General features: G+C 32.3%; 1 protein-coding gene across 1 annotated transcript; it reads right to left on the reverse strand.

Annotated features, from left to right (window-relative positions):
• Positions 1–34,588: 34,588 nt before the first annotated feature.
• LOC143248366 (limbic system-associated membrane protein-like) lies at positions 34,589–198,443 on the reverse strand. Its single transcript, XM_076496727.1, has 7 exons — positions 198,028–198,443; positions 83,076–83,305; positions 65,429–65,639; positions 58,008–58,304; positions 47,860–48,031; positions 37,744–37,863; positions 34,589–35,162 (listed from the first exon to the last, which is right to left on the reverse strand). Exons 1-5 carry the CDS (start codon positions 198,152–198,154, stop codon positions 47,898–47,900), a joined length of 999 nt encoding a protein of 332 aa, XP_076352842.1. The 5' UTR covers positions 198,155–198,443; the 3' UTR covers positions 34,589–35,162; positions 37,744–37,863; positions 47,860–47,897.
• Positions 198,444–288,358: the final 89,915 nt, after the last annotated feature.

Raw genomic sequence — 288,358 nt, forward strand, 5'->3', positions numbered from 1 at the left:
AATAAAAGTATCATGCTCTCATTTCACCAATAAACGTAACTTATCTTACTAAATCTTCGTTCCTCCCTTAATTCGGAGTGCCCAATAATCTAATAAAGATTGCCACAAAGTGATGTTAAATACTTTCAATGAACGAACTAATATGATAAACTCGCTGCATCAGGCAATGGGTTATTTATTAGTCATACACCTTTATTAATGTGAAAATCAAAATATAGTTTTAATGTCATATATGACTATTACTGGGCAAGACCACAGGGAGAACTTGAATAAATATAAAATATATCTGAGGAATATGTCTAGCGAAACTTTAGTAATACTGAATCTAATTAATATATATTAATAATTGGCATACAGATATAATAGATATAGGAAGTTCACCAAATTACGCTAATCTGATTTTAAAATAAAAACAAAACGAATATAGCATCTGAAAAGCGTTTTTATATAAACGTCCTGAATGTAATTTATTTTGCATCTGAACTCTTCGTTCGAGCGTTTGAAATACGTGCCAATATCATCTTCATCTGTATCTGAATAGTGAAGCATTTATAATATCAACTTCTGTTTCATAAACGGGCTCGGTATGGCTAAGCGTACGCCTCGTAATCTGAAGATCGCGGGTTCGCATCCCCGTCGCGTCAAATATGCTCGTCCTCCCTGCGTTGTGGGAATTTCAAAAGAAACTGTTTTATAAAATTACATTTTTCAAAGCAATTCTTTTCCCAGCAAGTTACGTTTTGTCTAAAATGGATTCTTGAAGAGTTCAAGTGTTAGTAGAGGTATAACTCGGCATTTAAGGATAGTAATGCATTTATAAAGTGTGTACAGAATGACGTACCTTTTGATAGACGTCTCTAACTGATATCCAAATAAGACTTTCAATTGCATTCTTCTACCGAGTCAGAAAATTTTCTTAGAAACAGAAAGAAGTTAGAAGGAAGGACGGCACGGTCATTTTAAATGTTTCTTATAAGTTATAGCAATGTTACTCGTGGTACTATCTTGTTTCAAAACGATTAAAGTAAAATTTTATAGTATCTAAAATTAATAGCCAAATAATTTAACTGCAGAATTTTAGGCACGTAAAACAAAAACTGCATCATTTGTCTGACATTATGTCTCTTTTTTAATTAGCTAATAGAAAAAGAAAGGAATATAAACAAATGAATAAGTGGTTGTCATAAACACTTTTCAGTAGCACAAAATAAGATGTTTGTTTTGAATTTCGCACAAAGCTACTCAAGGGCTATCTGTGCTAGCCGTCCCTAATTTAGCAGTGTAAGGCTAGAGGGAAGGCAGCTAGTCATCACCACCCACCGTCAACTCTTGGGCTACTCTTTTACTAACGAATAGTGGGATTGACCCTCACATTATAACGTCCCTACGGCTGGGAGGGCGAGCATGTTTGGCGCAACCGGGATGTAAACCCGCGACCCTCAGATTAGGAGTCGAGTGCCTTAACCACACTCTTGACCATGCCGGGCCAATAAAATATGTTAATTTATATTTTATAAGAAGGTTTAAAAAGCAATGCTGGTGCCTTAGGCTACTGAATTCAAGAACTTTACTCTTCTGTTTTGTATTTTATTTATCTACCTTCAGTTGTTAAAGTATTTTGCTAAAAATATCTGTATAACAAAATATATGTGACATTAAAATTACCATAATTCGGGTAAACTTTGTATCACACATGCGTAAGCACGCGCGCGCATACGCACACTCACAGAATAATAACTTTCGATCAGAGTGAGCTACGTAAGTACAATTAAACTAATAATCAACCTGTTCATCAGTATAATTAATTAAATATAATTTTCTTACGCATCTGTTTACTGTTTTATTATCTGGATGCCGTCATTTTAATGGTATTTTCGGCCACAAACCCGATTACCTCTCACGAGATTCGGCCATCTTAGGATCTTAAGATTAGTTCTAAATGCATATACTAGGTTTAAATTGTAAAACAATCCTTATAATGAAAGAATAAGACAAAACATAAAATTAAAAACAAACAAACAATTAAACGGGATACATTATACATTCTAACAAATAATATTAAAGAAAGTAACTCTACAAAAAATTAGCATTTATTTAATTCAGTGTAAATGTTTAACTCAACAAACGACCGCACTTGTAGAGATAAACTGTCACCAATGTTTTTCTTCTTTTATATCTCCATATTTGCACCTGAAAAGTAATATAAAAAAAATTACAATTTGGGACCTTTTTTCAAGTTTCAAACACCTTAGCTTATTTTTTACCTAAAATGCTCTCTTTGAAGAACATAGGAAAATGTTTCTAATTATTATTTGTATACCTACCAAATGAATCTACCACATTTGGACATTGTTATCGGATCTTTTCCTTTTTTGTCCCTTTATGTAATCTATATAAATAACATGTTTGCATTTGTTTGTCTGGAACTTTACTCGCACATTTGTCAATCAAACGCTAGAATTCTAATATTGTTAGAAAGGCCTTTGTCAGAGGGTTCCAACTTACATATTAGCTTTTCAATTCAAAATCGCTTTTTCTGTTTTTGGCTTAGTTAGACTTTTTAATGCAATGACTATGGCACAGTGTGTCAAAATTTCATTGTTATCTTGTGATGAAAGGCTTGGATTTCAACTTTAATTTTTTTATGTATACAGTATTTTGCAGAAAAACAAAACTTAACCCATGTGTGATTTTTCTCAGAAAGTAACATTACTCCAAATACATTTTCTATTGGCTTTCTCGACTTATTTAGGTCTAAAATAATCATTTTTAGTTCGTTTAAAACTATGAGCTTATCACTTTGTGTGCACAAATTTAGACGTTTCTGCATAATCAGCTAAGTTTGTTTTCGTAACTTTATATCTACTTTACTTTGCAATAATTTATCTTCGGATCATTTCATAAATTGCTATAAATACCTTTTAGCTACTTCTTCTTTACTACGGGTTTTATCCTTTGTTTTTGTAAGTTTCTTTGTATCAACACGTAAAATCGTGTCACACACCGAACTCTCATAAATAATTCATACTTTATACATTATTATGTCATAAATATTATTAACATCTTTGCTTTGCTTTGTTGCTTACTTACGTGCAGTGCTACTAAATTGTGTTACGTACGCGTAGTGTTTTATTAAATAAACTTACTTTTAGGCGAGTTTGTTTGTCTGACTATGCAAACTCTCTTTGTTAACCTGAAGATGACCTAAGAAGATTACTGAGTGAAAAATGATTTAGTGAATTTTTCATTATTTTTAATATATATTTCTACAACTTATGCGGTATCACGAACTAACTACAGGTTTAACTTCACAAAGAGCTAACGTCTCAATAAAAACTACATCTTCTTGGCAGTTTTGTTGTACGTTTGAGACTTGTATTCCTGGTACTTCCTAGAAACACGGATTAGATATTCATTAAACTTAAAAGACAAACTGACTAACAAAGCTGCTTACTCCAATAAATCCACGCAGTAACATATTTACTAATAAATCTACAGTGTTCTATAATCTCGTCTAAATCACGTTTTATATCGTTCAAATCATTTTTTACAGTTTCAAGAAAGTTTCAGACGTTGAGACATCAAGGCACGTATTCCTCTCGTGATGTCAAAACTCTTTTTAGCTAACATTAACATAAACGTTTAAACTAAAAAAGAAAACAAAATATCATATACATATATTTCCATTTACTTATGTATACAAATTCTTGAGATGATCGTTTATTAAACATCCATCTTGTAAAAGTATGTTTGGTAAGAACAAAGCAACAATAAAAGCATGAAGTTACTTTGCAATTAAACTTTGAGCCAAAGGTATAAATTACGATTCTGGATACACTTCATCTGATATGAAGAATTTAATATTTGTCAGAATACCAAAGAAAGCAAAAAAACACAAACTGTTCAGATTACAGGACACTAAGCCTGATGAGTTACATATTGAAGGAGAAATCGTCGAACAACTAAATAACAAATAAATGAAGCGCAATTTGGTTTTATGACGAGAAAAGAAATAAAGGAAGAAATCTTTCATTTAAGAACAACAGCAGAAAGATATTTGGACAGAGTGGAAAATATACATGTGTACTTTATTGACTCTGAAAAACTTTCAACAGGGTCAGCCAAGGAAAGTTGATAGAATGCTTGAGAAACCTAGATATAGATGGCAAAGATCTACAATAATATGGGTATTGGAATCGAAGTGGGGCTGTCACTAAAATTACAAATTAATAGAGGATGTGTTCTCTCCTCATATCTGTATTAATTTGTACATAGAAAACATCTTTGGCAGCATTGAGAGTAATAAGGGTATTAAAATTGGTGGCATGGTGATAAACAATTTAAGATATGGTGATGACACAGTACTGATGGCTGAAACAGAAGAAGATTTACAGAATATTCTGAATGATGTAAGTATCACAGGGAAGAAGTATGGAATGAAAAGGAAAGCTAAGAAGATAAATAGCATGCTGATAAGTAGACATGATAAATAGTATGGTGATAAGTAGACATGATAAAAAGTATGCTGATAAGTAGACATAATAAAGAGTATAGTGATAATTAGACATGATAAAGAGTATAGTGATAATTAGACATGATAAAAATATGCTGATAATTAGACATGATAAAGAGTATGCTGATAATTAGACAGAATTTCAGATAAAAATAGAAGAAAAGGTAGAGAAATTCATGTACATGGGTCAGACCAAAACAGGTGATGAAAAATGTGAAGCTGAAATAGTGTAAAAAGCAAGGAAGAAAAGCATAACGCGCTATATATTGTCAGTTCTGTTATATGCTTTACCTAGTGATTTGTATATTATTGGTAAAGGATTCTACTACCAAGAAGATAATGACCCTTAACACTCATCCAATTTATGTAGAAATTAATAAGATAGGGAAGAAGTTGCTGAAGCCATTCAAATGATGCAATGGTGCCCCCTCAGAGCCTCGATCTCAAACTAACTGAGCAGATCTGGGATTTGAGAGATTGAAAACTTGAAAAGTTACTTACAAAGAAATTTTGTGTATTAGCGACACTTAGAGTATAATCCCAAAGGACGCTTGATTAAAAACGTCAGCAATACCTGAAACACTGTCTGCAACTATTAAAACTAAAGATAGACACAAAACAAAACTATTTGTTGAACTTAAGCACTTCCACTGAGTTTCTGTTCTACTAAATATAAATATTAATAAAATTTTGATGTTTCACTTATGATTTACCTTCCATTGCTCTTTGAAAGTAACCTGAAATGTAATCTAGTTTTTGACTTACAGTACTGTAATTGCTAAACGTAGCTTGTATCTCATCTCTAAAGTTACAATAATTAAAAAGCGAGTAGCTTTGGTTCAGGAAAATCTTACTTTTAAAAGCAAAGCAGTTTTTTTAAGAACGCAAATTACTTTTTGGTTGTACAGTACATAATACCTTTCATTTTCCAGTGATAGAAAATGAAAACAAAACATTGAATAAATTACTTTTTTAAGCTTCAGGGGTTGAAACGTGATAAAAGACTCAGAGACGAAACGTTAATTTTCTCTTTTCTATGAAACTTTTGCAAACATTCATTCGTAAAACAACGTGTACAGTTTTACTGTAAATTTTATAGAGTTAGTTCAATAGTTAAGGGACTTAAAATATCTCATTCAATTACTTACGGAACAACAACGACAGCAGACACTGCAAGTAATTTACTATTTATTTTAGAACAAAGCTACACGGTGCATTTGCTATGGCCCACAATGCTTCCGTATTGTTAGAAATTGGTTTAAAAATTACCATAATGATTTCATTCAGCAAAATCACTATACTTTCAATTAACTGTGTATCTTATCTTTGAGATTACCTTTAAAACTGTATTCATCACGTAGTCTTCTGAAACATTTGTAAATCAATTTTGCATCGTATTTTTCTATAAATGGGCAGATTGTTGGGTGGGTCAATAGTTGAATCTTCTTTATAGGCTGAGTTAATTATATTGAAGCCTCATGACATGGCTATAGTACATGCTCTATCTGATGACAGTGTATCTTCAAAGTAGCCTTGACACCCCAGTGGCAGTGCAGTATATTTGCGGACTTACAACGCTAGAAACCGGGTTTCGATACCCAAGGTTGGCAAAACACAGATAATCCATTTTGTAGCTTTCTACTTAACTTCAAACAAATAAACAAACAGTAGTCTTGCACTCAAGATTTCGTTGCAAAGATTTGCTATACCTGAAGCACACCATTCCTTTCTCCGCTAATTTACGTAGTCCATATACCTTACGAAGATAAACGGATTCCCAGTGCCTGTTTCAACATTTCGAACTTGCAGTTGGTTATGTTTTGAGACGTTGACCTTTTTTGGTTATATTGTATACTGCTGCCTGGGTCACATGGATAGCATTTGCCGCTGACATTTGTGTTCGTCTATTCTTACCTGTTACAAGGCACCGCATTTTTCCTAGAATGGCTAGAGTACAACTTGTTGCAGGGTTCTTTCTGGATGGTCCTGGTACCCAATTTGAATACGAGGAATATCTACGTCTTAGAAACTTTAACTCCCCGATCTGAACATTTCTACATAATCAAAGTGCATGAACATCTCGGGTCGGAAAAGGCTGTCTGATTTATATCACTGTCAAAAGCAATTTGCATTCTGTGGCATCACACTATCCACACTAGGCCAAGTATTTTCAAATGTAGTTTTAATGTACTTCTTTCCATAGAGTGCGTTTTTCACGTGAATAAATTATTTTTTTGTATTTATAATCATTTTAATATAACTTAATTTACTCTCTGTAGTACGTTGAAAAAAATAATACAATTTTCACACATGTTTATTTTTCTCAGTCATTTGGCTCTAAACGTAAAAATAAATTAACAACACTGTCATTTTATGTTTGACTTTTCATGAACTGTTTTCAGCACTTAAACATTTTTTCTTTGCAACCATACATTACTTTCAAAAATATTGATCATGAAGTAAGAAACATATGTTTTCTCTGGTTAATAATTGTTTTCTCAGTTTATGCATTCACACGGTTAAAATTTCTACTTAACATTTTTATGCTTGTCTTTTTAATATATTTAATAGTAAAGTAATTAAGAATATTGTTTGATTATTGATTTATATTTATTTATTTTCTTTGTTGTTAAGCTTCAAGAATTCGCAATAGGCTGTCTGTATTGTGCTCACTACATGAGCTGAATCCAGCTATTTAAGGTTATAAGCCATCGAGTTACCGTAAAACAAAATATAAGTTTAAAAACAAACAAAATATGTACTTTGGAACACTTAACTAGACTTTATTTTTTACTTATGAACATAATTATAGTTTATCACCATAAGCCAGCCTACAGAGAGTCACGTTCTTTCTTATGTAAAAATGTTATTTTAGGAGCTAGTCTTTTTAATAAGAGATGTTGCACCATGGTTGATAGAAAAAAAAAAAAAAAACTGATTTACCTAAATAGGTATACAAAGCCAAATAACTAATTTGGTAAATAACTTAATAAATTATTAATTAGTTAATTAAATTATTATTTTGGTAAAGTAATTCATGTAACTCTTAGTAAATTAAATTCAAAATGTGTTTTGAAGGATTATATTAACGTATGAAGTTATTCTGATACAAGATTTGTATTTACGCTTGATAAACTATAGTTAAAAATAGCAGTGCATTTAACGTTGAAGTTTTATCAAGTTTTTATCTTTATCCGCTTTGAAATCAAAGAAATTTCCGCCTATTTGTCATTCAACTGATTTTTTCTGTCAAACGAGAATAGGATCGTTAGCTTTTACTTTGTTCTGGCTCGTTATACTGATAAGATGAAGACTAGCTAATATTGTACGGAATCCAGACTTCAGGAAGAAATATTATTCTTTTCCTTTCGATGCTGGTGATTTTATTTGGCTTAAATCGAATTGCCTATCTCATTGTTAATTATCACATCATATCTAGGTTTGCAACTATAGTATTCTGACAATGATAGAAGTGAGATAAAAATCAGCTATTTAACAGGATGTAGATTGCGAGAAAAAGTAATAACATTTCGTGAAGCTAATTTCTTCTATAAGATTACGTTGAAATAACAAAACAAAAAGCTCTTCCAGTGGTTTTACTTTAGAAAAGGCCCGGCATGGCCAGGTGGTTGAGGTACTCGACTCGTAATCTGAGAGTCCCTGTCTGGTTCGAATTCTTGTCACACCAAACATGTTGGTTCTTTCAGCCGTAGGGCGTTATAATGTGACGGTGAATCCCACTATTCGTTGGTAAAAGAGTAGTTCAAGTATTGGTGGTGGGTGGTGATGACTAGTTGCCTTCCCTCTAGTCTTACACTGCTAAATTAGCGATGGCTAGCGCAAAAAGCCCTAGTGTAATTTTGCACGAAATTCAAAAACAAACAAAACAAAACTTAAAAAAAATGTATTACTTGAACAAGTTGTATATATTTTATTATGCTTCTCGAACTTTCTTTTAAATGTTGCATTTCATGAAAATCTTCGAAAATTCAGAAAAAAAACACGAAATAGATTTTTATAGAAACTTTGGAAATACTATAACATAAAACTTAAGATAGTCTGAGAGCAGGTGATGAGTAGATGATATCCTAATAACCTTCGGGTGTGATCAACTCTTTTGCATTGTAAACGTAATTTTGCTTCTGGAATGCTCAGCTGTTAAGGAGGAAAGGAAATACTTTTTGCAGCCGTGAACATTTTATATTGGTAAATGTTCAGGGCAGCAAGTTTTCTCAGTATAATATGAGATAGGTGCAACAAGCTTCAAACGACCACACTTATTTCGTGTATGCGTGACGTTAGAAGTTATTTGAGTTTTAAACTATATAATCGAAGTAGTTCGATGTGTGAAGGTATTAAACCATCTTTTAGTGTAGATAATTCATTTTGAGCGCTACCGTTTGTTCGTGATAAGGAATGAATAAACCTTCGAAAGACATCGAACCTTCAGGGCTTTTTTGAAGTTGTGAGTTGTTAGTTTAGATAGCCTTCATAATCTCAATACTATTGAAGTTTACAGTTGATGAGTCTGTAAAATGTAACAACGTGTGATAATGAACAGTATAGCCAATCTAATATCTTTATTTCGTCATCACGAGCACACGTAGCTGAACTAGTACATTTCTAATATTACATAAGGTATGTAATAAAAAGGTATAAAAGGTATGTATATGATACATTCTTACTCTTCCGTAATCACGAACACATTGACATATTTCTCAACCACTTAGATTTTCAATACTTTAATATAAAATTCACATGTAAAATTAAAAATGAAAACAGACTTTCTTTACTTGACGTTCCAGTTCAAAAACTAAGTAATGAATTAAACACTTCCGTTTACAAAAAGAAAACTTTTACTGGTTTGTGTATATGCTTTGCAGATTTTCTGCCAAAAGCATCTAAACTAAACTTGTCTCCGTTTCAAAGAGCCTGTTCGATCTGATCAGATTATATCTCTAATCATAAAGCAGTAACATTATCTTCAGGACACCTTAAAAAATTGGCGTCTTACATTCTTACAAGAAAAACATAACACGTTACTTTTTAGTAAGAAAATAATTCCATCGAATACTATCCAAACACGCCCTATATTTTCTTTAGCACTTGTCATTACTTGCTTTGGAAAACAAAGTCTTATTTTAAAACTAAAGGTAACAAGCTATTCAGATCTTTATAACACCAGATTCATTTCAGTTTGTCTTCAAATCGTCGATTCATGCCAGTAGCTTTTTTTATAACTAAAGATCTTTCACATCCATTCTTAAGTTTTGTTTGTTTATTTAGAATTAAGCGCAAAACTACTCATTAGGCTATCTATGCTCTGCCCACCACGGGTATCGAAACCCGCTCTTTAGTGTGTAAGTCCGCAGACATACCATTGTGCCACTGGGGGACCAATTCCTAGGTTCAAGCTTGAATATAAATATACAAATGGTAGTTTTAAATCCACTTACCTATGCAAGACTTCCCACCATTTACAAATACTCACATGGGAGTTTCTAACATAACTGGAGTTGAACTTCAAAATCATCCTAACTTTTTTATATATTCGCACAATGAAATGTCATTACATTCCATTTTCTTAGAAGATATTTCAGTTCTATATTACGGATGTAATGATCACGAACTGTTGGAAAAAGAAAGTTTACACATTATGAAAGAAAATCCAAGTCTCAATAGAAATTCAGTTTTGTTCCCTCTTGCTTTGTTCAAATAGCTCTCTTTTCCTGATTTAAGTATTGGATGTTTTATTATTTTGATACACTATTCATTGTACTTTTATATTAGTAATTTTACAAAATTATACATTTTATCACCCCAATGACTGAAAATACGAGCATGTTTTGTGGAAGAGGGATTATTAGTAATTATACACAATGGGCTATCTGTACTCTGCCCACCACGGGTATCGAAACCTGGTTTCTGTGTTGTACGTCCACAGACATACTGCTGTGACACTGGGGGTGGAGCTTGCATATCTGATACAGGTTTTAAAGGATTAGATTTTTAGGTTATTTGAAGGTATTTACAAGGACTACATTTTAGAACTGTATGAAGCTAAAACTCTATTAATGATGTATAATACAGATGACTAAATATTTTCATCTTCTTTTGTTTAGTTGATTAAAAAATAGAAATTATTAAATTTATGGGATGTAGCAGTTAAACACATTGATTAGAAGCTCATTAAATTTTGTTTGTGTGTTTTATTGACTTTTGAGCGGAACTATTCGAAGGGTATCTGCGCTTGTCGTCTCTAACTTTGAAGTGATATACCAGCGGGAAAGCAGCTGGCTACACCATCTACTGTCAACTATCTGGTTACTCTTTACCAACAAAATGTAGTATTGATCGTCAAATATGACGCCCAAATGGCTAAAATGGCTAACATGTTCAGTGACTGTGTTCGGACCCGAAGATTACGAATCAAGAGCCCTAATTACTAGGCCATGTCATGCCAACCTACAAAGAACAGTTACTTATGCAGTGACAATTTTCAAGTAGTTAATTATTAGTTACGACCAGGGGTAGTAAAATCTATGCTAAAATAATATATCCGGTGTCTTCAATATTCATGCTTTTTAAAAACTCCAACGGAAATAAAATCAATTCCTTATGATTTGTTTATTTTTGAATTTCGCGCATACCTACATGAGCGGTATTTGCACTAGCCATCCCTAATTTAGGAGTAAAGACTTACCCACCTGTCCCTCGCTAGACCAGCGGTAAGTCTACGGACTTACAACACTAAAATCAGGGTTTTATTCCCCTCGGTGGGCTCAGCAGGTAGCTCGATATGGCTTTGTTATAAGAAAACACACACACACTTACCAACCGCCAGCTCTTGGGCTATTTTTTACCAACGAATAGTGGGATTGACCGTAACTTTTTGTCATCCCAACGACTGAAAATAGGAACATGTTTGGTAGAAGATGATTCGAGCACGTGACCTTCAGACTGCGAATTAAGCACCCTAACTACCTAGCCATGCTATTCGTAACGAGAAGAAAAGACCAGTTTGTCCAACGTCCAAGTGTAAAGGGTATTTAATCTGTTTGTTCCTAGTATGACTTATATCGCAAGTATTATCTTTCTACTAATTTTTTTATGAAACTGAAATTAGTAGGGTGTAAATAAGATAACACTTGCAATAAGCTGGTTGCAATTGTGTTATTTATTGCATATATTTCGATGTTATCACTAGAATATATTCATAACCAAAATTAATACATTCGAACCACATAATCATAAAATAATAATAACCTTCTTCTAGTTTAATTGCAAATTTATTTGGTAAAACAAAACGAAGTATGTTTTTTGCTTACATAATTTTTGTTATGATAGGCTTACTGCATCAGTAGTATCAGAAATGGATATGTTGACCCTGTTGTTTTTATTAAGTTATTAGTAACTGATTCATCAATGTTTATGATGTTCTTATTACGTTAAACAATGAGTTAAACTTAGCCCTATATATGCTTAGGAGGAGAACTGTTTATTGGAAAGCAGCAAAGCTACTACAGAGGCATTACAGAATACATCAGACGGAACATTATAAAAATAAAATCGATGGAAGACTTACTGAGCGGTATAAAAGAACAGAAAAAAATAACAGTTGATGCAGCGGAAATAATAGAAGAAAATATCACTTAATGTATTAGAAATAATCATTTTGCAAAGTTTTTATTGGAGGTTCAATAAAGAATTAATAAACAATGTTAGAAGTTCTGAGGGTTTGTTTGTTTGTTTATTTTTCAATTTCGCGTAAAACTACACGAGGGCTATCTGTGCTAGTCGTCTCTAATTTAACAGTGTAAGACTCGAGGGAAGGTGGCTAGTCATCACCACCCACCGCCAACTCTTGGATTACTCTTTTACAAATGTATAGTGGGAGTTACCGTAACATTATAACGCCTCCACGACTGAAAAGGCGAGCATGTTTGGTGTGACAGAGACTCGAACTCGCGATCCTCGGATTACAAGTCGAGCGCCTTAACCACATTGCTATGTCAAGCCTAAGTTTTGAGGGATATTCATTTGCTTTAGCACTAAACCATTGTTGACATAAATTTTATGAACATGTAACAAGTATTTTTATTTTCCCCATCCATATTATATGAAAGAATAGCTTTCCTTGTTGAGCTGCAAACCTGAGTACTTAGGTGAAGTGTTTGAACACGTTTGTGTCTCCATTTTCGCGCAATGCTACTCGAAGGCAACCTGCGTTAACCGTCCGTAATTTTGAAGTGACAGACTAGAAGTAAGGAATCTAGTCAACATCATTCATCACCAAATCTTTGGCAATTCGTTATCAATGAATTTATCAACTCGTTATAGTTAATTTCTCGTCAAATTATAACGCTCTTTGATGCGTTTCAATCGCAAAACACTTATATTATGAAATATAAGTCCTCAAACTAGTCTAGCTCCTGTAGATCTCACGGGAACAAGTTGCACAGTTTTGTTTATTTTTTTATTAGTTTCTTGTTAAGTACAAAGTTACACAACTCGTAACGAAAATCGATTTTTATTGTTATCAACACACTGATAACCTTGAATTAGTGAAAGAATAAATTCATATTCAGACATGTCATTAATTTGTGATTCTATGTCTATCAAAAACTGCAGATTATGGTGGTACTGTGTTAAAAACGTGTGTGTTTAACTACACAGGTACTTATTTTTATGCTTATTCGATTATTGGGTAGATTTAAATGTCTTACAGACATATTTTGTGATAAAACTAATGCTGATAATCAGATCTAATTAATTGAATGTGTTTGGTAAAACTGATAAATGTTGGAAGTGTTTTGTAAAGGGTAATAAACCAATGTCTCCACTATAAAAATAAGATGCAAAATAGAACGTCAACAAAGAAATAGCTTTTCAAGCCTCTCATTGCCTTGTGCTAACAATCTGCAAATTTGAATTTTGTTACCGAATACGCTCTCCATATTAGCTTTATGGGCGTTATAAAGTTACGGGCAATTCATCTTTTCCTTGGTTAAAGAGTATGGAAAGGGTTGGCGGAGTGTGGCGTCAGTTGACTAGCTGTTTCTCCTTTAATATATCACTTCTAAATTAGGGAATGCTAGCGTAGAAGTCTTCGAGAAGTTTCATAGGAAATTAAGAAACAAACAAACAACGAAAAGATCTCTACATTACTAAAAATTAACAAGAAATGCTTTTAATGATTCTGGAACGACTGAAAGATTTGAAGGAAAAGTTAGGTGGAATGATCTAGAATCAGCAAGGCCTAGGGTTCATTAAAAGTTACTGGAAAAGGTAAAACTTTCAAGTACCAAAACGAAAATTAACTTGAACAGTTAAACAATTAGTCTATCGGTAGATTGTACATTCGGCCTTTTGACAGAGAAAATAAATATTGATAGTTTCTCTGATAATATTGTTACAATAAAATTTATTAGAATATCAGCCATGGATTTTGCTCCTTGTAATTTCAGAAATATTTTTAGTACATTACATTAACAAATTTTTTATGAAAAAGCAGAATGAATACCTGCAGTGAGATACCTGTCCTATTTTCAGATGAAATTTTAAACAAATCTAAATTCTTAAAATCGCGGTAAGATATTTACCGTTGAGTTCCATTGTAACAGCATTACCTTAGATATTAATGTTACAAGACTAGATCACTTTTCAAATACATTTTGACTTATAAGCTGCTCCAGGATCATTTAGAGTTATTTTTTCTCTTACAATAATGACGGAGGTGGCTGGAAGAACAGCCCCGAAACACAACAGTTTAAGTTGTCTTCGAGAAAAAATGCTTTCAAAAGTTGTTTTATACCAAGCTACTTTTAAACGAGTAGTATTTTCAGTAATAGCATTTTCTGCTAGTCATTGTTTTCTATTTATTCTAGTCCAAAAAAAGGAACTTAACAAAAAGTAAAGAGAAAATAATTAATCGCTTGTTGATAATCATGTGTGTTCATTAATACCTAACACTAATGTTGGCTAAATATGGTTATTTTTTGTAATGGCATAGATACTATCCTGGGTAACTTTTTTAACATAATTCTTTTGTATTTATCCACATAATGTTTTTTTTAGAAGTGGTATTTAGATTTTGCTCACTTCTATGTTAATAAGTTGCTTGAATGTATTATCAGTTAGGTAAACAAAGAAAGCTTAGTTTATTTTTCTCATGTGCTTTTTATAATATTTGAAACATACGTTGCAATGAAAGCAAGAAAGCTCGGAAACATGTCAGGAAATACCCAAGTAAATATAAAATGTTATTCAAACAGATTGTTTTGTGACTCAGTTTTTAAAATGTTTTGGTGTTTTATTTCGAGAGGCCACAAACGAAGTAAAAATTATCATAGCAAAACACTGTTATTTCCACTTGGTAAATCAAAGTATATCATTACAGCCACGCCGTGCGAGGGCTAGGAACAGCGCACCTCTGTATACTGAAATTGTTGAACATTAGAAGAAAGTTTTGTGTTTTTTATTTCGCGCATAGCTACACGAGAACTATTTGCGCTAGCCGTCCCTAATTTAGAAGTGTAAGACTAAATGAAAGGCAGTTAGTTCTCATCACCCACCGCCAACTCTTGGACTACTCTTTTACCAACGAACAGTGGGACTGACCGAGGAATTATAACGCCACCACGGCTGAAAGGACGAACATATTTGTTGTAACGTGGATTGAAACCTGCGCACTAACCACCTGACCGTGCCGGTCTGCTTGGAAAAATTATCTCCTAGTATGCTGAAGAAAGGTTATCAAGAGAAGCGTGAACGTTTAGATATAAAACATTTTCTAAATATAGAACAATAGAAAACAGTACTATCCTATTAATCAAAGTCCAAAATAAAGAGTGAAGATATAAAGCAATACATAAATAAGGTTCATAAAATAAATACAAGATAATTGTCTGTATTTTCCCCAATGATTCAACGTAGTTTTGAAGATAATTTGTTTATTTAGAATTAAGCACAAAGATACACAATGAAATATCTGTGTTCTGCCCATCACGTGTATCGAAACCCCTTTTGTAGTGGTATGAGTCCACAGACATACTGCTGTGCCAATGGGGAGGCAATGTGAAGAGAACAGTTTTAATCAATCATTATTGTTCTCTAATGTATAGCATTAGTGGTATTCATTATTATAAAAACAACTTAGGTATGCCCAAGGATAGATGTAAGCGTTCTCTCAGTGGGATAGATTGGGTTTTGTTTTTGTTTTGTATTTATTCGTTTGTTGGTAACCTTAAAGTTACTCAATAGGTTACGTGCGCTGTTCCCATAATGAGAATCGAACCTCTAGTTTAGCGTTTTAAGTCTGTAACCTTATCACTGATCCACCGGGATGACGTGTAATTTAGGAAAAAAAAAGTACAATGATATAGTTTTGCCTTTTTCATTAATCAAGTGATCATTAAACACTTTTCTGCACATTGCATAACGTTTGAAACATCAATCATTAGTCATACGATTTATCAGAATAAATGTAATAACCAAATTTATCAGATTATGGAAATCATCTGATAATACTTTTCATATAATTTTAAGAAAAACATATCTTGCAAATGTTAATAAATGTTAGGGTTACGCTTAATTCCTGTTAGTTCTACAACCCCCAAAACAAAATTATCGTACAGAATGTTAATACTAATAATACTATCGTCTACTAATGTTTACAACTTTGTTTGTTTGTTTTGAATTTCGCGTAAAGCTACTCTAGGTCTATCTGCGCTAGCCGTCCCTAATTTAGCAGTGTAAGTCTAGAGGGAAGGCAGCTAGTCATCACCACCCACCGCCAACTCTTGAGCTACTCTTTTACCCATGAATAGTGGGATTTACTATCACATTATAACGTTCCCACGGTTGAAAGGGCGAGCATGTTTAGTGCGACCGTGATTCGAACCCGCGACCCTCAGATTACGAGTCGCACGCCTTAACACACTTGGCCATGCTGGACCATTTACAACCTTTCAAATTCCAATACAAAGTTATCATAAAAAATATCAGTTGAAAAGAAATTTTCCAAACTATAACATGAAATAAATAATGTTTGTATAGAATACACAATAAAGCTTGTGTGTCGACAGAAAACAAATAGTTTTGTTTACTGTGTGTGTGTGCGTTTGATGATTGGGTTTAAGATATTCTTTTTCGTTCAATAAAGTCAAAACCATTATTTGTTTTGGGATAAGTTATTCAATCACAGGAGAATTACCTCGAAAAATGTTTTTCTATAGTAGGTAAATTTTATTACTACTGACAATAACAGACATACATATGAATCTTCTAGACCGATGAAGAACGATTATAAATGATTCAGTTGTCAATTCTCTCTCATGTTATTTATAGAACGAGTATGATGAAGTATTTTTACAATTAAACTTACAGTTAACATAGCTTTAGGCCGCCTGGACCTCAAATAGATTGTTTATAGCCTATATAGTTAACATACATTAGAAATTCGCTTTAAAATTACCCTCCATGAGTGTTGTTTTATAGTTACCATTGTTTATGAGCCATATTTGCAGAATTTCATAAAAGTCCATCAATAAAATGATTAAAATAAGAAAAGTATTATATTTATAACTGAAAAGCTTACGTTAATATTAATCAAATGTAAGGAGTACTGCTGAAGAAAGTTAAAACTATACTTCTATTGCCTTACTTTTATATTTAAGAGTTAAGCCTTATATGTGGTTGCGTTCGTGTCATGTTCTTTTAGTATTTCTTCTTAAATATTTAGGCCTATGCTCAAGCATGCATGGATGTAACAAAAGAAAACTACTATTCTAGACAAAACAGATCCATTTTGGAGCCATATATTGGAGATAGGTGACAGCGATTATGTCAGTGGTTCAGCCAGTTGTATTTTAGACGCTATATCAATAAGCAATTCAACCGAGTTTGTGTAACTATCAGTATCAGTTGTTTGTTTCATTTAGAACAAACCCACCTTACGACATCTTCTACGTTCATTGCGGGGAATTGAATCACAGATTTTATCATTGAAATTAGTAAATGTACTGCTGTTCCACTTGAGTACGTAAAAATATCAAAGAGTAAGAAAAAATTTTCAAAGTCTTAAAGAAGTTATTTATTAAGTGTTATCAAGTATTCTATGGAAAAAATGAAAATTGAATGTTGGGGACAACAATAGTAACTATTCCTTACAATAACGAAACCATTGCAACAATAAATTTTAGATTATAAATATTATTTTGATACCAGATTCCAGATGAAGAAAGCAACTTAAAATGATATCTTATTTTGTTAACTACATATTAATTAAGACCTTTAATTTTTCTGAGGGCTCGGCATGGTCAGGTGTTTTTTAAAGCATTCGACTCGTAATCTGAGGGTCGTTGGTTCGAATCCCCGTCGTACCAAACATGCTCGCTCTCTCAGCCGTAGGGGCGTTATAATGTGCGGTCAATCCCACTATTCGTTGGTAAAAGAGTAGTTCAAGAGTTGGCGGTGGGTAGTGAAGACTAGTTGCCTTCTCTTTAGTCTTACATTGCTAAATTAGGGACGGCTAGCGCAGATAGCCCTCGTGCTGCTTTGCGCGAAATTCAAACCAATCAAAACAATTTTTCTGAGAGGTGAAGAACAAGTTACTTAGCTACATGGTGTTAGAACAATATAAGAATGACTTTTTCAAATATCTCAGTAACAAATTACACAAATAACAGTATTTGTATTTTAGAATTGTAACTAATATAAGATCTTGAAAACAATGAAGCATTTATTTATATAGGGCCTCAAGAACTGGAAAAAATTTACTGCAACAAAAAAATTTTAGAAGTACTATAAATCAAGTTTTAGATGGTAAAAAAGTGCAACACTATACATACAGTATTTCAGAAAAAGTGTGGGTTGTCTGATGGTTAGCGTGTCAAGCTGAGACACAGATATTCCTGATTAACGCCATGAACAAAATCTGCGTTTTAAGCTATGGAAAATTTAAAATATTTCTATTCTGTTAAAACTCGTTCTCTTCAAGTTTAAAATTAGAGACGGTCATGTTTGAATCCAAGATTCTCTCAGCTTGCCACTTCGTCCCTATGTCGTCTAAGGAGTCGCTTAAGTTTAAAATACCAAACGCTACTTTAGAAATAATGCGACGTTTATTAGAAATTTCTATGATCATTTATTGGTTCTTATAATCATTTAATTATAAAATAAGTTGTTGCTGTTGTTGTTGTTTCAGCGTAGAGATACACAATGGAATATTTGCGCTTCGTTCTGAATTTAGCGCTGTAAGTGAGCAAAAAAAATAAGTACCTTAACATATTTAACTTATTACACTATCGCAGCTATTTTGTAGACTCGTGCATAATGCATTAAGATTAGAAATATTATTTCCAACTTTTTATATATTGTCTTTATTGCTCTATTAGAGGATTTAATATTGTATTATTTCAAGGTAAATTATAGTAACCAATATAGTTTTATTCTAATTAGTAAAGTTCGCGCCCGCGTCGCGCTAAACATGCTCGTCCTCCCAGCCGTGGGGGCGTATAATGTGACGGTCAATCCCACTATTCATTGGTAAAAGAGTAGCCCAAGAGTTGACGGTGGGTGGTGATGACTAGCTGCCTTCCCTCTGGTCTTACACTGCTAAATTAGGGACGGCTAGCACAGATAGCCCTCGAGTAGCTTTGTGCGAAATTCCAAAACAAACAAACTAATCAGTAAACTGATCAGAAATGAGGGAGCAATATATTATACACTGTTTTCTGAGTTTCGTACCAAAATATAATATGAATTCTTGAAAGTTGTATCAATAAGATAGAAACAGTGGATAATATCTCTCTTGAAAAAAACAAACAAACAACATAAGACAAAAAAACCTTTAAAATTTAAATGTACTTGGAGACACAAATGACTTTGAGTGAATACGGACAATGATATTGACACACCCCTCACACCAATAACGTCTAAAAAAAACAGTGATATGTTGTGAAGACATCTTGCGATTTAACCAAGAACTAACTTTTTCTTTGATCCGTCATAACAACTAATGATATATATATATAAATATATCATTCCATTACATAATGTAACAAAATTCTTACTTTTTCTTGTTACTGGGCAGAAAGTATTACTTCCCAATTGCTTATGCCTAAAGTAAATGGAAAAGACCTATTTTTCTATTCAAACTTTGCTTTTGTGACCTGGGTAACGGAATTTTCAAATTTACCTCTTTTCCAGAACATTTCAGGTAGATTCAGTGCTGAGTAGCTGATAAAGAAATTTCAAGGACTTTCTAGAATGCTGTAGAATTTAACGAGAATTTTCAAGAATCTTTTAGAATTTTCTAGAATTTTCCATAGTAATATATACAAAGGGCCTGGCATGGCCTAGCGCGTAAGGCGTGCGACTCGTAATCCGAGGGTCGTGGGTTCGCGCCAGCGTCGCGCCAAACATGCTCCCCCTCACAGCCGTGAGGGCGTTATAATGTGACGGTCAATCCCACTATTCATTGGTAAAAGAGTAGACCAAGAGTTGGCGGTGGGTGGTGATGACTAGCTGCCTTCCCTTTAGTCTTACACTGCTATATTAGGGACGGCTAGAACAGATCGCCCTCGAGTAGCTTTGTGCGAAATTAAAAAACAAACAAACAAACTCTATAAGCTAAAGTTGAAGAGAAAGTTTGCAAAAAAAAAGAAAATGTGAACACATTCATAACAAAGTAGCTTCCCAGTGGCTCAGCGGTATGTCTGCAAACTTACAAGCCTAAAATCCAGGTTGCGATACCCGTGGTGGGAAGATCGCAGATAGTTCATTCTGTAGCTTTGTGCTTAATTCAAAACAACAATAACACAAAAAGTAAATATTTCGAATAAATATTAAGACCTTACATAGTCCATGAATGTTGTTGAAGTTATAACTGAATCTGATCACGGTAAATTGGAATTTTGGTTTTTAAGTGTTTAACTTGTAGTAACTTAAATATAAGTTCTGCTATTCCTATTATTTTAATAACATAAAATATCGCTTTTATTTAATATGTCATCTACAATCAAAACTTAGGTTTATACATTTTCAATGAAAATGCCTTTAGAAATTGAAACTAAGTGATATATATAGTATTGCTTGGTTCTTATTACGATAGATATTAGCATTAGAGCCTTCAGTATAATTTACTTCCATACAAAAACTGTTAACAAGAAACAAATTAATTTACATAATGAATGCCTTTTAGTAAAAATATCTTCTTTTTTTAAAAATTAGGTACACACAGGAAACAAAACATGTTTAAATGAGAGGATTAATGAATGTATAATGTAGAGGATTTGAAACAAACTACATGATAATACGAATATTACTAAAATGTATAGGTACAATAGTTTATTAATAAAACACTTAAGTACGTTGCATATCACAAATAAGAATGCAATTTGTATGGAGCTTTCAACACACTATATGCTCAGTTACTTATGACTTTAATAAAAATTTTCTTGACAAACAATTTTGACTAGATAAACAGTTCTTGTTTTACTCTCATAATGTTTAAAATACTTTCATTATTTGTTCAGTCTTTAAGCATTTCATGCTCTTTTAGAAATTATCGTCATTAATGTATTTTACCAAATAAAAATTATTAGAAGAAAATAATTTCTTTATATAGAACATTTAAAAATAGTTCCATTGCTAGTTTAACCTCTAAGTTATATTTAACTAAATACAAAACTTAGATAGTACGTTAAATGTAAAAAAACCTAAAATTAATTTTCTGGCGCTGAAATTTGTCATTAGTGTAAACCGCAACGGTTGAAACTACGAAAGTTTTCAGTGAGCTGATGTGAATGAAAAAGGGTTTAATTTGCAACTTTATTTGGGAAAAAGTAACAGAATATTACAACAGGTGGATTCGAATGTCTCCCTGTTCTTTTGTAAGCAAGAAGTTGTAACCATGTTACATTTTCCTACACTAGATGTGATGGATCGAGCTAATGTGCTAGAATCTCTCTAAAAACTTGCATTCTGGTCATTTTGCGACCATCATTAATCTCGCTTATTGTCTTCGCTACCTACTGTTCTATCTCCCGATGTTTTCTCCTCATTGCTTGGAGCTTTCTCATCTAATCATCGCCCTCCTTGTTCAAATATCTGACAGCACATAGTTCGTTACACATGTTACTCAATCTATGGGCAGGAAATTACTCTGTTGGTGCAACTAGTTAATCATCGTTGTTGTTCAAGTTTCAGTTCAACTAATTTTTGTAATTTCTTCGGTTACGACTGAATCTTGCTCAGGTAATCAAGAAAGCACGAATTAAATGTAGGCTTTACATATCCTAGCCTCGAGAAAAATAAAAAGTTAAACCATCTCACATGTGAGATTTCAGAATTCAAGATTCAAAGAAGCTCAGTGATTCCGTTCTTGGCTTGTGGTATTCGATACGTGTATAACATAGGTGTTCTTACAACTGAGATTTTTTTTTATATTCACAGCACGTTCATAATGGCAAAACATAAAAGCATATTATATAACTATAATAAAAGTTTGTGTTTCTAACAGTTAGCACGCGATTGTCATTATTTTTCTATAATATAAAACTGACAGTATTAAATATGAAAAAACCAACAAAAAACAACTGTAATTAAGAACGGTTGTGACCGAGTTTCAGGGTCTCTGATTTGTCAATTTAACTCATTGCGTGTATGAAGTATCATTCACGTGAGAAAACAATGAAACATTTAAAGGTTTATTAAACGCTATTATTAAAGTTAATTGACAACCCAGTGGTTCAGCTGTATGTCTATGCAATTAAAATGCTAAAATCCGGGTTTCGATATAATATTCTTATATTACACTTAATAGCCTATTGTGTAGCTTTGTGCTTATTTTAAAACAATTGAATAATTGTTCAAAGGATTAATACTGGAGTTATTTCCGTTAATTGATTTAAAAGTCCCATAACATTTCATTGTTTACTACATGGGCTGTTTAAAGTATAGTTTAATTTTGAAACAAAAAAAAGCTGTGAAACAAGGAGAGAGCGATTTGTGAATTTTACGTTTTGAAAGACAACATTCTTAGCGTTATTTACTGTACTAATTATGATAAGACTGGAGAAGAGCATCACTGTTTTACAGTTTGCATTATTTTGATAAAACTGTCCAATTTAGTAAAATATAAAAAATTCACTAAAATACTTCTTTCTTTATAAATACGCTATACCTTTAAATAATCCCAATCCTAGCGTCATAATGTAGCAGGTATATTATTCAACTATCATTAAGAACCTATTTTTATATAAACTAAAAATATAAATTATTTCCTTGTCTTTCGAGTGAAAATTTAGTGTTAAAATTAATATCTTAGTTTATACTTAAGCACACTTAATTCGGTCTGTTCTTATCTCTACACTTCCTTCACCAGCTGTTATGATCTTGCATTCAGTCGTTAGCGTGTATGTATTTAATTAATCTTATCTTCACACAGATAGAATAGAGTCAGTTGCAAATAGAATTTTAATATGCATTCTATTAGTGATAACTAAGTCTATGATATTAAAAAAACAAAACAAAAGGCAGTTTACTGACGCATTGAATAATTTCATATAAATTGCTTCTCCCTTCTGCCTAATTTTGATGACGATGTTTCGGATTCTCTGACGAGTCATATCTGAAGGGTTTATCATAGTCATTACCGGAATTTTCAATCTCACGATTTTACGACGAAGAGGTTTATGTAGGCAATAATTCGGTTTCTAGCTACATGTTAATGTGTTCAACACAAGAAATGCCAATATATTTTTACGTATTGATGTAATCTCTTGATAGTTTTGCCTAATGATATTGTGTGTTGTTTCTTATATTACACGTTTCTCTTGTTTATCATGATTTTTTCTCTACTTTTTTATTTTATCATATTACGTTCAACATTAACATTTTAGAGTTATCCAGCTAAATATTTTTTTGTATTAACAGCAATTACTTTATTAGGTTTAGCATAGTCTGGTGGTTAGGACGTTCTACTCGCAATCTTGACTCTCTTCTGATGAGGTGTTTTTATTTCTTTCAGCATATAGATGGTATTAAGGTTGAACGAGGAAATAGTTATTTTATTTTGTTTTCTGACTGTTAGTTCTTCAGTCTTAATCATTTTATTCACCAATATGACTCCGCAGTAACGTCAGTTTCTCATTACCATCTGAATCACATGACATTTCGTGATTAGAGGTTAGAGGAAAATTTAAAACAAATAATGGTATTTTACAACATCTACAATAACTAAATAAGTATGAAAATGCCAGTAAAGATAATACACATTTAAAACGTACCACAAGAGTTAACCTAGAATATTTTTACTGAGCCTATGACAGTCGAAAGGGGAGGTGGGGCATTGCGGAAACCGGTGATTTAGGGTTATTTCAATAGATTTCTGCGAATGAAGCTCTGCATACTTCTAAAAGGGAATAAGAACTATACATTAATATGATATGATGAAATGTATATGGATTTTACTGCGGTAGTATTTTATTAAGAATTCTATTATCCTTTTTATAATTACTTTTCACTGTAGAAATGTCATTTTTAATTTGAGAATCGAGAGAGAAATTAGTTTATAATGCATCATATATCTGCTTTAACTTCAACATGCATTTTTAGGCTCTACTGTGCTGTTAGTTACACAAAATGTTGAAACTAATGATTTCTTATATGTGATTAAACCTCCCTTTGTGAAGATAAGGATTATACTGTGCCGTTTCTCTATGTTTTGCTGTCAATGCAGTAATTAATTGAGCAGTCTTCTATTTAGCTACTATGTCAATCGATGGGGATGTTTTTGAATAAGTTCTTCACTCATCCGATCTGGACCCAAAGTTTAGCTTAATCGCTAGATTTAAACCATCACATTCACTACCACATCTAGAACATTTCAATTATATTTTATTGCTATATCGTTTTACTTTACATGGGTCTAGTCCAGCGACTTAGACTTCGAAAATAATGCCAAATGTTTTCGCTTTTTATAATCAAAACAACCGAAACGTTTTCGAGATGACTCATTTTTTGTGTCCACATTTTGTATCGCAAATCTCACCTTTTACTATAAATTTAAAACCTATATTCTACTAAACACCTGTATAGCTACCTCAGATACATAATAGAAAATTGGGTTAATAGTTTAAATAAAAGGCCGTCACATTATATCAAAAGCCTTTAAAATTCCAATAAAAACTGTGGATACTAGTTGGTTATCATTATAGTTATTATAAGTATTTTCCTTTAATCTCATAAACGATACAGATAATTTTTTTCCTTCTGGAAAACAACTGACTGGAATTAAAGAATTATATAGTTCTTAGTTCTAATATTGATTATGGTTTATAATAAGTTTCTCAAATAATAAAGTAAGCTGATAGGTCTATAATTTTGATTGTTTTTTTACATGGTTTTCAACTGCACTTTTATTTTTAGGAGTGTGACCATATATTTTGACAGATTAATTATATAAATCACCCAGCTTATGTTATAGTTTAATAGAACAGTTGTGTGAGATTGTATATAGTTATGCCCTCTTCTGCTAATTAAAAAAATTCTTTCAGCTTCTATAGTTTTTAGATCAATATTTGTTGTATAATTGTTTTGTTTGTTTTTTGAATTTCGCGCAAAGCTACTCGAGTGCTATCTGCACTAACCTTCCCTAGTTTAGCAGTGTAAGACTAGAGGGAAGGAAGCTAGTCATTACCACCCATCGCCAACTCTTGGGCTACTCTTTACCAATGAATAGTGGGATTGACCGTAACATTATAGCGCCCCCACGGCTGAAAGGTCGAGTATGTTTGGTGCGACGGGGATTCGAACCCGCGATCCTCAGGTTACGAGTCAAACACTTTAACCCACCTGGCCATGCCGGGCCTTGTTGTATAATCGTTCAGAGGTAAAGTTTTGTGATTTGGATCATAACTCTATATTCACTGCAAAGATAGTTATTACTAAAATGTTTAATTTCAATGTGGTTGATATGCCATGTATCTCTCAGTGTTAAGTTAATGTGGCGTATTTCCACAAACCGCATAACTCACAATTTTATTCATTAGTTTTGGGCTTGATAAGATTGAATTTAGTGTATCGATTTCACATTGTAATGACATTGTTTTGAAGAACGCCATTTTTCAAAGAAAAAATAATCCAAATTGATAAAGACATTAAAATAAATTATAAACCCAAAATAACACGTGTTTACTTTTTATTGTCTCTAAGTACAATTTTTAGTAAATCGGTATATATCACTTTATCTAAAGAGACATGAAAGTTATAAAACAAACATTTAAAATTATTTGGTAAAGAGACTTATACTGAAAAAAACTTCGCTATGTACAGAATTTAAATTTGCTACATTGTGGTTTAATTTATTACAAATTAAAGTTTCTATACAAAGGATAAATAGAACGAAACCACTGTATATTTAATAAAGTAGTAAAGCCTGGAATATCAACTACATATATGGATCACAATTAAGAAAAATACAACTATTTCTATGTAATTTAACAACACTAAATCTGAAACAAATGCTTAAAATTACTGGCCACCTATTGTTTTCGACTCACAATAGATTTATTCAAAATATTATTATATATCGTGAAAATAACAACTTTTATTCTTTTCCTTTATTTACTCATTGAAAACTGTATTTCTAATGTATGTGCATAATTTGATAAGTTTCTTTCATATTCACAGCATGACCAACAGGAATCGATGGGTTAATGTCTCCATTGTACAAAAGTGCAGTTCTTAGAATACTTTCAGATGAGTCGACTAAAAGTTTCCATTCTTAAGGATAATGTTCAGTGCCTAATTATTCCCTTAGTGTATTAACATTTATAAAAAAACACAAAGCATCTCGCATGCTTTAGTGATAAGCAAGACTTTGATGGCGAGTTCGGTAAATTGGAACTTTTGTTTATAGAGCTAATAAACTACATTGCTGTAAACGAGAGCCAAGTAGTTCCCCATTCTATTTTCATAGAGCCTGCTCACGAACTACATCATTTATGTCTTTTTGTGTGATCAGATGAGAAAGTCTAAATTCAGGCGCCACAGGAATAAAATTACTAGATGAAAATGATGAAGAGAATTATTGTATTTTTTGCACGATAACGTTCCTGTTTACCAATTCAATGATAGATGTGGCACTATAAGACCATCCCCATGAAGTACTGATTTTATTCTAGATGTAATATCTGGATATTTGATGTATGGCTTAGTTTTACCTGAAAATCAAAAAACATTAGTCATGCAAAATTAACAACCACTTCGATGATCTTTTGGCTCACGCCATATGATGGGAACTGTAAATAGCAGATTTCTTCTATTCTTATTCAGCCACTGTGTCAAGCCGGATGTGCAAACTATACAACACATATATGTAGTCAAATGATTTCTAAGATCAACAATTTTACACCCAAAATAGTTGGAGTAAGCTATCTTTACCTTGTGTGTGATGGTTTTCCTTTGTAAAACTGTAATATAATTTCTACATATGTAACAGATACTATTTGGGTGATTTTTGCACTTTCAGACTTTTTAAAGTGGAGACAGCCAGCATTTCATATGAGTTAAAGATACTTATGTGTACAGATCTAAAGTTCAAAAGATTTTGAAAAACAAAGTTTTACAGAATTTAATTATATCGCAATATTTTGCAAGGAAGAAGATGGGATTTTGTTTTCACTGTAAACAGAGTGAGGCGAAGTGACCAACTAAATGAGTAAAGGTATCTGAGAGAGAGGCATCTCACTCCGCCCCTTTTATGTTCAGTCGAGGGTCTTCTTGAACGTACTAACAAACTTAGCATTTGAGGGTTTTGTATTTCGTGGCAGAGTGAGTGTGGGAATGAAGCAAAAGTGATGCAAATTGCTGAATCATATCGAGAACAAATAGTATATAGGAACAATATGTTTGGAATTTTACATAAATTGAAAATATCTGTAAAACTGTTATACATACTACTGTAATAATATTGCTCTTCTTATCTCTATGGAGCCAAAATTAATTATAACATTTTAAAAAAGTAAGGTTAAATTATCAGATAAATAAGTACGATACATTTTTAAGTGTTCATCATTTTCAACAGATGTTCTAGTGGCATTAGGTTTATTCTGATCTGTTTTTAAGAGATCTTAAATATATTACCTTTATATTATTAGAGCCTTGTACAGCTTCAGTAACTGACATCATTGGCCAGACCAAAGTATTTTACTTTGTTAGCAATGTATGGAGGGGGCTACATCCTTCATGAAAACACCAGTATTTATCATATTTTGCTCCCATTTTGCTCACTCCTAGTTCTCCTAAAGAAGTAAGGTCCACTTTTCTAAAGCGCTCGGGTTATAAGGTTTCTTTTTCATTTTTATCGTATTTTGCTGTTGCAGAATGGAAGTTATATTGATTGTGAGCATGACATACTATTGTGCAGCAGTGAGTTTGCAGGTTTGATGACGGTCTTTCAAAAAGTGTGATAACAAAGTCAGTTGTGAAACCACATCACACTTTCACCTGAGCAGTCCAGAGAGCAAGCTTGAAAACAATGGTGAAACGTTATTATATGGAATTTATTAAACTAATAATTCATTAAAGTTTAACTATAATATTATTAGTACAAATGAGGTTTCAGAAAGTTTAAAAACCATAAAGAAGAACAAAGCTCCTGGTTCTGATAGCATTCAATATGTCATGATAATAAAATGTAATGAAATAATAATTAATAGAATAACTAAACTGTTTAATCAATCACTGAAGTCAGAATATGTTCCCATAAATTGGAAAAAAGTATTATAACCATGGTTCCAAAAACAAATAAGATTAAGAGCGGCCCGTCTAATTACAAACTCATAAGCCTGTCTAGTTACCTTTTCAGAGTTTTTGAAAGAGTAATTAATTTCAGGTTGTTGAAGTATCTAGAAAATAATAAAATACTAAATAAATATCAGACTTGCTCTAAGAAACAACATTCAACATCTGAGCAATTGGTTAGGTTTACGAAGTCTGTAGTAGTCAGTTTAAATAAAACAATATCTTACTGGTTTTGTGCTGTTGGACATGGAAAAAGCATTTGGCAAAATTTGGATGAACGGAATAATTTACAGTCTAATTTTCGATTTTAAAATACTTTTTGAATTACTTAAATAGATGAAAAATTTTGTACATAGTAGACTAAATAACGTTAACATAGATAATATTGAGTCTAAAGTTTTGATACTCAATTCAAGATACAGTTCTAAACCTGTTACTTTTTGTATGTTCAATACGTTTTGCCCCCGAGTGGCTCAGCGGTATGTCTGCGGACTTACACGCTAGATTCCGGGTTTCGATACCCGTGGTGGGCAGAGCACAGGTAGCCCATTGTGTAGCTTTGTGCTTAATTCAAAACAACAACAACATCAATACGTTTTAATGGAAATATTAATAATGTTCAATATGCTGATGATATCACATATTGGGTGAAGAATTAATTTTTAGTTATCATTAAAAATTTACAACTGGCTTTAATGGATTTATAATTATGGTTTAACTTATGGAGAGTACATCTAAACCCAGAAAAATAATGTTCATAATGTTCTGTTGAAATAAATGATATCACTAAAAATAGCATTAGAAACATAGAGAATGGTAAATTAAAAATATATATAATGAAGAAATTAGTAAAATAAATAAAATAAAATATTTAGATATCAATTATCAAAGAACACTGAAATGGAAAAAAACACGTTGAATATTTAGTAAAGAAATCTTGGATTAGAGTGAAGATGTTAAAAAATATTCGCTAAACAAATTTGGTGTACAATTAAAATAATAATTAAAATCTATAAAATATTAATAAAATATTTAATAGATTTTTGCGTGGATGACCTGGTAAAATATGAATATAAATAATATTAAAACTTTGCAAACTATACAAAATTATGCGTTAAGATTAACGACCAGGTCGACCTTTTGAACATTTGTCAGTTATTTTGCATCAAGGATTCTCTAAGCCACCATAATTGAATGATTAAGAAAGATCACTTTAAATTATTGCAAGAAGCGAAAATATACATTCTCACAAGAATTAAAGCAGAATAAAAATTTTAGAAGAATAAGAAATATAATTCACCTTTTAGTTTATAATGTTATTAAAATTTAATTATACGTCTTAATAATTTAATTTGTTTTCTATATTCTATTTACTTTTATTTTGAATTATATGATTCTAAATTTTAGAATCTTTTAAATTGTATTTTAATTTTTATTCTGTTTTAAAATTATTGTATCTTTTTAAAATTATATATTTTTTTCTTTTTCTTTTAAACAAGGTTATCTAAATTTATTATTTACAATTGTGTGTATATTTTATATTATATGGAATTTAAGTTTTAAAACCTTTTAATAATCAAGTTACTTTAAAAAACTTTAATGTAATATAACATACAAAAGGAGTATAAGCAAGAAACATAGACGGAGGAGGTAAATCGGCTGATACACCTTGGCTCAGAGAGAGTTAGAAATTTATCTCAAGTGAATTCTGGAGATACTCGATTGGTATCACTAACTGACTAACAAACTTGTTAACTCAATTACTAACTTCAAACAGACGCATTAACAAAGTTCAGTTTACTTGTTTTTTGTGTTTTTTACATGTGGCTCAAATAGTTTTTCTATACTTTGAAGAAATTTCCAGAAATTAATACCACGCCCATCACGTTACGTTAAAATTTCTTCTCGTTAAACAATAATTGAATTTTTTAGAAACATATGCTTCAACGGTAATATTTACGTTTTTATTAAGACTTTCTTTCTTTGAAAACTTCTTCTGTTATTTGGGATAATAATAATTTCTAATGATTTATTTCAAGAGTTTCTTAAATGTGTTTATTTTCTATTAGTTTTTTACATGCTTTTCTGACGATATATTTTTCGAACTGATCATATTCCATATTTTGGGGGCGTGTTGTATAATCAGAAAGATAAGTTAGTTTGTTATGGTACAACATAAGCTTTGTCTTCTACATGTACAAAAGTATGTTGATTAGCATTTAAGCACGTAAGTAAACATAATACTATATTTACTTGTAACGCTACGCTCTGCAAATGAGATCAGTTAAGATTATAATGGTCGACATAGTTCAATAAGCAATAAATGGCAACTTATATATAGCCAAAACTTCAACAGATATTACAAGCACGAGACCCAATAAGAATCTAAATACATTTATGTTTTTTAATTAACGTTAAATTTAGTTTGACTAGAAACCACAAATTGTCTAGACACTAAAATATGAAGTTTGCTGAAACTTATGCTTTGTCAACCATCCGTATTTCTTCGTTTTTAAGATTGATGAGACTCAAGTCAGGCACACCCTAAGCAATCGCTTGAGCAACAACTCATTTAACGTTTAAAAGATAAATTGATAACTGGAGAGATTGCATATTAAAACAAATTCATTAAGATTTGTACATTGGAGCTGTACATGTGAGTTTTAAGAGGATGGAATCTTCCGTACGAGCGATTGAGCTGCAATTATATCTAAGCTATTTACTTTGAAAGATGTTTGAAACGAGATAATGTACGTGTTCTTTAAGTAAACAACTTGTTCAAATCAATCTTTCATGTATTATGCATGATGTGATGGGCATATGGTTGTACAAAACTTAATATCAAGATTTTTTTTTATTTTTCCAGCCCATTGTTTCACATGGAAACTCTGCGGTTGCGTTTTCTAATGTAAATATAATGTTGAAACTAAAAATAAAAGATATGTTAACACAAACAGTGTTCTTTAGACTTGCTGTTTTGTTTGGAAAGAGAAGGTATTATGTTTATTATAAACAGCTGTAAAGCTACTATATAAAAGAGCAAGTGTTGGTAGAGTGGTAACGGTTGAAATAAACTTCAATTTCATATATACCAGAGTGGACAAAAAATGGATCGCCCCTTAAAAATGTTGTTAATTTGTTATATCTTTTATTAGAGAAGAGAAAAATATGTAAAACTATACATTTTTATAACACACCCGACAAGGTCCGTTTAAATATGATCTCAAATCCTGATTTTAACACTGGCTTTCATAAACACCCGAAAGTCATGATTTTAGTTACATTTTCCCATAAAAAGTGTTGTACACGTGCTGTAGTTTCTTAGATCTTCTTATTCCAAATAAAAATGATCAAACAAATTTTTCTGCAATTGTGGAGTTGTTAAAATATATCTTAGAAATGAGAAAGTTGATGTTATGGAATAGCCAGGTCAGTCACTTGATATCAATCCGATTATAACAATATGTGGGCTGAGTTAAACCGATTAACGAAATATTTCAGGCCAAACACGGAAGATGAGCTTTTTGAAATTCTCAAAGAAGGATGACAGTCAATTACTTAGGAATATTTACACAAATTTATTGAAAGTGTGCCACGTCGATGTGAAGCAGTGCTGAAATCAAAGGGAATTTCGATAACTAAATATTAACTTGTGAAACTGGTTTATGTTAACTTGATTTTCATTTTTACGTTCAATTATTACAGAGAAAATTGTTTGATCATTTTGTAGGTTAGTTGGAATAAGAAGATCTAAGAAACTACAGCACGTGCACAACACTTTTTATGAGAAAATGTAACTAAATCATGAAAAGTTTAGATATTTTGAAAGTCCACTGTTATAATTAGGATTTGAAGTCATATTTGAAAAAAATATAGTCGAGTACGTTCTAAAAACATATAGTTTTTACATATTTTTTGTTATATAATAAAAGATACAACAAATTAACGACATTTTCAGTGGTGTCACTGAAAATTTTTTTTGTCCACCCCTGTACATGTGTGTGTGTGTGTGTGTGTGTGTGTGTGTAAGTGTATGAAAGAGACTTCAAAGTTTATATACATATGAGCTATTTTTAAGATCATTTAATATCCTATTAGATTAGTGAAACCCTTGAAAGTACAAGAAGAAAACAAAAGTTGTCAGATCTCTTTTTACCTAAAGACTATTCCAGAAAAAAGAGACTTTTATTAACTTCAAAAGTTTCGATAATAAATAATACTGGTATCAATACTGAAAAAGCTGACATTAATTATGAAATAGTTTCAGAAATAACAAAAAAAGATGTATCAGTTTGACATGTGTACTACTCATAAAGAAAACTATTACAATTTGATAAAGGTTTAAATAATAAAGAAGATTGGTACCGCTAGAACTGAAGAAATAAAGGAAACAGGTACCAGCTTAATAAGAATTTCAGTAATAAGAAAGAATTGTACTATCTTAAGGAAAGCTTAAATGAAAGAGAAGGATACTATCCTAACAAGGTTAAGGAACAAATGATGAACAGTTTCGTTACTAAAGAAGTCTTCTAATAAATCTATAGGAGTAAATAGGAGTTTAATAAAGGTTTTAGAAATGAAGGAGATTGATGCTACATTACCCATGTCACAAAAGCAAAGTTTGAAGAGAAAAATATGTCTTTTCCATTTACTTTAGGCATAAACAATTGGGAAATAACACTTTCTGCCCAGAAACAAGAAAAAGTAAAACTTTTGTTAATAGTGTAATAGAATTGTTGTACATTTTTCACAAAATCTTATCGTTTAATCTATATCTAATATACCACTATATTTTGATCGTAAAAATGTCACTTTTTTCAGTAGGCTTATGTGTGTAAAGTGTCTGAACATAATGTCTAGTGCAGACAATTTGCTATTAAAAGTACATATTTTTAAAAGCGTTGGGAAACAAGGAAGAAGGCTTCAATTAACTACTAATTTGTTAGAGCAAATACGTAAAAGAAGGTTACTCTTACATGTTGTTGAGTATTACATTTAGATAACACCAAACTACAGTGGAGCGCCATTAAGCCGCGGACCAATAAACCGCGAAATCGCTTAAGCCGCTGTAGCAAGTCTTGTCCCAAAAGTTTTGATGTATTAAATCATTAAAAAATGTGAAATAAAATAGTTTGAAATGTATTTTATTTGGTTTTCTTATTGTTTAACTGCCAGTTAATAAATTTGGTATTAAAAAATTAATAATTTATGCAACTGCGCAATATCGATACCACGAGATTTAAAATGGCGGCTCGCATGTAACACGGGAAGACGAAATTTTACAGGGAAAAGCGAACCATCGCAATGCATTGGTCGTTTGTGTTGAAACGGCACTTGTCAATTGTATCTGAATAATCTATACATTAATATTATAATGATCACGCAATGGCTCGGATGAGGCTTCTCGGCGGAGCTGTTGGCGACTTCGGCTTTTCAGTCACAAAGGTTTAAGCTGCGGACCACTTAAGCCGCGGTTAAGCAGGTTGACCCCCCAAATACCGCGACTTAACGGCGCTCCACTGTATTATGTTAGTTGAGAATACAATAAAAAACTATCTCTTGTGTGACCTTACACAGTGCTGTGATTGTTCTAAGGTCTTTCATATTTGAATGTTAGGTTGTTAGAAAAGAAAACGTACTATAATGATAAAGTAAAATTGTTGAAGACTTGCACAAATTAAATTTTTTCCTTATTTGAAATATTATTCCTGTAATATTTATTATAAAGCCTTCTAATAACAGCTTATTACAAATCACATTATTAGTGTTTTGTATTAATTTATGTTTAATGAGGGAAAATCATGTTGGTTGAAATGTAATGTGTATTATGGTGTTGAATATCCATTACAGAAGCAAAACATATTAGTACTGGATATATTTTAATGTTTTTTTTTGTTTTGTGTATAAATTTTTGAAAAAAACAGCTTGGATAATGCAGAAGCAGGGTTTTAACAAAGGGTCGTTTTGGAAACACCTTTATTAAATATCTTAAGGGTTTTGAAATACACTAACTGTAATTATCCATTCAAAACCCTTATTAAGAAACGAGTTTTAAAAATAACCAATATTGCTACGGTTGTTGCGAACGTTTAACAACATCACTATGGTATGAAATATAAAGAAGCTATCGTTTTGGTGTGATAAAACCATTTTTTGTTGAAATTTTAATTGTCTGTGACGTTTAAGAGTGTGCGTGTGTTTTCTTATAGGAAAGCCACATCGGGCTATCTGCTGAGTCCAGACGTGTGAGAGAAGAACAGCTGGAGAAGTCGAACAAATTAGCACAGGGAAATATAAACATTTTATTTCTTAACATCAATTTCCAAGCATTATGTAACACAGAAATGAAACAATTAAACTACAGACATTCACCAAAAGATCTTGATCTAATTACAAAATATTTACACGGGGAAGTGGGGATCGTCACACTATTATTTTATTATGTTGACACAAGAAAAATTAACAATCACTTTTACAATAACCATGCAGTTTATGAAGAAATTTATGTACATGTATATTTCGATATTTGCACTGTGAAACACAATCCAAAAGCCGTCACAATATTCCAATTGGACGGGGAAGATGAGTCCATCAAGTCAAGACTTTTCGTAGAAAAAAAATCGATAAAGTAGAGAGATTTTAGCCGAAATCAACGAAACGCTTAAAGTGATAATTAAAGCAAGCAAGCTAAATGAAGACGACCACGCTGAAGTTGAACTAAAATCTACTAAAACGGTAGGCGTATCTTTCGAACACTTCGTCATTGGTTCCAGAATTACCTGTCGATGCGAAACCCGGTTTTGGCGCTGACGACATTTGCACAAATAGTAAAGAAAATCTGAAAAAAAAAGTATATTTTTTGCTTTACGTCAGTTCAGAGTGAAGTGAAACGTTCTTTGTGAACTCAAAAAGTAACCAGTAACAAGAGTTATTAACGCTTATTTTAACAGTTTGCGAGCTTTAAAGCACTGAAAATTTAGACGTAGAATAGCTAAAGTTATTTATTTAATACAAAAAAGTTTTAAAAATACTAATTTTAATGTGTTGGAAACAATACGTTTTGAAGATATGTTATTCATTTTCGCCAGAAAAAAAATAGAATACAAAATGTATATAAATTTGAGTTTGTTTGAAAGTTTAAAGTAATAGATAAGCATCCACTGATATTTCCGAGCAAACAAGAACCAAAAATAATGTAAAGATAATAATGCTACAAATACAGATCGTAATGAAACATTTGGTGATGTAACATTACTTTTAGATTATAAATAACGTCTGTTTTAAACATACGAATGTCTGTTTATTAAAAGTTAAACTAATCTGACAGTTCAATGTTTTTAATTTTATATATTTTCTTATAGCAATTAAATAACTTTGCCTATACGAAGCTGTAAATGTTTTTATTTTTACTTTCGGATGCGAGATTATGCCGTCCATTTAAGAAAGTTTTTACTGTTGTTAATGTGTGCAAATCAGCTCCCATAATTTTTTTTCCCGTTATTGACAGTTTTATTGCTATTACTAATGTTTAAGTAGCACTTCATGAAGTTCTTGTCCTTTTGGATGTTCTTAGTAATTCTTGAGAATTATGAAACTTCAAAGCTATTTGTTAATACCTCACTTGTTATTTTGTGATGAATTATATTAGTTTGCTATTTCATGATGGATCATGTCGATTGTCAAAAGGTGATGGGTTATGTCAGTTATTATTTCTCGATTATTTATGTTGTTTGTTATTAAGTGATGGATTATGTCAGTTATTATTCTTATGTTAATGACTATGTCAGTTGTTATTGCTATGTGAATGATTATGTCAGTTGTTATTGCTAAGTGAATGATTATGTCAATTATTGTTATTTTGAAATGCATTATGTTAGCTTGTATTATTACGTGAAGGATTATGTCATATCCAAATGTTTTGGCTAATAGTAACATTCTGTGAATCACGTAATTTAAAAAAAAACTTCAGCTGCTTGGAAAATGCAGAGATTACGTCGCATCTATTATTTTTTGCTTCCGTTGACAGTTAACTGATTTTGCTGCTCAAGGGGTCTTTGGCCATTGTTTGTGTGATGAATTATGTTGTACGAAAATTTCATTTCTTTGCTTTTGCTATTGCGTAATGGCTTATTCTGCATCCAGAGCTTAACTTTTTCTAACCTGTGTTGGATTATACCGTATAAATAAGTAAACTTTTTTTTTTATTTTGCTGGAGGGAATAAATAAAATACTTTGATGTTATTAGTATCTTAAGACCATGCAATATTGAAATGTCATGGATCACGTCGCATAAAATGTTTTTGCTATGTTAATGTTAATGTTTAGTAATTTATGCTATCTAGTAAAAACATTTGTTGTCGTTGATGTATTCTGGATTATACTTATGTTTATGATGTATCCAAATTTTATCCTTAAATTGTTTTATTCTTCCTAATATAGACGAAAAACAGTTTATAGATAGCTTCTTTATTATATAACTTTTGATAATGATAGAATTAGTCGTGAGACCTATGAGATAAATATTTATAATTGGAGTAAAGAGTTAAAATAATTCGCTAAACTAATAGCTTCCACAGAGATCACAGAGATATGTCATGAAAATTAATGTTCAATCTCTTTTTATTTTGCAGGGTTTCATTGAAACAAATATACATTGTTTCGACAGTCTAAGGGTAGAAAATAATTTCTTTACACTTATTTGGCTACACATATATAGAGCACTTCAAAAGGCTACGACGCTTCCTGATTACTGTTAGAAATATTCCTATAAGGCAGTATTTCTCAGCCTGATATGCCAGATGATTCGCAATCCAAGTTTTGTTTGCCGCGACTCTCCATTAATTGTATAAGGATGAAAAATATTGATTCTTTTAATGCAATTCTCAACAAAGTTGATATGTGTACCTCTTTGACAACTCAAAGACTAAACAATAAGTAAATAAATGTTGACTCAGCGCAGACAGTTCGTCGCTCCCTGGAATCCTGTCCGCGACCTTCTCCAAGAGGGTCTCAACCCACAGTTTGAGAAACACTGCTATAAGATTTTCTCAAAGTTTTGAAGGATAATATTTATAAAATGTAGTTGTAAGATATAATATTTATAAAATGTGGTTGTAAGATATAATGATATGTAATATTTATTTTTTGAATGTACAAATTATTTTATGTGATCAGAAACATTACAATACTTTATTTTGCTCAGGTATCTGTGAATACTAGATTAATTACCATATCAAAATAAAGATACGTAGGATAGAAAAGGGTAAATGTTAACATGGAAAAACGACAACTCTTCGTTGGATCAAAAAGGGAAATAAAACTATAATTATAGAATATAGATATTCAGGTTTATTGAAATGCATTACTTATAAAAAAAAACACTAACATAGATTTTTTTTTTGATATTTCGATAAACTCACCTAAATTATAAACATACTTAGTAGTTGCTTCTGTTGTAGAACAATTCATGGAATGCTAAAATGAGAGACCGTTGAACTTAATGTGCGTACTCACAACAAAGCAACAGATTGAAGCGCCCTCTGAAATAAACATAAACAGAATTATCATAAATATTAGTAACTGTCTGTACTTTATTGCAGTGACTGAAGATTTTGTTAAATGGTGAAACATTAAGGCTTGACAGGTATATAGAATAATAATATTAAAAATCCAGCAATAGCAATTTTGTATTTAAAAATTCTACAACCTGTAATGTTTTTATAAAATATTATACAAAAGTAAATATAATTCTGGTTTAATTGGAATTTCGTTTCAAGATGGCTCTCTGCTTTAGCCGTCCCTAATTTAGCAGTGTAAAACGGGAGGGAAGGAAACTCGTCATCTCCACCCATCGCCAACTCTTGGGTTTCTCTTTTACATTATAACGCCCCCACAGCTGAAAGAGCGAGCATATCTGGTACGACGGGGAATTCGAACCCGTGACTCTCGGAGTAGGAGTCGACTATCTTAACCATGTCAGGCCATTCTACATGTTTTACAAATAGTGGGATTGACAGTAACATAATAACACCCATCAAAAGATGGGTAGTTGAGCTTATTTGGTGTGACAGGGATTCGAACGTGCGGTTGGCATTTTTAAATTGAAAGTTATGTTCTTTGCTGATTGGTTTTAAGCTTATAACCACGTATAAAGCCTGCTCTTTCTCGCTTAAGCTTTACTGTTATCGTTTCTTTTATTTCAGAAGCAAAGCAATTTCACTCTATGAAATAAGCTAGTTTTAAACTCTTAGTAAATTAACTAAACATTTAAAAGTAGGTTTGCTCTTCACAGGTCCAGCATAGCCAACTGGTTAGGCGCTTAACTACTAATGTTAACTAAAGTGTGTTTAACCTCACTGTTCACGCTAATATCTCTCGGTCAATGTTTATTTAACTTTTACACTAACTGAAAATGTGAACGTCAGAGAAGCAGAGAATACGAAGTAATCATTCAATCATGTGACCTCACTACAAGATGTGTGATAGCATAAACTTTAATACAAAAGCGATGTCGTTGCTCTAAGAACTTGAAGTGTTTTTGTTTTGTCTTTGAATACTTTGGGATACTTGACGAGAAAATATAATTTCCTAATTGAAATATACCACATTTTATTGTGATATAAAAGAAATCGCTGTTTCAAAAGCTTCTCAAATAAGGTTTGAAATTTTTCTAAGTTAAGAAGATCAGTTCCCACAGGGAGAAATTTCAAAACCTTTGTGTATTAACAGTGCAAATCTTGAGGTAAATTTGTATATATGTATATATATACACAGGTGTGTGTGTATGGAAACTGAAATATTCGTCAGCTGGCGGGAAAGGCTTAAACTTTATTAAAACAATGTAAGTTTAACAGCAAGCATATATTTCAAAGTAATAACTTGAACGTATAATTTATCTCAGTTTTTTTTTAAATTATAATAAAGCTTATTCATAAGCAACATTTGCAATTTATTTTCCTTCTACCAACAAATAAAGATTTTTGAGGTGATCTCATCCTTGAACACTCTATACGTCATTGTTCATCAGAAAAGCAATGTCGTTTGAGAAACAATCCAGCAATTGCATACTTTGAGCTTGAGTTTGAATCCCTTCACAATATTTAATATTGACTAAAGAGTCAACCTGCCAAGACTGTTTGAGATTGACTCCATAGAATGGGAGTAATTAACCAACAGGATTTACAAAATAGAAATAGAGTTAAGTACAGTTTTTACTCACTTAGGATATTCCTCATAATTTATAGTGTTTACATACACATTTTGTTTGAGATTCACCCTATAGGCTGGAAGGAGTTAAGGTGGAAACAAACACACATTTGGTCTTTATATATCTATCTATCTATACATATGCTATAACAGTAGACACTCGGCTTAGATATTAGTTTGTTTTTTTATAATTAAGTACAAAGCTACGTAATGTGCTATTTGTGCTGTGCCCACAATGGTTATGGAAACCAGACGTGTAGTGTTACAAGAGCAAAGAATTACCGCTGAGTCATCGGAGGTCATTGTTATTATAAATTAACATTAGTATGTCTAGATTAAAAAGGCGTAAAATCTCTAGCCATAGAAAACTTGGGTATTCTTTATTTGGAAATGTTTACAAATATTTAATAGCGAAGAACTTTCTTCGTATGATTCTTCCCGAAGAGTCAGTGGTAACTTTATGGACTTATAATGCTAAAATCCGGGACAAAGCTCAGAAACCCTATTGTGTAACTTTTACACTAAGACTCCAGCAATATATTCTTCCTTTAAACTACAACATGAATGATATTACAACCATGTTGTTCACAGAAACGCTGAAACGGTTTCATATATTAGTAACGTTATAACCATGTAACTAAATATATTTGAACAGCAAGTTACTCATTGTACAGTCTATTATCATGTTTCAGTATTGTAAGTTTATTTTATATCTATAAGTTATATTTATTATAAGAACGACAAAATTAACAATTTTTTTGTACTCGTAGACTACCTTGGTATAGTAATAAAATAACGTATTACCAGTAATCAGGGACTTATCTCGAGTAGATTTTAATAATTAAGCTTACATATGATGGCATTACTATGGGACATACGATACTAGACTGCTAAATGAGGTGAATCTTCGAAAGATTCATTTGATAATGAAAACAGTAATATAAGTTATTTTTTGCATGAAAGTTTCAGCGAATCATACTAGTAATCAATTGGAAAAAGGAGGTTCATATGATTTTAAAGAACACGAAGGATTTTGTATGTTGTGTATTTGTAATATTGTTTTAGAACTGAACAAGCAGTACAAGAAAACAAAGGTGGTATGAAATACTGTCAAAAATAAACAACTAAAAACTTTGTTCTATTACAAAATACTCCTATATGTACTTCTTGGTTCCGCAAGATAATGTATTCAGGTATCTTAAACTATAGTTCGTATTTGTTTCATATCAAGTCACACTACCTTTACAGGCCGAGCATGGCCAGGTAGTTAAGGCGCTCGACACGTAATCTGAGGGTCGAATCCCCGTCGCACCAAACATGCTCGCCCCTTTCAGCCGTGGGAGTATTATAATGTGACTCTCAATCCCATTATTCGTTGGTAAAAGAGTAGCCCAAGAGTTGGTGGTGGGTCGTGATGACTAGCTGCCTTCTCTTTATTCTTACACTGTGAAGTTAGGAACGGCTAGCGCTCGAGTAGCTTTGCGCGAAATTAAAAAAACAAACAAAATACATGTACATAGAAATTAACGTTGCCATCTTATCCAGTAATACTGAACAAAATAGTTTCCAGGAATGTATTTATTTCGATAATTTTTTTTTTCATAAATATAGGCTGTTATTTTATTTGACTCTTGAAAAGCTGAATTACGCACAAAGCTACGCCTGTTCCATGGCAACACGGGTATTGAAACCCGGTTTCTAGCGGTGTAAGTTTGCAGACATACCGTTGTGCCAGAGGAAGGCTTTGAAGTTGGATTCGAAATATCTGTCGTTTTTGGAGAAACCTGAAATAATTGGTTAAAGCAGTGGTTCTTAACCTGGGTTCAATCGAACCCCAGGGGTTCGGTGGGCCAGTTTCAGGGGTTCGGCGGAGGTCAAGACACACACTGTGTGTGTGTCCGTTCCGTTCACTCCACTCGTATGATTCGTAACGTCATTCTCCACTTGTCCATCATTGACTGCGGCTAATCACGTCACATCACTTGACCTCAATATCTGTGCTGCAGGGAACTTCGTGCGCTTAGCAGTCAACTTGTGACTGTAATAATCGTGCGTCATTTGTGATTTTTTTCCCTAGTCTTTTAATCCCTTCATACTAACTATGTTGAGCAAAAACAGAAAGTGGTCGGACGAATACGTACAATATGGATTCGTGTGTATAACGGAACATGATGGGAGTCAGCGTTCTCAATGCATGATTTGCAATGCCAAGTTGAGTAATTCTAGTTTAGCACCAGCAAAACTAAGAGAACACTCCCTAAAGCTGCATGGAGATGGGAAATACAAGAACACAACGCTTGCTAAATTCAAGGTAAAGAGAGCCAGGTTTGATGAAAAGGCTACTTTGCCTGTTCTCGGCTTTGTACCCATCAACAAACAGATCCTCACAGCATCGTTCGAAGTTGCGTACTTGATCGCAAAGCAGGGCAAACCTCACACCATTTGTGAACTAGTAAAAGCAGCTGTGTTGAAGATGGCGAATATCATGCTGGGAAAAGCTGCTGAAAATAAGTTATCCTTAATTCTTCTTTCAAATGACACCATCAGCAGCAGAATAGATGACATGAGCAATGACATCTTGGCTCAAGTAGTTGCAGATCTGATTTCAAACCCAGGAAAATTCAGCCTTCAACTCGACGAGACCACCGACGTTTCCAATCTAAGTCAGCTTGTTGTATTCGTGCGCTATGTAAAGAACGACAAGATAAAAGATTTTTTATTTTGCAAGCATCTTACAACAACAACAACTAGAGCAGCCAACGTGAAGAAACTTGTGGATGACTTCTTCAGAGACAACGATCTTTCGTGGGATATGGTTTCTGCAGTTTGTTCGGACGGAGCTTCAGTCATGCTGGGATGAAACTCTGGTTTTGATGCGCTGGTGAAAGCCGATGTACCACAAATTATTGTAACAAAACCCTTACCTTCAAAACTGGCAAAAGTATTAAAAATTGTAGTGGAATGTGTGAACTTTGTGCGAAATAGTGCCCTGAAGCACCGCATCTTCAAAGAGCTGTGTAATGAAATGGGCTCTGAATTTGAGGCACTTCTTTACCATTCTAACGTTCGGTAGTTATTCCGGGGAAAGGTGCTGAATCGTGTTTTTGCCATGCGTGTGGAATTAGCCCTGTTTTTGCGAGAGCACCAACATTGTCATCCAGATTGCTTAGAAAAATCTGAGTTCATTCTCATTTTGACGTACATGGCCGATATATTTAATGCTCTCAATCATTTCAATCAACAGGTGCAGGGCGGTGGAGTCAACATCATCGAAGCGGAAGAAAACCTGAAGGCTTTTCAAAAAAAGCTACCGCTATGGAAACGACGAACAGAGAATGATAACTTCACAAACTTTCCCCTGCTGGACGACTGTGTAAGTAAGATCGAAGATGTGTCTGAAATCAGAGACATTTCTGTACATGGGGAACTGTAGCAAGCAATTGCCATGCACTTAGATGAGCTCGCAAAGTCTCTCGACGGATTCTTCCCCAACAGAGAGTCATATCCAGCATGGGTGAGACAGCCGTTAACGTTTAGTGTTGCGACAGCAGATGTCAATGATGAATACCTGGACGAAATCATTGAACTTCAGCAGAGCCAGGTTCAACAGCAACTTTTCAGAACAACAACGCTTTCAACGTTTTGGTATCACCAAATCGTAGCGTACCCTCTTATTGCTAAGAAAGCCTTTGAGATGCTCATACCGTTTGTTACAACGAATCTTTGCGAGCAATCCTTTTCGAGGATGGTAGACATAGAAACGAAGAAAAGGAACAGACTTTGTTGCGAAAATGATATGAGAGTAGCACTTGCCAAGGTGAAGCCGCGCATTACTGAACTTGTCTCTGAAAGGCAACAGCAAAAGTCACATTGATATGCAGTAAATATTCATTGAGTTATGTTTTTGCTTTCGTGTGATTTTCATGTTTTGTTGGTTTTGTTCTTTGAACACAGTGACATTGTGTGCAACTGATGCATGGTTCATTTTGTGCACTAATAAGATATCTACTTATATTTTGAATTTGAAAAAAAATCATATTTTATTTTTCCAATTACGAAGGGTTCAGTGAATTTAAGTACGAAACGTCCGGGGTTCAGAACCTCCAACAAGGTTAAGAACCACTAGGTTAAAGGAATGTTATTTGTTATTTTGTATTTCGGGCAAAGCTACTCTAGAGCTATCTGCGCTAGCCCTTCCTAATTTACCAGTGTAAGATTAGAAGGAAGGAAGCTAGTCATCACCACCCACCGCCTACTCTTGGGCTACTCTTTTACCAACAAATAGTGGGATTGACTGTCATATTATAACGGTCCCACTGCTGAAGGGGCGAGCATGTTTGGTGCGACGGGAATTCGAACCCGCGACCCTCAGATTACGAGTCGAACGCCTTAACCCACCTGGCCATGCCGGGCCTAGTACAATATTTACAGTTGCGTAACTCAGTTTCAATATATACCATTTATCGTTGTGAAACGTTTCGGAAATGACTAAAAATATTTCTAGGATGATTCTGAAAAATTTAGTTAAAGTTTCAGATAATTCTAAAATTTCTTTCGTGCATAATCTAGAAGCTACTGAGGTACGATTCCCTAATTTAAAATAGGCATATGGATAATATTCAAATAAAACTTTTCTCCTTGCTAACTGCCCTAGTATTAAGCGAAAGACCTAGTTTGAAACGCATATGACAAATAGGTTTTGTTGAAATTTTATTTCAAGCCTTTTATGTTGAAAATCTGTATATGTACAGAAAAAATAATTTGAGAAACACTGTCAGTGTCATTGGGAATGAATAAATTTAATGTTTGTTTTATACCATTAACAAAGGCTAATACAGAAAGAAACTAAAAACATCATATTAACTGAAAATAAGACGATAAGTCATAACAATTTTTACATTCTTAAAGTATAGATTTTGTTGTATAACACACTCAACCAATCTAGCATGGAAATCAGAAAAAAACTGGATGCTCCTTTTGAAAACATTGAAATAACTTAGTTCACTAAAATATTCTAGAAGAATCAGATTCGATTTGATTGGTTTGTTTTGAATTTCCTTAGAGCTATGCAAGTGCTAACAGTTTCTAGTTTAGCAACGATAGACACCACCCATTGCTAACTCTTGCACTTCTTTTTATCAAGGAATACTGGGATTAGCCATTACATTATAATGTTCCTGCGACTGAAAGGACGAGCATGTTCGGTGAAGAGGATTCAAAGCCAAGACCCTAAGATTATAAGTCGAGAGCTCCAGCCACCAGGCCATGTGAGGCCAAAACAAGCTCGTCACCTTGAGAAATACTTTTTCTCATGACGTCTCTAAAGACGGAAGGAGGTGTTAAGTTAAACTGAGGATAGAAATTAATCAGTAATTCAAAAATAATAACTCATTAATAACCAAACGTAAGTGATCTTATAAACTACTAACCATTACAACGATGAGAAAGTACAGTTTTTTTCTATTTTGTGAAATTTGATGCCTTGGGAATAATCTAACTTACCTTCTGTCAGGATCAAACTCAACATGAGAAAATATAACTGTGTGATGTTCTGGAGTAATGATGCTTTTCTGTTGATATCAAACTAAGTATCATGCTTTAAATACACGAAGTATCTACGCTACCAACAGAACATTCAGGTTAACGTAATTGCTGATATTATGTATATTTTATCAGTATAGGCTATGACTACCATATTGTCTTACTAACTAGAGATAATAATTTCAGAATGTTTGTTTGTAACTAAGCACAAGGCTAAGCAATGGGCTCTCTGTGCTCTGCTCAGCAGGTGTATTGAAATCAGTTTTCTGTGTCATAAGCTTGCTAATAATGTCACTAAGAGGCAAGTTTTAGAAAGTCGAATCTATTTGTATAAACTGTCATTATATAGAAAGTACGTGACTTGCACAAACACGATATATATTACGAAACGTTTGATGAATCCGGTTCAAAAACTGTCGTCGTTGATTTGTGATAAAAGAAAAGAATTTAGCCTGAAGTTGGCGTAAAGAGTTCATAATTTTCTTTAGATCCTGTATTATATTTTAAAACAAGGATGTGTATTGGAAATTGTGTTTTGATATAGTACTAATCTTCTGAATTGACGGTGTAATTATTGGTCGTATTAGAAAATATACCCTTATCTAGAATGATATATAAATTAACATATGAAGAAATATTTCATTATTGACAAATCCTTTCCATTGTTCCTAAAATATATATTGTTAAAGATTTCATAACTACGTGTATACAACATGCTCGTATGTTTACATTTAATACACCACTACAGACATTATGTTATATAATACTAGAGATAATTATGACTTATTTGTTTCAAATATTTGCACAAACCTGCATAAGGGTTATGTGCAATAGCTTTCAATAATTCTTAGCCGATGGGCTAGAAGAAAGACACTTATGTTAACTTTTAGGCTATTCTAAGTAAATAGACTATTATTATTACTATTATTAAGGACCCAAGGCAACAAAGTATGTAGGTACTTGTATAAAGAGAAAGACCAGTCAAAGACATATTTGATTACATTTCCCCGAGACTGACATGTTTTGGTGGTTAACTCGCTCATCTCGCCAAATCAAACCATATTACAGCATATTTTTGACACTTTTAGCAGCGGGGACATTATATGTCGAGGTCAATTTCACCATTATTTGGTGAAGTGTAGCCCAAGATTTGGCAGTGTGTGGAGTTGATTAATTGAGTTCCTTATAACCTATCACTGCACAATTAGGGACGGTCAGTCAAGTAGACCTCGAGCAACTTTGCTCAGAAATTCAATAAATAAACATTTTCTCTTGTTCTGAAAACAATTTTTTTTAAAGAATCGATTCAGTCATGAGTTCTTGAATTTCTATCCGAGGTATTAGTCTTACATATGTTTATAACTTACTAAAGGTTTGTGTAGTCGTACGAAAGGAGTCCATTTCGAACCTAATTTATTTGACTTGGATCTTATAAATCATACAATGAAACGTTATTTAACCCTATCTCTTCTTGATGTTGGATGAGTGAAATTCATAGCTACTTTGCTCCCCAGTGGTACAGCGGCATGTCCGCAGGTTTATACCGCTAGATACCGGGTTTCGATACCGTAATGGGCAGAACATAGATAGTACTTTGTGTAGCTTTATGCTTAGTAACAAACAGCAACACAGCTACTTTATTATTCACGTCCATACTAAGGCTAAATATCCTAGTGTCGGAATTTAAATCTTAGTGGACTTTTTCTTTAAATTCACATATGTATTTCAGCACAAAATAATAAAATTAGTTAATATAACAACAAAATACAATACTTTTTGTAACGTTTCTAACTTAATATCCGTTTTAACTAGTACTTGGTACTATGATGTTTAGCTAGAAGTTTCTAAAACACTTGTAACTCTACCACAGTTTGCGTGTGTGACGTCAAGTACTACAAAGTCAATTTTAAACATAGAAAGAAAAGGATTCCAATTAGCTTTTAGAATCAACATTAAACTTCACCAGCCATCACGCAATCTCGTGTATTATGTTTAAGCTGAAATGAAAATTTTATAAACTCCCAAAGTCGAGTTACAAAACGAATTCTACGTATTGAGCAAACGAATCTCACGAATTTATAAACCATATTAAACTGAACTTACAGTAAGTGATGCAAAAACTCAAAATATAATTGTTAAGCGAATTCAAAATACTTTCCTGGATACGCTGTTTGTGCTTGTGTACAATTTAAAAACATTAAATATTCAGTGTATGCAAGAAAAATCAATAAATTACTCACCAATAATAATCCAGCGGTTCCAATGAATGCATTTTTATAGCTGAAGTAAGGTGTAAATTTATATGAAAAATAGAGTTACAAATGAAAGAACTGATTATATCACTTGGACCTTTGGAAAAATAAGAAAAGAAAGTGAACGTTTGTCTCAAATACATAATATATTTGTAACCAAGAAACAATAAATTCTTGGCCTTACAACTTCGTGGACCAGGTGGGTTAAGGAGTTCGACTCGTAATCTGAGGGTCGCGGCTTTGAATCCCCGTCGCACCAAACATGTTCGCCATTTCAGCCGTGGGGGCGTTATAAAGTAACGGTCAATCCCATTATTCGTTTGTAAAAGAGTAGCCCAAGAGTTGGCAGTGAGTGATATTCACTAGCTGCCTTCCCTCTAGTCTTACACTGCTAAATTAGGGGCGGCTAGCGCAGATATTCCTTGAGTAGCTTTGTACGAAATTCAAAAACAAAAAACAAAAAAGTACTTCGCGTACATAAAAATATAAGTGCACTACACTATCAAGAAAAATTAGGTAACGTTTGGAAGTACGTACAAACCACAACCCTTCCAAATCAGTCTGCCATTTTCTTGTCATCTATATCTGTTCTGGTAAAGTTGTTGGAAGCAGAGGAACATTGGAAAAAGCAAAGCCGTTGAACCTTTTGTACCAACTGCAGAAGTATGTAGTGGTCTGCCGTCGTTCTGTACGGAGGCTTGCTTAGCTCCTGAAAATTCCATACAAACAAAAAATACTAAACATAACAACATAACTCAAGAAAAATATAAATAGCCAGAAGTTTTTTACTGACATTTAAGTATCAGACATTAAAAAGTATTTGATACTTTCACGCTTTAAACTTAAAAAGACATTACCTTTTCTAAAATATCAACACAATCTATTAAAATTTATGATGATTCTAACAGTTAAAATTTCATGTTTAGATGACAAATTAAGATAACAATATAAAAATGTTGTAAATTTAGATATTTACCAATATGGCCCTAAGTTAACTTTATTTTAACCTTTGCTAATAGCAGAATGTTTATTTATTTTACTTCGACTACATTAGATAAACACAACAAATAATGAGAGCAATATCTTATTGTGAACCTGACGATGACCGAAGAAGGTCGAAACGTTGTTCGCTCCTCATCGTAAAATATGTTCTCAACCCAAACGAGCCATTTTTACATATATATATATCTTATTGTTTTCGTTAATAAAATATTTACATACATAAAGTAAATATTCAAGCTTTTCAAGTTCGTATTCCTTGAAATAATTGGGAAAATGATCAACAATACTTTTAAGAAAACAAAACTTATTAAAGAACATTATGATTGGTTAAAGCCCTACTATCTAAACAGCGGAAATTTATTGTGATTAGTTAATATTCATTTGCAGTGATATAGTACTACAATTTTTAAAAAGAGAATTATTCTCCGGTAAGTGAGTTATTAATTTATTTGTCTTTGGATGGATAAAATTTTTTCTTTCTCTAAAACAAGAATGCAATAGAAAAGTACGAATTCATAGTAACAATGTAATAAGTATAGTTGAAGTCAACAAGCCTATATATATTTAAATGGACAATACATTAATTAATTCACGTAAATATATCATCAGTATAACTTATGATACGGTAGTTGAAGTGTTTCTGGATATGAACTGTTTTTTTATCATAACTTAGAAATAAAAATATGATTATGATAGATCACATCCTGTACTAGTAATCAGCAAGTTGATCTTAGATATAACCACTGGTAACAGCATGCAATGTACTGTTACAACTAATTACATTAACTTAGGAAACGCGAATCCAGTACTTCCATTTACAACGTCAGAAGAAGATCCAACTTTGTTAAAGTAATTAACATGTCGATGAAGCATCAAACCCAGTTGTGCATACATCACTACGGAGTTTAAAGTATCAGATTAAATTTAAAAAAGGATTTTAACTGTGAAGGAAGAAGTTCAATAAGGAAAAAGCTAATAAGTTCTGACGACATTAATCTTTTTGATGTATAACTTAGAATTTCGATTTCCACTCATCAAAGAATTTTCTTTAGTAAACAGTATGTACGTCACACAAGATGCCAAACCAGTAGAGATTACCTTATTAGCATCCTCACGGGATTTTTTTTGTTCTATATCACCGTGTATTCAAACACTCTATACAACTATACAGAGCCACTTGAGATATTGATAAAACTTGTAGAAGTATTTCCAAATGAAAATTGGTAATACTTTACAAAAAAACACACGAAACAACAACGCATAAATGACTTTCTTGTTAAAAATGTTATACTATCCTATAGTCACATAATATTTAATGTTCTAGGATGTTGTACAAACATCGGCTAAAAATAAAAGTTGATCCTAATTTGTTTAAGAAAAAGTTATAGTTTCATTAAAAAATAAATTAAAAATAATCTACTCATCCATCTATCACATCTATAGTAAAGACGTTAATCAAAGTAATGCACAACTGAAACTGGTATATGCACCACTTTTGGGTGTATAAAGGTGAAAGGTAAGATTGTGATGGATATTGACAATTCGTGTTTAAGAACATACGTTTTCTATATTTAACTAACAATAAAATCGCTACAACACTCCAAAGATGGGCGTGTAACTTAATATTTTATACAAGGCACACGCAAAGCTTTTCCCTCGGGTAAAAACAGATGAAAAGAAAAATTAGTTTAGGTGTGACAAGCTTTTAGGAGAGTTATATGGCATACCCCTTTAATATCATTGAACCACTTGGTGATGTATTACTTAGCAAGCACTATTTTATAATAACAGCTTTTATTGTTTAAATCTGCTATGTTGGTTTCAGGACAGGACATGAATTCGTGAAGTGTTACTGTAGGTAAATCAGAAAAGTTTTATTTCGAAAAATTGAAAAGAAACTGAAAGAATGAGTTTTAGAGGGAATTATTAGGGCTTGCACGAGTGTACTGAGACGTAACAGCCTTGATCGTGCAAAACGTATAAACAACGTATATTTTATTATTAAAAATCTTATTATTTTTATACTACAAGACTTCTAGCAAATACGAACTGTCATTTAGGCCGCCTTCAAAATTTGAGTGTTCCCGTATAGCTTAACAAGCTAACTTGAGGGAACATAAGATGGATAATATTAACAAATAAGTATATTAGACATGTGGTAGATGGACAAAATACTGTAAAAATGGATAATCCGAAGCAAAACATAAAATAATATGGATGAACGTGATTATGAATTTTTACTGTTTCGATTATGTAAAAGGAATTTTAGCGAGTCGAAAGCGGAAACACTAGATCCTCCCCTTTTTACTGAACCATTTTAATACCTCTTGAACACAATAAAACCATATATAAATGCATAGCAGTAAAAAATATAATCCGACTTCAGTGTAATCGCTTTAAACAATTTAAGCTCTGATAGAAATAGTGCGGCAATATCCATAAAAAGACAACAAAGCAACACTGTAAGACTTGTTCAATAGATGAACCACGAGATCAGAACAGCTAGAACCATTCTGGAAAGAAATAAAATTGTCTTTTATAGCATTTGAAATAAGACAAAAATCTAAGAAAATTATAATATTCTTAAGAAGATAGTTAAGAAATAACAATGAAGAAAAGGATATAGAAAACCAATACAAAATAATTACGTATGTTATATCAAATCATTTGTTGTTGCATAGAGAAACTTCTCGTGTGTATATGCGTGCTGAAACATGAAACACATAAAGAAAAGATAGAAAATAGAAATACTATATATAATTATAGCAGATGAAAAGTAAAGTTAACGACTTGAAAATATGTTTCAATCAATTTTAGCCGAGAACCAGTACTTTTTTAACGGGTTAGCTAATAGAGTAGAATGATTGCAAAACTTGTGAATTATGCCAGGAAAGGTTGATGGAATTTCTAGAGCCGTAATTTATCAAAGTGCACGCAAAATATTTAGTGAAACATGAAAAATGACCACTTTATGGCACCTTCTAATTCATTACACTCTCCTTGTTTAGTCACATACTTCTGAGTTTGAGGTTTAAAGGTTTGTTTGTTTTGGAATTTCGCACAAAGCTACTCGAGGGCTATCTTTGCTAGCCGTCCCTAATTTAGCAGTGTAAGACTAGAGGGAAGGCAGCTAGTCATCACCACCCACCGCCAACTCTTGGGCTACTCTTTTACCAACGAATAGTGGGATTGACCGTCACATTATACACCCCCACGGCTGGGAGGGCGAGCATGTTTAGCGCGACGCGGGCGCTAACCCGCGACCCTCGGATTACGAGTCGCACGCCTTACGCGCTCGGCCATGCCGGGCCAGGTTTAAAGGACACCACATTTATTGTGATTTTATTATGAACTGAATTTTTTACTTTAATCATAATGATGCAATCTATTTCTTATTATAAAATTTTTACGAGATTTCTATACTGTAGAAAACTTAAAGCTACAAAGCGCTGAGCACGTTTTTACAGCAACAGAAAGCGAAACATGATCCGCAGAATTCAAAATCTAGGCATGCTAAATTTTAGGTCCCATACAGACCACCTGTTGTGAAATAAAGGATATGCATTTTTCGTATAATAGTATCAATTTAAAACACTTAATTCAGTAAAAAACAAGTAAAACACTCACAGTTTCTAAATATAGTTATTTATCTTCCAAAAACAAGTGAAAACAAAGAAGTGACTTTCGTTAGCTTTTCTCGCAAGTTGTGTGGATGGTCATTCCTTTTCATTCAGATCAATTAAACGTTAAAAATTGGTTACAAACATTTAAGGTATATTGTAGAACTAGTCTGAAAATCATAGAATAACATTGTGGTTTGTTTAATTGTTTTTTTATAGCAAAGCCATAGTAGGCTATCTGCTGAGTCCACCGAAAAAATTAAAACCCCTGATTTTATCGTTGTAAATCCAAAGACTTACCGCTGTATCAGCGGGGGACAACATTATGGTAACTTGGATATATATATTATTTTTAAGTGCTAAGGTCCCATTGGTTTGTTAGTTAGTTGTCTTAAATCAAAATCTTTGTTTAAACTTTGTTAAAGATTTATTGAGTTTGTTTTTTAGATTAGAAGTTGAATACTATTTAACAAGGTAAGTGGAAATGCCATAAGAAAACCGAAACTTTCTGTTTGTTTGTTTTTGAATTTCGCGCAAAGCTACACAAGGGCTATCTGCGCTAGCCCTCCCTGACTAGAGAGAAGGCAGCTAGTCATCAGCACCCACTGCCAACTCTTGGGTTACTCTTTTACCAACGAATAGTGGGATTGACCGTAACGTCATAACGACCCTACGGGTGAAAGGGCGAGCATGTTTGATACGACGGGCATTCGAACCCGCGACCCTCACATTACGAGTCGAACGCCTTAACCCTCCTGGTCATGCCAGGCCTAAACATTTATTTGTGCAATGTATGTGTGTGTGTTTTTTTCTTATAGCAAAGACGCATCAGACTATCGAACTCCTGATTTTAGCGTTGTAAATCTATAGACTTACCGCTGTACTAGTGGGGTGTGAAACTTTCTAAACATAACACATCTAGTTATAACAAAAACTTGCTAATTTTCATGAGGATGCTATTTAATTTGTTTTCCAAAATAAATGTTCCAGATATTTGGGTTCTAATATTGAATTATTAGTACTTGAGAAAATCATCTTTGTCTGGAATATAAATTAAAACATGATGTCCTATTAGCTCAAAATGGAACAGTTCAACAATATTCCGTGGAGCCTAAAGTTTCCAGAATGTTTTTTAAAAACATGTTTTTAATAAAAGTATAGTTAAGAATATAATGCGGCATTCTCTGAAAAATAACCACACATTTCTCTAACTGTAATGGCTTTTACTTATGCGGCGTCTTCAACACACAAGATAATGTAAAAATCAAAATATAAATTTATTTTAAGCTGAATAGGAAGAACAATCAAAACTTTTATTTTCTGCTTACACAGTTAAAGAGTTTTCGATAAGCACACACATAATATAGTATAGGAACTTGCGTGTTACAGTGAGAGTAGCGAAATGTAGCCATAGTTGTTCAAATTTTCTTTCACTGAAGGATTTAGTGATTTGGGACTCTTTGTCATGTGGAGATATATTGGCAGTTAATAGCAGTAACGCATTATTCCAAGCGAAACCGCAGTACTACGGCGGAAGAACTTCCATCATCTATTATAAAGACTAGTAATTGTTCGCATAACAAAATAAGTGAAGATAAAAGACTCTCAGGTACTAGGATAAGAGGTGAGGTTATCATAATTAAATGGCAACGTCATGTTGCATAGAATACTGCACAGACAAGGTCATTGTGCTGCCTTAACAATTACCTTTTTTGATATATGAGAGGCCAGTTATTGTCAGATTTAAATCACAGGCCCAATTACTGTTCACTGCTAATAAAAGGTTTGCCAGCGGTACAGCGCTATATTTTCAGACTTACAACGCTAGAAACCGGGTTTCGATAAGGTTCTACTTAATTATAAATAAACAAACAAAGTTAATAAATGTTACTATTTTTCTTTCTAAAATAAATTGGTAATATTTTATTGCTTTATTCGTCACGAAATAGAAATAGATATAAATTAAAAATTGTTGAGTTTTATTAAATCAGTACGACATACTGCCTTATTTGTGTTAAATTTATAAGATCACTGGGTTATTTTAAAGAATTTATCGGTTGTTTATGCACAATATTGATAAAAACGATCAACTTCATAAGTTATTTTAACCAATAAGTGAATCATTGTTGCTCTAAAATGTGAAATGACAGTATTTTTTAGTAAAAATGTTTTGATGAATTTGAATTCTGCACATCTAGCTACTTATCTTCTTGAAATACAAAATATTTTTTCATTACTACTACAGTTCCCTTACATCTTTTCAGCAGATTACTGTAATTTTCAATACGTGCTCGGACTAGTCAAGTTTGCCGTAGTCAAAGTATAGATCTTAAAATATCCGTAAATCTCTTGTTAATTCTACTTCATTAGTTTAACACTACTAAAGAAACTAATTTAGGATGCGGAGAGACTAATGGTATTATCACAGGTCTTACCATAAGTAGACGACAGAAAACTTTATCTGCCTTTATTTTTTTGGAAAGTAGTTTTTAAAGTAAAATATTTTAATATTAACTTGTGTGGTTAGGATTTCTTTTGCCAGACGTGGCCACGGGTTAATATATTGGACTGTTTGCGCCACACTTCAATGCCGTGAATCCGTTACAAAAGTAAGTTCAGATTCCAGTGTTCCATTAAGAGTAATCCAATAGCTCGTGGTTAGTGCTGTTGAATAGTTTCCTTTTTTCTAGTCTTTAAGATAGACCACATGTAATTTTGTGCGGATATCAGAAGCAACGAAAACCGTACTATGTAGTAGTGTTTTGCCACTTTAATAGGAAGTTATTACATAGATACACCATGTTAAGGTATTTTAACATTCAAGCACAGGCTAGTCCATTTATGCTAAAACTATGAAATCTGAAGTTATTTTTGTTTTCCACACACTTTGATACAGTCTCAAAATATACACAAATAAAAACATTATATACTGAAATAAGGAACAAAAAAAGCTATTTTATTCCGCTTTCAACATCTATCAAGTATTATAACTGTTGTTAAATAATGAAATATGACAAATAGTTATTTCTCAAGCATTTCAAATATTTTTAAATAGTGAAATATGACAAACAGTTATCTCTCAAGCATTTTAATTGTTGTTAAATAGTGAAATATGACAAATAGTTATCTGTCAATTTTTTAACTGGTGTTAAATAATCAAATATAACAAATAGTTATCTTTTAAGCATCGTATCTGTTGTTAAGTATTGAAATTCATGCAAAATGAAATTTTGTATAATTTTACACAAAATATAAACATCTGATTTACTTAGGTATAAAAAACAGTTATTATTGAAAATAAAGGTTAGCGCTAAAGAGTTCAGAAGATTATTTTCTTCTATTGATGTTGTTCCACGGCTAGAAAACTTTGAAATTATTATAACAAGCATATTTTAAAATTAAAACTTATATTTTGATATCATACTAGAAACGTGTATTTATATTCATCAAAAATAATTTAAATAAGAATTAAACTAAGTTTAGAAGATGTAATAGACATAAACAGTAGAAACATTCTCTGATTCTTTATTTGTAACATAGTGATGTAACATAACTTTTTATTTGGGATAAATTAATCATATACATGTACCATATTTCTCTATCTAGAAGAAACATCTGAAGAAGTTTACCGAGTCATTTTATTTAAACAAAATAACACCTAAATTTACAAAATATATTACTCTCCCAAATACAATAAGCATTTTACACGAATAAAAAGTTATGATTGCTTCATTACCATAAGCCCCCCCTCAATGGCTCAGCGGCATGTCTGCGGACTTGTAACGCTAAAAACCGGGTTTCGACACGCGTGGTGTACAGAGCACAGATAGCCCATTGTGTAGCTTTGTGCTTAATTCAAAACAACATCATTACCGTAAATAATACGCACCTAGACTTTTGCGATACTCCGACAGTGTAACTCTTGATGACAAGAATGTTAGAGTGGCAGTATAATCGCTAATTGCGTGTTCGCTGTAGTGCTTGCTATCTTCGCAATCGCAATCGGCAACTAAACATTGTCAATGTATGAGAGTATCCGTAAAATCGCCGAACACTATTTATAATTTTGAATATCAAATTATAAGTTTTTACCTAAATAATATTAATTATAGAAAGTTATCATGTATTTTTATTCTAAACTATTAATCACAAAACCATTCATAATTCAATTTTTTGTATAAAAAAGATAGGTAAGTTATTATATGAATGATCTATCGCGTGATTTTGCGGAGATGAAATATGTTTATACATATATGCACATACATACTAAGGAATTATACTTTCTCTATATGAAACTAGATGTTATTGCAAATTCCTAAAATTTTCGATCCAAAGCATTTGTAAAAATTTGTCAGAATTAATTAATTAAAGGAGCGTAAATCTTTAATAAACTCTGTAAAAAGGCTTGAAAAATGTTGGTGCAATGTTAGTAAAATTATCATGTAATTGCAATATTTTAAAAATATTCAGGCAAAGTTAATAAAATTCTACCTTATATAAATCTGACATTTTAAAAAAATTCACGCAAAGTTAATAAATTATATCTTATACAAGCCTGACACTTAAAAATAAACACCAAATGATTAGACATCTCACATAAAAAAAGAGTTAATGTTAGGTTATATAGTACTCTTTCTAAAATGGATTACTCCCTTTAGATAATAAATCTATGTAACTAACTAACGATCTTAGCTAACTTAGAAATGCGGGCAACATGTTACAAGCCAATTTTTTGTAACTATGCCTCCATTTTTCTTAATTTACGAAGTCGATTACGAACCTCATTAGGCCCGGCATGGTCAGGTGGTTAAGGCACTCGATTCGTAATTCGCGGGTAAGAATCCCAGCTACACCAAATATACTCGCCCTTTGAGCCGTGGGGGCGTCATAATTTAACGATCAATCCCAAAAGTTGGTTGTGGGTGATGTTGACTACCCGCCTTCCCTCTAACCTTACACTGCTTAACTAGGGACGGCTAGCGCAGATAGCCCTAGTGTAGTTTTGCGGGTAATTTAAAACATACAAACAAACGAACCTTAGTAATATTTGTTATTTGTAGTTGTAGTGTTTAATGGTTACAAGGAAAACTATTTGCTACAGCTCAAAGAAATACAAAGTCAGACAAAAGTAACCAAAAATATTTCTTTCATAACATTTGCAATATGGGTAACTGATTTAAATCAAGTTAAAATAATTAAGGTACTCACAACGTACATCCTGAATTTTTATACCGTTCCGTTTTTTTAAACATTTTGTAATCTCATTTTGTTTCTTGTAAGCAAAACATTTTTTTGGTATATCTTTAACATGCTGATAATGATTTTTCATCGTGAAAAATTCAAAGTCTGTACTTACTATCGTTCAGTTAAGCATGCACTTAATTCTCCCTAAAGATTCTGTAAACATATTGTAAACTTTGTCCCTTATTAGGCCCGGCATAGCCAAGCGTGTTAAGGCGTTCGACTCGTAATCGGAGGGTCGCGGGTTCGTATCCCTGTCGCACCAAATATGCTCGACCTTTCAGCCGTGGGGGCATTATAATGTTACAGTCAATCCCACTATTCGTTGTGCCTTCCCTCTAGTCTTCCATCCCTAAATTAGGGACGGCTAGCGCAGATAGCCTTCGAGTAGCTTTGCGCGAAATTAAAAAAAAATTGTTCTTTATTACGGGTAGTTAAGATGCAAAGAAACCGAAAATTATTGAAGAGAAAAATTAATACAAGAGTAATATTTATTTATTTAAAGGAAGAAATATATTTCTGTAGTTACACTATATATGTTTCTGCTCAGAGAATGAAGAGAAAATGGAACAGTTTCATCATTACTATAAAAGCAGATAAGCAGAAAAATAACAGAGATGTATTCGTCATTTATACATTCAGATTATGAAGTATGTTATGAAGGAATAAGGGAAAGGAGGTATATAGCAAGCAACAAATTCATTACATTACTATCACGAAATGAACAGAAAGAAAGTAACCAGCATGCAATTCACAATTTGTTAAAAATCTTTCTGATAATAAAATTTCTTATTTTTGATGTTTATAATATAAAACACTCACCTTTCACGACATGAACCAGTACACTGGCGGCGTCAGTGTTTGAAGGCCCACAAGTGTAGTTTCCAGAATCTTCGGGTTGTGCATCTTCGATAAGAAGATTAGAAACGGCTGTATCCTGACCAACCTTCCACACAGAAATGTGACCCCTTGGCAGGTCGTAGTTAATCATGCGGTTGTTGTGGTACCAGAAAATGAAAATAGGGAGTTCTGGACTATCGCTGATAACACATGTTAGATTGATTGGACTCCCAGGATCCAGAAAGAGGTCTGACCCATCATGAATCTTTGCTTGGGGAACTAGGCATAGAAAGAAAACAAATGTGAATTCGTTTTGTGGAACTCCTAATCTGTGTTACTAACAAATGTACACTTACATTTAACAACCCTAAATTATTTTTACTACTATTTCTGTGTTCCTTAATAAACTGTGAAAGGGAAGCCAGTTTCGTATCGTCTACGCGAACAGTACGGTCACTAGGAACACTTTCTCTGTTTAATAACTGGTGAAAAGATATCATAAAAAAACTGTTCACGAGAATTTGTATGAGGTTTTACAGAATATTGCACAAGCATCCAAAGCAGTAGTTTGCAAATGAACAATAATAGCTGTGTGAGCAAATACTGTAACATAAAACATTGGCTTTGTTAGATATATTTGTTTTTTATGTTTTATTTTTTATCATATCTCATATACACTATTGTGGGATGTCTTACTTTTTTAAAGATTTATCTTCTTAAGTTCAGTAGATAACATGTGTGCCTCAGTGACTCTTAGGAAGATAAAAGCTATCGTCATTCTACGGTGGAGATCAAGATAGCAATTCTTAAGAGACGACGCTTCTTCTATGTGTTCTGTTCGTTCATAAAAAAAAAAGTGGTACCCACACAACGAACTATTGTTATTCTGAAACCTTTACATCGTGGATTCAGATTCCATTTTTAAAAGAAAAAATAATGAAAAAATAATAAAAGTTTAAAAAGAAAAGTGACTGAACTGATAAGAAATGCCTATTTCTTTCGTCTTACGTCACTGATTTTGATATTTTTATTTTGACAAAAATGGTGATTATTTCTATATGAACTTGGTATAAATAAATTGTCACATATTTTTTCAATCTGTAGTATTAACGTTTCTTGATATAAACGCTAATTGTTTATATATTTGTTTATTACAGTTTCCATATTGAACCTTCACAATAATTTGATTTCTGAGTTTAACCAAACCACAAAAATAAATTTTGTTTGCTTGTTCTGAATTTTGCGTAAAACTACGAAGGCTATCTGCGCTAGCCGTCCACAATTTAGCAGTGTAAGTCTAGAAAGAAGGCAGATAGTCACCATCCCCCACCGCCAACTCTTGGACTACTCCTTTAACAACGAATAATGGGATTGATCGTAACATTATAACGCCCCCACGCCTGAAAGGGCGAGCATGTTTGGTTGGACGCGGAGTCGAGCCTGCGACTCTCAGATAAGGAGTTGATTGCTTTAACCACCTGGCTATGCTGAGCCTCACAAAAATAAATTAGACTTGGACCTTTACTTTTGACAGGTAAATAGCATTTATACATTACACTGAATGACAATTTTTTTGAAAAGTTTTGCTTCCTGAAATGTTTTTGCTGATTGTGACAGATACCTGGTGGGTATGCATAAATATAGTTTTGGTTTTGCTTCATCACGTAGGAACTCTGAGAAATAGACAGTTAAGTGTTTACTGGCAATAACGTATTTAATTGCGTTTATGTTTCTAATTCGCTATTAAGTTTAACATAATTAAGAGTGTTTTGCTCCTGATTTTCGTTTGTATTCAATATCTGGTGCATCACGTTGCAGTGTCCAACAGTAGTCAGGAAACATTGACGGATTCCAGTTGCCCTGATATCGTTTTTCCATTGTAGCAAAACTAAAGATTTCGATGAAACGGTACGTGATGGGCAAATTTGGATGTGATTTTCGTGATCAGCAGCCAAAAATCTATAAGGAACACTCAACAGTGTTCAAGAAGCAAAAACTCTGTTGTGCAGTGTTATTTAAGATACAAACAAACCAAGTTGTCATCTTTTAATGTTTATTGACATTTAACAGCTTCTATTTTTTAATATTCTCTAATAAGGCAAACTTTTGTCATTATTTAATCTTGAATGTTTATTCTAAGTAAAAACAAATTTTTTCGTCATTAAAAAAATATATATTCAACTAAATTTGATGACGATAAACCCACCTTTTCGAAAATAAAACTTTGGAGACAGCTTTAATTGGTTATGACGAAAACTTTGTTATAAATGTAGGACGTTTCCACAAGGTTATGTCACATATGTAGATCCTTTTGAGAAAACTTACAACTCCAGTAAGTGAAATGATATTGTGTAGTTGATATACTTTGTGTGGGTTGTTATGATTACGTTTTACCAAAAAAGTGTTATCACGTTTCAAATTTCTAGTGTAGAATAATAAAACCTTATTAGAAAGTCTCATTTGCTGATACTCTGTAAAAAAAAAAGTTAAATATGATTTTAGCTCAGCTTATTTGCATCATTATTGTTAAGAAAACGTTCAAATGATTATATGACCTTGATTATTTTCTTAATTGCTACTAGTGCTACTTTGACACTTATCTATTTATTTGTTTATTTAAACATTTTAAAGCAAAGCCACACCAAGGGCTATATGCACATAGCCGTCCCTAATTTTGATCTGATAAAGTTGAGCGACATCACCAACCGTCAAATCTTGGTTTACTATTATTTGACTTTTATTCATATAAAGTATCCACGGGCCCAAAGTGAGTAAATCGTTTTTGAGGTAAGAGGTGCGAGCCGTGAACCTGAAGTTCACAGTCCGAGCACATTAACTATTAGGCCACGCTCAACCCATTGATACTTGCCTCTGATAAAAAACAAATTCACTAGAAACAAGTACGATACCTCAAGACATTTCTTTACCAAAATAATAAGAGAATAAGCATATTACGAATTGCACATTAGCTGCTTAAAGCAGATAAAAGTATTTAATTTGCAGAAGATATTCTGGGATAATTGTTTAAATGTCTTGCTGAATGACGCTGATGGTTATGGAAATTTCTTCTCATGTTACCTTTTGCAATATTGTTAACTTATCGACAAAATGTTCAAATTTTTTACAGTGTGAGTCTTTCATCAGTTTATGAAGGGAAATACGTAGTTAAAGCACTGTTTGCTGATTTTATTTAAGAAAAGTAAAAATGAAAACTTTTCAAGCGAGTTCATCGCAAAGTTTCTGTTTAATTTCACACAATTTAATCTACCGAACAATTCCTAGAAGTAGTATATCGGTATGTCCATGGATTCAGAGCGATAGAAACTGGGTTTTGATACCCGTGGTGGGCAGAGCACAAATAGCCCGTTCTGTAGTTTTGTGCTTAATTCTAAACCAACAAACCATTGAGTAAAATTATAAAGCTATCATAAGATTTCGGTATGAAACATCGTTATTTATTTGTTGTCCCAATAAAAGATAAACGCAATATGGCTAATACGTTGGTTTGAAAACGTTTGCGACTTAGTGGATAAAAACAAATGAGATGATAAGTTTAACTATGGAAAGTGATATTATTAATCGCTCTTGTCCAATTGTTGTTATGGACTAATATTATGATATAGTCATAAAAATATGAATATAACTTCATCTTACTAGTTCTTTTCTCACCTCTCATGGAAGAAATTTGACAATTGAAAATTTGGTTAAATTTCATTAAATTTTTACTTGTTTATAAAGTTAGAAAACAAATGAGATGTTTCAAGGGTGTGTAAAAATCGCCAAAACTGACAGAAATATTTTTATGATGTAGATAACATATTTTACTCATAATCAGAGGGTCGCGAGTCCGAATCCCCGTCACACCAAATATGCTCGCCCTTTCAACCTTGGGGCCGTTATAATGTGACGATCAATCCCACTATTCGTTGGTAAAAGAGTAGCCCAAGAGTTGGCGGGGGGTGACGATGACTAGCTGTCTTCCCTCTAGTCTTATACTGCTAAATTAGGGACGGCTAGCACAAATAGCCCTCGTGTAGCTTTGCTCGAAATTGAAAACAAACCAAACCTAAATATATTTTATGGATGAGGTGTTGTATTATCACCTGCATTTTATTCTTCGTAACACATGAACACAGATAATCTTATAAAGTTCAGAATATAAACTTTGGTTTCATCGTAATACCACTTTCATTAACTATTTAGAAATTAATTCTTGTGTTTATTCTAGTCTAAAACCTCTCAGTGAGCCATATACGCTATGTTCACTGTGAGGGTTGAGTCTAAGTTTCAGCATTATAAACCCTTCAGTTTACTGTTGAGCCATAGGAAGGCATATTTGCATATATTTTAATTTTATTTAAAGTTCTCATTATTTGTTTTTCTCGAAATAATGCAAGAATTGTATTGTGTGTTTCAGGTAATGCATTAAAAGAGTTTACATGATTTCGCAAAAGATACTGTTTCTCTTATTAAAGGAATTAAGTTAAAGATTTAAAAGGCATCTGTCATTTAATAACTCTCGCATACATGTTTAGAAATTGATAAAAACATGTTAAAGGTTAAAATGTATTTCTTACTCATGTATAAGGTCCATGAAGCAATGTTATAAAGCTTTTAAATGCAGGTAAACTTGTTTTAGAAATTAGATTATTGTTTAGTAAATCAAAATTAATGTTGTTGCAATTTTTATTTAAATTGATATCTTGATAGTAATTGTTTACAACAACAGTAATTAGATACATTCATATAATAGGTAGTTAATTTAAGAGAAATATGAGCGAATATTTTTGTATGCTATTTTAATTTTGGAAATATATCTATATGAAATCAGACTATTCTTATTTATAAACTAGAGTAACTATAGAAGATAAAACTTTGAAAATATGCATCGAAAAGCAGAAACAAATTGACTTTGTGTTCCAGAGTACAAATACTTGTTATGACATAGAAATTGATTTGGAATATGGTAAAATGTACACGAATGTAGAATGATTAGTAATCCGAAAAACATTTAAAATTTTGATGTGCATATCTTAAAATTTTTTTATCTGTTTGTGTGATTGCTTAGTACTTGTTACTTTCGAAATACAAATCAAAAATGGAAAGCATTGAAATTCCTTTTCTCGAATAAATTTTATTATCGGTTTTGAAACTGCTCGTTGGAACTGGTTTTAGTATTATTGTCCAAACTTATACTAACTCACATATTTTGCATAACTGATTCGTAATATGTATTTTTATTTAAAAAACAGCTACAAAAAACGAGACTATATAATTTTAAAACACGAAGATTTTTGAACGCCTGGTATAAAATAAAGTACTGATTTAAAGATAAATTTGAAAGTTTAAGAAATATATTGTAATCATTTGTTTTTAGATTAGTTGTTGATAGTTGAGAGTTATCTGCCCGCAGTTATTCCTAATATTGAACTGAATAAATAGAGGGAGGACAGCTAACGAAAAGTATTTAACCCTTGGGCTACTATTGTCCGGTCGAATAGTGGGATTTAACCATGATGCAAAGCCACAACGTGCGGTGTACATATTTGGGTCAATGAAGCGCGAACCGTGAACCTTTAGATTCACCGTCAACACAGTCTAACTATATTTCAGTCTTAAGTGTCATAGGACCATCATATCGTAATATTCGAAAACGTGTTCTCAAATCATCAATTCTCAGCTATGCTGAGATGCTTAAGAAAAAAGCAAGAACAATCTTAGATTTGATGATAGAGTTATTAATCCTGATTTTTATAAAAAAATGTATGTTTATTAGTGCTTGACATATTTCTAATTACTTCAAGTGCAAAATTTCGTATTTGATGTTGATCGTAGTTCATAACTATAATAGAGAAACCTGAAATTCAAAGAAAATTAACAAATTTTCCGAGAAACTTCAGCCTTTAAGTTATCTTGATTTCTGTTTTTTTTTCTATTTCATTTAACAATCAATCTGATAGTTGACCAGACCAAATTAATTGGGTTTCAGAGAGATGTTTTAGTTTTCATTCTTCAAGCTAGAACGAAAAATGTGCTCCTATAATTCCTGCTAAACGAAAAAAAAAAACATTTTACTGACAATTCACCTTTCAGTAGGTTTCAAGAAGTAAAATGCAGAGGGCCTGGCATGGCCTAGCGCGTAAGGCGTGCGACTCCTAATCCGAAGATCGCGGGTTCGCGCCCGCGTCACGCCAAACATGCTCGCCCTCCCAGCCGTGGGGGCGTTATAATGTGACGGTCAATCCCACTATTCGTTGATAAAAGAGTAGCCCAAGAGTTGGCGGTGGGTGGTGATGACTAGCTGCCTTCCCTCTAGTTTTACACTGCTAAATTAGGAACGGCTAGCACAGATAGCCCTCGAGTAGCTTTGTGCGAAAAACAAAACATAAAAGGCAGAGCTTATGGGTTGGTTAGGCTATGTTCCTCTTGCACAAGTTTGTAGACAAGTTCACGTTCTGTCAGGCTTTACACTAGGGCATCATACAGCAGCAAGTAAGATTTGTTGAGCTTTATTTTATCGACGGAAGTTGAAAACCATGGAGAAAGTGACTTTGAAGGATACAGTTAGCAGATCTTATATTGCACCATATATGTGGTCACTATTACGTTTCGAGTATAATTTTGGATAGAAGGAGGAGGAGTGAGAGGTACTTTCCCAGAGCCTGCAAACACTAGTACTATTTGACTACAATGCTGAGCAATTCAGATTGTAGCTATCACAACGACTTGAAATATTTATTCAGAATATAACAAAAGAAAGTACTGGAAAGCTTTATTTGTTAGTTATCCAATCAAACATGCCCCTCCAACTCCTACAATGTTTTTTTTTTAATTTTAAAACAGCTAAAATAATTCTTCTGGTACCCATACTTCCCTGGGATCGGGTGGTTAAGACACTCGACTCATAATCCGACGGTCGCGGGTTCGAATCCCTGTCACACCAAACATGCTCGTCCATTCAGTCGTGAGGATGCTATAATGTGACGGTCAATCCCACTATTCGTTGGTAAAAGAGTAACCCAAGAGTTGACGGTGGGTGGTGATGACTAGCTACCTTCCCTCTAGTCTTACACTGCTAAGTTAGGACGGCTAGTGCAGATAGAACTTGTGTGGCTTTGCGCGAAATCCAAACAAAACAAAACATTGATCTTGAAATTTACACGTGTTTTATTCATGTTACCTGTCTCGTATTGTTAAAATAAAAAGAAAATAAACAAACAAAAACGTTGGAACTTTTTTGTTTTTACAAACATAAGTACAAAGCAGCATAAAAGAAAAAAACATCTATACAAAGAAATCAATTTCTTCTCACTACTTCAGTGGACATCAAACTAAGTATTCGATTTAATATACACATCTTTAGAAAAAATAGAATAAATCAGTAATATATCTGGTTTGTTTACCTACTACACGAAGATAGAGAACTTGACGTGCCGGTGGGCTAGAAGTCATCTGACATTCATAGAAACCACTGTCACTCTCCTGGACAAGTTCGATTTTTAATGTCCACTCGTTTGAGTATTCGGTGTGGAAGGCCTTGAATCTATCGTCTGTAGTGTAGGTGTATTTCCCAACAGTTAGAACGTGGTAATCACGGAGACGAACCCATGACACCTGAAATGTAATCCATCAATCAAAATTCATATCATAACTCGTAGTTAAAAAGTTTTGAATATTTATTTATAATGCCAGCGAATGACAAAGCGAACAAATAATGAACGTTAAATCTAGATAAAAGGCTAATTAGCCTCAAACTCGATTTTGTTCTGAGTGAAAGTAAAGAAACCTACAAGAACATATAAATAGTTTTAAAGGAAAGCCGCCTCCTAGCGGCACAGTGGTATGTTTGCGGGGGTATAAAGCCGGAAATCGGATTTCGATACTTGTGATAGGCAAAGTACAAATAGTCCATTGCTTAACTACACAAAAGTCAACATGAAAAACAAACAAACTGTAAAATAAACATTTATACATTTTAAAATAAAACGTTTTACTTGTGTATATATCCTAGAATGTCAATTAGTTTCCAATGCCGTTTATTTTTACATCATTTACTTTTAAACCTAACAATTCAATAATTCGTTTTTGCTCAAACAATTTGCTTTCTTTTACAGTAAAATTAAAAGATGCTGAAAACGAAAAACAAACAAACAAACGATAAAGCAAATCCTAAACTCAGCTTTTTGCTTTTTGTAAGACGAAATGAAAAAATACATTCAGTGGAAAGGAATCGACTTTATGGCCTGTTTCCGTAAGTTTTATGATAAAATAAATCCAGCCGACATGGATAATGACCAAAGGTGTAGTATTACGATAGAAAATCAAGAAATAGGATATTAAACTAAAATTAAAAAAGAACACGCATTTCATGCTTAGCAATAGCATATCACGCCATATGTATATTAGTGGTTTGAGGTAAAGAAGTAGTAGTGCTTAATTACACGTGTAGTAGTAAATTTAATATTAAGAGAAACACCTTAAAATAATTTAATGATCTACTTTTATTTCTATATGAAATTTGTTGCCAAAGTCTTCGACTTTATCGTTATATTTTCTTCGGGTATAGTCAGACAAAGAACTCATTAGAGTGTCTAAAACATAGCAAAAACTAAAAACAACAACATAAAAACAAAGGAATCACTAAGATAGTTAAAATAGTTAAGTCAAATCCTTGCCGTGACTTCTTTCCAAGGCACATAGAGCTTTCAAGCTCCTGTCTTAAACGGATGAGATTGATAACCCATCTTTTTTGGACAAGATGACAGTTCACAGGTAATAGCAAAGGGCAAAATTGAAATGACTGTCAAACTCGTAAAAATGAGAAAACGAATAAACTAAGATTTTAGAATCCCTCTGGGTGTAATAAAGACTCCTTGAAAATTTCGTGGTGATAAAAAGCTGGAAAGTTGAAACATTTTTATTACGGACAGAAAGAAAACAGGAACAAACTGCTTGATAGTATAAATGATTATTCGAAACTTCGAGTTTTCTCGAATAGAAATAAACTTTATGAGCATTTTTCTTGGAAAATGAATCGAGAAGCAAGTAGTAATATTACAAACAAAGGTTTTGTATCTTAAATGTGAGAAAATATCGTCTTGTTTTTATGTTTAATTTACTGACATCACTAGAGCCTCAAAATTGGTTCAGAGCGTTAAGTTATGTTGCTTCAAATGAAATTGAAATATTTCTTCTTCAAAAGTTACTTTTATAAGTGCTTGTGTGTTTGAGTTTTTCACAGTACTATCTGTATCTGTTTTAACACGACATATTTCAATGATAACACTATCTTATGTTTGCTTTCCTTTATAGTTGTAAGAATGAATTGTGGAGTTTGGCAATAGAGTGTGATCCAACAATCGTAACTCAAATGTTTTATTTCTGAGCAAACATACTTTCCTTTTCAGTGTTGTGTCTTTTTACTCTTTCTGATTTATATTACAAGATTTTAAACTTTTATGAATTAGTAGGTGATATCCACAACAAAATTAAAATGCGATATGGTTAATTCAGAGGTCGTTTATTGAGAGTCAGCGTCTAGTTACCTTCTCTCCTACTCTAAACATTTAAATTAATTTATTGAACTTTATGTAACAGATATATTAGAGAATCGTAATAGAATTAGTTTTTATACTGCCTTCCAAATAATGTGTTATAAACACTTAAGCTAGTTTATTCGGATCAAATAGTGTACACTAAGAAATGTGCTCCAAAGACAACAATATATCTTATTAGAAAAGTGTCAGTTTAAATATAATAGTACCAAACTTGCTAACACAGTGTAGTTTAAGAGACTTGATATATTGTTTAGTTAGAGCTTACCGGAGTTAGCAATTAGATTTTCTACGAACAGAAAATATTACCGACTAACTTAATCCTTTTATTACTAAGCTTTTAAACAAATAGATATGGCCAACACGAGGCATTTCATATCAAGCTTTTAATTTTATTATCCATGCAACCTCAATATACTGTAAGTGAATCCTAATTCTTTTAAGCAATTCTAAACTCTTTTAGTAATACAATGGTACGTTTGTGTCGTGATGTAACATTAACTGTAAAAACATACTGTAATCGTATTGATAATCAAACGATTAAAACACTTAATCAGTAAAATAATGGACTTTTACATAAGAGTCCAGAATTTGGGCAACACAACAATACGGTTTTAGGAATGTATGGAATCATCCATATTTTTCATTGTCGAGTGACAACAAAAATATAGGAACAAAGGTGTTAACACAGATGACGGTGCATATATAATGACAATGAAAAAATACAGAGAGATTTTTCGCAAGAGAATCAAAGGTTCGGGAGTCTACGCTATCCTGCATTTTTTATCATTACTAAATAAGAAGAGAGATAAAGGCACAATGGAGGTTCAGGTGTTGATTAACATAAGTGACATAAGTGAAACAAATTCAAGGAGGGTTTAGCCTAGGTTAGTTATAGAATACACAGAGAAACGATTAGGGTTAGAAGATGAAGACGACATTTTAATAAGAAAACAAAGACTAAAATAATTAAGTTAACACAGCTTTCAGAATATCAGCATATGAACTCTTTTAAACCAAGTACTTTATACAAAGATTGAATAAATTAAAACAATTCTGAAGCATTACCAAGTAGATACAGTCTGTGTGACCGCACCTTGAAGACCGTGACAATAGACATATAGTGTAGTTTCCATTACTAATTACTCTGCTTTGAAGTATTAATGTGCAAAGCACGTTGCAACTCTCTTCTTGTGCCACTTTTCTTGATAAAGATCTCTCTCGATTACGGTATATGGGGAACGTTGACAGTTTTGCCACTGTCCTCTGTGCCTCTGAATTCTCACCTGTCATAAGACGACACACTTTCTCACCGTGGTTTGTGTATGACTTGTTGCAGGTCTCTTTTTGGATTGTCTTGATACCCCAAGTTGCTTCATATTAATTTTTTCAGTACAATTAAGTATAAGGGATATCTCTGTAATGAATACTCTAATTGTGTGATCTGAACATATCTCTATAATTTTAGTGTATGAATATTCTGCATCGGAAAGGTTTCATGATACCCTTCCCAGAAGTGATCAGTTGTCGGTGTCGTCACATTATCTTTTGAAACACCAACTAATAGCATTGTATCCGATGTGTATTTTGACTTAGCATTAAAGCAATCCAAACATACAATTAGATACACAGATCGTTTTCTTTGAATAATCGTGTAATTTTCTAACAAGTTTAAGTGACTTTTCTAATCACACTTTTAGCAAAAGAAAGTTCATAGCCTAAATTTAGTTCTGCTCATTATATATATATATAATTATCTAAGCATTTAAGGCTTAGAGTTTAGAATCTCTTGGGTAATAAAGAATATAACATATTTAGACGTATACAAGAAATTGTTATTTTTTTTTACAAAATAAGCTTATGATAAATGCAGAGATCCTGAATTTCCAACTTACTGGCTAATATCTTTAAGCCAGTATGAAAAAAATGTCTCAATTTTCTAATTGACTAGATTTGTCAAATTATGCGCATCGCTTACAGTTTTCTGATTGAGTAGGCTTGCCAAATTACACGCATCGTTTACAGATATCATAACTAATTAGAAAATACTACATGATAAATTGTTCTTAACTACTTAAAACAAACAAACAAATTAAATAGTTCACAGTAAACAAGATTACGTATATACAGGTTAAATTAAACATAGGATAATATCTGCAAACAAATATGTGTTTTAAATTCTATATTTAAAAATATATTAATTTTTCAGCACAATAATTCTTGTGATCGTAATCACAAGTAAAATTATGTTTGGAATCTCTTAAGTGGAAACAATGTTGTGTATAAAATTTTTCCAACAGACAAGAATACAAAGATAATTTACGTAAAAAGAATGTTATTTATAGAATTTCAATGAAGAAGTGTATTTATTAAAACTTACCTGTGTAGAATGCTATGTAAGAGTGTTTAGTGTTTTGTAATAATGTTTTCGAAGTACTTTTCTGTAAAGTAAGAATTCACATTATTTCAACTCAAGTAATTTTATTATGATGTTTAAGGTAATTCATAGAAAATTACAAATTGAAAGAAACGTAACAGATATGTTTAATTTACCTAAAACTTTTACTTTTTTTCAAAACTTTATTATAAATTACAAGTGTCGTATTTCTTTGAGATTAAAATTTTGATTTTAATAATGAAATATATCTTTGGAGATATATCTTAGCGTATATAAATAATGTATATGGTCAGCACTAAAAGTTACTGATTTTGTTGACAACTCTCGTACTTTTGTCATAGAGTTAATTGTTTTTTACGACCAATTCTGGAATAGGCATTGCAGGTATGAAAGAATGGTTTTACTTTATTTTCATAACTTATTTTAATGTGTAAAATTCGATTAAGCTAAAGAGCTGTTAGAACCCTCGTTATAGGTAAAGTTAGGTTCATTACTGTTTTTAATTTTATTTACATAAGATATATTATTTTCGTTTTTGTAACATTACACTCAATCAATAACGTAACTTATTTTAAGTAATTGATTGTACTTGTATGATCTAATGCCATCTAAAATCTACATTTCTTAAATTGCCTCTGTTAAATCATACAAATTTTTAAAAAATATAAAAAATATATAAAAATATAAAATAATCTCTAAGGATTAATTTCCAGTACAAAATACACGAATCTATACCTAATAATTTGTATTTTAGCTTTTATATAGTATATTAACACTTACAAAGAAGCCAAAAGATCACAGAGAATGCTTATATAAAATCATACAAAACTATGTTTTACTTGCTCATGCGCAGGTAGCCTAGTTGCTTTGCGCCATAAAAGGCCAAACCCAAAAAACGCCCTCATGCCTGAAAAACGTTTTGTGATTGTCAGCTTTCTTGTATACTCTAGTTGTCGGGTCTTATTTTACCTTTGTAAAAAAACACTTTGCTCTTTACAGCTCGATCGTCCTTTATGTCCAAGTTAACAGAACCATTTCTGGATTGGTAAAAAGTTCAAACAAGTCTCTTGAATTATTCATAAATTTCTCTTGAATATTTTGCATGAATTGGTAATCGTTTCGTCAAACAAGCTTCAGGATACTTATATTTTGCTTCTGACGTGGAATAAACGAAGGAGTAATAAGTCATTACGCTTTATATTACACCTAAAAAACTCCCAACAATATTTAAATGTAAAGGAAAACAACTGACCATAAGTGAGTTTCTTTTTTTAGTTCTAGTGAACGCTATCAGATTACGCACTCATTTTGAAAGTCAAATATGGCCCCAAGATCAAATTTTTGAATACGTTATGAACCTATGCATTATATAGTGTTTTATATTAAGAAACATGAATTCATGCTGTGTAAAGTAAGTTTGTCTGTATAGAAGAATGCTTTAAATCTAAAAAAAACCCACAAAGAAACAATACATACCCGATGAAAGTTTTGGTAATGTGTGTTTAGAAGAGAAATATCATATTATTTATTTAGTTGGTAAAAAAATAACCAAAATTAATTACAGAGGAACAGATTTGGTTAAAACTGAAAATATAAAACAATTACATCTTTCACAATAATGTATCACATTTACAATATGATATGAAACGCCTAGAAGTTTAATGTTATTATTAATTACTAAAGATAATATATGCATTTACTGTGAGGTTGTGGCAAAAGGATATCATTCCTTGTTGTGGTTAATAAGCTGTACGCTCAGCGTAACCCCTCAGTGACTAAGTATTTGATATCGAAATATTTCGCATTATTAAACTTACAAATGTTATTAACCAATTAGTTTATATCCTACGTTTCAACTGAGAAGAACTGTATGTATAATATGAGACGAAATTCCATCATAAATGTTCTTTGAGTTTTATTTAATTTTAATTTTTTTTGATATCTTTAGTATTGCTGCCACAGCTGTGTTTCTCTTTAACTTACAAGTTCTGTGGGAACTGTATGAAAAACACAAACAAACGTGATGATAGAAATTGGAATTAAACGGTAGAAAAAATGAAATATTTTTGCAAATATTATGCAGAGTATCAATAATTAATAAAAATACTTATCTAATCACGTTTAACACATTTGATTTAACAGAGAAACTGCAATAAGTTTGTTTGTTTGAAATTAAGCAAAACTACACAATGGGCTATCGGTTCTGCCCACCACAGTAATCGAAACACTGTTTTTAGCGTTGTAAGTCCGCAGACTTTCTGCTTGCCATTGAAGGGGGGGGCACTGTAGTACACTTAAATACTTACAAACATCTTTTTGTTTTATAATACTTGTGCTTTGTTTATGTGTTGTGAGCACAAAGTTTCATTACGGCTACCTGTGCTGTGCCTCATACGAGTATCAAAACTCGTTTTTTAACGTTATAAGTTCTCAGACTTATCGTTGTGCCACTGGGGAGGGATTAGCGCATTACTGACTAGGAAAACGTAACAATGCAGCTAATGTGTAATATGGATTGCTACACTATTTTAAAAGCACAGGTCTCATGCATTAACTACAAAGAATAGACATAGCATGTTGAACGACCAATCTCATTATTAATAAAAAGTTTCGGTTATAGGCTAGAATTAGTTGTTAATCATAAACCTTATGAAAAGGTTTATCGTAAGTGATGACAATTATCGTGCCTCAGAGTAGCACGGCCAAATGTTAGCAGGCTTATAATGATAAAAATCAGGTTTCGATACCTACGATGGACAGAACTCAAACTGTGTGGTTATTGTACTTTACAACAGACAGATAAATAACTATTGTAAATGTACATAAATATATGCCTCAAGAGAGAAAATACCTATAGATTTTATTTGCTTACTCTCTTTTCACACTTGTTCTGATTGGTCGCTGTTATGAGTGATAGCTGTTTGTATCATAATATAACATTATCCTTATACGGAGACTCTGCTTATGTTTCTTACAATGCTATTTTAAATATGACAATAAAAGAAATGTACGTGTCAGTAGTGGCAAATAGTGTAGAACTTTTCTATGTATTGTATACGAAATAAAACAGATTATTTCAAAGGGATTACGCAGCAAGTACATATTTTTTAAATGATTTTTCTGGAGTAAACTTTAACATATTTCAATCTAATTGATTTTTGTGCTTATTCTATTATTTTAACTGGCTACAAAACCTGCTTCAGTTTTTAACTATTCCAACTTGGCAAGAACTATCACTTAGAACAAAAATGGTAAAATAGTTGTTTACAGTCCTATAAGTTCAATGAACTTGATGTTAACAACTTAAATTTATACTGGTTTTTATCAACTGTTATTTGTGTTATATGTCAAATATTTCTTCACATCAAAAACTGAGTTTTTTATTTTATGTTATAATAAACGTTTAATAACATAAAATGCTTTCTTTTGTTTTCCTTTATGAGTTTTATACAAATATTTATGAGTCAGATAAAAGATACAGTTAGTACGTTAAGACCAGACGTGGTCAAGTGGTTAAGGCACTCGACTAATTATCTGAGGGTCACGGTTTAGAATCTCCGTCACACTAAACATGCTCGCTTTTACACCCGTGAGAGCGTTATAATGTTACGATCAATCCCACTATTCGTTGGTAAAAGAGTAGCCCATGAGTTGGCGGTGGGTGGTGATGACAAGCTGTTTTCCTTCTCGTCTTACACTACAAAATGGGATGGCTAGAGCAAATAGTCCTCGTGTAGTTTTGCGCGAAATTCAAAAGAAACCACACCAGTATGTTAAATTAAAATAATTTTGGAGCCTCATCATGTCGTTAAAGTCCATACTACAACATTCAGTTACGACTGACCTGACGATTGTGCATTGCATCTTGACAATAACCTTGCAACGTATTTGCCATTGCAAAATGCTCCGTCGCAAGAATGTTACGTTCAGAGCACACCTTCTTCCTTTCCATCATCCATCTAACGTAGGAAGGTGATGGTTTCCATTAGAGCTGTGAACTTGTTTCTATTTACGTAATAAAAGTAAATAACGTTTGTTTTGTGTTCAAAACCTTCACATTCTTTATCACGGTGAGTTTCACGTAATTATAATGATGTTTCTAGATTTACATATTTAGTCTAAAAGTTTTTTGGAAGATAAATTCTGCTATTTCGTAAGTATAAAGATCATTTATAATAACCTGTGGTATCAGTGTATTGGATCCGTGTGCGACGTATTTATGACGTCACATCTGCACTCTAAGAATGGAGGAAAATAAATTTCACGGTGAAGGAAAACGGAGTCGAAACGGGAAAATGGTGACCACTATTGCAACTCTATATGTACCCAAGATAAAAAATTCGCAAAGTTGAGGTTGCACATGGAGTAATAAAAAGGGTTTTTCAAGTATCATATAAGCAAGAGTTCCATTACAGTATGATGTATTCGAATCAAATAGCATGATTTTTCGTCTCATTCCCCAGATAGTTGAAGTACTTAAAAGTTGAACGGAAGCAGCTTGTGTACAGGTGACTCTTATGTTGATTTTGCAGAGGGAGATTCTACTTGATATTTTGGAGGTTAACGATCTTTGTCACTGATCTTTATGTTTGTGGATTATCACCTGATATAAGATATTACACTTAACTAGACCTGGCTGGGTTACGACTTGTTGTAGGTCTTTTTATGGATGGTCTTTATTCTCAAAGTTGTTCCATATCACTTCGTTTTCTAATGCCATTAAATGCATCCTTGATCTGAACACATGTTTATACTCTGAGTGTTCGGGTATTTTGTGTCAGAAGCCATCAGTTTTAAGTGGCATTACTCTATTTACGTAACGCTAAATAATGTTAAAATGCTGGTACATTCTGGTTCCACAGTGACTTTATATCGTTGTGGCTGTCACATGACTTGCTGACTTGAACATTCAAAATTGTTTTAGTATAACACAAGCAATCTTCTACAACACTAAACATTTGAAATGTAATAGCAAAATAACATAATAATTTGGTGACATGTGATGAATACTCTCTCTCTGGTGTTTGGGTATATATATTTGTATACCCAGGAGGATCAGGTACACGAGAACTCTTCCTCCTAATAAATACTGATACCGTTTAGAAGTTTGTTTTTGAATTTCGCACTAAGCTAGACGAGTACCATTTGCGCTATCCATCCCTAATTTAGCAGCGTACGACTAGAAGGAAAGCAGCTAGTCATTACCACCCATCCCCAACTTTTCGGCTACTCTTTTACCAAAGTATAGTGGGATTGATCGTCACATTATAATGCCCCCACTGCTGAAATGTTTAGAAGTATCCTTTGTTGTTTTCTGATGTTTTCTTTATTTTTATTTCTGTGTTTTTAATTTTCAATTTAGACTTAATAAATTCTAAAAAAAAACGTTTTTTATATTCTGTACAAATTCGGGATATTTACGAGTTGAACGTTTTAATGTTTCAGTCTCTAAATAAACATTGCTTTAACATGGTAAAGAAAACTTACACTCAAGTGAAAGGTAGAAAGGTATAGCGATCATTGTGATAAAGTTTAATTTTGAGACCTGATTAAAGTAATAAACTATTGAAAATGCTTAACTTTCGATAAAGCGATAATTATTATGGAAAAGTTAACACATGAAAGATTTGGTACTAATACAGGTCGAAACCTAATCCTTTGATAAAAAAATGTTAATTGAGTGGAGCCGTTACATTTTTAACACTTCTTTAATGTTGTGTAATCTAAACTATAAGTATTTTTTTAAATGCTCGCCTTAATAACTCAGGTCTTTTATATCATTTGAGCGTAAAGTTTTGTATTTGTTTTAGCTCAAAGCTACACATTAGATTATATACTTTTCGTTCACCGCTGGGAGTCAAACTGCTCATTTTAGTCATTTAAGTCCATAAAATTACCGTTGATACACTGGAGAATTTATGGGGTTAACAGCAGAAAGCTGAAATCAAACACATGGCTCAAAATGGATAAGAATAATGTAAGTGAAATTATTTTAACAAGTGTAAACTGTTAGATGGAAATAAATTAATAAAAATATATAAATTTTTATTAAGTGCATCAAATATTTAACGAATAATTAGTAACAAGGTTGTATATGCATATATATATACGAACGCAGCTATATAAGAATATTATTCTACATATTTTTATAAAATGGTCTGTGTGAAGAAATAAGTGTTTAATCCAGTACTAAGAATTTTATTTTCAGTTTTGGTGCTAAAGTTAAGTAAAGTAAAACTCATAAGGTTTCGTCAATGCGTTGAAACGTTCGAAAATGTGTCAACAGTACTTTAAAATAACGTTTAGTCAACATGTTATATGTTTCTTAGACATAGTTAAAACTTTCCTTGACGCTAGTACTCTACTTAAAACTTTCACAAGTTGTAATCTTAAAAAATACAAAAAACTGTTATTCATAAGTAAACTATTGTTTCGTAAATTAAACTTAGTAACTTAGCAAATGTTAACATATCTCTTAGAGGTAAAAAAGTAAAATATTTCAAACGTTAAACAGCAGTATACCAAAAGGGATTTTTTTTATTCTAAAGCCAAACATACTTGATAATTTAAATGTTAGAAACAAAAACTTTATTCCAATCTCCTTAACATTGTAAGCCAAAAATAATAATTAAATGAGTGACTTTTTGTTATTAGTACGAATGTAAATGACAGTCTTGTTTCAAGAGACGTCTGTAAAATTACAAAGGATTGTTTTCTTCAGAAAATGACTGAATGTTTCGCAAATAAATATCTTTTGTTGGTTTGGTAAGTTAAAGTTCAGAAGTTAAGTTGAACTCTGGATTGTCTTGAGTCTGTTAGATGCTCACAATAAACGAAAGAACATTGATACAAAGTACGTGTTTGTGTGTTTTTCTTATAGCAAAGCCACATTGGACTATCTGCTCTGTCCACCGGTGGGAATCGAACCTCTGATTTTAACGTTGTAAATCCGAAGAGTTACCGCTGTACCATGGGGGAACCTAATACACACACTGCTTATAAGAAACGCCGATTACCTATCACAAGTGATTGTAGAATTTTATATAAGGAAAACTCTATCTATCAATCATTTGATGCTTAAGATAATACAAAGTTTACCAATGATGGATTACTTAAGCTTAACACAAGGTATTACTAATGTTTCTTTGATAGAGTGAAATCGTTTTCGCAAAGTATTTATTTTTTTGAAACATTTTCAGTAGTTTTACGTCGCTGTTGAATTTCAATTCTATCAAAATTGTTCGTTACAAATTTTTACCGTTGATCTAAACATATTTTTTTTCAACGACGTATGGCTTAACAGAAACAAAGTCTCCTGAAATAGCAAAAATAAGTACAAACAATGAAATAACTTTTATGAGCTTTTAAAATTAGGTTCACTAATTTCTTGAAAATTTGGGAGAAATATACGGGTCAACCATGAGAAATCAGTGAACCCAATTTTGAAAGCTCATAATCACGAAACATTTTGGTACATTTCTCGTGAAATATACAATGTCCAAGCAAAAAGAACCGTTTAAAAATATTAAACGGTTATAAACCACACACCATTATGTAAGTTATTATATTTATGAACTAAATGAAAATATAAGACAATAGATTATTGTTAACAAAACAAAATGCATATAAAAATATTAGTGTATGGTAAATGACACATATTGAAACATATATATATATATATATATTTATCATAATGTAGAAGTCAACACTTTTTGAGTTGATAATTTTTACTTTCCTTATTTAATTGTAAAAGACAAATACTAATAATTCCTTCAAAACAATCAAATAGAAACAGTTTTATAATCCTGAAAGAAAGAAAGAAGATGAGGGGATTTACATGTTAGCTTATATTGTGAAAAAGCCACTGAAACGTTATTTATAAACGTCTAGAAACAACTTCTTACTGAAGTTATTATCGTTGGGTCTTATGTATTATCAAAAACACTTCACTCCAATAAGGGTGGATTGTCATCGAGGCAACATATAGCCATTTATTTCTAGTAATTACTACAACTTTCTTTAAAATTTATTATAACCATTGTACTGGTGATTATTGTTCCACATAAATCCCGACTATTCAGTAAAAGCACGATAAAAAATGCTTTTCCAATCGGTCAAATGGAAACCAAACTTTCTTGTCGATTAACGGTGAAAACCGAAAAAAAAATCATCAGAGACAAACAAACAGACAGTCAGACGTGGATTGTTTCTGTTAAAAACTATCTTTGTTGTGATGTTTAATATATGACACTACAATTTCAACTAGCAAATAATTTATATTATTTTTATTGATATAATTTAATAAATAAGGAGCCAATAGTCTTAAACTCTTCAACTTACATTCTCATAAAAAAATGCAGATTCAAACGCCAAATTATCATAAAGCCTTGTAAGTATTGAACAAGGCCTGGCATTCCTAAGTGGTTAAGGCGCGAGGGTCGCGGGTTCGAGTCCGCATCACACCAAACATGTTTGCTCTTTCATAAAGCTTTGAGGAAAATTCAACACAAACCGAACTTTATGATAATTTATGCGATGGTGAATGAAACATTTAAATAAAGTTTGTAAACAATGTTTTTTTTTATATTTGACTAGTTTACAAGTTTAGTGAAATTGTTAAACATATTCTAGAATACGTAAAAAAGAAACTATATAAGGCCCAAAGCGCTATATGTGTATATACATATGATTGTTTTATTCTAGTGAGCTGTTTACAGAATTTGTACACAAAATCTTTCTTTTCTGGTTCTGTGAAACAATAATTAAACTCAAATCTCTACGAAATTAACTTAAAATCTATAATACATATATTCTGCGCTATCTTACTATCTTTAGATATTCAAGGTCTTTGATACGCATATATCCGAAAGGATGAATTCTTTTTAAAACATTTTTTTTCAGAAAAGTAGGGGTAAAATGAAAGTGATTTTAGATGTAAAACCTTATTCAACAACAAAATCTTAATTATGGCCACGGTGAAAAGTATTAATGATAAAAATGCTTTGTTATGATTAATTGTTGCAACTCAAACTAGTTTCTACTGCGGATTTCGAATAGAGAAACACAAGTCTAGAATGGCTTTGAATGAAAGATTTACTATTCTACGTTGGAAACAATGTAGTATTCTTAAACTGAACCTCAGTGGACAGATGTGAAACATCGTATTTTAATTCAATCTGATCATAAATTCTACCTTGTTGAAGTTCAAAAATGTTAAGCCATAACTATCTTTTTTGTTTGCGTTTTCACGTTGAAGTTTCCCATGACTTGAAACTTTATATTCATTTATTAAAATTACTAATGCACAGCATAAATCCAGTGTGAATAGTGTTTCCATTTAAAACCGTGAACAAAAGTCTGTATGTAGTTTTGAGTACTGAGGAATGGTAAGAACAATGATAATTGTATATGAAGAAAGATACGTATATAAAACAATAAATGCGTATCAACCACATATGAAAGTCTTAGTTGAAACTCAACAAAACATACAGATAACTCATAACTTCAGTGTTAAGAATCATTTGTTGTGTTATGTAAATATAAGTGATGACGAAGAAACAATAATATCAATAGAATGTGATGAATATAAAGTGGAACATATCGTATATTCTCATGCAAATTAAGTGCAAATGTCTTACCAACAATGAATAAATGAATCAGGAATGTAGAAAGAGAATATACTGTATTTAGAGTTACCACTTTTTGTAATAATTTACTTTCGGTAAGAGAGGTTTGTAATTCGAAAGTCTTGATGTTGCTGAAATATAAATAAAAATTGAAAACACTGTCCTTGAAATATAAATTACCAACTTTAAGGTCTTGTTTATAAAACTTTATTACAATACAATATACTGATAATTTAAAAGTATATTTAAAGGTAATCCACTATTTCAAGTAAAATAAATATTCCAGATATGAAGTCTGTTTCGGACATCTTGAACCCATATTAATTACGTTAAATTCAAGAAAGTGTAAAGTAGTAATAAAAATACACGTTTCATATAGTCTGTTACAATGGCAGATGTTTTCTGCTAACTAATTAAACAAAACCTAATAGTCTATGTACTCCACATTTATCGAATATAAAATTATTAAAAATTCTTTTATACGTTGTGTACAAAGTCGTTGGTGCTAGTTTAGAATATTTTTCTTTTATTGTGACATAAATTGTTTGTGTCTTCGTGTTGCATTCCTTTGATAAAGGTAGAGTTTATATTTAAGAACAACAAACTTTTACTATTTAAAGAAATACATTTGTTTTACACCAGAGTTTTGGTTTATAGCTCAATAACATTTTCTAATGTTAAAAAAACAAAGGGTTAAGTATATAATTTTTCTAGATATGAAAGAACTATCATATATTTTGTCTCAGAAACGTCACCATTATTTCTGCATTTTAAAAAAGTTCTTAATTTAGCTCAGAACCAACGTGTAAACGTTTATTCGTTATGTTTTTTATCTTTCAGAGAAATACCTCAATGTTTCGAATTTATTTTATTTCGTTACCCAGTTTTCACTCAATGAAGTACAGTGAAATGTATCGCAAGACAAAATCAACACGAAATACTTTATAATATGTGCTACAAATTTGAATGTTTAGTCTGTAAAGGTTAAACACAGAAAAACCAGAAGGGCACTTAGTAAACCTATGTCTCCGCAACGTAGCGTTGATCATATTTGGCTCTTAAAAACTACAAAAATATGTTTGTATGTCTGTCGTTATCAACGGACACGGACCATATTTGACAGGACAATGAGAAATAATATTTTACAAAAGTTCACCAAGATTAGACAGAGATTTCTGATATTTTTGACCTTGACTTTTTAAAAGTTAATCACTTCTAAGTATAAATGTATACCCGCTTTCGTCCAAATCTATTCAGTTGTTATCAAGAAATCTTGCTGATAAACACATACACTTTTTGTGGCGGAACTAACAATACACAGTAAGCCCATTCGTAATAGGAACTGCCCGTTTGATCTTCTTTATTATTATTTAAAATTGTTCCTTCAGTCTGCAGCAAGAATTGGTATAAGTATTGTAATAAAACCTGGACAATATTATTAAAGGCATTATTACGCATTGTGTAGGGTAGATTTTCTTTTCGTTTGTTTGACTACCTAGTAAATAATAGCGGTTGTATAACTGTTGACACCAAAACGTTTTAATGTAGTCTGTGGTTCATACGGAGCCTCATAATATAATATACATGCACACGTAAATAGCTGCGTATAGACCGTGGATGTAATTTAATGTTTATATAACAAGCATGACGTATGTAACATAGCGGTTATTAACGTAGTGTTGCAACTGTATTCATATCACGCATTATTTACTAATGTATAGGGTTTCTACACTTTCGGACACAATGCTGCTAACAGGACAACAGTTTTTTTTATTTATACAAACGTCTAGACTGTTTTTCACAACAGGATTGTTAAAGCCGTAGTTCAAAAGATAGCATCAATAAAAGTGGCAACAATAGTGCAAAGAGGACATGGTGGGAATCATGGCGATTCTGGCGAAAGTGAGGCGGAGATTTTGTAGCTATAAGTTTTATTTAGAAAATATGAAGTTTCAGATAAAACATGCATCAGCGACAGCTCACAAAAGTTTGGGATCGTCATAGTGTAAGTGTCACGACTGAAACTCCATCAGAAATGGAAATAGAAACATATGTTAATATAATCAATTTATAAATGTTAATGGATACGTTTTCGACCCTGTAGACTAGAACGTCACTGTAAGATGAAATCTGGCCAGCTTAAGCAAAACTGTGTCCGGATTTAATATGTCAATAGATAGGAGGAAAAGAAAAGAGGAAATATGAGAACCATAAGAAATATTAAAAATGTTTATTTGTATGCATATACAATTATATTATGGCACACTAACATATATGGATTGAATATACACACACACACACATAGAACTTGAAAAAATTCTTATGACTATCTCTCTCTCTCTATATATATATATACGATTTTAGAACTTGAAACAACTACAAAGCCTACATGTATATATATAGATAATAATACTAGCCACCATGCATTGCATGTGCATGGATGTATAAAACTCATGCGGTTACAAAATCCAGTTCATGTGTCATTCCAGTAAAGTTCACTAGTCCTTCCAATCTAAGTGTTTACAGACTCCATATAGCTACAGGTTCTAAATATAGTAGCTATATGTATTGTACAACTATATACATAACATATAATATGTTGATCATACATGCAATACCACTATCAATGATAATACTGTAGAAATGATATTAGGTGCAATATCCATCCAATCTGAATAAAGCCAACTACGTATTTCATTAATAGGTCACTATTACTATTATACAAACTTATGTTCATGAGGGACATAAACAACTAAAGAAACACGACTGTTAAAAATTGTTAATTTAAAACGGGAACAGGGATCTTCAAAATGACACAGAAACAAGATAGGTAGCTTAAAGTGAGAATACAGTTGTTTAAAAAGAAAACAAATAAGTTCAAGGTTTGACTCGTAATGTGGACATTATCTCCTGAAGCTACAAATCCTTATTTACTTTCCCAAATATTACAGCTTTAGTATTTAGATACCTCAGATACAGTAGTCATACTTTTAATAATCTTGTTTAAGTTGCTTTGAAAAGGATTTTTAACTGAATATCTTTTGTTTTCGTATTTTTAAGCTCTGTATTTTTTTAAGTATTGAATTTATTTATTTTCAAAAACCGTGTAAGATATTTTTTACTAATAAACCGTCTATTGTTTCATAAAGTTATAATAGATAAATGGTACGTTTCTTATTATTTTATTAAGGAAATATATTTTAGTACGACTATGGCTGTTATCATTCTGTTAAATAATAGAATGTAATATATTCTGTTTTTTATTTTTGTTTTGTTTTAGGTTTGAGATTGGATTGTTTATTTTAATTACAGTGATGAAGATGTTGAGATTTCTTAAATGTTTCGCAAGACATTTCACATGGCAATGAGATACTTCATTATAATGTTTTACGCTTATGAGTTTTACATGCTAGTAAACGGTTTCCAGTTTCTGATTATTGGTCAGTAAATTAACTAATAATTGAGTTCCTACCGTTTTGTCCCCAAATGCCTCGAAAAAGCAGTGCAAGAACACAGTCTGTCCAAATTGTGTAGTCACATTTGTGATGGTGACGTCAGAAAAAGAAGGCTGATTCTGAGACCGGCTCTTGAGACTATTGAAGATTTTTCTCAATGGTTCTTCATGCTGCCACAATTCTTTTTCCAACCATGGGCTCTTCTGTTGGGTACTTACAGAAGGAAGTAATGTGTTCCCAACGAATACTGCAAAAAAAAGTTTAAAATTTTGGTGTATAGAAAAAAACAACAAAGAACATTACAGGTTAATACATATACAGATATCCCTCAATAATTAGCTACTAATAACCTTTGGAATCTTCAGTTATGTATGTTTAAAACGATATTTGGTCTTATTTATTTTTTGGTTAAAAGAAAATCAATTATTGAGTTTTGAGTTTGAGATAATTGTTGTTTGTTGTGAAGCCTAAACTTACACAAAGAAATGTTTGTGCTATGCCCATCATAAGTATCGATACCCTATTTTTAGAGCCATCAGTCCACAGACTTACTATTGAGGAACCGAAGAGCAAATACGAAATATGCACATCTCGCTTTTACTTTCTATCATATATTTCTTTTGAAAGTGATTGTCAGAAAAGCTCTTTTGATAACAAATATATCACAGACATATATATATATGCATATACTATATAGGAGTTTAGAATAATCATAATTGCAAAATTTTAATTTTTAAGACCTTTTAAACCTTTGATTAAGAAAAAAGAGAACAAAATACAAATTTGGGTTAAACTAAGTCGGCGGAAGCGATTTATCAAGCCAAACAATTTATATTCCAATGTTCCTTGATGGGTCAGCACTAAGTTACCGAACTTATGATATTAAAACTTTGAGCTTGATTCTTGCAGTGGGCAGAAGGAAAATAATTCACTGTGTAGCTTTCTGCTAAAACACAAATAACATACAGTTTAATAAACTATTTGCTTGGTTAATGTCGTTGTCGTGACATATTACTCCATAATTTTATTTTAAATGACATTTGTGATTCCTAAATATAAGCACTTTTGAACGTTACTTCAACTTACAAGAGGTCGCTGTCACGTTTTAAAATATAAAAGAAAGTGAACATGAAATGATTAAAATGATGTTAAATGAAACTTAAAATTTTGTTTTTAAAGGCACTGGATGTTTTTGATATTCATGACTTCTCAACGTTAACAAGATGGTTGCATCATAAAACTTGCTCAAATGCTGTGGTGAAACAAAAGTTTCATCTTTTAATTACTCTAAAATACTAACAATTGTTAGTATCCTAAGCCTAAACATAAGCAATTCAAGAAGCTGCTGTACCAACAGGTGATACTTTCATGTATTATAGGAAGAAGTAATAAAAAATGAAAATTTTGAGAAATGCACATATCCTTATTAAGTGATTTAAACTTAGTATATTGTTACTAAAAATAATTAGAAATGATCATCTATCCAGTTAAGGTTTACAGGGTTTGTTTCTTTTTTAATTTTGTGCAAAATCTATACGAGGGATATCTGCGCTAGCCGTCACTAATTTAGCAGTGTAAGACTAGAGGGAAGGCAGCTAGTTATCACCACCCACCGTCAACTTTTGGGCTACTCTTTTACCAACGAATAGTGGGATTGACAGTCACATTATAACGCCCCGACGGCTGAAAGAGCGAGCATGTTTGGTACGAAGGAGATTCGAACCCGCGACCCTCAGATTACGAGTCGAGCACCTTAACCCACCTGGCCATGCCGGGCCTTATAGTCTCGTTTTCAGGAAAGCAAACTAAATCTTTGAATGGCAGGCTTATTTTCACAGCCTGCGCTCCATCATCCGTTAATACAGCGGTGAGTCTACGGATTTACAATGCTAAAATCAGAGGTTTAATTCCTCTAGGTGGACTTAGTAGATAGCCCGATTTGGCTTTGCTATAAGAAAACACACACAGACACACAACCTAGGCTCCAATTTCGCTGTACATGTTTTACATTGTTCTGTTTTTGTCGAAAAGCATTGTCGTTTACTTATAATATACACTGCCATTGTCTATAAGGGAACAAGTTTGGGGAAGATCTTTATGGCGTCATGCCAAGAGGTTGGTATGAAATTGTATATCCTTTCTGTATTTTTTTGCATATAAATTCTTCTACTGAGATATATGCAAGGTTGTAGTACAGTTATTTCCTTGACAACTGAAATTACACTTTTATAAACACAAAGACGAGTAAAATGTCTTGCATTAAAATGTAAATAAATAAATAAGAATCTTTATATGAAGAAAATGTAGCATCTGTACACCTAAATAGTTCAATAAACATAACTTGCTTTATTGGCTAATACATTTATAAATAACGTATAAAGATATACAATAATTTAGTGAGGTTTGAATTCACATAAAGTTGGGTCTTTTACTGTTTTGTTTCATACGTATTAAATAATTTTGCGTTTACGCTTTTGCAAAATATGTAAAAATTCAACTGCTTCAAGGTTCATTCACTATGAGAACTTGCACTCAAAATATGCCTCCATAATCTCGTTTGCTAGTGAAGGATCAAATAATGCCAGTGATTTACGTTCTGTTGACAGCAAAGATAAACGGTTGCGGTATTCAGAATGAAATATAATAGCCAATTACATTATGCTTTTAGTGTTTCCTCAGAATGAATGATATAGCGACACATTAAAAACACAAGGTACAGAATTGTGTCCTGGAACGACTGTTAAATGAATTAGAGTCTTCCGTAAAGGTAATGATCTCATTAGACACATGAAAGTGTTTGGACTTCGTGTATTTCCAGCCGTATTTAGGTCTAGGTTCTAAATTACACTGCTTATCATCAACTGTCGTTTCGCCGAGTTGCCATTGTTTGCAGAGTTAGATATAATTACAGTAATTTAAACTCACTTCTGAGTAAAAGAGCAGTTTAAGATTATTTCACAATATTAACCTTTACACTGTACATAATGATTGACATCAAAAGTTGATTAACAGAAATGTCCATAAATGAAGTGTAACGGAAATTTCATCTCGAATTGTTTATTTCATAGAAAAACATAATTCACAAAACTGGACATAGTCGAATAATAATCACTGGAAGACCGATGTTACAAACAGATTCACACCAGACTTTGTGGATCAAGTAAATCAATACGTTCATAATAAAACCAGCCTCTCGGTATCTCAGAGATTAGATTGAGAGCCTCAGCGCTATAATTGGGGTTTCGATACTCGCGGTGGATAAAACACAAATGCAACTTTGTGTAGCTTTACATTTAACAAGAAACAAGTTATTATTATTATCCTTTGTCTGTAATTTATAAACATTTGAGATTTAAGCTCTTTGTCAAATATGGATTTATACAGCGCATCATATCAAAACGATTTTGAATATGCAAATTAGTAAGTAAGATGACACATACAGCCGATATAAAGTCACAGTGGGACAGTTGGCCTCAGAACTACGTTTTTAACATTGTTTGACTCTCTATAAGTAGTGTGATGCCACAGAAAATTATTCGTTTTAAGACGATGTACGTGACAACCTTTCATTCGCAACATATTCATACAGTTCATAAGGACATTTTCAGATTTATAACTTAGAATTTTCAAAATTGGAATATCCCTTATACTTAATAACATTCGAAAACAAAGGGACATGGATCAACTTAGGATACCAACACCATCTATAAAGAGATCTGCAAATATTCGTACCCCAGCTATGGTAAGCAAATGGCAGTATCTTCTGTTAAATAAGGAATCGAATTTCAATTGCTATTGCTTATACACCGGCAAACTACTTTGTATCTTTATATTACTAACTTTGATTAAAGTTTTACTCATTATACAGAGGTTGTTTACGTTATATTAAAACGATTTTGCAATATCATCACGTCGTAACAATCCATGCTCTATCTGACAACTGTACTATTGAACATAGCCCAGTAACGTATCTTTCGTTGAAAAAGGCTCAGTCATAAAACTGTCGTGTTCAAAGCGCACTATCCAACCCTGGACGCTGTGCATATGCATCTAGTATACAAGAACCTCGATTTCTTGTATGAGCAGTTCAATAACACAGAAATCTAGAGGAGCTGTAACAAGATCGCAGCTTTATCAATATCTCTCTGTATGTAATAGCACGATTAATCGTTTAATTCTTCAGTTGCTTGAGGTATGCGACAACTGAACGAGAGTTATGACTGTAAGTTTTAACTTGTCGAACCCATACCAATTTTTACTGCGTTTCTAGACTGATAACTTTCTTGGTTATGTTGTGTACTGTTGCTTGAGGAACGTAGCAATAGTGCCTTTGATTTTAGTGTTAATGTATTCTCATATGTTATATTACACGACACTTTGTTTACCATAGCTGAGGATACAACTTCTAACCAATCTCTTCCTGCATGGTCCTGGTGCTAAGCGTTACTCATATTCCTTTGTTTCACAGTGCCACTAACTAACCTTGTCTTCAGAACTTCTAAAATCGCAATCTAAACTAATGTTTATGACCTGAGTGTACGATTATTTTGGAAATGGAAAGGCTTTTAAATAACCTCCACTGATATCGCACTACATAATAAACAACGAGGATATCAAAATGTACTTCCGATACATGCTGTTCAACCAGGATGTTATATCGACTGTGATTACAACGTGACTTGTTGAGTTACTTTCCCGAAATCGTTTTCATATTATCTTAACTTAATCAACTCTGTGCATACGTAAAAATATGTTCATGAAATTAAATGAAAATAAAGTTGTTTGTGGTGTGATATACATAAAATGAAGATATAATTTTTGTTTTTCGCCAGGTCGAATGGACAACAATATTTACAAAGTACCTTCTATTAAAATGTTCAAGATACTTCATAATGCGGCTCGGCTTGACCAGCGGGCTAAGGCACTCGACTGGTAATTTGAGGGTGGCGGGTTCGAATCCTCATCACACCCAACATGCTTGCTCTTTCAGTCGTGAGGGCGTTATAATGTGTCGGTCAATCCCATTATTCTTGGTAAAGGGTTGGCGGTGTGGTGGGATGACCAGCTATCATCTATAACCTTTAGTCTTACACTACTAAATTAGGGAAGGCTATCTCAGATAGCTATCGTGTAGTTTTGCCCGAAATTCAAAACACACATATTACTACCAGTGTAATGCATATGCCAATAGTACAACTTTAGTTTTGGTTCAGCTTTTTATTTACTACAGTCGATGCACGAGTGGTCAGTGCCTAAGTAAGCATGCTTGGTGTGATGGGATACTTATGCGAGTAGAACAGCAGTTTTATTGTCAAGGCTATTCTTTCTATAATTTTATTCTAGTTAAAGTTATCGGAAAAATGTGTTATAGCCCAAATCATTTTCTCTATATTTTCTGACATTTTAAACCATGTGTTGCTTGCTTTACTGTAGCCCTCCGTTTGCTTCACCAACTCTGGATCAGTAAAATGCATATTTTGGTTTAAATAAACCAATGATATTCTATAACCGTAAAATATTTGGATATCAGATATGAGAAACAAACTTTTTGTGTAGAAAATGAAATACACGAATACCTCTGTTTTGTTTTTATATTTATCTTATAATTGTTTGTGTATTAAATGTAAATTAGTTTATGTTTGTACTCATAATTATAGTGCTGGACCCCCGCTGAGACAGCGGTAAGTCTTCGGATTTACAACGATAAAATCAACGATTCGATTCCTCTCGGTGGACACCGCAGATAGCCCGATCTGGCTTTACTATAAAAAAATACACACATTCGTAAATGAAAACAAAGGAGGTTGAAAGAACAAAACTTTTTCTTTTAAAAAACAGTCGAAGGTTTTGAAATATATTTATTCCATCATTAGCCAAAATTGAATCTTTTTGTGTCAACAAGTTTTCAGGCTTTGCTGATAATGGAATAAATGTATTATGAAACTTTCAGCTCTTGTACTTTTGTCTTCATTAGAACACTTCTCCCCCCCTGATGAATCATTCATTAATTTGAGTTGCCACTTTAACTAAACTTAATTAACTTTTTATGGTTGTTTTTAATGCACTTCTATATTATTTTAACTTCCTGATTTTGTAATTTGTTTTAGGTATTAGTTTTACTGGTTTCACATGCTTTTCTCTGAGGTGTTGTAAGTTTACTTTAGATGGTAATGTATGTTTCATTTCTGTCAATGAACTGAGTATTCTTTGGTTGATTTCACTCAATTATACTTTTATTTTCACACCGTGGACCTGTCTCTCATCACTGTTTACTAATTTTTTTCCAACAAATGTTTGTGTACGCTCAGAGTCTGGTTTATATCCTCATTCCTAGAGATACAGATGTTAAAGCACCACGTTTTGTTTTGCAACGCCCATCGGCATCAGGCACATACTGGATAACTGTGACAAACGTGAAAACAAAAACGACGAAGATTAAAAGTCATAAGAATAACATTTTTGTTTGTATATCAAGAGCGACTGAAAACAGAAAGTGATCAACTCAAGGAAAATGCCATAATAACAAAAAAGAGACAACAAAAAATATCTATTATACATCATTAAAGCACGCTGCCAATTCGTAGGAGACACTTTTTTCTTTGTAAGTACGTTTTCTCTGCTGGTTTCTTAACAGAGATAAAATGTTCTTCATTCAATCATTCTATCTCTAAAATCAATTAAGAAAAGAAAAAGTAATACTTGAAGTAGTGAATTAAGTATGGTTTTCAGGAGAAATGAGCGTATAATCATTTCTTTGGTGTTTTGTCTACGGTCTCGTGTGCTTAGTTGTGCTAGTGCTTAACGAACAGACGCGATCGATTTAAGAAAATTCATTAACTTTCGATGAAGTGGCTATTTGGTCGTTAAAAAACCTTACTCCAAATGTAGAAAAAAGTTAGTTAAGTTGTTTAATCTCATTGCATGTATAAAGAAATTCTGTTTCAAGTGTACTACATGTAGTATTGGTGATAGAATTAGAAGTACAACAAGAAAGGATAAATAAATTATCGCAACACTTTAATAGTAAGAGCTCCACTTGAATAAGCAACGGGACTCAAGCTCGCTAACGTCAACTGTTTGTAAAGGTGAAGACATTAATATATGTAATATATGTTTTATTTGTTAAACTATTTAAAGACATACAACGTGATTCAAAATACATTCATTCAGATAGTATGGAACATTTGTCTCCTTTTATCCAAATCCAACAGGCGTTCAACTCATAATCTTAGAGTCGCGGGTTCGAATCCTCGTTACACCAAACATGCTCGCCCTTTCAGCCATGGAGGCATTATAATATGACGGTCAATCCCACTATTCGTTGGTAGTCCAGGAGTTGGAAGGTCGAAACGTTGTTCGCTCCTCTACATAGAGTTTTCTCCATTCATACCAGTCGTTTTTACATATATATATTTCTCTACAAGTGGGTTTTCTCGTCATCACGGAAAGCTCTCACATCTTCAACACTATTCTATCGCCAAGGTAACTTTAGAAGATAAATTATTTTTAAAAACAATTTAATTTAATAGTCTTACGATATAGTTTTACAGAAACACTGACAAAAATATATTTTGCAAATGTAAGAAAAACTATATTTTCTTAACTTGTAACTTTGTAGTTTTGCCTAGTTTATTAATAGAATTACAAAGTTTCATTCTACTATGTGGAATAATATCTGTCCATCCATTAGATATTAGTTTTATTCCAAACTGGTATATTCACATATTAAGTTTAAACAATCATTTTTTTAGAAAATGTTTGAGTCGTTTAAAAACGTTCTGACATTAAAAAGGCTGTTTAAGGAATAATTCATATCACTGTAATTCATCAAAAATATATTTTCCACAATTCCATTTTGTTTTTTTATTCATAGTAATCTTATTAATGAAAGATATATTAGTGTTCATTCTATAATTTTGGTGTCAAATATAAGTTGCATTGTCTCTCTCTGTTTGAAACCAAAACTTATGGTCAAATTACTATGACACATTGCTCATTTACGTTTTTAACAAATCAACTGCATCATGTCACTATGTTAAACAGTAATCTACATGGAAATGTGGAGTATAACAATCAATATTACTCTGAGTAAGCCATTTCGCTAGAGTGTCGATTTTCGATGAAGTTAAAGAACCCGTGAACTAACTTGAAGGCACATGTGCGTTGAAAGAAGCAGAGAATAATAAGAACAGGCAGTAAGCTTCCCTGCAGCGTAGTTTTAATAAACCAAGCTAGCTTCTATTATGGCTTTCATTATTAGATTGTTTCTGTGTATACGGGCATGTGGGAAGGCTCTTATTGCACAAGGGAAAAGTTTCGGAATGGATTTATCATAAAGTAAAAAATAAAAAAAACAAAAACTAATTCGTTTATGCATAAAATCTATTTCCAAGAACTTAAGGTTATCAAATTTAAATAAATTATATTATGAAAACTTCGTATAAATCTTGTTAGGCTAATCTATAATTGAAATTATATTTTAAGAGTATAACACCTAGATGTCGACGCAGGGCTATGAATGTTTTTAGAAATTCAAATTTGATACGGTTCCAAAGATTAAAGATTCGAAACGTGTTGCCACAGAAATATGGGTGTTTTATAAAAGTGAAATTCAACTTTGTTATTCGGGTGCTGTCGACAAACTACCTTTCTTGTGATCAGTAATTGAAAATAAGTGGGGCTATAACTGAACGCTAGGTGTCTCACATGAGCATAGAGCGCCGTTCACGCTGAAAATGTCTTTCTAATTTATGCATAGTTTATTTTATTTATGGACATTTTCGATTTCTTTCCAGAAAGGCAGATAGATGGTTAGGACTTTTACTGAAAGTTTGTATTCGCTATTTTCGAATACCTTTCGGAAGTCGACAACAGGAAGAAATATAGTAACAATAAGAGTTGTATATCTGCTGCTTGTCGTTCTGCCTTGTGAAACTTTTGGGAAGACAGATGAAAGCTTGCATTAATAAAAAACAAACAAACTGAGCGTTAATGAGAATCAGTGTTGATGTTATGTTTCTGTAATAATAAGCATATAAATTTTAAGTGTATTGAAATAATTCGACTCAATTTTAACAATTTTGCAAAGTTGGCCATGTGAGAGGCAGCTTGTCATAATTCTCTCATCTAGTTACAAGTCTTTCTAGCTTAGGACTCATGAGATCTCTGCATACGGAGGATGCTGACAATACATATATCAAACGTTAAAGAAATGCGTGAAACCGTTTTTAAAATTCATTATTATCTCTTAAAATTTTAATGAAATATAGGTTTAATACATCTAGATAAATTAGACCTAGAACGGCTAATCATCTAGAAAAATTAATGGATATCAACTAAGCCCTTAAAGCGGATAACACCATATTGAAACGTTTGAAAAATTAATTCCTGTGTTCTCTCTCTATAAACATTCAGTTAATGCTGATATAGCATATATAAACTTAATACCTTCTAAATTTATTCAAAAGGTTATTATTAGGCAAAATGTGTAATTGTTTAGTAGTTTTAAATTTCTACTTCTTTATATTGAACAAAATTGTCTAATTTAACACTGCTGTAAGTTTTAATAACAAGAATTTAGTTGAGTCATTAAAACTGATGAAACAGGCCATCGATGTTCATAAACTTTATTAGAAGGTCGTCAAAGCTTAAGAGTTTTAATGCCAGTGGTTACTGATGGAAAATGTGAACTATATATTACACTTTTCACTTTGTTAATGATGCATTCATTCAAAATACATGTTTAAATTTTAGCAATAATCAGTTGATAAACATTGACTGTCTAAGCGATCAGAAGATGAAAGTAACTGTAGTTAGCGTTAACTAAATAAAGTAAATTAAAAAAAATCACAGGTTGTAATGTAGTTAATTAGCTTGCTTGTATATACAAATGCTATTATGGCTAACTGCAGCCGTCTTACAGGGAAGGAAACAGGCCAGAAGCAGCCACCCCAAATCTTAGTCCACTGTTTATCAACGAATATTGGATTTGGTCGTCACATAATACCGACACTATGGATAAAATGGTGAACATGTTCAACGCCAGTTCGGCTTAATACGAGAAAATAAAGATAAAGTCTGAGGTGCAGTTAACCCTGAACTCAACAACATGATTAAATAACTGTTCAAAATGCAGTCAGCTTTCAAATTAAAAAAGAATAGGAAAAGCGTTAAACAAAGTAGCTTACAGTTAGCTTTGGACTCACAAATAATGTGATAAGAAAAGAACAGGACGGTGAGCAGCTACTGTTTAATTTGAATGGATAAACAGCAAGGGTGCATTAACGTTAAGCTTAAACTGAAATAACATATGAAACCGAATGGTAGACAATCAACTTGAAATAAGAAAAATAAAGTAAATTGTAAGTAAAAATGAACTTAAGATTAGAGAGTTAGAAAATGTAAAAAAAAAAGGTTTCACTCAGCTTAAAGTAAAAGTGTGAAGACAAATATGGTGAAGTAGGCTTAGTTTTTTTAGTGAGATTGGGATATAAGTTGTAACTGTCTCTTACTTCGAAGAAATTAGTATAAAACAACGGAACCTTCAAACTGTTGTTAAAATTTACTCTGAAGGAAAAGTGTAAAAACTCTGTATATAACGTCTAATTTAAAATAACAAACTGAAAATAGAAAGAAGCATTTGATTTATTATGTATTTACTTCTGTGCAAATATTTTCAACATAGAATTAAGAATCGGTTTCAACCAATACCCTTTGATTGTAATAATTATTTAATTCATTAATGTGGGATATTATAAATAAATGGGAGGAAATATAATTTGCTCTTGATTCTTATTTGACAAATTACAAAATTACTTGTAATTTTGAAGCTAATAGCATAAATGGTTATAGATTAGGCTTTGTTATTAAATCAGTTTTTAATCGTTTTTACCTTTTGTAGAATGTTTGTTATTATTTGAAGTTAATTTACGGACATAAATATTTCGTGACGAATACCTAAGTATGTAAGTTTCGAATTTGCCAATTAATCATAATGGAATTTATATATATTTGAGAACAAATGTACATGTTTATCTTATTTTCTAATGAAAAGCAAATCATGGGATTAAATGTCAATTAATGAATAAACAAAGAAAGATATGTTTGTAAACTGTAATTAAATAAATGGTTTAATCAAGTCATTAAAATATCTTTTGTTTTTGCTCAGTTAACGATAAATATATGTTTGAAATTACATTTTGAATGACTTAGTTGAAAACATAATTAAGACACAATTTTTTCCCTATTAATTTTTATGCCATTCCACAGTAGCAGGTCTGGCATAGCCAGGCACGTAGTTAAAACCCTATACTTGCAATCCCACCAAATATACTCGCTCTTTCAGCTGTAGGTCGTTATAATGAGTAGTCAATCCCACTATTTGTTAGTAAAAGAGTAGCCCAGAAGTTGGTGGTTGGTGGTGATGACTAGCTAGCTGCCTTCCCTATAGTTTTACACTGCGAAATTAGGGATGGTTAGTGCAGATAGCCCTCGTGTAGCTTTGCTCGAAATTCAAAACAAACCAAACAAATCCACTGTAGCACAATATTGAATCAACCAACCAAACACTAAACTAAAACAAACAACGATCACTAAGTTATTAAAGCTGAGGATTGCTTTAAGTCAATGTCAGATCTTTGAAGGAAATTTACCTATATTCTTAAGATAATTCAATTTATTATACATAATTCCTGCGCTATATGAAATTTAGGATGTATAAAACTTAGATGTTCAAGATGCCAATACAAAATAAGTGTATTACTTACATCAACAAAAATGTAACAACATAAAATGGATTGCAGCGTAAAACATTTTTCTGCTCATTAACAAGTGTAAATCTTTAGAGTTGTTTAGTCAGTGAAGGAATCATTTTGAACATTGCTATTGGAGGGGAATCCCTGTTAATAAATGTATTCTTTTATTGAGAGGATTAATTCGTTTTGGATTTGAATAGGGGTCACTTGGGTTATATAAGTTTCTCTACGATTTACCATTTAGTGTATAAATGAACTATTCGTGTAAAGTTACTGATTAAATAAAAAATAGGATTGAAACTCATAATTATTTACAAAGACATGTTGAAGATAAATAAAAAGGAGAGAAAGCGGTTCACATGTAGACGAAAAATGTTTCAAATACATGCAAGTCTTGTCTCTACTTATAAATATTTGTGTCTACATGGTGTAATTGATGAAATGATGATCGTATAAAAATGTAAGAAACACAAGAACTACTTATTAGGGGAGGAAACTTACTGTATAAAAAAAACTAAATTTATCTTGTTGAGATTTTTAGTAACGCAAACTATATCTTTAACTTGCATTTATATGCTTCGTTTGTTAGGTTTGTGCATTATTAATGCTTTTAAATACATCACTTGGCATTAAGAGATACAAGAGACTAGATAAATAAGATGTGTTCTGTAATGGAACGTCCCCGGCAATAGCATGAATTAATAGTACAATCAGGAGATTAGTTAGTTGTGCATTTACTGAGAGAATGACAAATTATTAGAAAAAAAAACTATCATAGCATACGTATACATAGATATCATACACATAGAGCTTAAAATAAAACGACATATTCCACAGAAGATCATTCGAAAACCTTTAAAAAATTTTTTTTTATTTTGCGACTAGGTCAGTTATGTGGCGGAGAGCTATGTTTGTTTGTTTCTTGAATTTTGCGCGAAGCTACACGAGGGCTAGCCGTCCCAAATTTAGCAGTTTAAGACTAGATGGAAAGTAGCTAGTCATCACCACCCATTGCCAACCCTTGGGCTACTCTTTTACTAACGAACAGTGGGATTGACAATTAAAATTATTACGCCCCCATGGTTGAAAGGGCGAGCATGTTTGGTGTGACGGAGATTCGAACCCGTTACCCTCAGATTACGAGTCAAACGCCTTAACCACTAAGAGAGTTATGAAAAATAGTAATACTTTCGTTACTTGTGACCCAGCATGTGCTGCTTTTTCTAAAATAGTAAAGAATAGAGCAGAAGTATCAGTTATGACAATCGATATATTTGTTACGTGTTTTATTAGCAAAATATGACTCTGCTTTAATGGGCACTTAACATTTGAAAATGTAGATTACTTGATTTGAAGGATTTGTTAGATAGTTTTCCTATACATGGGACAAAAAGCAGTATCTTGAGTAGTATCTAAGAATAGGGACAACATGATACTTATGCTTCATACCAAAGTGTTTCACTTCTTCAATGAAACTGTCTCACTTCATACAAGATGTTTTAGTTGTCAGAGAGAAGAGGAAGGATTTTTAGTAGTTCACGAAATATATGGGTTTTCTCATAATCCATTTTTAAAGACAATAATTTCCGAATAAAATGCAGACATTTGTGTTGTTGGTTTTGAATTAAGCACAAAGCTACACAATGCGCTATCTGTGCTCTGCCCACCACGGGTATCGAAACCCGAATTTTAGCATTGTAAGTCCGCAAACATACCGCCGAGCCAATGGGGGACCATACATTTGTGACACAAGTTTTCCTCCCATTGATTTAAAAAGAATGTTTTTATTTCATATAATGTTTAGAAAAAAAACAATACGATATTTTTACACGGTCTTTAGAGTTAAAACTAAGGGATGTAGTTACAGCTTTTTTGAAAATATAGTAATTTTAAATGAGAGTACACATGGCTGTGAACGGCTTGGTACAGTCTTGGCCAAAATATTTGAATGCTGTTCTGTATTGATATTATGGTCTACATGCATGGAGTGGATACTCAATAAAGGTCCCATGTATTATTTGGTATTCTGGTCTGTATACGTTGTTTTGAGTATTTATTCACCACAAAATGTATAAACAAGTGTGTTTTTGGTATTATATCGCTCGAAACAGATCAAAGCTTAGTTACGATAATTTTTCTGTACTTCAGTCATGCCTCATTATGTGAAGGGCATCAAATCGTTCGAATGTCCCAAAATGATATGGAGCAGTGGACATTGCCAAAACAGTATGGTACCCCAGTCTCCTCCAACCAGAATCCTGAAACGTCATAGGATTGCAGGAAACGTTGCTCCAGGAAAGTCTTCTGAGAGACAACGAAACATTATTGCCCATGATGACCGTGTTTTGATCAGGTTAACAGGTCAAGGCCAAAAGAAGTCTTTGAACACCTTAAGGAAATAATAGCATGAACATACTTATTCCAGGGTATCTAGAAGAACAGTGAATAGAAAAATGACCAAGTAAGGTTATTTTGTAAATAGGGATACCTGCAAACTGATGTAAACCACAATTCACTGCCGTCACAATGTTACTTGAGCAAGATAAAACAGCATGTCATGTTACAGTTAGATGTACAGCAACATGCCATATTTTCAGATGAGTTTTGCTTCCAGCTTGTCAAAGGTGACGGTAGAACTCGTGTCTGTTGTTTGCTTCAAAAACAGATGAGTAAAAACTCTCTTTCAACAGGGAGCACATAGGAGGTGGTGCAGTATCTATTTGCGCAGTTATTCATCATGATTGAGAAACTTTTTGTATCTTTTAAGGAAATATTTATGACGCCTCTTAAAAGCATCATATGGAGAAGATAGTTCTTCTATATGCTAGGGCAAAGTTTGGTAATAAATTTGTGATTCAGAATTACAATGCACTGCCTACAGTGTGTGTACTGTATAGGATTATATCAAACAGGAGGACGTTACAAGATTGCTATGGCCAGGAACGTTTTCAGATTGTAATTCCATTTGGAATTGCTGGATAGAACCGAGCCGGAATATTGTTAACTACGACTTTACACCAGCTGCTGTGGCTCAGTTGCAGAGACTTTTGGAGACAAGCTGAGGTGAAATCTCATTTGTTTACATCAATAACCTCATTAAAACCATGTATCTCCATCTTGTGGAGATTATTAGAGTACGAGAAGGATGCTCCTGCAACCTTCAGAGTTTATCATAAAATATTTTTAGATAGAAATGTCAGGAAATTCTAAACCTTACTTTATATACAATGGACAAGTCTTTGTGACGACATTAATGAAAAAAACACCTTATTCTGTACCAGAACATTTTACACTATACTTGTTGAATTTCAGAAAACAATTTAGTTCTTAAATTTTATTCCAATAGTCAGTATGTTTTTGTCCATTGATCTTAAATATGAATAAATACGTTTACATCCAAATAAACTTTCCTGACCATCACATGAAAAAATTCTTGTTCAGGTAGATAGGGCGCTCGATTCACATTCTGAGCCCCGCGCTAGTACAGCGGTAAGTCTACGGACTATAACGCTAAAATCAGGAGTTCGATTCCTCTCGGTGGACTCAGCAGATAGCTTAATGTGGCTTTGCTATAAGAAAAACATACATACACATATTCACATTCTGAGAACCGTAAATTCAGCTCCCGTCACCGAAAATGCTCGCCCATGTTAAAATGTGACGGTCTATCCCACTATTTGTTGATAAAAGAGCAGCCCACGAGTTATGAGTAGGTGGTGTTGACTAGCTGAATTAGGCACGACTAAAGCAGACAGCTCTCGTGCAGCTTTTGTTTGTTTATTTTGAAACTAAGTAGAAAACTACACAATGGGTTATCTGTGCTTTGCCCATCACGGTAACGAAACCCGTATCTAACGTTATGCGTTCAGAGACATTCGTGTGAAAGTAAAAACAGACCAAACTTATTCTTCTTCACCTGATCAGTTGTTTTTAGTGTTAGAAATAAGTTTGTTATTCCCATTCATTTGATCTATAGATGGCCTGGCATGGCCGAGCGCGATAAGGCATGCGCTCGTAATCTGAGGGTCGCGGGTTCGCATCCGAGTCGCGCTAAACATGCTCGTCCTCCCAGCCGTGGGGGCGTTATAATGTGACGGTCAATCCCACTTTTCGTTGGTAAAAGAGTAGCCCAAGAATTGGCGGTGGGTGGTGATGACTAGCTGCCTTCCCTCTAGCCTTATACTACTAAATTAGAAACGGCTAGCACAGATAACCCTCAAGTAACTTTGTGCGAATTTCAAAAACAAACAAACAAACTTGATCTATAGATACGTAATAATGCTTTTTTGTGTAATTACACTAAATAAAATAAAATTGATTTCTCAGCGTCTCTGTATTATGGCAATTATTAAAACTTAAAAATGAAAAAAAGCATATCAAAATATGCTTTGATTTCACTTTACTTTTTCTTATGATGACTTTGTAGATGAGAAAAAAAAAAGCCAAAAAAGTCTGAAAATGAAATTTAATTTTTTCTTTATATAATGACTGACGAACTGTCTGGTAATGAGTGATAGTACACCATATTTTAAAAAAAGGAACCTTTGAAAATCAAGACCAGTTTAGTAACAAAGTGACAAGAAAATCATATACACATATTTACATTAATCAGCAAGTATCTTTTTTAATCCACTTTTTCACAATCGTAAGTCGTGCCTGTAAATCAATAATAAATAATAATTGTCACATGCACCATAACACTTGTAATTTTAATTTTATGTGATATTAGCTTTACTCTGTATACTGCAAGTGTATACAGAAAAGAAGTATTTTTAAAGCTGTATTTATATATTGCAGTGAAAAAAAACTCGTAAAAATGCAGATTGTCAGCTCTTAACAGCTTTATGATTTATATTTCTAACGATAACAAACTTTATAGCAGTGGAACGGTGAAGAATAAACCAGAATATCTTCTTTCTTATATTTTAAGTGTTCAGATAATGAAAGCAAAACACCTGAATTTTTAATGCACTTGAACTGCACCTACTACTCGATGTTTGAGATAACATACGATAATAAAAGGCCAGTTAATACAACTCGATAACACAACAGCATACTAACATCACAAGCTTGAAACTTCTTTCATAAGCAAGAATAAAGTTAATCCAATGATTTGGCAAGGAAAAGTACAGTATAACATCTCTGAATGCTCGCACGCGATGAGTAGCAGATAAATAGCTTTCACTTTGCTTTACCTGAGATCTCTAAGGGTTTTGATATAGTTCTATAGATAGTGCATTAAAGTACAAACCGATGCTTCCTAAAACAACAATACAATAAGAAAACCATCAAAATTTTGTTGTAAAATTTATTTTCCACAAGAGCAGAAGCCTACCTCATATTGTCAAACAGTGTCTGTAAAGGTACATCGCACGAGTATGATTATGATACAAAATGTAGATCTACACAAAGACTTCAGGCTTAGTTGCGAAAAAATTATGGCAATTAAAATAAATAACAAGTTATGTTATTAATTCAAATTCAAATATAGTATACAAAGATATATTGAATGAGTAAATCTACAAAACTTGTAGGAAGTTTTGTTTTTTTTCTACACTTAATTTTGTCCGTAGAAGTGATCGAATTATAACAATTACTTTCCTATACTAATCAAATATTGATGTTTCTTTTTCGACTTGGGGTGTTCCCTAATATTGGATCTGTTTATTCTCTCATTTTCTCCCATACAGTAGATTCTTATTTTTAATATTCCATAATTCCGTGTATCGTTAAAAGGCATTTCCCTTTCTATTTTTGGTACTTGACCCCGCCTGTCGTGAATATTTCTGAATTGAGAAGACGCGGTTCTTTACTCTCTCTCTCTCTGTAGGACTAACATAAATGCGCGAGTGAGTGGTTAGCCTATTTGACCATGCTATCAAATTTTGCTTAAAATAATTGTTAACAAAAAGAAATTCATTTAAGTCTTAAATAAAAATTTGAAAGTTAAGATTTGGACTGGTGATTAATAACAAAGATTATGAGCCTGTCTGAATAAAAACAATGCATGTATAAAAAAATAAAAGCTGTATAAATATCGACTCTACCAAATTAGCCGTGTTAAGTAACACAAATCTGAGTTAAAGTGGTCATTCTGCAGTCCAAAGGAAATCGGTAATTAACAGGATCCAATAAAGATAGTTACTTAGAATGTAATTAATATAACAAATTTTTCAGATTTGTGAAAAATAAAAATATAAACTATGTGCAACTTTTACATGCCTTTTGCCATATTTATTACTGTAGGTCTCAATTTATATTTTATAACCTATAGCTGATTTTAAACATACATTTAATTTTTTTATTTTAGTATAATTTCGTTTTGTTTATAAATGTAATAAAAACTCTTGAATTTTATGTAAATATATAGATGGCGTACCATCAAAATATCTAAGTATATCATGAAACAGAAGTTAGTTTATTCTGAACAAAACATTAAAATCATTAAAGTTTAGGAATTAATATGTTTCGTATTGTTATATCTGGTTCATGCTAAAAAAGGAACGAATAAACATATATAAAAAGATGAGTAAAGCTTAATTTATAACTGTGTGCTGAACATTTCTTTCTAGCACTATCGTTGTCCAATACAATAAAACACGTTTGCAAAAAAATCATTGGTAACATAAAATTTATGAATCAGTACCTATTTCAATTATATATTTGCAATGAAGGCTAGAAAACTCTTAAAAACAAAAATGGAAGATAAAAATACGATTATTTTGTTTTCTTAATTTTATGGAACGCTAACTGGGGCATCTTAATTGACATTCTAAGTGAATAAATGTACAAAGGACTACTTTCTCCAGAAAAAAAAAGCACGTTTAATGAGTATTTTCGCTTGCAAGTTTTTCGGGAGCTATCTACAGCATGCACAGCAAACAGGTTTTGAAAAATGCTTAAAAACTGAACCATTGTAGTACATATAGAAAGATACGGTGCACTGCGATAGTTGTAGGGTTTGCTTGATGTCAGAATAAGGTATAATATTAATGGATTAATTACTTTAATGGAATTTTGATCGTTTCTCGTTGCTATTAAAAAACTGTACAGTGTCATTAAGTAAAATAAAAGTTTTAAAGTAAATTTTAATTAAAACTTATTTTCTAATTTTTAAGGCAAGAAATAAGTTTTTATCTGTTTTATTTGCTTGCACTTTTATGTTTGAGATAAAAAGAATCAAGGATACAAACGCAGATAATAAAGCTTTGTTAATGTGCAATTTTTTGAACACATTTTTTTCATACACTTTGTATTAATAATGTCTTGCAGCTACCTATGCGGTTTAGGTGGAGCTAAATACATTTCACATACCAAGTTTTCACGAAGTGTGTGAATGTAGATTCACTTACGTTATCTAGTTGATGTCTTTAAATTGGTACAGTTATGGTAGAAATTCAGTAGACAATGTTTTCGTTAAAAATTGTTAATGACTATTGAACATTCAGTAACCATTCGAAACCAGATCACTCTGTAAGTTTCTGGAAATGAAATATCGCTATGTCTTCTGGTTGTTTTAATTTTGTTCGAGTTAGTAGTTTTTCTACTAATGCAATTTTATAGAGGTAAACCAGGCTAATTCCTAAAACAGAACATTAAATATTAGATGCAAATTTATTCAGAAAACTAACATCCGTAATTTAAATTAAATGTTTTATTAGAGAGTCACGTTTAACTCAATGGACCTAATTCTTGCTTGTGTTAACTTATGAAACTAGCTTTAAAACTGGTAAAAAGTGATACCAATAGTTAACTGTTTATTGCTATTTTGATAAAAAAAATACATAAACGAAAATAATTTAAATACAGTTGATATATAAGATGCAGTTTTGTTTGACTTTTATGGAATTTAATTCATTTTCTATTAAGCCTAACAAAGTTTAGAGGATTAAAATAATCATGAAATCTCAGGAAAACTTAAAATGATATACGAAGTGACTGGAAGCTACAAATTACAAGACAACACGCACATTTTTGCAGGAAGTGTGACTATGGACGATTATAATTACTTTTGGAGAAAGACATTAAAGTATAGATATTTAGTTACATCAATATGTAACACAAAACGTTATGAACTTAAACACTTTAACGAGTTTTCAAAAATATTTATCATTTTGTTTGTCATGATAAAATGGCCTGGCATGGCCAAGCGCGTAAGGCGTGCGACTCGTAATCCGAGGGTCGCGGGTTCGCGCCCGCGTCGCGCTGAACATGCTCGCCCTCCCAGCCGTGGGGGCGTATAATGTTACGGTCAATCCCACTATTCGTTGGTAAAAGAGTAGCCCAAGAGTTGGCGGTGGGTGGTGATGACTAGCTGCCTTCCCTCTAGTCTTACACTGTAAAAATTAGGGACGGCTAGCACAGATAGCCCTCGAGTAGCTTTGTGCGAAATTCCAAAAAACAAACAAACAAACGTCATGATAAAACATGTTCTTTGGTTCAACGTTGAAGAGCTCTGATGCAAACCTTTGATTTCTATCCAGTCCTCTAGAAATTCAGCAAGGTCACGTGATTAGAGCGCTTGACTGGTGATCTGAGGGTCACAGGTTTGAATTCCCGTTAAACCAAACTTACTCGCCCTTTCAGCCGTGGGTGTGTTATAATGTGATGGTCAATACCGGTATTCGTTAGTAAAAAAGTAGCCCAAGAGTTGGTGAAGACTAGCTGTTTTCCCTCTACTCTTACACTGCTAAATTATGGACGGCTAGCGCAGACAACCCTCGTGTTACCTTGTACAAAACTCAAAACATACAATCAAATCTAGTATTCTAGCGATAAACTACTTGAAATACGTCAGATCTAATGTTATATAGCAATATCAAGAAAACAAGAAATGATTAACGGCCAAGCTTTCTAGTTACGATTGAATACAACCGATTAATAATTATTAATTACAGAAAGTAAGGTTGTCATTTGTAAGCAGAATCTAATATTAGTTATATGTTATCGTAAAGCATACTCATTTATAAAACAGAATGAGTCTATTGTAGCTTCGTCACATATGAATATGACTTTAAAATTTCTAATTAAGTACAAGTGATTATAATTCTCTATTTGCAAAGAATATCAATATTAGTTTAATTTACTATATATATATATATATACAGACTTTAACAAAATCTTGGAATAAAACATTTTAAAAATGTTCTGTGTTATTCATAAACGAGGAGTATTTTAACGTTAACTGAATATCTGAATTTCAATTTGCTTGTCAAGGTATGCAAATCCAAATCAATTACTATCAATGTGTCTTCTGTAACACCAGTTCTCCAGCCAACCATACCATCTTGGGAATAATCAGCAATCTTATGTCTTTCGATTTTGTATAGGTATGTGGTGTAAAAGAAAATTGGTAAGATAATACAGTTTCCAAGTGTTCACTTGGGTGCTTTTAGTTCAGATTTTAGAAGCGCATGTATTGATAATTTTGATAAAGCTAGAATACACAACCCTGGGTAGTCTAGATAAAGAATATAACGCGATGTCAAATATTTGTTCTCCCCCACCTGAATTTTTAAAGGAACATGTGTTTATTATCCTCTTCCCGTCTCTCTACATTCTCTCGCATACTCAAATTGTTCCTGTGTAAGTTTCAATACATTCTCATATGTCTTGTTTAAGTGACAGCGTAGATGATTATGGTGCTTTTAGTGAACACAAGGGGATAATATAACATAATTCAAGAAGGAAAAAGCTAGACTTATTTATTTTGTTTCATAAACAGATTCTACGAAGAAGTCTTAACCATCTGTTGTTCGTAAACCTCCTGTTATGCAGCTATCAGAAGTTAGTACCGTTTTGAAATAAATAAACAAACATAAAAACAAATAAAGGAAAAATAAACTATTAAGTCAGGAGATAATTTTATTCGTAGACTTAGCCTAATATCACGTAAAGTTACTAATTGAAAATATAAAAATCAGTTTCCAAACACACATACATCATGATTTGTTTTTATTGTAAAATAATCTATTCTTATATGAATTATGATTTAAAAAATTGTTAAACACCTCACCTATTAAGAGAGGGTTCGAATCCCCGTCGCATCAAACATGGTCGCACTTTCAGCCGTGGGGGCGTTATAAAGTGACGGTCAATCCCACTATTCTTTGGTAAAAGAGTATCCCAAAAGTTGGCGGTGGATAGTGAGGACTAGCTGCCTTCCTTCTAGTCTTACACTGCCAAATTAGGAACAGCTAGCGCAGATAGCCATCGTGTAGTTTTGCGCGAAATTCAAAACAAACATATTAAGAAGAAGCATCCAGTGAAATATTTTCAGTGCTGAACCTCCTTAAGCTGTTTTACTAACTGGCAACAGATGTAATCCGATATTGTTCGAAACGAAACTACTTCGTATTTCACCACATGAACGTTAAGTATTTCTGAATCAGCTACAATTATCCAAATACTAGAAATAGTATTATAATCTTGCATATATCACGAAGGCCAATGTTTGTTGTCGCTATTGTTACGGAAACTTTTTTCCATTTTCTGAATTTATTAATTATGTATTTTATTGTAGATTTTCATTATGTTTTCTAATTTGTTCAATTTATTTGACTAACGTTTCTATTTACGTTTACAATACTTTTATATTCCTCATTGTATCCACTAGGTTTCTACACTTTACTTCATTTTTCGCTTGAGTGTATCACGTATCTGCTTTACTTTTTTCCTTTTTTTTTGTTTATGGTAATGCTGTAATAACGGCATTGCGTTAACATATTAGTAATGATGCGTGAAAAATTCTTAATCGATAAAAATTGCGCATTACTTATGCAATAAAAGCACAGGGTTTTTTCCACTTTTTCTTTAATCAACATGGGTCCGATTCGTTGGAGTAGAAAAGAAACTTGTTATATATGACTTTATTACTTGTTAATAATAATAAAAAAGAAATTCTTGCACGGGTAAGAATTCAAGTGGTAACTGCTTAGTCTTAATTCAAGTCTTTTGTAGTAACTATTCTGCACTTTTTTGGTTCTAAACAATATCTTACATACTAGCACGACACTTGTTCCATATTCTAATCTCCTTATGCCTTCCATAATAACAGAGGCCTGAAAATTGGAATTTCATATAAATTGTTTTGGTTTTGATAACGTATTTCCCATAATCCAGGTTCGTAGATTTTGAAAGTAATAATACTTTTTTTCTATCATCTAAGAATTTTTCTTTTTTACAAACTGGAAAGAAAAAATATATACTTATATCAAATTATTATTTTGTTTACCGCAATGAACATTTATTATTATTATGCTTGTTATGCTTAGGTTCTAGAATGATCTAGGAGACTGACATCGCAATTGGCCTAGAGAAATCTATAGCCATTAGTTGTCCACATTTTAAGCATAAAAGCATGTGAGCCGATCTCAATAAAAATGATTCACTTATGTAAAAATACGTATGATGTTTTGTGAAAAATCCGTACGTGACAGAGAAAAATGGATATAATTTTCATATTCAGCGTGCAGGAATTATTGTAAAATATGTAAAAATATCAAGACAATAAAACCATCACAGACCTGTGTAATTAATGATACTTGACTGAATGTTTAACTTGAGCTCTATTAAGGGTAATATGGTACTTATTAAACGTTCCAAGCTATTATTTTTATAATAGCTTATATTAGAGTCATATCTGTTGTCCTCTTTGTTTGTTTGTACACCAAAGAAAACATCTCATTGGCAGAATCAGTGACAGTCAACACTTAGTAGTTACATAATTGTTAGGTTTAGTTTAACTGTCTACTGTTTCTGTTGCAGGAATTTATTCAGCTAGTATTTCTAGAACATGAAAACGATTAACAAAATGTCATATTTTCAAGTTGTCAAAACGTATCACTTTTAATAAAAATCGTTTTCTTAAAAGTATCTAATTTCTTAAAATTTGCAAGATATTTGGATATTTCAGAGCTTGATTTATTGATCTTAGTAAAGTTTATTCTAAATCCAACATGTGCAAGAATAATCAAACATATAGATAAAGTATTAGCAACATAAATAATAAAAATTACAAATGAAGAAATTTAATTGTATCTATATTATTTAAAGCAGTTGTAAGAAGCATTTATTTTGATTAATTCAGAAACCACTGTCAGTAAATACATATATTATGCATATCGTTTTCTTCCTTAATTACTTGTGTTGGATTCGAACCAACACATAGCGTGATGCTTTTAATAACTTTAGTAAAACATAACTTGGAGACAAAATGCAGAAGTTAATATAACGATGCTCCCTTAACAAGTTCAAACAAATGGATAACTATTAGTACGTACACGTAGCACGAAAAATGAAATCGGCTAATTGCTCATGACAGAAGTGTTATACAGCCATAATTATCATTTATTAAACTATTTGAGTTGTATATATGTGTATATATGTTTGTTTTTTTTTCAGATCGAAAACACTCCCTTTGCTCATGATTGCAACCAATAAATCTATATTAATCGCCAGTCTAGATAAATCTGTGTTAATTAAACGTGTGCTACCTTAGAAATTTTAAATGGAGCTATTTGTATAAAAAATAACATTCGATTCTGCGTAAAAAGGCAAATACTTTGTGCAACTATTAATTGCTTATTAAGTGAACTGCATAAAACATTTTAAGTCCAGAGTTTTTAAAACTGAATCATAAGAAGATTCTATATGATAATATACAGAACATTTTATAAACCTACTACCGGAATAAGAGCAAACAAAATAAACGTATCTGCAAGATACCAAATTATATATTTTTAAATTTATTCATGGTTTTATAATGTAATCCTACTTTTTTCTCTAACCACTGCAGTGACTGGAGAAAACATAATCTATTTGAATAAACCCACCACCAATTATAAAATATCTTCACAAATTAAAATTTGTCTTATATGTGTCGTACAATAATCGTGTTTTTATGTTCTTCTTTTAATTTTTGTGAGAGTTTTCTGTCCATATTAAATCTAAGATACTTAAAAAAAAGTAAAACATAAACTCTGAGTTGCTATCGAATTTTTAAGCTTTCAAATAATCAAATAATATTTTTATTTACTATAAAGGTTATCTCGATCCAGTTTTTAAAAGTTAACTTGTACTTGTGAATCGTTACATCGTTTGTTAAGATTTCTTAGCTAATTACACAGCAGTTTAATAAAACCATTATTTTATTTTTATTGTGAATATGAGTGTGAATGTTTATATGGCTATAAATAATTTCAATATCATTCGTCATTCTCACTCTTCATAAGTTCCAGCTATAACTAACAACTTTACTATATATTCCTACTCCGACAGAGTTATATTGGTACATTTTTGACAGTTCTCACTTTACTTAAAATGTTTTTTAGTGCTGTTGTGAGTTACTTTCAGGGATTTTCATTTATTATAACTATAATTTTTTGTGTGTAAATTTTTAAACGTCCAGTATATTTTGTAGTTTTATCAGCTAAGCTTAACGAAGGACATATGCCCGAAACGTAACTAATAAAAATACGTTTTTGTTATGGATGTATGTTTTAACTTTTCACAATATGTTTATTTAAGTTTAACCATTATTATTTTATTAATTTGAAATCAGCAGATTTTCTAAGCCGATCAATGTACTTTCTGATAATCAGAATATATATGTTATAGACTTAATCTTTTTCATGCAAAGGAGTATAAGAATTTGGGGAAATTTAAACCTTAAATAACATAAAATATGACTTTACATGATATGCATAGAAGTGAATATTAAATATTTTCTAATATGATATGTTTCCGTTCGTCTGGATCTCTTCAAACATTAAATATGTAAAATAATCTAATAAATTCCATACGAACTGGATCTGTGTTGACATTAAAGATTTTTAAAAAACAAATTTTTTTAAACTGGTATTTTTTGGTCATTTTCTGTAAACTACTTTTTTCAAAGTTTTAAAAGACGACAAAAAAGAAAAGGTTTATACGCATGTTTTAACACTGGAATTATTTAAATAATGATATCTTTATACACATTACATTGGTGAAACAGAAATAAAATGTAACAAAACCACAGATTCACTGCTCTGCTTAACGTACGAAAGAACCAAATTAATTTCACGGAATTGAAAGTAAGTGATTAGATAAAGATGGTAAAAAATATTTTAAATTAGTTTTGACAATATAAGCAATAATGAAACGTGCTGTTGCTTTCCGAACTGTTAAACTACACAACACAAAAAAACATTTATTACACTTTCGGGGCTCTACTGCAATGTGTAATAATAAATGTAGTAAATCACATTAGTGGACATAAAAGTAATAGGTTTGATTACGATTACTTCTTTAGATCAGAAGGAGCAAATAGCAAACAGAGCTTTATAGCCTATCATCTTGAAGGAATTTCAGTTGAACTGATGGATTAGGTATAAAAATGAAAGTAAAAAAATACAAATTAAGGGATGCACAAGCGAACAGAAAATATTTTCAAGAATCAGTAAAAAATTGTAACGACTCGCCTGAAACTGCAGCGCCACCTCATTAACGTTAAGAGTTGTGGAGATTCCATTGTTTGCCACCTCTGATATATGCTACGGTGTAACTGTATAGGACAAAATATTTATTGTGTGTTTCAAAGCAGTTTTGGATGTTATCTCTGTTTTATGGTATTACCGTTATTACTACCCATTATTAAAGGTTCTGCGTCGACAATAACCAAAAATTCATTTTCCAGACAACATTGAAATTTCTCACAGTTATTGCTTCTAAAATATGCAGTACTCTGACGATTTTAGAAACACATATACCCCAATAGGGGAGTTAATGTTGCAAAGACCTCGAAAAATATGTAGCTAACATAACTTACGATATATACTTATGAAAATGGGAAATGAGATTACGACATTATATTAAAAAAGCTCAAAGGTGTATTGGAAGTTAATTTTAGAATATCTTACTAGATGGATTTAAGTCTGAGAAAAAGTGACAGTTTGTTAACATACCGTACACAAATACTTTAAACTTTTGTTTGATACAAGCTAGTCTGATATATATATATATTGTATTTTAAGATATATCAACTCGAGAACACTAACTACAAATTGAATTTCTGAAAATTAGAATCCATACAGCTTGGCATATATATATATATATATGTGTGTATGTGTGTGTGTGTGTGTGTGTGTGTATGAAAGGTTAAAATCTACGTAAAAGGTTCTTGCTATGCAAAAATAAGTACCATTGGTTAGTATCTAAAGACAATTAGTTTCCATGATAATTTAATATCCCACCCATCAGCGCTAAGGAGAAGGAACTTATAGATAGAAGGAAAACAAAAACAGGAATTATTTTTTTACATAATGAGAAGTTATCTGATTATTATGTATAAAAATACCTTGCTGGTATTATTAGTTTTCTCAACGTCTCACAGGAGAAATGCAGTGAGCTCAAGCTGGTTGTTTAAGAGAACATTCGATTTTGCTTGTGACTGGAAGACACCTGAGAGCATAAATATTGCAGAATGATTAAGCGAGACTCTTTTAAACATTTACTAAATTGTCATCAGGGGATCTGTAAAGAAGAAATACTAACACTGGGTATTCTTGTAAGTCTTGCTCCAAATTAATTGAAACTGATATATATCGACTGTTTCTAACATATTCCATCTAGTTGGCAAGCGCTATAAAAAGAATTGTTATAATTCACTAAGTAACCTATCTATAATAGTGTTCATTCAGGCAGTGATGAAGTCAAACGTTATTATTAGAATACATACAATGAATATTAAAATATAACTGTATAAATAATTACACGAAAATATCAATATTTAGGTAACGAATATTGTGATTCGTACTTGTAAGACCTGAAGGTTGTTTGTTTTTAAATTTTGGGCAAAGTTACTCGAGGGTTATCTTCGCTGGCTGTCCCTAATTTAGCAATGGTTTGTTTTGAATTTCACGCAGAGCTACACAAGGACTGTCTGCGTAACAGTCCCTAATTTAATAGTGTAAGACTAGAGGGAAGGCAGCTAGTCATCACCACTCACTGTCAACTCTTGGGCTACTCTTTTACCAACTAATAGTGGGTTTGATCATCACATTATAAAGGTTCTCACTGCTGAAAGGGTGAGCATATTTGGGGCGACGGGGATTCGAACTCGTGACCATCAGATTACGAGTCGAGTGCTTCAACCACCTGGCCATGCCAGGCCAGTTTGGCAGTGAGAGGCTAAAGAGAAGACAGCTCATTATCCTGACCCACTGCAATCCCTTGGTTTACTCTTTTACCAACGAATAGTAGGACTGACCATCACATTATAACGCTCCACGACTGAAAGGGTGAGCATACTGTGGGAAAAGGGAGTTCGAACCCGCCATCATCAGATGACGAGCCAAGCGCGCTATCCATTTGTCCAAGATCTGAAGCAGTAGGTTAATAACAAAATTTATATTATTCAACATAGTTAACACACACGTAACGTACATGAAGAAAAAAACTTGTTTTTCAAGAAGTAAAATAGTAATAATAAGTAAAACAAGCCTCAAGGGTTCTAATTAGACGAATCCAGACAGATGTTTCATGTTAATTATATATAATTATCATTATATATCATGCAATTTATTTTTAGTTATATTACTACATTATAAATAGTATGCAGCATATGGAAACCATGTTTTCGATGCAAAGAATAATTATACTATTTTAGGGTTAAATACAGTTAAGGATCAGTGTAAAAAAGGCAAAAAATATTAAAGTCTCCAAAACATTTAAATGTTAAATGACATTCCAGAAAAAATTTAAAGAGAGAACAAAATAGCCATTGATTGAATTATTTTATTAATTGTTCGTTCACTGATTAAATATACCACTACGTCTGCTGCTGGGATCGAAATCCTATTTTTAGGGTTATAAGTCATCTTGAGTTACCGGGAGGAATGGAGTCATATGATAAAGGTTATTGGTTTATGACCAACACGTTGTAAGTATTTTTAGTGTTATTATACTTTAAATGCCTCCTTACTTTGTATATTAAATAATCACGATTAATGATGCATTATGTATTTGTTTAAAACTTTGCATTTGGTGTAATCACATTAAATTTGTAAAAAAAAAGGGAATCGTTTTCGTTTACATGAGCTGCAATATTGAATAATGAATAGTAATCATATCTCTAATATTGTTTATATTTGTGGTTTAATCCTTTTCGTACTCCTCGACATAAGTTTTTTTTTTTTAATTTCGCACAAAGCTACCCGAGGGCTATCTGTGCTAGCCGTTCCTAATTTAGCGGTGTAAGACTAGAGGGAAGGTAGCTAGTCATCACCACCCACCGCCAACTCTTGAGCTACTCTTTTACCAACGAATAGTGGGATTGGGAATAATAACTTTATAACGCCCCCACGGCTGAAAGGGCGAGCATTTTGGCGCGACGGGGATGCGAACCTCGACGTAAGATATTTGGTTGTAGTTTACTTTAATAAAAAGCTGTAGCGTTATGGATTTTATTGAAAAGTAAGTACATAAGTGGCGACGTTAAACATTTTGAAAAATTCAGAAATTTCAGAAATAGACGCGTTGGGTTTAGCGGTGTTGCTTTAGGATTATTGATAATTTTCTACATTTTTCTCATTATAAAAATTACAGTACATTTTTTACCTCTCTTTAAATAATTTTTCCTATAAAAATAAAAATAAACCAATGTAGTAGTTAACTTATACAGAACAGAATTTAGAAAAATTCTATCTGGGAGTAAAAACTCCGGATTACGTTTTTAAAATATTAATATTAGCAAAAAAAAATGTTCGTCTAAATAATTCTATTAAATTTAATTAATTTAACCGGTTTCTTTATGTATAATGACTCCAAATTTGTTTATTAAATCTAAATCGTTCAAATGTTTTAATAATTTTTTATATGTGTGAGATAATCTAATGAGTTGGAAACGTTATCTCCGATTGGAGTAAGTTAACTTCGGTGCAATGCGAATCGCTCTTAATGTCTATTATCAATATAATAAGTTCTTCTCGTTTTCGAACTTTTCAATGAAAAAATCAAGAAGCAAAAAACAATTAATTCAGTGATTAGAAGACAGAGTCTGTGAGTCATTTTTTAATCTTTATATAAAGTACTACGTTGGATTTTCCTAATTCATTGGCAATATGTCTATCTAGACATCCTTAAAACATGATTTAAATTTACTAAAAAGTTAAATTATCGTCTATGAATATAAAATAAACTAATATCTAAGTAATGAGGAGTAGCGATATTTTCTGGAATCCCTTGGCGGTATTAGTTATCGTCTGGTTCGAAGATGTGAATGTAAGTTAGCTGCTTCAATTATCTTCAATGTTAGGTATTCAAAATTAGCATGAACATTTGTTATTATTTATATGTTGGGAGGTATTCTGTTAACTCATTTTAGAAAAAGTTGATACGATTCATATATTTTTTGTATTGTTCGCATAAAAATCATAAACGTAAAAATATGTAATTAAACAACATTAAACTTAACAATATATAACTCGAACTTTAGGAAGTTAGTATCAAGTTTTACGTATACTGGCTGATGCCAAGTTATATTATATTATGTTCACTAGCGTTTATGTGTTCTTTAACAATATTATCTAGAATATTTAATAGATGTATTTTCATTATTTTTATCTTTTTACCGTTATGTATTTTTAATGAATTATTTTGTCTTTATTAACTTAATTATTGAAGTTAGGACAAGCCTGAATTTCCTAAAATGGCCAAACCATACTGGGATTTCGATCCCAAATATCGCCAACAGCAATGACACCCAACTGATGAAATAATACATTACAATCATTATAAGTAAGAACAGTATATTTAATTACCTTTTTTCGTTGCTAGTTGATGTTTATTTCTGACTCAAGTAGGAAGTGTTATTTGATCAGATGTTAACATTTCGTGATTTGTGCGTTGTACATAAAACCGGGCTTGTATATAAAAAAGAGCCTAATCACATAGCATGCCATGAAAAAAGTATTATTTTTTTATTTAAATTATTCAACTATTTGTAATGTAATTACGTAATCCTCTGTTTAGATTGTGTCAGTGACGAGAAATGTTGCAAAAGTTTTTATTACCGGTCTTTCTTGCAAGTAAACTCTCGTATCTAAAACTTAAAGGTAAAACTAGTTGTGTTGTCTTAGTCAATTACTTATTGAAACAACTTATATGGTATTTTTTGCATTTTAGTCTTAACAGAAAGTTGACGCTCTAATGTTATTTCACAACGTGATCTAGATTTCATTGTGTGTAAGTGTAGAGTGTGTCATACATACAGTATTTAGTATATTCTTCTTTTTATTCTACTGCGATAACTAAACATTACAGAACCTTGCTCCTTTTCTTCTAGTTTTGCAAACATTCCATCGTGTTTGTTTTATGTTTTCCCTGCCAGTAGTCGTTTTACTTGAATTAGTATGGGGTCAAAGCTATAAATAAACTTATTCACTGCATACTATAATCCACATCGATTCATATAACTTAACCCTAATCCATTCAAATACCTTAATCCATACCCATTTACTCATATAAATCTAATTTATCTTGCTAAATAGACACGTCAAGTTAAGTGATTTCTGTTAGGCGTAATTAACAATATTAAATAAAAGGCTAATTTAAAGTTGTTTTAAATTTCTGTTTATTCTTGGACTAACTGGAAATATAGAATTTCGATTGTCCTGAGGTACATCATTCTGCAGTACTTAACTAATCATGATATGTGGTTTATTATTTAATATGGGTGATATTTTTATATCAAGATCTAGTTTAAAATCACATAGCTTTATTAACCGCTTCACAATTTCGTTGCATGACTTTTATTTCATTAGATAACTAGCTTAAGAACTAACGTTGTGCATTCTTTGAAACGCCTGATAACCTTCGTGCCTTTTTTTGTTGTTTGAAATATTCAGGTTGCAGTATGTGCAAGATAACTTTCTCATCATTTGAAGTTTTAAAAATTAGCGTAATAAATGATAAAAACTTTGAGACTAGAGATCAGAACTAAGGTTAATAATTTTATTGTAAAGTGTGAAAATTACATCGTTATCTTTGGCGTTTGATGATAACGTTATCTGTTGATTTAGTGAGTTTTTTTTCGTTGTTTAGGCCTGACTGTTTTAGTTGTAATTCAAATGCTGAAAGTAATTTCGCTTGATAACCAACAATACCATCTATCGATTGTCTGTAGACGAATAGTTACATCAGTGTCATTACATTTATTCAAATATTTGTTTAGTACACTACAGCGCAGCAAACTTGACAATCGTGTTTTTATTATATAACTCTGAAAGACGTTAACAAGGCTTAACGATGCAACTACATAAATGTTTTATACACAGAAATCGATCAGACGTTTATGACGACGTTTAAAATCAGCATCACATAATATCCAAAGTTCATTTCATAATTGTTAAAAGTAAACTTTCGTTAAAGTAGGTGTCATCTTAAACAAGGCTAGTTAAACATAATTTAATGAAATGTTTTGCCAAATTTTTAAATCATCCAGTCATGAAAAACCACAGACTATCAGTTTTTATCAAAAACCCTTCCGTTGTGATAGAAACGATAAAATATGTTACTACGCAGAAAATTGTGTAACGAATAATCTGTCATAGTACAGATACTGTATTTGACAACAAAAGTATAGAAAGTGACTTGTAAAAAACAGTAACAATAATCTTAATAAGCTAAATGTACTTTGTTCACAGCGGGTGTTGAAACCAAATCTTTACTTGTATACGCCATTAGGCTTACTGCTGAACCACTGAGAGTTACAAAAAAAAAGCAAACATATCCATTTCAAAACGTTAGAATTAAGAGTAATAACAGCTATTTTAAGTTAAAATAAGAAAAATAAGAACCAATATAAAATTACCATTGAACTTAAATCAGTTATCTTTATTTTGTGACTATATTATTGGTAGTGGCAACAAAGAGTCAGAAAACGTTTTGTGACTTTTAAATTATGCATGTTTAAACCAATATTTTCTTATTGTGTAAACATATGAAAGTAGGATCTAAATTACTACTAAAGACAGTAGTCCATCGTTTGAACAATTTAATTTAACTTATTTGATGAAACACTTAAGTTTTGTGTATGCAGAAGTATTATTTAACGCTTGTAAAGAAACACGTAAAATTGAAATTTACAGTGAGGTTGGGTAAGATTTTAAAGTTTCCCTGCCATATAACCTTACGTAAAATGTAAAGAAGAATTCATAAAAGCGATTTATGACACTTGAAGTGTTTTTGGTCTTTACGTCAGACTTGCAAAATATAATTTCGTTATTTATTCTTTTATTTCGTTCTTCATTATTATAGAATATAAGTTTTGAAATTGATCTAATTATTCTTAATATGAACAAATTTTAATCTTGTAACCAAGTGTCTTATGTTTCAGTCGTAAAGTAACTACTTTGACATAAGTTATAGGGAAAATAAATTCAAGACGTTCACTGTATACACACACACACACATTAACAATTTTTACTATATTCATAACTGTTAACGAATATTAGCGGTTTTCTGACAGCTAACAACTTATTTTAAGTGTTTGTACTTTCTCTATTAATAGATCTTACTTATTTTTTAAGATTAATTTCTAAAATTATCAGTCTAGAAGGAGATAAAAGTATGCTTCCCCTCGGTGAACACAGCAGATCGCCCAATGTGGCTTTGCTATAAACAATACACACACACACAGATAAAAGTATACTTCCCTCGTTGAACACAACAGATAGTCCGATGTGACTTTGCTATAAAAAATACACACAAAGAGAGATAAAAGTATAGTTTTGATTATAAATATCGTGTATTAAATATCATGTGATATGCGAAAACGAGATTTAACATTTTACTAATTAAAAATTTTGTATGGTATTTCCAGACAAGTTTAAGTTTATCGAAAGCTCTTTTGATACACAATTAACGTAATAGTACAAACTGGAGTTGCTTGAGTCTTTTCCCAATTAAAGACGACTTAAATGTTGGGATGGAATCAGATCTTTTTAACCATTGGTTATAGCAGTTATATTCTATTTTAAAAGGCTCAGAGGATTATCACACAAACACACACGGCTCTATTTTATAAACTACATGCTACGTGGTTGCAAGAGGTCAACGCAAGATGCATATGCTGTCATATTCCAAATAATCGCACCTGTACTATTATTAATTTTGGAAAACTTTTCCACCTTGCACGATGCTTATTTGGGTCTGTACTACTTTTCGTACATCTTTAATGAAAAACACAAAATTCAGTTTCATACTATGATTTTAACCTGTTCAATCGTTAAATGATAATTCTGAATTTTTCCACACTGCACTTTGTTAAATTATTAATATTTCTCTAACCTGCACTATTATTAACTTATCGATATTAATACAATCTGCATTATTTTTAAATTATTGACATTATTACAACCAGCACTATTATTAACTTATCGATATTATTACAACCTGCATTATTATTAAATTATTGACATTATTACAACCAGTACTATTATTAACTTATCGATATTATTACAACCTACACTATTATTAACTTATCGATATTATTACAACCTGCATTATTATTAAATTATTGATACTTTTATAACCAGCACTATTATTAAATTATCGGTATTATTACAGCCTGCACTATTATTAAATTATTGATATTTTTAGAGCATACACTATTACTCGAAACAAGAAATTAATATTGTCCACTTGCCAACAAACCATGAGTGTGGATATAGGTAAAGCCTATGAATTTTAAAAGAACTAGGCAGTTCTTTAAAAATTCTATAGCCACAGATAGTAGGCATTTTACAGTGTAAAACACAAGTATCTAATTTTTACACTTCTTTAATTTAAAAAGAAAGTATATGCTATATGAGATGAATATAATTATTTGCATGCTTATTAGGGTGTTTGAACGATAAAACCAGCATTAGTGACAAGTCAGGTTCTATAAAAACTCGTTTCACTAACATTACCTTAAGGAAATATGCATATATGATCAAATATTGAAAAATGTATTTCATATTTCAGGAATTTTTCAGACAATATGTATCTTATATAAAATTTCTGAGAACACAACTCCTATGTAACAAAGACCAACCAATTTAATACAAGCAATTTTCACAGAAGATAGAAATATTTTATATGTTAAAAATAATAGTTTCGTGACATTTAGTAAATAGGCTATTTAGGTCTTATATTAATTTTCTTTTTGTCATTTTACATTGTGTTACTTCTAGTAGCATGTGTAACGAACTATGTTTTATGTAATTTATACATAGTGTGTATACGAATAAACGATTAGCTATGTGCGCTGAAATATAGATTTTCAAACATGTACCCAGCAGAATAAAAAGAAAGTTCGACATATACGACATCTAGTGAGCACAGTAATACGCACTTGCCAAACAATTTACAAAAATCAATAGAAAAGTTCGTTTTAGTTCCGATGAGAAACAATTTTTCAGCCTGCAATGCAAAAAATAAAACAAAAATAAAGTAAAACAATTTGAAATACAATTAAGATAATAACATTGTTGTACAAAATTAGCGTTTTACCTATTGACTAAGAGTTTTATCCATGTAACTTACCAAGAATGGAATTGTTTGCTAATTTCTACCAAGGTTTCATGCCACCTTACTCAGTTATTACATAGGAGTTCCAGAAATTCTTTAAAACTATTGGCACTTGATCTTATATACAAATCTAAGCTTTACTTAATTTTTTTTCTTTTGTCATGCACTTCGGAAGGAATTCTTAAAACTGCTTTAAAAAGAACTAAACTACTTAAGCCAATTTTTAGGAATTTGTACACAAAACTTAGACTTCTCCTAATCGATAAAACCTTTGTAAAGAATAATTTATGTGAAGTGTTGCTTCGGGTAATTTATTTAGACTCTGTCTGTGTTGAGGCGAGATTTCAAGTTAATCATCTAATAATTCATGAATATTCAAAGATATTAAAACAGACGTTTTATGTAAGGATATTTTCTGTCATCTATTTGGCTAGACAGTGGTACTCCTGTAATATCTGGCTTGCAGCTTATACTAAAATCGAGTTGAATAGAAACAGGCACGAGCGCTGTTTGCTTTAAAATTACAACGTTGTAGCTTTTTTAACGGGAGATTAGCACTTTTTTCGAAACTTGGTTTGTTGAAATGCTATATAAAAGCTCTGGTAAAATTATTACATCCAAATATAGTTGAAAACTAAAACTATTCTTGATTTATTTACATGTTATCACTATTCATAATGTATTTTGAAATTGGTTCAATACTGAGAATGTAGGGAACAGTGGAATTAACTGTTACAGTTATAACGCGTCATAACTACAGAGCGAGTTTGATGACGGTGGGCCGGACTGTGCTATGAAAAGTAGAAAAATGGCTAAAATTTGTAAATTTATCCTTGGAGACCAGGAGACCACCTATTTATAGAACAAGCGATTACGCCTTTTAATATTAAAATGTACATTGCAATTTGAAAGAGGTGATGTAGAATCGCTTACCGAACATAAAACATTCAGTAAGCTAGGTTACACGTGCAACCTTCAAAGTTTAGTAACATTAAACTATGTGTTATATCTGAAACCAGCCTTTAACATTACTACCCTGTTGCGTCCGGTTCCCGAGTACTTTTAGCTGATGTGAACATAAATTTAAAAGGAATAAAATAATCTTAATATCTATTGTATTTAAAGGTGGAGATTTAGTTAGTTAAACTTAGTTAGTTACACTTTAATAAAGGTTTGTTTGTTTTAGAATTTTCGCAGGAAGCTGCACGATAACTATCTACACATATTGGTACTTTATTTTGAACTTCTATACTCTAAAGTGTGTGTGTTTTCTCAGAAAAGAGCCACGTCAGACTATCTGCTGTTTCCACTGAGAGAAATATACTAGAAAGAATATAGCATTCATCATCAGCCCTTGGGTTACTGTTACCTGATATAAAAGGGGTTAAGATCATCACTCTTATTGAATACCCATAACTACAAAGTGTGGAGCATGTTTACGTGACAAAGGGACACCAATTTTGAGCCCTAGGACTTACAATCCAGAAAAGTTAAAAAATAGGCAACTCTAGTCCATGTTTCAGGAAGGAATTTTCTTTAATGACTGACTAATAAATCATTTAGCATACTGTGCAGTGAAGAAAATGGTATCACGTGGTTTTACAAAACGTTTAACTGGTTGTTTTACTCTATGACTATCTATCGCATGATTATAACTAAGAAGAGTTTATTATATATATATTACATATGTAACCACAACGATAAAATCTTATATATATATATAATCTTTATTTACAAATATGTGCCATAAACGACACTACTAGAATCCAGATAACTAAGCTAAACGCACATGCTGTAAAATTATTAATGTCCCCTTCATTAGAAAATAGAACACTAGAAAGGCTTTGTTTTTTTTTTTTTTTTGGAATTTCGCACAAAGCTACTCGAGGGCTATCTGTGCTAGCCGTCCCTAATTTAGCAGTGTAAGACTAGAGGGAAGGTAGCTAGTCATCACCACCCACCGCCAACTCTTGGGCTACTCTTTTACCAACGAATAGTGGGATTGACCGTCACATTATAACGCCACCACGGCTGGGAGGGCGAGCATGTTTGGCGCGACGCGGGCGCGAACCCGCGAATTACGAGTCGCACGCCTTACGCGCTAGGCCATGCCAGGCCATAACTAGAAAGGCTCGTTTAAGAATGTCACAATGCTAGTACTAATACCTGAAATCCAGTTTAACATATATTATTGAACATGTGCACTTTTTTCTACTTTTGTCGTCACTTTATCCTTAGAAACTTTGTTAACAAGTTATCGAAGGGTTCGATAAATGTCAATTACATTGTTTCACATTTAATGCTGTTGAGGCAACAGCGCTTATAATTTGAAAGAGTTTGCATCTAATGTGTAATTTCCTTTATACAGATCTCGGTTTTCTTAAGTAATGGCTTAGAGTTATTCTTCCTCCATTATCAGTTATAAAGCTAATCTTGTAAAGCGACCAATGACTTTCCGTAGCCAATATTTCCTAACATCCTGACCATTAATCGCAACGAAACTTTCAAGGGTTTTGATACTCCTTGGATATGATATAAAGGGATTCTAAAACTTTTTTATTTTACTGATTTCCTCATTTTTATAAGTTTGATAGTCATTTCTGTTTTTCTTTGATACAACTAACTTAGTGTCTTTTTATAAGTGTCTTTTTGGTTTCTTCGGAAATATGAATAAAAAATGACACATTCTAATAGAAAACAACTACAAGAAACAAAAATGTTTGAGAAATGGAATTGTTTTTGTTTAAGAGTGAAACTAATTTATATATATAGCTTTCAAAGCCAAGGAGTTACCTATCTCAAACGAAGTGAGTATATTTGCTACTATCCTCATTGCATTGTGGTTATTCTCACACAGATAAAACCCTATCTTTAGAATAATCCTAATATTCAAACAAACTGACTGAGATTATTTAATGACAACCAGGCAACTAAGTCTTCATGTGTGGATTAGACAGCCTTTGTCATTTAATAAAATATTCCCATGAAAAATAAATACCGTGTACTTATTAATACAATAAATGGATTCCAAACTTTAAGGCTACCACAGTGATAGAGCAGCATGTCTGCGAACTTAGAACGCTAGATATTGGGTTTCGAATGCCGTGATGGGCGCAGTACAAAGAGCCTGTTGTGTAGCTTCGTTGTTAACTATAAAGAAACAGGAACAAACTTTAAGGTAGTAATCATGATTTTTGGGTAAAACAGTTAAATGACAGAATGAAATTTCTGAAATCAGATATTCGAAAAATAAATAATTCCGATGAGCTTCTGTGTTTACATATTTTCTTTTACATTTTAAGTGTTTGTGTGTGGGTGTTTTCTTTTAACAAAGTCACCTCAAGCTATCTGCCGAGCCCACCTAGGGGAATCGAACCACTGGTTTTAGCGTTGTAAGTCCGTAGACGTACCTCTGTACTAGCGGAGGGCTTTGAAGTGTATATTACACTTTTTTAAAATGTCTTGTTTATTTTGAAATAAACAACACCAAATAAGGCTTAGTTCGGTTTGGTTGTTACACAAAAATTTATGATTCCTCTCAGTGATGTCGAGAAACCCACTTGTTTAGAAATATATATGCAAAAACGGCTCGTTTGGGTTGAGAAAATATTTTACATAGAAGAGCGAACAACGTTTCGACCTTCTGTGTAAAATATTTTCTCAACAAACGAGCCGTTTTTGCATATATATTTATGATTGCTCTATTCACCACCGGTATCGAAACTCAATTTATAGCATTATAAGCCCTCAGACATATCGCTGAGTTACAAGGTGTAAGCTATATGGAAAGTACTGCATAACCTGATAAAAATTAAATAAATATTTATTAAAAATTACAGATTTAGATACTTAAACGCAAGATTTTTTACAAAGTCTGATACATTAAAAAAATGTACATGCCGTTATTTTCAAAATTTTATAACGACTTAAAACGTTGATATTATCATGCATATGCAAGATGCTTGTAAACTTGAATTAATCATATAGTAACTTGGATATTGTAATAATAGGCTACTGTACTTTTAGTGATTATGAATTCAATTAATATTTACCTAAAAGTTATGCTCTAGTTCAAAGCTAACCCTAAACTATCGACTTGTGTTTTTACCACTATCTACGTATAAGGCTTAGACATTAAATTGCATTTAGTATTTTTTTTCTGTTACAACAGTTATAGTTAACGTTCAAGTATTTACATGTAGAGTGTGCTGGGGACTCTAACAGTAAATAACGAGATCATCTGCTATATGTCTGGTATATTCTGATTAGTTTTATGTGACTCAGTATTTAGGAACCCTTAAACTAAGAAATCTGGGTAACTCTAGGGTTAAATATTATAAAACTATCGAATTTTCAGTGAACTGTGAGCTATGTTGACTAGCTTAACTTCGATCTAGTCTGTTAATTCAAAAATAGGGATAGCGATACGCAGATAATCCTTAGTGAACTAACAGTAAAAATTATTCAAAGTAACAAAATACGTATTAAAATCTCTGTAGTGAACGTGAAGTATTTGTGTCTATAGATACACAGACAAAAGCCCACTGGGTGGAATGTTGAACTATCTGTAAATTTTAAGTGACACTCTTCACAGCCCAGCATGGCCAGGTGGGTTAAGGCATTCGACTCGTAATCTGAGGGTCACGGTTTCGAGTCCCGGTCACACCAAACATGTTCGCCCTTTCAGCCGTGGGGGAGTTATAATGTGACGGTCAATCTCACCATTCTTGGTAAAAGAGTAGCCCAAGAGTTAGCAGTGGGTGGTGATGACTAGCTGCCTTCCCTCTAGTCTTACACTGCTGAATTAGGGACGGCTAGCGCAGATAGTCCTTGAGTAGCTTTGCGCGAAATTCAAAAACAAACAAACAATACTCTTCACAAGTGTTAAGAATTTTAATACAAACAATGCTATGGTAATGGTTTGTGTTATCTGGGGATAAAAATGTTGAGATTTTAATGCCCAGTAATGCATGCAATAATATGATGTTCTTGAAAACTATGACAGGCAGCTGTCAATGTTTTATTTAATAAACTTATCAGTCTAACTAGGCCAAATGATCAATAGTTTGAATGATCTCAACTTCGACAATAATAATAGTAACAACTTAAGAATTTAGCATGACTGTTAACTTGAAACTAAATCTCCATTTAAAACAAATGTATACCGTTGAACTATTCTCTTATTGGTGCTCATTCAAATTTGTCAGTTTCATTTTTTCTTATTTTCTAGAAATTTGGATCTTAATAGGCGGTCCATTGGTTTTTTGGGCTACCTAAACCCTAATTTATCGGTTAATAAAAGCTGTTTGAGAACAGTTAAGTTCGTGGATTGTGTTTGAGTTTAATGATTACATCAGTGATTAGACAGCTACTGGTGAAGGTACTTTTCTTTTTCCAAAGTGACATTTTCCAGTTGAATGAACACTGTTCTCTCCGAAGTCTTATCTCTACTTTCTGGTTATTATATACTGAACCTCAGCAAGAAGTAATTGGATATCGCTGTCTCAGAGATTCGATTAATATCTATACCTCTTATGATGTAATCTAGATCTTGCGGGATTAACAATTGTACGTTCTTTAAATAGGACACGAAGAGCCTAATAACCTCTGACAATTAAAATAATAGGAGGTTTAGTGTGCTACAGCAAATTTTACTTCCAAAACCAGATAGAAATAAAACACTGGAAACGTTTTGAATTTAGAATAATATTTTCAGCACTATACTAATTTTAGTTTGTGTTATGTCTCAATGATTAAAAAATAATCAGACTTCTTGGTTGTTTTTATTGCTAACAATAACATTTCATGTCCAGTACTGACCTTTAAACTATCATACCCCCTCCCATTCTTAATCATAAGCATTTTGATGTTTTTACCTGACACTACAATTTCCTTTGGAACCACCTTCTGGGAAGGATGTGGAGGTAAGTCAAACACCACATCTTTACAAACTGTTCAAAGATTCCCACTTTGACTTTCATGACCACGTTAATGCGTGTCGAATACATGAAAGTTATTGGATTTTTATTACATTTCATTGCAGGTAAATAGCCAAATGGATTGTTTTATCAGCAAGTACTGAAGGTTTACAAAATATTTCTGACTCATGGGTTATTTCTTTTTTACCCATGGATTTCGATAGAGGAAAGCACTTTCTGGATTGTTTGAGGGAATGATTTCATAACTAGTACTGACTAAAGTGCCTTCCTTCTAATTTTTCTGTTTCTGTGAAAAATACTGAAAGCTTCCTTCTTTGAAATGTTGTGTTATTTGGCTCTATGTTTTAAATGCGTTGCTATAGGAACGTGTGTTTGTTTTGTTGGACTAACTGTGCTGTGCTCACGACGAGTTTCAAAACCCGGGTTTTAGCGTTATAAGTCTTATACAAGTGTCATTCGTAAAAGCTGCTAGGTCAATGTTTTCTGCAGTAAATATACCCTAGCAGAATGGAATTGTAAAAAAGTAAAGAATTCGCCGTGAAGTATATATGTAATAAGCATGCCACTCATGGCGCCACGGATCGTATCTGCGGCGACATGTCATTGTATTAGTACATGCGAATTATTCATTTAAATATTATAACCTTCAGTGCTGATAAGATAATGGCATCTATGTCTCTGCTGGGAGATAATGTAGACACTACATGACTCTTTGTAAATTGAAATTTTAGAAGAGTTTTTTTTTTCAAATTTGGTTGTAGTAGTATTTTACAGCTGGCACTTTCAGACACTAGTAAGAAAAACATCATGTTAAAAGAACATCTAACAGAACATATCGTAGTGAGTAAACTTTGTTCAATAAGAGAGTTTGTAAAAATATCTTTTATGTATCATAATTAGTAAAGTAGTAAAACTTGTCATATTCGTTTGGACGATTTAAGATGAAGTAATAACTGAAAATATTTATTTGCCTGTAGCTAACTATAATGCTACACACGTGGACTCTCTGTGCTGTACCCACCATGTGTATAAAAACCCGGTTTTCAGCGTATAAGCTGTCACACCTACAGTGTGGCAGTGTGATATATCTGCGGACATACAACTCTACAAACCGGATTTTGATACCCGTGGAAGGCACAGCACAGATAGCCCATTGCGTAGCTTTCTCCTTAACGTCAAAGAAACAGAGAAATATTAATTATAGCGCAATTTCTTATCATAATTATAAAAAAGATGTGATTGAAATTCGTAGGGTCAAAATGTATGTTAGTTACATTCAAAATGTATTTTTAATTACATTTTTTTCTTATGATTGATAATATGTTACATGTTTTCTTATTTTAAAGTATATTATTTTTATTTTTATTGTTCACACCTTTTATTGTCATTATTCTGTCAGGTAGTTTTTACGAAATAAAATATTGCATTTTTAAAAATAAAAAAGTAAATTATTTTAACCGTTATAAGATAAAAATATTATTATTTAGGTCAAATTTATTTAAGAAATATGTTATCCGTGTGCTCTTAAACATTGCTAAACTATATTACTGAAAAGCTAATGTTTTAATTAACTTGAATGAAGATCTGCAGGAAACCCAGTAAAATAAGTTGCTTTTTGTTATTTAAAATTCTTATATACTCATGTTTTGGTTGCAACTGTATTTGTTGCTTTTGTCAAATAATATTTTTTTCAGTATAATCTATTAGCAGGCAGTCACATATTGCTTGACAAGAGAACTTCTCAACTATGTTACCGCCTCCTAGTGGCACAGCGGTATGTTTGCGGACTCGCACCGCTAAAAATTGGGTTTCGATACCCGTGGTGGGCAGAACACCGATAGCTTATTGTGTCGCTTTGTGCTTAATTTTAAACAAACAAACATTTCAAGTACATTATCAGTGTTCTCTCAAAAATATTCTAATGATTAGCAAAGCCTGAAGTGGTAAGGATGAGAGAGAGTTTTTTTCTAGATATTTAATCATTTGATGAAATTGAAACTTCACAATAAACTTACATTTCAAGTTAAAAAAATAACTTCTATCTCATGTGATCAATGTCGACTTCCGATTAAAAGAATAGGATAATCATAAAAATTATGAAAAAAAATATTGCTAATATATTATTAATTGAGGGGATGCAAATTTTCTATGACAGAAAGCTTTGAGAGAAGTCAATCATTTGCACATTCTTTATAAGATAAACAAGAATTTATCAATTCTAATTTATAAATCACGTGGATTTTTAAATACTGAGAAGAAAAACGAATTAATTCTTCGTAAAGATGTTGATCAGAAAGATGTCATTAACGCCCTTTGTCTTATGGAGGATTTCTTGCTCTCTGGGGAACATTCATTTGGATTCGTTCTTCAACAGTCTGATCTAAACTGTATTTAGTGAAAAATATTAGATATTCTAGAATTTCTAAAATGCTAAATTTAAAAAATAGTGATTTTCCATTTTAGCATTTGAAACACAGAATTTGTTTGTTTTTGAATTTCGCACAAAGCTACTCGAGGGCTATCTGTGGCAGCCGTCATTAATTTAGCAGTGTAAGACTAGAGGGAAGGCAGCTAGTCATCACCACCCACCGCCAACTCTTGGGCTACTCTTTTATCAACGGATAGTGGGATTGACCGTCACATTATAACGCCCCCCACGGCTGAAAGGGCGAGCATGTTTGGCGCGACGGGGACGCAAACCCGATCCTCAGATTACGAGTCGCACGTAACACATAGAAAGAAGCAGAAATTACTTTAAAATGAATTTTGACAAGAGAGCTGTAGATTCATTTTATTAACTCCTTGCTAATCAAAGGATTTCATTATTCTATAAACTTACACCAACAAAGTAGTTTAAATGAATAAACTGTTTTGTTTAATTGGCTGAATATAGAAAAGTGTTGTGTATGTCAAGAGGAATAAACTTCATATTTAAACACGTTTAAATATAATTAGTAATAACCTCACTGATGGCTTCGTCATGTTCGGTTCTCTAAATATATTGAATAGAAATAAATTCTAATATGTACAAAAACTCGTTAGAAACAAGAAATAGCGCATTATACCATTTGAGTTGGTGCAAAGTAATTCCTTGTGGTACTGTGCTTTCTTTAGTACTAACAGAATAAGAAAATATTAAATGGAGTGTTGTATTTCAGCAACATTCACTAACCAGAAATCATATAGCGCAACTATTACAAATTTTACTGATTTTGTTACATTCATTTATTTTAAAATGCCATACATTAAATTTTATGACTAATTTTATATGTACAGAAAATTTTAAACTGTTTGGGTAATATTCCTAAATTAATAATGATAATTTTTGGTTTGTGTCTATAAACGTGTTTGTGGATAATTATACTAAACTATTAACGATAACCTTTTTTCCTTTAGCTATAAAAGTGGAATCGTTCAGAAAAGTAGCAAAAACGCTATGCATGTATTTTGAAAAACTTGTTTCGAGGTATTTGTTATTGTTAATGTTAAAAGCAACAAGTTACCTTGCACGATACTAAAGCATCTTTTTAGATTTATAGGTGATTTTTTGTCACTTGCAATTTAAAACATTCGTGATAACGAAAAACTTGAAGTAAAAATGTATCTCAGGGCGGCTGGTATGGGTAATAACACTTTTACTTTTAAATCAGAAAACAACGTTTCGACCTACTTCTCTGCTTTATTAGTAAAAGCTTCAATACTCATATCAGACGTCTTGAGATACATTATTTAAAACATTATTGATACCACTTGCTAAAGTTATTTTCTAGAATTAAGAGTTTAACAAACACCAACACTCTTTCTGCATAATTTAGACCTAAACACCACTTTCAACTGACCACGTTTCTGTTGTTCTTTGTGAGTAAGATGGAATTTTTCATTTGCAATTTTATGTTATCTGTGTCTGATTTTCCCAATAAGTGTTTGAAAAGAATTTGTTTCTTAGTTCGTAAGACTTTCTGCTGTTTGCTCTTGTAATTTGCCCTCGAGTAGCTTTGTGCGAAATTCCAAAACAAACAAAATTGCCCTTGTAATTTGCCCCGAAGGTAATATGTTCACTTATGATTTTAATAACCACTAAATCAAGCCAACTTGTTTGTTCATTTATTAGATTTTACTGTAATTTAAAATTATTTATTTTGTTTTTTAGTCCCCTAATTAGGTGTATCGCTACTCATTGTACGTTAGAGGTAATAATGATGTAAAACTTTGTTTGTGTCACCTTTGGTTTGCTTAATTAGCATACAGCTTTATATGAATCATATGATACAGATTTATACGATTCATTCAGTTATTTCAATCTGTCTGGTAATAAAAACACTAGTGACAAAATCTGAAGGATAGTGAGGTTTGTTTAAATGTGAATATTTTTAGGTTATCATTTTTTTTAAATTTAGCTTGATTAGCGTAGAGAATTACGCTAACCAAACATTGGTTTGCATGTTTATGCAACAAACAATGATACCTTATGTAATGGGCCTTTTTAATAAATGCCCCAAATTATGGCAAAGCAAAACAATAGTATTGATTGATTAGGATATATATATTTACTGTTGAGATAATGCTAGGCCCATGGATTTGTTTGTTGTTATTGACTTTTGTAAAGATTGTGCAAGCTGTTAGAAATCAGTTAACTGAAACTGAAGTTTATAAAGCTGTCGCATTGCTACAGGAAGACTGCATCTTAACTGAGATCGAACATACCAGTAAATTTTGGCGCAAATACCAGGCCACAGGAAAATACTAAAGGATAACGTTTGCTCAGGAAAACATCTGGTCCATTCAACCTTAATGCTCACGGATGAGAACAAGTTTTATGTGTCTTCAAGTGATCAACAAGTGAGAGCCTGGAGATGTGAAGGAAAGCTTTTTTCGATCTGTAACGTTGTCATTCTTGATGTCTTTGAGGATGACTAAATCATGGTCTGTGGTAGTATCTACATATAGATTTCCATGTAGAGTGTGTAGGATTTCTGACAGTGAGATTTTGCGTGAATGAAATCCTGTTAGCCTTTGTTCACTCGTTTGCTGTTGCTGTTGGAGATATACGTGTATCGCAGGATAACGCCTATCCTCACACAGACATTTTTTCAGGAGGAAGGAATGACGGTACTGAAGTGGCTGCTAAGTTACAGGACCTAAATCTAATTAAACATCGGTGAAACGTGTTAGGGAGAGCAGATAGAGATAGACAGCCTGCTCTACGGCTGTCAGAAGCTGAGCTGTACTAATACAGTGGATGTTCCAGCATATCATATGAAATGTAATTAGCAGTTTGAGGTCAGATGCAAAGAAATCCTAAACGATTTATTTTCTTAAGTTTGCTCACTTAATAAGTTATATTTTCTCTTGTGCAGCCAAATACTGGAATTTTTTAACTTTTTACCAGTACATGTATTTTTACGACTTCCTTTTTATTGTTTTCTTAAATTATGTAATAAACAAGTTTTGTGAATATTGAATACCTCTCTGTGTTTCTTGTTTTTTAAAAGTTGAAAAACAATACACTTGTTATCCTTTAATTTATGTGAGTAGTGCATTACTAGGTTGATATGTCCATCGTAGTCACTGCTTTTCATAAAGCAAGCGTAGATTCGGAATAGATAAGGTATTCTTTTTATATTTTTGTAATTTTAGTGATAGTAACTTAACTTAGTTTTTGCACATCAAAAGTATTTAGCATTTATATTTAACACAGCATGGAATTCACTTAAATAAATAAAACCCAATATTTGTTACACAACGTCATTATTTATATGCTTTTGTTCTCTAATAAAAAACAGGAAACTAGTCTTTATATTTGTATAATGTTTTCCATTTACCAATCACGCTAGGTTATTCCAACCCCAGTGGAAGTCTATTGTGATAAAATACCTCATGCGAGATTATGCTTAAATATTAAAAAATACGCATACAGGTTTTGTGTAGAATGTTTTCTTTTCGGCTGTTTTCAAAACTTAGGAAAGTGGAATAACGAACAAAATCACTTTTGTCATGAACCTATTAGAAAACTTGTAAACAAGTAATAATAAGAGGTCATCAAAGTACAAAAGTGAAATATTAGTGAAAACCGTTTTGAGTAAAACTCTTTGAAGTATCACATGACGTGATTTTATCTAGAAATAATGTTCTACGTACGATCATTGAGAATATATTTTCCAAAGATGAACTAAGATCAGGTGCTATTCCGTAGACAGTATCTTGACTGGAATAATAAAAAGTAACAACAAATAATCGTGTTGCACTAAGTACAGGCTTTTCATTCATGAACATGAGTCTATTGTGAGGAATTCAGTCCAGTATACATAGACCACTCACTCTACAGCTTTCGTGAGTTATTTGCAAAAATTAACCGGTAATAAAACGACTTTCCGCCTATCCCACCTTAATGTTCTTGAGAGGTAGATAAATGAGAGACCACAGTTGTTATGGTAGGGAAAAATATTGTACGTTATGAATCGAATAGCCTTATGATATGACAGATTATCATTATTATTGTTTGGGTAAAACGTACTGAATAATGAGATATTTTTGTAAAATTACCCAGAATGAATAACACTTACTAACACTTGTGGTTGGTTCGTAATAGCCTGTGAACAGTTAAAAAAGTTATGTGCTAATTTTTATTTAAAGTTTTGGATAATAAAGCTTAAACTGATATTCAATCATTCATCAATGATATGGCCTATGAATGAGTTTTTCAGTACTGTTTTTAAGTACTTTATTAAAGCATCGTTTTTCGTAAAAAATACACCAACGAACACCCATACTCTTTGAAAATTACTCCACACAAGAAAACATATTAAATGGCTGTTGTAAGGATATCGAAGTTTTGGGAAAAATATAAAAAAACAAAGACCCATTATACGCATATTTACGAAGTTATATTTCAGTAAATCCTTTGTATTTTTGTTATGCATTTTTTTCATTTATAAACAAAAGCAACAGCTAATAATATACATTTACCATAAGAACAATTAAGTACCTATTATAATATTATTCTGAAAATGATTTCACTAAACGATCCATTTTGACTCCAGAGCGTAATTGTATTTTTTTAGAAATGATGAAACAAACCATAATATCACAGCATTATTTATTCTTATAGAAGTGATGACACAAACCATAATATCACAGCATTATTTATTCTTATAGAAGTGATGACACAAGTAATAATATCACAGCATCATTTATTCTTATAGAAGTGATGACACAAACCATAATATCACAGCATTATTTATTCTTATAGAAATGATGACACAAGTAATAATATCACAGCATTATTTATTCTTATAGAAGTGATGAAACAAGTAATAATATTACAGCATTATTTGTTATTTTCTCTTTGAAAGGGGGAGAGGAGATTAAAGCGCTTTCGAAGCTTAAAACTATTCTCCGGCTTTCTGATAGGATATTTCAAAGTCAAAGTATATTTTTAAATTATTTATTTTGTATCAACAATTAAACAAAATTCTACTTATTATTCATCTGTCACATGCAAGCAGCATAATGATGATTACAATTTTATTTTACTTCTTGAAGTTTAAGTGGTTTGGTTTGTTTCAAATTTCGCGCAAAGCTATAAGAGCTAGCAGTGTAAGACTAGAGGGAAGTCAGCTAGTCATCACCACCCACCGTCAACTCTTGGACTACTCTTTTACCAACGAATAGTGGCATCGACAGTCACTTTATAATGCCCCCACGGCTGAAAGGGAGAACATATTTTATGTGACAGGATTTCGAGCCCGCGACCCTCAGATTACGAGTCGAGTGCCTTAACCATCTGGCCATGCCGGGCCTAAATTTAAATGACATTTTTGAATAGATTAATTAGTACTGTCTTTGCAATTAATATTTATTGTCAAATATTTAACCACAGGGTATATAGTAACATTCCGAAACATCATATAAGCCTATTCTCTTGGATGTGAATATGCTTTATATCATCCTTAAGACACGACACTACGACATTATTTACGCTTCTGAACACAAATGCACTATGACGGAATGTGTACACATGAACATTACCACACTATGATAGTATGCGTAGATATGAACATTATCCCTCTTGAGATTGTACATATACCTGAATAATACGGTACTATGACATTTTATGCCTGAACATTTCACTTCTTGTTTTGTATAATCGTTACTTATCCTTATGATTGTTATTAAGCGTTATCTAACAATGAAGGTACATATATTTCAATAAACATCTATTAATGCTTTGTGAGTTCGAGCAAGAGATTATGAAAATTCATGTAAGTACTATCCAAATCACGCACCATAGCGTTTATGTTAATACACACTTACTTTTTTCTAATATTGTGTGATATGAGTTAATAGTATAATATACTTATTTTAGTTTTAGTATTGTTGTTAGTCTGTTCGCAACTGTACGAGTCTTAATAACAACGTTATTCTTGGTCTACAAACGACCTTTCTCCTCTTTAGAAAGTTTCAGCCGAGAAAGAATTTGTCTTATATAGACTTTAAAGCGGGCAGGTGGCGCAGATAATTGGAAATACTGCCAGGATATATTATTTTCTTTTTAATCAAACAATGACGGATACCAAGCACGCAATGTGGAAAATCCGAGACAATCTTGCTTTTCCAACACGAAAGGCAGTGAGTAAAGCTATGTACATTGTTCAATATAATTTTTACTTATTTATTTAGCCTGTTTCGGGTGGGGTTCGTCCATTTCCATTGGGAGCTTAAGTTAATATGCTTAATTAGTACATATTTAATTACAAAATTATGAACATGCGCACGACATAGCACGTAAACGTCTAATATAGACCAATCCAAGGGAAATCCCCGGTTATTGCTGTAAATGGGGAAATAAACGAAAAGAGAAAAAAATGGTTGATAAAAGTTATCCTTTCAGAGTAAATATATGCACATGATCACAAAGAACTGAAATGCACAAACATTTTACATGTGCACTCATTACTGCAATAAAAGTTTGTGTGTTTATGTTATAGCAAAGCCACATCAGGCTATCTGCTGAGTCCACCGAGGGTAATCGAAACCATGATTTTAGCGCTATAAATCCATAGACTTACCGCTGTACCAGCGGCAGACAGTAATAAAAATATTCATTAAACAACAAAAAATAACTAATCGTAAAACTAATATAGATATTAAAAATAAGTTGATTAACTTCACTAGTTTTATTGCACTATGCAGTATTTGTAAATATAAACATTTCAGTTACATTTTTTTTCTTGGGAAATAATTGTCAACAAACAATTTCTGTATAGCTTTGTGACATCGGAAGAAAATGATTATATATTTTATAGAGAGTCAACCCCTAATGATATGAAATACTGTACTATAATTGAAGGTTTTATATTTTGCTATGCTTCTTGTTTTAACTGAAATCATACTTTGATAACGTAATGTATTATAATATATTCCACACACTGTATTTTCAAATATGAAATCTAAGTGGTGTTTCAACTTTTTGCAAACAGTGTAGTTAAATGGATAAATAAATATTCACTATGAGAGACAAGTTGTTTAGATATTTATTAGGATATTCAATGACAAACTGCTAAAGTTAAAAACGAACATTAATTTTTGAGAGCTCTAGCAGACTCACTAAATATTTATCAACTGTATATGCTGTATTACACAGTTGGTGCTCCTCTAATAATGTGTTACGTAGAATATGTGTCTAGTCTCACTTTGTTTTTACGTAGGTAATTAGTAATTGTATGTCGTCATCCAGTAATATCCATTGTACTACTTATGTGATTGTATATTGTAAAGATCTATGACGGAACCAACCAGAAACTATATTTTGAGTTCTTGGTTTTGGTAATTTGATTTCATAACTGATTGGTGTGTTATGATGCTCGTGGAACGTTTAAATGTTATTTCATGTGTATACTTAGTCTTGTTTGCTCAACTTGGCTCGTGCTTTTTATTCTCTATAAAAGGCTTTCGTTTTCGTCATCTATATTGTTCAGTTAGTATATTGTCGATAATGTCTAATAATACCGTTATCTACTTCAATAATGCAGCTTGGATAATGATAATAGGAATAGTTGATTATAATAATAATTATTAAGTAAATTAAATCACGCTATTTCATAAAAGGCTAATTTAAATATATATTATACGACAGTCACATTCATGACTTAGTACGACATATCTCCAGAATATAATTTTGAATTTTTACATCTTTATTGTTACATTTAAAAAACAGCAACATCGCTTCAGAAAAAATAAAACCTCGACAAAAACAAGTTTTAACATTATCATACTTTCCACGTATAAGCAGATTTAGTTAAAATGTATTTCAACACATTTTAATATTTTGAATAGTGCGAATGTATTATAAAAATACTTTCCAATATGCAATCGCAAATCTGTTGAACCTATTTACACGAACGATCTCAAAACCTTTTACTGATACACAGTAAAAAACCGATTTGCAGAGTCGAGCGAAGTTCGAGGAAAGACACATTACTAAATACACTGGTATTACAAAGACATATTACTAAACACACTGTTATTACAAAAACATATTACTAAACACTGTTATTACAAATTTAGTTTATTTCTCAAATTTGCAACATACACGCGAATTTGTAAACATATACATATATATTTAAAATAAAAAGAAATGAATGTATATAAACGTCATAGCACACTTCATTTTCTGAAATAACAACAACAAAAATGTTTCACCATGAGAACTTAGATATGTTTTGCTATAAAAATAATCAAGCAAAACTTATGCAATGAAACTATGTACCACAAACTTGATAAATGACGTTGAGCATAATGAATTAGCTCTACTTCTATGTTCGTTAAATAATTTTAAGGTGTTGCAAATGTGTATAGGTTACGGTGGGTTTAGAAGTATCTTATCATACTAATGAAAAAATGAATCTCCTTGAAAAATTATATTTAAATATTCAGTGTTATCTGAACTCATCTTATGTTAACTGAAACATTGAAAAACGCATAAAAAATAACAGTAATTACATCATGATAAAGAAAGTTGATATCTTTCAGAGTACAGACCTTTTTTTTCTTGAAACTAAGTAATCTAATATTAATTTCTGTAAAGTTATTTTTTACTGGATGCGCATCTTATATCATCACTTATAATTTCTGATTTCGAACCACAGTAAATATTTTGTTGCTAAAATGAGTTGAGAAGCCAACTTTGAGAAATATTTAAGTAAAAGAAAAATATATTTTAAGTACAAATCTTTTGTGTAAAATAATGTTAGCATTTCATTTTTTCGTGGAAGAAAAAGCATATCTTCGAAAGGAAAATTGAAAAAAAAAAATTTAATAGAAGAGAAAATAGTACACTTTCAGAATTTAGATTAAGCCTGTATGTCATTCACTAATTTTTCTTTCCTTCCCTGAAATTACACATTTTAGACAAGAGACAAATATAATAATTTACTTTGTTCTAAACTAAATCAAGTTTTCCAGTCACTCAATTATAAATTCGCAAAAGTGAAGAACACTCTTCATACTAGAAAATTCTTGAAAAAGTCCATTTATTTTATATGTGTTTTTTTTTTTATAACAAAGACACATCTGGTTATCTGCTGAGTCCATGGAGGACAATCAACCTTTGATTTTAGCGTTTCAAATCCGTAGACTTACCACTGTACCAGCAGTGGACTCAATTATTTTATAAACTATAAGCTTTTTCACTAGGACCTAGTTAAAGTTTACTGATTATTTTTATATACACAGCGAATGTTTAGTTAACTTGCCTAATTTTTGCATCATTTGACCAGTTGTGTCCGGATTACGTCAATTTTAGGAGGTAAAAACATTAAAATTTTCACACTTCTGTACATAAAGTCGTAATCTTCTTTTATGACATTTTGTAATTTTATTTCTATTTAGCGGTTGCTGTAAATAAATCTTCGTTTTTCTGACAACGTTGGATTAACTCATGATTACCATCTGTCAAAAAGGGGTAGCTTAAGTTGAATTATGAATAAGCGTATGCCTTAATGCAGATTTTACAGCTTCTTGTAGTATTTAGGCTTACCATAGAGGAGGCATTTTTACAAACCAAGAAAACAGAAAGTGGGGTTCTGAAGTCATCAAAGCGATTAAGCATCTTTACACACTCAACAACATAAATCTCAGTTAAACATGTTAAATATATCCATAGGGGCACCTACGCACAACATCTACTTTTTTTTTGATCGCTTAAAAGGATTTTGAGTTTGAGTCTAGTTAAGGGTAAAGCTAATATTTCGTTTTGTACATTAAATGATTTCTGCAAATTGTATTCAACGTGAAAACTCGAATGTCAAGTTGTTATCACCTTATAACACGTCTTATCATACACTAAAGCTAAACAATATGAAAGAGGACTTTTATAAAAAGGCAGACTAGGTGTCCACTAGTGTAAATGTGAGCTAAATGGTGTTAGTTACATTTATCGATAAATTAAGCAGTTGGTGATAACTATGTTTAGGTAAATATTAAATACAAAGATTCTGTATAATTTTATCAGTTTGGTCTATAAAAAGCAATAAAAACACATTTATTGTATTTTGACTCACGAATGTTGATTTACTGGCTGCTATTGAATTATAGTTTCATGACTGTAGTTTTATGATACGCTACTCTAATATTCAAAGTACACGATTTAAAAAGTATTCCTTAAATTCGTTATTTTATCCTTAACATTACGAGAACTATAAAAATAATATTTCTTATCTCAAAAATATATTTTGATACTGTTAATCAAATAAAAATAGACAAAACTATATTTATAGATCTGCCGAAACTTTATGTAACTTATTTTTTAGCTTTAAAAGGTTTCATTAAATGCACAAAAATATGAGTTTGAAAAATGTTGCAACAAGTATTTTATCACTCATTAGCCTGATTTTTTTTACTAAGATCTAAATAAAATTATGTTACTGAATTGCATATTTTCTATAGGAAAATATTTTTGTCTCGTTGGGACACTGGTAAGTATACAGATTTACAACACTACAATCAGGGTGGTTTTGCTATAAGAAAAAAAAAAACTTTCTTCATATTGACATTATTTACTGCCAAAATTAAGTATCCATAACAATCCATTTTCAGAAGAGAGTGAGATAAGAGTATACAATGTACACATAAGAATTTATATCAGTTTTCAGACAAAGAAGAGAAATGAGAAGATTTACTTGTTAGCAATGAAGAGAGAATTAATTGTGAAAATTTTCATTTATTGTACGTCTGGACGAAACATTCCTCCCAACAAACGAAAAGGTTAGAACTGTGACTCGGTCATTCGCTAACAAGTAAAAAGAACAAATAAGTTATATCTTTTTGTCCTCTTTCTGTTAGTTAATAATTGGGAATAATTCTTTACTTTGTCTTTATGTATTAACTATGTTTGTATAGATATCTTGTATTTGGGAGAATAAGTTTACTACATAAATACATAACTAACTGTTTAAGAAAAAAATATTTCTTATATAAGTATTAAGTTGTTTTGTTTTCTCGTCACAACTCCACTGGGGTATCGAATTAACGCACTAAGTCTAAATTTTGTACAGTTTCTTACTTTCGAACTTATGAGATATTTTTAACGGCAGTTGAGTAAAATGTTTACAACGGAAAAATATTTCGCGAAGGATCATTGACCAGTTCAGGTTCCAGTTTATGTTTCTTTTGTTGCTGACTTTATACGTTTTAAAAATGTCATATAATTTCGCCACTTTTTCTGTTGTGTTGAAGTGTGATGGTCATTCGTACATTATTAATCTACTTTGTGAATTTTCAGACAGAAATTTTGAACCACAAACATTTGAAGAGAAAACAAGCATTATCCTCTACCAAAGCCAAATTGTTATCGGGTTACTTTTATGGAATGAGTAAACTTATCATGCTAACCTGCAACAATTTTACTTCAGACGTAGTATATCAGTTTTATAAATATTTCATATTGTATTACATTTTTAAGTGCAGCTCGGCATGGTCAGGTGGCTAGAGCACTCGACTCGCAATTGAGAATCGAGGGTTCGAATCCTCCTCACACCAAAGATGCTCGCCCTCCTAGCCATAGGGGAGTTATGGTGATAGGAGAATAAGTTGGTAAAAAAAGTAATTCAAGAGTTGACGGTTGGTGGTGATGACTAGCTGCCTTCCATCTAGTCTTACACTGCTAAAATAGGGACGGCTAGCGCAGATAGCCCTCGTGTAGCTTTGCGCGCAATTCATAAACAAACAAACGTTTTTTAGGCTAAGAAAAGTATGAATGATTTGATATAGCTCTATATCCCTAACACATTTGGCTGGCATAGTCAGGTAGTTCGAGAGCTCCACAAGCCATCCGAGGGTCATAGGTTCGAATCTCCGTCCCACCAAACATGCTTTCTATTTTAGCAGTGGGGGCGACATAACGTGTGGTCAGTCTGAATATTCGTGAGCAAAAGAGTAGCCTAAGAGTTGGCGGTGGGTAGTGGTGAATATTTGCTTTCTCTCTAGGCTTTTGCTGCTAAATTAAGGATAACCCTCATGTAGCTTTGCGCGAAATTTCAAACCAACCACACATTAATCTTTATAAAGAATACGACATTATATATATTATGATTGTCTTTATACCGTTCACGTTTCAGCCCATGAGTACATAAGTAATGTGTTTCAGTCAATCAGTCTAAGAGTCATTAGATTAACCGTTGATAGAATAAGCTGGTGAAATGTAGTAATTTACAACACTTCTGTCAAAAAATAAGAAATGAGTATTCTACTCGGTGGTGATATCTAACATCTTGAAAACTTTACAGCGGAAAGGGTTTTTTTTTAGCAGTCAAAACTGCGTCATTTCATCACATAGGAGACAATAGTTTTCAGGCAATGAATATAAAAGTTACAACATCAATTTTATTTACTTAAATAAATGTTAACTCTAATTCAGTTCACAGTATTTTCGAAAATATTATGAAACTGTCGTATGTTGTAGAAGAATCACGGATTAAGAAGACATGGGTTTTTACACATTAAAACCCGTTGTTTTTATTCATCTGATTAGCTAAGTAAGTTTTAGAGTGTTACGAAAGAAGACTGCCATCATCAGTATTAGGCTTTAGAATAATTAACGTCTGATGTTCGTTTTTATATGGTATCGTTAGATTTAAGCTATACGTGCATATTGCCACACATATGTGTATTATACAGTGCACTTTTGCTGGAACATTATTGTTTAAGTTTCTGAAAAAGGAAAACCTACAACATTAGTCGTTTACTTGCTAAAATGTTTAAATGTTTTTCTTAATTTGCAATTCAGTCAGAACAAAAAGAAAATGGCGTTATTCCTCACATGAACAAGAAATTATCTAAACAATGGATACAATGTTCTCACATATGAAAAATATAAATATATTTGAAAAAATATTTTTTTTGTATGTGACCACATATATGTATCACAAGACAATTCAATGTTTCTAAATAAAAGATCACTTTTAATACTAAACTTAATGTGTCCGACACGTAGCTAACTATGAATCCATATCCCTTGGTAAATCATTTTAGTTTATTAATTTTTACACTAAAGTCTTGGTGTGAATTTCCCTTTCTGACTATTTGTCACAACTTTAAGAAGGTCTATCCATAATATTGGAAACCTTAAAACAAAAGTAAGATACTGTACTTGTTTGAGCTAGGCATGACGTATAGTACTTACCGTATAAGGCTGCATATTTCAGGGTCCATGGATCGAAAACTGATGCTTATGAAAAGACATTTCACGTTTCCAGTTGTGAACGAGTTGTAAAAGTACTAATCAATACAGACATTCAGCTCAATACATTCAGACGAGGTATTTATGGCGAAGGGTACTACTGGATAGTTTCTTTTCCTCTGGTCAGTAGTTCGAAACTAAGAGCAGTTATACCTGAATCTTAAGGAGTCCTTGACTGGTCATTAAAGATATCCAGGTTGAAAATCTCAGTTCTTTCTATGTTTTTATATCTAAATTCAAAGCAAAGGATAAGATGCTTCTTTTCTTACTTCAAAAGTAAGACTATATTTGGGTTCTCTTTACCTCTTTACTGGTTGGAAAATATTTGTTTTTAAGGAGTTCGTACGTTTTGTTCTCTATAAGTTATTTCTGTTGCAATGCTACTTTAATTAAATTTGGAGTCATTAAACCCAGCCCAGATACTGACCGTTGGATTGTAGAACGTTTTAATTTTAACCCTCATATTTTTTATTTTATTTTCGGAAAACTATAAGTATTTAGATTAAGAAAATTTAGTTTCTATGGTAAAAATAAAATTATGAAAACACAAACGTATCTGGGAAAAAATGTGAGAATTATGAGCCATATTTATCTAGTTAAAACCACATTATTGGTGAAGATAGCGCTTGATCGCAATACTTTAATTACATAACTATAGTTCTATTAATAAATTCATTACAGATTTTTAAAACAATAGATTATAAACATAGAATTTCGGATCTATAATTTTACTTAATAACTTATGGCTCAGGAGACATTCCTTTCAATGCCATAATTCATTGCCTAGGCTGGACTTATAAAGTCAAACACCACTCGAAAGTCAATCTAAACTCATATATGTATGTAGTAAAACAAATCTATTATTATGATGTACAATAAAACTTTGTTGTTTTTTAGTGCAAGATTGCACAATGGGTTAACTGCAATGTCTAACCTCAGAATTTAAATTTCTAGTCCATAAAATTACCTCTGGTTCACTAAGGACGAAATAAGATAAATTTTCTTATATTTTATACCCACATGCATTTGATATGAAATATGCAAACCTATTTTCTTATGAGGATAAACAAAAATTAACGAGCTTATATTTTGCTTGGCTAAATTACATTCGAAGGAAAATTTGGTTCACTTTTGTGATTTTTCTTATAGTTTTGGTTGAACCAGAAATATCAAGTGTTCACAGTTTCTGTTATAACATCGATTGTATATATATATAAAAATATACAGTCATAAAAGTTTGAAATAATGGAGAAAAAAGTGAATAAAAGATATAAAAGGCAAATACAATGAGACTGATACTTCTTCACTCTCACTAGCTCCGGTGTTGATAATTTATACAGTGATTTGTTGTCATTCAACACATTAAAAAGTTTCATACCAGTACACAGGCTATAACTCTGTACTATATTCAACAGTAATAGTAGTATCAACAACGTCATAAACTCCAGTACTGAAATACCGGTATATAAGGATATAAACTTTAAAAGGTAGATTTGTCAAACATGCCGTACGCGGAAAAATTTCGGAACATTGTGTGTCATTAAAAGCTGTATGTAAGTTTATGAAGAGTGTGACGGATTTACTATTATATATACTAATGTTTGTTTCGGTTAATTATATGTTTAGATAACTTATACCGTTAAATGTATTGCGAAAGTCCCGTCTTGTCACTAAATTTGTAGACGATTCTTGAGCGTAAGAATCAACAATATATTTGTGTACAAAGCATTGGTGTATCGTCAGTATTGTTATGCAGGCTGAAATTTCTAAAAACTCTTCTCACGCCTATAAAAAACGTAACCAACGCGACTCGCCAAGGGGCAGTACATATTACTAGTTTGCTATAGTCGGTATATTATAAACCTCGTAAGCCATAACTGTGATTAAAGCTTTTTAATCAAGAACTTCAGCTAGCTGACCAAGAACGTTTATAGAATCCGAACGTCACAAATTGTTTAATTTCTGGGTATTAAACATCGAAATTAGTATTTTTACAAAGACATTAAATAACTTCAGCGATGAAGAAACACATGTTTGATCAGTGAAGAACTAGCTAGCTTCCCGTTAAGTGAATTGTACTTATATCAACTTAGAATTAATTTGCTCTTCGTGAACCCTCGATAAGATATCAAGAAAATTACGGATCAGAATGAAGACCCAAAGCTGTTTGTAAGTTTGTGATAATATTTATATAAATCATTATTTATAATAATTGTTTTTAGTAGCCATTATTATAAATTATATTACTGTTTGTGTATTAAAATATATTTGTATTAAGAAAGAAAACTGTGTGTATCAATCTTGTTGGTAAATATCATAAATTTGATAAGTATTAACAGTTAATTATTTTCTAAATCTAAATTATAATTTAACTCAGTTTCACGTTTTTTCAATGAAAACAACATGTGTGAATTGTGGAGCTAAAAGTAGGGCAGTCGAAACTTTACTCATGAATGGTACATTAATAAATTACATTTACATATCATCGTATAAACAAAATCTGAATGCTCTGGCTAAAACAAAATAAAAACACATAAACTTGGAACATTAGCACATTATGAACATGTTTCGTACCATTAATAAATTCACCATCTAGTTGCATTTCCTCGCTCCTTGTGACCCTTATATAAGTATCGATTGTGTTCGTTTGCTTTATTAAATTCCACAACATCTATTAGAAGGCTACCTGTACTAGTTGTTTGTAATTTCTAAGTGATAGGCTAGAGGGAAGGCAGCTAATCAACACCATCAACCGGCAACACCTGGACTACTCTTTACCAACAAATAGTGAGTAACACATTTACTCTTTACCAACATGAGTACATTTACGTTTCCTTCCACATACACAACAAAAAGAGCAAGTATATACAGACTACAAACCTAGCACCCTAACCACCAGGCCATGCCAGGCCTCTCAACTGTTGCTTTTGTTTTGCAATTGAGTTAGTTTAATAATATTATTATCATGAATAACAATAATACAAAATTTAGGACGAATTTTACGAGAAACCTCTCGAGGAATAAAAATCATCTTGCGTGGCTTTCTTTATACAATTTCAAGCAAACATATGAAAGACGTATGCTCTCTGTCTTTTATATAAAAAAACAAAACCTTCCTACTATCTGGCTTGACCATCTCGTGCCACAATAACAAGCTGGAATCGGTTTAGTATCGACTCCAAAGGCTGCACGAAGTCGCCTTTTTTTTTTTTTTTTCCAAATGTAGCTCATTCTTCGAAGAAAATTGTGTATAATGCCTCAGACACGTTCCGGAAAATTATAACTGCAAATACAACGTTTAAATTCCTGTTAAAATAATTCAATGAGTTCAAAATGGATCTATCAATGAGGACATCAAGTAATACAGATGATGTCACTATCATACACTTTTCATCATGAACAATATGGATTGTTGCATTATTATTTTCAAGTAACCTTTTTTCATATGGGTGGAAATCCACTCTTGCGAGTGAGAGTGTTAACGTCAACAACGTTTAGATATACCTTGGAAGTTATTTACTCTAATAAAGAAATAAAACGAGCTAGTTCCTGAGATCATAAATTTCCCACACCGTTAAATTACTTTACCAGCTTTATAAGTTGGAATAACACAGTAGAAATAAGGAGGCGATTGTGGTCTTCTCTAGTGATACAGAATAGTATGTAATGCAACACATTAAATGAGAGCACGAGTTTTCAATTATTCATAATCCTCTGAACCTGAAATTTTCTATTTACATCTAGGATCGGGGTTTCTCACAGTAATGGTATATTTTATATGTCATACACGTGACACGAATGAAGAAAATGCAATCATCTCTGTTATTGAACGAATCAAGGAGTTAGGACATAAGTTGACATCTGTTGCATTTTACAATTGTGGCCAATCTTTTGTTGTTGTCAGCCAGTTATCATCTGATTATGTGTGCAGAACCTTTTTAAGATAGAATTATTCCTTTAGTACTGCAACTATTGCTAAATTCTGATAACAAATGTCTTTGAACAGTGTTTTTATGAAGACTATTTAGTTTGATAGTTACCATTCACTTTTGAACTTCAGAGATTTTCCGGTTCTTACTCACTGTCTTGAAGAATAATCGTAAGATAACTATTATTTGACATTTATGAAGGTAAAAATTAAACTTAATATTTACGAAATTAGTTTATTTATAAATCTATAGCTACAGATACAAAGACAGTCAGTATAAAATACAATTTTATAAACTTGTTTTATAACGTGTCGAAGAAATAAGCAAAGCATCTTTACGGGTGTGTTACATATTATTTTAAGAAAATTCACATCGGACTTTTTTACCTTATATACTTTTAAAAAGCTTACACTAAAGATTTGCAACATGCTTTCATAATCAACTAAGAACAGTCTAGAAAATGTCTTCACACAGCTTTAAAGTAATGTGAAACGACGGAGTACAGAAATATTTAAGGTAATTTTAAAGACATAAAGATATTTTCTATAGACTAATATATGTCAATACAGTTATGTCATTTAGGGTATACTATCATGGAGATTGGTCTATTAACACAAAGGATTGAATTTTTTTTAAATATAATTATTGCGGTCAGTCTAGCCCGGCATGGCCAGGTGGGTTAGGACGTGTGACTCGTAATCTGAGGGTCGCGGGTTCGCATCCCTGTCGCGCCAAACATGCTCGCAATTTCAGCCGTGGGGGCGTTATAATGTACGGTCAATCCCACTATTCGTTGGTAAAAGAGAAGCCCAAGTGTTGGCGGTGGTGGTGATGACTAGCTGCCTTCCCTCTAGTCTTGCACTGCTAAATTAGGGACGGCTAGCGCAGATAGCCCTCGTGTAGCTTTGTGCGAAATTCAAAACAAACCAAATTATTGCAGTGAAACCATCCCACTTTACGTGTCGTGATGTGTTTTCAAGCTTTTAACTATTACGGCATCGTCGATGTTTTTTACAAGACATCTGTCTGACATTTAGGGAATAGCAGTTTAAGTAATGTTATTCACTGTTTTGCATTTTTTACGCATTAAAAATTTAAAGCTTACGTATCAAAATAAAAAATCAAAGACAGAATATTGGCAATGGTAACTTTCTCATATTTTGAGAACAAACATTGATATGAAGACGTTGTTTACGTTTTAGTCATACAACTCAAGACATTTGTCGACGAGTTAACATTTCTATACGTTTTGCAGTGAAAACATTTATATGCACAAAGTTGTTTTGTGATACCATTACTTAACTTACAAAAAAGGCATACATAGAAAAACAGAATAAGCTGTTTCTGTAGTGCGAATATAGAGCTGTAACGAGGATACAAAGAGCGTTACTGATATAGGCTTTTGTTACATAAATCACATCCTTTGCTGACGTAGGATTCTCTTACATAAATCACATCTTCTGCTTAGCAAGAGAGTTAAAGAGATATTACAGCAAAGGACACAGAATTCGTTTTCGTAGAGAGGAGGAACAACTGATGATATTCTGAGCATGACACATCTAGACAGTTCAGTAGAAACACTTTCATACTAAAAGCAGTGAGTTTTGGTGTTAAGTAGATTTTCGTAGTTTTATTGAATCCATAAATCATCTTAAGTTCTATCACGAAAATCTCTTTCTAAAGCATCAGAATGTTATCGTATCGAACACTGTAAGTTTGAATTAAGTTGTTATATCCCGAAAGTCCTGAAGCATTTATGGACTTAAAATACATAGAACATTTTATTGAAGAATATCATACCCCTATATAAGTAGTTCGATCAAGGTAATTGAAACTTGTATTTATCGATTTCATCAATGACTATCTTTCGGAGGGTTTTTAAAATAATAAGTTCGAGTTGATTATATGTCGTTTTCTCATACCCAACACACACACACAATATTATTCTACGCTGCCTTGTTTTATCAAAAAATTGTTTAAGAACATTTTTATTCTTAACTTGTCTTATTCTGACAAGTTATTAATTAGGCAAGAAACGTCGGAAGGTGTGGAAACACAACCAAAGTTTCAGTTAAAGAACTTCTTTTGTTAGGATTTACGAACTCAGAAATAATAATCGCAAATTCAAGTTTACCTAAACAGAGTTGGAAAGGGAGAGGATACGTCTATGATATTCTTATGAAAATTGGATAATGAGTCAAGTTGCACTAAATAATTACTAAAATAATTTGATAATACATACATATATATATATCCAAGTAAATGTGGTGTCCAGTCATAAGCTATTTTTCTTTATTTCTACCAACAGTAGTTGATCCTGCTTCTGTGAAACATTTAACTGTAATCAAATAGCATCAGTATTTGCTGACTTCAGGTCATGAGCATTCGTAAGCAAAGAATATTTACTTAACAATTTAAAATATGGAGTTTTTCACATTGGTATAAATATAATTAAGTACAATAAAATAAAAAAATTATTCCAATTGGGAAAAACACACACATCATACCTTAATCCTTTTTTGGCAATCATATACCTTTTAAGCCTTCACTTATCGATAAACGAGACATATCTTGGTGTCCCTAGTGGCACAGCAGTATTTGTACGGACAAACAACTATAAAAATTATGTTTTGATAACCCTGATAGGAAAAGCACAGATAGCCCAAATATCGTTTTCTGCTTAACAATGAACAAACATTTCTCGGTCTCTTATCTGTATATATTTCAATTTCTAGACGGTGTTTTCTTTGTGCACATCTAGTACTTCCAGGAAAGTTTTAAACTTACCAAAAGCAAAAAATCCTGTACACGAGATACTATTTCACTTTCCCGTTGAAGTCGATATATTTTTAGTACAATTGCTTTGCGGCGGAAGTAATAGTGTAGTAGTTCGTTTGTGGGAGGTAGGAGGTTTATTTTGGAACTCAAACATAACAACGTACTCCATTATCTGCACGCGCAAAGTTGATAAATGCTCGACTTGCACTTGCGCAGTCGCTGTGGATGCGATTACGGTGGACTTTTTGATAACCCTTGTTGAAGTAAACTCAAAGATACTGTGACAGCACTCAAAAATAATTTGGTGCTGACAAATGTAGCAGTAATAGTATTAGCCAGATCAGAAGGTTAAGAACAAGGTTTGCAACCTCAAACAGAGAGTGGAGAAAGTGTAGCACAGTTTTATTTGAAAATAAAAAAGAGAGAGAAATAACCAGTTATTGTTTTCGAACGTTGCTATTTTAAGACGGTGTGGCAATTTTTTATTTTTATGACTCTTTGATCGCTCATAACTCCCAGCTGAAAAATATTACCTTCAAATGAATTATATGTATGGATACAGTTGGCCCCGGACTTTCCAATGGTATATGAACCACTTCCAAGAAATAATTACCGGAATCTTTTTTTTTTCCTTGCCCTGCTATTCCAAAATACTACTTTGCTTCTGGCTGATGGAGAGTTGATATATTAAATGTACAATCTTATATGATAATATACTGTCTAGATTGTGCATTATTATAGCTATGCGTTTAGGTTTTTATATTATATGTTGAAAATTGGTTATCCTTTTTCAAGTACATGGTTGAATTTAATAATCAAATAATGCATTGTTTCAAAACTCTACATTAGAGAGCTGTATAATTTCTTGAGAATAACATCAGAAATATCTAATCAACATTTTTGTTTGTTTTTGATCTATGTGGGACGGATTTACTGTTATATATTTATTTCAATATCAGTGTTTGTTTCAGTTAAATATATATCTAGAAATTCATGTAATTTACACTGTTAAATGTGTATTGTAAAATTCCCGTCCATTCACTAAACTTGTAGAAAATTCCCGAGTGCAAGAATCAACAATATATGTTTTACAAAAGCATTATCAAATCGTCAAGTATTGTAGGGTCAACTGAAGTTTCTAAAATTTGCCTAACGCTTATAAAACGTAACAAATACGAGGCGTCAAGAAACAGTGTATATTTTTGGTTTTCTGTACTTGGTTTATTGTAAGCTGCGGTAGCTATAACTGTGATTAACGCTTATTAATTGTGAACTTCAGATATTTGACCAAGAAGGTTTATAGACTCCAAACACTACAAACCATTTAACGTCAGCAAATTAGCATTGAACGTCAGTATATTTACAAACGTATAACATAACTTCAGTGGTGAAATACTCACGTCTTATCAGTGAAGAAGTAGCCAGCTCCCTGTTATTTGAATTGTACTTATATCAACTTAGAATTAATTCGGTCGTCGTGAACCCTCAATAACATATCAAGAAAATTACGGATCAGAATGAAGACTCAATGCTGTTTGTAAGTTTGTAAGAATTTTTATATAAATCATTATTTATAATAATGTTTCTAGTACCCATTATAATAAATTCTCTTACTGTTAGTATATTAAAATATATTTCTATTAAGAAAGAAAACTGTGCATCAATTTTGAAACCAAACATCATAAATTTGATACATCTTTATATTTAATTAACTTTTAAATTTATATTACTATTTAACTCAGTTTCAGATTATTTGAGATTATAATACGTTACATATTTTAATTATTTAATGTTTCACTTAAATTTCTATTTTTTCAGCTCTCGATTATCAAATTATAGTAGAATCATTAAAAAGCTTATACTAAAGAGTTAATGTTTGTACTTTAGGTTATAATAGTTCTGTTTTTGGAACAAAATATTGGCTGACACCATGTCAACATATTTTTATTTTAAACAGAAAATTCAATTTTCTCATTTTTTTCAGGAAATATCTTAAAAGCTAGGTGTTATAGCCGTGAAAAGTATTGATGAATTTATAAACTGTGAACATAATTATTTCTTACTTCTTGTTTGTATATGCAGGATGCTACAGATTCTCCATACCTTCTAATGTGAAGACTATTATTTAACGGTATAGTATTACTAATGTATGATGTTAAAACCAACGACATTCATAAACTTTCTGTCTAATATCAATGTGTTTCTATCATTGATACAGTAGTTAAATGTTTTTGGACAATTAAAAAAATTGATTTTTTTTTGAGGAATCATATAAATCATATAAATCCATTATAGCCTCAACGGAAATTTCCTTTATTTGGTCTTTTTTTCAAAGCTTAGAATAATTTATATTTTTTTAGTTTACTCTTTAATTTTCGATTTATGTGTTTTTATTCTCAGTTTCATATTATTATAATGACTGTTATACTTTGATGTCGTATTCTTTTTATTATTATATTACTTCATTTGTTTAGCCTCCAATGGCTTCAACGTATGAAGGATTATAACACTGCAAATTTCGATGTTGGTAATTGACACAATAAAAATAGCCCATTATGCAATTTTGTGCTCAATAACAAACAATTTACAACTCTCTTTAATTACTCTATTAGATTTTTCCAACTATGAATGTAATTTTTATCTCTTGTATTTTAGTATTCTAACAATCTCTCAATTTTGTACTGATTCTCCATGAACTAAGAAATTACTTAGTTACCTGTATATATACATATATATGCACGCCTATTTTACCTCAATTGAAACGTTGGCTTTGAGTTTTTAAGGCGATTTTAGCAATTTTCTCTCTTTCTTTTACAATTTCTTTCCACACTATAACTACACATTTGTCAAATTAACTTGTAACCTATTATTGATATAATTGAGTACATCATCGCGATTGGAGTTTAAGTTTCTAAACTGAAATAACTTTTAAGTTATAAAATGAAAATTTCGTGACAATGCACACAGTATTGAGACTTTATGATATAGACCAGAAAACGTTCCAAAAATCACAAAACGTCACTACGAATTAGTATAGTCAAGTCATGTCACGTCATATTGCTACCGAAATTTTGTCTAGAAAACGTTATTACATACGTCACGAAAGATGGACGGAGGTTTTTCACTCTTTTGTATGGGTGTGTTTGTGAGGAAGATTTCTCGAAAACTGCTCAGTGGATTTGGACGAAATTTGGTATGCATTTGGAATATATTCCAACTTAGATGATATTAGTTTTAAAGGGTCAAGATCAAAAGTCACGAAAACCCAAAAACATTCCTATCTATTAAGATGAGGACAGATTTTTTTACATCCATACTGGACTATACATTCCTTGGGACTCAGCAAATGAAACGAAACAAAAACTCAACAAACTAAGAAACAAAATAAACACCGCCATAAAACTATGCTCACCAGATAAAATTAACGACGAATTAGACAAAATAAAACGATACTTCATGAACATCAATAAGTTTTCTCCACAAACCGTAGAAAACATTACACGCACACACCTAGACAAAAAGCAAAATCAATTAACAAAAGTAAATATATCCTACGAATTAAAAAAGTCATGAAACCATGTACTGCTACATAACATATATTCCGAACATCAACGGAAAAATAACCAAAATTTGGCAAAAACTAGCAACAAAATATGACATTCCAGTTAATACCAAATTTATTCAAAAACCAGGCATAAAACTAAGGTCTATACTATGTAAACACTACACTGACAAACACCACACAAACATTATTTATAAAATACAATGTGATAGCTGCCACGACTTCTGTGTTGGAGAAACAAGTAGAAAAATGGAAATTAGATTCAAAGAGCACAAAATCACCGTCACACGTTTTCGAAGACTGCAAATCAAATAAACGCAACATAACCATAAAAAGCACCCAAATACTAAATAAAAAACCAAAATAAACAAACGCATAATTAAAGAAGCCTCACTTATACAACTCAAGCCCAAAATAAACCAATACAAAGGAACACCTTCATACCTATATTAATAAATAGAATCAAACGTCTAAGCACGCCCTCTATATTCCTACACTCAATTACACGACCCCCTTCAAACAGGTGGTCAGCTATCGGTCAGTTACCTCTTTCTTTCTTTGCGAACCTGATGATGACGGAAGAAGGTCGAAACGTTGTTCGCTCCTCTACATAAAAAATTTTCTCAACCCAAACCAGCCGTTTTTTACATATAGATTTTTTACATATTTTTGCTCTATAACTCAGTCAGAAATGATCAGATTTTGATGAAACTTTGTGAACTTATGTAGAATATTATTGTTCTGCCGAAAAATATCCATGCTCATTGATTGCTTTTGTATTTGTTTGTGGTTTGTTTTGAATTTCGCGCAAATCTACACAAGGGTTATCTGTGCTAGCCGACCTAATTTAGCAGTCTAAGACTGTAGAGAAGGCAGCTAGTTATCACCACCCATCATCAACTCTTGGGCTACTTTTTTTTACCAACGAATAGTGGGATTGACCTCACATTATAACGCCTTCCAGGCCTGACAGGGTGAGCATGTTTGGTGTGACGGGGACTCGAACTCACGACTCTCACATAACAAGTCGAGTGCCTTAACCACCTGGCTATGCCAGGCCTCATGTTCATTGATAATGACGGACGTACGATCACACTTTTGTATTTTTTTGAGGGCCGAATATGATAAATGCTACGTGGCGGAGGTATTTGATCTAATTAGTGCTCCACAAGTTGCTTATTCATAGGTTGTTAAGCACAAAGATATGTTACTGGCTATCTATGTTCTGCCCACCGTGGATATCGAAAGCTGAATTTAGATATAAGTCCTCAAACTCACCGTTGAGCGACCAGGTGTAAAACATTATTTTACAGGGCGATATCACATCTTCAAGTAAAATAAATTTCTCCTTGACCAATTTGCGATGTTTTAAATTACTTTATCTTAAGTCAGTTCTAAGTTTACTCTAAAGTAAAAATTATTAAATATTTTATAAGAAATATCGATGTATTTTATCTTAAATCCATTACGAATTAATTTACCTATCCGCAGAACCATCGTTAAAAATCACGTTTTGCACTTCGAAGTTGCAGTAATTAGATTCCAAAAATTTACAACTGAGTCATGATGTGATAATCTAAACTGTTAAATTAATTTTATAAGGAATACACGATTTCCTAATCCTGTATATATGACAGCTCAGAAAACATAAATGGTTTACTTTGTAAAATATTTCAAATTCATTGGTTAATTTCCTGAACATAATTTTTTGAAACGCTAGAGCGAGAATATAGTTTAATGACAGAACTATGGAATAACGGTACTATTAAAAAGTATCTTCGAACATAGTAGAAAGCATATCTTATTGAACTCTAGTGCGCGTTAAAATGCCAAGTCGTCTTTGATATAAAAATATAATTTACTTGTAAAAATTATGTGTTACTACATATAAACATATATATACATATATATGTATACCATTTTTCGTTGCCTCAAAATTGTTGTACTATTTTTTAATAAAAAGGAAAAATTATATTTCCAATCATTCTCAGTTCTTACAATAGCGATTTCATATTCTTACACATTAAAATTTATTACAAAAACACCGTTAAATTTCTATAAGGATAAAAATAATCAGTGTTTTGGTCAAAAATTCATCAAAAATCTTTAACTCTTTTTTTTTTAATATTCTTAGGTTTCATTTCGTTGTTACTATTCGTGTTTCCTCTCGTATATGTATTTTCTTTGATACTGCAGCATATTTCGGCTGTAATGTGTTACAACAATAGATTTTTTTTTCTACAAAATGTTAAAACGTATGGAGCGGCCGTGAAATAACTAAAGCTATAATGATATCCGACCGTAATTGGAGTTAATATAATTTTTTGTGGACATTTGTATTTCCTTTATATTTAGACTTTCAACGATTTTTATTTTTTAATGTTTAAGATGTCTATGGAGGAACTGAAGGAAAAAGAAGTCGTTGAATAATATGTGTATTAGAGATTTTGAATGTCTGCCAAATTAACTCAATATTTTTTATTAACAGACTCATGAGAACTCAATATTTTTTATTAACAGACTCATGAGAACATAACTTGATGCTTCCATAAAAAATGAGAAACATTTCATTATAGTAAGTACAATCCTGAAAATAGAAATAAACCTTTCTAATTATGATATTACAACAAGTTATTGGTGTTTTGAACGACATAGCAATAAAATGTCAATAATAATAAAAATGGAATATTGTATTTTGTATTATTAACATGATCACAAAAACTTTTACGTCTCACGATAACTAAGCTGCGTTTAGTTTCATCATATCAAATAATAAAATATAAAGACTTAAACAACTATGTAAATCAATAAATAATGCGATCTCCTTTCACAACAATGATGTTAATCTTCGTAAGGTCAGCTACAAAACAATCCAATACATATATACATATATGTATGTGACAGCGGTATGTCTCCGGATTTACAACGCTAAAATCAGGGGTTCGATTACCCTCGGTGGGCTGAGCAGATAGCCCGCTGTGGCTTTGCTATAAGAAAAACACACATATATGTATGTGTGTGTGTATGTGCATTTTAAGTTAGAGAAATGAATAACTAAATTTCTTCATTTTCTAAACTGGATCCAAAATGAAATTTGTATTTGCACATGCGTTATATAATTTTGTTATTCAATTGTTACTTTGTGTGTGCACGTGGACGATCTAGCTTTCTATTTTTAGGCGGCATTTTTAAAGTGTAGCTTAGACGTAAAAAATTAGATTCTTGTAAAAACATGACGAAATGACTAACTACTATCAAAGCTTATGAAAAAATTCTTATCATTCTTTATATTTTCTAAAACTCTGTGTGTATTTTTTAATAACACAGATTCACATGGCCAATCGTCGTATGAACGCAGACGACACGATTCATAAAACATCTTTCGTGTTATATAGTCATAAATACTTAAAGCATTGTTGCTGGTATTTCTTGTGAGAGTTTTGTAATAGAAAATATAGGTTTTTATGAACACGTGTTCTGTAACATCTATAGCATTATTAATAACACTCGGTAAGATGCAAATATTAAAAAAATAAATTAACAGAAGAGGAAAGAAATATAAGATTTTTCATCCGAAGTTCTAAATAGGTACTCTTCAAATGATTACATAAGGGCAAATTAACCATGAATCAATATAAAAGAAGATAAACATCAATCAGACAGTTTTATATTACAAAATCTTACTTTCAATCGATAGTAAACTTCCTTAGCACTTTAAATTAAACCTTAAGTCTTGTTATATCTAAGTTTATCTATTACGTTTTATTCTTTATAAAAGTTTAGTTTGCATAAGAAAACAACCAAAATATTTGACATAATATTACGGATATTCCAAGATTCCTAAACCATTTAGTTATTACCCCTCTCATCAAAATTTAAGTAATACCTGACAAGCTGTTGTTAAATATTTTACACGACTAGGAATGGATTTCAGAGTCTCAAGAGGATGGATATCCCATAAAGAACAATTAGTCATATGTTTACTTAGCTGAAAACTTTGACGAAATATTGAAGGCGAAGCACATTGAAGTGTCTGTAAAGCGTATACATGCTTCACTACCACGTTTTCTCAAGTACTGTTTAAACAACGACATAAAATTAGAATATTTACTTCAATTGTTGTGGATTATGTTCTGTGTAGGCTTTTGTGTTGTTTTTTTTTGCAAGGGAGCAATGCAACATATAATAAAGGTTTTACACAAAGACATTCGAAAATTACAGTCATGTGAAAAAGTTACGACACCCTATGAAAGCCTGTGTATTTTTGTAACATTTTTAAATATACAGATATTTAATCTCAATTTTAACAATACTGAAAGATTATAGGAATATAACTAAACAATAAAAACTGAAGAAAAGGCTTTTTAAGATCTTCTGTAATTGTAATTCTACAAAAATGCATATTATAACTGAGAAAAAAGTTAGGACACCCTCACATTTACTCCCACTTAAAATGGCTCAACTCACACACAGGTGTATCACACCAGGTGCACATGATTAGAAGATTGTTACTCAGCATTTTGAATGAGGTTTGCTCTATTTAAATCTCAGACATTTAGTTTGGTGTGCTACTGACTATTGAAGTGAGAGTGAGCACCATGGTGAGAGCAAAAGAGCTGTCTGAGGCCTTCAGAAAGAAAACTGTAGCAGTTTATGAATCACTGTCCGGAAAATAGTCAACAAGTGGAGGGCTTTCAAAACAACTGCCAACATGCCCAAGTCTGGTCGTCTAAGCAAAATCACCCCGAGAGCAGACCGCAAGATGCTAAAACAGGTCTCCAAACACCCTAACATGTCATCACGGGACCTACAGCAGGCTTTGGCTACTGTTGATGTGAAAGTGCATGCCTCTACAATCAGAAAGAGACTGCACAAGTTTAACTTGCATGGGAAGTGTACAAGGAGGAAACCTTTGCTCTCTAAAAGAAACATCAAGGCCAAACTGGAGTTTGCCAGAGAGAATGTAGACAAAAACCAGGACTTCTGGAATAATGTTCTTTGGACAGATGAGTACGAAAATTAAAGATGAAGCGGAATTGGACCCTGCAACACGACAATGACCCAAAACATACCAGTAAATTCATCAAGGACTGGCTGAAAACTAAGAAATGGAAAGTCCTGGAATGGCTGAGTCAAAGCCCAGATCTTAATCCAATTGAGATGCTGTGGGGTGACTTGAAACGGGCTGTACATGCAAGAAACCCCTCAAACATCTTACAGCTAAAAGAATTCTGCACTGAGGAGTGGGGAAAACTTTCTTTAGACCAATGTCAGAGACTGGTAGATGGCTATAAGAAGCGTCTCACTGCAGTTATTTCAACCAAAGGGGGTAACACTAGCTATTAGGGGGTAGGGTGTCCTAACTTTTTCCTCAGTTAGAATATGCATTTTTGTAGAATAATATTTACAGAAGATCTTGAAAAGTCTTTTCTTCAGTTTTAATTGTTTAGTTATATTCCTATAATCTCTCAGTATTGTTAAAATTGAGATTAAATATCTACATGTTCAAAAATGTTACAAAAATACACAGGCTTACATAGAGTGTCCTAAATTTTTCACATAACTGTATGTGTTCCATAATACTTTTCTGAAAATTGGTTTCATTTATTTACATCAAACATGTGCAGTCACTCTGTAATACTTGACTGTTGTAAAATGGTTGAGATAGAGGCATGGGAGAAAAACACAGTTATCCTTTGGTCAAACTACTTTTGTAGTTGACGTTTCTTTTTTACCGAAACGTTGACCACGTTTTCTTCATCTAACAATTGTTTTCACTATCTCTATGACGTCTTTACAATGTCCTCTCGCCTATGCAATTTAATGCCAAAGCTTTGTTTGTGTATTTCTTATTAAGTACAAGCCTACGAGATGAGCTATTAGTGCTGTGCCCACCGCTGGTATCAATGCATGATGTTAAGCGTTAAAGATCCCCAGGATTACTTTGATCTGCAGTATGGTAAGGCTAAAATAAATGTAGTATTTACTAAGTTATATTTTTTATTTTTCAAATACTTTTTTGTTAGAACCCTAACTTTCTTTACAAATGTATAGCACCGTGGAGTACAGAAAATCAACATGAAATTATAGAGGTCTCCACTTTTGCATTCTCATGGTTACATTCTGTGTTATGTATCAAAGGGTCCAGGATTCGAGAGTTAACGCCACTGAATGCTCTTTATTCTTTTGGTTATGGACACGTTATAAAAGTGACAGTAAATCCCATTATTCTGTTCTTGTTTATAGAGGAATATATAAACCTGTTTTCACTGTTTTTGAACCATAAGGGACTCTGAGATGATTGTTTGTCTGATTTTCAATTTCGCACAAAGCTGTTGTTTTGTTGTTGTTTTGAATTAAGCACAAAGCTACACAATGGGCTACCTGTGCTCTGCCCACCACAGGTATCGAAACCCGGTTTTTAGCGTTGTAAGTCCTCAGACATACCGCTGAACCACTGGGGGGGGGTCACACAAAGCTACACGAGAGCTCTCTGCACTTGTCATATCTAATTTAAAAGTGTACGACTAAAAGGAAGTCGGCTAGCCATCACCACCCACCGTCAGTCAACTCTTGGGTTACTATTTTGCCAACGAATAATGGAATTGACCGTCACTTATAACGCCCCCACGGCTGAAAGGGAGAGCAAGTTTGATGTGATGGGGATTCAAATCCGCAACCCACAAATTGTCAGTCGAACACCTAAATTATTTTTTTTATAATCTTCTTACGCTAGAAAAACAAAAACAACAATGGACTAAAATAGGCTGAAGCCACAATTTAGTATAAGGAAAAGCATGCGTATCAATTAAATCGTCAAGTGTATGATTTAGATTCGTAAAAGAAACTCAGAAAAACCTTCCTTCTAGTTTGCCAAAATTACATGTGTATAGGCAACCAATGTCTGAAAATTTGTAATACGTAAAATGTGATCAAAAGTGTATCCACAGAATATAATTCTGATTGCACTAATAAGTGCCTATACTGCTTGCTCATGTATAAGCAAGCTTACTTAATTTTATTAAACGAAACAAAACAGAACAAATAAAGATAGAATGTATGACTTCTACTCCGCTAATTCATATCGGGATAGCATTAAAAAGAAAGAAATAAGGTTATCCCTGAATCGTATCCTAGGCATTTTGTTTCCAATTTTTGGAAACAATGCTGGTTTGGTTTTGGCGATATACACAATCCATTAGGATTTAATCCAAGGGGATAACAGTATGATATATATATATATTTGAAGACTCCAGCTGTCGGACCAGTACGACAGCTGCGCACAAATACCTTTCGCATATTTGTATGCTCTCTACTTGTCGCTGCTAAAGTATAAGATATAGTTTTCTGATGACAAAAGTTCAGTTTATTGAGTTTTCAGCTGGTTCGAGATATCCATAAGCTCCAGTCCTGTTTGAAAACATAACACGACAAATTGAACATGTTATTTACAATAGGGTGAAAACACTTTAGGTAAAATCACACACTAGATGGCGTTTTCTAAAACTACTAAATTGTAAGAAAATAAATAGAAGTGCAGAATGACAAACTAAAATAAAGGTACAGAATAAAGATAACAGAAAACATAGATTATTATTTTAACACCTTTACTCATATTTGTATCTTCTTAGCTGGATAATGTCACCAACATCCATGAGTTGGTGCGAAAAATTGCATTATACAGAAGAAGCAAATAAAAACAATGTCTAAAATATCATTTCGCACGAACTTTATTACTTTACTTTAGTAAAGAGAAAAGACTTCCAACAAATATACTGACCACCAATGATTGACTTCCTTCGCCAGTTCGTACTTGTAATGCCTTGAATTTTCTCCCACAGACTCAACATTGCCATTTCGAAATATGTCATTAACGCAAGCTTATCAGAAAACTACATCAAAGTTGAGAAAGAAAACTTGTACCTTCGAGCCACTATCACCCATTCCATACATGATTGGATGTGAGCAGCAATTTCTGTCTCCGCACTTTTTTGATGATTACGTATATCTGTCACTATCTTAACTACATAAAAGCAGGAAGCGGAAACATTTCTAGGAAGCGAGAAGGTTTATGTGTATATATATTTTTGTACACAAAAGTTAAGTACTACCAATAACACATAATGCAATGTTAAATTTGTTTGATTGTTTTGGAATTTCGCACAAAGCAACTCGAGGGCTATCTGTGCTAGCCGTCCCTAATTTAGCAGTGTAAGACTAGAGGGAAGGCAGCTAGTCATCACCACCCACCGCCAACTCTTGGGCTACTCTTTTACCAACGAATAGTGGGATTGACCGTCACATTATACACCCCCACGGCTGGGAGGGCGAGCATGTTTAGCGCGACGCGGGCGCGAACCCGCGACACTCAGATTACGAGTCGCACGCCTTATGCGCTTGGCCATGCCAGGCCATGCAATGTTAAGACAAAACATACGAGTGGCATCACTAGTAACATAAATGAAAACTTTCGTCAACGTAGGAATTTGTAAATGCTAAGACAGTTGAAAATAATAATGTTCATCTGGACTGTATCGTTACAAGGTATGTCAACATCTGTAAATCCTTAAATTTCATATGAAAATTAAATAACATCTAAGAATGACACAGAGAGGGTAATCTTACATAATGCGTCAACAGTAAACAAAACTTTTAAGGGTAACACAGAAAGAAGAATGTTACATAATGTGCTAACAATAGGCAAAACTTATACGATTTTTTATTATAAATAACTAGTATAAAATAGTTTCATTCCGTTGTGGGGCACAAAAGCCTCATCATTATTCACAAAGGCTTCAGTTTATCCATCAAGGACATCCATTTTTCAAATTGCTTCAATACCTACTCCAAAAAACTCGTTAAAAATCCACCCGTGATACCCAAGCAGTTGTGTTAATTATATCCAGCTAGCTTGTGAGTGGGGTATGAACACAGTTTCCAACATAACGCTCCCAGGATTTCGAGAGGGGCAGAGAACTTAAAACCAGGTGCTAAATTCAGGTTTAGCGACCTTGAAAACATATTTTAAGACCCGGTAACATTTCAGGAGCATTTCAGTGCTTCCCTTTTTAATCCTTTATAATATTATTAAAAAGGAGCTTGCACAATATAGGTATTAACACCCCTCAGGCTACATGGAGTACCCCTAATTAGTTTGGTGTTGCTAGCTGTATAGCTTGTTTGTTTTGAATTTCGCGCAAAGCTACTCAAGGGCTATCGGCGCTAGCCGTCCATAATTCAGCAGTGTTAGAGGGAAGACTAGAGGGAAAGCAGCTAGTCATCACCACCCACTGCCAACTTTTGGGCTACTTTTTACCAACGAATAGTGGGATTGCCCTACGGTTGAAAGGGCGAGCATGTTTGATGCGACGAGGATTCAAACTTGCGACCGTCAGATTACGAGTCGAGTGCCTTATCCATCTGGCCATACTGGGCTTGTTAAAATAGTGACCAATTACTTAGTGCGTCAGTAGGTACAATGATAACTGTTACTTGGAAATACACTTCAATAACGAAAGAGAAACTGATCATTTTTAATTTTGTAAGTGGAGGGATTAAGACGTTTTACTTGCAATAAGTTTTCCAAGTTTAGGTGCGATTGATGTGATAGGTATGAAGGAAAAAATCCAAGATAATGAGTGGAACAGGAAGCTTTTATTCCTTTGCTAGATGTTTTTATTTGTTTTAAATCTGCATATTAATATACTGCAACTAAGCTACTGCTAATCTGGGTTACCTGCTTGTTTTTATTACACTAATAACCAAATATGCTGCGTGTTGTCTAAAAGACATTATTCAAAAATTGTTTAAAACAAGCATGGTGATATATGCATAATAAACATAATAGTTGTTTTTTCTTCACCACATCAAATGAGAGTTAGGTATCGACCTGAAGATGTAGAAGCAATGTACTCTAGTGTCCACTGTCCTAACACTATGTAGCACCTCACTCGGTCTGAATAAGTGTTTTTATTCTGAAAGACATTCTCTCAGTTAATTTCGGACACGTGTCTGTCTCCATCTTTGTTTCAAAACCTTGCGCAATTGATAGAAACTGAAAACTAATTGTATCCTCTTGTACATCCCATTGAGAAAGTACGAACGATGCTCTGTAGAGATACGATATAGAAAGGTGGGGACATTTTAACATTCTACTGTTGTTGTTTCAGATGTATTGTCATGTTACTGAAGTGCTAGTCGCCTGCTGGGATAGCAGTAAGTCTTCGGATTTACAACGCTAAAATCAGGAGTTCGAGTCCCCTCGGTAGAAACAGCAGATAGCCCGATGTGGCTTTGCTATAAAAAATAATCACATAACGTTATGTCACAAGGAAATGTTGAGATCGCATACTTGGAATGAATTTATAAGACGGGGATATCTATATTCTACTTAATGGCGTTGGAAAACAGAAGAATAAGAAACAATTTTAGGAAATAACACAATCCACATCGACCCCCGTAACAAGTGGTATTACAGTCGTAGTAAGCAAGAGGCGTCTTTTAACAAATAACAATCTACGAACGTAAAGTCAGTTCTTAAAGTCATCCCGCTGTCTCAGAATGGTTGGAGAATGAAAAAGACATCCACGCTATTACGTATGAAACTAAGTTTTTGAATGGATCTTTCTCATTGGGTTATCTGCACTAGTCCTAATTTAGCTGTGTAAGACAGAGGGAAGGCAGATGGTCATCACCAACTACCGACAACTCTTAGGTTACTCTTTTACTAATAAATAATGGGATTGACTTAACATTATAACGCCCAATGGTTGAAAGAGCGAGGATGTTTGGTGTGACGGGGATTCGAACCTGCGACCCTTAAATTACAAGTAGAGCGCCCTAAAAACCTGACCATGCCGGTCCCATGTTTTTATGATCTGAGTGTAGAAACGTTTTTGTATCAGAAAGGGCTCTCACATACCGTTTCCAAAGAACACTGTTAAAACTACCCATGCATTTCAGGGTATCTGGTAAAAGAACGAATGTTGTTACTGTTATATAGGAAGATATAACAAGTAAAGTCATCAGACGCAGTGCCTATGAAGTATTGTGCAATAGGATTGTTGAAAAGGAAGTTTTTCAACTTATTTTCAACGCATATATTAAATGGATTATAGAAAGATACAGGGAAGAGAGATGTGCTATGAATATAACAGTTATACAACGGAGACTTTTGCATTAAAAAATACGGTGTAAGGCTATTGTCAAAATGCCCATTCGTCAGATACAGCATGATCAAACATACCCAAATGGATAGTGATTATATGGAAAGGTTTCAAAATCGTTTTAATTTAATGCAATCACCCTCTTTATAAAGTACAAAAAAGCTTCTAAGTTTGAAGTACACATAATGTGGTCTATTATATTTTTTTAGGTTTCGATTTGATACTAAGTTAGACAGTGTGTAGAAACTTTTGTGATTACTAACCTAAATAATATATTATCTATATTATGAAAATATAAAACAATAAATCTCTTAATGAGCACATACACTTACTATAGTTTATCTCTGCGTAGATGAGAAATAATCTTCTCGTTTTACAGATCTATACAGTTCTACAAGCCTAACTTTTTAAACGTCTTTGAGAAACTGTATTCGCGTTTGTTATCATTTAAGCTTTTACACTTAGAAGTTATATCTGTTTTGGAAAGTTTTGTAATATTTGCTATGTAGAAATGTGTCGTTAGGCTTCCTTTCTTTTGAATGGCATTTGGTTAGTTTGCTGAAGTTTGCTGCTTTTATCTTAATGTATATCTACTGTTTTACTTAGCGGATAATACATATGGATATATTTCAATATAATTTTTGTATTAGAAATCTGGAAAAATACATGGAAAGGTTACACATCGTTTGTAAGTTTCGGAACCAGACCCATGTGTTTACAGGCCTTAGGACTGTAAACAGTATCCTACTAAAATGAAATATACATACTGCAATACTAACAAGTGCTTTCAAGACTGTTATTCTTACTGGTGAAGAGACCTGGCATGGCCAAGTGGTTAGAGTGCTTCACTCGTAATATGAAGGCCTTGGGTTCGAATCCCCGTTACACCAAACATGCTCGTCCCTTTAGCCGTGGGGACGTTATAAAGTTACGGCCAATCCCACTATTCGTTGATAAAAGAGTAGCTCAAGAATTGGGTGTGGGTGGTAATGACTAGCTGCCTTCCCCTCCTTACACCGCTAAATTAGGGACAACTAGCGTAGATAGCTCTCTTGTAGCTTTACGCGAAATTTAAGAAACAAACAAACAAATATTGGTAGAAAGCTAGAACAACAATGAACTGTATACCTAATACATACTGATGATAAACATCTGCTGTCATTTAACTGTCTTAGTGCTAAAACCTTTTAACAGTCGTTACGACTGCAAATAGTAGAGTCTATTTTGAAAAGTGTTATATACATCATATTTCTGATCACGGGTTGTGTGAACAAATATGAGAGATCTAAACATAAGTTTAAACTTACAACATAACTTCGTGTTCTTAATATAATAATTGTCTCTCTGCAGGTGCTATAATGTTGAGCAATGTTATATCATTTCATCTAACCATGGTTTTATCTAAGTTATGAATTAATTGAACATCAGTTGAATTGAGTTTTCCCGTTGTTTTTAATCTAAAATCTGAATGATTTGTGAATGAAATAGTTTAAATAAACTGTTATACAACAAATAGTAATTGACCTAACAGAGATTTACTGAGTCATTAATGTCGACGAGTAGCCTGCGCAACTTACTTATCTGTTTATAATAAAGTACAACATTGTTGAGTTCTAATAATATTTATATAATATTCGTTTATTGAAACAACTGGGTGTGTGCATGTATGTAAGTACATTTGGTGTTTGTATATATATATATATGTATGTGTGTACATGTAAGGAAAGTTTTTAACACGTTAAAATATTTTAAAAATTGAAATGGTAGGAATGATTGCACCAAAACGTGGAAAGACAAGATAAGAATGGGAATGGTGTAATAAAACTTCTTCCGTACAACATCCTGTCCACGTTCACTTTGTTTATTTTGTATATCCTGTATACAATAAACCAGGTGGACTGAACTTATCAACTATAGTTATGCTTATGATAGAGATTTCTGTGAATCGAATTGTTGGAGGTAATACAGGTACTCTTAAGTCTGTTCTTACGACACTAGAGAATCATATATCGCGTGGACCCATAACTTGTACGTTTTACTTTTCTTTGCATCTCGTGCCTCCTTTTGCAATTTCATGAGAAGGAAATAGGATGTCGTACATAAGCTATATAGGTGGACTAACATGCAGAGATAAAAAAAAGTTTAAGAAGCTTCTCTGTATCGACGTCATGGATTCGTTACTCTTTTATATATAAGTAGAAGGTTTATAGACACACTTTTGTATAATATCATGAACACAAAAAAACAAAGTAGGCACAGACAGGATGTTAAACACGCCCCCTTGTGAGGTTGTACAGAGGAAGTTTTATTACACTTTGCCCATTCTTACATTACTTTTAGGTGCATCTACTCCTTTCCAATTGTTCACACACTTTTTTGACACAAGATAATATGATCTTATGCATCATTCATTCATTAGTGTTGATATTCTGTATGCATATCATCAGTGTAGGTGTGCACCATAGTACGTGCAAGTGATGTTGTGTGTGTGTGTGTGGTGTGTATTTTCTTTACATATGATGTTGTGCGCACATTGAGAGTGTGCATGTGGGCTGTACATGTGATGACACACTTTATAGTGTGCAAAATGTCATTTGGGTGATGTAATGTAAGTTGTGGTTGTGTGCATATACTATAGGTTGATAAATTAGTTAATTAATTTAATTAAATATTCCACGTAGCTACTTACCTATTTATATTGAAGCTAATACATTGCCGAGTTGTAATAATGTTTATATAATTTTCCATAATTGTACGACAAGTGGTATCTGTGCTATTATTCTATTTTGTGCACTTGCAACAATGATAAGTTTGTTTGTTACACAGTTTAAAATATTCAATCAAGTCAGTCAGTAAGAGTGAGAAATTCGTGGTTTTGTATCTGCTCTGCTGACTTTCTCAAATAGTTCTACGACTTGTAATTTTGCATGTGGTTAGGTTATCATCTAAGGATGCCTTTCAAATATTTCTGAATATTTATCATTCTGTTATTAAAGGTGCATATGAGTAAATAATTTATATAACTGGTATTGCGTATCCGTGCAATTCCTACTATAATCAGTATGGTAGTTTTGAGTCAGAACTAAAGTGTATAACCTTAGTTTATCTAGTTCGGAGGACTTCAACAACATTTCTAATATATGTCTTAAGAAAAATAATGGCATTTGATAGTCGGTGGATCAGCGGTAAGTGTTAGGACTCGTATCCTGAGACTAGGGTTTCAATCCCTGTGACAGGAACACAACAACTATCCCATTATGTAGGTCGATGTGAATTGAGATACACGTTTTGTCGGTTGTGTGTTCCTCATCTTAGTTTACATATGCTATAATCCTGTCAAACAAACAATTCAACAAAAATTTAATCGTAACATAACAAAAAACACTTTATTTTCAGATATTATTCCTATTATATCGAATTTTAGTGGCTTGGATTCATCAGTATGGAAACAATACTACATTGTATTTCTTAAAGTTACTTGTTTACATTATATTGATTATGAATTTATTGATTATTACAATGGAAAGTTTACTCTGACATTAATAACATGTTCGTAGGTTTGAGTTGAAGCAAAATCTTAATTTATTTTTTCTTTTCTCCTCGTTTCTGTTTCGAATTTGTCATTTATTTATTTATCGTTAGTTTCTTAAGACATTCATTCAAGTAGTTTTTAAACGAAGTTTTGTTTGGCATTACCATAAATTTTTAGCCCTATTTAAAGAATTAACGTACAACAATGGGAACTAAGATTATGTGTTTGTTTAAGAAGTTTCATATTAACTAGCAAGAATAAAATGTATCTGTCATATAGCCATGTTAAATGTAGTGGTACTTATTGGTCTTACGTACTAATCAATGGAGAAACAAGAACGCAACATAATTGTTGGGTCATTAGTAGACCTTCATTTGTAACTGAAGGTTTAAGGACTTTCTATGTCTACTCTATCCAATGTTTCGCTGAAACAACATTCATTGTTATCTGTTTTCTGTTCGTTAATCAGCATACGATAGGATAGGATGCGTAGATCAATTTTACTGTGATGGTTGATTACGCAGTTTTTGATTTTTAATCCGCATAATGTTGAACATGCACTCATTAATGCTCTTTTTATATAAATAAATTACTTTAATTAAAATTACCATCATCATTTAAAGTACGTGCTCAAATAATTATTACAGTTTTTATGGTAACATTTAATGAGAAAGGATAGAAATTAAAGAAATTAATCATCTGACATTCAACGATCATTATACTTGAAGAAAACAGATCGTTTTAATTTCATTTTTCTTGAAAAACTGTCAAGTTAGAACGGAAAAAATGACACAAATTATAAGATATTTACAAAAGTACTGACATTTAAAAACATGATGAACAATTTCAAGTGCTCCAGTCTAACAAGTGCGCCTTCATAATACTAGTAAAAGATCAAAGAGTTCATCAGTCAGTAGTTCTAACAACAATTATGAGAGCTTTTCCAAATAAGTAACTATTTTGCTTTATCATAGGTCATAGTTTAAGAAACGTCAAGTTATTAAAAAGTAAGCTAATCCGACCTTTCTGTAACAACCCTTGAAAGTAACGTTTATTTGAGTAATGTTCTATAGTTATTGTTCTCTGTTAAGTTTAATATTGGTTTGACCCCCTCTTTATATTTATTAAGAAATGATTTAATGTTTATCTATTAAAACAATCTTTTCAACAAGCCTATAACCAACATCATGATATGTCAATAATATTATATTTTCTATTGGAATACATATTTTACACTCTTGAAAACTGGTGTAATACGACAAACGACTACTAAATTTAATAGTTAAAGAAAGAAAACTGATAGTTTACTCCTACAAAATGTTTGAATCATTAGTGAGTGAGGACACATTAACAAGAAACACTGACTGTGGTCTCAGAAAGATTCTTCACGACGAAAATTTAATAATATTTAACATTTCACCGTATTTTTGCGTTTCCAGAAAGATCAACGCTAAACTTATGGACTTACACCACTAAAATTAAGGATTCTATTCGAGGAGCTGAACAGCGTACAGATAGTCTGTTGTGCAACATTGCAATAAAAACAACGATAACGTATATACCTATATAGTTTAAATGCAGTTTCTTAGTGGTATAAAAATAATACAGAATCACGTTCTTGTAGAGTCTCGCGTTACAGTTGTTTCTTTTAATGGCACATGTTACATCTATGAATGAAATTATTAAATAGTATGATAATTATGATTTTTTGCTGAGATTTTGTCAAAGATTTGTAGAGAAAATCAATAGCGTAGTGATGAAGTTCATAAAGTCACCTTCATACCTTTGAGTTTTCTCAAAAATTTGCTACCAGTAAATCTAAACGGAATGTTTAATTATTTTCATGGGTGCTATAGTTGCTATGTCTAGCAAATAATATGAGCAAGTTACTTGTTAGAATAGAACAAAGTTACAAATAAAAAACAAATAAAAAGTGACGCGAAACAAAACATTAATTCGTAGAGAGAAAAAAACCTCTTACGTAATTTCGTATGAGAACTACCAAATCTTTCTATTAAGTTTCTTTATTATGGTTAGAAATTAATTACGTAAGTAATTAGTAAGAGCACAGATAAAGCAGTTTCCTTAGATATTTTTAATATTACTGATAAACCACGAAATTCTGCCAAGTTGCATCATCAAAGTTACCATAGTAGCTGGCAACCTTCACGGTGATCATTGCAAAGGTAATTAACCAGGATCACTCAGATAGTTAACTGCTCACTGACAGGATTATTTCCTTTCAGACTGAAATAAACCGCTAAATGGAGTTAACAATTTCCTTAAATATATCCAGTCATCGACGTTAAGTTGTAACAACTTATTTTGTAAGATATTACTCAAAATGCCTACATTAATTCAATGAATTTTGTTCTAGTAAGCTTTCAGTAAGTAATTATTAGTCGGTATATAAAAGTAGAAAACGATAAAGACATACTTTCTTTCACACCCATCCTTCAACTTGAAATTATAGAATCAGACATAAAAATCGATATTTGAGAATATTTATTTTGTAATTTCCATTTTGTTGAGCGGTGTTTACTTACACTTTCTGTGTAAGTATCAGTCGTCTGTAACTGAACACACATATAGATATTCTATTTGACGTGCACAATATATTGTAGGATATTTGGTAACGATTTATGAACTTAGACAAGTAAAACATTGTGTTTTAATTTCTTCAAATTAAAATTAAAAGTTCTGTGAATGCAGTTACTAAGAGGTTTTTGTTGAAGTTAAAGTGCGAAAAAATAACAACTGAGAAGCAGAAAACATAATAAGAATAAAACTTTGTCTTTATTACTATATCTACTTTAATTGTCCTAGATCTTTCATACATGACTGAGCAATCCTAACCAATGTAAGTCATAACCAATATATATGGAACAATTATTGTTTACTTCAGTAAGTGTGCAGAGTATCCTAGATCTTGAGGAAACACATTGAAAACCATTCTTTTGGTGTGACTTAAGATCAAAATGGAATGACTTCGAGTAAAATTAGTCTTGCTTTGAGGAAAACATTTTACCAACACCAAAACAGCATTTTGGGAGTTTTGCTGCGCTTTTGAAAGTAAGATGTTGAACCCTAAAAATGTGCAAAGTCTTATAGGACAAAGTGATATGGATTTAATCTTATTCAAAGTTGAATTCAAGTATGGTTTATTATATAAAATAGACTCATGAATTTGGGGTTAAAAAATCGCGGCTTCAAGAATTGCAAGAACTTTGGATAGTAATTGGTGTGTCAAATAGTGTACAGAAAGGTCCGAAGTTAAAGCCACGATATATTTCTTAACTATTCGTACTCTAAGCTTAACGTGCGTTATAAAGTTGACAGTGAACTCTTTTAGTCGGTTAAATGTAGCCTTATAAGCCCCGGATGCAATGTATTGGTTGCTCTTTTTTTGTATAGAAATGATAAGTTAGAAATCAATATGTCGAATCGTGGAGGTTTCAGCTTTGCCATTTAGCTGGTGTGCATAATTTGTTTTTAGTTTGAACATTCCAAACATGAAATGCTATTAAAACGTCAATATACTTTGTTGTCACCGCGAAATAGTCGATATGAAATAATAACTTATAATATTTCAGCGTCAGAAAAAAATACTATTTTTATGTGAATATTTCACAAACCCATCCGTTCTTACAACGTGGCACAAAAGTGCAGGAAAATTACTTCTGTATAATTTTCTTATTTACAAACGACTCAGAGTACTGACTGACAAAATCATTTGATCTGCTTGCCTCGCCTGGAATGTAATGATAGGAGATAGATGAAATTACCATGTTTTCATTCTTTTATATCACTATTGAGATAACAGAACTCACAGTCTGTCAACTGAATGATTTTTTTTTTTACTAATGTTATGTAGATTAACATAGGTTATAACAGCGTACTACGGATAATGTAGTTTATGACTTTGGGAGATCGAGTAAATTCAGAAATGGGGCTGAAAATATTCCTGTTCAGATGAGTTAACAGACAGACACTAATATAAGTTAAGCAAAAGACTAGTAGTGAATATATTTAAACCAATTGCACGATTTTTAGTACACTTTTGACAAAAGTTATAGCAATGGGCGTTGCTTTCAGCAAAATAGACACATCTTATAACACATGAAATATGGCTAATGCAATTGAAGACAATTTCACAGAAGTTCATTAACTAGTATGACTAACATTGTTCGTAATTAGTACAATATTTGTATCTTTTGCTAAAAATAGGAAATACTGATTAATTACTTGATCATAAAATAAAGTTTTAATATAAGTATAGTATAATTATAGGTTCTAAGATGATTTATTATCCTTAACCAAAATCGCAATTGGAAAGAGGTTAATATGATAGGTATAGTATATGCACGCTGTTATTTTTAGCTGGAAGCGTGTTGGGTTGTAGGTCAAATGGTTTAGAAATTGCCAAGTGTTGTTGCAGAAATTGTTATACACCTTCACCTGTGGGTGCGCTATAAAAGTGACAGTTAGTCTCGTCACTAGGGTCAAATTGCAGGACAAAGCACTTTTTGAGTTGCGTGCTGTGGCTAGTTAACTTTCTATTGATTATTAAAACTCTTATTAGTCCAAGTATATATGACTTAATTCCTATAGTTTTTGAAAACAGGATTCAAGAGTAACTGACAAATAAATTGGCCAGGGATTTAAAGTTATAAATCTGGATTACTGTAGTCATTAACATTCCTGAGTTTTCACCACCAGCTGGTGTGATTCCTTAGCCCTAGTCCTCTTAAAATGATTTATTTTCACAAAAAAAAAGGAAGGAGAAAATGTACAACAAAAAACAAAATGACGAATATAAAAACTTGTAGGATAAGGACAAATTACAAGAAAATAGAAAATAAAGATAAACATCCAGCTGAATCTTGTGGAAAAGGATGATAAATTATGATACTTAAGAGGATGATAATTTTTTGAAAAATCAAATTTGATTACTTTCAGCTTGAAGGCCCGGCATGGCCAAGCGCGTTAAGGCGTGCGACTCGTAATCCGAGGGTGGCAGGTTCGCATCCCCGTCGCGCCAAACATGCTCACCCTTTCAGCTGTGGGGGCGTTATAATGTGACGGTCAATCCCACTATTAGTTGGTAAAAGAGTAGCCCAAGAGTTGGCGGTGGGTGGTGATGACTAGCTGCCTTCCCTCTAGTCTTACACTGCAAAATTAGGGACGGCTAGCACAGAGAGCCCTCGAGTAGCTTTGTGCGAAATTCAAAAACAAACAAGCAAACTGAGCGTGAAGTTTAAAATATCATTATTTTATTTTTAAAGAATTGCATTATTTTATAAATAGAAAGTCACATTTTTAATCACATAATAATATAAATTATGGACATTTTTATCCCATAATAAGTCACAGAATTTTATTTCAAGCGCACATATTAAATAAACACAAATCCGCCTATTACTTTATATAATTAAATTTAGAAAAATACTTTTTTAAAAAATCATGCAAAATCAAATAACACATTCACACAGAAAGTAATCTTAACGTACATATTTTATTATCTTAACAATTTGAAATGTATGAATTACTTGATAGTAATTCCAATCTAATAGCAAGGAGAGTATTTTACTTCATAGCATACATTAGCGATGAAAGTGTTGTAGTTGGATTCTTAAAAAATAATCAAGCGATAAGTTTTATAGACTATCTACAATAAACAAGACTAACGTTGATACTAGTATGCATAACTAATTCGAATCAATTAACAGTTAGTGTTCAAGTGAATTAAATAAAATTAGAAGAAAATTATTATTTCTGTAAGGATATAGATTTAATAAAAACAACCTGAAAAAATAGGATAAATAATCACTTCGGAGAAACTTATTTAATTAAATCTACATAAGTTTTGTGTCATAGTTTATCCAACAATATATTTCTCGGTTGTATCACATTGTAGCTCGAGCCGTGCCATTATAACTCGAAACAAATGCTGTCTATATCTGTATATCTTGGGTTTGACAGAAACCTAAATCAGTTGCAGTCTTCTTCGCGAGATGAGTTATCTCAGAAAGGAGTTTAGCCTATGAAAAGTTTCAGGCCATCTGGGAATTCTCTTTCTTCATCCCAGCTGTTCTGTTGAGCCATTTCCGAGATAAAACTTCGGCGTGACAGTTTTGTCCTTCGTTTACTTGTATATTTGTGCCTCACATTTGTGAAGTAGAATCGATCTTAAAGTCGTTTTTGTCGATCTGTGTGCCTTCATATCTGTTTCTGAGTTACCAACAACGTAATATCTTCTGCCTTCAATGTCCGGCTACCAACGTTAGTTCTTATCATCAGAGATCTAAGCAGTAATAGATTTATGTGGAACAATCACATGACGATTGATTCCAGTGTGCAACCTGAGAATAAAGGAAAGAAAAATCGAACTTTGTGTGTTCATGTCTTAATGAACTTTGGTATAAAAATAAAACAAATGACTTAACTGTGGCGAAAATGTTGATATTACACTGGATTTAGTTACCCTGTCATCATTTAAAAATATAATAAAACTGCAGCAAATTGTGTTTTCTTATATATATACTAAATTTACTATCAAACCAAGAGCAGAGAATAAATAATTTTACTGAGTTATAATTTACTGAGTTTCCTGTGTATTATCCCAAATTATCAAAGTGTTGTCGATAAACTTAAGACATAAATATGCCACTGTATGAATAACACCGGTGTAAGATTGTGTTTGTAAGGATTATATAGCGGAAATGTTTGATGTACCGTTTATTTCAAGTCGTATTATTGTAAACATCGCAGGAACTATGATCCTTTTCAACATTAATTCTGAATTTTTCTTTAGCAACGTGGGAAAGATAAACAATTAAAAAAATCTTCAAGTAGATGACTGGAAGTGAAAAATGTAAACTAAATCTTTACTTGTGAACATATTTTGTAAGGTGTTAATATTGGAAAATGTTACAAAATTTATTGTGTTTTTAAACCTTTAAAAATCATTTTAAAAGTCATTCTAAGGGATTATATTGTTATTTAAATGTAAATAATTGCTGGTTGGAAACATGTTTTCGGTAAGTTACCTTTCAGTGCTTTATTAATGCTATTTGCGATTCCTACGCAGTAACTTCAGTGTCATTATGGTTTTTCTGCAAGACATAAAATAACAAAACCTTTCAGAATAACAATTTATTTATGTTTAAAACCCCTTATGAGATATAAGGTGGCGAAAAGGACATTTAGCTGTGTATTTACATGTATTTTTACTGTATTTAGACAATGCATTTATATGTAATAAAACTATGGAAATGTGGATGAATTAACAAAACCAGTTTAGTTCAATTTAAAACTGGTTTAATTACTCGACTGTAGTCTCTTGAGATCAGCGACGCTTTGAGTCCTGAAAGTTCAAGGTTTATTATGCTTGTTCTTATTTTTGGTGTAAGTGCTTTCAGACATTGCGAGAAAACGAACTGTCTCGATTGTTTTCAAATTCGGTTTGTTTTACGATGCATCTATGAAGCCACAGTGCAATACTTAGAAGTAATAAGTAGCGTTCTCGTTGTAATTATATCACACATACATTGTGAGGGGAACCTTAGAGCAGGTCTATATTTCATTTTTTTATTTTCAGAACTGCAAAACAAAACGACTCTTTATAAGCAATTAATATTTCCATCATCTGACTCTCTGAACAGTTCAGAAAAAAACCCTAACTGGTTGAAAGAATTAGCTTTTGCTGTTAAAATGCTCATCTGAGAAACTGTTAAAATACATGATTAATTCTTCCGAAATAAATAAGAGTAAGGCAAACCATATCTGTATGCCTAACTAACTTAGTGATATTTTTACGAGATGATATACCTAAAATCGTTTGTACCTTACCAAGAAATTACAATAGGATATTTGTGTATTTTTCCCAGGTATTTTGTGACATATAAATGTAAGAATGTATGCAGAAGGCTAACTATTCCACGGTTTATCTGTTTATAGAGTAAAACTCTACTTTCACGGTTATCTAATCAGTTCAGACTTCACAATTGTATGTAATGTAATTATTTTATTAATTAACGGGTATGCTTAAGAAAATATTGTAAATGAGAAAACTCTTATCATTATCTTATTCATAGCCATGTAAGACTCTATGGTATTTATTTGTTTGATGTTAAATACAAAGCTGCAGAATGGGCTATCTGTGCTCTGCCCATTGAGGTTATCAAAACCCTGTTTCTAGGGTTGTATGTCACTGGGGGAAGCGATCCAGAATACAAGTAAGTTTGACTGCTGTACAAATACGTGTAAGATGTTCCTAATAAACTGGATCAGTTGTAGCACATTGCTTAATGTGTCAGGCTACTGGAAAGATACGAGTCTTAAACAGTGATAAACCTCTGAATGCGCTCCGTATTTTCAGCTCTGAGGAAGTTACAAATGTGACAGTCAATCTCACTAATCAGCTCATTAAGTGGCGGATAAATTTCTTACATTGTACTTCTTAAGGTAGAAGTTCTAAATTAGAGATGGTAATACTTAAACTTTAAGACATACAGGCCTAGCCGTTGAGCTCACGTGTTGAATAAAGTGTTCTGGTAGAAAATATTAGTACCAAATACAATTATTTGCATATGCAAAACACACTGACCATATGGTGTGTCAGGTAACTGTTTAAACCGTAAAAAAAATGCAAAAAATGGTTAGTGTGCAATACAAAGGAGAAGAGCAATGACTCTTTTGGGTTACAAGATACTTTTCATTTGATCGTTTATCAAACGACATGTGTAAATAAGGAGAATCGGAAGAGAATAACATCACTTTTACGAAAATGTGTAGTAGTTGAAAGGAAGAAAAGATTAACAGGCAAGTCTGTAAAGTAAAAGAGTTATCACACCTCCAAGTTTTCTAATTTATATTCAGCAGTTAGAATTTGCACCATGTAAAAAATGTTTTTATAAAATGTTATACTGCAGACAGTAATCAATCCGAAACTGTTTACCTCATTTGCATAGAAGAAAATGAGGCTTCAGCGGTGTTTAAAATACAAATTGTAGACAATAGTTGAGTGGAAGCGTATGATGTGTCCTGGCGAATCACATTTTACACACATTACTGTAATGAAGCACTTTGAAGAAATAGACACGAGAGACACTTAGCTCCTGATGAGCTGTTCCAACAATTCTAGCTTCTGGAATTTGTATGAGGAACATTTCCATAGCAGGGAATGATTCGGTTAAAAGAACAACTAAAATCCATAGTCCACGTAAGTGTTGTTATCAATTATTTCCACCTCACATATCAAGTATGATGTATAATGGTCTTTCCATCACGTCGGTATTGTTCGTAAGTGGCTCAAAGCAAATGACTTCAGACGTATTCTTTAACAAGCATAATCACAAGGTCTCAGTCCAGTATGTTTTTGAGATGAGTTTTGACGTCGCATTCGTCATCGTAATTGTCTGTTAGCATTTATCTGTCTATGACCTAAACTACACGCCTTAGAAAACAGGTTACAATCAAACTAGAAGTCTACACCATATTAAATTCAAGATGTTATCGAAACTTTAGCACAATGTGATGTTAAGTAGAAGTTCTGACATCATAACCGTCAAGAAGTTTCAACTAAATCAAACTTAATAACAAGATTAATCAGCAATGTATTAGTTTTTGTTTTCAGGAATGAAACTGTTGTAAAATTGAAAAAAAAAATTATGAATATATTACACTACTTTTGAAACATACATGGAGCGACAGAAAATATCGAGCGTATTTTACTATGAATCTGAATTAAATATAAAAAATACAAGTACTTTAAATTAATTTTACTAGTCATCAGAGTCATTTAGAATACTCTTGGTACTGATGACCTTCCTTGCTGAGATTTTTTTTTACATTTATCCAAAAAAAAGGGATGTATTTTTCTTATTTGTATGGTACTGAGAATGTTACTAATTTCTCGATCTTCACTGAGTTGTAAATTATTCTTCAACTAAACAGAAAAACAATCTAATATAGACTTTTAAGATTCAAAGCAGTAAAAATGGATATTAATTTTGTTTGTTTGAAGTTAAGCACAATGACCAATCTATGCTCTGCTCACTATAGGTATCGAAACCCGGTTTTTAGCGTTGTAATTCCGCAGACATTCTGCTGTGCCACTGGGGAAAAATTAGATTTTGATAATATTATGACTAATTTATTTTCAGTTTGTACCAAAGGGAAAATCTAAATGACACTTGTGATGTTTCCTATAGCAATGACTTAGAAAACAAGTGATTACATGTTATGCTAAATAACAAAATATTTGTTGATCTCAATAAAACTTTATCTAAATTGGAGAAAATGTCGCGTTATCATACAACTGATAACTGAAACTATAAGAACATTTCTGGCTTCACACTGATTCATGTACCATCATGAACTTGATAAGTATGACGGTACTATGAAACTATGACTCTTGACTATAACTTTCTAAGAAAGTTTTGAAACATGTGCTTGACAGTGAGTTTTGAGACATTGGAGGAGTACAATTTCGGATAGTGAAGTGGTGAAACTGGCGGCACTCATTGGAAAGTTCGTTCAGCGTGTGTTCACAGGTGTAAGTCGCTGAGCCTCAGTATAGCTCTAAAGGGCTGTTCTTTTGTTATGAAAATAAGATTTGTTATCCATTTGGAACAGATATGTTCAACGTTACTTTTTACACAGCCTCAATCATTCATTTGCTAAGAAAATTTTAAAGTTTTGTGTATGTATGTATAAAGAGTGTACACAAAAAGTCGTTTGTTTGTTTGTTTTGAATTTCGCGCAAAGCTACTCAAGGGCTATCTGCGCTAGCCGTCCCTAATTTAGCAGTGTAAGACTGGAGGGAAGGCAGCTAGTCATCACCGCCCACCGCCAACTCTTGGGCTACTCTTTTACCAACGAATAGTGGGATTGACCGTCACGTTATAACGCCTCCACGGCTGGGAGGGCGAACATGTTTGGTGCGACAGGATTTCGAACCCGCGACACTCAAATTACGAGTCGAACGCCTTAACCCACCTAGCCATGCTGGGCCATGCAAAAACGTAGTTAAAGTATTTCAGAAAGATCAAACGTTTTGAAGTCTGAGCCGTAAATATTAGAAGTCCGCCTACTCCATTCAATTGTGTCTAATTTTATTAAATGTTTTATAAATGAGTTGTTAACTAAAATATTTCTTTGTAATTGAGTGGTATATAAAGGAAATCCACTACAATATTAGTGCATAATTATTATACAAGAACGTTAAAAACACTCTTCGTGATCCAATTATTAATTTGACACGAAATCGCAACAATTTTAAATGCGTTAAAATTCTCATGTAGCTAAGAAATGCGTTAATAATGTAGATGTTAGATATCATAACTTAGTTGTTATTTTAAGTTTTAGATATAGATATTTCAGTAGATTCCCAACCCTTTATGTAAATAATATATAATACGTTTCTATATTAATGTGCTTCAAATATAATTGTTTTAAATAACTCTTTGTATCCTCCAAAGTAAATAATTTATGTTAATAAAGTTGTATGCAGCATGTTTTATTGCTTAACTTGAAGCTAGATACATTAATGTATTAGTACGTTTTCCTCTGATCCTTAATTCAAAAGATTAAGCAAACTTGACAGACGTTCAATTTACCAGCATCTATATGATGACAAATATTTGATCAGAATAATGCATCACGAAACCTGGTAGGTTGTGGTTAGTTTTAAGATCCCATCAGTTAAAATAGCCTCTATAGTTGTACAGGAGTGGCTGAATCGGTGAATCATACTCGAAGCTAACATATTTTGTAAAATACCTCAGAAGACCAATATTATTATTAACAAGTTCAAAAAATACACAAATTATTGTACAGTTAATATTTAATTACTTATAATTATGTGAGATTTATCATTCTTAAGCACATAGGTTCTGCGCATCAGTTCTGAGCGTGTGCGTGCAGTCACTCCCAAAACTACTGTGAAAAAAACAAAAAGGTTATAGTGGGAATCATTTTAGCATTGTTCAGTGGATAACTTCAGTTTTTAATACTTGCTACTACCCGTTGGTACTCACCTGAGAAAACAGACTGCCAATTATTTTGTAAAAAACCTTTATATCTGACAAGTTTAGAGGATCTGTCACTTTTTCTGTCTCATTTGGTATTCCAAAACGTCCTAGATCAGTTCGGTTGGGTTCAGGTCTTGAATCTGAAGTTTTTAACACAGGTTCTGGACATCATTTGTCTCAATCTATTACTGGACACACAGTATGATATAGCATAATTCACATTGTATTAAAAAGACATGCCATTTACCTTTGAAATTCCATCTAGACATTCCAGTTTTGGCCAGGATAACAAATATTAAAATTAGGTATTCTTTGTTCTATTCCTGGAAAAGGTTCAGACCAGAAATAAGCTCTTACCATGTTGCTCGGATAACATAGTCGTATCCAAATTGTTCTTAATATTGCCTTTAAACACTAAACCATCCATCTAAAAGTGAACAATAATTAGCGAAACCCATCGTTCCATATCTTGTTTTATTACAATGTTACGTATTATAATTTCCATTTTTAAGGCATTACAAGGACCGATCCTTCTCATCCCCGGATCATGGAATACAGAATAGTGGTAATTTGTGAATAGTAGATTTGATTTTTTTTTACAATCTCAGACTCTCGTAAAATCTTAAGTAAAGGACTTAGACATACATAGACATTTTAGAAATACCTCGAAGTTTAAACCATCTTCTAATTATTCCAGAAACTTCTCTTTTGCAATATTTGAGCTTTCGATGTGATTCACAAACAAGCTTTTATATTGTTCAGGCAGAACGAGTTTATTGTATATGAACGTCAATTTTGTTTTTATAAAAGTATGACATTTCGTTCTTTGTACACAACTATAATATGGTCGCCAAAAATAAAATGTTCCTAAGGTCAAACGACTACATTAATATTTAGGCTGTTTAAATATAGATATAGGTTTTTGTGAAACTTGCTTAACTTACTTCACAAACTATAGAAACTGAGATTTTTTTACCGTAAAGCGTAATACATTTTGTAATGGATAGTAATTACATAGCTAATTTAAACTATTGTATTATACAAGATACATATATTTTAAAGGCAAAATAGATTCAATACTTATGCTGTCTTAACACTGATTTTTTCCAAACCGTTTGCAAGCTTTATAAAATATACCTTGGATTAAGGAACAAAAAGGCAAAGAGAAACTGAAAACTTTCGAAAATGATAAAGCCTAAAAGAAATGCTGTACTCTTAATGTTTACTTACGAAAACAATATATTTATTTCTGTCAAAGTATCTCTTATAACATTTGTCCTCAAAGTTTCGGCTTTAATCTAAGGTGTTGTGTTTTTAATTCATAACGTAAACTCATTATTATTATGTACTTTATACGTTTAAAGCCCCATCATTCGAAACACATAACTTATAATTGATTTGAAATATATTTGGCAGAACTGCTACTCAGTCTTTTATAATATATATGTTTTAAACACATTTAGTAACGCCATTTGTTTCAAGTTAACATCGCACATTGGGGTCATAATATATTGCACCGTCATATTATTAGTCTAGAAGTTGACACCAATTAAAAGAACTTCTTTGTTAAACTGTTGTACACTAAAATACTAACAAACTTTTAGCACTAAGAAAGCGAAGGTATGAAAACACAAGAAAGTGTAAAAAGAGTGATTGAAATAAAACAGTAAAGTGTAAAAAAAGGGTTAAAGAACATTGAATAAAACTAAAGTCGTGAATCTTAGAATCCTGCTATGGCAAAATACAGTACACACAGAAAAATACATTAAACTGCTGAACGTTTAAGCTCATTCCCACGGCATGCTAATTGCAGCTTTCAAAACATAAGAATGTTCAAACAGATTCCTTCGGTGATTTGTTAGATGCTGTAGAGTGCTTGCCAGTATGGTTTTGATTAAGCTAACTCAGTGAATGTAAATGAAGAAGAAAAGGAAAAACCTTTGCTAGAGAACGAGAAATTATGTAATTTTTTAGAGATTAAATCGTCTTCATAAGGCATGATGTGATATTATATTCTGCACACACACACCCGCGTTTTGGTTTAATCGTATTCAGATTAGAGAATAAGACATCGCTTTGAAGCAAAGTATGAAATACGTAATCTAGTATCCCAATATAAAGATAAAAGATTTGTAAACTAAATATTCTAAAAAATATTGTTTAGTATGTTTCTAACATACGAAAAATAAAGTCACAATGAAATAATGATAATTTTAAAACAATTGAAACCAAATAAGTGTTTAGCGAAAAGGGTAACTGGTGTTAAGAACAAAACAGAATACATAAATATTTCGATTTATAGCGTTATCTGTAAAGTTGTGATGATGGTTCAGCTATTATCTCTTTCTTATTGATTCAAAGAAATCTAAAGTGACACGTTAATTGATTATTCTAATTACAATCTTTAATAAGTATTTGTTTTGAACGTTTTCTACATATATATAACAAGCAGAAGTAGTAACGCTACATGAAAATCGTTGCTACTTAAACAAGATGAGAGGAAAGGAATTGAACAAAATCTAACCCAAACTGAACTGGCATAGCAATAACATAGGCTCACTTAATCCTACGGCGCGGCATGGTTAAATGGTTAGGGCCCTCGACTCGTAATCTGAGGATCGCGGGTTCTAATCCCTGTCGCACCAAACATGCTCGCTCGTTCAACCGTGAAGTCGTTATATGGTGACGGTCAATCCCGCTATGCGTTGGTTAAAAAAAGTAGCCCAAGAGTTGGTGGTAGGTGGTGCTAACTAGCTTCCTTCCCTCTAGTATTACACTGCTAACTTAGGGACGGCTACCACGGATAACTTCTGTGCAGCTTTTGCGAAATTCAAAAAAGAAACAAAACCTTTTAAAAACCCTTTGTAGTTAAGAATTTACATTTTTCTTCTGCTCAAATAGTGTTTTAGAAACAAGAAAAAGTAAGCTGAATTACAACCAAGTTAATATCGTTCATGGATAGATAGAAAACATTTTATTATCTGCATAATTTTGACAAGACTCCAAACGGTAGGAGACCTTAAAGGTTTACTGTCTTCAAGTTTTTAGTAAATTATTAGTCATTAATTTTTGTATTTAATTATTTTTCAGTTAAAATCTTAAACTGTAAATAATAAAGCACTCTTTCAGTGTCATCGTGTCACTAAACTAACATTTTAACGTAGAACAAATTCACAGTTAAGATCAAACATTGTGTGTGTGTATATGTTTTCTTATAACAAAGCCACACCGGGTTATCTGTTGTGTCCACCAAAGGAAATCGAACCCCTGATTTAAGCGTTATAAGTTCGTATATTTACTGCTGTCCCAGCAGAGAACTCGAACATTGTAAACAGTAAAGATACATTAAAGAGAAAGAAGCTTGTGCTAAAATTTTAACCTGTAAATAATAAGCAAAACGAAGAATGAACGTTTAATATGGAAACAGTTGTCTTCTAATATGTTGTGAAAACATTATTTACTTTTCAGTATCAGATGTTTTAGTAAAATCCATATATTAATAGTTAGTTTGTTTTCAAGCGCAAGCTACACATGAACCATCGTTGCTATGAGTATAGCTTTTCTGTCAGTGTACTCATCTTGAATTTAAAAAATAAATTGGATTCGATTCTAATATACATACGCCAGAATAATTTATAATGAATAACAATTCCAGCTCTAGAATTATGCTATATTTATTTTATGTTTCATTTTTTCTTTATTCTTTTTTATTCCTCAACCTAAAGTTTCTAGTTTCGGTTTGCTTTAAAAAATAAAAAAAACGATGTTTCCCCGTGGAATTGAGCTGTACATTTTTGAAATTACTATTCTAAAATCTAGTATTCGATTTCTCACAGTAGACAAAGCAGATTGCTCACTGTAACTTTCCTCTAAAACAAACAGTATTGACAAAGCTGTAACATTGTGAATTTTATAGAGATGTAATTGAATCTGTGACGTTATGAAACAATTTCATTCTAGTTTTGTAAGAAATAAGTTTCTGGAACAGAGGTGTTAGTTTTATCGGTTTAATGCAAAGAATATTATTCTAGCCATTAAAGTATATTTAATATATTTGTAGTGGTGCCTTTATAAACATGTTTATAGAATTGAGAACACCAGTCCAAACTCCGAAATTGTACTTTAAAATTATCTTTAAAAGTAACGATAAATAGATATATACGAGCTTCAGCTTAGTTCTGTTAAACACCAGGTGACAGTTCCAGTGGTTGTGCCGTTAGATGTTGACTCTTTACGTGCAAAATGGCTGCGTCATAGGATGTAGAAGTTAGTTCCTTTGCTATCTTTCCAGCAGTCTTGCTGGCTGTATATTGTTTTAGTGGTTTTCCTAGCTACAACATACGATATTCCAGCAGTCTCGATTTCTTTGAATGTAGATAAAGATCTTCCATGGCTGCCTATTTAAGTTAACAGTGCAGAGAAGGTCAATATTCTGCCTGTAGACAAAAAAATTCTGATATAAAGTAGCCAACTTTATCGCTTACCGTTACCCCTGTAGCTTGAAACATATATTCAGGTGAAGGTTTAACCATGCAATTGCCATCAATTTGAGATACAACTACTCTGAACTCTACTGTGTGAAATAATTGCAGATATCATGTTGATGTTTTTGTCTATTTGTCGTTCCTTACTTTAAGCAATCCCGAGTAGAGCCTGCTTTATGGATTCCAGACCCTTCTTAAGGGTGCTTATTCGAAACTTGAATCAGCCCTATACAAATTGCTGTTGTTTCGCGAGACAACAAATTCGCAGTCAGTTTTTTCACTATCTTTGGTGTAGGAACTATTTATGGCTCTCATGATAGATAGCTGTCCATCATGTTCTATAAATAAGTACTGTCAGGCTTTTTCTGCTTCATCTTTTTTTTCTGTTTTTCTGAGTCTAGTAGCCGAGCTGACTAGACGTACAAATTGATTGCTGCCAAGATGTCTCCAAAGTCAAGAAGTTATTTATTGAATAACTCGTCTATCCCACCGTTAATTATTAACAGATTACCGCTGGATTTCAGTCATTGACAAATTATTTTCTCTATCATCCAATGCATATCAGGAGTATTTATAGGCCCGAGAAATACTAGAATCCTTCATCGAGATAAAGTTTTCCTCCATCTCTACCATGACTGTCATTTAACCTCAGAATGCCGATATTAATATTAGGTGTTCCGCCATTAAAAGATAAACAAATCTGTTTTCTGTTTTTCTTAGGAATGACCACACTTTTATACCTCCAGCTTGAAGCAGCCACTTAATCCAAACTCCATGCTGTCCACCAGATCTGGCGCAGAAATACAGATCTCTCCAACAAGGTCACAGAGGTAGTAATCACCTCCAAACTAGTGGCTGACCACATTCTTAATTTCTTTCACTTTGGAACCCAACGCCGCCACATTCGACTACCACTACAATTTTGCAACTACAGCAAGCTAAACTCACAGTTACATCTGTCAAAAAGACCCATGTCGCCGCTCAAAACCTTGCCTATCACTAATACAGATTTATCTACCCTACAGGTTAAGAACAACTCCACATGGTCAAACAAATATGTTAACCAACAGAAGAACACAGTAAGCTCCAGAACCAAATTCGTTCAGACACCACCAATCGTGAGGCTGAAAACTACGGCGGCTCAGATTCAAACCCCACATATCACTCCAGCCAACACATTTTTCTCTACTGACAACCATCTAACATCCAGCCACCAGATCCAAACACGAATCGTCAGGAAAGACAAAAGCTCCAGACTGTTGAAAAACAAGAAGAAACCAAACATTCTTACATTCAAGACATGGCTAATAAAAGACTCACTTTATCCAACCGCTCTATCATTCAAGTACGCCTCAGAAATCTTTCGTGTATGACTTTGAGAGCTCTGACAATGACCATGACTCTTTTTTCATTGCTGAATAATCCAATGGAATGTGTTTCTTCTTCTTAAGTTTTATTAAAAGTATTAAGCACCCTGGCCGTGAAAGTGGATTCCCTTGGGGTACTCGTATTCCCCCACATCAAAATTATTGCCTTGAACTGTTGAATCCAGTGATCTCTGCCCTCAAAAGGTGCCTTCTTATGTAAATTAATTTAAAATTAAAATTAAAATGATTTAAAGTCATAACCAAGATAAAAACAAATGGTTAATCCAATCGTAAATCTAAAACCCTGTTCCAATCAATCAGCTTATTATACTTGATTTCTTAATCCAGGAATTTGCTGCTTTACTACGGCTTTGGTCTTTTTCGTCTTCCATGGACCACCTAGTCTTCTTTCAAGCTACCTTTCAGATTAGCCAAGCCAGCTCTACTTCCTTTCTTGTCTTGCGTGTCTCACAACTTTTAATGTTAATGCTAATTTATATTCACTTTAAATAATTTAGTATCTATCATACCTTCTAGTAATTCCATTATTCTTTCTGAGTAGAACCAAACACTAATTTCCCGAGCAGGGCTGAAAATAAACAAATGTTTCTGAGCGCTCCTGGTTGTCTTGCAAGCTCCTTAGAGGCTTGGGAGATATAAAATCAAAACCAGTGCGAAGTTAGTTAGTTAGTTAGTTGTTTTCTGCTTCAGTCAATACCAAATGTTTAAAGGATGTATAGTACTTCTCCATCAATGACTATCTCCTGAGGCACGTTTGAGGCAATGTCCTTGTTTACCTTTCTGAGGTCGTTGAGGAGCTACAATGTTCAAATTAAAAATGGAAATAAATAGATAATGGCATACAAGTTCTTCAAACTGCAAGGCCTTAGTGTAAAATTTTGCTTGTGAGCTCTGTTAATGCTCAGTTAAGCTGTCGAGGTCTATGATTTGTAATATAACTGATATTGGAATGGTTAAAGTTCCTTTCGCGACCAGTCTTACCTATCTGTGTAGAACCTATTCTGATCTATGGTGATACAAAATTCAAGATGGACGATTTAAATTTTGGTAGAGTATAAGTAAGTGAAGTTATTCGGCTTTGTCTTTTTCTCGCTTCATTTTTCAGTATTTTGATACTTCTGGATGTTGCGGGTATTATGGTGTTAACGCATGGCTAATGAATCTGAGTTACCTGTCCAGTTACTTGAGCGTTTTGTCCAATGGGATAACATTGTTTGTAAAAGATAATCATGATTTTACCTCAGCAACATATCTCTTGTTGAGTACACAGAATATGGCTGTGGTTTTTACAGGACTGATGACCATTCGTATGTCATCATAGAATTTACTCTTCTTGAGAGATGGTTGAAGGTTGTTTTAAGTTTCAGCTTTGTAGACCCTCTGTCCTATCCAACATTTATAGTAGTTTATTGAAACGAATCTGACACTTCCTACACAGAATATGGCTGTGGTTTTTACAGGACTGATGACCATTCGTATGTCATCATAGAATTTACTCTTCTTGAGAGATGGTTGAAGGTTGTTTTAAGTTTCAGCTTTGTAGACCCTCTGTCCTATCCAACATTTATAGTAGTTTATTGAAACGAATCTGACACTTCCTAAGGTAAATACGTATATTGTAGGACACAATAAAGATTATCTTAAACAAAATACTTGCCAAATTAAGAAGTATTTTGACTTTTATTGGATTTAAAATAATACTATAAAACAGAGATTATATTCACTCTTTACGTCTTTATAAAATATTAAATATATTCACTTAAGGGGAAGCAAGTAAAAACAAACAAACAAAAACGTTCCAAACCATCACTATGATGACCACGTAGGATAAGCTCACGACTCACAACTTGCAAATCCTGGGTTTCAATGCCGTTTCCGAACATGCTCAATCTTTCAGACATGAAGGCATTATAAAGTGATGGTTAATTCTACTTTTCGTTAGTAAAATGTTATCTCAAGAACTATAAATTCTGGTATATAAAAATAAACACTTTATTTAGGGTTTATTTTTACAGAAACTGTCCATATACAGTTTAAAACTGGAAAAGCTTCTTGATAAATGACATTTGCAAACGAAACGTATTATGGATTTTGGAACTACTTTTCTACTGTTATTGTAGTGATAAAGTTGTTAACAAACTGCACCAAAAATTTCCCTTTTTTTGGTTTACAGTATGTTGAAAATATGCATTCGAATTGAGCTAATTTACCACCCACTGAAAGCTGTCTAAAAGTATCAACAAAGAACAGTCCTACTGAAACTGTTTCATTCAATCATTTATTGTTAAATTGCCTGAGGGCTGAAGTATTCACTTCCGCGAACTTTATCATTGAGTAAAATGTTTTTCTTTTGTGTAGAAAAAATAAAGATTAGGTCAATACAGTATGCCTCCAAAAACATTGTAATCCTCAAAACAGAAATGACACATTCAGTATCTCAATCTTTATATCCATTGAATTTTGGCATTTTTTGGTCTTGTGGTAGCTCTTTGGATTTTGGAGTTATAAAGCAGGATACGAGCAATACTGTAAAATATTTCCTGCATTTTATGCTGTGGATGTATTATAAGAGTGATAGTCAATTCCATAGGGTGTATGGTTGTCGGTAAGGTGTTGTTTACTGACTAGCTTCGTTCTAACTGCTCAGGAATTCAAAATTAGACATAGCGGCAAATTGTCTCAGTAGTTTTGCCCTAAATACCCTAATAAGGTACAGAAATACCTAACATGTGTCCTGTGAGACGTTCTTTGCTTTCACGAAGGACACATTTGAAAGTATCTTTGAATTAAGAAAAGTCTGTTCACTGAGAAAATCAACACAGAACTGAATCATTTAGGTCACAAGTTGCGCCGTTACTGATGGTATAAAACTGTCAGTTATCTCTCCTTTTACTTTTATTCTTTTATGTTACTTTTCTTTTCTTGAAAGGAGGTACCACTGGGCGAGTTAAAACCTTTAACTTATGGCAAATACAACACTCCGATTACCCCATCGACTGTAAAAAAAAAAATAATCTCTTTGTTCTTCTAAAATTTCTTAGAGAGAATAAAATACTCAATGAATAAGAAACAAAATTATATTAGTGCCAAATTTAGTTGTTAAAAATTTTGGAAAACCGAAAACATTTGTATCCATTTGAAGGTCGCAAATAACTTGAAACGACTGATCTTTAGACATATAATATGTAATATTAGTAGCGAAAGGAAAAACAAAACCAAAACAAAGAATTTATTTCTAGTTAACAATGTGTGTTAACTGTGACGTAGTAGATATATATCGCCAACTCCCAGCTGGATCTCTTCCATCAGAATCTCATTCTGCCTCTGACATGCCTTACAAAGATTGGCCTTGAGATAGAACAATCGCTTGCCAAGTAGGACGTTACTTAACATTTGAGTCACGTTTATTTAATCATGGATAAACAACATTTAGGAGTGCCTGACGACGGTTAATCAAGAATAGGTTGATGAAACCACAGTTTCCTAATTAGTTCGTAATATACTTAGAGTTTAGTGATCGCCCACGTTTTATATGAATTTATAATAGAATTGATCAGCCAGAAAAAACAAGGCAAATTCAACCATGTGAGAAATATTATCAAATCTATTAATTTCTGATAGCTAAAGAATATGTTTTATTTTCTTTCGTCCAATGATGTTACTACTGTCACTTAATAGCAATGTTAATAACTATGTCATAATGTTTGTAGTTGGGTTAAAACCTTGAATGAAAAACATTAAGGCTCGTCACCAAGCTTTTTTGCTAGTATATTATACATTATAGCCATTAAATAATTGTAATATGATGCAGTCTCATACACCAACTATGACGTTTAAAGTTATGTTTAATTAGTCATCTAATACGTTTAAGGTGACGCACCTCAGAAAAGTTTCAGAGTTTAGGATAGGATGTGTTAACAAGCCATATTATACTTTATCGAATAAACGTAAAGATTCGTTTCTTAGGAGTATATAGTCTCATATGAGGAAAAGAAGTTAATAACTATGTAAGGCCAACTAATAATGTGAGTAAAGAGCATTTGACAGGCCTGTCTATTTAATACAGACATCCTCCTAACCATGTATGGTTGAATCAGCGCCTGTAAAACCGTATTTTTTGCAGATCATTGCTGTAGTTTGATAAGAGAAACAAGCCAAACGAAAACGAGACAAGCTTCCTTATCATTATTGCTCCTGGGTAGGAAGTGATCTTTTAATAAGTCTAGAGCTTTACAATAAATTACAATTTTGCAGTATAAACATGGATAAAGTACTGGGTTAAATAACTTTATGATTTGTTAGAAAAAGATTCGTAGCGGCATTGCCAAAAGTTAAAAAAAATATAATAGTTTATAATAAGATACGAAATCCAGTACATGCACTTTACGCCTAATTATTGGTGCCTCGAATATTTTCAAAAACGCATAATATGGCTTATGTTTGTTATCATTCTAAATAAATAAATTCACAAACTAATATTGTTTACTAAATATTCTTTGTAAACCATATAAAATATTCATAATACCTGCCATTCATTTTTTTCAGTAAATTTCTAAACATTTGCAACTCCTATAAAGAGAAATACAGATCTTTCGCTTATTTAAAGTGTGCAAAGTTATTCAAGACATTTCCTTTAGTTGACACATAAAAATTTACGTACATTTGTGAGAAATGATTCACATTAAGGTTACTTACAATTTTTGCGTGTCTAAAAAATATGTTTCTTCAACGTTAAAATCGTGATTCGACCATACAAAGATCGCTGTATTTTGAGGCTAGCTTTGAACATAAGAAAATCCAACAGATGAACTTTTAATATAAAACTTCTCATATGTTTACGATTCGATCTTTTACTTTAAAAACACGCAACACACCTCTTAAAAAGGTATCTTGGTGTTGATGAAAACTCTTACCAAAGCAAGACTATGTTTGCTCTCAACCGTTCCCTAGTGACTTTGGTTTCTATTGTAAAATGATTTACAACACACACGTTCATGATATCTAGGACAATCTACAACTCAGAAGAAACGATAAATATTCTTCATATATTTCTCATGACTTTCGTCGGTTGAGGTGTAATTAACCATATTTAATTTGCCAATTACTGAACGATCTAAGACATTGAAAGAGGTTACAATTAGAAGAACAAAGTTTCTTACTCTTACTAACTCTTCTACTTCGCTGTTTTCTTGTCATCTTTTGATTAGTTTCCAACGCTATTAGTGATCCTTCCTTCTGACTGCTTAATTTCAACAGGAACATCATTGTGACTGCGTGCTTAATGGTTGCATATCATGCAAAGATCACACCTTCAAACTTTGAACTTGCAACTGAGATTCGTGTAAAAACGTGACTATCTGACGTCAACTCTCCAAGTACACATTGAATAGTTAACACAATACGGAAATAATAATTAAACCTTAAGGAGTAATGGAAATGTGTAAAGCAGTGCAAAAAAGTCACAGTAATAATGAAGGTTATAAAATGACGTACCTACAATATAATTAAACTACTGACGTAATAGCTTTCTAAATAAAAGTACTAAGAGCTATTTTCTTGTTATAACATTGGTTAAACAGTTAAAATGTTATTTGGAGACAATAGATAAACTTTTTGATAAACTTTAAATCGATTTCTTTATTAGAAAGGTATAAATATCTCTTACCCGATTTGATAAGCAGTCAATTTATTACCACTGTTTTCTAGCTATTACATATTTCACAAAAATAAGTATTTACTCACTTATGCATAGAAGTATTGTGAATAAAAAAATTTTAAAATTGTTATTGTTATCAATAGTTTTAAGCATGCAGACGTCTCTTATTAATCGTAGCAGTGTTTAATTAATTACTAAAACATTGTTTCTCAAGTTTGTGCTCAGCAACTGTATTAAATGTATCACACCATGTGTAAATAATGTAACACTATATTTATTAGTGTCAACATTTGTTTTAGTGTCTTATAAAACGATAACATAGTTTAGCTGTTCACAACTACTGACTTCATAATAAAAATAATTTGAGGTATACTGTTTGTTTTCGAATTTCGCGCATAGATACACGAGGACTATCTGCGTTAGCCGTCTCTAATTTAGCAGGGTAAAGGGAAGTCAGCTAGTCATCACCAACCACTGCCAACTCTTGGGTTACTCTTTTACCAACTAAGAGTAAGATGGATCATCACATTATAACGCCCAAACTGCTGAAAGTGCGAGCAAATTTGGTGTGACGGGGATACAAACCTACGACCCTCAGATTACGAGTCGAGTGTCTTAACCACTTGGCCATGTCAGGGATGGAAGTATATTGTAACTACATCGGAATATTAGTTTCTATCGCTGAAGCTTTAAAATTGTTTTTTTTTTTATGAAGAAAAGGTAAAATACAATTTTACTAGCACCTGATAAAAGTTTTTCACCAAACAGATTTTCCTGCAAAGACTAAATCAAATAGTTTTTTTATCTCAAATTAAAATGCTTAAGTTCACAAAGAACATTATTTTTTTTTGAAATCCAGTATTCACAGAGAGACACAAACTCAATCGTTTCCAGTTGTGAATACTGATGAAATTCAGTGAAGTATTTCAAGATAGATTACGGAAAATATTCGTTGTTGTAAAAACGCAATCTCTTGTAACACATCAGATGAAAGAAGCAAAACAACTAAAAACAAAATAACAAACATAGAGCACAATAAGAAAGAAGGTAAGGGACTGTGTTTAAAGGTTACCAAAGACTGCTATGATCAATGCGTTTATATAACATTAGAATTGAATTCGGGATTTCACGCTATGTTCTCATGAATACAAGAAATTTATTTACATATTCATTTGCCTTTTCTAAAATGCGTTGAATTAAATATTAGTAATTGTATACACTTTTGTTTACGGAGAAATGAGATTTATTATAATAAATTTCAGCTTTTTTAAATAGTAAATGTGCTTGTAAAGTGTTGAATCTTTAATTAATTAATTTTCCAAAAATAAGCACATGTATAAGTTGGCTAAACGTATTTATTAATATGCTCTTTAATGAAACGAATTATGTCTACTAATTGTTTCCCTTATCGTCATATGGATTTATGCTGCGTCCACGAATCCAGCTTTTATAACAGAATATTGAAAAATGGTGTGATATAAAAATATTAATAATATTGATAATTCAGTCTTACCTTTTAGAAGAGACGTTAGCAGGAAAGGGAGTGCATTCATAGAAACTATTTTATACCAATGTCCATTAAGCTACTTGTGTCTCAACAACCAAACCTTTATAAACGTTTATTTCAAATATTAATGTATAAGGTTTGAAATTCACCAAGGTCCTTATTAAGTGACAAAGAATTAATTAAGTTTACTTAATTTGGGGTTAGTTTGATCCCTTCCATAAAGAGCTTTTAACTTCACCAAGTAAATCACTTGGTAACTAGACCGCATAATATCATTGAAGTTGCAGTAGTAATCAGAAATTAGGTAGAACCATCCTCTAAAGAGATTTTCTCAGGGAGGATAAACCTGTTTGATAGCAAGAAATTTAAAGAACCAGTCGAATTAACACACTTATTACTTTAATCATTACGAAATATAGAGAAATCTTTATAAACTACAATCTACATGTCTCGGGTTCTATTAATCACATAGAATTTTGCACTAAAGTGTTATTAACACACAATAAAGTAGCTTACGAGTTTCTTTGCTTTTGTTGTATTAAGTTGGGGATTTAGAACTTTTGCTGAAGTCCTATTTAAACATTGCTGGGATTTTCGTGTTCTATTTCGGCGTTTACTGTCAGACATACTATGCTGGCGTCTGAATTGATATGTTGAAATCTTGAAGTTATACCTTGATGCACGTATTAATGTATTTTAGTCTCTAAGATGCTCCATTAAAAGCATTTATTAGAATTTGTTTGTTTGTTTGTTTGTTTGCTTTGAATTTCGCACAAAGCAACACGAGGGCTATCTGCGCTAGTCGTCCCTAATTTAGCAGTGTAAGACTAGAAGGAAGGTAGCTAGTCATCACCATCCACTACCAACTCTTAGGCTACTCTTTTACCAACGATTAGTGGATTGACCATCACAGTATATCGCCCCTACGGCTGAAAAGAAGAACATATTTGGTGTGACGAGGATTTGAACCGCAGATTACGAGTCGAGTGCCTTAACCACCTGGTCATGTCGGGCCTATTAGAATTTAGAATGCTTGAATGTAAACTATATTTTGCGCAAGAAATATTTAATACTTCTATGCTTCAATTAAACATTTAGTGTCTTAACCCTAATGGAATTTTAATTTGTTGACTACTCCAACGGGATTAATAATATTAATTGAAATATTTATGATACGCTGCTTGAAATTGAATGTATTGTGATTTATACATTATGAAATTTGGTGTTTGAATTTGAGTATTTAATGCTATAACCAAAATGTTAAAAGTTCAGCAGTTATTAATCAGTGACTGTTTGTCGGTATTTTATTTGGTTTGATCAGATTGATTTTGTTGTGTGCGTTGTCGCATCATACGAAAAGTAAATTAACGGAAGAGGAAATGGACTTTTTATTCAAAATAACTGCTTAGTGCTTTGATAGAAATTTGTACTTGACAGTTTAGATATTTTAGTGCCTGAAATTAAATGGCTAGCTTTGATTGTTGCGCAATAATTTAAAATAATTATATTTATTCGTGAATTTCTGTATTACCTTAAAGCTTTGAGTCTAATTGAGAGGATTTTTGCGTGTGAGTCTCGATAGGACAAGTTATATTTTAGAAACAGAGCTCAGGTACTGTGTATAAAATAAGTGTTTGTTTTGAGCTTATGTGTGACTAGTTTCCTGGCACATTAAACGAAACAGTTAGCACTGTATGAAGACATTAATCACAATTACATTGAAGGTAAAATAAAACAAAAGTAAAAGCTCCAGAGTAAGCAAACGTATGAATCACGTAAAAACATAAATCACGCAACAAAACCTTTGAGTCTTTATTCTGTGAGTGCATAAAGTTTGGTTCGTGGAATAAGCGATGTATTAGCCATTTTATTCGCAGAGATCTGACTGGCAACGTTTTCCTGCCAGAACTACTTATTATAGCATTAAAGTACATTACAGCTTCATGTAGTTTGATCGAAGATTTTCTCATTTCCTGAAAACGAACATGAAATACGGAGTGAGGGAAGAGCGATTAAGAATTTCAAAATAGTTTTCTCAATGCAACTTCCCTGAATTTTTGAACGCGTTGAAGACATAGTGACAAAGTTTCCTCAGTAAGCTCACTCCATGTGCAGGCCTTATGAATGGCTAAGTACATGTGTTTATTTATTCATGTATACTGAAAGAGAATTTTGTATATATTACGTTTACGTGTGCGATATTAAAACAACGGAGAAGTTTAAAGTGATATTGACAATGGAATGTGTGTATCATACACAAAGTTCATGAAATATAGCTGTTTGTAATTTCATTGTCATTCAACTACTGTTAATATCAAAATTATTATTAGCTTGCTTTTCCGTTGGATCATCAATAAGCTTGAGGGCTTATAGTGCTGAAAATGTGAGGTTGATACTCGTTGTTGACAATTCAAAAATAGCCAATTGTGTAAATGTGTGAATAAACCAACCAATCATTTAAACAAACATTGTACTAACCTATGACAGTCATTGTCTTTTTTACGAAAATACAACAAAATTATAGCCAATTAGAATTATTATCATACTAACCAGCGACTTTACTTACCCTAAATTTTGCCATTTCTTTGTAATTGGGCCCAGCTTAGCCAGGTGGGTTAAGGCAATCAACTCGTAATGTGAGGGTCGCGAGTTCGAATTCCTGTCATATCAAAGTTGTTAGCCCTTTTAGCTGTGGGGTTTGTAATATGAGGTTAATCCCATTATTCGTTGGTAAAAGAGTAGCCCAAGTTTCCTCAGTAAGCTCACTCCATGTGCAGGCCTTATGAATGGCTAAGTACATGTGTTTATTTATTCATGTATACTGAAAGAGAATTTTGTATATATTACGTTTACGTGTGCGATATTAAAACAACGGAGAAGTTTAAAGTGATATTGACAATGGAATGTGTGTATCATACACAAAGTTCATGAAATATAGCTGTTTGTAATTTCATTGTCATTCAACTACTGTTAATATCAAAATTATTATTAGCTTGCTTTTCCGTTGGATCATCAATAAGCTTGAGGGCTTATAGTGCTGAAAATGTGAGGTTGATACTCGTTGTTGACAATTCAAAAATAGCCAATTGTGTAAATGTGTGAATAAACCAACCAATCATTTAAACAAACATTGTACTAACCTATGACAGTCATTGTCTTTTTTACGAAAATACAACAAAATTATAGCCAATTAGAATTATTATCATACTAACCAGCGACTTTACTTACCCTAAATTTTGCCATTTCTTTGTAATTGGGCCCGGCTTAGCCAGGTGGGTTAAGGCAATCAACTCGTAATGTGAGGGTCGCGAGTTCGAATTCCTGTCATATCAAAGTTGTTAGCCCTTTTAGCTGAGGGGTTTGTAATATGAGGTTAATCCCATTATTCGTTGGTAAAAGAGTAGCCCAAGAGTTGGTGGTGAATGGTGATGAATAGCTGCCTTCCCTCTAGTCTTATACTGCTAAATTAAGGATGGCTAGCCCACATAGTCATCGTTTAGCTTTGCGCGAAATTCAAACCAACCAAACAAAACAAATCTTCGTAATTATGATAAAAATTAACAATCCCATGAATACTTAAAAAGAAAAAACCTAAATAGATTACATCTACGAAATCTCTCAGTATTAAACAATAGTAATATTAAACAGTTGTAGTATTTATCACCCACAATATTTTAACAGACAAAACAAGACCTCTGACCCCGCAAGTTTTATGTTTTAAAAAATAACTATAATGAACAACTCTAGTGATAAGTTCCAATGTTATTATGAATTAATTTACAAAACATAAATTCGTGTGCTTATCACCTCAGAACAAGTACCAAAAAGTATTTCAAAGTTACTTATTAAGCGACGCTTGTAACTAGCCAAGGACATTATTATTTATATGAGTAAAACTTCTTATAATTTTTAGGCAGTGCGATGTATAATAAAAATAAATGATGTAACATTTACATTCTACTTGCAACGTCTTTATCATATCCCCGGAAATGTACAACAAATTCGCTGTTAACAATACTTATGATATCAATAATGATCGTAAAATAGTATTATTATTGTTATAATATTGTTATCACCAATGATGATCTTTATCGTAATTGTAACCGGTATTTTCTTATTCACAGCAATATTTCCATATAACTGAAAATTATATTTATCGTGTTTATACTTAACATATTATTTTATATTTTTAGTGGTTTTTTCCACTTGTTTCGTTACAATTGTCTTCTAACACGTTTGATTTTTTCTGTTATAATTTGTGACAAACAGACTGAGAAAATATACTGAAATACTTATATGAAATGAACTCTACACCAAAAATGTACAAATACAAGCACATTTACACCTAAATTTTCAGTTCTTTTGGAATGTATAACTGCTGTAATAACGTTAAGATTAAGAGTATTAGTTAGGCGCTAATTAAAATGGAAAGAAATTTTATTACTGGGTGCATATGAAATGGATTATATTTGTTAGTTATTGATTAATTTATTTTAAATTATGTGATTTGAAAGAAGAAACGATAAAAATAAATGTAAGCTAAGCTTGGCTCTAATTCTTAATTGTCTTCCAAACTGATTCTGTTCCTTCGCTATGGAAGATAATTATAACGTAAATAACGTCCCTTGTAGGGAAGAGTCTAATCTCATTTTAAGTTAGTCCAAGCAGGACCAGTGTCGTCGAGTTATGAATCCGAGAGTCCATGGTTCACGTTAATTCGCCTTAGAAAACGAAAAGAAAAAAAAATTGCACATCTTACTTGAGGTTAGAAAATACATTAAAAAGTAAAGGTCAAATCTCACTGTTAGATTATATAGTAGCCCAAGAGTAGGTTGTTGACTGGCCTTCTCTCTAGTCTATCAGATCAAAATCAGGGATGAATGTCGCAGGAAGCCCTTTCGTAGCTTCGCGCGTATAGTTGAAACAGAAGAATACGTGAAGAGCTGGGTCACAATATCAAAGATGCTAATCGTCGAACAAAGACAACGACAATCCTTACAGCGACTCCTTGAGAACTGCAGCTGCTAATAATGAGTTGGATCATTAATCCGGCTATGTGAATGGTGAAGAAATACAACTGTTAAAACAAAACGTCCTTCTCAATACGAAAAGGGATACTTCTCAGAAATACAGGTGGAATTTCATGAGAATAATACCAGAAATAGACCTGTGATTCTGACACGTTTCTCTGACCATGTTTGAAAGCAGTTATTGAAAAAAAATATTATTTAAACATTTGCAAATACTGTAATTGTAAAATCAAGCTAGAAAACTGTATACGCCATGTTTTTACAAAATTACAAAGATAGTTGAATAAATAAAGTCTACCCACATGAGTTCGAATTTATCTTTTTTACTACTTTCCAATTGTTTTGTTTGTTTGTTCTGAATTTCGCACAAAGCTACTCGAGGGCTATCTGTGCTAGCCGTACCTGATTTAGCAGTGTAAGACTAGAGGGAAGGCAGCTAGTCATCACCACCCACCGCCAACTCTTGGGCTACTCTTTTATCAACGAATAGTGGGATAGACCGTCACATTATAACGCACCTACGGATGAAAGGGCCAGTTTGTATAGTGCGACCGGGATTAGAATCCGCGACCCTCGGATTACGAGTCAAACGCCTTAACACACTTGGCCATGCCGGGCCCGCCTACTTTCCAAATATTCAGACTATTATACTAGCAAATCACTCAATAACCAGTGTTTACTTACTGAAAAATAAGACACAAAACTAACCCTTATTCAAACTAATTAGTCTGGCATAAGATAAGGTAACATTTGAAGCATTCACCAGCTAACCATTATTCCTTAATAAGCTTATTCAAACGAATGTCCGTAGTAAACAGAAGTGCTACATCTGTTCATATAATGTCGGTATTAGTTTTAGAAGTAAAATTGGATGGCTCAGTTCCATCTTTATTAACATCCGAACTACGAAACTTCCCTATGATTATGTATAGTTTCATACGTTTTGAAATCGGTAAAAAATACACCAATATTTGGAAATGCATTTCTATTTATATAACATTACACACAATGCATATATAGTGGTATAGGTTTCACAAAGATAGGTTGAAGCCATCATCATCATACCTAAATTTATTGCTCAACTGTTCTTCTTCATAATTCAGCAAAATGGATTATGAAATGAAATCCTATAAGACCGCACATTATCTGTACTGACGACATACGACACTGTTCTACACTAATTTTTCGTTGGTTGCCCGATAGGAAGAGGTTTGTATGTTTTTATTTCATTGTATATGTAGTGCTATTCTTAACAAGTTAAAAGCCAAAAAAGTAAATTCATATTTTGTTACTACACCTTGGCATTTTATCCAGAAAATATTATATATCTTATAAGAAATAACTTTTAATACTATTAAAACAAACAAACAGTTCTTTGGATATTATATTTTATTGGTTTTAACTGATTAAGCCTGGACCAAACCTGCCTACAAATGAAGTGTACATTATTAGAAATATAAATTATCTTCATAAAGCTGGCTGGACATTTGAAAGTAAAAGCAAAAATACTTTTTCTTATTACCACACCGCACAAAACCAAAATGCACATATTTCACAACCGTCGGAGCCATATGTTATAAAGCTGTATGTAATATGCACATGTATAGTAGTTAGAAATATTTTTTCATAGAGCACCCAAGGTCAAGCAAGATAGTTTTTACTAACTAGTAATTGTATTAATTACGTTATGTAAAGAGTCTTATTAAGCCTAAAAATGTGTAAACGATCTTAAAAGTATAAAATTAAATATTCTTACTTGAAACTGATAATTATTTATTTCAGCACATGTTAACGTTACGAATTAAAGTTACGTGTTTTAAATGAATTGATATAATTAAGTAATTAATGTTCACCAATTTTTCATGAATTATTACACTTCTCTAAATTAGGTTCCTAAATTAATAAAGTTAATTCTATATTTTTAAACATCTGATTTACAATAAATTCAAATATTATTCTTGCCATATTCATTTTAAAAGTTGATTTTAGCATCTATAAAAAGTAATCTTCTTTCTTATGTATAGTTAAACGAAAATAATTCCAAGGAATAGAAATATGATTCCAAGGGAGGTTAAAAGGTGAAACGAAATTCCAAGAAATAAGAAAAAGATCTCTGACGAGAGGCTTATAAATAAAACGAGATTCTGAGGAATAGGAAACATTATTCTTGATGAGAGGTCGAAATTTGGAATACATTCCAAGGAACAGGAACATGATTCTTGACGAGAGGCTGAAAAGTATAAGGACTGAAGTTCTATATGTCTTTTAAGCAATAAATAGGTCCTCTTAATACTTTTGAAGAAATTACGAAAAAACCTTAAGTAAGTAATGAAAACTCTGACTAAGATCAAATGCGCACATCTAAATTATTACAGTCATACAATCTAACTGTATGAAAAAAGAACATTGTGGCTAAAAAATTAACAACTCTGGCGTGGATTTTTGTTGTGCGTTTTATATATTAGTTCTTATAATATAAAAATACTTCATTTATTAATGTTCATAGGAATATTTATGCAAAACCATAAGCAGGACACTTTTATTTGCTCTAAAAACTTCTAATTTATTGAAATATCATTTTATCTTTACGACTAGAAGTAATAATTACTAATGTCAATGCTATGATGCCACATAAGGAATAACGTGGAAACAATAATATTTTGCATGAATGAATTTTTTGTGTTTGATCGCATTTCTAAACTGGACGCCATTTGTAGAATGATAAGCTGAATTAACAATTATGTAGCAGTCAGCAGTATATTCATTGTTTGAAAGCTATGTGACATTCAAAAACAGATACGTGTCAGAATTAAAAAAAAATATTACTATTAGTTGATGAAATATATGTTTTGTTAATCTTTCCAGTGAGACATACAGTAGAAAGATATAAATAAGCATCTGAAAGAAGAAATCTTTACTTACCAGCAATTACACAGACAAACATTCTACGCAAACAAGTTATTCTCCGATATGTGAAGAAAGACAGTGCATTTTGGTCCGCTAGTGAACTTCTAGAGGCTGTGAATCGGGATGGACTATTTTGTGACATATTTTATATATGTATGTACATATACGACTTTCAAATACAGTACGGGATCATATGATTGAATGTCATTTATAAACTTACAGTCAAAATTGTTACTTGCAAGGAAATACAGCAATAATCTTTGAAATACCAATGGTCGTTCAATCAAACTGTTGTTTGCAGATAGAGATGATTACCACATCAATAGAAAAAAATGAAAGCAAAATCAGCAGGATCTCTGTTCTTTGGTTGTGCGTCCATCAGTTGCTCAGGATCGCGTGCGGGACGCGTTGTAACTGAAAAGTGAGCGGCCCAGAATTAGGAGGTAGGCCTCAATGTAGAGTCACGTGACTCAGGCGCCTGAGTAAATGCACCAGTCGGTAATAATATGGCGCGTTTTCGATTTTGCTCTCTAGGGGGCGTGCTCGGCGCTGCCGTGCGACTTATTGATGATTGCCAGGCCAGTGTTCGGAACAAAGGGCGTAAATGTAGTATTCCTTTGATGACGTGCGAATGTCTGCTTGACATATGGCTTTGATGGAAAAATGCCAACTAACATTGATATCATTAGAACACGGGGAGCTTACATACTAGTGTATTCTAGACCCACGTCCTGACATGAAACTACTCTGTAGTTTGTTTCTGGTACAAAAATGAAGAACAAACTCCCTTTCTGCTTCACGCCCTATGTAAAACAAATAGTGAATGGGTAACAATTCTGAAGGCCTACCAGCATTTCTCACATTTTGAAAGACTTGTCACATGAGTGACACAACAACTTCCAATCATTCATTTGTTTTTTCTTCCAAAAAACTTTAAAATTTCACGTGTTAGAATACAAATGTACGAATATGAAACATGCAATATTACACATAGTTCAACGTATCTTTATAGTTGATGTTTAATGCCGTGGATTTCATTATTGGAGAAACAAACAAAGATCAAACACACACACACACTTTTTAATCTGTAGATATTCATGTTGACGTTATTCTTAATAACATTTATTTTAATTTTATTAAAAAATCTCGAATACTGAAAATGACACAAACCTAATTAGATCATCATAGTTATCCTTACATTCCCGTACAAAGTTGTTAACAGCGTTTTGTCACAGTTGACGTAAAGACAAAAACTTTACACACTTGAACAACGATGTTTCTAATATATTTGTGACAGAAAACCAAATTACTCATCAACTGTTGGTTTTTACAATATTTTTTTTTTTTTTTTTACAAAGTTATACTGTCTTGTAACATCTAATGTCTGAAAATGATACATTAAAGTTAAGGCAATCGACTCGCAATGTGAGAGTCGTGGATTCGAATTTTCGTCGTACCAAAAAATGCTCGCCCTTTGAGCTGTGGAGGTGTTATTGGGTGAGAGAGAATTCCTCCATTCGTTGGTAAAATAATACCCAAAGAGTTGGCGGTAGGTGATAATTATTGCCCGTCTTCCCTCTCGTCTTACTATACTAAATTAGGAACGGCTAGCGCAGATAGCCCTTGTGTAGCTTTGTGAGAAATTCCAAACAAACAAACATCAAAAGTTTGTTTTAGAGTAATGCTATACCACAGTCTATCTGTGCTCTGTTTATCACGGATATTCGAATCCCACTTTTTAGCGTTGTAAACTCACAGACTTACCGCTGACTTACTGAGAAACCAATAACAGTTTGAGCCTTACAGTGGTAAACACACCGTAGATATTCTTTAGTTTTGCAATTAAAGGTACTTGTACAGTGAACACATGTTTATAAAGACCTTTCTTCGTTTCTCTTAAAGATTATTTTCTAAATTAGTATACTTTTGATATGATAATTAATGGCTAAATTACTTGATTTTCAACAACATTTTACTTTACACAAGACAGTTTCAGTGTAACACCATTCATCGTATTGGTCACAAGCATAAACACATAAACACGCACACACACATATAATGACATAAAGACGCATGGGTTCAAGGCTAAATTTCTAATTTAATAATGAGAACTCTTTCATCAACCAACAGTGGCCCAATTTCTTAATTCTTGGATCGACAGAGTTTTAATCCAGAAATTACTATGTGGTAATGTTGTTGGTTGAAAGGTAACTTTAATGTTGAGAAAGTGTTCTCACTAACGAAATAAAAAATTAATCTTGAGTCGCAACTCTTTATTTCATTGTTTCACACAGGTAAGTGGACTTTAAAACAAATTATATACATATATATATACATACGGTAAGTATGAGAGTTTATAACTTTGAGACTTGAGGCTCGATACCCACAGCAGACAGTTTTTTACGTAGTTTTGTAGCTTCAAACAAATGCATAGAAAGACATATGTACATATTCTTTGATAGATTGTTTAGGCAGAGTATTCATGATGAAACTTTGTAGAATGGACGGCAACTGCCTGTTGTGAAGAAACAAGTGTAGAGGACGACGTTTCGAAAATCTTCCGCCTTTCATCTTCAAGACGAAATAGCCACCGTTTTGTAAAATTTATTTGTTTAACTGCATTTTGACGTATTCTACATTATTTGATTATTTTATTTTCACACACAAGATCTTTGTCTGTACTTTAATCGTCAAACGTGGTTAAAAAATATTGAGCTATCCACGACTGTAGTTTTACTTATCATGAAAATCGACGTGTTCAAACTAATGATTTGATTGTTCGAAAAAACGATTTAGGATAAACTGTTGATTAGTTTCTCTCTTAAAACTCCTATCTATGTTTGAACGATTTCTGGAACAATTCCCTCATCAATAATTTTTGGGCTGTACAAAAGGACAGAGGGGTCGTTCAAGCTTTATTTAAAGCAACGCACTTTATCAGGATTAGTGCTACTCTATTACAAAAAACGTGGTCTTGGAGGATAGACTGCACGTGTGCTATCAACTATTTTTTTCAATAATCTTTACGAGCAGTTATTGGCAGCCAAGTACAATAATTGTTCCTTTATCGTTATCTGTTGTTATCTGACATTGCTTTTAGTGGCATTATAAAAAGAAAAACGAATGTGGTTTCCCTATTAAAAAAATAACGACAATATTATTTAAACATAAAAAAATTATGCATTCAATCAGACGAGCTTGAAACTTATTAAACCTTCTTGCATGGAATAAAAAGTAAAGTAATTCTAATTAAAGACTCAACGTAAATGCATTTAAAATGATAAAATTGTTAAACTCAGATATTTCAGCTATTTTTAATAGCAGTTTCAAAACTGATTTTGATGATTAACATTAATATATCTATGAAATGTGATCTTCATTCAAGTTTATTTTTTATAAACTATTGGCTGCCGTATTTGCTGCCTAGCTTACGAGTCCTTGTATATAACAAAAGATAACTTAGGATAAGATCTTGCTATTCACAACAGTTCTGTTTAGAAATTCATGATGATATATTAAAGAAGATCGTATTAAAATACTGCTGGGTGAAGTGTGGTTTTATCACTTTTGCTAGATCATTTAAAACATGTTTTGACTAACGCTTTTGATCTTGAATTAGTCGTTGTTAAGGAGTATTGTTGAAATGTGAGATATTTATATGGAGAAACGCGAAGAAACTTAGATTAAAGAATTTCATAATGCATTTAAAGTAACAGCATAAAATAATAAAGATCTAAAAAATAAACTTTATCGTTTTCTAAAGGACTTTGTACCTGCAGAAAGGCTTAAAAGGCGAATTTGTAAAAAATAATTTATGAACAATATTTTATTAAAAAGTTTAAAGAACCATTGAATTTAGAAAATATTACAATTTAGAAGCTAGGTTTTATAAATCATCTTCAGTTCACATTAATCAAGTAATATATTTTATAAATTTAACTCTTCCTTTATTTCTGTATAGAAATTTCGTTATTTTTTATACTGATGTTGAATATTATAAAATTATCTTTTTCCAATTTGTTACTTTGTTTTCTTTAATCAAGTCGTTGTTGGCTGAGGAACAGTTTTAATGCTGTGAAAGCACTACTGCTATTAAAATAAGAAAATAATCTCGTTAAACCTGAACTTGTTCGCCTTTATTATATTATATATACATTTTAAAATAGAGCCCGAGGCTACACGAAGTAATTTTCTATAACTAAAACCATATAAAACTTCTTTGGGTTTACATCGATCTAGCTGGGCTGATAAGTGCTGACATTACTCGACTTCAAAGTTCTAAGCTGGTTATGGTATAGATTTCATTGTGTAACGTGAGATTATATGTTTTCATTCTATAATGACGCTTTTATCTCTTGTCTCAGGAGTGATTAAACTCTAACTGAGAAATTTTAATAAATTTCAACAGTAAAAAAAGCTGAACAGAAATAAATAGTTACATTTGTACTTTTTTACTTAACACAAAAATATAACCTTTTTGGAGGTGGGAGACGATAAAACGAACGAAAATGGAATACCAACATTGTTAATTAATACATCTTTAATTTGCAAAAATCTAAATAATAGAGTTGAATAGGTTGCAGGTAGTTTTGTTTTATATTAATCTGGACATTGCAGAAACTAACAAACAGTCTTACTATAATATAACGGAACATGCAGATAAACAAGCTGAAAAGTTGTGTAATATGATAAGAAAAAGTGGAAAATAAATGGACTTTCATACAAAATATTAAAAAATGGTATCATTAGTTTTATTGTATGGTTTTTACAATTTGTATATCAGTTGAAATATTGACAATTTGTAAATACTATTCAGCAGTTTCAAAGAATGCTACAAATGTAGCTGTATTAAATGAATGTGGAAAGTCACCTTTAACTGATAAGTACAGAAAACGGTGCATAAGGTATTGGCTTAAGCTTATAAAAACGAAAAGTAATAGATTCCCTAAACCACGCTAGGAAATTAAATATTTCAAACATGTTATGATATCGTTAAATGCTCAGATAAAAAGGAAGATTAACACAGGGAAAGTAACACTAGAAGTTATCTATTCCAATATGGATTGGATTCATGTGTGGGAAGTATGAGAGATTGGAAATGAAAAACATTTTAAAAATAATTTAAGGAAAAACCTGAAGATATTTTTGTATAAAAGTTGAATTTAGATTTATGTGGTTGTAATAAATTGGATAAATATGTAACTCTCAAATCAATTTCATAACCAGAAAGGTTAAGAAGTCAGCTTTCGCAAAGCTGCGTATCTCAAATCATAGTTTCGAATCAGAAGTAAGTCGTTATAAAAATATAGGTGCATCAAAAAGATAGTGAAGTTATTGCCTGAGTAATGAAGTAAATGTTATAGGAGACTAGTATAATTTTATCATTGTGTGTATACAGTTTAATGGATTAAAGAATATATCTAAATATAATTATATAAAACCTAATTATTATAACTCGTTATTAAAAATTCAAAATGTAAAAATATGGAATAATTTTAAGTGTTTTTATATCTGCTGCAAAAGAAGAACGAAGCAAAATGAATGAATATGACAACTTGTTAAACGGCCCAAACATGCTCGCCTTTTCAGCCGTGGACGTGTTATAAAGTGACGGTAAATCCCACTATTCGTTATTAAAAGAGTAGCCTAAGAGTTGGTGGTGGGTGGTGATGACTAGCTGTCTTCCCTCTACGTCTTACACTGCTAAATTAGGGACGATTAGCGTAGATAACCCTCGAGTAGCTTTGCGAGAAATACAAACAAGCAAAAACTTTCTAAATAAGTATTAAAGGAAAGTTGATTTCAACTATATTAAATTTAATGGTCAAAATGGTCTGAAATAAAACTATTATTTACATATTTCCTGTTGAAAAACTTTGAAACAAAATTTTAGTGGACTCAGTGTTAAAAGTTTGAGATGCTTACGAATGATTGATATAACTATGGAAAGAATCTGTCGGTTCTTAAGAGAACAGTTAATGTTGGCAGTTTCAAAAGCAAAATAAGTCTCTATAGTAGATTATAATGATCGCGATTAAAAATTAAAATAATTCTAAGAGTTAGATACATGATTTCTTTTTTAAAAAACAAACGGAAACAGTATTTGTGAAGATCTATAGGACGGATGTGTTAAAGCCTAAATACTGTTATAAATGTTCTGTCTGCACTACAATCAAGTTAGTGATATCGTAACATGAAACACCTACAAGCAGGGCACTGGTTAGAGAAGGTAAAGTGATAAAATCAAATACCTACCAGAAGGACACGTACCACGTTTGACAGAGGTAAAATCCACCTGAGTAAACATCTCTTGTCTGCGAATTCCAGGTTTATTTTTAACTATTTTTAAAGTTACAAAATTGACCGTACGAATAAACTTTGTACGCTTCTGAGAGAAATCTTATTTATATGTCTTATATTACATTCTTTCGTATGTGGCCTGGCATGACTAACTAGTTAGAACATTCGTCTCGTAATCTGAAAATCGCGGATTCGAGTTCATGTCACACCAAAGATGCTTGCCCTTTCATTATAACATGTATCGGCCAATCTCACTATTCGTTGGTAGAAGAATAGCCTAAGAGTTTGCGGTGGGTGGTGATGACTAGCTGCCTTCCCCCTAATCTTACACTATTAAATTAGGGGCGGCTAGCGCAGATAGCCCTCGTGTAGCTTTGCATGAAATTCAATAAACACACAAACAAGCAAGTGCATTAAATCATGTGATACTGATGTTTCTAAAATGAGGTATACGTCAGCGGTTTCGTGGCAAGTATTTTGAGTTACTACATTGAAATCTGCAAATAGAACGCAGATAACCCTTTGTATTGGTTTGCGCTAAAGTATCAATAACAACCAAAATGAAAAAAAAAAAAATATAAATTTCATTTGCGATTTTTACGTTTTTATATATGAACAATGATTTTCATTACGTAAGTGATTACATTGAAGAGTCACACAAATTTACTGTTAAGAGTAAATACACAATAGGCTATTTGTGCTATCCATCATCGAAATCCGGGTTTTAATGTTATAAGCCTTCACACTAATTGCTGAGCACTGCTTTCGGCAACAGGCTATGTAAACTGATTTAACTGTTTTTAAAACGTTCTACGACGAAAGGAAAAAAAATTCCTCACGTTACCATAATTTTTGTAATAAGTCTAACCATACAAAATCTTTAATATATAATTATTGCATCGATAAAAGTTTGAAAGATTTTTGCTTTAAAGTAAAGATTGCGTTGAGGATTAAGCCTAGTTTAAATTCGACACGCACTAGAATTCAGTTGTTCAACTTTGTGTATTAAAACTTTTTAATTTACTTTGAGGCGAATGAAATGAACATGCTATATTTAATGTAACCAGAATAATTAACAAGTACGAAATAAAACCGGATTACCTATGAACATATAATGAGCATACTTTTTATGTAAATTACAGGCGCCATAGCATGAAGTTTTTATTCCAAAGAATCAAATTAGCTGAATGTGATACTTAACAATCTGTTAAGGCAGACTAAATTTAAAGCTTCTTTGATTGTTATATTCTTAAACGGAAATACACAGTGAGGAAGGAAACGTCTTTTTTATGTTTGTAAATTTAATTGGTATATTACTATAACAATGTATTTACTGAACTCCAAAGTACATTCGAATTAATGATATTTTACATTGGTGATTAGTACATAAGTAAAACTGTAAAACTCTCAAAAACTTTACTAAATTATTGAGATAATATCAACAGCAATAATATAAATTTGCTCTGTAAGGATAGTTATGGCTGTATTGTTCAACAGGTATGATGTAGCTCGATATTTATTACAGAATTATGTGGCATGTCTCTTTCTGTGTTCAGTGTGGACGTTAGAAAGCTCTGGTGTCGAAGGAAGCATTGAATAAGTTAAGTACATGCTTAGAGAACAAATTTCATACGTTTTTTGTTAGTTGATATAACTAGAATGAGGAATCATATGGAAACCTGAATTAGCTGCCTATTTTATTTGACAATAGTCGCATATGGACGTAACAATGTCTTAAGACATTGGGTAGTTTTAATTTTGTTTGTTTGGAAATTTTCGAAAAGCTGCTCTAGCTATCTACACAAGTAATGATAAACTAAAAAGAATACAACTAGTCAACATTACCCACTACTAACTCCAGAACCACTCTTTTACCAGTATGTGATCGTCATATTGAAACACCCCTCACAGCTGAAAAAGCGAGTATGTTCGATGACAGGGATTCGAAATCGCGATCCTGCAGATTGCGGGTACAGTGCCTCAAATACCAAGCTTGTTGTCCAGTGACACATAGGCATGTTTGCGGACTTACAACTCTAGAAACTGGGTGTCTACACCCGTGATAGGCAGAGCACAAATAGCCCATTGTGTAACTTTGTGCTCAAGTTCAATCGACAGCAACAACAACGGGGCCATGCCACGCCGGGCATTACGCTAATAGAAGACTCATTTTTCTTATTACTTCTCTGTATTTTCAGCGGTAGTAAATATACTTGTTCATAGAAATAATCACAACATACTAGTAAATTATTCATAACAAATCATATCAAGTGTCATTTAGATAAACAGTTTAACGAAACGTCTTTTTGGAATTTTTTAAAAGTAAATTTATTCAGCAGGCCAGTATACTTCTTCTCATCTCTCACGTAGGAGACTTTTACTAAAAGTTTGGAATAACAAAAGGTAATTTCTTATTCTGAGAAAAAACCTCATACGTATTCCCATGAATTTAACTCTGAGAGTTTATAAAATCTTGTTAAGTTTAATACTGGGATAAATTTGAAATAGTTTTATTATCCAAATACTCGCGAAAAGTTACTCACGGGCTACCTTCACCAGCCTTCCCAAATTTGTCACCCATAAACACTAGAAGAGAGGAGAGTGTTAGTTAACAGCATCTACAACCGAGGCTCTAGCTTGAAAGATTAGTGCATCAACAATTGTTCTTCAAGACATTGTTTTTATTTTTACACTAACGGAACATGAAGAATGGAACAGGTGATGGACAATCTAATAAACTTATCCCAGGTCTACGTTCATCCTTTGAATACTTGTCAAATCTCAATTTATGTTATTGTTTTAAAGGTCCCCTTGCATTATAATATAAATTTTCAGATAAATCAGTCCATACAAAGTTAACAGACTCCACGTAGTTTGACCCCCTTTGTTCCGCCCCCTGGGTTTCGTTACTCGTCATGGACACAGCACTGATAGCCCATTGAGTAGTTTTGTGCTTATCTTTGAGCAAACCTTTATTCATGTAACTCTTTAAGATACCGTCCAAAATTATTTTTTGTTATATTCTTGGAGATAAAGAACTTTCGTATAAAATGTCAAGTTGTTATAAGAAAGTTTATAAAATTAATACGTATAATTACATACAATTGAGATTTACTGTACAGATACTAACAAAAGAACATTAAATGCTTCGGAATTGTTCTGGCAGATAATGAAGCCCCGAATCACTTTTTTGTTTATATTGTTACGTATTACAGGTTCAAATAGCTTAAAACTGAGTTAAATTGTATTTTAGATTTATAAATTAAGTAAGTATCAATACGTATCCATTTTACGATGTTTGCAAACAAAACTGATACACACAGTTTTCGTTTTAAATGCAAGTGTATTTTGATTTACAAAGAATAACACAATTTACAATAAAGGTTATTGAAAATAATGATCCAAAAAGAGATTTTACAAAGTTACAAACAATATTGAGTCTTCTATGGATTTTGAAACTTTTTTGATATCTCATCGAGGGTTCACGATAAGCGAATTAATTTTGAGTTGATGCAAATGTATATCACTCAACAGGGAGCTAGCTCTGTATTTTTCGCTAATCTCACCAGAGTGTTTCACCGCTGAAGTTTTATAACGTCTTCGTAGAATTTGAATGTCCGATGTGAATCCACTGACGTTAAATGGTTTGTAATCTTCAAAATTTATAAACGTTGCTGGTCAAATATTTGAAGTTCCTGATTAATAAACGTTAATCACAGTTATAGCTTTCGAAGTTTATAGTATACTGACTGTAGCAATCCAATAACATATAAACTGTCTTTTGGCGCGTCACGTTGCTTATATTTATGGACCTGAGGAGAATTTCCAATTGGTCTAGTAAGCACATAAGGCCGGTATGTTATAGTTCCTATTTCAAGAGAAAGAGAATGAAAACCAACTAATGTCCTGTATCATTCTTTTCATTTGTATGCAGTAAAAGAGAACTTCCTTATTCACAGACTGGAGACTTGTATAAACCAGGCAGATTTAACGTATACGTTTCTATTAATGTTATATTAGGTTTTCAATAGTTCTTTTCAAATGTAATTCCTTACCTGGCCAGTACGACTATCATCTGATGATGAACTCAGTGAAGTCCTAAAGCTAGTAATCCACTTGGTCGTAGAAGATAGGATATTATGATTTTTAAATGGATTTTTTTATGTGATGTAAGAGTTTTAGTTTATGTGGAAGAGGGAGGTTTTAGAATTAAGTTAGTTAAGCAGTTAGTTTCTAACTTCGCTTTTTTGATAGATCCAGTGTACAGTTAAGTTAATTTTAGATAAGTTATGTGAAGAATCATATCAGTTTTAATTACGTTCTTTATACTTTAAGATGTTTGATATACTGCGGTTATTTTCTTCTTTTTGTGATTCTAATTGACTTTTAATTATTGCAAACTGAGGGTGTACCACCTGCCACCCCTTCATTTTGCACAAAATTCCTTACCTACGTTGAAATGTTTTAGCGTGTGTAGGGAAAATACAGAATTTCCTTATAAAATATTGTATTACGGACATAAAATTACTTAACATTGAAGTAACTATGGGATTGTTGGTTAACCTATTTTAAAATTTCTAAAATATCTATCAGTTACTGACATCATCAAACAATGAGATAGTAATACTATTTTAACTTAGTTTAGAAAACATTCGAACTTATATGAAACTAAACTACCCACATTTTGTTGAATGAATGTAAACCTTTGAAAATTTTTTGATTTTTAATTTTTAAAGTTTCATCACCACACTGTTTGTCATTCTAAACAATATCACAGAATTCATAATTAACTGTTGAATTCTAAAATTAGAAAAACAATAAAGTATTTCAATATTTAACGAAACAATCCATAGCAGTGTTTATAATGGAAAATCAAGTGGGGTGGTTAGCTTTTCTCAATTTCAAACGAGTAATTGAAACACAAAACAATACAATTAGTGTACGATTTAGGTTTCATTTATTTTTAATTTCGTGTAAAGCCACACGAGAGCTATTTGTTGTAACCGTCCTTAATTTAGCAGTGAAAGATTTGAGGAAAGGCAGCTAGTTATCACTCTTTGACTACTCATTTACCAAGGAATAGTGGGACTGATCGAAACTTTCTAACGCCCTTCGACTGAAAGAAGGACTATATTGGTTGGGAGGGGGATTTGAACCGCAACTTTCATACTGTGAGTCAAGCGCCCTAACTATCTTGTTTATAATTTAGGAAAAAACAGCATCCTCAAGTTATCCCACATAAAATGACAGGTAGTTAAAAATTGATTGTTAGATTTGATTGGTAAAATATATACTGAATAATAATAAAAAAATTTTAGTTCCTTTAATGAAAATTTTGAGATTTAAAGATTAATTTATATAAAACGAACAATTTTTGGAATTTTTGTCACGTTAATCGTTATGGTTTGGTTCTGTTTAATTGGTCATTAATATAAGAACTCAGATTGTTGGTGTGTCTTTGAATGTTTTCAATAATTTTAACAGTTAATGTGAAATTAAGTTTGAGCTCTAAAGAACTGAAATATTCGAATTCAAGTTAAAATGATGGTATCACTATTCCTAAACCTAAAACGAATAGCATTACAATTTTGGACTGTGAATAATATTTAATAAAACTGTAGATAATTCATGCGATTCTACTACATTTCGAAACTGAAATTTCACCCTACCAATACAAGAAAAGGAAAATTACAAAGACACATATTGAAAAAAAGTGCAGCATTTTAAACGAAAAACAATATTGAGTATCAAGTCATTAGGTAATCATCTAGGAGTTTTTATGGTCTTCTTAAAATTCACGAAAAAGATTATCAATAGGACAGATAATATCTAATATTAAAACGTTTTAGTTATTTTGTTTGGTTGAATATTTGAGGACATTTACCTGTAATGAATGCACTTTGAAAGACTGTATTGAATTCTCCAGTGAAATGAAACAAAAAAGTTACTTGTAAAGATTTTCTTTGTGACAGCTTTAATGATTAGTCGCTATACACGAAGATACCATTGCAAGAGACTATACAGCCAAATGCCAATCCGATCTTTTACAATAACAACTCAAACAATGTAACCAGATCTAAATCTGTCTTTCTAAAGTTCACGAACTTTGTTACAAAACAATCCCATTTTCTTTTTAACGATCAAATTGATGGTGTCGTCATGATTTAGTTCTAGACTAGCGCCTTCTTTGATTAATCGATTAAATAATTGTTCAATAGGATTCAATCCGTTTTACTATTGCAAACATGTTGGTGACACTTTCACACAGTTCAAGAATGCCTGTTAAAACTTCTCAATTTCTTGAATTCTTCAATAGTAAGCACAAGTGTATAAAACTCAATATTGAAAATCAACACGACCATAACCTTTCTTTATTGGACTCTTCGTTTAACAATAATAATAGTTACTCTCAATTTTAAATATATTATAAAATGAAATTTATTGGTTTGTACTCTGATTTTACAAATTTTGTCCCGATTACTTTAAAAAAAACTTGGCTATAACCTTGTTATTTTGTGTATATAAAATATATAGTACTTATGAAGCTTTACATAGAGAATTTAATGTCAAGGAATTCTTATACAAAAATAGTTTTTCGAATTATGTTAATAATAGAACTCTTAAAAACTCTCTGAATAAGTGTAGTTTTAGTAAACTAAACCATTTAGATTCTAAGTTGCAAAATAACTTGCTATTACTGCGTTACATTTCTGGGTAAATATCCTCTGATTACGAAAACAATTAAAAACATAATTGGTATGGTTTATTTTGAAATACAACTGAGATGTGTTTTTAAACCTAACTGTCGTCTACAGTTTGTTTTATAGATTGAAGAACAGTATTTCGGTATTAAAGTAATCAAATGTTGTTTATAAGTTTACTTTTTTTTGGAATTGAGTACAAAATTACACAATGAGCTATCTGTTCTATGTCCACCACGGGTATCAAAACCCGATTTCTAGAAATACCACTGTGCCACTGGAGGCGTATAAGTATATACTTGTCTCTATTGTCATCTATCAAGAGTATGCTCGTTTCACTAAAAGAAAATTTTAGAACATATAATTTTGAGATGCACGAATAAATCGAACGTACTTAAGCAAGCCATCAGGGGAAAGTGAAGATTAGCGAAGAAAGACATCTTAGCGAAGGCCAATGACGAAAAAAAGCCTTCGTATAAAATAAAGCTTACATATTCACGGACTGAGGCCTTGTATAAACCAAGAGGATTTCGCGTTTAAGTTACGTCAATTTATTTTATCATATAAGTTAAATGGTATGTGATACATTGAAATATTTCTTTCTGTGAAATAATTTATACGTGTCGAACGAGGCGTGAAACTTGTGGTAGTACATGAAAACATAAAGATTATAAAAATTGAAAGATCTAAGTTCAGATAAATTACTTTTGTGAGCAGAATTTCGTCGAGCAAGGTTTCACTGTAGATTGGCTGCTTTGTAATTTCCACGGTCCCTGTAAGATATCAAAACCATGTTTATAAAAACTAATATCTTAAAACTTTCCAACGTCTGAGCATGAGGAGGAAAATTAACGGTTAAATGAGTGTTTCAACGACAAAATAATATGTATAATATTTTTAGAGATAATGTTTAATCTGTTACGACTTGCATTTTCAACCTCTAATTTTAATAGCTATAGCGTATCTAATAGTGAGAGTTGTTTTGTGTCTGGAATGCCGTAATATACTTTAAGAAAGTCAAAACATTATATTCTGTGGTCTTCAAATACGCAACTTATTTTTATCTGTTTATTTGTTTCAAAATTTCACGCAAAGTTACAGAAAGGTTATCTACGCACAAACGTTCGTTATTTTGAACTAATAGTTTAGAGCCAGAATACCCTTCGCAACCTCTTGGATGGCTTTTATATACCAAACAGTGATATTTGGCTTTCAATCTTGGATGTTTTTATACACCAAACAGTGATATTTGGCTTTCAATCTTGAGTGTTTTTATACACCAAACAGTGATATTTGGGTTTCAATCTTGGATGTTTTTATACACCAAACAGTGATATTTGGCTTTCAATCTGGATGTTTTTATACACCAAACAGTGATATTTGGCTTTCAATCTGGATGTTTTTTATACCAAACAGTGGTATTTGGCTTTCAATTTTGAGTGTTTTTATACACCAAACAGTGATATTTGGCTTTCAATCTTGAGCTGCTTTTATGTAGTAAACAGTGATATTTGGATTTCAATTCTGGACTGCTTTTATTTACCAAACAGTGAGTGATATTTGGCTTTCAATCTTGGACTACTTTAATCTATCGAATAATGGTATTTGGTTGTCATTTTTATAGTGCGTTCATGAGTCCAAAGTGCGCAGCATGTTTTTTACAGTAATGTGACGTGAACTATGCACACTTTGATTCGCAGTCCGGTCACACTAGTTACTAAACAACGCTCGACCCAATACATAAAAAATAAAATAAAAAAAGATATTTTATAAAATACCCTAAATCGTTGAAAGAAACATTAATTTCATTTTAACATAAAGAACACCAAAACGAGGTTTTCGTTCAAACTGAACAAACCTCAGTTGTATAGTAATATTAAATCGAGGATTTTTGGTACTTTTTTATAATTTCGAGCAAATCTACCTGAGAGATACCTGTTCCTAATTTAGCAGTGTAAGACTAGAAGGAAGGCAATTAGTCATTACCACCCGTCGCCAACTCTTGGGCTGCTCTTTTACCAATGAATAATAGTATTGCCTGTTACTTTATAATGGCCTCACGGCTGAAAAAGCGAGGGTCTTTGGTGTAACGGATATTCAAACCTATGACCCTCGGATTACAAGTCGAGTGCTCTAACCATCTGTTTATATCTGGCCTTTGCAAAATGTAACTTGATGAAAACTACCAAATGAGCATTAAAAAATGTATAGCAACAAATATTTATTGCCCAGTCTTCATCTATAGTCTTTTATATTCAATGAAGACTTAAGAAATAAAGCTGATGTGTTAAAAATGTTGTTGCAGGTAATTAAAGCTAAACTTTATTGTAATTTGTTTATAATAATTAATAGTTTGTACCTAAAGTTTTTTTTCTTTTGAATGGGTATGATGCTTGGGAAACTGGTTCATAAAACGTTTCTATAATTTGTGAAGTTTCTTTTATTTTAATGTACCATGAAAACTGTGGAATGTTGCTGTTGGTGTACTGTACAACATGTACTCCTCCCTCGTATTTATTGTATGTGGAATATATATTCCAACAGTCTTTATTATATGTAAAATAAGACTACTACCGTTTAGCCTCCACTCTTTTGATATTATTTTCTCTAGAATCCAGGATTAACACAGTATCTTTATTTCATTATTATAATCCAATTTTGCGAATCATTTTATAAGCGTGGAACACTTAAGATTCGTTTCAGGCTTTCAAAAGACATGAACATTACCTTGCTATTTTAGAAACCCAAATTTGATATATTTTCAAAAAGTAGAAAAATGTTTGTAATTTATTAGATTGTCATAAGCTACATGTTTTTTCTGTACATTTTTATTCGTTTGTTGTTCAGCACAAGGTTATACAACAGACTATTTATTCGGTTCTCATGGAGGAAATTGAAACCCGAATTTTAACGCTATAAGCCTTTAAACTTACCCATGAGCCATCAGATTCCAGGGGTAGAGTATAAACTAATCGTTTAAAATAGTATAAGGAAACAAAGCAACAGTATGTAGTTTGAACAAATATTTTACTTCATTTTTAATTGTTTATTCCAAGCATTCTGAAGAAATAACAAATAAACTTTATATGGAAAATCAAATTATTTTGAAATTATACACAACAGATTTATTTCTACAAATAACAAAGATGCCATCTACGTATCGTTTGTAATACAATGGTTTAGAGTCGGTTCACGATGGCTTAAAAACATATTAGTTAAACACGGTGCGATCCTTGAACCCATAGAAACGACACCTGTTTATTCGTAATAACAGTAATTAAAAACGAAATTAGATTCTTTAAATTCAAACAGTTTAATAAAAACTGGTTTATTTATACCTCTACTAACATTCAACTGTGTGAGTTAAACTAGAACTTAAATAAATTACTTAATTTGAAAGTACAATGTTTTAATATTAAAAATGGTAATGCGGACCGGTTAAACAAAAAATAGTTTAAAAACAGCATGTACAGCATGATTTGTATATTAAGGTTCTGCGCATGACTTTTTCATTTGTTTATAGATGCTTAAAACATCGGTACTGTAACCTGAGTTTTAATACAATATTCAGGTTTTGATAGCGTCACTAGATCTGGTGTTTCTTACTAGATAAGACGATCGGTTTGGCAGTTTTGATCAGACAATTCTGTTCAACGTGCATTATATACTCGAATCGTCTGGAGGGTATCACATGTTGCGAATAGATGTACCTCATTTTAACCTCACAGTCAGTAGGACGCCCAGCACAGCCACCAGCTTCGTTCAAAAATTTACATATTTATAATCTTACGCGAGTTTTCTAGGAAAATCAATTAACCGTTGTGCTTATTTAAAACAAACAGTACTGCCTTACATTTTATAAACCTTATTAAAACACAAAATATCACAACAAACACTCAAACGCACACAAAATAATTTTCTTACACGAAGCGCAGGTTTCCCATCAAGATAGATATTAAAACCTTGTAACGCTTCATATGCTTCAATATCATCGTTTACTTATGATTTACACTTAGCATTTTTGCATTGTAAAACTCTAATGGAAGTTTCAAACCGTTACTTGCTAATATAGTCTTGATACGCTACATACAGGTATTAGTCACAGATCACTAATTACTACTAAGACAGACGCATAATGTTTAAAGTAATTAAGTCTCCCTAAAGTATAAGCATCCTATCAGAAAAGAATGGTGTAAAACTTAAAACACACAGTTCAATTTCGCTTTCAGCTCCTTATTGAAATAGAAACACGATTTTTTGTATGATATCGTCTTGCAAACATTGGCTAACGTACCTCATAAAGCTCAACACATTAATTGTTCATGTTCTAGGACGCTAAGAAATAACGTTTTGTTGACCAGAAATAAAGGCACATTGATTTTGTTGGAATAATTTTAATAAAAAGGCGATTATTCCGTTCGATAAAGATTTTAAAAAATATTGAACCACGAGATAGCTAAGCAAGGATTTTCTTCTAACAAGGATAGACCTGGTCTAGTAGTTAGTCTACCTAACTGTTGACCAGAACGTTCATGGCTCGTGTCCAATTCATAAAATCAAACACCACACATTGAGTCAAAGGGTGCGTTATGAAAGTTACTGTCAGAACTTTCTACTTATTCAGAGTAGCCGAAGAGTTGATGGTATAAGCTGTTGACTAGCTCCTTCCCTTCTTGTCTAGCATTTGAAAGTTAGGGATAGTTTACCCGTATAGTCATTGTGTAGTTTTGTTCGAATATCCAAAGTTAAGGAAGCGAAATTTTCCCTTGGTAGTTAGATATCTTATATTTGTGAAAGTGAAGTGACTTATGATGATTAAATTTGTTTAATAAGAGATTACATATTTTTTCTTTATATCCATATATTGTTTTGCCCGACAAAACTTTCACCAAAGCTTAAACGTACCATGAGGTTCGTGTATATGTAATGATTTGATTGAAGACTTATTTGAGAACTTTCAATATCATAACAAAATATTGTGTTTATGTTACATCATGTATTACATTATTTGTACTTCCTACCATGTACTAATTTTAACACATGTTCATGTTCTTATTGCACAAATAAAATTGTATCACGTTTTTGATCAAGATTTGCTCTATCTTATTTCCATGTTTTACCAAATCGAAGTACATTTTCTTCATCCGCGTATTGATTTTGTTCCTGTTATTACTGATTCTAAAGCTAATGTAAATACGTTTTCACATGTAGAAAGAATTCAGGACGTTATATTTGACGAAATATCACCTTATCGCAGTGGTTCCCAATCTTTTTTATGCCCCGCGCCCCTCACAGTAATTATTCATTTAAGAACAAAGGTGAAGGTGGCCAAAACAAATTTTTATAATTAGTTTTCAATGATATGTAAACAAAAACGAAACATTTGGAAAATAAAATAAAACATATCACAACAAACTAAAAGTTGCATAAACCCTACATGGCTTATAAAAAAATAAATTTTCATTCATGCATGAGATGAAATTTCTTTGAATTTGAAATGTTCAAATGTTCATAAGCTAATTTAAATTTAATGACTCTTTTGTTCCTGTTTATTTTTTACGAGTTTTTCAAAGCATGGCACTTTGTTGGTGATAGCAATCTGCAAGTCTGCCTGTGCACCCAAGCGATTTCTAGATTTTGTCTTGATTGACAAAAGGGCACTAAATCCAAACTCGCATAAGTATGGGGCCCGGCATGGCCTAGCGCGTAAGGCGTGCGACTCGTAATCCGAGGGTCGCGTGTTCGCGCCCGCGTCGCGCTAACCATGCTCGCCCTCCTAGCCGTGGGGGTGTATATAGTGACGGTCAATCCCACTATTCGTTGGTAAAAGAGTAGCCCAAGAGTTGGCGGTGGGTGGTGATGACTAGCTGCCTTCCCTCTAGTCTTACACTGCTAAATTAGGGACGGCTAGCACAGATAGCCCTCGAGTAGCTTTGTGCGAAATTCCCAAACAAACAAACAAAGCATAAGTATGTCGTCGCGAATGGGATGAGCAAATTTAGTGCTTTTTCACAAAGTCTTGGAAACATGTCCATTGCCGAACACCCAATATTGTTCCAAAGTTTTTCTTTCAAACTGCATTTCAAGAACTCGATTTGTGCTCAGTTTAATAAGATCGTCCTTCAGTTTTTCATTATCCGACATATTATCCAAATTGAAGGAGTATAGATTCATAATCCATTCTTCAGAAGTTTCCAGTTCTCCTCCAAAATATCCATCTAATGACTTTGATAGTATTTTCAAATGATCCACAATTTCTTCACACACACATGAAATTAGGGACTCATCCTCACCTACCATTTCTTGGAGTGATGGAAAATTTGAAAGATTCTCTCTTTTAACTTGTCGACACTAAAGATGTAACTTTTCTTTGAAAGCCTTTTCGCAGCATTTCAATATGTTTATGTTTTTTCTCTTGAAGAGATACACTCAGGTCATTCATACGAGTGAAAATATCACTCAAATAGGCTAGCATTTGGTTGAATTCTTGTGATTCTATTTCTCCGGGCAGTTCATAGTCAAGTTCCTTCAGAAAAGTTTGACTTCTTCTCGCAGTTCAAAGAAGCGCGTTAAAGCTCTCCCACGTGACAGCCAGCGGACTTCTGTTTGGAAAAGCAAAACTGAATGCTCACTCCCAAAATCTTCACAAAGCGACTTGAAGAGGCAGTGGTTCAGAGTGCAACTCCTAATCTAGTGGATGGTCTTCGCAGAAGTGTCAAGGACCTTTTTCTACTTTGGAGGCAATGTTTTTGATGCCAAAGTATGTCGTGAATAAAACAGTGAGTACCTTGCAAGTGCGGAATCTCTTGTTTCATCAGTGCAAAAAATCTTGATTTATTTCCTAGCATAGCAGGGGAACCGTCAGTACACACAGAACCAATAATTTGGATATCTAAATCATATTTTGCAAAGAAGTCCTTCACACACTAGAAGACATCTTTCCCTTTTATGGTTGTTTTCAGATCTTTATAGAACAGAAAATCTTCCATTATGGCACCATCATGGACATACCTTACTAGTGCAATGAGTTGACTGCAATTTGCAACATCAATTGTTTCGTCCAATTGGAGAGAGATTTTCAAGGGACTAGCCCTGATATCTGCGATAACTTGGTACAAAATGTCCCAACTCAAATCACCAATTCAGTTTTGAGTAACATTATTTGATAACGGCACTAATTTAAGCTTGTTTGAGGCTTCTTTTCCCAGAACAATTGTTGCAATTTCTAATGCACACGGTTTTATCACATCCTCTGCAATTGTATGGGACTTCTTTGATTTGGCTACTTTATACGCCATGTGGAAGGGAGGCATCAGCAGTGGTTTGCCAGCAGATATAAAACCTAATTTTGGAAAGGTTGATCGAGAATCAAAGCGGGCCCTTCTACCTTTCAACGATTCAACATCATGGCCTGCAACAGCTGCTTCACCATGCCGGTTGTTGAAGTGTTCCTGCAGCTAAGATGGCTTCAAATTTGCGTTTGGAAGGACAGCGTCACAAAGCATGCACTGGGGTTTTTGCAGATCCTCAGTTGTTCCGATGCAAGTGAAACCAAACTTCACATAATGATCATTCCATTTCCTTTTCTTCAACAAAATGAAGTTTTTTTTGGAAAAGAAACACAAAATCAACAATGCACTGACTACCATAGCATCACGCATGGGTTTATATACTCTGCGAAACTTTCTAGAACATTCTCGAATATACGTCACATGACGTCATCGATTAATTCGGGATACTTCTCGGTCACGATCACGTGAATACATAACATAAATAAATAATAGGCACTTTTAGTCGGCGTTCACGCACGTAACGTAATTAGTTGTGCCGAGTATTTAGGTCATGTTTACGTTTCGTGTGTTGTTTGTTTACAGTTGTACATTAAGATTTCAGTCTGCGCTAGTGACGGTAGAAACGATAGTTTATCGTAACAAGGTAAAAAGCTACGTCTGTAACACGAAAAATAAGAAATAAAAATCGAACGTAATTTTTGAATATATAGAACAGTACCCTTAATATAAACAAAAAAAAACTGAAATGTTATCTCGCACCCTCAAGGGGTGCGAGAACTCCTGGTTGGGAACCACAGCCTTATCGTAACAGTCCATTTCGTCACAATCGGTAGTGCTCTATCTTACAACTACACTTCTTAACATTAGACTTTGAACATAGTTTCCATTTCAAAAAGTTCTGTCGTAAATCCGTCACGTTCAAAGTTCGTCTCTCCTCCCTTCATGCTATCCATAATTCATGTAATGAATGAAGAATACGATTTCCCCGCGTCTGTTTCAGCAGTCTAATAGCACAGAAATGAATGCGTTTTGGGTCTGACCACGTGTTCAGTATGTATTCACATGGAATAGCATGAATACCGTTTTTATTTTTCAGTTGCATTAGGTATGCGACTGTTGCACCTATGACGTGGTGGCTTCATTTCTAGACGTGAGTATTTTTATCATTATCATGTTTAGTACAGTTTGATTGAGATACGTGAATGAATTTTTCTCACTGACTTTTTGCTCGTGAAGTTTCACCTGTTATAAAATGCCACATTTTGCTTACCACAGGTTGTTGTAGGTCTTTGTCTTGATATTTCTGGTAACATAAATTGATCCATATTTCTTTGTTTTTAATGTTTTTAAGTACAAGAGATATCACCGTTTCGTAAATTGTAAGTTCTCAATTTGAACCATTTTTTGATTTGTACAAATATTTTATATTCAAAGAGGCTGCTACAGACCTTTCTCAAAAGCGATCAATTTGCTTTCACACCTTATTACCGACGTAACCCTAAACAATGTCAAAATGTAGTTCTGATATATATAGTTTCATCTCGACTTTATATTGGCAATAGTGTCATGTGACTTGCTTATTAATATATTCATAATATTAAACAAAAGATCCATTTATTCATCGTCATGAAATCTACCGTAATTTAAAGGCCTGTGATATCCTGGGTTGCATTGGACTTCTCTTAAAAGTTTGAATAATCATAAAAGTGTTTGTTTGTTTGTTTCGGAATTTCGCACAAAGCTACTCGAGGGCTATCTGTGCTAGCCGTCCCTAATTTAGCAGTGTAAGACTAGAGGAAAGGCAGCTAGTCATCACCATCCACCGCCAACTCTTGGGCTACTCTTTTACCAACGAATAGTGGGATTGACCGTCACATTATAACGCCCCCACGGCTGGGAGGGCGAGCATGTTTGGCGCGACTCGGGTGCGAACCCGCGACCCTCAGATTACGAAGCGCACGCCTTAACGCGCTAGGCCATGCCAGGCCCTTCATAAAACTGAAAAGTTAAATTGGAATTTTGAGCCTATTAACGTATTTTTGGAGTATTGTTTTTTAATATATATATGTTATAGCTTCCTAGGACAAAGGTTTTTACCATTTAGCCTAGTAACAAGTCTTTCTTTATGTAGAAAATATCAGACGTAAATTTTCATTGACAATGCATTCTTTAATAATCCGAGGTTTTCGAATTTTTTCTAATACTACTTTTTTGAAATATCTAACCACAACATTACTTTCGGTCTTACATGTGTTATGTATATATACGTATATAATTGTATCGTGCTAAAACCGTAATCTTTTTTACATTAATCGAAAGTCGATTTCAGTTCTTCCAGTTAACTTTCGTAGTTTTCCTGTAAAGCCGCTGGCACTCACTTCAAGTTTTCTTGATTTGTGTTTGTAATCAACATAATGTTTATTAAGTGAATTACTCAGAGTAGATACAAAAACAACTATTTCTTGTGTTTTATCTGCCTGAGTAATTAAGTGGACAAGCAACGAAATGTTGCAATGAATTTGTTATTGTGACTTTTTAATTAGTTAATATAACTGTTTAAAATGTTTATTTCTTATTCGATTCATAACTTTTTCACCTAAGCAGTTCATGTGTGTTTTTTATAAGTTGTCTATTACTCAAGTTTATGTTGTTGTTTGCTTTAAGACCAGTTACAGTAACAAAATAACACGCTGGACCTCTCCATACAAATATCTTGGTACTTCCACGCTCTCAATGTAAGGATAGACATATGTTTTATATAGTGTAGTAGTCGTGTTTGGTTAGCTGTTGCTGTTTAGGAATGATTTTTGCATGGCACTACTTTAGTTTTTTTTGTTGTAAAACTAATATTTCTAAAGCATTTCATTTGTTTGACGTGTTTAATATTCCTACCCTAATAGTTTGGTTATTAATTCTTACTTTATTTTCACATGTGCATGTATAATATTCCTTTTTTTCAGTGTTATCTTTCTTGATATTGTCATGCAGTATTAATTTTCAAGAAGCGAAATTGCAGCTATGTTACGTAATAAAAGGAGTTTGTGAAATTATATTCAACCCGCCAAGTAGTTGATAACTGAATACAGTAAAATGTTGTATCAATGGCCATGTTATCTGATGCAAAAACACACCCATAAACAGTTTTTTGACAATAAACAACAATATATTAACTTTCGGATTAAACAAACAAATCACACATACTGGAAACTCGATGAGACAATAAAAGAACATGAACTGCAATTACAGAAACTTAACCTTACCGAAATATAGGATTGTACTTTATTGTAATTCAATTAAACCATTACCATTACTTACAGTTTCAACACCCTTTAAGACGTTTCCATAAGCAGAACAGTTTACTCGAAAGAGAACTAAACAACTGCATTCTTCGCTAAATCTGTGTGTCGTAACATTAAGTATCAGTATTTCCATTGCTCTAATAGTATATTCCACTTGACCGTTTACACTGCTATTGCTATTCTCTATACTTGCTAACAGAGTAAATGAAAATTGTTATAAAAAAAACATCTATTTATACAAATGTATACGTCACTTATAAGTGGAAATTATTTCGTTTGTTTATTATTCAACACTTTGACACACAATGGGCTATCTGTGCTCTGCCATTGTAGGTTTTGAAACTCTGATTTTGAATGTGGAAAGCCTCATATTTACCACTGAACAAGAGAGGAGGGAGGAGAAATATAAATAGAAAAGCTACATTAAACAAATAACAGCTCCTTTTGCAGATGTAAATTTCAGTCTAGCTGCCTCAAAAAGCCACTTTGCACGTTACTAAGACCAAGTAAACAGTGACTACTTCCAGATAGATGTATCTTCCAAAAAATATAGGCTACCTTAGGTCAAACGTAGGCCTAGAAATGTACAATTTTGATAATTTTTCATTAAAGTTATAGAAAGGCAGACCTAATAACAATATTGATAATAATTTTAGTTTTTCTTCTTTTATAGGTTCGATTAAGTCCCCACTAGTACAGCGGTAAGTCTACGGATTTACAACACTAAAATCAGCGGTTTGATTCCTTTCGGTGAGCTCAGTAGATAGTTTGATGTGGCTTTGCTATACGAAAACACACACATACTTCGAGTGATGTTGTTATTAAAATTCATTTGGTGTCTTTTTATTTCGTATAGTGAATCCACTCTTTCAAATTATATTCCCTTTACTTATTGCTCTAAAAAGTAACTTTATGTCTAAATTTGATTTAAACAAAGTTTTAGGCTTTTTCACTATTCATATTTTAACATAATAATTTTTAGCACCTTCTTTTGTATTGTTAATTTTGTTTTTGTATGCGACTACTGGCTTTTCACATCGTATTTTAAGACTAACGTGAAATAAAACTGTTTACTGTTATCTATCTCATTTTATTAGTTCATTTGTGTCTAATTGTATTAAGGGGTTTATATTATTTTATTTCGTTTAGATGTTACATCCATCCACAATTATTTCCTTTCATTTTAGTTGCAAGTTTATCTGACGTTTTTGATCATTTTTCTCTTACCAGTTTTGGGTCAACATTATTGGTTGAATTGAAGACGGGCAGATCTGTCTATCTAATACGTATCTAGCTGTTGTTTCACATACCAACATGCAACCATGGATGCATTACATCGAAGATGCGCGTGTATTATAGACTCTATATTATAGAAAAATATTAATGTCTTTGCATTCAATAAATGTGTAGTTATTCCAGTTCGGAGGCCAATAGACTCGAAATATAGAAACCTATCAAACCCAGCAGAGAAGGATCTCGTTTGGTCTGTTTTTACAAAATATTTTATCTTGTGTTGTTTGTGGCTAAAGAACGACTTTACAAAAGAAAACATCACACTTTATGGAAATAAATTGTCCGCTGAGGATACTCTATCTATCTATCTATATATATATATACATACACTTGGGTTTTTGGTCTTGTGAGGCTTATTTTACGCCGATGTAAACAGGTCGTCGTCCCTTGCGTTGTATTATCAGCAAAATCTAAAGTTTATTCTTACTGGAGCTTTCTCATCACTCTTTAACAAGAAGGTTCTCTGAAAAAAAACCTTTTTAAAATAGTTATAAAAATGTATAAAACCACAAAAGATGTTTAACAGAAAAAGTAAGAAATGTAAAGTTTATAAAAAATTGCTCAGCGGTATGTCTGCGGACTTACAACGCTAAAAACCAGGTTTCGATACCCGTGGTAGTCAGAGCATAAATAGCCCATTGTGTAGCTTTGTGCTTAATTCAAAAAACAAAGTTATAAAAAATTATATTTAAAGAAAGTAAGATGGTAATTTTTTAAAAAAACAACTGTTCTCTTTCTCTTGAAAAATACATTTTATGGGCTGTAAAGGTCATTTTAATAAATATATTTACATGTCTGTTAAAAAAAGGAAGATATTGTGATTTAAGAACTTGTTGTTAAAAGTTTAAACTTAGATCTGACGATAAGATATTGAATATGTTAAAAATAGGGAAGAAATGGGTTTGACCTTTTGTATAAGCGTACAAAGCTACAAAATATGAATAGAAAGGTCCAAGGTCTGAGACGATATGACCCTAAACTCCCTTTTTATTTATAATTTTTGGGAGTTTTTAAAAGTGTCAACCATTCCTTTTACTTCTTTCAAAAAGCTGTACAGGGTTCATGCAGCGGAGAGTGCAGCTATTTGGTTGGTGATTCATAAAGTTCTCTGACCTGACCAAGTTCGTCAAAGATGTCTTTCGGATTCGAAATTCTAATTCCAATTAATTAAAAATATTTGATTCGCTTAGATATAAAATTAAAAAAAGAATAGTATTTGAGAAGGTTATAAGTAATTTATTTCATTATCCTGAATATGAAGTATCTTTTTGTTCTTCAAACAAATTATTCAACTAAAACATGAAAAACAAAAACATACAAGCTCATTTAGAAATTCATTATATCCGAAAGTCAAAAAATGTTTTGAAGCTGAGTGAAATGAATAACATTTTTACGTATACGTAATCATAATTTCACATATACAATCTTCCAATTTAGTGAGCAATCAACGTGAAACGTTTTGAAGTTTATTCTAAAGCTTGTTTGATTAACATGTGGCGTTAGAGAATAATATCGATCGTACTTTAAAAAGGTTTGCCTGAAGCAACTTTGCTTTATTATAAATATTAATTTAAGTATGTACTTCGTAACAAACTAACGACTGCAATTATTAAACATTTCAAATATTGAAGTATTCTTTCACTTTTAGACATTTGTAGTTTATTGGTACAAGTTACTTAAAGAAAAAGTAATTTTGTGTCATGACAATCCAAATACAAAATGAATTATTATATAGCTCGTACATTTTACAAGGTTTAAGATCTAGTTAATCCAACATTTATCAAAGGAAAGTGTAACACAAAAAATAAACGAATAAATTATATTTATTTTGTGATAAAAATATAATATATCTAAATAAAAACGTATATTCTAATTAATCCTTGAACTCTTACCAGTAATTCTGCAAATTCATGAAGCTATAAACCGTGATGGACAGATCACAGACAGCTATTGTACAGCTATACTTAACCACAAGTCAACCGCTTGTACAGTGATAAGTCTATAGATTTACTACTAAAATCAGGGGCTCGATTCTCCTCGGTGGACTCACCAGACATCCTGATGTGGCTTTTCTATAAGAAAACATACACACTAAACCACAAATAAAGTACATCTTGAACCGTGTAATTTGTTTGATATGAATACTTTCTTGCATTGCTTACGATAAAAAATTGTAATTTTTGTTAATAATTTTTCGTAATTACAAAAGAAATGATTGATAAACACGTAGTTAAATTCCGTTATACGAAGTAACTTTCGAAGAAACTCAATATTTGACCAGTATTACTATGCAGTCATTTAAAATTTGAAGAAAGGTGAACATTTTGCTCTCTCTTTATAACATAAATTATAAAGCAAATAATTTAAATCATATGATACAGTAACTTTATGCTAACCCAGATTAAATAAACTCTTTTTAAAGTATCCTTCTTATCAATAATTATCAATGCAGAAATACACAACTATTTGTTATGCCTTGTTTTATTCGAGTTCCTAAACGTCTGGGATGTGTAATAAATATGCAACGTTCAAATTATCTTCTATGTGAGGATTGTTGATTGTAGGAAAACATAAGCAGTGTGACCTTATCTTTGATTTCACGATTTTAGGACTATTATTTGAATTGAATAATCAGCTTATTCTCATACATTTTTTGCTCATATCACAAACCTATTTACCAAGTAATAGTTAATTTGTCATCTCAACTATTCATTCATCCGTCAGCTTTTATTCTTATCTTCAATCAGTGTAAAGCTATTTCATAAAATGTTTGAAAAGAATAATACTGTTTTGTTGAAACGCATACCTTTTAGATCACACGTAAGATCCGAAATAAAATGTATGATTTCTGGATGCTACTAGATAATTTATTTATAAGCACAAGCATACCTCTTTCGAAGACTATATAGGTTGCGTTTTCACCTGTTTGATCGAAAATCACTTACATCTTCAAAGTGTTATTCTAAAGTATTCACCCCGTGTTTAACGTATAAACACAATGAATATTTATGGAGAAAAAAGTAAAACATTTAATAAAATCATCAAACATTTTCTTTAATTGTATTAATTTAACATAACATATGTTATTACGTTGACTGACGTAGAACATTAAAAATAAATACTGGAACCAATGACAATACATGCTATTACGTTGCATAGTACTGGTGACACTGACTACTGTTTTATTGCGTATTTTAAACTACGATACCGGTAACTTAAATTACGATATCAATTACAAAGTTTACTATCAAGTTGGTTAGTTTAAGCAAACATATTAAGTTAACAAAGAATACTTGTTTAATGCATACAGCAAACAACGGCGTCGGAAATAAGACATGCCAGAAATAGGGAATGCTAACTGATTATTTAATATAAGCTTCGAAATAGGAAACAAAATACTTGAATTGTTCTTGAGCGCAAAGCTACACAATAGACTATCTATGGTCTCACCTCAAGTGTCAAAACCCAAGTTTTTAGCGATGTGAATCCCCAGACAACTTACTGCTGAGCCAATAGAGGGCAAGAAACAAATATAATGTTATTATATTTCTTATTGGTTTGATGGACGTATTAAAATCTTACAAGATATTTTAATTTTTTACAGAGTTAAGATAAAAAAATAATTTAATATGATGTAACTATAATTATCATTCGCTTTAATTACATACTGATCATTTGTGGTCAGTATTTTGGTTAATTGAGTAATCAGCTCCACTACTGTATACTCCATTCTAAATTAAATAATGGTGCCTATAAACTGCAACTATAAAACATTTGTAGCTAGGTGTTAATATGGAGACATGAATCCCAAGTTTCATTGCAGTAAGTGCATTCAACTGCATTGTACAATAAAATGTGTTAATCGAGCTTTCAGTTCAAAGATACGTATCTGTCTCTTTAAATACAGAAAGCAGTACGCTCTGTATGCCAAGAAACATGTAGATATATCTCAAAATTGCTTTTACTCGAATCCACTGACATATGAGAATATGGAACCTACAATTTGACGTCTATTATGAGGAAATCATTGAACAGGAAGGAGGTGGACTAGCACGCTTCCTATAGATTGTTAGCATTCCAGTTACATGGGAGTAAAATTAAAATGTTTAAGTCGATCCTCATGTAATCTGGATGTGTTGTAATACAGGATGACATTATGTGATTGGTTTCTCTTTCTACTGTGTTTTAGTCAACCGGCGGATTTATTTCTACTTTTTAACTCTGTAAAGTTTCCATTCACTTTGATAAACTTTGTGCATCGGTTTTCTTTATTTATCGTCTTTATGATCTTCACTGTTGCTTAAACAGACTTAAGTCTCATCATAACTTGCTTAAAATAAGAATGGCACAAATAGTTTCTACAGGATATTTGTTAATAATTTTTAAGTGCAATTGTTAACCAACAAATAATGTCATAATGTCATTCATGCAGAATAAAATGGAATGATTTTGATTATACATCGAAAATTCAGCAGTTATGTAGCACAAATTTTAAAATATAAAATGAATCTAATACACGAGTTAAAAACACAGGTTAGATCAACTAAGTTATCAGGTAATTAAAAAAAGACAAAACTCACGAAATTATTTTGAATAAATGTGACTAGATTTAATAATATATAAAATAGCTTCCTTTGAATACTTAAATAATTTTAGCTTATTACTTTTCTTGGTTAAATTCCCCAGCTATAACACTGAGTTATTAGCAGTTATTTAGTCCTTGAAGAAGTAGACAGTCGACCCCCCTCCGTTATCTAATAATTAAACAAGTGTTTGAACTAAATAATCGGTTTATCGACTATGGGTGACATATATATCGTGTTAGTAATAGTTTTCTACCTCTCGTGAAATGAATTTGTTTGATTTATATCATGATAATTTGCTAAAACATTGGAAAATACGTCAAAACGAATTTGGACTGCACTAATACGATAGTAAAATATTTCTTGTATGAAATATGGTCCAAATAGTAATTGTATATGGATTTGTAATGTATGTACTCAAATTTTAATCATTTAGGAAAGGACGTGGGAGATGAATAGTTTGTTCTGATTACCAAAAACTTAAATCGTAAGACTCTATTTCAGATATAAAGAGGGTTGAGTACGTTACATAAAAATGTATTGGACATGCAAATTAATATATAACTATCGATATAAAAATATGGCGGATGGAAATATATCACACCTACGTTTTGATATTGCTTAGGTTTTCACACGCCTTTAGTTAGTGTGGTACTACGATCAAAATATCATTGTTTTTTGGAAGTAAAATATTTATACATTCAAATCATTAAAATGTCATAAGATCGGGGATACTCTTGGAAGAATTATCCTTTGTAATTAATAACATTTTAAAACAAAGAAAAAATACGAATCAAACTGGAACACCAGGATAGGTCAGAAAGAGACCTGCAACAAGTTCTACCCCAGCAGTAAAATGCGAATTGTGTTGTAGGTGACCATACATGACTGTAAAGATTAAGAACAAACGTCGTCTAAGTGATCCAGGCATGAGAACGCAATATAATCAAGAAGTATCTCAGTCTGTAAAAGTAACACAAGTGACATATTGGTTCAAGCAGCTAGAGGATGAATCGAGTATTAGTGTGATTCTAAACAAAGACATACCGTTAAAATCATTTACGGATTTTCATGCGAACTGTTGAACTAAACGCTGAGAAGACTTGCTCTTTGCACCCTACAAAATTTATGGAAAGCAAGCAGAGAGTAATGATTTGTTTTGAGCATGATAGCATTATGATGAAGTCTTTTGTAATAGAAACTACTCTGCAGAACAATTGAAGTCAAAAGCACGCTCGTTAGTTGTTAGGTAGAGCATGATCGAATGCGGACAGAGCACAAGGACCGTAACCAGTTATGGTGAAACATCGTTTTAATATAACGTACTTAACCCCTGTACTTAATAGCCTAGTGACAAAACCCCAAAAAACTCTGAATATTTTGTACACAAATACTGGATCTAGTAATGAATCTGCAAAAACAAATGACATGAAATTATCAACCATGGAAAATAAATCCATAAACCAATTGTTATATTAACTTTAATGTTTTATTCGAGTGATTAACATGCAAATTAGAATGGGAATGATTTTATTCAGCAAAATACGTGCAATGAAATGTTTTTATTCATTTATTTACAATGAAATATGCTAAGGAAGTAGTCTAGTACTTAAAAGAAATTAGGATACAAATACTTTTATGCTATTAATATCGAGGGAGTGATAACACTGATAAAATTTTATTTTTTCTTGTTTCTGGGCAGAAAGTGTTATTTTCCAATTGCTTATGCCTAAAGTAAATGGAAAAGACCTATTTTTCTCTTCAAACTTTGCTTTTGTGACCTGGAAAATGAAATTTTTAAATTTACCCAATGTCTAGAACATTTCAGGTAGATTCAATGCTGAGTAGCTGATAGAGAATTTTCTCGAACTAGAATTTTCAAGAATGTTGTGGAACTTACGACAATTTTCAAGAACCTTTTAGAATTTTCTAGAACTTTTTAGTTTAGTTTTAGTTGCCTAAATGAACATATAGACCTATCTGATTTTATCAGAGATGGCATCAAAAAACTGCAAGCATTCTCCAGATGCATTCTGCTATGAATGTGACCAATTTATGAAGTCAAGAGCGAAAAAGTAACCTGTGACAGCATTTGCTAAAATGTGTGAAGCCTACAAGGTATATTTCGGCATGCCTGTCTGGGATCAATACAAACCCTGAGCACCTCATTTTACCTGCGAGCACTGCAAAAAACTCTAGAAGGTAAGACGGACAATTTTTGCTTGCTTAAATTGTAAGATTTTATATTATGTAAATTTTAGACCTTCTAAAATTCAAAAACATTTTAATTTATTTTTAAATTTCCAACAGTATAGAAAAAATGTCACATAAAATATTTTGCATGTACCTCTTACACATTAGGCTTTACCAAGTTTCCGTGTTATCTTTGCCTTTGGGACAGTAGGCACGCTGCAGTGCACTACAACAGGAAGCACTGGCCACAACGGACCACGTTTTTTGTGGGGAGGCACAATATCAAGTGTGAGCCACTAGTGGACCACCGAAAGGTGTTGCTTCCACCGTTGTACATAAAATTGGGTCTCATGAAACAATTTGTCACAGTTCTTGATAAAGAGTCTGCAGCCTTCAAATACCTTCGAGACTTCTTTCCTAAGTTGTCTGAGACAAAGGTCAAAGCTGTTGTCTTCGTTGGACCACAAATAAAGAAGTGCACAGAATTACCCAAGACGCTCAATAACAAGGAAAAAAGGCTTGGGGTAGCTTTGTCGCAGTGGTTTGAAGCTTCTTGGGCAATTACAAGGCCGAAAATTATGTGTAACTGATTGAGAATCTGGCGAAGAACTACGGCAAAATGGGCCGCAGGATGTCCCTGAAAGTCCATATCCTTGGCATTCTTCTAATTATTTCAAGAAAAACATGGGAGCATACTCAGAGGAGCAAGGCGAGCGCTTCTACCAATATATACTGGACTTTGAACGCCGCTATCAAGGAGCGTATAACGAAAACATGGTGGGAGACTATATTTGAGGACTGATACGTGAAAGTGATTTACATTACAGTCGAAAATCTTGAAAAACTACTCACTTCTAAACATATTTGCTCATTTTTGTATAACTTTTGTATAAATACGTGTAAACCTTGATTCATAAGTTGTTTTATTCTGACCTTATGTAAATGAAAATGTGTCATGAAAACAAAATGGTATAATTTCCTTATATCTGAATATTTAGTATATTTTTGGTCAGTAAAAATTGCTCTATAAAAGAGTAACATTCTTGGTGTAGTTATAATGTTAAAACAACAGTTCTAGTTCATGTTTATCATAGATCAAATTACACTAACAATATGATTAAACAAACATAACACAATACATGAACATGAGAACGTGACACGAATGTCGCATATTATTACCAACTGTTCAGCACCGGCGTGGTCAGGTGGTTAAGGCACTCGATTCATAATTAGAGGGTAGCGGGTTTGAATCCCCGTCACAACAAACATGCTCGCCCTTTCAGCCGTAGGCATGTTATAATGTGACGGTCAATCCCACTATTCGTTGGTAAAAGAGTAGCCCATGAGTTGGCGGTGGGTTGTGATGACTAGCCTCCTTCCCTCTAGCCTTACACTGCTAAATTAGGGACGGCTAGCCCAGATAGCCCTCGTGTAGCTTTGTGAGTAATTCAAAACAAACCAAACCAACATTAATATCATCGCTTTGAAGCCAAACGATTCATTTGGAATAACGTAGTATTTCAATTAAACAAAAATATTAATCTGTAAAATAAGTAAATATTAAACGAAGAGTCTTGGTTAGAAAAATTACCGGTCATCTACATTCTAGTCGAATATATGACAAGCCACTCTCATCAACAGCAAACTAAATGCATAAAATTTTGACTAATAAAGTTAAATTACAGTCTAAAATAACAAAATAAGTATTTTAGTATGGTTGGTTTGTAATGATATTACCACGAAAGCTAATGTGACAGCATTAGATATAGATACATCGTGAGTCATTTTGTAAGATGAAAAGTAAGGAAGACACTACTTTCTAACGTACAGCTTTATGAACTTAATCTTCTGTTTCCAAGAAATACGGTATCAGTATATCACCAACATAGGTAAATTACACTGCACAACAAAGTATTTGCTTCTTGAACATTGTTGGGTGTTCCTTATAGATTTTTGGTTGCTGATCACGAAAATAACATCCATATTTGCTCATCAAGTACCATTTCATCGTGATCTTGGTTTCACCAGGACATTGCTACAATGGAAAAACGATGTCAGGGCAACTGGAATCCGTCAATGTTTGCTGACTGCTGTTGGACACTGCAATGTGATGCACCGGATATTGAATACAAACGAAAATCAGGAGTAAAACACTTTTAATTATGTTGAACTTAATAAAGTATTAGAAACATAAACGCAATTAAATATGTTATTGCCGGTAAACGATTAACTGTCTATTTCTCAGAGTTCCTACGTGATGAAGCAAAACCAAAATTATATTTGTGCATACCCACCAGGTACCTGTCACAATCAGCAAAAACATTTCAGGAAGCAAAACTTTAAAAAAAAATTGTTGTGCAGTGTTATTTATCCAACATTTAGGTTTGTTACCGACAGAATCTTACTGAGAGTAGGCGAATACTAATTCTTACAATATATTATCTTTTTAATAGTTATATGGTACGTTTATGCCATAAAACAATATTTTATAATATGTCATACCAGAAAAAAAATCCAATGCTTTAAACCTGTTAAAAACATCCATGCATTTTATTTTCACTCTAAACAATATTTTATCGTCATTTCTCTGGACTTTGTCTTATTTTAAGGATTATATAATCATAAATATACTAAAATGTATTCTCATAACTGTCTTGTTGTTACTTCGTTTTAAATCATTTAAGATGTGAAAATGTATCACGAATATGAAATAAAATAAATGCGTATAGGAATGTCAAATCACGACCTAATTAACTATCACCTAGACCTTAGATATCATGTATAAATGTTTGTAACTTTGCTAACCAACAAATAAACAAAAAACACTTCTATATGATGATCAGAATTTACACAGTGTTAACTTTTTAGTACTTCGCTGATGACAAACTAAAAGTGCAAATGTAGTTTATATATCTACGACGTATATTAATTTTTATTCATGTTCTTATCCTCTGAAGTTGTTGCTAATAATATCTTAGGTTTATCTTAATTCTCAAACTCGTGATATTATTTTAACAAATAATTATTATACTCATAATTATGTTGCATGAATGAACGACATCTCAAGATTTCTTTCATTAAATAGCAATTCAATAAAAACGACGACACTTTTATATTGTTTGTAGCTATTCGGTAGAGTTTAAAATAGCCCAACACAAACATTCACAAACCTTATATTAGTCAAAAACTCTTAGAAGAATAATTACTAATTGGATAAGTTAAAGACAATTCAACAAAACAAAAATATAAACAATATATTACATTTGTTTGTTTTTCAAATTTCGCGTAAAGCTACTCAAGGACTGTCTGAGCTAGCCGTCCCTAATTTAGCAGTGTAAGATTAAAAGGAAAGCAGTTAGTCATCACAACCCTCCGCCAACTCTTGGGCTACACTATTACCAACGAATAGTAAGATTAAACGTCACCTTAAAATGTCCCCACGGCTGAAAGGGCGAGCGTATTTGGTGTGACGGGAATGCGAACTCGCGACCCTCTGATTACATTATATAACGTAACATTACTTTAAAATACTAATAATCATTCAGTAAAAATTAAGATGACCTAACATAAAGTCATTTGAAACTATTAGTTAAAACGTGTGTGCTTAGAATTACAAGTGTTTTCAGACTTTAACAGCTTAACCGCCTTCCCTTTATCAGTATACTGAGTTGGATATGCAAACAATATATAGTATTTCCGTCAAGGAAAAGTTTACCACATTCATATAAAAGCACATAAATATAAAATTTTAAGAATTTGATCTTTACCTAAAGGTGATGATATCTGGAACACCTATTTAAACGCAATCAGATAAGATGTAACGCTTTAGTGTAAGAAAGATCCTGAAAGTCTGGAACACTTATTTAAATGCCTTTTTACATATAAAATAGATTAATTTCTATATTTCATTATCCAGGTTACAAAAGCAAAGTTTGAAGGGAATAATGACCATTTTCTGCACTTTTACAACATAAGCAGTTAAGAACTGACATATATTATCCAAAAACAAAATTTGTGTTGCATAGGGTAATTTATTATAAAACACAGATTACGGATGTATTTTAAATAGATGTTAACTAAATCGTTTAATTGCAACTTTTGTGGTTACTTTAGTTAATAGTAAGTTATTATACTTGTGTGATAAGAATTTCTAACCATTCGTGTCAAAATCAATGTTAAGAACGAGCGGTAACGTCTAATGAAAATGCTTCAAATTTATCTTATCTCAGTTTTACCAAATTAAATAAATAATTCTTGCAGCACCTGTAATTTAGTTGTATTAATAAATGAATATTTATAAGGCACGCAGCTTAGAACTGAGTTAAAGTAAATGCTATAACAACATAACCTTTATTTCGTATTGTCTCCATTTTCAGATGATATGACTTCGTGTTCAGTAAAAAACATGCTATAAAACTTAATTTCAGAAAGAAAATACAGAAAAAATAAACTACTTAACGTAAAAACACAAAATATTTAAGTCAAACAGTATACTGTTCATTATTGAAGCCTTAAAATAATTATTAAAGCTTCTATTAGGTCAATCTTTTATTGTTGTAATAAAATATTTAATATTCATTGTACAAACTTGACATTATTTAAAATGGTTACTTGAAAAATACATGTAAGATTTCTAGTTGCTGCTGAGGTTACTTATACGCCTGAATACAAAATTTATGTTAATATTATGTAAAAAACCAGATGATATTTTTATTATTATGTAAATATGAGTTTGTAAGACTTTGGACTATTTGCCTACTTCTTTGCATAGTCAGTAGTGATACAGTAGAAGAACAACTTTCATTTTAACGAGCCTTTTTTGACTTATAATTACATAATTGTTATTTTAACATAATTGTTGATTCACTGAATATATTACAACGTTTAAATATTCATGAACTCGGAAAGTTTTCTTTAGAAGACCTTACACTTTACCTCACAAATTTCAAATTTCGCAACATAAGCTGATACCTATAAGTGAACTTAAAAATGAAACAAACTTAATATAAAATTAGATAAGCCTATACTGGTATATTAGCAGATTAATAGTTTAAATACGTATCGCTCATTTTGTTTGATGCGATTTAATGCGTAGGCTTCTGTTTGGGATTCTAATTCATTTGCTTCAAAACATTCCTTTGCATGCGTTGAGGGTGCACACATATTTTAATAATTTTGTCCAATTTTCTTTCACATTGTTCCTAATTTTGAACTGGCAGACTAAGACAAACTATAACACCAACAGCTAACTCTTGGACTACTTTTGTCTGACCGAAAGTAAGGATTTCATTATCACACTTATAATTTGCCCAAGGTCTTAGATCCACAATGCGGCAAGCTAATTATGGAGCCACACACGACTCATTAAATTATGGTTTATTTTGAATTGAGTACAAAGCTACACAATAGGCTATTCCCGATTCTTCTCACCACGGGAATTGTAACTCGATTTCTAGCGGTGTGAGTCTTCAGACATATCGCTGCATCACTGGTGAGCTAAATTACGGAAGACAAACTAAATTATCATTCAAATGTGTTTTAAAAACATTTTCTCATAACTATCCAGGGCACTCGACTTAGTGTTTTAAAGAAAGTAATAGTTGTATGAAATTTAGTCAAGTTTCGGATTTCAAATATTTGGCTTGTAGTCAAACAAATATAGTTTTTGAAATCAGTTTTTAACATACACCTACCTAGTCAAATAACAATGAGAACTGGTTCCGTTATAGCAGTTACTTGAGGCGAAATATTAATTTAATGCTAATAATTTTCAGTGTATAATTCTAATGATCACGAAGACGAAAGGTAAGACAAAATTAAAGATCTGCAGAACAAAATAAAGCAACTTTTCCGTGAAAGAGAAGAACTGAAGCTGATCGAACTTTCTACGCTTCTGAAGCCGTAAACAAAACGCAGCCAAGCAGAGATGGCGACAATGGTCACTAAGTGGTATACTCTCGTGAAGGAACTTTATCTACAACAAAACACATGTTGTTTTCCTTTTTGTCATCTCTGTTTTCCCGAAACTACGACCACGTAGAAACTTCTAGCTAGGAAATTAAAACTAATCGCTTTACACTCCTGAGCTATTCGGCTAATGTGATCAAAAGGATGTAAATGTCACCATTTCTGTCTTAAATCAGAAATAAGCTAACAAAAATATTTTTATATAAAACTTTAACAACCAGAAATTACTTATATGAATGGGAAAAATTACAGATTTAAAATTTTGTTTTCAATAATATAAAATATATCCAAAATTAAAACTACCAAATAAATCACGATCTTTCTTTGAATAATGAACATTATACTCATATGATATTGTCATTAAGAATGAAACAATATAGTCGGTATGTTTATAACTATATAAATTACTGGATACTTGAAAAACATAAAATTTATTCCAATTGCTAATACTGTATGTCTTTGTCCACCGGTTATTCATTTAACTTACACATAATTATTGATGTTCCATGTGGAATTGTTATTTCTAGCATAAATTAAAACTAGAAAAAAGTATACTGTTGTCTTAAGAATGTTATGCTTAATCAATTATTTGTTTGAAGCTAAGCGCAAAGCTGCACAAAGGGCTCTGTGCTCTTTCAACCAAGGGTATCGAAACCGAGTTTCTTGCGTTTTAAGTCTGTAGGCATGCCGATGTATCACTGAGGAGCTTACTTACATCAGTTACAACTTTCATGCATAAATGGATCGAAATAATTAATCACTTTACTTTTAATAGATATAAGTTTTATAACGTAAATAACAAAGATAAACAAATTGAAATCCTTAATAAATAATTTAAAGCATCTTTTAACGATGATGTTACTCTTATGACCAGTAAAAATATTTACTAGAGTTCAACATTGCTGATAACTCAAAATAATATTATTTGTAATTGCTCTTAGTAATTTGATATATTTTTTCTGTTAGAGACATTTAAAACTAACCTGAAGATGTGAGGAGAGATATGACAATTTAATAGCAACACTTTCTAAAATAACTATTCAAATTTAAAATATAAATGAAATAAATCAGTCTCATTGAAATAACTAATTCAATAAAAATCCAAATGAAATAATTATTAAACTGATTTACACTGATAGTTTCTTTGTTGTTAAGCACAAAACTAAACAATGGGCTGTCGGTGTTCTGCCCATCGTGAGTTTTGAGACCAGTTTTTAGCGTTATATGTCCTCAGAGTTACCCTGAGCCATCGGGGTCTGTACTGATAACATCAATGGCATAATGAATATTTTCCAACTAAAAAAGTGAGTTAGTTTTAAATAACACATTTTTTCAGTTATAAAAGGTCAAAATGAAGATCTGACGTTTAGGATTACTCATAAGTTTCTTTATCAAATTATTCTATTGTGATCCGTACTATAATACATGTCATTAAGTATTTAGCAACCTAGACTTGTCTTCAAGTACTTTGCGCAGTTAATTATTATTTTAACAATTCTTATAGAAAATAAATAATTCCACTGTCTTAAAGATAAGGAATATTAATGTTTCTTCTTTTTGAAACAAACATACACATTATTATTGACACAGTATCTTAATACCAAGGCTGATGGATGTAGCTATCGTTGTATAAAAATTACAAAAGAGAACCAGATAGCAGTTGCTTTACTTGACAAAATTTAATCAAACGTAAATCAATTTTTACGCGTGAAGAAAATATATGTGATAAGTTAAGTGATATACATAATACTGTATCTTTGAGACTTTTCGTTATGTAATAAATGTATTTTAAAAAGTCTTCAAACCGCCAGACAGTTTTATACAATAAATTAGAAATTCTTGGATTAAGAACGAACAACACTAAACTTGAGAAAAAAAGATCACTGAAGCGTCTTATAATGCCTTTTGTATGTACTATAATTTTCATAATTCAAAAAACCTTCAGAGGATCAAATACAAGAATTATAAATGAAAGGAAAAATAATTCGAATTAATTCCATTTTAGCAACAACAGGTGAAACTCGAAAGCTAATACCCTGCAAAATACTCTATAATATTCGTTTTGTTATATTCTTTATGATAAGAATTGTGGTTTATGTCAGAGTTGGCAAGCGCGTCACAGAGTTTATTACGTACATGTCACTGGAGACAGAATTTTACGACAATGATGTAAGGCTGTAGTACCTCTCAACTCCTTTTAATATTACACGAAATATTGTTTAAAATATTTCAACTTGTAATTAAAGCACTTTATAAAGGAAAGGTATAATAACTTGTCACTTTTAACATTCAATTGCTCAGCAGTAACTTGAGAGCATACTACGATAAAATTCTGGGTCCGATTATTGTATTAGCCAAAATACAATTACTCTATTGTGTTTAATAACTGATAATAATTTCTAGCCATCTCTCATGATCAATATGATTTGAAATTATAGAAAGCCAAAACACTTGTGTTAGATATACAACAAAGATACATACAAAATCTCATTTAACGGAATAATTAACAATGAAATACGTGCAACTTGTACAAAATGTGATGTCAATAAGCCATTTGGTGCAAAATAAGGTCACAATTAAATTAGAATATAGCATAAACCAAAGCTAAGCGTTTTCCCCTTTGGCTGCGTGACGTCATAATCCACAAAGTCTTTCTTCGTAAATAAGTCATATATAAATATATCAAAAATGGTTATATACATCATCCAATTATGGTTTTTATAGGTCCGATAACTGGACAATACTTTATCAGAGAGCGGAGAAACTTAAACGGATTAGTGTAATTTCTATTGAAATATCAAGCTAAACCGCTTGGATGGCAGGTGAACTGGATATTACATTTACACAGAACCGACAAAATATCACAAGTCATGCAAAAACAAGTATTGTTAATCAAAACTGAAGACGAAGAGATATTTCAGACAGATATACTGAGTACTTCAGAAAAAAATCAAAGATTACGGTGGAAAAAAAAGTCAGCTGCTATTCCTGCAACTGAAACGACAATGGAAGAAATCTTTCCTTTGCATGAACATTAGGAGTCGGTGACCACGTTGGTACTGCTTGTGCAACACTTGGTAATAAGAATTTTCCTACTAAACTTTACTGTAATTGAAGTGAGTTGTAGTGAAGTATGCTTATCTCGACTTAATATCGGTTTAAGACAAGCTACCAGAAAGAAGAACAATGGACAGGGTTGCGATAACATTATGTATGGTGCAATCCTGAATGGGATAATCAACTACATGAAAGGGAGATATAACAATTCTGAGACACTTCCAGAGTTTAAACTTTCTGCTCTTCTGAGCCTTTTCATCAAACGAATGGCTAAACTTGGTGTGAATGATGTCTCAACAAAAGATCACTCAACAAGATGGAAGGAGAGACTGCTTGATAATTCCAGACTCGCTAGTTCATAAAAGAGGTGGAGCTATACTGTTGACGTTTAGGAACGCTCCAGGAGAGACTAGTTCTATGCTTGCTCCTAGACTGCTTATATGGAAAGATTGTATTTATCACTCAGTAGCTACAGTAGTGAATAGCAGAGGCTATTTTTATGATTTACCAAGGTTTAACGAATTCTTCATTCTTTGTTGCAGATGAGTCCTTGTTTGGATGTTACTTTAGGGCCTTATAACTGAAGAAAATGTCAACGCAGTCGATGTGTCAATCGCACAACTTATTAGATATAACAAAGTCAAACGCCCAGCAAAAGGCGTGTTAATGGAGATGCATGTACGTCTTCAGCGTGGCAGTGAAACCCATTTATCTGTTTTCATTGGTCTAATGTTGTATGGCAAAAACTCAGAAAAATATATTGTTTACATGCTATTCGAGTTTGTCTTCATGTGTCGTATACACTCTTATAATATCTGTCAGAAAACGTTCTAAAATTTTTTGAGCAGTACCCGAAATGTAATATGGTGTGCCCACCTGGATAAGAGTGTGAGATGTTCAGAAACAAAACCTGGTAGTATTTGTACATGAGAAATAAAACTCGTATAAACAAGTCTATATTCATATTTTTTGTTGTGAAACGCCACGAGTCAAGTATTATTGGATCTATTCCTTTAATGTTCAATCTCAGTTGAGAACTTAGCTCAGAATTAAAGAAACTGGGAGGTTCTAATGAAATTATTCTTAATTAGTATTAAATTATAATTTAATTAATCATTTACTTATTACTTTGAAGAAATGAAATACAAGCCATATAGACCAAAATTGATCATATTGGATTAAGATGCCATATAGCCAACTAGAAGGAGACTCGGTCGCTTTGGATCTACATCATTTGTTTCTCTACTCATATTGTACTTACTGCAGCACAGTTGAAAATTTGCCGATAACATTAAATAGATGCTTCACGAGTAGGCTGTTTACTTAGGAATAATAATTTTCTATGGTAGCATATAATCAATGATAAGTATCTATATATATATATATACACTTCGCAATGCTTATTTTAGCATGGACCTTGGAGGAGCATCTCCCGTATATTAAGATACAATCAAAGCTCGTAAGAGCAAATGGGATCATTAAATAATATATTTCAACTATGTTAGATTTATCATTAAATTACTACATGTCAACTGTTATCAAATGTCAGTGAAATATTATAATTCTAATGAATAAACAAACACATGTCAAGATATACATGAATTTTCAAGAGGAACTATATAGAACACACATAAGTATGATTGGACAATAAATCAACAATTTATAGAACGGCTAACTTCTAACAGTGAGTCTTAAGCTGTTAAAATGAAAAATTCAATGACTGTTGCCAATGGGAAGTGGGCTGTTAAAACGATAAATCACCATTTCTGACAATGGTATTTTTTAAACGACAAATTAACAAGTGTATGTCGATTGTTAAACAATACGTTATGAGTAAATTAGGATTCTCTACTAGTGGTTACGTTTTCAGAATATTTAAGTCGAGAAATATGAAAGCTTTTATGTAAGCACTTAACGTAATGTTGTGGTGATCAGATGTATTATTTGTTGTCATGATTAGTTGTGTATGCAATTACCTAAGTTTAAATGTTAAATATAATATATATATATTTATAAGAAGACACTAATTACTCACTACATTTTATCCAATGTTTCATCTCTCTAATCAGTTGCTTTTTTCTCGTAAGTCCTGAGAAGGATTATTTCTGAGTGGCTTGGACTCGATCCTGAGTCTTCTAAAGGACGATCGGCGCGTTGTAACTCAAGTCGAGTTATTAATTGATGATAAAATATTCTACTCATCATGACAGAAAAATTGTTACTGTTTGCATAGTTTAAATGGAATATTGATTAATATTTTCTGATAAACATCAAGTTCTTGATCGTAATTACTCCTTTAAAGTACGCAATACATTTTCTTTGCTCTTGGCCTGTTGATGTTTTTATTCATTTCTTTACAATGAAATATGCTAAGGAAGTAGTCTAGTACTTAAAAGAAATTAGGATACAAATACTTTTATGCTATTAATATCGAGGGAGTGATAACACTGACAAAATTTTATTTTTTCTTGTTTCTGGGCAGAAAGTGTCATTTCCCAATTACTTTTGCCTAAAGTGAATAGAGAAAGCTATTTTTCTCTTCAAACTTTGCTTTTGTGACCTGGATAATGAAAATTTTAAATTTATCCATTTTCCAGAATATTCCAGGTAGATTGAGTGATGAGTAGCTGATAGAGAATTTTTAAGAACTTTTTAGACTTTTCTTGAGCTTACAGGAGTTTTCTAGAATGTTGTAGAACTTAAGAGAATTTTCAAGAACCTATTAGAATTTTCTAGAACTTTCAATAGCAATATATATATACACGAGCTTCCCCCCTCAATTTAGTTCCAGCTGCCTAAGTGAACACATAGACCGAGCTGATTTTATCAGAGATGGCATCAAAAAACTGCAAGCATTCTCCAGATGCATTCTGCTATGTATGTGACCAATTTATGAAGTCAAGAGCGAAAAAGTACTCTGTGACAGCATTTGCTAAAATGTGTGAAGCCTACAAGGTATATTTCGGTATGCCTGTCTGGAATCAAAACAAACCCTGAGGACCTCATTTTACCTGCGAGCACTGCAAAAAGACTCTAGAAGGTAAGACGGACAATTTTTGCTTGCTTAAATAGTAAGATTTTATATTATACAAATTTTAGACCTTCTAAAATTTAAATACATTTTAATTTATTTTTAAATTTCCAACAGTATAGAAAAAATATCACATAAAATATTTTGCATGTACCTCTTACACATTAGGCTTTACCAAGTTTCCGTGTTATCTTTGCCTCTGGGACAGAAGGCACGCCGCAGTGCACTACAACAGGAAGAACTGGCCACAACAGACCAAGTTCTTTGTGGGGAGGCACAATATTAAGTGTGAGCCACTAGCGGACACCGAAAGGTGTTGCTTCCACCGTTGTACATAAAATTGGGTCTCATGAAACAATTTGTCACAGTTCTTGATAAAGAGTCTGCAGCCTTCAAATACCTTCGAGACTTCTTTCCTAAGTTGTCTGAGGCAAAGGTCGAAGCTGGTGTCTTCGTTGGACCACAAACAACATGGGAGCCTTCTCAGAGGAGCAAGGCGAACACTTCCACCAAGATATAATGGACTTTGAACGCCGCTACCAATGAGCGTATAACGAAAACATGATGGGAGACTATATTTGAGGACTTATACGTGAAAGTGATTTACATTACAGTCGAAAATCTTGAAAAACTACTCACTTCTAAACATATTTGCTCATTTTTGTATAACGTTTGTATAAATGCATGTAAACCTTGATTCATATGTTGTTTTATTCTGACCTTATGTAAATGAAAATGTGTTATGAAAACAAAATGGTATAATTTCCTTATATCTGATTATTTAGTATATTTCTGGTCAGTAAAAATTGCTCTATAAAAGAGTAACATTCTTGGTGTAGTTATAATATTAAAACAACAGTTCTAGTTCATGTTTATCACAGATCAAATTACACTAACAATATGATTAAACAAGCATAACACAACACATGAACATGAGAACGTGACACGAATGTCGCATATTATTACCAACTGTTCAGCACCGGCGTGGTCAGGTGGTTAAGGCACTCGATTCATAATTAGAGGGTAGCGGGTTTGAATCTCCGTCACAACAAACATGCTCGCCCTTTCAGCCGTAGGCATGTTATAATGTGACGGTCAATCCCACTATTCGTTGGTAAAAGAGTAGCCCATGAGTTGGCGGTGGGTTGTGATGACTAGCCTCCTTCCCTCTAGCCTTACACTGCTAAATTAGGGACGGCTAGCCCAGATAGCCCTCGTGTAGCTTTGCGAGTAATTCAAAACAAACCAAACCAACATTAATATCATCGCTTTGAAGCCAAACGATTCATTTGGAATAACGTAGTATTTCAATTAAACAAAAATATTAATCTGCAAAATAAGTAAATATTAAACGAAGAGTTTTGGTTAGAAAAATTACCGGTCATCTACATTCTAGTCGAATATATGACAAGCCACTCTCATCAACAGCAAACTAAATGCATAAAATTTTGACTAATAAAGTTAAATTACAGTCTAAAATAACAAAATAAGTATTTTAGTATGGTTGTTTTGTAATGATATTACCACGGAAGCTAATGTGACAGCATTAGATATAGATACATCGTGAGTCATTTAGTAAGATGAAAAGTAAGGAAGACACTACTTTCTAGCGTACAGCTTTATGAACTTAATCTTCTGTTTCCAAGAAATACGGTATCAGTATATCACCAACATAGGTAAATTACACTGCACAACAAAGTATTTGCTTCTTGAACATTGTTGGGTGTTCCTTATAGATTTTTGGTTGCTGATCACGAAAATAACATCCATATTTGCTCATCAAGTACCATTTCATCGTGATCTTGGTTTCACCAGGACATTGCTACAATGGAAAAACGATGTCAGGGCAACTGGAATCCGTCAATGTTTGCTGACTGCTGTTGGACACTGCAATGTGATGCACCGGATATTGAATACAAACGAAAATCAGGAGTAAAACACTTTTAATTATGTTGAACTTAATAAAGTATTGGAAACATAAACGCAATTAAATATTTTATTGCCGGTAAACGATTAACTGTCTATTTCTCAGAGTTCCTACGTGATGAAGCAAAACCAAAATTATATTTGTGCATACCCACCAGGTACCTGTCACAATCAGCAAAAACTTTTCAGGAAGCAAAACTTTTAAAAAAAATTGTTGTGCGGTGTTATTTATCCAACATTTAGGTTTGTTACCGACAGAATCTTACTGAGAGTAGGCGAATACTAATTCTTACAATATATTATCTTTTTAATAGTTATATGGTACGTTTATGCCATAAAACAATATTTTATAATATGTCATACCAGAAAAAAAAATTTATTTTGATTGTAAACAATATTTTATCGTCATTTCTCTGGACTTTGTCTAATTTTAAGGATTATCTAATCATAAATACACTAAAATGTATTCTCATAACTGTCTTGTTGTTACTTCGTTTTAAATCATTTAAGATGTGAAAATGTATGACGAATATGAAATAAAATAAATGCGTATAGGAATGTCAAATCACAACATAATTAACTATTACCTAGACCTTAGATATCATGTGTAAATGTTTGTAAATTTGATAACCAACAAATAAACAAAAAACACTTCTATATGATGATCAGAATTTACACAGTGTTAACTTTTTAGTACTTCGCTGATGACAAACTAAAAGTGCAAATGTAGTTTATATATCTACGACGTATATTAATTTTTATTCATGTTCTTATCCTCTGAAGTTGTTGCTAATAATATCTTAGCTTTATCTTAATTCTCAAACTCGTGATATTATTTTAACAAATAATTATTATACTCATAATTATGTTGCATGAATGAACGACATTTTAAGATTTCTTTCATTAAATAGCAATTCAATAAAAACGACGACGCTTTTATATCGTTCGTAGCTATTCGGTAGAGTTTAAAATAGCCCAACACAAACATTCACAAACCTTATATTAGTCAAAAACTCTTAGAAGAATAATTACTAATTGGATAAGTTAAAGACAATTCAACAAAACAAAAATATAAACATTATATTACATTTGTTTGTTTTTCAAATTTCGCGTAAAGCTACTCAAGGACTGTCTGAGCTAGCCGTCCCTAATTTAGCAGTGTAAGATTAGAAGGAAGGCAGTTAGTCATCACCACCCACCGCCAACCCTTGGGCTACTCTTTTACTAACGAATAGTGGGATTGATCGTCACCTTATAACGTCCCGACGGCTGAAAGGGCGAGCGTATTTGGTGTGACGGGAATGCGAACTCGCGACCCTCGGATTACATTATATTACGTAACATTACTTTAAAATACTAATAATCATTCAGTAAAAATTAAGATGACCAAACATAAAGCCATTTAAAACTATTAGTTAAAACGTGTGTGCTTAGAATTACAAGTGTTCTCAGACTTTAACAGCTTAACCGCCTTCCCTTTATCAGTATACTGAGTTGGATATGCAAAAAATGTAGTATTTCCGTCAAGGAAAAGTTTACCACATTCATATAAAAGCACATAAATATAAAATTTTAAGAATTTGATCTTCACCTAAAGGTGATGATATCTGGAAAACCAATTTAAACGCAATCAGATAAGATGTAACGCTTTAGTGTAAGAAAGATCATGAAAGTCTGGAACACCTATTTAAATGCCTTTTTACATATAAAATAGATTAATTTCTATATTTCATTATCCAGGTTACAAAAGCAAAGTTTGAAGGGAATAATGACCATTTTCTGCACTTTTACAACATAAGCAGTTAAGAACTGACATATATTATCCAAAAACAAAATTTGTGTTGCATAGGGTAATTTATTATAAAACACAGATTACGGATGTATTTTAAATAGATGTTAACTAAATCGTTTAATTGCAACTTTTGTGGTTACTTTAGTTAATAGTAAGTTATTATACTTGTGTGATAAGAATTTCTAACCATTCGTGTCAAAATCAATGTTAAGAACGAGCGGTAACGTCTAATGAAAATGCTTCAAATTTATCTTATCTCAGTTTTACCAAATTAAATAAATAATTCTTACAGCACCTCTAATTTAGTTGTATTAATAAATGAATATTTAGAAGACACGCAGCTTAGAACTGAGTTAAAGTAAATGTTATAACAACATTACCTTTATTTCGTATTGTCTCCATTTTCAGATGATATGACTTCGTGTTCAGAAAAAAACATGCTATAAAACTTAATTTCAGAAACAAAATACAGAAAAAATAAACTACTTAACGTAAAATCACAAAATATTTAAATCAAACAGTATACTGTTCATTATTGAAGCCTTAAAATAATTATTAAAGCTTCTATTAGGTCAATCTTTTATTGTTGTAATAAAATATTTATTATTCATTGTACAAACTTGACATTATTTAAAATGGTTACATGAAAAATACATGTAAGATTTCTAGTTGCTGCTGAGGTTACTTATACGCCTGAATACAAAATTTATGTTAGTATTATGTAAAAAACCAGATGATATTTTTATTATTATGTAAATATGAGTTTGTAAGACTTTGGGCTATTTGACTACTTCTTTGCATAGTCAGTAGTGATACAGTAGAAGAACAACTTTCATTTTAACGAGCCTTTTTTGACTTATAATTACATAATTGTTATTTTAACATAATTGTTGATTCACTGAATATATTTCAACGTTTAAATATACATGAACTCGGAAAGTTTTCTTTAGAAGACCTTACACTTTACCTCACAAATTTCAAATTTCGCAACATAAGCTGATACCTATAAGTGAACTTAAAAATGAAACAAACTTAATATAAAATTAGATAAGCCTATACTGGTATATTAGCAGTTTACTAGTTTAAATACGTATCGCTCATTTTGTTTGATGCGATTTAATGCGTAGGCCCTTACGGCTGACAGGGCGAGCGTATTTGGTGTGACGGGGATGCGAACTCGCGACCCTCGGATTACATTATATTAGGTAACATTACTTTAAAATACTAATAATCATTCAGCAAAAATTAAAATGACCTAATATAAAGTCATTTAAAACTATTAGTTAAAACATGTGTGCTAAGAATTACAAGGGTTTTCAGACTTTAACAGCTTAACCGCCTTTCCTTTATCAGTTTACTGAGTTGGATATGCATAAAAATGTAGTATTTCCATCAAGGAAAAAAATTACCACATTCATACAAAAGCACATAAATATAAAATTTTAAGAATTTGATCTTTACCTAAAGGTGATGATATCTGGAACACGTATTTAAACGCAATCAGATAAGATGTAACGCTTTAGTGTAAGAAAGATCATGAAAGTCTGGAACACTTCTTTTATCGCAATCAGATAAGATGTGTCGCTTCAGTGTAAGAAAGATCATGAATGTCTGGAACACCTATTTAAATGCAATCAGATAAGATGTAACGCTTTAGTGTAAGAAAGATCATGAAAGTCTGGAACACCTATTTAAACGCAATCAGATAAGATGTGACGTTTTAGTGTAAGAAAGATCATGAATGTCTGGAACACTTATTTAAATGCAATCAGATAAGATGTAACGCTTTAGTGTAAGAAAGATCATGAAAGTCTGGAACACCTATTTAAACGCAATCAAATAAGATGTGACGTTTTAGTGTAAGAAAGATCATGAAAGTCTGGAACACTTATTTAAATGCAATCAGATAAGATGTAATGCTTTAGTGTAAGAAAGATCATGAAAGTAGATAAATACGTCCAAACCTCCACAAGTGCATTAACAGCAAACACACACATCGTATTACTTACATAAGACTTCAAAATATAACACTGTTTAAAAACATTATAAGGAACGTTTTGGCTAAGAACTGACTTTCGTGTTTGCATGCGTGTCTTTTAATAAAAGATACTCTAAGTAAATAGAATGTCAGAAAACTTGTTCTATTTTAAACCTTTACCTTATTACATTCACCTACTTTTGACATTCTTCTACTTAAAATAACAGACAATGTGGTGTAAAATCGTAATACACCTCGGCTTCAGACACAACTTAGCACAGTTTTAGATCTCTTTGTACGACAAGTCTTCGCACTGCATACAAATTCATCAAAAATATCGTACACGTCAGTTTCTGCATGCCTGTATATCCGACGGACTGTAACATAATTACAAAAACGACATTAACACCCATTAATCTAAGATGTCACAACACACTGCTGCTAGTTGCAGGCTGTTAAAGTATCACTATAAGATAGGCGTGTACAAATTCCAGCTCATTGAGCGTGTGACTTAATGAGCGAATATACAATAAACAAGAGAATGGATTTGATATATCATGCAAAGGTATCGCCTTCAATGAGTACAATTGAGATTAAAAACCGTTAAATGATGGGCAGCAATGGATTATTAATATGTTTTATGAAGCGCATGTCCATTTCAGACAGGAGACGACTCAGATGTATTTTCTTTTGAGATATATTTTTCTCATCAAAGTGATCCCACATTTATATAGGACTCTAATAATATGTAGCATTGACTCAACTATCCATATGTTCCATATATTGAAAATAAACGTGATGTCATATCTATCATTCGAATTGTCACAGAGTTATACCTTTTTCGGATATTTTTACCTTTTGTCAGTGACCCTGGTCAAGGGCAAATTGCAAGAATAAGGTAAGACTTCTCGTAGTGATAGAGTGTATGTTGTATGCATGTGTTTGAGATGTATAGAACTTCACATTTATTTTTAGAAAAAAGACTAGTTATTTTGTGTTTAACATAGTGAATTAAGCAGAAACACAAAAAGAAGTTGTCAGAAATCATATTAAGTAAGACGTATATTTCATGGTTCTTATTTATAATTGTGTTGCCACTCGTATACTCATCACATAACAACGAGAAAAAACTTTTTATATAGTTAATGTTTTGGTTTGAATTTTGCGCAAATCTACACGAAGGCTGTCTGCGCTAGCCGTCCCTAACTTAGAAGTCTAAGGCTAGAGGGAAGACAACTAATCACCACCACATACCCCCAACTCTTGGGCTACTCTTTTACCAACGAATAGTGGAATTGACCGTCACATTATAACGCCCCCACGGCTCAAAGGCGAGCATGTTTGGGGTGACGGGGATTCGAACCCGAGACTCTCAGGTTTCGCGTTTAGTGCTTTGACCAGCTGACAATGCTGGGCCTATAGAGCTAATGATATGTTGATGTTTAAAATAAACTTAAGACTAGATTTACCTGTTCAAATCTTTCTGAAAGTTGCTACCATTTCTTACATTTCATAAAAACATAATGAAGAATTTAGTTTCGTAGAAATGCACTAGAGTATTACTTATAACTTACCCGTACATTTCATATATTCTATTTTTCGCTTCAGTCAAGTATGTCTTACCATTAACAAAGACAGTTTTTCACTAGATTGAAAATAGCAATTCTGAGTTACATTTTCTTTAGTTCATTATTGAAAGTTATGCGAATGTTTGCTGTGGACATTCCACAGGAATTTATCATCTAATAATGTTTATAGCTGATAAATGAAAGACTGACTGTGTGGAACCTCACACAAACACACACACACACACATAATTATAACTAGAGATATATATCTCTCCCGAAATCGATATATTACTGCTGTCTTTTTCAGTGTAGACAAAGGATTGTCACATGCCAACCATAACTCCGTAGTTCGCATCTACGTCTATACGTAAAATTTTGGCATATTTTTATTAACTATAATTATACTCGTGGACATGTTGCCCAACCAAAAAGCCGAAAATCCTTTTTATACCAAGTACTTATATACTACACATGCCAACCATAACTCCATACTTCGCATTTACGTTTATACGTAAAATTTTGGCATATACAAATAGTTTTTCTTCTAATTACCTTTCTTTCATAATTCAACCATATTGAAGTACATATCCCGGAAGTGAATCTTGGACATTCTGACCTGCAACTCAGTACATTGGGTAAGTTAGATCAGAGACCCTCAAGGTCTAGGTATTTCGATACCTAGTTTTCAGAAGGAGGAAAATCATAGAGTAGCACTCACCGCCTACGCAACAGCATTTTGCCGAATAACGGAGTTAACTGTCTCCAGAATACTCTCATATTCAGCAGTATATCACGGTATCAAACAAAGAATTCGTAGCCTGGCACTCTTACCACTGTCCTACATGCATACAATCAGCAATAGATTTAATCACTTGAGCATGCTGTCAGTAGCACAGCAATTTTGCGAGCTGATCAAAATATTTGCAGTGCATCTGGTATTGTCTGTGGACTATGAATCCAAGGGCTGCAGTTTGCCGAGAAAACGAGTTCATCATTTTGGAGAAATATGCGTACAATGCGAATGACGATGAAGTCGCACTACTCACTAAAACAAACATAGTCCATTAGTAGGTCGTGGGTGCTATTCACTAGCTATCTTCTGTCTAGTCTCTCAATTCAACATCAGGGACAAAAATAGGCCTTCTGTAGCTTTTCGCGAAAATGTTAAAAACAACAACAACAAAATAAACAAAGAAACCTTCTCGTGGCAGTTCCTTCTGTAGTATCCCATATAAAAGTCATTACGTAAAATTCGAGCTTATCAACTAAAAAATAACTATCCTCAGTGGTATTTCTAATTGTGTTAGACTGTAATAAGCTAACTATACACATTAAAACGTTTATCAATGTCGCTAAGATAATAGTTACACTGCATCTTCAGATAGCTCATCATTGTACATCTTAGATGAATATTTTCATTCTAAATCTGTTTTTTTCCCAGGGCTTAGAGTACTTGAAAGTAAAACCTAAACAATGCCATTATGTTGGTACTGATGAAAGAAAACATCCAACCGACTTTAGATTATGACAAATTAGCATTAACATATAAAGCTTCCAGAAGAATAGGCTGACTAATAGAAATGTAGCATCTACGTATCCTTAACCACTTATCTATGTTGTTATATACGCTTCTAGTGTTATGTAACCTCTTAATGTACAAATATCTTGTCTCAATGTACAAGTAATAGGATAAAAATGATAAAAAAGGCTCAACGCTGGTTTGTATTTCGCGCAAAACTACACGAGGGTTATCTGTGCTAGCCGTCTCTAATTTAGCAGTGTAAGACTAAAGGGAATGAAGTTAGTTATTACCACCCAACGCCAATTCTTCGGCTACTCTTTTACCAACGAATAGTGGGGTTGACCGTCACATTATAACACCCTCACAGCTGAAACGGCGAACATGTTTGGTGTGACAGGGATTCGGACCCGCGACTCTAGGATTACAAGTCGAATGTCATAATCACCTGGCCATGCCGGTCCGGGCTCAATGTTACAACAGTAACAATGATTTGGACGCATCACAAAGACACACACATATATATTATCTCATTCTTAATAAGATTGCTGCACTTAATTAATTAACGTGTTTGTAACTGAGCATAAGATAATACAATGTGCTGTCTTTTCTCTGCCCACTACGGGTATCGAACTCTAGTTTGTAGCTTTGGAAGTCAGATTTGGAATAAGAATATTTCGATCTGTAAGCGACTGATATTCACATTACTACATTCTAGAGTTTTGATTAAGACGCAGATGAAATTAAAAATGTATGTGAAGGAAATAAACATAAACACAAAATAACCAAATCTTTTGTTTTAGAAATAATCGCAAAGAATTCTGTATTTATAGTGTGATTTAGGGAGAATATTTTACATCAAATGACTTATATCTATTTATATGCGTAGATATATGTGTAGCAGCATTTGTAAAAGGTAACAAAAGGAAGTGTTTCCAACCTAAATTTTCCCAGTTAAAATTAAGATGGTGAAAACATTCTCACACAAATCTATTTCATCTTTCCTTCAGTCGAAAAGCAATTATATATACGATTGTATCCGGAAAGGAAATGTGAGTACAATTTTATGTTTATAGCGGGTATTAAAACTTAAATACCATTATAAATACTTTTAGCAAAATTTGCAGTATGTATCTCAGCCAATGTTTCAAGTCACGTTCTTACCAAAATCACGAATCTTTGTTTGTTTCCAGAATTTTAAGCAAAGCGTTATCTGTGCCTAATTTCAAACTGACAGAGTAGATGTAGGCAAAGCGTCAATAACACTCATTGTTAACTCTTTGAATATTCTTGTTTGATATGATATCAGAAATTGACTGTCACCCTTATAATTCACCTACGACGCCAAAGTACAGATTACTTTTTTTTCTAACGGAACACTAAAAAAACTGCGTTTAAGTCCGCAGACTTATTACTATCCTATCGGGATACTACATATAAAGTAGGCTAACCACTTGATCAAGGTCAGCCCAAAATTTGTGTGTCAATAAGAACAATAAATAAAAATATTGAGAATATACAATATTTATTGGTTTGTTTGTTTTTGAATTTCGCGAAAAGCTACGTGAGGACTATCTGCACTAGTTATCCCTAATTTAGCAGCGAAAGATTAGAGGAACGGCAGCTAGTTATTACCAACCACCGTCAACTCTTGGGGTACTCTTTTACCAACGAATAGTGGGATTGACCGTCACATTATATCACTCCCACGGCTAAAAAGGCAAACATGTTTGGTGTAACAGAGATTCAAACTCGCGACCCTTGGATTACGAGTTGTGTGCCTTAACCACCTAGCCATGCCTGGCCTCTATTCACTGGTAATGACTTGTTCTGATAAAAAGTTCTAGTTTCTCAACAACGTTTTTAAAAGAGTTTGTTTTCCAAATTGTGCTCTTTAATGAAGAAATATTGTATTGCTTTTTATTATATTGAGAATAAGATTTTTGTTACAATAAATCGAATATTTTCTTTTATAGTTAGCATTATAATTAAAATTTTAAGAAAATCATTGTGTTTTTTACAATTTGTTCTTCTCATGGTTGAAGTCGGTGTGTGTGCTTTTCTTTTAGCAAAGCCATATGGGACTATCTGCTGTGTCCACTGAGGGGAATTTAATCCTTGGTTTTAGCGTTGTAAATCTGTAGACTTAGCACTATACAAGCAGGGGACGGTTGAAATCGGACACGCGATAAAAATTCAATAAAAGTTTCCTTTTAATAGCATATATGTGTAGTAAAATCGAGGATTTTGTAAAGCCTAAAAGTTGTGTTGTGGATTTCTAACATTAATGTCCTGCTTTTGTTTAAATTAATTTTTATATCTTACCTGTTGGAAATATATAATGTTTGTTTTGTTGGTAAGTACAAAGCCTCAAAATAGGCCATCTGTGCTGTACTCACTACGAGTATCAAAACCTGGTTTTAAGCAACATAAGACCTTAGGCTTACACCAGAGCTAATGGGGCAAAATTATAATGAACATGAATTGTAAAATCCCAGTATTTTAAGAACTAAAATCAGACGATATACACTGAAACAAACAAAATAAGACAATCGATGTGTTAGCTACTGAGATTCGAACCTCTGTAGGATTTGAAACACTAATTTTCCTACTGAAATTATATTTATTTCTTTTGTTTTTAAAAAATCCGTTTTAGATATGTGGTCACGAGCTGTTGTTGCTATGTAACAGCAAAGGTTTTCCAAACGATTAAACTTCTTGAGCGATCCTTAACAGGACATTTGAATCAAACGTAATGCATAGGGGCGGGCGCCGAAAATAAATTTACACTTTTGGGAGGCCACCACAATGAAATAGTACTAAAGAAAAAAAATATTACCACGTTTCTATCCATGCGCATTGTAGTGTGAAAATTACAAGTGTGTTTTGTAATACCTTAATTATACTTATGCAATGCAAACTAATCAGTATAATATAACATATTACTACTTTTGTTCAACAGCTGAGTACAATTACATGTTATTATTAAAAGGAATAAACAAGTAATTCACACAGACACTAACTTCCTAAAACTGGTGATTCACTGCTCATGCTTCACTGACTATAACACTTGCGATACAAGTATCATCAGACACGCAGTAAAAATAAATTACAGAATGATACAACATTATATGAAGGAAGATTGTTTCAATTAATAAAAATGTTTCAAGGCAAGAAAAATGTATTTATATAAATATACAGATATTATATGTTTGTTTCTGTTTTATGCAGTTTTCAGGATTGTGATGATGCATATATCAGGTCATCCCTTAAGTAATGTGTGATTTTAGCTTCAGAAAAACAGAAAGGATTTCAAACTCTTTTAATTTTATTTTAATAAGCAATGTATGTTCCATTATTATTAATTACTTTCTGCCAATTATTCACAAGTTTCTGAATGCCACTTCTATAAAATTCCAGAAGTTTCGAGGAAAATAATGTAGAGAAGGTAGTTTTGACATTTTCATGTGTTCCAAGCTCTTTTCCATCAAGATAGTTCTGCAAACTTCGGAATAAATGATAATCAGATGGAGCAACGTCTGGAGAATAAGGAGGATGTGGAAGTTTTTCCCAGTCTATCACTTCAATCTTTGCAGATGTGATCCTTGCTGTATGGGGCTGTGCATTATCCTGGTGCATTATCATTATTAAAAAAAAAAACACAACGTTTACGTGTTTGAGGGATAAGGATGATTTAAATATTATCTTCACCTGAGCTTGATTTTTTAGTAAAGAAAAATGTTAGGCAAAAGTATGAGGTCACTAAAGCAAAAAATGTAATCTTTTTTTATAAAATAGTCTTTCATATCCATTAAAGTGTTCAAAAGCTATTATTTCACTATCTTATTATGCATTAAGAATAACATATTTATACGCTCAGTGCAAAAAATAAATTATGTTTTCTATCATTCTGGTAGCAACTTAACATTCTTAAACACACTTTTAATATAAAGTAGTAGAAACATTTATGCTTTATAAATTGAGTTTTAATGGATATGCTGAAAATCATGACTTCATAAACCCAATGTGTTGACATTTATGATTTAGAATTAAGTGCCGATGTGCATTCTAATGTAAATATACATTTTTATTTTTGAGGTTCTTCGTAAACGCGTTCCTGACAAAATTATTTTTAAAAAGGTCGCTTATTAAGGAGCAGACGATACAGATTAATGGAGTGTGATAACTCTTTAAGCCTATTTTGTGCGATGGAACATTATGCCTGACTACAGATGATTCGTAGGAGGTTCCAAGTAGTTAGTTCCTTTTTATTTCTAAATCAAAGTGTGAACACATAATATGTTTCAATATATCTCTTATATTCTAAAACTTTCTGCCCTTAGTTCTTTCGTCCTCTAACTAAAACTGCTTAGGCACTCTTGACTCACAAGAATCAAAAGTATATTTGAAACGTTTGTATGCAGAACTAAAATTTGTTAAGATATTAAAGGCCCAGTCCAGTGAACCGTTAGAGCTCTTTAAGGCAATTGCATGACATTGAACGAGATTCCTTCTGAGCAATGATTTGTAGCAAATAAAAGATGGATCTAAAATGCTATTTTTACACTCCCCATGTTTGGCAACCGTAATGAAGCAACTAAAATAAATATCGTGGAAAACATTTCCAGCCAGGCGTGATGTTTCATCATGTTCAATAGGCTATACTAAAAAACAAACTCATATTCGTGGACATTGGTTCAATTTCATAAAATACCAGTATCCATAGAATCAGATAAATACCCAATTTCTCATAACTGGGCAAAAATAATAAAAGCAGTAATGAAATTATAGATAACATAATTGTGACCTGCACAGTACACAATAGTGAAATGGTACGTGAAATTCGTTATACGAAAATTATTTTCTTCCTACTTCAGGTATAAAATAGTAATGCCGTGACAACATAAAACAGACAAAACAAGTTAAAACCTTTGAAATAACACTTTTAACTATGAAATCCAAATTTCACAAAAAATAATGCAATTGACAAACATGAAATAATAAATAAACTAATAAGACCGATAGCTATACCAAAGGTGTTTAAGAGTTATGTAATTGTTTTTAGCGAAAATACGTTAGAATAACGGTATTTTTATTCTGAAACTTTCAAATTACACACCGACTGATTCACTAACAAATAAAATAAGTAATAAATAGTATCCAGTTGTTAGAAGAATAATACGTTATTAAGCTAATGAGAATATTATGTTATCAAAATATCTTAGTTTTAATTGTCAAATATTTTAGGATTAGAAATTCAAAGATGTTCAGACAAATAATTACACTCTCTACGCGAATGTTAATTTTATTTTTACTAGGTTATGACTTGAAACGATTTAGATGTAACATTTTAGTAAAGAATTATTTCATTATAATCAGTAGACTTATTTGGTGGACAAAAACAAAACAAAACAAAACTACTTATGATAAAAAACAACAACTTCAATAAAACACATATCCTGCATTGAGCATGTGATTTAGAATCAACCAACCAATAGCTTCATCAACACATTAGGAATATCGCAAAACAAGCATACAGAGGTTGCGTATATTATTATATTGACACAGTTTGTGAACCTCACTAACGTCGTTACAATCTATGTCATCACGTTTGGTCTTGCCCTGTCTGATGACCGTCATCTTGACGCTAGTCCTGCAGCATAGTTTCCATTGCAAAATGCTCGATTTTCTGTCATTGTTCAAAGAACTTATCTCCTCTAGTTACATAACCTATCTACTATACTGAAAAGACCGTTTGCTATTGCCTATTTAAACACTTCAATTACACAAACACACAAGGGCGCCATGTCCAGCAAATTATCCAGTGTGTCTACATATTGCATAAAATGAATTCTCACTTCATTATTCAGCTGTTTTAGACATGTGACGGTTGAACTGAAATGTTGTGGAAGCAGTTTGTGAACATGTGAATTGTGTCCTTTTTTAAGATGGAGAACATTCTTTATTATTGCGCCTACTATTGCTTGAAATACGAGGACAACTTTTGCCATTTTCTTTCGTGCTTATGAATTTTGTCTACTAAGAGCATTTTTATATTGAAAACGGTTGTTACATAACTTTACCAAATCCATCAGTAACATCATACTACTTACCATATAGTGTTCAAAGGTAATTCTGTTACATTATATTGTTTTTGGATGCCAAGTTACTTGCTAATTCGTATTTTGAAAATTATTTTAACACAACGTACTCAACACTTTACATAAGCAGCTTGAATAATTTATTTAAACTTAACATTTATGATGTCATTAGCGTGAAATCTTTCAATACCTTAAACAGCCAGGTTGAAGATCGAAACTAATTATTTAATATATATTTTAAATAATATACCGTTGCGAGTATCTTATTTTCATTGCAATCGAATCTTTTAAAACGGCTCTCTGGATACAAACAACGTTATTTCGAATTACGTATTAAAATAAATAAAATTATTGCTTAAAATGTAACTTTGCCTCGTGTCTTGGGCGTTTCATAGAGAACCCCCCATATGTGCTCACTCCTCCATAAAAAAATACAATTTTTTCTCTTTTCTTCACGATGTTATGAGATATAAAAATAGCAATCTTTTTTTGAATGTCAGTCGTGGAGTAAACAATTATTTAGAGTTAAAATATTTTCTTTGGCGACTACCACCAAAGAAGCTCACAACTTCTGAATGGTAATATTTAAATAAGCTGTTATCTTCCGGTTGTCAGAAAAATTTCAGATTCTTACAAACCTTCAACAAAGAAATAGTTTTCTGCACATAAATTAAAACCAAAGCCAATTCATGAGTTATGATACAAATCTGCAAAATTAAGACGTAAAATGCAACTTTTTTTTTGCAATATTAATACGTGATTGGTTGTACTCCTAGCATATGATGGCATGAGAAATACATAAAATTTTACAAAAAACTAATTTAAATGCCTTTCTTTAAGAGGTAGTCTTTTTCAGAATGATGTATGTTTGTTTCTTTTTTTAATTATAATTTCTTTTTGTTAAAATCCAAGCAAATGCTTAGCAAATGAAGTAAAACTTAGAATTTAGTACTTCGAATCACTTTGGGCAGTAATGTTTTATTAGTAACTGTCATGTGAAACTAGGAGAGTCAAGAAATTACTTTCCTTAAAGAGTTTTTTTTTTCAAAATGCTTCATCTAAATACTTATTTCATTAGTTGCTTTTATAGAATATTAAATGTCGACCATATTAATTTTTGGGTGAGAAAGGAAGAGAGTTTTATAACGCATGTTAAATGGATTTATCTTCCTCTGTTGGTTGTAAAAAAAAATCAGTCAAACTAATGTCCATTAATCTTGGATGGATTAAGTTATGTTTTTTTTTCGAGCCAGCTGTTCCTAATTTTGAGTTCAACGACAAGAAATAAGACAGCTAGTTAAGCCATCACTAACTCTTGAACTAGTTTTGTCTGGCCAAATAATGGGACTTTAACGTTACTTTTATACGCACCCACGAAGGCGAAATGTGAGTCCCGTTTTTGACCGAACTAATCGTCAACTATGCACTCTTGAATTATCAGTTTCAATACGCTAATTATTGGACACAGATGTAAACGCGTGGCTTAGTATTTTCAGACTAGATATTGTGAATATAAAAAAGTTGTTAAACAAAACAATAATATAAGGTCTAAGAATTAGGCAGAAACAGTCTTTTGAATATGAAAAAGTTTTGAAATTAAACATTACAGAAGTACCCAAGAGCCTAAATTTTAATATAAGATTAAAAAGTCTCACTTGTAAGCTAGTTAATCTAAATTTTAAATTAATGTTGAAGATAACTTTATAAAATTGGAACACTTTTAATATTTTTCCCGAGTATACATAGAAATCGCCCCTACAGCATCTTCATAATGTCATGTACTAGTAGTGAGTTAGAACAACTACTGATATATTCAATCTAAATGTCATACTATGCGATACATGGTGTAGTCTGTTAAATCAAAGACCACTGCTTAGGCTTAAACATAACTACTCGTATTGTAGAACTGCTTACCAGAAAGAAGGCAAATACCCAGTAACATGTGCTGCCTACTGACTTCTATCAATTGAGTCATGGAATAGACTGACAAAGTATCCCATCTACCCCACTACTGAAAATGCAGAGCATGTTCAGGGGCACATCGTGACTACAATCTTGGACTTTTTTTAATTCTCAGCTTAGCAAGTTAGCCATTAAGCCACACCCAACAGCGAAACTGCTTTTGGATCACGACTGTCACTTATGTAAGCCAATTAAAAGCTATATTTCCTAACTTACAACTACAGTGTGAAGTTGAACGTTCTTTTATTCAGTACAGATATAAATAACACTATATACATCTGTTTGCATTATCTAATAAAATATTTCTAGGCATATGCGTGCAAGCAATGACCATTTGTTTTGTGTCACTTTATCTTATTGTTCTGTTTGGTCTCTTTGGATGTTTGTAGTATGCTAGTATAAATCACTAGTATATTTTATGTTTTGGCCTCAGAATAACAAGTTTATTAAATGAGCAAACTTTTAACGAATGAACTGCTCCTTTTTTGCAATTTCTTTGGTACCCAGTTTTGATGTTTTGTAAAAAAAACAACAAAAAACTTTCTGGTGGTATATTTTCACCACTTGTCAATAAACATGGTCGTTACTTTTATACGCACCCATGAAGGCGAAACGTGGGTCCCGTTTTTGACGAAATAAATCTTAAAATATGAACTCTTGAATTCTCAGTTTCAATACATTAATTATTGCGAGCACTATAAAATGTTATTACGGTAGCGGTTCAAGCTAGCGCTATTCCTGCAAAAGATGTTTTTAGGTTATTAATAAGTTTGTTAGATATTATAAAACATTTAGCTGTATTGTGGCTTCATATAGACTTGTGAGGTGATCCCATGCTATTATTAGGGAGTTTTATGCGATGATTATTAGATTAGCAGAAGTTACTAATTGATAATTCCAACAAGAAGAGTCTTATTGGCTGGAAGACATAAATGAGCCAATGCGTGGCTGCCCGAACGTCGCTTAGTGATTAGTTGACAATACTGTGAATTTAAGGGTTCATGGCTCACGTTCCATTTTCGTAAAACGTGCTTCGCGGTAATCTAAAGAGTTACAGTCAAGTCCCACTTGTTTGGTGGTTAAAAACAGCCTAAAAGATAGCAGTTCGTATGATTAACTAACTGCTTTGCATCTAATCTATCATTAAACAAGAGAGAATTCTCAATAGCGGCGGCTCTTGAAATTATTTTATGCAGGATTAGAGTAAATACGTTTTCTTTATTAGTTATATTTCTGTGCCCCAGCAATACCAATCGTAATGTGGATGTATATTCGATTCAATTTTATTTCTTATCGTGATATCTACCAGCTTACTCTCAAATTTAAATTATTTTAGGCAGCACTAGTTAATCTAAGAAACCTTGTGCGCGGTCAAATATATCAATCGAAAAGTTTTTCTTCTGAGTCGAAAACTGTAAATAGATCTCAAATCGATCAAAAGATGATGGAGCTATGATCTAAAAAGATTGTACTTAAATAACACAGAGCCATTCTGTGAGTTGCTATGCCGTGGTTAAAAATTAGTACAATAGATAACGCTTGTGTAGCTTTATTCGAAAATGTTGAAATAAACAACAAACAAATGTGTGTTAAAAGGTCGAACCAGCCATTTCTACTTTCTTGTGGTTACGAGTTTACTTAAAATTTTTACTATTTTTAGCAATCATACGCTGGGATAACGGTAAGTCTCCAGAGTTACAATGTTACAATTCGGGATTCGATTCTCCTCGATGAACACATCAAATAGCCTGATGTGGCTTTGCTATAAGAAATACATCCACATTTCTAAGTCATTACCTTTAAATAGAAGTTACAAATAAGATGTTAAATTAGACTAATATCTCACGCATCACGTTGATCTAAATTATTTAAAATTTTTGAGCAAGCAAATTAGATTGAACACGAATTGACTGTAATGCGAAATCCTCGTTAAATTTAAGGCAGGTTCTTTAATTGACAGAGGTTTTACAGGTTCGATCGAAGTTGATTTCACTTACGTTACTGTTTCTGCTTTGAATAACGCATTGTTTGTTTCAGTAATAATAAAACAACTTGGGTGCTTGTTTTAAGGTTCGGTTTTCATGGTAAAGTGATTGCGTTTTTTGGCTAAATTTAATCTTAGATCTTACTAGCGCTGTAAATGTCTTTTCCTATCCAATGCTATTGTATGGAAGTATAATTTTTTTTCACTAACAGTAGAAATTGGCAGCTCCAAAACCTATTTCTCTAAGAAAGAGAATTACTTTGTGAGCGTGACAACAAAACTACACAGCAACGTTTTCAACAGTTTATGGGATCGTTCTAGTTTTAGTGTTCAGAATTACTGGAACTGTTGGCTTTAATTGACTCGATAAGTCTTTAAATGGTCTCTACTCTGTTATAGCATCCAGTCATCAACTTTATCTTACGACAAAATACTCAAACCGGTCATGAAACGCGTGCAATGTTATAATGAATCCAAAATAATTCAGTCAAAACCGACTGTCATCACAAAAAAATATTTAATGACAAAGTTTCAACGTGTGTTATGGCGTACATGTGCCCACATAAAAGCTATGTTACAGCATTTGCGTTCCACTTATCTGATCAACCCAACGCAACGTGTTTACTTTTCTTCCTTTTTCTCAACTTATTACACCAGAAACCTTAATATATTAAACATATTAATGAGAAAACAACATCTATTAGGTAGTTTAAGTTCTTATTACTTCTAGGAGCGTTTCTGCACATGTGAAACTGTACATTTCGTCCAATTGCTTTCATTTCTTGAATGTATGTTTAGTTTTTCTCATACGTCTTTAGCCCACCGCTAGTAAAACGATGTGTCTACAGATTTATAACGCTAAATTCAGGGGGGTTTGATTCCCCTCGGTAGGTTCACTAGATAGCCTTATGTGGCTTTGCTATAAGAAAACACACACTCATACGTCTTTAAACAATAATTATTCAATTAATAGTAAAAGTTACTTTGGAGTTATTTTTATAATTTAGATGTACTGGTTTGGGACAATTCAACAAAATACATTATTTATTTGCTTTTTTAACTCACTCTTTATGCTTGGTTATTACCTGTTAAAATTTAACAGTTTTAATTATTATAAAACTGTGATTGAAGCATTTTTACTGTTGCTACAACTGTTGTTAGTGTAAATAAGCATCAATCCGCGTTTTATTAAATAGTATTGCAATAAGCAAATAAACGTGTGCAATGAATGGGCACCATGTAGCTCTTCATGACGCAAACATCAACAATACATTGACTTACATTTCATAGTTTGAGCAAAATAAAACATAAAACTGATCCAAGCGAAATAACAGTTACAAGTTTATTACGTGAACTTATGCGTATATAATTTATAAACATGTTAACTGACATGATATCTTAAAAAAAACGTAAATAATCAAATTATTGTAACTTCTGCTTAATCGGTTTGTTTCGTTATTTTTATGTGTCTTGAACATGGTATTACGTGATACATTTCAAAAAATCTATTGAAATTTGTTTTCCCTTCTTTACAGCTTTCGTACACAGTAATGTTAATTCTTTAAAACATGATTCACGAGTGGGAGAAGCATTAAGTTAATAGTGCTCATTACTTGTGAAACAAAATTATCATTTGAAAATACAGCTCGGAATTTACCTGTAAGCAGCATTTAACAAGATGCTATATCATTATGCAACAATTGTTATTAGTACTTTTGGGATACTAATTAAGAGAACAAAAGTACTTGAAACAAAGAGTACGAGTACATATATCATAGGTTGTCACAAATACTTGGTTTTATGACGTTTTGTGCCTAGCTGAATTGAGTAAAATTGAAACTTATGGCACAAAACTTAGTCTCCAGCCTGCGGACTTTCAATGTCAGTAACCAGGTTTCGATACCTCTGATTGACAGAACACAGCTAACTCAATGTGTAGCTACGTGTTTAATTTCAAACAGAAAACCATACTAAGCTAAATCAAATGTAAATTTTACAGGAGAGAAAATACTAAAAAACTGCAAATACAATAAAGTTCCCTAACATTGTTAGTGCTAATAGGGAGAAAATATTTTTAAAAATGTAAAAGGAGATAAAAAGCCCAATATTTACTACAATGTGCAGAATAACTATTGACATAAAATAATAAAAAAATTACTGCTTGTAACACTTAAAATAGGATGACACAAACTAGAGTAGACTAGAGAACAATACCAACATTAAAACGGGATATGTCATAAGCTGGAAGATAAAAATAAAATGTTAAATATATCACAGTTGCAAAGAACTACAGTTCCAAACTACACCAAAGAAACATAAAATAAAATAGAAAAATATCTTGAAATAAAAGATTAAAGTTTGCCATACAGTAAGGCAAGTTATCAAATTCAATACCTTTTAATGGGTTTATAGAAGCTCAACCAAACAAATAAATGTTAAATGGGTTGCTACGATAGTGTAAAACAATAGTGAAAGTGGTTACCACTAGTGTTAGAAATTAAGTAAGAATATCTTAGTAGTTAAACTAAATTAACGTGTAAATCTATGTGTTAAATATTTACGTACAATAAAAGACTTGTGTTCATTGTGAATATGAACATGCCTTATGCTCCCTTAGTGGCAGAACGGTATGTCTGCGGACTTAACAACATAGTTGGGTTTCGATACCTGTGGTGGGCAGAGCACAGTTAGCCCATTATGTAGCTTTGTGCTTGATTTCAAACAAACCAACATATTACGTATACAAATATGATGGAAGGCTGACTGGCTACTTGATGATCAACTATATATCACTCAAGGAATTGGGGCTGCTAGTAAACAGATCAGAACATTTTCATACAAAATGAAAAGCTGTCGTTGATCGCTACTTCTCTGCACTTTATTACACCTCATACTCAATAGATCATGCACAGTTACGACAGAAAGTGTTCGTACCCCTGCGTCCCGAGTGGTTTTTTGCTCATAATACAAAAAGTATCACGATTAGGCTAATAGAAGTATGATGATTTAATAAATATTATGCTAACACATATCTACATAAATTGATATGTAAATTAAACGACAAATAAACTGTTTATAAGCAAATAACATAGGAGGAGCAGAAAGTGTTCGTACAGTTCAGAACGTGTGAAAAAACTGATATTCCCGTAAAAATTTTGTTCAGTTTGGCGAATGAACTACATTATACCATTCCAGAACTAGACACTTGGTTCATAATTATTGGAATTTAGCCAGCAAAAAATGTACTTCCGGCAATTCAACGCCGTCTCCGTCATTATCTGCTTGGTCATCATGGCGAACAGGAAATAAAAGTCCAGTGATTTAAAAAACCGAATTATTGTAAAATACAAGTCTCGTGTGTCTCTTTCCGGTATTGCTATACAACTTAATGAACCGAAATCTACTCTTCAAAGCATAATTGCCAAGTTTAAGCTCACAGGATTAATTGCTAACCTCCCTCGTTCCGGAAGCTCCACCAAAATTCCAGAGAGAACCAAGAGGAAGGTTCTCGGAGAAGTTAGTAGGAACCCTCGTTTAACACGTAATGACATACAGAAACGGGTAAGAGAAACTGGGTTCAAAGCACGCCGTTTTCGTAGAACTCCATATTTAAAGCCTGTTCATTTAGAAGAACGATCGAGGTATGCAAGAAAGCATGTAGATAAACCCTTTACCTATTAGAAGAGTATTCTTTGGGCAGATGAGACTAAAATCGAGCTTTTTGGTCACAATGATTTTCGCTATATTTTCTGTAAGAAGGGGGAACAAAATCTTCCAAAGAACACCGTCCCTACAGTTAAACACGAAGGTGACTTGATCATGCTATGGGGTTCCTTCAGCTCTTCTGGTGTAGGCAGCCTTCACCGCGTCAACGGAATCATGAAAAAAGAAGAGTACGTTGATATATTAAGCACTTATATCAAGAATGATGCTCGGAACTTGCGGCTTGGGCGTCGTTGGATCTTCCAGCACGACAATGACTCTAAGCACACATCGAAATATGTGCAATCCTGGTTGCAGAGGAACCATATAAGCGTTTTGGAGTGGCTATCGCAGTCACAAGGTCTTAACCCAATTTGAAACGTTTGGCATGAGTTGAAGACCAGGATTCATCAGCGTCGTCCAAAAAACTTGCAAGAGTTGGAGGCCTTCTGAAAGGGCGAGCATGTTTGGTGTGACTGGAATTCGAACCCGCGACCCTCAGATGAGGAGTCGAACCTTAACCTGCCTGGCCATGCCGGGCCTATCTTAAACAGAAGTATCGCTGTTAGTAATTTTAAAAAAATGAGATAAAGTCTACTAAGTAAAAATCACGTATAAAATGAAAATTTTGTGATTGTACTGTTCTCTTTCTCTGTGTGACAATAGTAACAGTAGTACGTGTAGGAATTTTTCGGTTTGGTTTTTGAATTTCGCGCAAAGCTACACGAGGGCTATCTGCGCTAGCCATCTCTAATTTAGCAGTGTAAGACTAGAGGGAATGCAGCTAGTCATCATCACCCACCGCCAACTCTTGGGCTACTCTTTTACCAACGAATAATGGGATTGACCGTCACATTATAACGCCCCCACTGCTGAAAGGGCGAGGATGTTGGGTATGACGAGGAATCAAACCCGCGACCCTCAGATTACGAGTCGAGTGCCTTATTCACCTGGCCGGGCCGAGCCAAAAAATGGTGCATTGGCCGGGAAGAATTTTTCGGAGTCAGCATTCAGTGCTAACATTTGAGTTTTCAAACGAAAGAGTTCACGAAAATAAAAAACAACAACAACAACAAATGTTAACATTAGATAGATGACTTTTGGGCTTTTTGTAAGCAGAGCAAAAATAAAACAATGTATTTTTACTAACGACAATGCAATAGTTAATATATATATTTTTTTAATTTCGTGCAAAGCTACACAAGGGTTATCTGCACTAGCCGTCTCTAATTTAGGAGCGTAAGAATCGAGGAAAGGTAGCTAATCATCACCGCTTACCGCTAAATAGTGAGATTTCCGTAACATTATAATGCCCCAGGTTGAAAGAGCGAACATTTTTGATATGACAGGGATTCAAACCCGCCACCCTTAAATTACGAGTTGACTGTCTTAACCACCTGGCCATTATTTGTTTGTAATTAATCACAAAGCTACACATTGAGCTATCTGTGCTCTGCTTACCACGGGTATCGAAAGTTGGATTTTATAGGTGCGAGTCCGCAGACATGCCGCTGTGCGATTTGAAAGGAAGGCATACGTTTCACAGTCAGAAGTTAATATCAGTATTTCTTACAATTTAAATTTGGACAATGTTTGGTTTTAATTGAACTAGTCAAATTGAATTCAAGCGAAAAAGAAGTACATGAAAATATACGTGTTGGCCTTCAAAAGAAGTCAGTAAGTGTATCTTAATAATTTCAAAGCTCTTTGTTTATTATACTCGTTCATGTTTTAATATTGCGAAATATTGCCATCTAGAATATTCACGCATCTTAAACATGGGTGTTATGATTGGACTTTTGTAATAAATCATATCATTTTTGATGAAATTTCTCCGCGAAGATCTTTCAGTTGTTCAATTCCATATTCTTCTTGGTCTGTATAAAGATGTCTGGTTAATTGTTTGTCTCTATTGTAAACAGGCAATGGTAGGAGTACAGTGGTGATCTAGAGAGATTATGTGGTTCTGTTTTGATGTAGACAAATTAAAAATGGCTCATTAATGGACATTGTTATGTTTTATTAGCAATCTCGCTCTTCTTTGAAAAAAGGCCTCAGAAGATGATGTTTCTATAAGAAACGTATAACGACAAAATCCTTTCACTTTTAACAAAAGTTTCCTGAATTTTTAGTGTTATCTAAAAGGTTATAAGTCATTATAAGTTATAAGGTATTTGGAACTATCATTATAACTTATAATAAAGGTTTCTAGAAATTGGGCCTGGTATGGCCAAGTGGGTTAAGAAGGTTCGACTCGGAATCCGCGGGTTCGAATCCCTGTCGCACCAAACATGCTTGCTCTTTCAGCTGTGGGGGCCTTTTAATGTGATGGTCAATCCCATTATTCGTTGGTAAAAGAGTAGCCCAAGAGTTGGCGGTGGGCGGTGATGACTAGTTACCTTCCCTCTAGCTTTACACTTCAGAATTAAGGACGGCTTGCGCAGATAGCCTTCGTGTAGCTCTGCGCGAAATTCAAAAACAAATCTAGAAATTGCCTTAGCGAAGATACGTACAAGAGTTTAAAGAAGCAAGCACTGGAATTTCTTCTACAATGAATGCTGTAATTCCATTACAACGTGTATGAAATATAATGGCAGTGCACAAGTGCCTGAGAAAGATTTCGGTACTTAGGAAATTACGTTTTAGTAAGTTTTTTAACGTAATTTCCGAAGATCCTCCACATTATACCAAACTTAATGCGGAGGGAGTTTAGCATGTGGAATGTGTATATTATTTAAAAATTGGCATCTATGTCTGTTTTCCGCAGTATTTGTACTTTAATTTGTTTCTTGGTATATGAGTGCACGTTTGTGTAACCATCATCTATTATATTTACGTTTAGTAATGATGACTACATTTTCACAATTAGATGCGATTTTGTGCAAATGAAATATTCGTAGCAGTTCTTTCCTTATATGTATTTTTTGAATTAGTAGTATGCTACGTTATACATTTGAACGAAGACGTGTTTTAATTGATTTTGTTGAACAGGCAAGAAGTATTTTAAGTTTAATGTGTATGATAAGTGGTGGAGAAAGATAATACCTTCTGGAAATATTGCATCAGTAAAAAAACAAAAAAGTTCATTGCTAGTTAAAGACTTAGTTATAATTAACAATCTCTTAAAAGTTAATTAAATGTAGCTACAACAATGTGTCAAATAATTATGCCATAATATGATCTGGTAAATGGACTCGGCGTGGCTTTATGGTTAGAATGATCAAAGATTTTCGAATTGATTCCTGTTGTCGCAAAAACACTCTCCACGGTTGGTAAGTTATATGAGTGAGGGTGTAATCCTGCTCTTAGAGTAGTCCAAGAGTGGATGACAAACTTTCTTCCTTTTAGTTTAACAGTTTAAAAATTAGAATAACTATGTGCATCTTTGTATGAACGTTTAAACTAAATAGTTTAATAATCACACATCCGTTCTTCTCTTTCAACGTGCAAGGAATTCGTGATGTATATTTAAACGACACTATTACTTTTATTATTCACATCTACTTTCGCTAGAGCTTTGGACTGAATTTTACAAAATACATTTAAATGATGGTCACGCGAAAGGTTTTGTCAGTGTAGGATATAAAAACTCCAAGTGTTGATAAAGTGCTATCACTCACTTGTTTTATTAAAATATATGTTACTCGTTTTTTTGTCACATGGGGATTACATTTCCAGCCTTATACATCATTAATATATATATTAACAAAATCTTTAAGAGTTGTCGCCCATCTGGCCTATTGAACTTTGATACTGAGCGATACTTCTTGTTATCATTGTCATGAAATAAGCAAAATGTAATTACAGTTCTGAAATATTACTTATTATTTGTGATGAAGATATTGGACCAGTTTGTAGTGACGTGCTTAAAACACTGCAAGTATTCGTATACACTTAATCAAAAGTTAAACTAAGCACTTTTTAAGACTAACGTTTATTTACTAAGTTCAGCAGTCCACCATTTTGTTGATATATGATTAGAACTCATGAAAAATTAAAAATTTCAAATATCTCGTTTTGTCAGATGTAAGTATTTCAAATTGTTTTATTCAAAGTTTAATCCTGACAACTTCGATATGTCTTCGAATTTACAACGCTAAAATCAGAGGTTCGATTCCCTTCGGTGGGCACAGCAGATAGCCTAATATGTCTTTGATATAAGAAGAACACACACAAACACACTTGGTAAATAGTATGGGGTTTTTTCTTCCCGTCTCTTCATCTGAAGGCCATATTATTAATAATTTGTCTGATAACATTATAGGGAATTCTGATCAGTTTCTCTGTCAGTGTAATGTTAAGATCTCTGACGTGGAGAAACATATTAAACCGTTGATATACTTACTGAAAACCTGGGAGGTCTTAAAGGTTTTCGATAGTCTTCATACAAGAATCTTTTAGCCAATACATGATTTCTATGACTCCTTCCTTAAAGTACGTTATCACTAACTGAAAGTATGACATCGAGCATCAACATGCATCAAGATAAAGTCGTTTGTCTGGGTTAAATACTACATAACAATTACTTAGTATAAACCAACAAATCCGCCATCAGAAGCACAATGGGTTTGAGAAGACTTTTATGTCGATGCCTCTTTATACTTAATCAAATGGTCAGACTGCCTGGTTCGCATGCCTGGTGTGGATAAAAAAGGATTCAAAATTTGAAGCTTGGTATTACTAGTCATGTCACATTTGAAATTGTAGGCATACGTTTCAATAACGATATCATCCCTTGTTGGAAAGGCTAGTTGGTTGTACTCCATTTTGTCAAAAGTTCAAAATTAAAGAAAGTTATATGTGAACCATAATTTGGCTAATTTCAGTTCCATTGTTCTTTTAAATAAAGAACATTTAAAATGTAAAATATTTCTGGTTTGATTTTCTGAAATGGTGGATAAAAATAAATTACACATTTTTAGAACATTTTATCGTTTAGGTATTGAGAGTCACTTAAGGTATTGCCCTGCATTCCTTATATTGGGTCTATGAGAAGCAGGGCATATTGTACATATATCATTTGTAATATGAGTAACGTATTTACAGTTTTCACATTATAGATTCAGTTATATCAAAATGATTTGCCACTTGTTTCCGTGCTCGTTTGTTTTTTTCTGAACAACCCACATGCTTTCATCACATAACTTTGTCTGCTGTTAGAACTTAATACTGTCACTTACTTATTCGGAACAATGGTCAACATTGAAATGATCACCAAGTTAACAAACAATAAAATAATTATACCTAAAGATGAAACGATTGTGAAAAATGTGTCGAAACAGATGTGGGTGTTCTCACGTTAGGACATGCGAAATGTGGAAGTGTGTGTTTAAATGTCGATTTTTCAAGTTAATTCCATACGCACTTTTTAAAATTTAGCGTTTTTGTCAAAATAATGATGCTATATATATTAGTAGTATTTAATAAATAGGTTGAATAATATGAGTCGTGGGCTTAGAATTCCTTGTTTGTGACTTGTTGGTGATAAAATCAAAAGAAACAACAGCACGCACTCCACTTGTTTTCAAAATATTGTGTATTCGAACAACTGAAACGTGTGTACAATAACTTATTTACATTATAGAGATCATAGACATATCATAAACACTATATATACTTTTCCTCTTCTCGTCAAAAGTTCACTTGGGCCTATTTAATTGCTTTAGTGTTTTAGTTAACAAGCTCAATTACTTTCTCCATTTCTATCACTCTCTTATTCCGTGTATAATCTAAGTATATTAATAGCGTGAATTATTACAGTCGCATGCTATATATGTAAAAACGGCTCGTTTGGGTTGAGAAATTTTTTTACGCAGAAAAGCGAACAACGTTTCGACCTTCTTCGGTCATTGTCAGGTTCACAAAGAAAGAAAGAGGTAACTGACCGGAAGCTGACCATATGTTCGATAGGGGTTGTGTAACTGAGTGTAGGAATGTACAGGGCGTGCTTAGATGTTTGAATATATAACAGTCGTATACTTTTCTTCCAGAAAATATGTTAATTTCGAGGTCATCTGTGACCACCACTACAGACTAAGAAATAACTAGCCACTCTAGTTCAGTTCACCAGTCTCGTACTTCGTTGACAAATTTACTCTCGTCGCGTGTGGGGTGAAGAGAAACAGTACTTTCTGACCGCCCCTGGTTATTTTTCGGTCCCCTTTGGGAAACGAAATGATAAGCTAATCTAAATACTTATCCAGTATCAACCAAAAGACTACTGGAAGAGTCAAAGTCCACTGAAGCTGGTTCAACGAATTTGAAACGCGCTTTGACGGAAAAAAAAATTATATTTCTCATCTCTTTAATTAAATCTTAGTTTTACTATAACACATTAATCATTAAGACTTTATTAATCGTTAGGCCTTTTGCTCCTAAGGCAGTTAATTTTACGTTTAACTTTTCTTTGGCCAAAATTACACTTATAATAATAATAATAATAAATTTATTAAGCAATAAATTAGACACAAAAAATCAAATATCAATATAAAACCATCAACAAAGAGTTAACTCGTCCTGTGATGGTTAAACACATAATAATGTAAAATCAAAACTTACAAAATCAATATAAAGTTCCCAGAATATTATCATCAGTATTTAAGATCCATTGTTTTAAGTATTTCTTTTGATTAACACGATTAATAGAAGATCTTATACTATAAGGAATAAAATTATGAATACGAGGTGCCAAATAAAGATATTGATGAAGTGTAACTGTTTTACGTGGTGTGGGTACATTAATTGGAAAAAAAGATTGAAGTCGTGTAAAATATGAAGTGACTTTAAAAGGCCTATTAAAAGAAACATGCAATGTAGATAAAGCTAAAAATATAAATAAAGTTTATCATATGAAAGAGGGGAGTTAAATTTACTGAAATCAGTATCAAGCCTATGAGTAAAAATAAGAGAAAAAACACTTTTTGCAACTTGTGAATAGGAATTAAAAAAAGTCTTATATGTGCCACCCCAAATTGAAATACAATATTGTAAGAAAGATTGAAAGAGAGCATAATATACACTTAACAAAATATGATAAGGAGCACAATGACTAAGTTCAAAATTAGCATAGAACTATATTTTAATTTATTAACTAAAGAATTAATATGAAATTGCCAATTTAATTTTCGATCTAAAATAATTCCTAAATATTTAACAGAGGAAACTTGAGTCAATTTGGGACACTTACAATTAGGGTAAGTATAACAATCACTAGAATGATAAAAAAATAGAAGGAAAAGCTGGAATGACACCATAAAGGTTAAACTGAAGAAGAAAAGATTTAGATATATTTAAGGATAAGTCATTACAGAAAAGCCAATTTTAATTTTATTAAGATCACTAGAAATAATGGCTTCATTAATTAGATTTGGCTTACTATAAACAACAGCAATATCATCGGCATAGGCTTGGATATCTCCAAAAAACTGTTGGTAAAGAATATCATTTATATAAATGAGAAATAATAAAGGACCCAGAACAGAACCTTGTGGTACTCCAACATTAATTGTAAGCCAATCACTATAATTATTATGGATACAAACTGATTGCTTTCTATTGTGAAAGTAAGAAAAAAACCAATCAAAAACAATGCCTCTAAAACCATAATAAGATAATTTATTTAACAATATTTTATGATTAACAGAATCAAAAGCTTTGGCTAAGTCAAGAAAAACAGCAATTGGATGAAGATCAGAATCTAAAGCTTCTGTAATACTTCCCACAAGTTTAGCAACAGCAACCTCCGTTCCAAGCCCAGGCCGAAAGCCAAATTGAGAAGGAGACAAAACTGAATGTCTATCAAGAAATGATAAAATTCTAATCTTCATAGATTTTTCAAATAGTTTAGAGAAATGTATTAATAAGGAAATAGGTCTATAATTCGTAAAATCAGAAATATTACCAGATTTATAAATAGGAATGACCAATGATAACTTTAAAGCATTAGGAAACTTCCCTTGAGTAAAAGATAAATTAATTAAAAAAGTCAAAATTGGTGCAAAAGATTAGCATTAGCTTTCAAAATCTTAACCGAAACACCATCTACACCATTAGAAGCTGAATTTGATAAGGAGAAAATATTATTCATAGTTTCAGATACAGTAACAGGATATAGGTAACAAGAAGAAGAAGGAGCAGGAGGCATGCCCTGAGAACAAAATTTAGGATCGGAGCAAGTAGATTTAGCAACATTAACAAAAAATAATTCAAATCAGATAAATCAGTAGTACCAAAATTACAAAATTTTTATTTTTTTTTTTTTAACATCAATAATAGAGTTAACAATATTCCAATTCTGTTTAATAGTTTTAGCATTCTTAAACAGGTTATGATAATAAGTCCATTTAGTCTTACGGGTCAAGCTAACAACATAATTCCTTAAACACTTAAATCTAATCTTTAGATAAATATCATCAGGAAATTGATGTACTTTCTTTTTTAACTTATCTCTTTTAATCATTAACAAAACCAATTCACTGGTAATCCATGGCTTAATTTTTCTAAACTTTCGTGACACAGAAACAGTAGTAGTACAACTTTGAATACAATCAGTTAACACTTCAGCAAAATTATCATAAGCAACATTAACATCAGAACAATTCATAACACAGGACCAATCTGAAAAATTCAAACAAGAACTCAATTCATTAAACTTAATCTTTTGAACATTTGAGACATGTTCTAGATCCGATAAAATGTCTATACATAAAACAATTGGAAAATGATCGGTCAAAAACTCTCAACAATATAAGAATAACAATTTTTAATAGTATTTCCACTAATTAAAAAATGATCAATACAAGAATTAGTAACATTGGTTATCCGTGTAGGAGAAGAAATAATAATACGAAGATTGTTCTCAGACAAAACTTAAAATATGCATTTTTATAACAAACATCATCAAATGCCAAAACATCTATATTAAAATCACCAACAAGTATATTAATATCATATTTGTATAAATTCAATTCTAATGAAAGCTCATCAATAAATTTCAATACAGGCAATCTAGGAGATCGATAAACAACAAAGAGATTAAATTTCTTATTTTGAATCATACAAAATAAAATTAAAGCATCAGACTTAATGTACTGCACTTCTTTTATCATAGTCAGTATCTCAAATTTAACAAAACTGCCACTCCACTAGCCTTATTTAGACCAGAAGATGAAGAATAAAAGGAGTAACCTGGAATCGAAAAGGAAACAAATCCATCCTCAACAAACCAAGTTTCAGAAAAAGCTATTATATGAAATTTAACAATGCTTGATTGTAAAAAAAACAAGAAATTGGTCAAAATTTTGAGTAAGACTTCGAATATTAACATGTATTAAATTTAAATGACCAACAGAAAAACATTTGGTAAATCAGAAAGAGAAGACAAAGTTGGTGTAACACCAACAATATCATCAAAATCATCAGCCATTGCAGTATTTATAAATTATTAAGATCAATCAAGCAACGTAAAACAATGGGCTGAGTAGTTTCTGATTTCCTAATAAGAATATTACCATTCGATACCCAAAGAAATTTATAGCCAAGATCTTTCTGTTTTCGTTTTGCTTGCATGAAAATATCACGATAATATGGGGAGAGATGTTCGTTAACATAAACTGGATAAGATTCATTACAGACCTTAATATCATTAGTATTAAGAGAGCGAAATTTAGTTTTCTTAAGTTTAAGCAGATCAAATTTAATTTGCTTACGACAAAACTTAACAACAATCTGTCTCGGACTCTTATTTTCAGTTGTTTTCTTTCCTATACGATGAACAGTGTCAATATCTGTAGGAGCACAGTCAACCCCAAAAGTAGTTGTAATCTTCTCAACAACTTCTTGCAAATTCTCATCAGGCTTCTCTGGAATACCTCCAATCAAAACATTATAGTTATAAGAATATTGTTCCGCTTCACACATCTTCCTCCGAAAACTTGCCATCTCCTTCCACAATTCTTCATTTTCATGCTTTAATGTTTTATTTTCCTGTTTACACTCCTTAACTTCAGCTCTCAAAGTTGTGATATCCTCACTCATAGTTTCTACCTTCTCTGAATAATATTGAAAGGAAGTCACTAATTCTTCGACCTTTACTTTAATTAAGTGAAAGTCATCAAGTCTTGACAAAATTTCAGTAACTTTTGTCTTAAGCCACTTCATATCTGCCTCCCCCCATATTTAAATCAAGCTCACTATTCTCAACAAGATTAACTGTCTCCCCCTCTAACGAAATGGACACAGTCCTTCTTAATGGAGTTTCACTATTTAGGCTTAACTTTCTTTTTCTCATACAAAAATCACATTCATAACTTTTCCCAATTTCATTTAAATATTCCAAATCCTGTTCAGTTAAGTTCTTACATCTTAAATGATACCATTTTTTGACACTCACCAGAGCAATGAAGGGCTTTATCACCAACTTTAATATAAACTTTACATTGAGCACAAAATCTACGTGGCATACTAGTCAGCCATTAGTAATAACATGACTTTTTGGTCTGCTCTGTTTGTCTGTTGCCTCACACTATTTATATTTTTATCACTTAATCGTCTGCTGGCCTTCTAGAAACCTCTATATATATGCCATCAGTTAATTTCACGCGACCTTCGATATTCGCAATATTAATGAATTGTAGCCATACAGCGTACGATTCTTACCGAGCTTCATAACTGAACTTGTCAAAACGTTTATTTTAAAATAATTGCATTGGATTCTCTTATCATGAAAAACTACACAATCACAAAATAATCACTCACAAAATTAATAAAATAATAATATCTGCACTAAACAGTCTTTTATATCATAAAATTTTCCCCATTCAAAAGAAAAAGCAGCTCTCGTGCACATTATATTAAATCAATTCTGAAACCTCACCATTATGCTTTATATGATGACCATATATCTTGATGATAACTTTGGAGTGGAATTTTCATTGCAAAAGGCTCCGCTGTAAAGCTATCATGTCAAAATCACATCATTTTCCTCTATAATCTTACAATAATCCATCTAATGTATTAGGAAGACAGTTTATCTACCATCATTTCAACAGTCCGATTATACAGAAATCCCTAAAGAAATTGACGGGTATGTTATCTTACTTTATATCTAGGTGCTTGAAGTTTGCAATTGTTGAACAAATATGTCGTGGAAATAACGTGTGTGCACATTATTTGTGGCATTTTCAGACGGTGAACTTTTTTGGTTATGTTGTGATTGTTTTCTAAGGAATGTGGATATTTCTTCCCCAGTTAACTTTGTGTTCATGGATTATAAATTGTTACAATACTCTATACTGACTAACTACAATTGTATTACCTTTTGTGCCTGGTATTTTTTCTTCACAAACCTGTGCCCCAGGTTAATTCACATTCCTTTTATTACAATTCTATTAATAACAAGGTCTATCCATATCTATGAAACATTTATATGATTTGTGAGCATGCGTATTTATTTAGAAAGGACTGCCATATACCCTTCTCAAGAGCGATCAATCTACCCCTGAAAAAGACCCTTCGAAATTTAGTTTTGATACACGCATGTTGTACCACTGTGACATTATATTAGCTGTCATTGTCATGTGACCAACTGATTTGCATATTAAAATCATTTTAACATAACGTGCTCATCAATATTTATTATAATCTTATTATAAATTTAGTTTTATTACATGCTCTAAAAATTAAAGTTTACTTATGCCTTTAGAAATGAGAAGAGCTTCTGAGTGAACCTTCTACAGACCACTAGGAGTAACTAATGTCAAATGTATGTTACCATTAACATATTTCATACTCCTTAAAGTCAGAAAATTACTTCATGTGGAATTTATGAATATCACTGGAAATTGCTATCTATTTGCATATGTCATTCAAGAATTTAAAGCTTCAGTTGCTTTGCGCTTTGAATAACCTGCTGATGGGCACTTCTTAATAATGAAATATAAAAACAAAAATAGTACCGTATTGTATCTCGATTTTATTGCACTAAAGGTTATTAAACTAAGAGATAAGGGACAATTTTATCGTCATTAAAAAATCTTTTTTTAGAAAAAAGTCTATCTTTTCAAGGTATACTATAAAACTATAATTTTATTTATTTGTAAAGTCGTTCACAATTAACGTAAAAATGTAATGTGTCAGTTATGATTACAAAATAAAATGATTCCAAAATAAAAGCTTAAAATGCAAATTATCTGCATATCTTTTGTTTGTGATTTACAAAACAAAATTAGATAAATTATATACGTCACCAGAATATTGTTTCAATCTTCTTAAATACAAATAATCATACTGCTTTCTTCTTTCCGAAATTTTGAAGTTGTCGTTCTAATGTTCCCAAAAGTGTGAGCTATAGACCCCTGAGGGTCGCGTCATAGTTTCAAGATGGGTATCAGATACAGAAATATTTCTCACTAAGTAATATTGACATACAGCGCCTTACAAAAGTACTCACTGCCTACCAGTAATGTGACATTATGATGAAATACAAATACTAAAAACGATTTTTCAATGAAATTGTTTTTATTCAAAACTCTAAGGAGCAAACTTAACAAGTATGTGTGAAGAAGGTTAAATGTCTTCAATATGTGCAAAAAAAATATATATATATAAATTGAAATTGCTTGTAGTAAAACCCCTAAGTCAGTACTTGGTGGAAGCACATTTGGCAGTAATTAATGCTGTGAGTCTTTTTGGATGTGTCTTACCAGTTTGACACAATGAAAAGGTGTAATCTCTGCCCACTATTTCTAGCAAAAGACGCCAATTCTTATAAAAACGTTGGGGATCGTTGGTGTATTGCAATATTCAAGCCTTGCCATAAATTTTCTATTGGATTCAAGTTTGAACTTTGATTAGGCTACCCCAGGACATTTAATTTTTTCCTTTTAAAACCCTCACAGTGTGGCTTTGGTCTTGTGCTGAAATATGAATTTTCTACAGTGTTTTAAATTCTTGGTTTACCCAAGCAGGTTCTCTCTAGGATTTAGCAGCGTCCATTGTTCTCTCAATCTTCATCCCAGTTTCTACTGATGAGAAACGTAACGCTTTGAATTTAGACCAAGAAATTCAATTTTTGTCTCATCTGATCACAAAACTTTCTGTCACATGTTTGCAGTATCATTTACATGCTTTGTCACAAACTCTTTACGAGATTTAAGATTATTCGTTTTTGGTGATGGTTTCTTTCTTGCCACTCGCCATACAGGCCAACTTTGTGTAGGTACTGGGATACACTAACTCCCATCTCAGATATAAACATTTACAATCTTTCAAAGTTATTTCTTAATTTGGATGGGCAGCCTGATCTGGGTAGTAACTAGTGGTGAGAAAGCATATTACACTTCTTAATGATAGACTTGATGGTACTAAAACAGTGATAAGCGACTTTGAAATTATCTTGTAACCTTTTTCTGATATATACTTCTTTACCATTTTGTCCTTAACTTGTTTGAAGAGCTTCTTGGTCTTCATAGTTGATCTTTTATATCACTATGTGAGCTGTGACTCGAACATATTTAAGCTTAAGTCAAGTTAAACCATTTTGATTACACATAGATACCATTACATTAATTGTGTGACCTCTTAAATTAATGTTTCCTACCTAAACTGATTTAATATTGACATGGTAAAGTGGTTAAAGGCTTATGCAGTTGAAATATTGAGTAGCTTGTTTTTATTAACTCTTTTAATTTGGGATAGATTGTGTCAATTGTAAATAAAGAGTTCCATTTGAAAGTTTTATGATTGCAAGCTCGTACAGCAATAAAATGTCGACAATTTGCAGAAAGTAAATACTTTTAAAATGTACTGTATGGATAATGCTTTCATGAAGAGCATGTTCCATTTTAACAGCAAAATAGGGCAATTGTTAGAGAACAAAGTGGCAACAGTAATCTACATTAAAGTTTAGATTTTGGATGGATTTTCTCAGACAGTCACGATATTTAATATAATAAAGACTTGAACGAATGAAAAATAAAGTTCGGGAATTCCTGGTCTGAGCTACTAACTTGTAAACAACTGAATGGTTGAATTTAACTATATCAACTCCTAAAAACATATACATTACTGTTTATGGATCCTAGGTGTGAGGGATTCATTTTCATATATCTATTTTAAAAATAATATTTGTTTGAGTTAAATTTATATTTAGAAATTCACATAACTTATAATGTTGAATAAGCATTGCAAAATTCCCGTCTATTCACTACAATTGTAGAAGATTCTCGAGTGTAAGAATCAACAGTATATGTGTGTGCATAAACAGTGGTGTACTGTCAATATTCTTTCCAAAACTGAAGTTTCTAGACATTCTCTTCACAACTATTTAACCAACGCCACCCATCAAGAGACATGACATACTATTAGTTTGCTATAGTTGTAATATTATAACCGCCTGAAGTTATAACTGTGATTAATGCTTATTAATCGGAAAATTTCAGATATTTGACCAGGAACATTTATAGATTTCGAATATAACGTACCATTTAACTTTAGCGGATTCACATCATACATTTTAAGACTTCAGCGGTGAAAAACTGGACGTTTGATTAGCGAACAACGAAGAATGCTAGAGCTAGCTAGATCCCCGTTAAGTAAATTGTCTCTATATCAACTAGAAATTACTCCCTCATCGTGAACCCTCGATAGAACATCAAGAAAGTTCCAGACAAAAAAGCAGACTAGATACTGTTTGTAAGTTTGCAAAACTGTTTTACATGGATCATTGTTTGTAACAACCATTATTGTAAATTGTATTATTGTTTGTATATTAAAATATATTTCTATTAAAAAAGAAACTGTGAATATCAATCTTATTGGCAAGTATCATAAACTGGATATATATCGACAAATATATTAACTTCTAAGTCTCATTTATCATTTAACTCAGTTTTACGCTATTCAAAATTATAATTTGTACGTATGAACTACTCACATCAGACTATTAAATGTTAACTACGTATTCAGATCACCAGTAGTTTATATGATTTACTACACAATCAATCTAAATCACCTACTGTAGGTTTTTCTGTCGATGTATATAAATAATAATAACAGCTAAAACTTTGCAATATTTTTCTTCATTATCTGTGTTGATTTCCTTCTGCTTGTAATTCAACACTTCAATATAATTTTGAATTTATGAGTTTTTTTAATTTCTGATTTTAAGCCCTAGCGAAAACTCATCTAACTAATGTAGTTTGAATAAACGTGAGAGCTTGGATTCTTAAAGCATTAATAATTAACGTGCAAGGTGCAGCAGTGATACCAAATTTCAAATTCGTAGAAATACATCCAACTAATCAAGGTAAAAGGATTGTTCAGTGAGCTGTAGAGTAGATACAGAAAATTTTAATAATCTAAACAACAGTTACGTTACACAAACGATAAGGAGCTTAATGTTTTCATCCAACCCAGTTCTATAGTCCTGCGATTAAGATTTCTTAGTCGAGTAATTTTAAAGTTCACTTACAAACACTTATGCACATATTTGCCTCCAAGAAGCTGTTTCACTTTGAGATACATCATATACACGTACAACCATATTCCTTTCAATCACGTATTAAGGTTTAATGTCAGTTCCTTTTACTACGTTTGCTTCTCTGTACATTCAGGCTTTCATTTTGTATTGATTTTTTAAATCTAGACCAGCGAATATCACACATACACATATTCAGATTTTTTATTATTTTTGAGTAGAGTCAGTATCAATCACTACTTTATATATTTCCTTGGACGTATTTGTTTAAATTACTAACAGTTTATTGACTGAAACAAAAATGCTGTGAAAGAGTGCAAGTTGATCAATTACATAAAGCAACAAGAAAAACGCCATATTAGCGGCTGTTTTTCCGGTGGGCTTTGAATATAAAAGCTTTCTGCGAAAATTGAAAAAAAGTGAATTAATGAACGTTAAATGTAATTCAAGTGAACGAAGTTAGTGTGTTTTAGAGCTCGATTAATATAGTCTCAAGGCAAATTTTTTACTTTAAATTATATTTGTTTAATTTGCGATTAATTTAATCATTTGCATACCAAGAGCTAGCACTTCAGGGGGAGGTTATTTCTTAGGTTTGTTTTGCATTTCGCAAAAACCCACACGAAGGATATTTTCATAACAGTCCCTAATTTAGCAAGGAAAGACTACAGCGAGGGCAGATAGTCTCCACCACCCACCACCAATTTTTTTTACAAATAAATAGTGGTATTGACAGTCACTGTATAACGTTTCCACGACTGAAAGGGGCGAGCATGTTTGATGATACTGAGATTCAACTCGCCACCTTCAGATTGCGAGTCAAGTGTACTTTATGCCACTTGTGAAGGAGTAAAACTGTCTAATCTGACATATAAGATCATCTAAGGATCAGGTTTAATTGTATGAGGTTACAAGATTTCAAGATATATTAAGTTCAATATATCTGAAACATAATAATAAAAAAATAATGTCTTTAGGGAATGAGAGGTCCATGATTAATATTATAAAATGTATTTATTCGTATTTTATTAGATAAAAGCTAAAAAGTGAGCTAACTGTGCTTTTTTAATTATGAGGATTCGAATCCAGATATTAGGGTTGTAAATTCGTAAAATTATAGGGGAACTACTATTACTGGATATAGCATATTTATTATTATTTTTTTTAACTTCCCGCATTTTGAAAAAATTTAGTAAAAGTCTTGATCTATGAAGTTTACATAATTGTAAACGAAATACTTGTATTTATTACATGAAAAAATAAAGAAGACTGAAAGATATTCGAATTTTAATGGATTTTTGTTTTGTTGACAACATATTCCGTGAACGCAAGCTACATCTCATGTTTTGCGGCTCATTATCTGAAAGAAATTAGTATTTATTGTTTTACTTTGCAAAGGTGTTACTGTGTTTTGGCCAAGAAAATGTTAACTATACTTTTAGGTAGGTATATCAACAAATTTCAATTTGATACATTTTAACAAATGGTGTTGAAAAATTTGATTCAAAGATGAAGTCTGAAGAATAAGACATTTTGTTTCAAACTTTCACATTTTTCTTCCTAAAACAAGATCTTCTTGACAACAAAAATAGCTTTTCGTCTTAGTTCACGGTTGAATCAACAGCTATAAGGCTATCCACGAAAATAAAAGATGTTTGTTTCTTTGTTAGTTTCAGTCCAAAAATGCCCAAAAGGATGTTTTGTTTGTTTGTTTTTGAATTAAGCACAAAACTACACAATGGGCTATCTGTGCTCTGCCCACCACGGGTATCGAAACTCGGATTTTAGCGTTGTAAGTCCGCAGACATACCGCTGAGCTACTGGGGGGCGCCCAAAAGGATAATTGCACTCTGTGCACACCGTGAACAATATAATCGCGTATTTTAGCGTTAAATATAGAAACAAAAATACCAGAAAAATATCAAGTATAACCATAAATTCAATGAATATTTGTTTGTTTTAATTATGGCTGTTTTTAACTGTACCTAATTTAAAACCCGACCAGAGGAGAGACAAGTGGCTGAAAGCACCAACGGTCAACTACTTTCTACTCTTTATAAACAAATTGTGGATCGACTGTCCCATAATAACGCTCTTACAGATGTAAGCGAGAATATTCGACGCCTAATTTCGATATAGAGATCCATAAATAGTGAATCGAGCGCTCTAATCACCAGGCAATGTTAGACTTTCAGTAAATGAAAAGTTGAAAATGACAAGATTCATGTAGTCAGCAAAAGTGCAGGTAAAACGGATTTTAAATTTGACAATAATTCCTTGATAGTAAGTCAAATGTCAGAACTTATCCAGAAAATTTGGGTTTATTTTAAATTGTGAGTGAGTTTAAAGTTAATATTTATTTTGCCGCCATTTTGAAAAAATTTACGAATGTAGTAGACAATATTTTAATTAAAGTCAACCTTATTTTAAATAACGTCGTTTCCAATTGGCATCCTTAAATTTTACGCCAATTTTATTATAATAGAAAAATGCACAATATAACTTAGATTTTGAGACAGAAACATTCACGCAAAAAATATTCAAAACTTCGGATTTTTTTTAAAGATCATTCAGAAAGTTAGCGATATAAAATTCTTATTTCATTCTATTTATATTCAATAAAACTAAAAGTTCTTCCACTTTAAGTGTTATATTAAACACTTATACTTTTGTTACGTTTTTAATAGAAAACTTAAAAATTTTGAACAGAACTTAAAGAAAGCATTCAATTAGGGTAAACAAAAATGGATTAAAAATGTCGATTCATTTAAACAATTCTTTTAAACGAAAATAACTACTTATTGAGATTACATTAGATCCCCTCGTTACGGTTTAATCAGTATGATAATTAAAACTAAAAGTTGTTTGTTGTTGCCTCATAGGAGAATTTAGCTATTTAAAACAGACTTAATATATTTTGTTTTTGACAGCGTTTAATGTGGTCGTGAAATAAAACTTGTTTCTTTTTATTTCTTCTCTGGAATTTGCGCTGTTTTCCTTTTCTTCTGAAAAGAACAATTTTTCCAGAAGACTATAAAGGGCAGAAATATGAAAGTTTGCTGGTCTTCTTGACAACGAAAATAACTTATCATTTCTTCTTTACGCTTGAAATAGTTCTAATCGTCTTTGTCTGATCGATTGGAAAGTATATCAAACGATCACTTAATGTTGAACTTCAAGAGAGCCCATAGATTTCCGTTTTAGAGTTATGAGTACTCAGTCTAAATTTTGTAGTCGATAATTTTCAATAAATTGATTTTTGTTTTACTAATTTATTCAGTAATTGACCGTTGGCTACAAGAAGAAACAACTCAGAAATTATAATAATTATTGGGAATCCTTACATTTCTTATAGATGATATATCTTAGCCTAAGTTAATTTGAGCTAGAATTATTCATGAGTTATTCTGTAATTTCTGCCTCCCATTGGCATAGCGGCATGTAGGCGAGCTTACAACGCTAAAAACCGGATTTTGATGCCTCTTGCCCGACATTGCCAGATGGGTTAAGACGTTCGACTTGTAATATGAGGGCTATGTGTTCGAATCCCTGTCACACCAAACATGCTTGCCCTTTCAACCATGGGGCGCTATAATGTGACGTTCAATCCCAATATTTGTTGGTAAAAGAGTAGCCTAAGAGTTGGTCTTACACTGCTAAATTAGGGATGGCTAGCGCAGATAGCTCTCGAGTAGCTTTGGGCGAAAGTCAAAAAACAAGCAAACAAAGCAATTGATGCCTTTGGCGGGCGAGCACAGATACATAACCAATAACTTTGCGCTTAACAACAAGAAAACAAGCCGTAATTTTAAAAATCGTAAAAGTGAAAATATTGTCTCTCCCTGAACAGTAGCAAGTCAACAAATTTACAAAAAGTTTGATCTTAATTTTAATTCATTTACTTATAGTTTGTTTATAACGGATCCCTGCTAGCTTGTAAATAATGAAGAATTACAAAATTAAGAAAATAAACTGATCTCGCGATGTCGTGTGTGCAATATATCAATCTTGAATAAATATATGAAAATCAGATTAAACAAAATAGTCATCTACATCATTTTTGGTCATGAAGCAACATCGAAGCTCGAAAAATGTTATTGTAATTATTTTAATATTTTTGTAAGATCATGTTTACCACTCGTCGTAAAATACTTTTTAAAATAATTAGGTTCAGATAATAACCATAAAATTTTATGGATGCTTGTTATTACGTGTGACGATTTCAAATAGCCTGAAACTAAGTTAAATTGTAATTTTCAGTTAGATGTTAATTAAAAGTCAATATGTATTAAATTTATGATATTTTCTTAACACAAATATATTTTAATATAAAAACAATAGTATAATTTATTATAACGTTATTAGAAATAATTATTAAAAATAATGATTTATATGCAAAAGTTCTACAAACTCACAAACAGTATTGAATTTTCAATCTGATTCGGAACTTCCTTGATATTTTATCGAGAGTTCACGACAAATGAATTAGTACTGAGTTGATATCGGTACAATTCACTTAACGGAGAGCTTGGTGAATTTTCACCGTTGAGGTTATATAATGTTCAATATTAATCCGCCAAAGTTAAATTTTGTAATGTTCAAAATCTATAAACGTTTCTGATCAATACTTGAAATTTACGATTAATTAATAACCTTTAATTACAGTTATAGATTTTGGGGTTTATAACATACCAACAGTCGCAAACTAATAATATATACTATTTCTTGGCAATTGTGTTGGTCCATTTTATAAGCGTAAGGCAAGATTCTATAAATTTGAGCTAAAACAACAATACTATACTTACATTATATATATATATATATTGTTGATTTTTACACTCGAGAATCTTTTACAACTTAAGTGAATAGGTGGGAATTTCGCAATACAGATTTAACAGTATAAGGTATACATATTTGTAAATATATATTTAACTGGAACAAACATCAATAGTAAAATAAATGTGTAATAGTAAATCCATCACAATACTGAATTATTACACTGGTAAATTTAGCATGAATTACGCGTTTTTCTCCAGCTGTTACACTGCTGTTTGTTTAATAGAAAGTAAACTGTAAATGGTTACGTTTTGCGCTGAGTATTTCTGAACACCTTTGAAAATAATGCATTTGCGTTGAAATTTTGGGTAAGATTAAGTGCCATGTCTGAACCAGTGAAGACTAAAGTCATAACAAATAAACCAAGAAAGAACGATTAAAAATAATTCTAATAAGGTTAAGCAAAATGCTCAGACATCAATTTTCGGAAGTCATGTAAAAGAGAAAAGAATTTTTTACGCTTTACTAAGCTACTGAAAAAATTAAATAAGTTATGAACTATAAAGTGTTTTGTTTTCATCTGTTTTATTTCAGAAAGGCATTTAAATATTGTGAAGTTATGGATGTTAATCAATTTTCAATTATGTCATCATAGCTTCTGATATTATTTTCAGCAATTAATTTTATAACTTCATAATAAGCTCAGATCACTTACAGACTTTTAGAATTTTTATCAATTTTACCTTGTGTTAATTGAATTTAGAGAAAGCTAGCTTTCAAGGTCTTAGCATACATCGTCATTAGAGAGAGTGGTACATCAGTTTAATAATGTAACTACAGTAATTAAAAACGATACTTTTTTGGTTAACTTCAGTTAATTAATAACATTATCTGGCTTCTAAAAGACCACCATAAATGCAATACTTATGGCTTTTTAAAGTACAAACGTAATAATCTTAAAATTACACACATTCTTTAAGTTGAGAATGTTAGTTGATGTTTGAATTGATGATATATTCTGTAAACCATTTTTTATCACATGCAACCGAACTACAACCACATAAAACTTCTCAGCGCAGATAAACTACTTAAATTTTATTAGAATAGAAACAAAGGAATACATTTACCCTAAAGATACTTCAAAAATATTATCCAGTAAAAGAAAACGTATTTTTTATGTTCTTTTTTGGGAAAGAATGAATGTATTTCTATACTTACGTAGCTTGTTGCTAACCATTTAACAGCGCTAGTGTACCATCTGCTTATAGTTGGTTTGAGCAAGAATCACAATAAAATGAGAGTTGATGGACCATTTGAGAACATTTCATGGTAGCTTCCTTCAGAGTGCAGTAGCAGCTGCAGCCATTGGTTCTGTGATCAACTTATTAAAGGCTTAAAGTATCAGGTGACATCTTGTCGTTTAACCAGAACATCAAATATAGAGGAATGCAATTTCTGCTTGTCTAGATGATTTTCTTCTGATAAAGATTGATATAACACTGGAATAATATGAACTAAAATCTAAAACTACGAAGTACTCTTTCAATAGAAACTTTTAACTTTTAAAAGCTTTCAATAAATTATTGTATTTCTGTTTTCAAGTTTAAGTGTTTTTTTTCATAATTTGTGAAATAATTTGAAATGGAGAAAATCCCAAGATATGAATAAATATATAACATTCAATGAGACCTATTGTTCATTTTTGAATGGCTTGATTTCCTTGAATTTTATAGGTTTGTTTGTTTGTTTTGGAATTTCGCACAAAGCTACTCAAGGGCTATCTGTGCTAGCCGTCCCTAATTTAGCAGTGTAAGACTAGAGGGAAGGCAGCTAGTCATCACCACCCACCGCCAACTCTTGGGCTACTCTTTTACCAACGAATAGTGGGATTGACTGTCACATTATACACCCCTACAGCTGGGAGGGTGAGCATGTTTAGTGCGACGCGGGCGCGAACCCGCGACCTTCGGATTACGAGTCGCACGCCTTACGCGCTTGGCCATGATTTTTATAGGAATACTTCGTAATGGTTTGGGATAATTTAGCGTGGAGTTACATTTTTGCAGTGGTAGAGTGTGGTGCTGAGAGAGAATTTGTGTTTTAAGGCTTTCTATATAATTTAAAAGATAACTGGCGGGATAGTCAAAACTGAATCCATGTAATCTGTAAGAATGTAATTATTGAAGAAAAATGCAATACATAATTTGTAGGTTATAAGTATTTTGTAATTTCTGAAAATATTATCAGAGATGTTATGACACACCCATGTTGTGTAACAAAAGTTGTGTACATAATTAAGTATGGAAGTTTCTAAAACCGCTATCCCCATTATTTATACGTCACAGGTAGTTAATTCTAAAGCAAAGCTTTTGCAGAATTTCTCTTAAGTGTGAATTCCAGGTAAACTCATGATTCAATACAATATCAAGAAACTTAGTTTTGTTCGTGAAGGTCAGAAACGTGTTGTATAGCTTTTTATAATCCAGGCAACTTCTTGTACAGGCCTTTGCTGAAAATAATTATTCTAGTTTTGAAGAACTAAAAACAAAAGCTGCTACTTGTTAACACAATAATGTACATTGTTGCAAGAAGTTTCAATTACTTTAGCTACAAATAGAGATGGCATGATATTCATGTTCCACACCGCTATGCCACAAGCAAAGAGAGATCCGTAAGTATACTTGAACACATATTATGTTAATCAAAAGCGTAGGTAATATTTCTGGTGAAACTCTAGAGTTAAATCAAAAAGTATTTCAGAACGGCTGGTTAACCTGAAGATGAACTAGGAAAGTCGAAATGTTGTTATCTGCTTATCAGTTAATATCCAGACCAGCCGTTCTGAGATACATTTTGATTTCAAGTGGGTTTCTCGTTATCAAGAAAAAGCACTTGTAGACATTGACAAAGCCGATTGTGAGAAAACTTCAGACTCATCGTTGGAACAGCGGTGGAATGTTATAGGATATAAACTTGAGTTTGAGTTCATTATACCAGATAGAATAAAAGGATCGTTTATAAAAAAAACAGTGACTGTGACGAAATTACAATTAGAACCATGATAATCTATGGTTTGTCTGTGTTTACAGCCGTGTTTGTTGTGTTCTAGGTAGCGACTTGGGGTGATAATCTTTTCCAGAAATTTTGCTGTACAGTAAGTAAACTGATGAAGGAAAGTTATCTCTCACTTCAGGATTTCGTTCATTTTTTGGAAATGACTCTTATAATGGCGGATTTACACTGGGATGGGTAAGAAGATATGAAAATAAGTATTATAGGTGAGAGATAAGCCGGTCAGATACCTTTTTAAAGATGGAATTCTATTCGTTCTTCACTGTGACCTGAAGTTATTAAATGCATGATGTGTATTTCGACTTTTGTAATATCAAATGGCTCGATTTCTTTCTTCTGGCGTCTATTAATTTGAATGTTTTGTTTCTTCAGCTAGGTTGGACCATTTACAAAAACATTTACTCGTGGTGTAATGGTTATTAAAAGTACACCATAACGTAATATAGAATGGTTTCAGTAAATCGTTTACAGCTTACAGAGCGCTTAATTCACAGAAGGGTAACTTCTATTTACATATCTACATATACAAACCTATTTTGTCAGCCTTGTAACTGTAATTTGTCTAACGTTTCATTTTGTATATCATAATAAATATTTTGTGGTATGTTATTAGTAGGAGTACTTGTCTTTGAATCATAAGCTTGTAGAAGATGTATCTGTCTTTAAAAATATTATTTCAATGGGGATATGATTTAACCAGAGGAAACAGAAGTTAATAATGGTTTGAATACACTGTTTTTGGTAGGAGTAAAACCGGGAAACAAAACAACTTCTC

The sequence above is a fragment of the Tachypleus tridentatus genome, chromosome 4 (assembly GCF_004210375.1).
Source record: "Tachypleus tridentatus isolate NWPU-2018 chromosome 4, ASM421037v1, whole genome shotgun sequence".
NCBI lineage: Eukaryota > Metazoa > Arthropoda > Merostomata > Xiphosura > Limulidae > Tachypleus > Tachypleus tridentatus.

Excerpts from the sequence above, each read along its gene's own strand:
- LOC143248366 (XM_076496727.1), bottom strand. The coding sequence starts at position 198,154 with ATGTCACAAAATAGTCCATCCCGATTCACAGCCTCTAGAAGTTCACTA. Across the intron at positions 58,305-65,428 it reads TCTCTATCTTCGTGTAGTAG|TTCCCCAAGCAAAGATTCAT; the intron begins GTAAACAAACCA and ends TTCTATGCCTAG. Across the intron at positions 48,032-58,007 it reads ACTGGTTCATGTCGTGAAAG|GAGCTAAGCAAGCCTCCGTA; the intron begins GTGAGTGTTTTA and ends TGGAATTTTCAG.